Source organism: Adiantum capillus-veneris, chromosome 27, assembly GCF_014529385.1.
Source record: "Adiantum capillus-veneris isolate H3 chromosome 27, ASM1452938v2, whole genome shotgun sequence".
Taxonomy (NCBI): domain Eukaryota; kingdom Viridiplantae; phylum Streptophyta; class Polypodiopsida; order Polypodiales; family Pteridaceae; genus Adiantum; species Adiantum capillus-veneris.
In genome coordinates this window covers 48177512-48465869 of record NC_140957.1, presented here as the reverse complement: position 1 = coordinate 48465869, position 288358 = coordinate 48177512, and the positions used below count along the sequence as shown (strand labels likewise).

The window sequence follows — 288358 nt, the reverse complement described above, 5'->3', positions numbered from 1 at the left end:
TAGTGTGAGTCACCTAACTGTATTAAGATTTCAAGCCTTTAGTAAGGCCATAGGTGACTCTTGCGTGCTAGTGCAAGTGAGGAATTGGTGATAAACCTTACCCAAGTTTCGACACTAATTGAGCCATTTTCCAAGAAAAACATTGGCATGCTCTATTCAAGCGAGGAATCGGTAGTAATAAACCTTACCCAAGTTCTGGCATTAATTGGGTGCCAAGAAAAGCATTGGCATGCTCTATTCTCTCTACCCTCCAACGATAAAATTGTGCTCTTGCACACATCAACACTGAACCCTGGCAATCTATATCCTGCTCCTACATTGCAAGTCCGCACTACCATGCTAGTTGCAACGGAATTTTCTGTGCAAGCTACCATCCAAGCGTTCACTCTTAAGTAGTTTTCCTTGAAACATCCATCATCCAAGTCAAGAGCATAGTTGTTGTTGTTGTTGTTGTTGTTGTTGTTGTTGTTGTTGTTGTTGTTGTTGTTGTTGTTGTTGTTGTTGTTGTTGTTGTGTGTGCGCGCGTGCGCGTGCAACGCAATAACTCAATTCCACCATATTCCTAGAGCATAACACTAATCATGTAATAAAAAAGCCATACACGTTCTTTATTGCAAAGTGCTGCCAAGATGAGGACTATGTAACCTTTGGAGGGAGAAAACAACTTAAGAGACCTATCGATAGTCTTGTAAACAATTTGTATCCGTATAGAAGTCAAGAAAGTGATAAATTTTTTTTCAAAATACAACGCTTTAGGATTGCAATAGTCATGGTCTCACCAAAGCAAAAATTATAGATCATTACAGAAGTTCAATGGTCCAATCATGAATGATTTTGCTTACTAAGTATTGTTCACGACTCTTAGGTAAATCTTGGTATGCTTCTCACTACTACTTCTTAGTGGCATCTAGGTAGCTACAGGGATAGTGGGCTTTTGTACTCAATCTTTATGAGAAATGCTCTTCACTCTTGGCACTCTTTTGCTCCTAAAGCTTTTCCTTTGGGCTTCAAATTGATCATACAATGTGTTCTCGCAAGCCTTATGTGTTGTAGACTGCTCAAGACTTTCCATGAGCTCACACTTATTCAAACACATTACCCTTAACCTTAATATACAAATCGTGGCACATATGCTTGTCAATCTTCAACAGCTTGAGGGAAACCATTGTCCTACATTCTTACAAAACCCTTATGAGATGAGGTCTCTCTCTCTCTCTCTCTCTCTCTCTCTCTCTCTCTCTCTCTCTCTCTCTCTCTATATATATATATATATATATATATATATATATATATATATATATATATATATATATATATATATATATATATATATATATATATATATGCTTGCTCCATTAAAATTCACCCTTTGTGTTGGTGCCTGTTTATCTTCGTGATCAACCAAGTTGGCCTACTTCTTGGATTCGATGCTCAAAAATTGTCTGAAAGAGTCTAGAGAACTTAGGAGAGTGAAGAAAGAGGAGGGGCTCCTCATCACAAATCGGCACCCATCCCACATATAGTGAGAAACTGAGATCCTAAATTCCCAATCCGATAGAAAGGTCATGAAGGAGGATTTTATTGAGTCTTGTTTTGCACTAGAGGCTCTTCAGCTCCACATCTTGTGAGTCATCGCATGTTCACCTCCTACTCATGGGTTGGTATGCCGCTCGAGCTCAATCCTCGCATCTTGTGCCATGACTTGGCCTTGCTACCTGCCAGAACATTGTGCACCCAGTGGCTCTCACGAACGTCAATGATTTACCACACACACACACACACACGTAATGGTCAACCAATAGCCATTGTAGTGAGAGAAAGCAAAGTGGGACTAAAGGACTTTGCAAGAAACTGAGTGCCGACCACTGCAAAGAAGGAAAATCTTTTAAAATGCTAATCGTTTATGTCTCTGATAGTCTAGCTCTATCACGTGCAGTGCACACACACAACAACTTCTAGCTCCAAATACTCTTGTAACTATTGCTCGTACTTGTCTTTGGTCAGTCGTCCCTCGCCTATATCTCACACGGACATAGGAGGAGATGGAACTACGGTGGGATGATTGAACATCATAGATCTTGGGCTTCCGTGGACAATGTAAAGTCGGGGGAAATGTAAACTCGGGTACGTCACATGTGAAGTGTAGACGTTTCCATGGAATTTTGACATGCAAAAGTATCGGGATAACAGAAACTTGAGTACTTTTGTAATACCCAAGTTTACTTTTGCGACAAGATCTATGGTGTGTTCCTAATGTCCGGGCCCAAAATTGATGGGAGACGTTGATCCCATCTCCCATGCCCATGTTAGATATAGCTGAGGGTCAACCCTCCCAAATTAATAAGGATATGATAGTGTGTGGTTGCAATATAGTATGTAACCTACACATTACCGCAGCCAAAGAGACATCGCTTCTATTCTTGTAGGGCTATTTTCTCTTCCAAATGAAACACTATCAATACTTTCTTCCTAATTGTATATTTTATTGCATTCCTAAAAGTGATGCATTACACAACCTCTTGAAGATTCTAACAAACATAAATATATGTAAGATGTTGCAAAGCATTCTTTGATACCAAGCTTGGGAGCTTCTCATAGACATTGTTTTTCATGAGGTGCTCGCCCTTGTTCAACAAACTTAGGAGTGCTCTACTTCTATTGTGGTAGAGAGAGAGAGAGAGAGAGAGAGAGAGAGAGAGAGAGAGAGAGAGAGAGAGAGAGAGAGAGAGAGAGAGAGAGAGTCCTCCTTTTGGTGTATCTTGGTCTAGCAATGCTATCAACGTTGATTATACAGATTAGGTAAGTTAGCATGGTGAGAAAGAGATGAAATCCGACTAAAATCAATGTAATAATAAAGCTTTTTTTGAAAATGGAGTGGGTTCTAGAATTGGTTTCAACGATAGGAACACAATTGGATTCAATGTCTCTACTCCACTCTCTTATTTACTTCTATCCTTGCATCTTTCTTATGAGCAAGACATGGCAGAAGTGTACATCATAACCTCCTATATAGCAAGAAGAAAATATTTCCCTTGGTCTACCTAGGGTTGACAAAGATGCTAACAAGTCGAGAAGTACAAACTAGGTAAGCGAGCAAGTTTTTGAAGATGAAGGCCCATCATTGCTACACTGTGTAATTATAAAACTTTTCATGTCTAAGAGGAGAGTTATGAAAAGATAAGGGCTCATAGTTTCCAATGTACCAGGAAATCTTCAAGTTTCAAAGAGATGGGCTAACTTTCTTTTGATATTAAGAATGTGATTGACCCTTACATCTATACTGCTCTCTAGATGCTTCGCTTGCATCTCTATCTATGTTCACAAGCATGGTAATGGTTTACATCATCACCTGATCACAACAATACATGAGTAGCTTAGAATGATAAGGTGCACACTACTTGTTCATGTACACTTTCACATCATTTGCATCTTAAGGTGTGATAGAAATGAAAGCAAAATAAGGTTGCAGCTGTTTATTTTTATAAGAGTTTTGGCCATTATGCTAAACTGAAGGACATGGTGTAAAATTGAGGTTGTGACCTAAAATCATCCATGTCATTGATCTCTATCTCCCTCTATCCTCTACTTATAAAAGCATGTTCCTCTTTTTGAGAGAGTAGATTGTATTCAACCATTTACATGTTTGAATCTATTTCCTTGCGCACAATCTATACCATACCAACCATTTGGCTTAGTTGTTGTTAAATGTGAGATTGGACATTGAGGCAGTGTAGGACAACTTCTTTTTGTCTACACATTAGGCTCCTTGAAAATTTGAGAGTGAGTATCCTACCCTACTTGAGTACACACACACACACTGTGGTACTTAAGAGCTCCTAGCTTATTTATTAACTCCTAAAGCTTCACTTCAATAAGGTCCACACCATGGGACTTGGCCCATCTATAATACTGGCAAATACGGAATTTTTTTCTTAAGTGGTTTACTACCCTATAGCCAAAACCTGTCGTGAAGGCACTAGGGTTTTCTCTCTGCAAATGTGGGCAACCTCACTGTCTCAGAAGGAAGTTATTCCACTCATGCCGATTTTGCTCATTGCTAGAATTTGGTGAGGTGAGGGTGCTTCTCTGCCCCTCACTTAGCTTTGTTTTTTGTTTTGCTTAGAAAGATTTACCTTTTGTTTTACACTGAACCATGGAGCTCACTACAACTATCACTTAAGTCGGCCACTGTGCCCATGCATATTTCTTTGCAGGTTTTTTTTTTTAAAAGGGCATTTTTTACTTTGATAATACTGCTGTAGATTGTGTTTGATATTGTGCATGAGGTTTTCGCTTTGAATCTGGTTATGATCCTCCATGGACCGTGAGTATATATGATAAATGGGGTTATGACATGGTTTTTCCTCCCATTGGGTCTCAGATGACTGTTGTACTTCGTGGTTACTATAAGAGATAAAGGTGTTTTGAGTATCAATAATTGCCATTCTTATTCATTGTTTTCTAATAGCATGAGGTTTACACTGGCTTTTGAAAGCGGGATTTTTGTTACCGCTCTACTGAGCCTGACTTTACTTTGTGGAGAGTAACCAAGCCTAGCTTGGTGGCTTAATGGGCATCACAATGCTGCCTGGGTTAATTAATATTGTCGCTTTTTTCACTTAGCTACTGGTCTTAAGCATTTTACGATGTTTCGGGTATGGTTTACCAACTGCTAACCGTTTGTTAATTTTCAGTAAACACTTGTTTAATTGGGTGACTACTCTACATTAACAATGGTTTGTTTGGGGGTTTACTGCTGCGTTACTTTGCTTGGCAAATTTTTTCGACAATTTTTGGCACATTATGGAGGCTTATGGACACTTTTTAGTACATAGACTTTGTAGCCTTGTTGGCTATATGTACATACTTGAGGGGGTGGTGTTTTCTATCCTACTATGCACACTGGTTCTTAGAGGGGATTGAGCCCGATTGCACCATCCTGCTGTACTTACTACTTTATTGATTGGGATAGGCTATACATTGCACTGTCTATTATCACATAGGCGGTTGGCTGGTGGTGATGTTCTCTGTCCATCCGTGCAATAATTTTGAATGATTTGAGGTGTTGGACCCTATTTCATACTATTGTAGTACTTGGTATGTACTCTATTCAGTTAGGATGTATTCACTTGGACGGATGGTACTCCTTCCATAAGCTTTCAGTGTTGAGGTGAAACTAACACGGTAAAGCATGACATATATTTTTTCAAAAACTTCATGGTTCGGCTCATAAACCTGGTTTTTTATCTGGGTTCCTTGTTACTTGGTTGTCTAAAAAGAGAAATATGATTAAGTCATAGTGGACGATTCAGAGTCCATTCTACCATAATGGACGTCTGACCTGGAATTTTTTCCTAAGCTTGTTATTCTATGAGAACTTTAAATGGAATTTTTGCTTCTCATATAAAATTCATTTGATTGGGTTTTTAGGAATTGATAAAACTGATGAATTTCTTTAAAAAAGGGGGGTGGATTCAGCCACTTGGATTAGAAGGGGTGATGGCCTTCTAATCAAAATGGTATTCTTTTTACTTTAAACTCTAGGATTTTTTAAGAAAAAAGAAAAGTGATAACATCTTTTCTTAAAATCTATGGACTAAGCTTGAAAAGGTTTTAAAAAAAGTTTGTAAGATGGACATGAATAAAAACTGGTATAGTCCATTGATACATGTAAAACACATCCAAGGTTAACTGAATTGTTGTCTTGTTTGGATGGATGCAGGTAAGGACTCTATCTTATCTTGGAAGTTTTTTTTTGGCTTTGGAAAGTTGTCCTACACTTGATTACACACTCACTTACTATTTGGGAAGTTCATCTGTTATTTGTATACTGGAATGAGACCTCATTCTTACAAACATTATACAAAAATAATTCTAAGACTAAGTTGTTTTGTACTTATCTTATCGTTTTTTCTAAAGCCAGTTGTCTTTTGAATGTAAAAAGTTCAATTATGTCTTATTATTTATGGTAAAATAGCTACACACACATCCTATACATAAGGTTTTTCTTTTTGGAAAAATCGGGATGCTGGCTTTGGAAACTATTTTTGAAATTTAGCTCTAGGATGGACCCACAGTCTGTAATCCCTTAACTGGTTGACTGGTGTTAGGTGGTCCTTCATAGACTTTATTTTTTTGGTCTCCTGCTCACGGCTATTTTAGTCTTTAACTTTACCGGTTTAAGGTTTGTAGGCCCAAGCTATGTTTAAACTTTTCCTTTTCAGGACCACAAACCCTTTAGAATGACAGCCCGTATGAGTATTAAGCACAGCCTTGAGAATCATACAAAGATTCTCAACACATTAAGTTATATCTTAAAGATCGTAAACCAAAGGATGATTTGGAAGCTAGAACCAGACCCTTCCTTGCTAGAAAGGCCAAATATTGGATTACTTACTACAGTAAGTAAATGTAACCTCACTATACTTTTTTGGAAATATTGCTGACTCTTGCGCTCTCACAAAGATTGGAATTGACCTCTGAGCCCCTCTTGGTGGCTACATTTCTTGTCCTCAGATGTATTAACATCCTGGATTCCTCTCAACTAATATATGACTCGGCACTTACCTCAGACAAGAAAATGTCTATCTTGCGTATGCTGTCTTTTAATGATTGGGTTAAAGTTTTGGATACCTTGGACAAGGACTCCAAGGAAGGGGTAAACTTGATTGCCCAATACATAGCCCAACTTCCCATACTTTCTTCACAATATCAACAAGAGCTTGCCCTATTCTCTTCCTCTGGTGTTGATCTGTCTAACTTTTTAAGGAAGTTGTGCGGCCTCAGTCCATCTTTTGTTTGTACACCGGCTACCCGGACTATCCCTCAAACTAGTGGTATCTTTTGTAGGGATAGTGCGGCTCTTGAAGCCGTCAAAGAATTTCAAAGTAATCTTTGCTCCCTCAATGACTCTAACCTCTTGGAAATACTGCCAAAAATCTCTAAAGTTTTTTATGTCTTACATGTTAAACAGTTTGAAATTGAATCTTTTGGGGTTGGCCATCAGCTCTGGGTCCTGCCCAACAAGGCGTTCTTTGCACCCGTTCTGAGTGAAACCTAGGTATACCTTGCCAACCTCCCTGCCTCTACTGTGGAAGACTGCAGACTCAAGATCTTAAAAGGTGGAAAATTTCTTGACAAAGGGGAGCTCATCAAAGCACTGTTCAACCTCAATCTCATTGACCATTCTAAATGCCCTTCCAATACTGGCCTCTACATCCGTACTAAAGGAAATATGGAATTTGCTAAAAGTAACCCAGACTTCTACACAGAATCCATATGGAATGTTTTTTGGCCTTATGTGAAATGTGCCTGCAGATTTCTTGACCCTAAAGCCTCCTACGAATCCAGCATCATGTGGTTTGATCATGCCATTTGGTTCATTCTCAACCATCTTGACCTACTCTTCCCAGAAAAACCAGTGAATTTTCAGCTCCCTCTTATTTTCTCTTGTTTGGGTGGCCAAGCTAAATAGATAGTAATTGCTCAGATTGCCTTTAACATCTTTCGTGGATTAATGTTGGATATCTTAAAAGATTTAAAATCTGATGAGCTAGGGATCTACCTAACTACTTATGCTAACTACAAAGGCGTTAAGATCATCACTAGCTTATCCTCAAACAATGTATTAATGAGGATGATTCCCCTGCTTTGAAATGTCCCAACTCTCTTACTACCCCCAACTCCTTTACTTGTTTTTTAACTCCTAGCTCTTCCTCTAGCCGGGGAGAGGCTTGTAGCTACACCAAGGAAAGAGACAGAAACTCCCCCATCAAGAATTTCCTTGAATTGTAATCCTTGGTGATATTAGAGGTTACTGCAATCCCTTGCGGTCGAAGAACTCTCAACAAAGTTGCTCCAAAGCAAGGTTATATCTACATACACTATCTCTTCCACAATGTACTTCTCGATTGGATACAACCTAAAACCCTTTTTTGTGAGTGCTTTGGCCTTATTTTTGGCAATCACAAATTACTTGATAATTTACTCATTGGATGGAAGTATCAACAACCCGTAAAAAACTTGGTTTATAGTAATGATTTTCTTTGGCATGAATCTATTCCCGAATGTACATGCTATCAATTTACCACATTTTGCAAGAACTTTGATACATATGGTAGGCACGTTTGTACTTGTGATCTCAGCATTATTGAAAATATTAAAGTACGTAGAATCTTGGTCAATGGGCTCAATCACATACCTAACTCTACCAACAACCCTTACCTTGCTCTATCAGTTGTACTAAGCTGCCTCAATGGCCTTGTCAGTGCGCTCTGACTGGAGATGACAGTCCTATCAGACTTAACTAAAGTAGTGAAAGAATGTTTCTTTCAGAAAATATCACAAATTCCTAGAAAATGGTTATCCACTGATGACTCTTGGTTTACATCACAGCTTGCTCTTGATTTTTAAACTATTTCTAATAAATGGTTCATAGTTGAGGTTGACAAAAGCTCTAAGTGTCCCGCTCTTATCTGCAAAAACCTAGTTTGGAAAGTTGCCCATGATCGGGTGTCTGGAAAAGAATTCTGTAGAATCAACTCTTCATTACAAACAGTTACCAATAACATCTCAAAACACTTAGGGAGTTTAGGCTATTTTGTATTGAACACTAAACTACCAGTATTGTTTCCCACCTATAAAGTACATAATCATAGGTTCAGATGGATATCTGACGCTTCCAATGGTATCTTTATTGATATCACCAAGGATATCACTCTTTTCCTTGACCTAATACTAGCTGAGTTAGAAGTTATTTGTGTCACTAAACAGAAAATCTACCACGACTTCCTACAATTACAGTACAACCCCTTCTGGCTAACAAAAAACTCTACGGAAGTCTCACTTAACCTCCCTCAGCAAATCTTCCACATTTTTATAGCAGATATCACAAAATGTTATGAAAACATCCCCCTTGATGGGGATCTTGGCCTTAAGAATGTTCTAGCCAAGGTGATTAAGATGGCTTTCTGCAATGCAAGAAAGAAGTATCTTTTCTACATTTCTCTTTCCAAAAAACCTAGGTGGATAAAAAAGACTTACTCCGTACACCCCTTACACTTCAATGAAGAGAAGCTTTGTCTCTACATCTCATGGTTGCTTAATAACTGTACTATAGTTTCTGGTGGACTCTATTTCAACCAATGCCTAGCATCCCCATGGGATTCTCATGTTCTCCGCTTATGTGTGCTTTTTACCTGGCCTTCTTCGAATACAAATGGTTTCTCCAAGCCATGGAATATAGGAAGTAAAAACTCTCATTGTTCAGACATACTTACAGATATATGGATGACATACTAAGCATCAACAATAAAGCGTTCCTCAAGGAAATCAGCCTGATTTATCCTCACTGTCTTAAGATTGAACCTACTTCTTTACACAATTTCATGACACCCAATGGGGCTTTTTGCACTTCAGTACAGTTCCTTAACCTATCTACTCCCTTCATATTCCTTCTGTTGGAAGAAACAACCTTAGGTATGTGTGGAAAAGAGATCTCCTTAAACTGCCACCTTTGGAATTCATTAAGAGGAAAATTAATAGGCCTCACAAAGCAGCGATCAGCACTTGTATCAACCTACTATACTTAATCATCTACTCCTCTTCCACTTATTTCCTTGCCTGGGCAGATATAAAATTACTAAAAGCAAAATATTGCCATAACAGCTTTAATAGAAAACAAATAGTCAACTTAGTTTTACAAACTCTTACTCAGCATGACTTGCCTGGGTTACACTTTAAACAAGAGAATCTCATTTCTCTAATAAGGTAGTAGGCCCATTCACAATGGGCCTGGTAGCGACTCATTGTGTTTGGTGCCTAGGATAGGGCGGCTACACACACACACACACACACACACACACACAAACACACACTGTGGTACTTAAGAGCTCCTAGCTTATTTATTAACTCCTAAAGCTTCACTTCAATGAGGTCCACACCATGGGACTTGGCCCATATATAATACTGGCAAATACGGATTTTTTTTCTTAAGTGGTTTACTATCCTATAGCCAAAACCTGTCGTGAAGCTCTACTGTTTTCTCTCTGCAAACGTAGACAGCCTCGCTGCTCAGAAGGGAGTCGTTCCACTCATGCCGATTTTGCTCATTGCTAGGATTTGGCGGCCCACCTCCCTCCTCTATATAAAGAGGTGAGGGCACTTCTATGCCCCTCACTTAGCTTTTTTTGTTGTTCTGCTTAGAAAGATTTGCGTTTTGTTTTACAATGAAGCAAGGAGCTCGCTACAACTGTCACTCAGGTCGGCCACTCTGCCCATGCATATTTCTTTGCATGTTTTTTTTAAAAAAGGGGCATTTTTTACTTTGATAATATTGCTGTGGATTGTGTTTGATATTGTGCATGAGATTTTCGCTCTGAATCTGGTTATGATCCTCCATGGACGGTGAGTATATATGATAAATGGGGCTATGACATGGTTTTTTCCTCCCACTGGGTCTCCGGTGACTATTGTACTTTGTGGTTACGATAAGAGATAAAGGTGTTTTGAGTGCCAATAGCTGCCATTCTTATTCACTGTTTTCTAATAGCATGAGGTTTACACTGGCTTTTGAAAGCGGGCTTTTTTGTTGCCACTCTACTAAGCCTGACTTTACTTGTGGAGAGTAACCAAGCCTACCTTGGTGGCTTAATGGGCATCAGAATGCTGCGTGGGTTAATTAATACTGTTGCTTTTTTCACTTAGCTACTGGTCTCAAGCATTTTACGATGTTCCGGGTATGGTTTACCAACTAGTAATCGTTTGTTAATTTTTTTGTAAACACTTGTTTGATTGGGTGACTACTCTACATTAACAATGGTTTTTTTTTGGGTTTACTGCTGCGTTACTTTGCTTGGCAAATCTTTTTCGACGGTTTTCTGACACATTATGGGGGCTTACGAACGCTTTTTAGTACATAGACTTTGTAGCCATGTCGGGTATACGTGCATACTTGAGGGGGTGGTGTTTTTTGTCCTACTATGCAGTGGTTCTTTGAGGGGATTGAGTCCGGTTGCACCATCTTGTTGTACTTACTACTTTAATGATTGGGATAGGCTATACATTGCACTGCTTATTATCACATAGGCAGTTGGTTGGTGGTGATGTTCTCTGTCCAGCCGTGCAATAATTTTGAATGATTTGAGGTGTTGGACCCTATTGGATACCATTGCAATACTTGGTATGTACTCTATTCAGTTAGGATGTATTCACTTCAACGGATGGTACTCCTTTCATAAGCTTTCAGTGTTGAGGTGAAACTAACACGGTAAAGCATGACATATATTTTTTCAAAAACTTCATGGTTCGGCTCATAAACCTGGTTTTTTATCTGGGTTCCTTGTTACTTGGTTGGCTAAAAAGAGAAATATGATTAAGTCATAGTGGACGATTCAAAGTCCATTCTACCATAATGGACGTTTGACCTAGAAATTTTTCCTGAGCTTGTATTCTATGAGAACTTTAAATGGAATTTTTGAGAAAAACTTCTCATATAAACTTCATTCGATTGGGTTTTTAGGAATGATAAAACTGATGAATTTCTTTAAAAAAGGGGGGTGGATTCAAACACTTGGATTAAAAGGGGTGATGGCCTTCTAATCAAAATGATATTCTTTTTACTTTAAACTCTAGGATTTTTTAAGAAAAAAGAAAAGTGATAACATCTTTTCTTAAAATCTATGGACTAATATTGAAAAGGTTTTTAACTGGTATATTCCATTGATACCTGTAAAACACATCCAAAGCTAACTAAATTGTTGTCTTGTTTGGATTGATGCAAGTAAGGACTCAATCTTATCTTGGAAGGTTTTTCTGGCTTTGGTAAGCTGTGTAATGGAATTTGCCTATTCAATTTGAGAATAGCGGAATTTAATGAGAGTACTTTCAAGAAATGATTTTGTGAGCATAGCGGGTAGACATAATTGAAGATAGGCTTCAAGATTTGGAAAGGACCATAGTATCTTTTTGCTAGTTTAGCATAATACTTTTGATGGCCCGTAGGATTTTTGCCCGTCGTTTGCCTTAATCGAGCCTTAGGAAACTTGAGTAAGACCCAATCATTTTCTTTGAACATTAAGGCTCTTCTGTGCTTATCAGCAGCAGCTTTTTGCCTTTGTTGAGAGATGGCTATAGCCTCCCTAATCTTTTGAAAAGATTCTTGTAGGTCACGGCTATACTCATCGGCGGCGAAGATCTTCCCATGTACTTTCAGTAGCAAGGGACTTTTAGGTCTTCCTTCTATGATCGCGAAAGGTGCTTTGCCCGTAGAAGTATGTACAGTATTATTGTAGGCATACTCTACTAGCGGTAAATACTTTTCCCATTGTGAGCGTTGATCTACTTCGGTAACATAAGTCTTGAGTAGATCGAGTATCGTAAGATTGGCTATCTCACTTTGGCCATCCGTTTGTGGGTGATAGGCCGAAGAGAAATTCAATCTTGTTCCTAGATTTTCAAAGAGACCTTTCCAGAAATTACTGGTCATTCTAGGATCTCTATCTGACACGATGGATGTGGGTAATCCATGGTGTTTGAAAATCTGAGATATGAAGAGAGTTGCCATTTGATGTGCCTTAATAGTCTTTTTGACAGGAATAAAATGTGCTTGCTTGCTAAACCTGTCGACTATTGTCCATATTCCTGTATTCCCATGGATAGACTTGGGTAATCCAAAGATGAAATCCATGGATATACTCTCCCATGGTGAATTTGGAATAGGCAATGGCTGGAGTAATCCAGGTTGCTTCCCTCTATCATACTTGGTCTTTTGGCATACTACACATTTTGAAACATACTCTTGTATGTCCACTTTCATGGTAGGCCAATAGAAATACGTCTCTACTCCTCGGAGAGTAGGTTGAATACCTCTATGCCCTGCATATGGGGGAGCATGGGATTCATACATAACCTTTTCACGAAGGGAATGGGTAACACATAGCCTATTGCCGTGGAGAAGATAACCATCCTGCAAGGTGAATGGTTCCTCTTTCTTCCCCAAAGCAAGGGCTGACATTATGTCTCTAAAGTCAGGGTCAGTAGCATACTCATCTATCATAGAGGATAGATCATTGTGAGTAGCTATAGACACCGCATTAACTTTTGGTCGTCGTGAAAGTGCATCGGCAACTTGATTGTGCTTACCAGCTATGTGAGCAATATGGAAATTAAATTGCGAAAGAAAATTTGCCCACCTCATTTGTTTGTCGGAAAGCTGGGTTTGCGTCATGAAATACTTGAGACTTTGGTGGTCGGTTCGTAGGATAAATGGAGTCCCCAATAGGTAGTGCTTCCATGTGTCTAGGGCATGTAGAACAGCTAAAAGCTCTTTCTCATAAATGCCCAAGACTCGTTCATCACCATTGAGCCTTCGGCTCTTATATGCTATGGCATGCCCTTCTTGAAGCAAAACCGCTCCAAGGCAATCACCACAAGCATCACATTGGACCTCAAATGGCTTTGAGAGATCCGGAAGCACGAGGACTGGTTGGGAAGTAAGCTTCTCTTTGAGTTTTTCAAAAGCATTTTGCTCCTTAGCAGTCCATACAAACTTAACGTTCTTCTTGGTTAAGTCGTGTAGTGGTCCTGCTACTTGAGAGAATTTCGCTATGAAGCGTCTATAGTATGCACACATACCAATAAGCTTCTTAGCTCATGTAGATTCCTTGGGTTAGGCCATGATTTTATTACCCCTAACTTTGATGGATCCATACGAATACCATCGTGAGAGATAATATGGCCTAGGTATTGAATCTCTTGAAGGAAGAATTCACTTTTCTTTTGGTTGAGAAAAAGTTGGTTCTCCCTCAAGGCTTGAAAAATCACTTGGATATGTTGCTTATGTTCCTCCAAAGACTTGGAGTAGATGATGATATCATCGAAGAAAACTCCAGTGAATTTTCGATATGGTCTAAAAATTTTCTCCATCAAACGATTGAACGTAGCTGGTGCATTAGTCAAGCCAAAAGGCATGACTAGATATTCATAAAGACCAAATGTTGTGCGAAACGTGGTCTTTAAGATATCCTCATCCACTATCCTTATTTGATGATAGCCACTCTTGAGGTCAATCCTACTGAAGTAGGTAGAGCCTTGTAGCTTATCAAACAGATCTTCTACCCGAGGTACGGGAAATCTGTTTTTGATAGTGATATGGTTTAGTGCTCGATAGTCCACACACATACGGTATGTACCATCTTTCTTTTGCACTAAAAGGACTGGAGAACAAAAGGGAGAGGAACTAGGCCTCACCATCCCTTTGTCTACCAGCTCTTGTACTTGCCTCATGATCTCCTCTTGTTGAGCTTGTGAGACTCGATAAGGAGGTTTGTTAGGTGGTGAGCTTCCTGGAAGGAGCTCAATACGATGGTCATCATCCCCTCGTTTTAGAGGTAGGTCCATAGGGATATCATCGATGAACACATCTTGGAATCCTTTTAGAAAAGTAGACAAGTCTAACTCTTCTTGATTCCTATCATTTTCATTTGATGAAACATTATTAGCTTTTAGAGACTCTTTGACATAAATCATGTACGCAGAAACTGAGCTCTTCATTGATTTATCAAAAGAAAGAGGATTTACAAGTGGAATAGTGCGACCACGCTCACTAGCATCTATATACATGTTCTTTCCCCTGGAGGTGAAGTAAATTCTCCTTTCAGGGAACTTCATGTTGGCAGCCATGCGATCAAACCATGGTGCCCCTAGGATAACATCCTGATGTTGGAGGGGAGAGATGAAGAAGTCTTCTTTGTCGACATAGCTTTGGACATGAAGCCTCAACTTCCCAATCAAGGGAGTAACGGAGGCTTGTTGTCCCTTGAAAGCTGCATCAGCTGTTACTATATCTCCCATCTCAAAAGCTTGAATGCCCAACTTGGTGGCCAACTCTATTGATATGAAGTTGAGAGTAGAGCCAGGGTCAAACAAGATGAAGGCATCATGCTCTCATACCTTTCCCCAAGCATAGGAGAGTGATGATCCTTTGCAATGAGCATCCTCTTTTGGAGCTTCGATGGTGGAAGCCCTAGGAGTCTCATTGCGAGTATTCTTCTTGGGGCAAGAACGATAGCCATGTCCTTGCTCCCCACACTTGAAACACTTATGGTCCTTGCGAAAAGCTTCAAGCTCTTCAGGAGAGAGTTTGTTTTTACCTTTGTAAACTCCCTTCTCCTTGGACCGATTGTTGTTGTTGTTGTTGGAAGTGCCTTGGGAATTATTTTGAGCATTGGATTTCCCCTTTGCATCATTTTTATCTTTGTTTTCCATGGGCTTGACATTACGTCTAGCCCCTTGATGGAAATTGATGCGTGAAGCAACCATGGTGTGGTGGATTACTTCGGTAATAGTACCGGGCCGTTGAGAGTTGATATATTCGGCCATCTCTTCAGGTAATCCCGCACAGAATTGTTGTCTTTGCTCGGCAAAGTCTATCTTTTGAAAGACAGTAGCTTTGAGATGTAAATCCCAAAACTTATCTACATACTTGTTGATAGACTCATGAGAGAGGAGCTTCAAGCCGCGCCATTCGGTAAGAACTTTATCTTTAGTATCGCTTGGAAGAAATTGCTTCATGATGGAAACTCGTAGAGTTTTCCATGTCTTTGGGGCTTCTCCATTGCCACGAAGGCTAGCCCACCATTGACGAGCTGATTTTTGGAAGTGCATAGCTACATGGCGTAGCTTGGAGGACTCTGTGAAGCCCTCGTCCCCAAAGGCCGCATCAAATTGCTGGATGAAGGCCAACACTTTGTCGGTAGCACCAAAGGTGCCATCGTAGGTGAGAAAAGAGATACTCTTTCCTCCCTCCTTGAACTTCTTTAGCTTTTGTGACCTTCGCCATGCAGGAAATGATTTGCGATGTCCTCCCCTCTTGTATTCTCTAGGAGAATAGCCATAACTTTCATCGGAAGAGAAGGAAGGTGAAGAAGAAGGAGAAGAGGGTGACCTCTTCCTAGCCCTTTTCTTCCTTTGTTTCCTCTCTTGCCTTTGAGAGTGATGAGGAGAAGGATTATGGGTTGCTCTTTTCCTCTTGGGAGGAGTAGGCGATCGTCTAGACCGCCTTCTTCGTGGAGCCACATCTTCAGAAGAACTTAGACTTTCATTGCTTTCTTTCTCTTTGGATTCCTCCTCTCGAATGGGAGAGAGTCTTCTTTTGGGGGTCTCTTCAAGAGGCCTCCTAAGCTCTCTCTCCTCTTGGAGAGGAAGGGAAATTCCATAGGCACGAAGTTGTTGAGTAACTTCGGCTTGCAAGGTAGGGTTGCCCATAGCTTGTTGCAACCTAGTCACAAGATAATTCACAAACATGGGAGCATCATCATTAGCACCTTCATGTGCAAAGTCAAAGCTATCAATGTTCATTCTACTCTCTTGATTATTGTCAGCCATGTTAACAAAATTTTATGTATGTACTTAGTGTATGCTTTGGCAATTCAAAACCTTAGTTGCCACTCCTCTTAGCCTTTGAAAATCGGCTCTTAAGTATCTACACCCACGGCTCAAAGTGGTTAATTATAGAGAGTAGAGGAGTAGGTCTAACATAGCAGAGTTGCCAAGGGCTAGCTCCTTTCGGACTTCTTATGGCTCAATAATGGTAAAGCCGTAGGCAAGTCTAAAAAGACTCCATTATTAAGTCCAAAGCTCCCGAGGTGTGCACCATCCCCCACATAGTGGGCTTAACAAAACCGGTATTAGATCCCAGTTCCACTTACTCTATTATAATTAACAACATCAACCATTTATAGGCTACTTAAGGACCTCTCTTCTTAAGCAAGAAAAGAGAAACCAAATGCTCTGATACCAATGTAATGGAATTTGCCTATTCAATTTGAGAATAGCGGAATTTAATGAGAGTACTTTCAAGAAATGATTTTGTGAGCATAGCGGGTAGACATAATTGAAGATAGCAACATAATCATAGCAATTAGTTAACTTGGCATAGACAATACTTTTGCAAGAGAGAGAGTTTAGAGAACATGACAACAATTGAGGACCGGATTTATGTGGAGCCGGTCCCCCCTCCAATAGGCATTTGTATTATGATTTCTCCCATAAAGAGAGACTTGTTACAATACAGTCTTTGTGTTCCTTGTGACCTAGGTGATGCCATGAAGATGGAAGGCTTCATGCACCACAAACATAACATAAACTTGAAGAAAGCTTTAACTATCCCAAGCCTCAGTCCCAAGACCTCAAACACCTTCGAAGGTGGAGAGAGCTAGCAGGGAATGAGGGTAGGGAAGAGGAAGAAGAAACATTTCGTAGGAGAAAGAATTAGTTCCTCACTTATCATACTCTTGTTGTTAGCATACATAATAGCATAGTAATGAAGAAGAAGGAGATGGCAAGCTTAAGCATTGAAGCATGGCTCTTGGTTGGATTTGCACTCCATAGCCAAGAGTGTTGGTGTAGGCTCTCAACCTCTACTTGCTTGGAGAGTGAGCTCTTGCACTTTGCATAGCACACAATGAGAGTGATTGTGAGTGTGTGTAGGTGAGTATACCCCTCCAGCAAGGCCCTAGCTAGCTTGGGTCGACCCCCCCTTGTAGCTCATGCTTGAAGCTCATTGGACCCTTCCAGGCCTAGCCAATCACAAGCAAGAGCCATTACAAGCAACATGGGTAGCCTTGGGACAAGTGTCCCCCTTTCCCCTTTGAGAGAGAGGACTTGATAAATGAAAAATCAATTAGATAATTCAAGTAATTTATCATTGGATCCCTTTGAAGCTTAGCCAATAGGCTTCAAGCAACACATGAAGGTAACATGGGTAGGGGCCTGACATGTGTCCTTGCTGCCTCTTCAAGTTGGGGCTTCCCTTGTGTGTGTGAGTGGGTGTTCTCTCTCTAGCTCCTAGGAAAAGGGCTCGCCCCCCCTCTTGTAGGAATGATTTTGACTTTAGGTGATCAAGCACCTTACTCATCAAGCATGACAAAGCACTTGAACTAGGGGGTGTTCCCACAAGCATCTCAGGCAAGCTTCTCAAGGCACCTCAAGTACCTTAATCATGCAGCAAGTCAAGCACCTCAAGCATGGAGCCAGTCAAGCACCTCAAGCATCTTAATCAAGAACCTCAAGCATGACAAATACCTCAAGCACGACAAGCACCTCAAGCAGGACAAGCACCTCGAGCTTGGGCCGGGTTCCCACCTCAAGCTCAGCCCTAGCTTACTTAAGGTCAAAGGACTTTTACACACATTTATTGGAGGTCTTCAATGAAGCTAACCCTAAGGTCTTATGCTCCATTGGTTAGCCTTGCTCTTTGATAGACCATCTCCCTTTTGGGCCCCTTTACTATTGGCCCCGTGTTGAGATAGATCTATAAGCACATACCTATATCTTAACACTTGTTCCCGTTTATTCTCCCACATTAAGTGATCAATTTAATATGAGAAAATCATTTGGGTTAGTTAGATATTAGATTTTATGACAAGCTGTCATGCACTAGATTACACACTCACTTACTATTTGGGAAGTTCATTTGTTATTTGTATACTGGAATGAGACCTCATTCTTACAAACATTGTACAAAAATAATTCTAAGACTAAGTTGTTTTTATACTTATCTTCTTGCTTTTTCTAAAGCCAGCTGTTTTTTGAATGTAAAAAGTTCAATCATGTCTTATTATTTATGGTGAAACAACTACACACGTGTGTGTGTGTGTGTGTGTGTGTGTGTGTGTGTGTGTAATCTTATATCAAAGATTTATCACATAGGTCTTGAAGCCTCTTATTGTTGTTCCAATACACTAACTATGACATTCAAAATTTTTATGCTCCTCTTGTGCCCCCCCCCCTCCCCAAAAAAAAAAAAAACCTCTCTCTCTCTCTCAAACACACACACACACACACATGTGTGTGTGTGTGTGTGTGTGTGTGTGTGTGTGTTTATAATCTTATATCAAAGATTTATCACATAGGTCTTGAAGCCTCTTGTTGTTGTTCCAGTACATTAACTATGACATTCAAACTTTTTATGCTCCCCTTGTGCCTCCCCGCCCCCCCCCCCCCAAAAAAAAAAACTCTCTCTCTCTCTCTCTCTCTCTCTCTCTCTCTCTCTCTCTCTCTCTCACACACACACACACACACACACACACACACACACACACACACACACACACACACACGCACACATGTTAGGTGGATAGCAGTTTGCATGGAGATCATGTGTGCATACACATACGGCTTGTCATCATGGTATAGTAGTTGACAAATTGGCGCTACGGTTGAAGTAATGACCCCAAGTCAACACATGAAAAGGACGAGCAAGCTCTTTTTTCTTAATCTCTTTAAAGAAAAGTATAAATGGCTATGATTGGTCTCTCTCTCTCTCTCTCTCTCTCTCTCTCTCTCTCTCTCTCACTCTCAGGTCTTGAAGTTGAGACCATCGGATAGATCTTTGGATATCTCATTGGATCGCTTCTACAACATTTTAAATTCTTGTTTTCTCAAGACACGTAAGCCCGTGTGTGTGTGTGTGTGTGTGTGTGTGTGTGTGTGTGTGTGCGTGTGTGTGTGTGTGTGTGTGTGAGAGAGAGAGAGAGAGAGAGAGAGAGAGAGAGAGTTACTCTTAAAAATAAAAAGGACAAAAATCCAAGAACTAGTAAAAGGTATCTCAAGTGGGTAATCTCTCTCCCTATTTGGGGTACCAATGTGAGGGTTGATTTTTGTTGGGTATCTTATTTATTCTCTATGGGTCAAAAATGTTAGCTACCTTTTCTATTTACATTATAATTCCAAGAAAACCATAATTTCTTGGAAATTTGAAGGGCTTAAAGGGTGCCCTTGGTGAAACGGAGCCTTATGAGCTCGATAAAATCTCTCTCTCTCTCTCTCTCTCTCTCTCTCTCTCTCTCTCTCTCTCTCTCATGGTCAATAACATGGATAGCGACTCCTTCGTTTGCATGCATTTCCTCAAAGCAAAACAACCCCAAGTTGACAACACACGAGCTCTTTTCTTTTTTTCAATATCTTAAAGAAATACAAGTTTTTATTTTTTTAAATAAAATATCAATATAGGTCTCGAAAAAAAAGTTTTGAAAAGATAAAACCAAATATATCTTCAAAACTTAAACTCTCATTAAACAATGAAATCTCCACTAAATTTATCTCTTTATTGGTATGTGCATTTAAACCAATACATTTAATCTAAGTAGAGTAGAAAGTCTTTCTATTACTGGGTCCATTCGTAGTCCCATTAATTAATTAGATGACTAGATTCCCTTCGAATCCGTCAATTCAAAAGTAAAACCTTGCTTTCTTCTTTTGCACCCCAGATCCGAACATGTAGCATGCACTATCTCTATGAGATGAGTACTTGAGTTTTCCGCAAGAATTTTTTGGCTGCTACACTCCACAATAGCTTGCGGCCTTTGGTCTTTCACAGAAGACCACACCTTGGGGGAGCCAAGGAGGGATTCTATACGTCCAAAGCGTCTCACCAACAACACCTCCTTCTACCCTTCCTTTTTACCGACCCACCTAACTTGCACCGCGGGGACCCTTCCCCCTTGCATTGCAGGGACCCACACCATCCATTCGACTCTTGCTTCGCCCGAGTCTCGTTGCCAATCCACAGGTGATCGACGAACTTCTAGCAGCACACGACGATGTTGTCTCAGGGTATTGAGCGTCGTGAGAGGTGGAGCAGTTAGGGCTCTGGTGGTGAAGGGAAGACGGAGTCATCTATTTTGGAGTGTGCCGCCTCTCTAACCAGAGAGGATAAGGATACTAACAGCCTGGTGTCAAACATGTAGGGACGCTACTACAAGGTCAAGTATAGTGGCGAAATCGACTTTAGTTCTGCACATGACAAAGCACTTTGACGTCATCTACGGATTCTTATACATGACGTATAAGAATTGTTTTATAAAATTCAAAGACGAGTGTCCGATCATGCACGTTACGTAAAGAAAGTGTTGCATGCTCAATTTTTGGACACCCCTAATGAGTGTTTCTCGACACAATGATTGGAGAGGTATATCAAAATATTTCTAAAGAACAAGCAATCGAGCGTACGACACGCAATGGCCAACCAAGTCGCAAATTCAGCTATGGTGATGACAACATGACAGATGTAGAGTGAGTGGGAAATGCAAGAAAAGGGTAAGCAAGCTACAACGAGCTCATCCCACAGTCAACATCACAAAGCTCGAGCAAAACAAACTCCCACGCACTATGATTCGAGAGGCACAACAGCTTGGAAAGATAAATATGTAAGTTATTTTTAATTGTGTAAGTTGAATTTAGAAGATGTTTTGGCTTTTGATACTTTTTTTATTATTGTTACTTTTTTTAGTTATCGTTAGAGAGATGATCAAGTATCGAAAGGAACACACAAGGCTCAATACTTGGCGATGGTTATTGAAAAATCATCATATCTCTTACGAGCAATTCGACTCAACAATCAAATCTCTACAATCACTAAGTGTAGACAATTAGCATTGTATTACTCGTTTATTTGGATTATTGATTTATCTAATTTATTTTTTGTTGGTGTAAAATCATAGTGATCAAATGTATGTACATGTGGACAAAAACAAGGAGCAAGACAAGGATGTATAGTTATTTTTCTACAGTCCTCTTTTACATGTGTAAATAAGACACAAAAAACCCTAATGATTTGCATATAAAATTCATTTGGCTCAATTTATCGTCTTTTTTAAGTATTGTTCTTTTGTGCTTCAATTTATAAAGGTAAGGTGTGCTTGTAATTTTAAATTTTAGTAATTTTTTGGTATACTTTTCAAAATGCAATTGATATTCGATATGTTTTATGCAAGGCAAAAATAAAGATGCTCATTTGGACTACTCAAAATTGGATGACCCAAATGAGTATCTTTATTTTTTTGAAGCCATATAACAATATACGTGATAATGAGCGCGTTAATAGTCGCAAATATATATCCGACGATTCTCCTCATCAATTCCACTCATGATATCTTCAATCTGCTTAAAACTTAATGTGTTCTTACTGGCTCATCAAACCTACGCATCTATTAAGCAAGGATAGGACTCTTACCTACATCCATATAAACAAGACATTAGATTTTGTTAGCTTTGGATACAATTTACAATGTCAAAGAGCCTATCCGTTGGTATCCATGCCAAAACTTAAGCATTACTTGTTTAAATTACAATCCTAATTAATATAACTATATATGTGTGTGTTGTGAGAGTCCTTTCGAGAGGTAGGGTGTGTATTTACAAGTAGGCAAATAAGAGTTTGATCTCGTTGACATGGGCTTTGCAAAAAAGGTGATGGCCATATAGACTAACCAATTAAGCTTCATTGTTTCAATTGGCATGAGACAACCAAAAATACATGCATTGGGAGAACCAACATTTTCTCCTATAGCAATCGTGAAATCGGATAAGATATGAGACATTTAAGGAAGGGATAGGAAAAACCTAAAGACATTTTACTCACAAATTTAAGATCCACTTAATTCTAGTCCCACATCCATCCACCAAGATAGAAAATTACGTCAATTGCATAGATTTTTTCCTAGAAGACTTTAAAAACATAATCTATGATAAAACCCTTGCTCAAACTCTAAAGTTCCATAACCAAACCTACATGGGCATAAACTTTGGACCCTCTGTTGAAATAAGCACGCTAAAAGAAATCAATTGTATGCTATATACCTGATCAGATACCCCAATCAAGGTAAAAATCTAAGACTAATGTTCATCAAATAGAGTGGTTTTTCTATATGGTTTTTGGAGAAACACATTATCCCAGTTATTACTCTTTTGAAGGTTTTTAGAGAATGCTCAACTAATTTTAGGCACTTTTCCATGATGTTCACCCAATTTTCTAGAATACCAAATTTAGTTTTGATATATATTCACCAATCTATCTACACTCACAAATTTTTGGAGGTCTCTTTTCTTTTACCTTGACCCCATCCTTGCTAGACAAACAAGACAGCAGAAAATAAAAGACTAATCTAGCATTTAAGTCAGATTTCAAGAGGCTGGCTCCAACCATGGGAATTTTTTTTCATTAAACATAAAAAAACTTGAGAGCATACGCCATGTAGTGCTGTTTGCCACAGTTGGCTGAAATGCATCCATGGCATCTCATCACATGGATGGTTACGCTCCCCAAGTGGAACAATCAACCAGGAAAATTGACTGGTTCCTCCGTCTTTCTAGCTTTGATTTGCATCTTACTCAAAGTTTACGTGTTACCAAAAATTCCTTCACAGTAAAGGTCTTGACTGCTGCATGGTTGGGCATGTAGATTAATTCAGCATCCAAGCTCATTCACAATTGGCATCAAGCATTTTACAGAATGTAAATATAGTTTTGGTAAAAAAGAAGTATTGAACTTACAAAAAAATAATAACTATAAGATGAACTTACGCAGCTCATAAAAAGTCAAAACAAGAATATATCCACATTGAAAATGAAAGAATAAGATGCTTCTAAAGTTGGAGCACCAAACTAGTTAAAGCACCAAAGGTTGTCTTTGTTCATGCCTCCAATGTACTCCCTGTCCGCGCCTGTACCGACGCGCCACCAATGGTCGCCTTCTCTTGCTGTATGTTACCAACAAATAAGAAGAGTCAGATCGTTGAAAAGCTTTCAAGGCTCCGCTTAAAAATCTCTCTGTTTCATAAGTTAAGGATTTGATACTAAAAAACATGCCCTAAAGGAGAGGAGATAAAGGCATACAAATTCTGCACTATTGATGGGGTATTGACGTTGCATTCAACTTATACAAAACATGACCTTAGACCCAGGAGCAGCTAGTTCATAAGGAGTGTCATTCCATGCCACCCAAGAAACATGGATCACACCTAGTGTTGGTTGTCCTATCTGCAAAGCTGTAAATATAGTATAGTTGTACTTGTTCTTTGAAAAGAAGACATTTTAGACTAGACCAAGGTTTCAGGTTGGGCAAGAGGTAAACCTGCTGGTGAGTGCAGTGTCAAGTAGTGGAGGGTAAATTGAGGGAATATTGTAGGCCATTAAAAGATGTCTTGTCCGAGAAAGTATTGCATCGGTCGCTGACGAGCTTCGTCACTGTCTGCCTCTGTAAGTAGTCGTATTGGGCGTCTCCCATCTCGTGCTAGAATAGTCCTGATTCTCTGATGGAGCCTCTGTCGATGTCGTGGTCGCCGGCGTCTAGCTCTCCTGAGCTCAATGGCTCTGTCCACTAATATACCTCTGGTAGAAGTGGGCTCCGAAGTCTGCTCTGAAGCATGCTCATCTGGCTGTTGAGTCCCTACCGGGGCCTATTCTAAAGAAGTCAGTGATCTCCCTTTGTGAATGTCTCAGATTGCCTGGTCTCCTCAAGAGACCCTCCCTGTGTCTGCACAGCTCTAGCAAAAACAACCCGAGGCATTTCTGATCCTGATATCTCATGACTCTAGCCAACGATCCAAAGCCCTCTCTGAATAGACAGTGAAAGTGGCCTCGTATCTCATAGTATACCGGACAATGACAAATGTGATGTAACTCTGTCTCTAGCTCTATATGACACAACTGGCATATCCTGGCTTCTACTGGTACTCTTCTAAATCTGCTAGTCTCAATCTCTAGCTGATGCGATGATGTGCGCATCTGACCAATAGCACATCGTATCCCATAGGATAAGTGAGTGTCCATATAGGCCGGTCTGATCACATATCCATCCTCTGTTAGTTGGAGGAGATATTCTCTATAGAAAGCCATCTTCGTGCCCAACTCTTGTGTCGGCTGTATCCATGTGCTCCTGGTATCTAGCTGCTGAATCAAATCCTAACGTATGAGTCTGGTGGTCTCTGTCCGTGTGAGAGATAGGGAGGATGCATCCAAGGAGTACTGGAACGGTGGCAGTCTATCCATGCTGAAGCCATGTGACTGAAACCATGATGTCATCTGCCCGTACCAGCATGCTATGTCCCCTTGTAGCGCTAGCTGTCGGGATGACTCAAGGGCTAGTTGAGCATATTTGTCTTTGGGGAGGTCCCATAAATTATGCATGAATGATCAACAAATTCATCATCCAAGGAAGACTGATTAGATGAATGATGTTCCTGATGGAGCTTGAATTCAAGATATTTTACAAGCTGGGAAAAACTCACTGTGGTGCAGAATTTTTGTCATGAAGCATTGAAGGGTACTCTAAGATTTCATAAAGAGATGAGCCAGTAGACGCTAGCTTATTCCCAAATTCAGCAGTAGAAGGACCATATCTGGAATGGCACGACGTCTATGATTTTCTCTAGTATGGAGTATTTCCAAAGGACTGGTGCCATGCAAACAAGAAGGCACTAATTCTGAAAAGTTTAAAGCTCACCATCATTGGGGGAGCATTATACAGACTTAGTATTGATGGGGTTCTTTGCATGTGTGTGTCCATGCAGGGTAGGATGCAAGCCATTAAAGAAGCTCACAGTGGGAGCTCAAGAGGACACTTCTCCACTGATATCACTTATAAGAAGATCCTACAAGCAAGGTTATGGTGGCAAACAGAGATGACTGATGTCAAAGATTTTTGCAAGACTTGTTGGGAGTATTCATGAAGTGGGGGTTGGACTTTATGGGTCCATCTCAGAAAATCACCTCCAGAAAGAATATTGTAATGGCTACCTGATATGTCAGCAAGTGGGAAGAGGTGAAGGCATTACCAAATAACTCGGCAAAGTCTACAGCGTGGTTTTTATATGATAACCATAGCCTTGAAATTCTTAAAGTGTATAAACACCTCACTTTTCTACTTCATGAAATAGACCTATACCTTTCTTGTACGGTCATCAATGAAGCTCACATAGTACCTATATCCATCAATAGGCACATACTTTGCTAGACACCATACATCTAAATCCAATGCATTTCTGCTTACATGCTTGTCATGAGAAAATGATGTTTTTGTCTGATGAGCCCCACAATTTTTTTACATTTTAGCAACTTTAAAGGTTGGAGAACCTGTAACCATCTCTTTAATTTACACCATCTTAAACATTTGCAAATTTACATGACCAATATGTTTGTGCCAAATCTCAATATCTACAACTCTTGCGCCTTGTGCAAACATGGCAACCACACTCTTTCCTTGTGCAACCAACTTTCCATTCTTCTTATCCTCTTCAACAAAGAAACCATCAGAGTTAAACCCGACCTGCAAACCATGCTCAAACTTCTCATGTGGCACTAAGGCCTTAGCCCAAATCATCCGAGAGATCATAGAGACTAGAGGCCTCTCTATACATCTCCAACTGTCAATGCTACCAGATCAGCCCTGGTGGTCCACTGAGGGTCCCCAAATCTGAATCCCATTGAGCATAGCTGAAGCCACTAGAGTGTCAAAAAGCCACAGCTTTGTTCGAGGTTCCTGAAACTGAACCTGCGAACACAACTTCTTCAATCCTTCCAAGGCGGCATAAGCTCTCGTCAATCTAGTCTCTGCTGCTCTCCTTAATGAAAACACGGGTCCGCTGAAGGCTACCTCAAGATTGGTGTTAAACACCATAACCTTGGTTTTCCCCAGGTTAACAGACAATCCACCATCGTGGGCAAATGTGGACAAAGCATCTAAATGACACTGCATCTCCTCCGGGGAGTCGGAAATCAACACAATATCATCAGCATATAACAATAGTGGGATCCATGTCCCTGCCAACTGTGCTCCTCTATCACCATCCCTCTCAATGTAGTAAGCAACCTCATCCACATACATGCCAAATAGTGTAGGAGATAGAGGCAGCCCTGTTTCATCCCAATAGTGGAGTGAACCAAATCAAAAATCCCCTATGGAGTGCGTACATGCCCCACTACTGACTTGTATAGAGCCATGATCCCCCAAATCAACTCGCATCAATCTAGCTCTGGGCACTATATTGAAGTGCTTTGCGGAAATCCACAAAGCAACAATAGAGCCGTCTCCCACGTGATCAACCCTCCTCAATAATGGCTCTATGTGTCAGAATATGATCAAGAGTAGAGAAACCTCTCCCGAAACCCGCTTGTCCTTCTTCACGTACACCCTCTCTCTGTGCCCATCTACTCAACTGTTGCTCAAGGATGGATGTGTACAACCGTGCCAATGTGTGTCCAATCATGATGGTACAGTAGTTCCCAGGCTCCATAGGGTCCCCTGACTTGAAGATAGGTACAATCGTGGACAAACTCCAAGTATCAGGTAGGCCCTCGCACATGGCACAATCGAACATCATTGCTAGAAGCAGATCTTTGGCATGTATAAAATGCTTTGCTACCAAGCCATCGTGATCATATGCTCTCCTAGTCTTCCTTGTCAATGGCTTTCTTTACCATCTCGGCAATAAAGAAAGCACATGTATGTGGGCATGGCTCTGGCGGATCTGGAAGAGGTGGCTGCCCTGAGACCGTGTAGAGAGATGATGCATACTGACCCCATACCTCTGTAGAAGTGATGAGTGGTGGGGGAGAGTGCTCATGGAAGAGTCGCTATGTCTGGCTTGAATTCTGGCTCAAAAACAACTGATGTAAGTCCTGCTCTAGTTGAGCTAGAAACGCTCTCTTCTTCCGTAAACGCCGAGAAGCAATCCATGATTGCCTGTGAGTAATGATTCCTAGAAATATCTCCCTCTGAAGTCAGGCTCTAGTCTCTCTGCAGTCCTTGTCATGCCAGCTATTCTGGGGTATACTCCCAGAACATCGTCGCTGCCCAGGCTCAGTGTGTGGATATGCATCTGCTGTTGCATCCTGTAGTGTCTCTGTCAATATATATGTGAGCTCCCCTAGAGGTCTCCCTGGATCCTTTGTACATAAACGTTTGTAGATGCCATGTATGTAGCTCGACTGTAAAGTCTTGAATAGAGGCTATGAAACTCGGCTGAGCCAAAACATAATCCACTGTGCTGGCCCCATGTCTATGAGGAAAAAAAGTGAACCCACTCGACGTTGGAAATCTATGGAGGCCGTTCAAGATGGCCAGTCCATGTGCACTCCCCAAATCTATCAAATATATTCCTCCATAACCCGTGTGCTCTTCATCCTACGAACACCTGGCCAATCGCATATCACTGACATCCAATTCTCTCAACATATCCTCGGAGGTATTGTAGAAAGTTAAACTTGAGACTGGCCCGTCCTGGCATCAAAGTCTCCCAGAATGATGACATCTCCATCCCTAGAGAACTCCCATATGTCCTCATCCAATATCATGTAGGGTGACTATCCCTTGGGCGATGCATAATGAGATGTACTAGAGGCAAAATAGCATATTGTGATATAGAGTGGCCTCCCCGTCTCCGCTCTCGCTCTGACCCACATATATCTAGCCTGCTCATCTCTTTGAACAATACGAATTAGGGGTTGAAGCTCCTCCTTGAATAGGACTGCCACACCTCCTGACCCCTGTTCTTTATGCGTTGATCTCATCTGCTGCCTTCAAGTAGTCTCCCAATGGTATCCTGTCACTCTAGGTAATGTGCCACCATGAGTCTGATGTGTTTCCGAGTAAACAATTATATCCGTTCCCTTATAGCTATCCTCAAATGCACCTATATCTAGCTTCATTGATCTATTACAGTTCCATGCTGCCATTTTAAGGCTGGTCCCATAGGTCTCGCACCGTCATGCAATGCGTTTTTCCAACACCACTACTCTCCCTCCCCTTCAATTTTCCCTTGTTCCCTCGCCGCCTTGATCTCTGGCATCAGCTCTTGCATGTGTGCTACCTGTGTTAAAAATATCCCAGTTTGCTTGAGTGTCGGTCTCTTCTTCAAGAATTCCTTCCTAGCTTCCAGCGTAGGGAAACGTATAATGAGGGCTCTTTCCTTGGGTCTTCCTTTCTCATCACTTCCCTTCTAAGTTCTTGCCAACTCTCCAAGCCTGTGTGTAGGTTTAGAAATACCCATGCGCTTCAAGAGCTCTTGCACCTCTTCTTCTACTTTTCGAGTGTCTTTGAGACCTGTAACACGCACATGAAGGGCTCTAGTCTCTCTCTTTTGCTCCTCCTCAATTGTCATATTGATGATACTGGATGTCGGTGTGGCTTCAGGCATCTTATCTTTTCCTTTCTTTGCGTCCTTGATCCACTTTTCAGCTTTATCCACCACCTCTTGTGTTTTAAGAGGTGCTCCGTCCATGAAGAGGTTGTTCGTGCCTTTTGCTCTTCCTCTTCCCGTAAAGTTTTCACTTGCTCCTTAATGCTTTCGATCTCCTTTATCACTGAGGGTTGGTTTTCTCCCTCCTTTGCGGGGGTACTTTTGCAAGTTACGAGGTCTCCCTTAAGTGCTTCAATCAATTTTCATTCATGCGTTCTTCCATTTTTTATTTCCAGGATTCAAACGCAACAAGTCAATCCTCTAATCTTTTTTGCATCATACACACACACACACACACACACACATATATATATATATATATATGATGTATGTATGTATATACAAGGTCAGAATAGTCTGAACTTACTAGCTATGAGACCAAAACGAATGCAATGTGGACAGCTTGTTGCCTGAACCACAACAATGCCCCGGTGTACGTATAGACAAAAGATACACAACATTAAAAAACGGTACATACAGGCTTTACTGAATCAAGTGTACTTGTAGAGGGGGGACGTTTTCAGGCTTCCGTTCCCCGTTTCCATTTCAACTTTCAGTTCTTTATCCCCATTCCGTGGTTTAGACACGAGTATTCGTTACAGGGAATGGCCCATTTCCGTTCCCTGTTCCAGGTTCCAATGTTCCGCTCCTGGTAACTATGATTTGCATGGCATCAGGTACATTCGCTTTCTGCTTGTCCCCCTTGCGAAAGCACAAATCTATGCCAAAACAATACCTCCCCCTTCCCCTGTATGCCAATATTGCCTGAGACTATACCACATTCAAAGTAGAATCAGTTGTTGAGAACTCTCTCTCAACCCAAAAAAGTCTTTGCAACCATTATGAAAAATGCACAATCTGCACCATCTTGATTAAGTGTCCAGTGAACCGCATCCTCGGGTATGGATGATGATGATGATGATGATGATTTCAGTCTGACGATTTTAGTCTTTTAGTTTAGGCTTTCACTCTACTTCATTTTATTTTTGTACCCAGACATTGGATTAGATCCACAAGGATTGTATCAGTTTGGTCTCATAAGTCATTTTGGCCTTTTGAAGACGTTTAATATAACTTTTCATTTTTTTTCATTTCTTGCACTTCTGTACATAGGGTCCACCTTTGGGTCTGCAAGCCTGCAAGCACTGTGTAAAGATGTTATGTGCATTAAGGCAGTCCTTGTAGGTATTGTTTCTGCATCTTAATTTTCAATGCCTTCTACATAGACATCTTGCTAACACCAATCTGCAAGGCCGAGTACCCCTACTAGCTGGTTGTCTCCTAGAAGTGCTAGTGTGGGTAACCAAACCTTGCATTATATTGCTTGTGATGTTATATTGCGACGTTTGGTTGTTCGACTTCAAAAAAGACAAAATTGGCAAAAAAAAAAGGTCCATTTTGAAGGCGGATGATGAACAGGCTGGACTGCAACCCTCAGATATCAAAAGATGAGTTTTCACGCATCTTCAGCAGCTTAAGCTCATTCACACACACTCGAGGCATCTTCAAGGAGAGAGACGAACACAATCCATCCATCACATTTGTGGTTTGTCAGGCGTTTCCCTTGGGCCTCATTGGTACTACCTCCAAAATCGAAGTCGAAGAATTTCTACGGGCACTCTTTTCCCCCCAAACCTTGCAGCCCTGGGGCTTACCCTTGACTCGATATCGGTATCATATTGAAAAACATGTAGCTTATGCTGCAAGTTTAACTATCCCAGCAGCTAGCTGCTTGATGCCACTGCCAGCAGATTGTCATGTGGACCACCAACATATAAAAATCCCAAATCAAAGCATATATTAAACAACGAGGGGGGTTGAGAATTCTGAAGTTCTAGAAATTGGTTAACAGCATGAAATAAGGATTGCTGGAGCTGAGGACTCCAATACTTTATTGAGATGAACTAGGATGCTGATAAGGTTAATTTAAAGATAAAAAACACTCAAAGAATTTAAGAGATTTTAGGATACCTCATGATGATCTTCACAACAAGAGAAGAGCTTGTCTTACCCCAAGAATGAAGACAACAGTAGAACTCCATATAGAGGTAAAATCAGCAGTGCGGAAGCCTGCAAAGCAACACATGTAGGAGACAAAAATTGGGTCACAAAATAAAAACTGCATACACGAAACCTGCAAAAAGATTTCAACTTTTCCAAAAAGAAAAAAGACCATACCAAGAACCAAACAACTTCCCTGCTCTCTTTCGATGCCAGAAAATCATTCCTCTGCAGTAATTTCCTTATTTTGCGTTGCAACTGTTTCCCAAAATAACCTCCATAAAGTGGACCATTTATTGCCATCACAGATACTGTTTGCAATCATGATTCTGAAACAAAGGGGTCTGGAGTGATAAAGATACCTGAAGGTGACGATTGATCCCGTACTTGAGACCCTTACTGAAGTACAGGCTCAATTGTGAGAGGTAAGGTTGCAAAATGGAATTGGGCTGATTTAAGTGTAATCCAAGAGTTTTAACAGGTCTGCTCAGAAAACTCTCACAAAGTTCCCATGCAGCATGTACCTCCTCTTCCACAACTTTTTGAGCCCTTTGCTTGTAGGTCCAGATTTGTAACACCAAGGCATCCAAATGCTTCAAGAACTTGCTCTTGTGATAATTTTTGCTGCCACAAACAGCTAAAGAAACTGCCCTCTTCCACGCTTCTTCTAAAGTAGAGATCCAGGTGCCCTGACATTTTGGACGTTTAGTTGACACACAGTACAAGCATCAATGAGCAGAATTTGACAGAAATATAACAATTCCATCTCACTTGCCAGTGTGCAAAATTCGTTTCCATCCAGTAGGGCAGCCATTGTGTATAACCCTGGTGAGAAGACAGATTTGTGAAAATAATTAAAAAGTCAGGTCTGAGACAAAACCCTAAATCTTGAAGATATTTGCAATGAGGAACATCACCCTGGCCAAAAACAAGTTCCTCTTTTCCTAGAGTATTATGACCAAGATGGGGAGCAAATAAGGAATGCTAGTAAGCAGATAGGCTAATATGAGATACTAGGAATGGGAACTTTTCTAACTGAACACTGACTAGACTTGGGTCTAATAAAGAATTTCTCTCGCAGTTCCCTTGTTGTATTTCAAAACCATAAAAAAGTATTCATGGTCATGTGACAGATGTAATGGCAATCGAGGGGCCTTCTGGGTGCTTTGGTACCTCATTAGAGCCTCCAATAATTGTGAGCTTCATGGTCATTGTGGAGAGTGCACTTCATATTCTGAGGAGAGCGACCCCAAAACCAGGCTTCACAACATGGGATTCCTTCTACTCATGCATGGAACAAAATCCCCCATACTGTAATGAAATGCACAACTTTCTGGCCTAGTCTTGTAATCATTGAACGCTTGCATTTACAAACATGTGCATATCTCCTGTAATAGTGAAGGAAACTGTTTTAGCTTGTCTTTGGTCTTGCACCCTAAGGGTAATCTATTCTGACTCGATTGACAATAACACACGCAAATTCCTGAAAGCACATCTAGGCTACCACCCTAAAAAGTGATCCATATAGCCACAACCTCCAGGTCCTGATATTGCTAACAAAGTCAGATAAAGATGCATTCAGATTGGCAACTGAATCAGAGGGGTATTCACATAAAAGAAACATTCAAAAAACTGCTGTACAAGGTACCTTGCTGATGATTCGATTCTTCTCGTCAACTTGAGCTTGTGCTTGTTTTATTGACTCCTACAAGAAGAGAGATACTCAGAAGCCATTTTTTGCTGACCACTGTCATCAAGAAATGCACGATTGTAGCCTGAGCTAAACCCTTAAAAATGATAGTGGATGCATTTTGGCCAATGTATGCATTGCCACAACATGTTACTGAGCTATACCTCAACAATATGAAGAGCCCGTTCAGCCTCATCGAGTTGTTTCATTTGACTTGCTGAAATAATTTCTAGCTATCAGAAAAGAACTGAATTAGAAGACCTCCACTAGCTTTGAAAGGAACTACGTTATACCAATCATTCACATTCACTGAGTGAACCTTTTAGAAGTGGAATCAGCCACATTATCTCTACACAATATCACCTTTAAATCCTTGTCAACCATAGTTGTCCTCAAAGTCACTACCTTCTTCAAGAAAATGCTCTAAACCTTGAAATTACTTCTTGAAAAAAGTGCTCCAGTAATTCAATTTAGTGAAAAGCCTGCAATTTGGATCATAAGAAGCAGACCCTACTGACCTGGTAGACTCATCTACATGCACACACACATACATTGCCTGCCTAAAATAAGTGGAGACAAGACAACAAAGTCAGCATGTAATAGACTTGGACACCAGATCTACACCTACATGTGAGAAAACTGCAAACAACTAAACTGAAGTTGAACAAGGACACGCACACACACCACACACAGAAAGAGAGAGAGAGAGAGAGAGAGGGGGGGGGGTACACACGAAGCGGTAGAGTTTTGCTTCCAAATGCAATAGCCCCAAAGATTGGTGCCCTTTTCAGTATTTCTTTATTATTGCTTCACAAAGGTACAACGTCTGAGTGTCCTCTCTTTGCAGTGTTCCCAAAGTTAATCTCCCTGAGAGAAATAATGAAATGAAATGTTATATTAACGTCTTCAAAAGGCCAAAATGACCTATGAGACCAATCAGTTACAAAATAGTGAATCTAATACCATGTCTGGGTACAAAAGAACTAGAAAAGAACTAGAAGTGGAACAAAATACTACTACTACTACTACAATCTAAAACTACGTGGGTGTAGCAGCTGATACAATAGGTACCCGGTAAACTGGATGTAACAGTGTGTGAAACAAAGATGGAAGAAATGGTGAGGATCCATCCTCATCTGCACTCTGGATGTCGAGAGAGTATGGCTCGAATCTTCTGTTGTAGTCTCCGTCGATGCTGTGTAGCTCCTCTCCTCAGTCGCGGTCGTCTGTATCTCTGTAGCTCCAATGCTCGGTCGATGAGAGTGCCAGTAGTAGTCGAATGAGTGTGGGACGAGCTCTGCAGTGGTGGCTGCTCCTCTGGCTGTCCCATATCTAGTGAAAAGAAATCTGTAATGTGTCTCTGGGACTGCCTCTCTCTAGCTCTCCCCAGTAAAGTGTCTCTATACCTGTGTAACTCAAGTAGATATAGTCCAAGACATCTCTGATCCTCATAACTCATGACCCTAGATAGAGGACCAAAACCCTCTCTGAATAAGCAGTGGAAACGCCCCCGTATCTCATAGAACACTGTGCAATGACATATGTAGTGCAACTCTGTCTCTGGCTCTCTCTGGCATAATCGGCATATCCTGCTGTCTGCTGGTATCCCTCTGAATCTACCAGTCTCAATCTCGAGCTGATGTGAGGATGTGCGTATCTGACCAATGGCACAACGCAAACCATGAGACATATGTGTGTCCATGTAGCTGGGTCGAATCACAAACCCATCTCCTGTGAGGTGGAGAAGATGCTCTCTATAGAAAGCCATCTTCGTGCTCAACTCCTGAGGCGGCTCTATCCATGTCCTCCTGGTGTCGAGCTGGATCAGGTCCTGACGAATGAGTCTAGTGATCTCCACCCGTGTAAGAGACAGCGAGGGTGCCTGAAGAGAATACTGGAAAGGGGGCAACCTGTCCATGGTGAAGCCATGCGTCTGAAACCATGAAGTCATCTGTGCATACCAGCATGAAGTGTCCCCCTGTAGAGCTAACTGTCTGGAAGACTCAAGGGCCAATCTAGCATATCTGTCTCTAGTAGTATCCCATAGGCTGTGCACAAAGGACACTGATCTGGTAAGCGCCTCAATCTCCATGGGGGGGGCAGCTAGCTCTGCTCGAATGATCGCGTGAGGTACGGAGGCCTTGGCTCTAATCAATCGGGAGATCATAGATACCAAGGGCCTCTCCATACGTCTCCAACCATCCTGGCCTACAGAAGGTCCCCATACCTGTACCCCATACATCATAGCTGAGGCTACTAAAGTATCAAAGAGCCATAACTTTGTCCAGGTTCCTGGAACTGAACCTGCGAACACATCCTCTCCAAGCCTCCCAAGGCCGCATAAGCTCTGGTCAGTCTAGTCTTTGCTGCTCTCCCCAAAGAAAACCTCGGCCCAGTGAAGACTATCCCAAGGTAAGTGTATGCATCTGTATACTCCACAATCTCTTGACCATACGTGAAGGTCGGTGCCGATCTCCTGATCCACTGCGGTGTGGTGTTAAACACCATGACCTTGGTTTTACCAAGGTTTACAGACAATCCACTATCCTCTGCAAAACTGTGTAATGCATCCAACTCTCGCTGCATACCCTCTGGTGAGTCAGAGATCAAGACAATATCATCAGCATATAACAACAATGGGATCCACGTCCCTGCCAGCTGGGCACCTCTATCACCCTCTCTGTCAATGTAATCAGACACCTCATCAACATACATACCAAATAGAGTAGGAGACAATGGGCAACCCTGTTTCACCCCGATAGTGGAGTGAACTAAGTCAGATATCCCCTCTGGGGTGCGTACATGTCCCATCACTGATCTGTATAAAGCCATAATCCCCCAAATCAACACTGTGGACACCCCCATCTCCTGCAGTCTGCGCATCAGTCGAGCTCTCGGTACCATGTCAAATGCTTTGCGGAAATCCACAAAGCTACAATAAATCCGTCTCCCATGTGACCTGCCCTCCTCAATGATAGCTCTGAGTGTCAGAATATGGTCAAGAGTGGAGAAACCCCTCCTGAAACCTGCCTGTCCCTTTGCCCGTACACCCTCACCCTCTGCCCAGTTACTCAACTGCTGCTCAATAATGGATGCATACAATCGTGCCAGTGTGTGTCCAACCATAATAGTGCGGTAATTTCCAGGCTCTGTAGGATCACCTGCCTTGAATATAGGCACAATAGTAGACAACCTCCAAGTCTCAGGTAATCCCTCACACATGGCACGATTGAACAACACTGCAAGAACCTCCATCAGCATATCCCTAGCATGTATAAAGTGCTCCGCTACTAGACCGTCATGATCGTAAGCCCTCCTGGTCCTCATCCTGTCAATGGCTCTCTTTACCATCTCAGTGGTAAAGAAGGTGCTCGTAGGTGGACATGGCTCTGCAGGATCTGGAAGGGGATCCTGCCCAGGAACCGTATATAACGATGTCGCATACTGGCCCCACACATCAGGAGAAGTAATCACTCGGGGAGGGGAGTGCTCATGGAAGAGTCGCCATGCCTCGCCTGAGTCTCTACTCAAGAACAACTGATACAAGTCTCGCTCCATCTGGGCCAGGTAAGCTCGTTTCTTCTTTCGCACAAGGCGCCGGAAAGCAATCCGCGACTGTCTGTAGGTGATGACTCCTAAATGAAGATCCCTCTGAAGCTGGGCTCTCATCTCTCTGCACTCCTCATCATACCAACTATTCTGGGGCATGCTCCCAGAATGTCGCCTCCGATCCGGTTGAGTGTGTGGGTATGCCTCTGATGCTGCATCATGTAGTGTCTCAGTCAATAAAGTAGTGCACTCCTCTACTGAGAGGCCTGGAGCAACTGTGCATAGACGATCCCAGATCGCCTCTGTATAAACCGAGTCAGTCTCTGGTGTAAATGTATAACGGGTGTGTGACCTGCCTCCTGATTTCTGGGCTGTACTAAACTGAAAAGATACGGACAGTGTCAAGAGAGCATGATCCACTGCTACGCCCACTGGCTTCGTATTTCAATGTACAAGGGGTCCCAAAAGCAGAGCACTCCCAAAAGCTGTGATCTCCAAACCCTCTTCACCCAAAAGCTAGCGCCCTTAGGAGTTGTTTGTAAAGCACGGACGTCCGTATATGTCACGCCAACATCCTCCAAAATCCAGGGGCTGTCCGTACAGAAGTGCCATTTCAGCAATCTCTACACAATTTGGGTTCTGGCTTTTTCTTTAGTGGGTTTAGGCCCCACGGCCAAGCTCTGCAAGTTGGTTAGGGTTAGGCTTTTAACCCTAACCCCTTTTGGGCCTCTCAGCTAGAAGCTGCAAGTTAGGCCATGCCACGTCACAAATTTGTGACATGCCCCTCTCTTGAAAGAATTGAAATCGCCCTTGATTACGCCTGCATAACAGACAAAGGACAAAAACTAGCTCAATAGAAACCGACCCATGCACCAGACTACACACATCCAACGCTTGCGCAAAGACGACAATCATTGAACAGTCGCATCACATTCACATCATTATCCCAATCGAGATCTCATATGAGAATCATGATCGTTGTAACTTATTTAGCAATCACATCCAGTTGCGCAGAGCCTTTCACAGATGTCTTGATCTACTAAATCTCGTTTACTATCACATTCACCTAACCCATCAAATGAAACTAAGAAACTTCCGCAGTCGTTTCATCTTCTTGACACATACTCAAACAATACGAACATTAAAGCGCACATGTAACAAATTCATTTTAGGAATTCCCATTTCAAATCTATATCAGTTTATAAAGTCATTCAATAAAATAGTGTCAGCCTGTCAGTGTCACCAGCGTGTGACTACTATCTATCCTTTTTGTTGATTTCTTTCTTATCATCTATTTACTTTCACTTTTTGGAAACACCCCTCGGGAAATCTAACTGCCCTGCATTGCATAGCTAGTGTGGAACTGTCCAGAGGGAGTCCAGGCCTGAGGGCAAGAGAGCACTAAGGTTGGACAAGGACTATGGTTAGCCAAGTGGGGTCATTGACTAGCCAAAGTGGAATCCTTTGCTACAGAGGCTACATTTCAGTTCTGGATGTGGCCACAGTGTACAAAGAGGGTCGGATGACCTAGGCTGATACAATGGAAGCATCTCCTAAAATTTAGGGAACTGCTATTTTGGGACCTGAAAATGTCTTCGCGTCATTACGTGCAGTTTGACATGGGGATCATTTTGTTACTCTGTGGCCAAGTCAACAGAGGCTGCAGGTGAGATATTTTTAGACCCGAGGGTCTAAAGCGGGAAAATGCACAAATGAGTGACACTTGGCACTCTGAGGCCAGTTTACTACTTATAGAGAAGGCAAAAACGTGATTTATAGCTGGGAGGCTCATTTTGCAAGTCTCTGTCACAGGTTAAGAGCTATGGAGTGCTTGCTTTCCCTCTTATGCACAGTGCGGTGCCAGGAGTGATGCCCTGCACGCTACGCACTGCCCTCTCTCTCCCCTTTGGCAGTATGTTATGCCCCTCTAGTGGGCTCTTCATTTGACCAATGTACAGTTGTGTGGGTTCATGCGCGATTGCCGAGGCAAGAGCCTCTTGCACAGGTACTGGATTAGCTAGCGGCTAATCCCCCCGCAGGTACAGGTGAATTCGGAGAGGTTTCACGCCAGAAATCTCGTCCGATTCAAAGGGCAAGTAGCCCTACAGGTGCGGGAGCTCGAGGACTTGCTAGGGATGCGACCGGCACGCGAAACGGAGCCCGAAACAGTGAATTACAGCCTGCTGTGTATTTTTGCAGGTTTAGGGTTTTGGCCCTAAACGGACCCTAATACCCCCAGGAGGTTCGGGGACGCAAGGGGACCGCTGTACAGGCGATCTGGCGTATTTTCAGGGCTGAAAACAGAGAATTCAGCGTGCTGCAGATTCTCGCCAGGTTGTGCAAAGTGCCCGTATGCGTCGGGAAAGTCGGTCAATGCGTGGGAATACTGACCGTGAAGGGTTCTAGTACAGTTATGCTGCCGAAATCGGGCTGGAACAGTGGAAATTCAGCCGAGTTTGTGCGGGGCAGCTTGTAGGAACCACAGCGTTTATTCCCTCTTTTGAACAATAAAGAAATACCGAAAGGGGCGCCTAAGTTAGGGGCCAATCTGGTGTCCGTCTACTCATACAGGTGCAATCTAGCAGCCTGTATCCCTCTCCCCTTTGTTGTGTCTTGAAAGTACAGGTAAAATAGACGACTAATAATGGGTGAAAGCTAAATCAAGGTTTAAAGTAAAGTCTACCGCCCTTTTTGGATTGAACAGGCCGGTTTCATGGTTCCATCGACGGGATTAAATCACTTTTTCCCATAGAAGTGAGCCTTGGTCAGTTTTGGACTTGAAGACACAGGGAATCATAGACCAGACACAGGGAATTGCAATTATGGCTGACAGACCAGATGATGTGACTGAAGAGGTTTCCTCTTCACAGGGTCAACAAACACATGAAGTGGGTGAGTCCTCAAGACCACCACAGACTGATGATGATATATTCAGGACCCAGTTGGCTACTGCTGTGACTATGTTCACACAAGTAATGCAGAACCCAAGGTTTTTAGCCTTTCTGCAACCTCCGGTTCCGTCTCAGCAAGTTGGGTCACTGGATCATATTCAAAAGCCTGTTAAGGCTCGAACACAGGTGATTCATACCGCACAGTCAATGGAAACACCTGTACACTTGACGGAGAACATGCAGTCTCCACAACGTATGCCTAAGGTGCAAGAACAGGTGGCTGAGATGCCAGTTTTTCAAGCTGTACCAATTCAGCCCGCCACCTTTCAACCGCCTATAGCTGGTTCTAATGGGCAGGGAAGCAACTTACAGGCTATGCAACAAGTCTTCCCACCACCTTCAGTACACCCTGGCTATTTTGGAGGTGGATTGGTATTCCAGAGCATGGCTGGTCATGCACCTGGAAATCAGTTTTATACGCCAGGAACAGTGTTCGGGGGTGCTCAAACGATGATGCCTAACCCCATGTACAGTGTCATGGGTATGCAACCAGGGTTTCAAAGCACTCAGGGACAATTTGGGATGCCACAAGCAAATTTTGGTATGGCTGGAATTATAAATCAGCAGCCAAATATGGCATTTCCAGGTCAAGTTAATAGCGGCCAAGGAACACAGATGAACCCTAATAGTGTTCCCATGTTTCAGTCACTTCCATATGACAATTTAACGCCGCTGGAGAGGCCAACTCCGTACAAAGAAGGTGGCAAAGGAGTGTCATTCACGACCTTTACAGGGTTTGATGACAGGAAGAAGGCTCTCTCATTCCTCCAGCAGTTTGACAAGGCCTATGCAGGGGGAAACTTTACAGAGGCTTCAAAGGTCCGCAAGGCAGCCACTTTCTTGACAGGGAATGCGGGACAATGGTGGACAACTTTATTGCTTCAAGGGCAAGCTCCGTCCACATGGATTTACTTCAAGCAGATTTTTGCAGCAGCATGGTTATCTGATGATTTTGAAGCAGATGTCATGACAGAATGGCACCAGCTTAATGCTGCCACTTGCAGAAATCTGGATGATTACAATCGGAAGTTTTGGAAAGCTCTACTTCCAGTAACTTCCTATAGGTTTGTGCCATTGACAGAACAGATAGAAAAATACTGTTGTGGCCTACCCAAAGGATTGAGAAAATACTGCACGAAGACAAAAGTCACTACTTTGACGCAGCTCATCCAGGTAGCAAACACTGGCAATGGTTTGCTCAAGGGAGAAGATTGTGAATTTAACACTGGCGTCAAGGCAGGATCAGGCAAGAAAAATTCAGCCAAGAAGCACGTTCCCAATGAGGCTCCTAAAGGGACTCAGGAGTCGGCCAACGCAGGGAAAGACAAAGCTACGGCTGAATCAGAAAAAGGACCCGCAAAGAAATGGAAAAGACGTTTTCCTCGCAAGTCAGAAGAGCAAAAGAAGGTCCTGAGGACAGAGAACAAATGCTTTATATGTGAGCAGCCTGGCCACATTGCTTACAACTGTCCTACAAAGAAAAGGCCAGCTGATTCTGAAGACAAGGAGGACAAGAAGGGAAAGAAGCCCATGGCTGGTCTAGTGCCAGATATGGTGGGCGACAAGCTAAATTCAGATGCAAGTGAGCTTTGCAGAGCATGGGGAAAGGTTAGGGATCAAACAGTGCTTATCTTCTTTGATCCAGGTGCCAAAGCCAACTTCATTTCCCCAGAATTGGCTTCAAAGTTGGGAATCAGACCTGAAGAGATGGGGTATACAGCAGAGGCAGGTTTGGCATGTCCTGGCCATACAGAGGCTGTGACACCCATCATTGGAAAGTTGCGTCTACATATCCAGTCCTATGTAGATGCTGAAGAATTTTACATCATGCCACTGGACGGATGTGATGTGTTGTTAGGTATTCCTTGGTTGTTTCGTGTACAGGGAATCATGGATGCCTACAACAAAAAGATCACTGTACAGAGCAGGGGAAAGACTCACATTCTGGATGTAAAGCTTAAAGGGGAGTCTATTCCTACTGTATCAGCTTCTGCTATTACTTCTGTAATGAAAAAGCATCTTTCTGCGTACTTGGTTTTTGCACGTGAAGTGTCAGATTGTGATGAATCAAATTTATCTGTGCTAGATAAAGAAAGGTCAATGTTTTTACAACAGTATAGTGACTGTTTTTCCGATTCATTACCGTCTCAATTACCGCCAGAGAGACCCGAGGACCATGCGATAGATTTGGTGCCAGGCTGTAGCCCACCAAATAAGCCTCCGTACAGGGTTAGTGCGGCTCAGCAGAAAGAGATAATGGGCCAAGTACAGGAGCTGTTAGAAAAGGGGCTGATTCAGCCCAGTTCATCTCCATTCTGTTCTCCAGTGTTGTTGGTGCAGAAAAAGGATGGCTCATGGCGTATGTGCATCGACTACCGTGCACTGAACAAGAATACCATCAAGAGTAGGTTCCCTATACCTAGAATTGATGATATTATGGACAAATTAGAAGGAGCAGCTATGTTTAGCAGGATAGATCTAAAGAGTGGGTATCATCAGATCCGCATTAGATCAGAGGATGTGCACAAGACTGCTTTTAGAACGACGTTTGGCCTTTACGAATTTTTAGTGATGCCCTTTGGTCTCACAAATGCTCCTGCTACGTTCAATAGGATGATGGACAGAATTTTCCGTCCACACCAGCAGTTTGTTGGTACGTTCTTTGATGACATGATAGTCTATTCAAAGAATGAAGAGGAGCATAGGCATCACTTGGCCATTGTGTTCAAAGAGCTACGCAGTCATAGGTTGCTCATCAATGCAAAGAAAAGTGAGTTTTTTCTGGAAGAGATTCACTTTCTGGGACACATTGTCTCAAAGGATGGTGTCAGAATGGATCCTGCAAAAGTTGAAGTGATCAAGTCATGGCCAAATTTGAAGACGGTGCATGATGTCCGAAGCTTTTTGGGACTATGCTCCTATTACAGAAGGTTTATCCGAAATTTCGCTGAGATTGCTTCACCTTTACATGCTCTTCAAAAGAAGGCAGTCACCTTTAGATGGACACAAAAAGAGATTTCAGCTTTTAATCTCTTAAAGGAAAAGATGACTTCAGATCCAGTCATTGTGTTGCCAGATCTTAGGAAGTCATTTGTGGTCCAGTGTGATGCCTGCGGTAGTAGCATTGGTGCAGTGCTAATGCAAGATGGCAAGGTAGTAGCCTATGAGAGCAGAATTTTGCAAGGGCCAGAGATGACCATGCAGGTCTATGAGAAAGAGTTACTGGCTGTGATTCATGCGCTCTTAAGTTGGAAACACTACCTGCTAGGTGCAGATTTCGTTGTCCAAACGGATCATCAGACCTTGCGATACTTCTTGACACAAACAAAGTTATCTGAGAAGCATATGCGATGGGCAAATATCTTGTCCATGTTCCATTTTCAGATTGTGCATGTGGAAGGCAAGAAGAACGTTGTGGCTGATGCCTTGTCAAGAAAGCCACAAATTTCAGCTGTGTCGATTCCTTATCATCATGAACTTGATGATATGAGAGAACAGTATGCAAATGATGAAGATTTTGCAAGGGTCTTCGAGCAACTAATGGATGGACAACGTCATGAACACTATCTTCTTAAAGACGGGTTCATGATGATGCATGGCAGATTGTGTGTCACAAAGCCATTGCGACGCAAAGTTATGGAAGAGAGTCATGTCCCACCGTATGCAGGGCATCGTGGTATCGATGCTACAGTTAAAGCGGTTGAGACATTCTTCTATTGGCCTACATTGAGAAGAGATGTGGATGCCTTTGTGCGAGAATGCCTAATATGCCAAAAGGTCAAGTTTGACAGGCAAAAGGCACCAGGGTTATTGCAACCACTACCTATTCCAGATAAACCATGGGAAAGTATTGCTATGGATTTTATCTTTGATCTTCCGAGAACGCAGACAGGAAATGATGGTATTTGGACCATTATTTGCAGATTCAGCAAACAGGCTCATTTTATTCCTGTCAGGAAGAAGATAAAGCCAGATCAGATGGCACGCTTGTTTATGAGCGATATTTTCAAGTATCATGGCATGCCACAGTCGATTATTAGTGACCGTGATCCACGCATGACAAGTTTGTTCTGGAGAGGCTTGTTTGAGAATATGGGCACCACGCTCAAATTCTCTTCGTCATTTCATCCTCAAACAGATGGGCAGTCAGAAGAGGCAAATTCTACTGTCCTAGATCTGCTGAAGTGCTATGTGTCAGAGCATAAAGGAAAGTGGGAGCAGTATTTGCCATTGGTGGAGTATGCATACAATAATACAGTGCATTCATCAACTGGCAAGGCACCTTTTGAGATAGTTGAAGGTGGCAAGAAAGTTCCTCCCATACTGCATACAAAGGACAAGATATTTGAAGCAGATAAGTATGTTCAGGACATGGATGAAATGTACAAGAAGGTCAAAGTGGCCTTAGAAAGGACTCAGGCAAAGCAAAAGAAAGCAGCTGATCGTCACCGTCGTGAAGTGGTATATTCACTTGGTGATTGGGTGCTTTTACGCTTTGAAAAGGCAAGGTTAAAGAAGATGAAGGGCAAGGAAAGACTGTTTCCAAAGCTCAGCATGCGTTACTATGGGCCTTTTCAAGTATGCGACATAATCAGTGATGTTGCATATAGGCTGAAATTGCCTGACAGTTGGAAGATTCACAATGCGTTTCATGTGAGTCTTCTCAGACCCTATGTGGGTGATGTGCCAGAAGATATGCCAGCTGAAGATCAGCCGGAAGTCGAGGAACTTGACGAGATCTTGCTCCCTGAACAGATTTTGGCACACAAAGAAAGGAAAGTGAAAGGCAAGGTTGCTAGGCGTTACTTGGTAAAGTTCAGAAACTATCCACCAATGGATGCTAAGTGGATGGAAGAAGGTGAACTTGCACACTCACCAACTGTGTTATCACTTTACCTGGAAGCCTTCGATTTGCAACCTACCTTGACCCCTTGAGTTTCAAAGCTACATGGATTGTCAGTGTGACAATGGCTTTTGAAACAAATGATGTACATGGTATTTAAAGTGAGCTCAAATCAAATACCTGTTACATGAATGTTAGAGCTGTACAGATTGTCAGTTTGGCAATTGCTCTTATGGAATGTCCAAAAGTTTGGTTAGTGCTATAGAAGTGAGTATTTCTTGTCAGTCTGTCAAGGATACAGTGATTGCTTCTATTAAAGAGTACATGTGTAACTGCATTCTTAAACTGTCGGTTTGGGTATGCTCGAAAGTGTTACGGGATCCAACGTGTACTATAAGACAGTGGCAAAATGTGCAGCTACCATTTTGTCATTGGAAAGTTAGTGACTCAAAGCAATGGCAGAGTGCGAAGCTACCACTATGTCATTGGGACAGGGTTCACACGCAAGCAATACATGAGTCGACGAGGTGTTGAATACACCAGGGTTGACAATGAGCATGTATGTGTCGTATATGTGTTGACAGGTGTTGAATACATCAGTGTTGACAGTAAGCATGTACGAGATAGATGCAAACGAGGACGTTTGAGATTTCAAGAGGGGGGTATGTCACCAGCGTGTGACTACTATCTATCCTTTTTGTTGATTTCTTTCTTATCATCTATTTACTTTCACTTTTTGGAAACACCCCTCGGGAAATCTAACTGCCCTGCATTGCATAGCTAGTGTGGAACTGTCCAGAGGGAGTCCAGGCCTGAGGGCAAGAGAGCACTAAGGTTGGACAAGGACTATGGTTAGCCAAGTGGGGTCATTGACTAGCCAAAGTGGAATCCTTTGCTACAGAGGCTACATTTCAGTTCTGGATGTGGCCACAGTGTACAAAGAGGGTCGGATGACCTAGGCTGATACAATGGAAGCATCTCCTAAAATTTAGGGAACTGCTATTTTGGGACCTGAAAATGTCTTCGCGTCATTACGTGCAGTTTGACATGGGGATCATTTTGTTACTCTGTGGCCAAGTCAACAGAGGCTGCAGGTGAGATATTTTTAGACCCGAGGGTCTAAAGCGGGAAAATGCACAAATGAGTGACACTTGGCACTCTGAGGCCAGTTTACTACTTATAGAGAAGGCAAAAACGTGATTTATAGCTGGGAGGCTCATTTTGCAAGTCTCTGTCACAGGTTAAGAGCTATGGAGTGCTTGCTTTCCCTCTTATGCACAGTGCGGTGCCAGGAGTGATGCCCTGCACGCTACGCACTGCCCTCTCTCTCCCCTTTGGCAGTATGTTATGCCCCTCTAGTGGGCTCTTCATTTGACCAATGTACAGTTGTGTGGGTTCATGCGCGATTGCCGAGGCAAGAGCCTCTTGCACAGGTACTGGATTAGCTAGCGGCTAATCCCCCCGCAGGTACAGGTGAATTCGGAGAGGTTTCACGCCAGAAATCTCGTCCGATTCAAAGGGCAAGTAGCCCTACAGGTGCGGGAGCTCGAGGACTTGCTAGGGATGCGACCGGCACGCGAAACGGAGCCCGAAACAGTGAATTACAGCCTGCTGTGTATTTTTGCAGGTTTAGGGTTTTGGCCCTAAACGGACCCTAATACCCCCAGGAGGTTCGGGGACGCAAGGGGACCGCTGTACAGGCGATCTGGCGTATTTTCAGGGCTGAAAACAGAGAATTCAGCGTGCTGCAGATTCTCGCCAGGTTGTGCAAAGTGCCCGTATGCGTCGGGAAAGTCGGTCAATGCGTGGGAATACTGACCGTGAAGGGTTCTAGTACAGTTATGCTGCCGAAATCGGGCTGGAACAGTGGAAATTCAGCCGAGTTTGTGCGGGGCAGCTTGTAGGAACCACAGCGTTTATTCCCTCTTTTGAACAATAAAGAAATACCGAAAGGGGCGCCTAAGTTAGGGGCCAATCTGGTGTCCGTCTACTCATACAGGTGCAATCTAGCAGCCTGTATCCCTCTCCCCTTTGTTGTGTCTTGAAAGTACAGGTAAAATAGACGACTAATAATGGGTGAAAGCTAAATCAAGGTTTAAAGTAAAGTCTACCGCCCTTTTTGGATTGAACAGGCCGGTTTCAGTCAGTATCTCTAAAATCTCAAAGAGAAATCACTAACTTTATTTCCATCGAGGTAGCCTATTGCAAAGGAGTGGAGTGGCTCCCATCTTGTGCAGTCTGCACCGCACAAAAGATTCAACCTGCTGACTCATCGGTAACTTTCGGAATAGTCGGAGCTAAACCAAAAGCCTAAAGGTAAAGCTCTAATATCTGAGAAACTATAATATCTGAGGAGAATCTGCTAAGTCCTCTTCCATGCGCTTGGCATGGAAGAACTTACCTTTCACTTTCCTTTCCTTGTGTCCTAGTACCTGTTCTAGAATAAGAATCTCTTCCGTCTCTTCCAGTTCTAGTTGCTCGTCTAACTCCCTGTCCATGGGTACTTCACCTTTGAAAGGTCTCAAGAGACTCATATGGAATGCATTGTGAATCTTCCCAATATCTTGATACATCATTTATTCTTGTGCTTGGAAGGGCCCATAGTATCGCATACTAAACTTTGGAAAAAGCCTCTCTTACCCTTCCGACTTCGTAGTCATGCTTTCTCAAACCACAGTAGCACCCAATCATTTTCCTTCAACTGCAAGTCACATCAATGCTTGTATGATGCCTTCTTATGCCGTGCTTGAGACTTTTGCAAAGTCTCCCTTACCTTGGTAAAAACAGTGTCTAGATCCTATGTATACTGATCTCTTTCAAAAATCTTAGTCCTTGTTGCTCAAGATGGGTGGAACCTTTCTAACACCTTGAACGATCTCAAATGGCACTTTTCTCGTAGACGTGTGAATTGTGCTATTGTAAGAAAAATCCACCAGCGGCAAGTACTTTTTTTTTTCCAAAAAGAGATCCTTCCATTAGTTAATAAAACTGCCCATAGGGCTACAACCACCTCTGCTAGTAAGGGCTACATCAGCAACAAGGGGAGACTCTCTGTAAGGTGCAGCGGAAGTGAGTTGATATTGCTCAAGATGAGTGCTCCGAACTGTGCTCAAGGGTTCCTTTTACTTACGGAAGGGAGAGCATTCCGTTCTTCTTAGAGAGAGAGTGCAAGTGCAATGGTCACAAACAAAGTGAATGCTACTATGAATGGGAGTGTTGAGAATGAGAGAGAGGGAGAAGAAGAATACGACACCAGACAGTTCTCAAACCCTCCTCCAAGGGCCCCCCCTCTTATGGCGAGAGAGGTCTATGCTATAGATTGCACAAATCTGGTAAAATGGTCTTAGATGCAATGGATTGCCAACGATGTCGACGACAATGATGACGACAACGAGGACGGGCTAAAAACTGAAAACGCTAGGGCTGAAATGCTGAAATCTGGAAAACGCTGATCTGCTGCTGAATACTTACACTGTGTCGGCGAGGATGGCGATGGCGACGAGTCGACGACGATGAGCTGAAAATGCAAATGATGAAATCTGAATTCAGCAAGCTGAAGCTGAAAACGCTGGCTAATCCGTCGGTACGGTGAGGATCTGCTGCGGGTAGGTGAAATCTACGAAGCTAAGGGTTGAATCTGCAATGGCTAAGGGCTGAATACTGAAAATGCTAGACTGTGTGGCTGGATCGGGCTACCGAGACTGGAAATGCTAGGTGAATCTGCAACTCCAAAAACGCTAGCTGATCTGGAACTCCAAAACGCTAGCTGATCTTGATGGCTGAAAACGCTGAGGCTCTCTGCCGGTCTTGCTGAGAAGGTGCATTGCAAGTTGCCTAAACTTCTTATGCTGCCTCTTTTGCTTGTAGTGAGCGTCCCCCCCCTCTACTTATATACTTGGACAAGGCTGGGTCGAGCAGTCTCCCTAGCAGTCCCACGATCTCTTAAATTAAATGATAAAATTACCAGATAATGTATTGCCTCAAATTTGGGTACCCTGATCAGAAAGTGAACATGCTGGTTGGTATTGGGTTGTGCAATCAGAGGATATGCATCTACTTTAAGTGTTTGGACATGCACGGTCTGCGCACACACTCACAAAGTACCAGAGCACTTCCTAGGCTAACCTGAACCCTAGACCTGAGATAGCTTGTCCACATGCACATAGGGTTAGATCAGAGCCTCAACGTTTTCAGCGATCAAGATTAGCTAGTGCTTAGGTGCAACGGAAGTGAAAGTTGATATTGCTCAAGATGAGTGCTCCAAACTGTGCTCAAGGGTTCCTTTTACTTACGGAAGGGAGAGGCTTCCGTTCTTCTTAGAGAGAGAGTGCAAGTGCAATGGTCACAAACAAAGTGAATGCTACTATGAATGAGAGTGCTGAGAATGAGAGAGAGAGAGAGAGAGAGAGAGAGAGAGAGAGAGAGAGAAATGAAATGAAATGATATATTAACGTCTACAAAAGGCCAAAACGACCTATGAGACCAACTGATTACAATGATGAGTCTAGTACCAAGTCTGGGTACAAACAAAGAAAACTACAAACTAAACACTGAGAAAGGAGTGCTACCGACTCCTATGGGTGGCTGGTAGGCTGAGCAATGGTATCATGCCACATAGAGACAAAGTGGGGATAAGTGTCACCATGATACAATATAGCAGTAGCAGAAGCCTATCCTGATCGACACTCAGGGTACCATGCTAGAATCCTGTGAATCCTCTGCCGCAATCTCCGCCGGTGCTGCGTGGCTCCCCTCCTCAATCGCGGTCGTCTCAATCTCCCCAACTCTATAGCTCGGTCCATGAGAGTACAGTTGGTGTGTGTATGGGTGGGAACCGAGCTCTGTGATGGTGGTGTCCCCTCTGCCTCTGTGGTACTCTGATTGAAGAAATCTGAGATGCGTCTCTAGGGATGTCTCTGTCTATGCCCTCTCAATAGAGAGTCTCTATGTCTCTGTATCTCAAGTAGAAATAATCCGAGACATCTCTGATCCTGATATCTCATGACTCTATCTAACGAGTCAAAACCATCTCTGAATAAACAATGAAAGCATCCCCGTATCTCATAGTAGACTGTGCACTGACATATGTAGTGAAACTCTGTTTCTGGCTTTGCATGGCATAACTGACATATCCTACTGTCTGCTGGTATGCCTCTGAATCTACCTGTCTCATTCCCAAGCTGGTGTGAAGATGTGCGAATCTGGCCTATGACACATCGTAACCCATGAGATAGATGTGTGTCCATGTAGCTGGGCCGTGTGACAAATCCGTTGGTGGTGAGTTGTAGAAGATGCTCTCTATAGAAAGACCTCTTCGTACCCAACTCTCACGATGGTTCTATCCATGTCCTCCTGCTATCAAGTTGGATAAGATCCTGCCGAATGAGTCTAGTAATCTCCATCCGTGTAAGAGCCAAGGATGGTGCATCAAGAGAATACTGGAACGGGGGCAGCTTGTCCATGTTGAAGCCATGCCTCTGAAACCATGAGCTCATCATACCAACATGATGAATCTCCCTGTAATGCAAGTTGTCTCGATGACTCAAGAGCAAGCCTAGCATACCTGTCCCTAGTGGTGTCCCATAAGCTGTGTACAAATGATACTGATCTGGTGAGTGCCTCAACCTCCATAGGTCGGGCAGCCAGCTCCGCTTGAATGATCTAATCAACCTAGAAATCATAGATATCAAGGGCCTCTCCATATTACTCCATCCAGCACTGTCAACAGAGGGTCCCCAAACCTGAACCCCGTAGTGCATAACTGAAGCGACCAAAGTGTCGAAAAGCCAGAGCTTTGTTCGAGGTTCCTGGAACTGAACCTGCAAACAAATCCTCTCTAAACCGCCTAGGGCTGCATAGGCACGAGTCAATCTAGTGTCTGCTGCCACTCTCAATGTGAACCTCGGTCCACTAAAGACCACCCCAAGATATGTGTATGCATCAGTGTACTCCATACTGTCTTGACCATATGTGAATGTAAGTGCTGATCTCCTAACCCATTGTGGCGTGGTATTAAATACCATGACCTTGGTTTTACCAAGGTTGACAGACAATCCGCTATCCCCTGCAAAACTATGCAATGCATCCAAATGTCTTTGCATACCCTCTGGTGAGTCTGATATCAACACGATATCGTCAACATACAATAAAAGAGGAATCCATGTCCCTGCAAGCTGAGCACCTCTATCTCCTCCTCTGTCAATATAATCAGAGACCTCATCAACATACATACCAAATAAAGTAGAGGACAATGGGCATCCCTGTTTCACTCTGATAGTGGATTGAACTATGTTTGATATCCCCTCTGGTGTGTGTACATGACCCATCACTGAACTGTACAATGCCATAATCCCCCATATCATCTCTGTGGGTACCCCCAATTCCATAAGCCGGCGCATCAATCTGGCCCTCGGTACTGTGTCAAAAGCTTTGAGGAAGTCCACAAAGCTGCAATATATCCGTCTACCATGTGCTCGACCCTCCTCGATGATAGCTCTGAGTGTAAAGACATGATCCCGTGGGGAGAAACCCCTCCTGAAACCAGCCTGCCCAGGTGCCCGTATGCCCATAACCTCTGCCCAACTGCTCAGCCTATGCTCAAGGATGGATGCATACAACCGTGCCAATGTGTGTCCTACCATAATAGTACGGCAATTCCCCGGCACTGTGGGGTCTCTTGTCTTGAAGATAGGTACAATAGTAGATAATCTCCAAGACTCAGGAATCCCTCACACATGATACGGTTGAATAACCGTGCAAGCATCTCTGCCAACAAGTCCCCAGCATGTATAATGTGCTTTGCTACCAAACCCTCATGATCATGTGCCCGTCTGGTCTTCATCCTCTCAATGGCCTCCTTTACCATCTCAGTGGTAAAGAAGGTGCTCGTATCCGGACATGGCTGTGGTGGATCTGGTAGTGGTGGCTATCCAGGTACACTGTATAAAGATGCTGCATGCTGCCCCCATATCTCTATAGAAGTAATCACCGGTGGGGGAGATTGCTCATGAAATAGACGCCAAGCCTCTCCTGAATCTCTACTAAGGAAGAGCTGATATAAATCTTGCTCCATCTGGATCAAGAAAGCTCGCTTCTTCCGTCGCACTAGTCGTCGTGTAGCAATACGAGACTGTCTATAGGTGATCACTCCCAATGCAAACTCCCGCTGTATCTGAGCTCTCCTCTGTCGACACTCCTCATCATACCAGCTGTTTTGAGGCATGTGCCCAGAACGACGTCTCTTACCAAGCTGAGTGTGTAGGTATGCCTCTGTCGCTGCCCCATGTTATGTCACTGTCAGCATAGATGTGATCCCCTCCACTGTGTATACTGGCTCTGATGTGCATAAAAGCCTACGTATCTCCTCTGCATAGACTAAGTCAGTCTCTGGTGTAAAAGTATAGCGTGGATGTCTACCACCCCGTGAGGCCTGAGATGTATTGTACTCAAAGGAGACTGAAAATGTCAAAAGTGCATGATCTACTGCTATCCCAACAGGCCTGGGCCCCACTGTGAAATCCTGAATGTGAGAGATAAAGCTCGGATGTGTCAGAACATAGTCTATAGTATTGGACCCATATCTGTGTGGAAAACAAGTAAAACCTGTAGACGATGGGAAAGCCGGTAAGCCATTCAATATGGCTAAACTGTGAGTAGTTGTCATCTCCCTTAGGTATCTCCCATACTCTGTATGCTCTCTATCGTGTGAGCATCTCTCAAGCCCCATCTCCTCTGGCTCTAGCTCTCTGAGCATCTCCTCTGAGGTGTCATAGAAAACCGTCTGTGAACTGCCTGTACAAGCATTGAAATCCCCCAAAAGTATGATGTCTCCATCCCTGGAGAACTCCCAGATATCGTCATCAAGTACAGAGTAAGGAGACTGTCCTCTGGGTGAAGCATATACTGAAGTGCTGGGAGGAAAATAGCATATGGCGATGTACAAGAAACGTCCAATCTCTGCCCTAAGCCTCACCCACAAGTATCTGGCCTTGTCATCTCTCCGAACTATGTGCAGTAGTGGCTCGAGCTCCTCTCTGAAAAGAACTGCTACACCTCCTGATCCTCTAGTCCCATGCTCAGATCTGGTGCATGTCCGGCAAGCTGCCTCCCATCTGTATCAGGAATATATGCGGCATCAACTGTCCTGGACATAGTAACAAGGAATGGCCATTTTCAGGTCCCCGTTCCCCGTTCCCATCCCAATTTCCCGTTCCGTGTTTCAAACGTGAGAATCCGAAACAAGGAATGGCATTTCATGCATGTTGCCGTTCCCCGGTCCCCGTTCCGATTTCCCGTTCTGGGTAACTATGGTCCTGGAGCCTGATGAGTCTCTGAGTAGAAAACAATGTCTCTGTCTCTGAAGCTATCCTCAAAAGCCCCCACATCAAGTCTATACGAACCATTACAGTTCCAAACCGCCATCCTGAGAGTGGTCCCATAGGTCTTGCACCGTCATGTAGAGCGCTCTACATGACGGTGCGAGACCTATGGGACCACTCTCAGGATGGCGGTTTGGAACTGTAATGGTTCGTATAGACTTGATGTGGGGGCTTTTGAGAACAGCTTCAGAGACAGAGACATAGTTTTCTACTCCCGTTCCGGATCCTCGTTCCGTGTTTCCAACGTGAGTATCCGAAACAAGGAATGGCATTTCATGCATGTTGCTGTTCCCCGTTCCCCGTTCCGATTTCCCGTTCCTGGTAACTATGGTCCTAGAGCCTGATGAGTCTCTGAGTAGAAAACAATGTCTCTGTCTCTGAAGCTGTCCTCAAAAGCCCCCACATCAAGTCTATACGAACCATTACAGTTCCAACCGCCATCCTGAGAGTGGCCCCATAGGTCTCGCGCCGTCATGTAGAGCGGTGCTTTGAGAGAGAGAGAGAGAGAGAGAGAGAGAGAGAGAGAGAGAGAGAATACGACACCAGACGGTTCTCAAACCCTCCTCCAAGGGCCCCCCCTCTCTATAGCGAGAGAGGTCTATGCTATAATTGCACAAATCTGGTACAATGGTCTAGATGCAATGGACTTGCCGATGATGTCGACCACAATGATGACGACGACGAGGACGAACTGAGAACTAAAAACGCTAGGGCTGAAATGCTAAAATCTGGAAAACATTGATCTGCTACTGAATATTGTCACTGTGTCGACGAGGATGGCGATGGCGACGACGATGCGCTGAAATCTGAATTTGCTGGCTGATCCGATGGTACGGTGAGGATCTGCTGCGGGTAGGTGAGATCTGCAAAGCTAAGGGTTGAATTTGCAATGCCTAAGGGCTGAATACTAAAAATGCTAGACTGTGTGGCTGGATCGGGCTGCCGATGACTGGAAACGCTAGGTGAATCTGCAACTCCAAAAACGCTAGCTGATCTGGAACTCCAAAACGCTAGCTGATCTTGATGGCTGAAAACGCTGAGGCCCTCCTTTCGCTGCACCTCACATTCTTGGTTGCATCAATTTAATGCTTACTTTGCGACAACTAAGAAAACAGGGAATAGCAAAGTTTTGACGGCAGCCATGTATCTTGCCGGTGATGCCATTAATTGATATCATGCGTGGCACAGTTTTCCGTGCACCTAGAGGAAGCCGAGGAAGGCGTGCCCCTTTCTTTCAATTGGGTCAACTTCCAAGACAAGCTCAAGGCGCGGTTTATGCCGCCACAGTACCTAGCCCAGTTAAAAGAAGATTGGCGTACCCTCAAGCAAAATGGTACCCCAGTCATGTCTTTTTCTATTGGGTTAAAGGCCTAAATAACCCCTTTTTGTACATTTTTTTACTTTGTCCAGGTTCAATATGAACCTGGACACATTTTTTAAAGGTCGCTTATAATAAAAGTGGGAAAACCCAAAACTCACTTATTGAGTTTTCCCCAAAAACGTGAGCTCTCTCTCTCTCCCTCTTCGTTCTGCTAGCGCTTCCCTTCTGCAGCACAGTGCCTGCGCTTCAAGCCTCAAGGCCTGCACATCTTCGCGTGCTCTATCACTTGCACACACCACCGCGCGCTCATCAACTGGTATCAGAGCCAGATTAGGGTTTCAGAAGCTTTGTGCAGGAGGCTAGACAGCAGGCGAAAGGCTTCTCTCGCGTCAAATTTCCGCTTTCATCGCGAAGCCCCTTGCTTCCGGTGTCACGTAGGGTGATTAGGGTTCCCAAAACAGCCTAAAACAGGCTGAAATTAGGTCAAAACCGATAAAAACCAGAAAATTACAGGTCAAAACAGCAAAACGCAGGTGTTCTAAATCGATTCCTGTGAATGCCCCTTGCTTTTCCCACTCAAAACAGGTCCATTTGATGCAAATTGATGCACCAAAACAGTAAATTTGCAGAAAATTCAAAATTGGACTGTTTTTATGTACACAAATTGAGGTTTATGTACGCCTTTTGTGGGTTTATGCAAGTACGCATTGGGGATACTTGTAATTGCTGAAATTTTCAGCACATTGTATGCAACGTGCGGTACATTGTGATCATTGGAAATTTTCAGATTTTGTGTAGACACTTTCTGTTGTATTTTTACCCGTGCAAATCGCCTCTACTTCCTCGTCGTCTAATGCCAAGAGCTTGATGGAAATCCAACGATTTGACGGTACAGGTTTCGACCTATGGCAGGACAGGATGCAGGGGATTTTGTTCCTCAAGGATTGTGAGGACGCCCTTTTGGCTGTAAAGCCTGTGGATATGCCGGATGAGGATCGGGCCAAGCTCAACAAGAGGGCAAAGGCCTATATCAAAATGGTTGTGACCGATGACATAAAGTGCTAGGACAGTGCACATGCAATTTGGCATAATTTGAAGGCCACTTATGAGAATGCCACCCATGTGAATCAGGTGCATTTGATGCGCAAACTGGTGAACATGATGCTTGACGAAGCCAAGTCGCCTTCTGAGCACTTAAGTGCTTTCACCAGTGTTATGAGTCAGCTACAGGATACTGGGCTTCAACCTTTTGATGACAAGTTGAAAGCCATATTTTTGTTGATGACTTTGCCAGACTCTTGGGAAACGCTTGTGGTTTCTTTGAGTAATAGCCCCAACCTCACATATGATAAGAGTGCGAGGCTCCATCTTAAATGAGGAAATTAGACGCAAGTCTAGTGGTGGGGAAGGTGGCAGTTCTGCTTACAATGCAAGAGGCAGAAGTCAGAAGCAAAATACAGGTACCAAGACTCAAAACAGGAGCAAAAGCAAGTCTAGGGATAAGGATGTGACTTGTTACCAGTGTGGCAGAAAAGGCCATAAGAAGCCAGATTGCAGGTATTTCAAGAAAGAGCAGGAAAGAAAGAAGGAATCACAGGAGAAGAAGAAGACAAAGGATAAGAAAGGGGAGAAATCAGCAGGTACCTCCTCCAAGGATTCAGAGACTGTCAATGTATCCTCTAGTGTGGTTATCACAGAGTTATCCGACAGTGAGGAGATCTTGGTTGCAGCTTCATGCCCCTCAGATTTTGTTGTAGTAAATGCAGAAGACATGCTTATCTCACGTAGAGATTTCATTGATGCATTGCTAAGTGCAAATGATGGCCTTACACAGTCTTGGATAGTAGACTCGGGTGCCTCATTCCATGTGACTCCATCTGTGAAGTGTTTTGCTTCTTATCATGCAGGCAAGTATGGCAAGGTTTACCTTGGGGATAACCATGCTTGTGACATTGCAGGAATGGACACTGTGCGCTTGGCATTAAACAATGGCCAAGAGTTTATGCTTAAAGATGTAAGGTATGTACCAGGCATCAAGAAGAGTCTATTGTCTGTTGGCCAGATGGATGCACAGGGTTATACAACCATTTTTGTTGGGGGTTCATGGAAGTTTCTTAAGGGATCAATGCTCATTGTCAAGGGATGCAAGAGTGGTACATTGTACTATTTACATGGCAAAGCTTTGCCTGGCAAGTTTCTTGCAGTGGCCGAAGTTGCTTCTCATTTGGAGTTGTGGCACAAAAGACTTGGCCATATGAGCCAAAAGGGACTTGATGTGCTCTCCTCTTTGAAGAGGGTTGATGTAAAGGGCACCAAGTTAGATTTTTGTAATGACTGTTTGTATGGTAAACAAAAGAATTCTTCTTATTATTCTGGTGTCTCGCGCAAAGCTAATGCTCTAGATTTAATTCACTCCGATGTATGTTTAATGCCTGTTAAGTCTTTTGGTGGTGCATTATACTTTGTTACATTCATTGATGATTGCACTAGGAAAGGCTGGGCATATTTGTTAAAGAATAAGAGTGAGACATTTAATGCATTTAAGAGGTTTCATGCTTTTGTGAGCACGCAAAAGGGTAGTAAGCTTAAATGTCTGAGATCTGACAATGGGGGGGAGTACATGTCTGCTGAATTTCAACGTTATTGCGAAGAATATGGGATTAAAAGGGAGTTGACAGCCCCTTATAATCCATCTTCTAATGGTGTGGCTGAGAGGTATAACCGTACTTTATGTGAGAGAGTGCGTTGCATGTTGTCCACGGCTAATCTCCCTCATGGGTTTTGGGGAGAGGCTTTGAAAACTGTAGTTCATGTATGCAATCACTCTCCTAACAGTACGCTGAAAAATGACATTCCAGAGGAGGTTTGGTCTGGCAAACCTACCTCTTGTGATCATTTGAGAGTATTTGGCTGCGAGGCTTTTGTCCATGTTCGTAATGACTTGAGGACAAAGCTAGATGCCAAGTCCATCCAAGGACTCTTCCTAGGTTATGGGGAAGAGGGTGAAATGGGCTACAGGATATGGTTGCCTCAGTTTAAGAGGGTTGTACGCAGCCGAGATATAGTGTTCAATGAGGCTAAATTGCTGAAAAATGCTACATCTTATGAAATTGACAAGAAATCGATCAAATTTCAGCCTCTCTTGCCACCTATTGATGTTGAAAAAGAGCCTCAAGATGCATTACCGCAAGCTGAAATTGATAATCAGCCGGTTAACCTTGAGCCAGAAGAGGTAGGACATGATTTAGATGCTCCAAATGAGAATGGATAGCCACTTGTCATGGCTGAAAATGAGTTGCCTCCTGATGTAGAACTTGTGTCCGAGAATGTAGATCATTGGGTACGCAGGTCTATTCGTGTCAGAAGGTTGATACAGCGCTTTGACCCCTCTTTGCATCATGTTATGTTGACAGATGAGGGTGAGCCTCTTACATATAAAGAGGCAAAATCATGTGAGTTAAGCAATAAGTGGGAGCTTGCGATGCAAGAGGAAATCAAATCTTTGCATGCAAACAATACTTGGGATCTTGTGCCATTGCCTAAAGGAAGAAAGGCTCTTCCTAACAAATGGGTTTACAAGGTCAAATGTGTTGATGGAAAGCCCAAGTATAAAGCAAGGTTAGTTGCCAAAGGGTATGCACAGAAAGAGGGGATTGACTTTCAAGAGATCTTTTCTCCTGTTGTAAAGCTTATGACATTGCGTGTCCTTTTTGCTCTCGCTGCAGTGCTTGACTTAGAATTGAATCAAATGGATGTAAAAACAGCTTTTCTTCATGGTGACATTGATGGAGATATCTACATGAAGCAACATGAGGGTTTTGTAGTTCCTGATAAAAAGGAACTTGTATGCAAACTAAGAAGGGCACTATATGGTTTGAGGCAATCATCACGTCAGTGGTACAAAAAGTTTGATACTTTTATGCTGTCTCAAGGCTTTAAACGTAGCCATTCAGACCATTGTTTGTATACAAAGAAGGATAATGATGGAAGTCCTATAATCCTTGTGCTATATGTAGATGATATGTTGATTGCTGGGAAGCATAAGTCTACCATTGATGCTCTTAAACGTCAGCTGAATTCAGCTTTTGCAATGAAGGATTTAGGTGATGCTGAGCACATCTTGGGCATGAGAATCAAGAGAGATAGAAAGCTGAAATTGCTCTTCTTATCTCAAGAAAAGTACATTGCTAAAGTACTTGACAGGTTTAACATGGCTGAAGCTAAGTCACTTGGAGTACCTTTACCTCCACACACAAAACTTAGCAAAGCCGATTGCCCAAAGGATGACGTGGCAATGAATGCTATGAAGAGTCCCTTATGCATCAGCTTGTGGTTCTCTTATGTATGCTATGGTTGCCACTCGTCCTGACATTGCCCATGCGGTGGGAGTTGTTAGTAGATACATGTCCAATCCCGACAACGCACATTGGGAAGCTGTGAAATGCATTCTGAGATACTTGTCAGGTACACAATCTAGGTGCATATGCTATGGCAAAAGTGATCTAAAGTTGCAGGGCTATTGTGATGCAGATATGGCAGGTGTCTTGGATACCAGGAAGTCCACTAGTGGCTATGTGTTTGCTATTGCTGGTAGTGCTGTCTCTTGGTGTTCACGACTGCAGAAAATTGTGGCATTGAGTACTACTGAGGCTGAATATATTTCAGCCACTGAGGCTGCTAAAGAGGCCATATGGTTGGGTAGACTTGTCAAAGAGCTTGGTATGCCTGCTAGTACTCTTGTCTTGGGATGTGATAGCCAGAGTGCTGTCTATCTGGCCAAGAATTCCATGTTTCATGCACGGACAAAGCACATTGATGTGCGATACCACTTCATACGACAGATATTGGAGGATGGTCTAGTCACCTTGATTAAGATTCACTCACAGGATAACCCTGCAGATGTTCTCACCGAGAGTCTTGCTAAGGCTCAACATGAGCATTGCATACAGCTGGTGGGAGTTGGTTAACTTAAAGGCGTCATTTATGCCTTTAAGTGGGAGGTTGTTGGGTTAAAGGCCTAAATAACCCCTTTTTGTACATTTTTATACTTTGTCCAGGTTCAATATGAACCTGGACACATTTTTTAAAGGTCACTTATAATAAAAGTGGGAAAACCCAAAATTCACTTATTGAGTTTTCCCCAAAAACGTGAGCTCTCTCTCTCTCCCTCTTCGTTCTGCTAGCGCTTCCCTTCTGCAGCACAGTGCCTCCGCTTCAAGCCTCAAGGCCTGCACATCTTCGCGTGCTCTATCACTTGCACACACCGCCGCGCGCTCATCATTTTCTAGCAGTGTTTTGTAGCTCAACACCCAACTGTGCAAATCGGATGTGAAACGTAAAGAGGCTTTTCTTTTCGGAATTGGCGGGGATATCAGGTTCGATGTCGAAGTCCTCGACAAGCGATTGCTCTCGCGCAGGAGATGAAGCACAACAAAGGAAATCCTAAGGAGAACAAGTATTCTCACAGTACCTCTCAGACTCCTCAGAACCCACAGAACAGTAAGAACGGTAACTCTTCTAGCCCATCTTCCTCTAATCCTTCGGAAAAGAACTCTCAAAATGAATCTAAGGGTAAAGCTAAAACACCTACTAAACCTAAGCTAACCCCAGATGAAAACGCTGCACAAGGAATTATAGGAGGATACATAACGCGAGAAGAACAAATCATTTATGCAAAGGAAGGTCAATGTTATCAATGTCACATCAAGGGTCGTTTAAAGAAGGCATGTCCAAAGACAGCACCACCTAAAGAACCCAAAGCACCCATAACTACCACAAGCACTTTAGTGAACCAACTGTCATGGAGGCTTGAGAGTCGGTCTTCTTGAGTTTCCTATAGGAAATCACCAAGGAGATTCTGGAAAGTCTTGGAAGATCTTGGAAGAAAGTTCTAGAAGACTCTAGAGGACGGCATCACCGCTTACGACATCGCCTACATCATCGCATGTGTCATCGCCTATACCATCATCTACATCATCGCATATGTCATCGCCTACATCATCACTAGAAGGCTCTAGAAGAATCTTGAAGGATCTAAAAGTTTCTAGAAGGTTCTAAAAGTATCAAGGAGATTCTAGAAGTTTCTAGAAGCTTGGAGAAGATTTCGGAAGAATCTAGAAGTTTCTCGAAAGCTCTAGAAAGTTGAATAAGGATCTAGAAGGTTGTAGAAGAACTAGAAGGATCAAGAAGGTTCTAACCTCCTCAAGAAGAACCTAGAAAGTTCTAACCTCCTCAAGTAGAACCTAGAAAGTTCTAACCTCCTCAAGCACTAGTATAGATAGGGGGTCTTGGGCCACAAGCCCCTCAGTCTTGCCAACACCAAGTTGTGAAGCTCCTATGAGGGAATCCTCTTCTAGTTCTTATGTTCAAGTCTTGTCCTTGCAATCAAGCCTTGTCTTGTACTCAAGTCATGTAATCCAAGTCTTGTATCTAGCTCTCTTAATAAAGTATTAAGTCTTGTAATCAATATCATCAAGTCCAAGTTCTTGTACATTGTGAGCGCCTCCTCTTGCTCCCATCTAGCTCTATACGCGCTCATAACAGTTTGGCAAGACTGCCATCATGGCTTACCTAGCCATGCAACAATGTATTTTGAAAAGCATTGCATCCACCTTGCAAAAGGTGCAACAACAAATTCAGGAGCTACATGCACAACAGAAAGAAGAGAAATCATACTTACCAAGTCTAGTGGTGCAAGAGCTTCAATCCCCATCCCATTCCCAAGAGTTTCAACCCCCAGTGCAAGAACTCCATAAAGCCACTATGTGCCAAAATTCACCCATGATTTTGGCTAGTCCAAGGGGTCAAGTAGAGAAACCACACTTTCCAAGTCTAGTAGTGCAAGAGTCTCAATCACCAATCCAAGAAGTCAATACGTTCAAAAATCTTCCTATGGTTTCAGCTAGTTCACCACAACAAAGGAACGAGCTCGAGGACAACTTACCTGAAGAGTATGATGGGATAGGATCGAATTTTAGAGGGTTCTTCCAACAAGCGGAGCTGTTTATATGCATGCAACCAAAGCTTTATTCGGATGGTGCTTCTCAAATTAATCTCATTGGTGCACTTCTCTCAACACGCTTTGGAGAAGTGGTTGTTGAAACCAAGCTTAGCAAGCTACATCAAGGCTATCACTCTTCTTCATTCATTGGGAAAGGAATGAGGAAGATTTTCTTTGAGGATATTTATTGCTATCATGGACTTCCAGGTGACATTGTTTCAAATCAAGGACCAAAGTTGCTATCAAGTTTTTGGAAAGACTTGTTCAAGATTCAAGTTGTAAAGATTAACCTCTCTTTATCCAATCATCCACAAAGTGATGGACAAACAAAGGGAGTGAATTAAGCAATAGACCAGTATCATTGATGCACAATCAACTATCATTAGCACCTAATGATGGATGTCCACATGAATCATCGAGTGAAGAATCGGACTGCCACTGATTTAGCCACACATCAACAAAGCATTCACAAAGAATTGACAGTAAATATCAGAAGAGCTCAACAGAGGTATAAAGCTAGCGTGGACAAATATCAAATGCAACATCCACTGTACGAGATTAAGGATCAAGTGTGGCTTCTCCACGGTGATCTACGTTTATCTCACCCTTTGCAAAAGCTAGATTATCAAAGACTTTGACCATTCAAGATAGTTGGACAAGTGAATCCAGTCACATGTCATCTCCAGTTTCCACAGTCTATGCGGATTTATGCAATCTTCCATGTTTTAGTAGTACTGGAGTCTTGTCATTGGTCCAAACTTCATGAGTACCATCAACATCCATTCATCAAGCTTTGCTCCCATGCCAAGAAGCAAAACCGCTCCTCGTGGAACTCGTCGCTAGAGGAGGGGATAATGTCATGGAGGCTTGAGAGTCACTCTTCTTGAGTTTCCTATAGGAAATCACTAAGCAAAATCTTGAAAGTCTTGGAAGATCTTGAAAGAAAGTTCTGGAAAACTCTAGAAGACGGCGTCATCGCTTACGACATCACCTACATCATCGCATGTGTCATCGCTTGCACCATCACATACGTCATCGCCTACATCATCACTAGAAGGCTCTAGAAGAATCTAGAAGGATCTAGAAGGTTTTAAAAGTATCAAGGAGATTCTAGAAGTTTCTAGAAGCTTGGAGAAGATTCCGGGAGAATCTAGAAGTTTTCGGAAAGCTCCAAAAAGTTGAAGAAGGATCTAGAAGGTTCTAGAAGAACTAGAAGGGTCAAGTGTAACAAACTGCTGACGTGTCAAAGCCTAAAGAATGGAGCCAACTTGCAGATGTGGGCCGAGGGGCCTAAACCCTAAGAAGAACAAGTAACAAAAGAAGACGTCCTACCAACTTATGGGGACCCCATTCGATGGGGCCCCAAGTGACAAAGGATTAAAATAAAGCAGGACCTGCACACACACACACACACACAAACTGATGACGTGGCAGATTTTCGAAAATTGCACTGACATGATGACGTGGCAGACTGTACACATTTCCGTGTTTTGCGTTGGCTGATGACGTGGCAGGTTGTACGGATTTTCGTGATTTACGCTAGTAGCCTTTTGGGGCCTATAGCCTTTAAGTTTGAAGGCTTTTTACTGTAAACTGCTTTTGGGGCCTATAGCCTTTAAATATGAGGTTAGGACTCATTCTCTGGCATGCTTCTTGGAGAAGGTGCACAGTCTGGAGTACCGGCTTGTACTATGTTGATGCAATATAAAGAAATATCGAAAGGGGTGCCAAGGTTTGGGGCCAATACTCTCTGGGGTGGAATTCCGCCACTCCATGTCGTGTGTCATCTCTCTCTCTCTCTTAGTTCAATTGTTAATGAAGTACTAAAAGTATGTTCAGTCTGTTCTTTTCTATTGGCACGTGGTGCCCGTCTTGTGACATCAAGAAGGTTCTAGAAGCTTCTAATCTCCTCAAGAAGAACCTAGAAAGTTCTAACCTTCTCAAGTAGAACCTAGAAAGTTCTAACCTCCTCAAGCACTAGTATAAATAGGGGTCTTGGGCCACAAGCCCCTTAGTCTTGCCAACACCAAGTTGTGAGGCTCCTATGAGGAAATCCCTCTTCTAGTTCTTATGTTCAAGTCTTGTCCTTGCAATCAAGCCTTGTATTGTACTCAAGTCATGTAATCCAAGTCTTGTATCTAGCTCTCTTAATAAAGTATTAAGTCTTGTAATCAATATTAAGCTTATCGTCAAGTCCAAGTTCTTGTACATTGTGAGCGCCTCCTCTTGCTCTCTTCTAGCTCTATACACGCTCATAACACCAACCTGATTCTCCCCATGTCTCTCACACTCACATTGATGAGTCTTATCTTTAAATATTATGGTCATTTGAGAGTCGGCGTTTTGCCCTATTGTTTGATTCAGGCAGTATGCATGATGTGATTGGTGACTCTCTTGTAGAAAGAGCCCGCTTGGAGGTTAGCCAGAAAACTCCACTCGAGCTGTCGGGCTTCACTCCCGGTATGGACTCTCTCATTACACAAAAGTGCTTTGTTGTGTTATTCATTGTTGAGCAAGCTTCCTTTCGTAGAAAATTTGTTGTGTCTCCTCTCTCAGGATGTGATATGATTTTGGGCATTCGATGGTTAACCCTCTCATTGATTGGGCAGACAACACGCTCACTCGAAATGCCAAAAGTGACTCTCTCATGATCATTCGTGGTGAGGAGGGTCTTCATTCTTTACCTCTCATTCACATGTACAGGCGAAGCGTGAATTAGAAGAAGAGCACAATCGGCATTCATTTATGCCTCTCTAGTCACTCAAAACCTCTAGGTCCCAGAAAAATATTCAGGTTTGTTGACCAAGTATGGGCACCTCTTTTTGCAAGATGATCTTCCACCTCGTCTTCTTCCCGAGCGGCCAGAGGACCATCGCATCGAACTCAAGGAGAGGGCACAACCAGTCAGTAAGGCTCCCTACCGTTTGAACAAGACCCAAGAAGAAGAATTAGAGCGACAACTCACAGAGTTGGTGGCCAGAGGATTCATACGTCTAGTGTAAGTCCTTTTGTTGCTCTTATTTTATTTGTCCGCAAGAAGGATGGTTCGTCTCATTTGTGTGTTGATTACAGGGCTTTGAACAAGATGACAGTCAAGAACAAGTTTCTGATGCCTCGCATTGAGTATATCCTCGATAGGCTCAATGGGGCAAAGGTTTTCAACAAGGTTGATCTCAAAAGTGGATACCATCAAGGGTATTCAAAAGCGATATCTACAAGACCGCCTTTCGCACAGAGCGTTGGCAATGCGAGTATGTCGTTATGCCTTTTGGATTCAGAGGTACCGTGGGTACATTCAACCGTCTCATGATAGGCCGTTTTGGCGATATGATTGGCGTGTGTTTATCTATCTTGATGATATTCTCATTTTCTCACCATCGTGGAAACAACGTGAAAAGGATGTTGAAAAGGTTTTAGTCCGTTTAGATGAGTGTCAGTTGTACATTGCAGCTAAGAAGTCTGAGTTTTTTCTCACAGAAGTTACTTATCTGGGTTATATCATTTCTGAAGAAGGTGTCAAGCTTGATCCCGCAAAGGTAGAACAGGTTTGTAATTGGGATTTGCCAAAACTTGCATATGATATGCGTTCTTTTCTTGGTTTATGTCAAGCATATAGTTCGGTTTGCACGCATTGCCGCACCCATGACAAATATTTTGAAAGGGGTAAAAACTCGTCGACAGAGCGTTGTTTTGCCCGAGGCAGCTGTTGAGGCTTTTTTGGCTCTCAAGGTTGCAGTGACAGAAGCGTCGTATCTCATCCTTGCCTCTTGGGACGACCCCTTTGAGGTATGGACGGATACGAGCAATGTCGCCATAGATACTGTGCTTCAGCAGCATGGCCGTCCAGCTGCATTTCTCAGTCAGAAATTGAATATTGCCGAAAAGAATTATTTAGTTTATAACAAAGAACTTCTGTCTGTTATTCACTCTCTCAAGCATTGGAAGCATTTTTTGTATGGTAGAGAGTTCACAGTTCGCACAGATCATCAAGCCCTCAAGTGGCTACAGTCTATGTCTCATGCACATTGGAGTGATCGTCGAGCATGGTGGTCACAATTTTTTGAGAAATTTGGTGGTTTGATTGAGTATGTGCCTGGTAAAGCTAACCCTGTTTTTGATGCGTTAAGTCGCAAAGGACAAATCCTGACAAATCCACTCTTTCGACAGCATGAAGAACCAGTATGTCGATTCAGAGTTTGGTAAGCAATGGTTGCAAGCCCTTGCTCCCCAAGGGCCCAACAACTCTCTCATTTGTGAAGGTTTGTTGTATTTTCGTCACTGTCTTTGGGATTGCCCTCTCTTAGGACAGCCATATTGCACCATGCTCATGACTCTCTCACGGGTGAGCCATAGTTGCCACGGAGTTTCGAAACGGTTTTGTCCGAGAAAGAAACGCCAAAACAGAAGTTTCGTGCAAACTAAAGAAATGTACGTAAGTTTAAGTAGTATAAGCTGAGATCTATGTTTTAAGCATTACCTTACAATTAGACATGAAAAAGAGGGAGAACAGGAGTAACTTTCATCATTAGAAGCAAGACAGAAGCCACATTCATGACATTCAGAATTTCATGACTGAAACGTGCAAAAACTTACGAGCCTTGACTTTACCTTTGAAACGTCCAAACTCATACAAAAACGTTTCTGAAAAGTTTCGTACGTTTCATGAGTGAAGAAACGTGTTTCTTCGCAACACTGGGATGAGCATAGGGGAATGAACACCACTTTGGAAAAAATAGAAAGATTCTTTTATTGGCCTAAAATGCGAAAAGATGTGTTTCGTCGTCACACAGTGCACCATTTGTCAAAAAGTAAAAGCTCCTCGGGGTAAGCAGCAAGGCCTCTTGCTACCGCTAGACATTCCTATGGATTTTGTGAGTAACCTTCCACCTAGTTTGCATTCAAGGAACACTCAACGTTTGACACTTGTTGACCGTTTCAGCAAATTTTTCATGTTGATTCCTTGTAAGGCCACAGTCACTGCACAAGATGTAGCACCGTTGTTCATTAATCATCGGTACTCCCTTTGTGGTTTGCCAAAGTCAATCGTTTCAAATAGGGATATTAAGTTCACGTCAAATTTTTGGCAAGCTCTCTTTGAAAATTTTGACACAAAGTTAAATTTTTCATTCGCTTTTTATCCACAATCATATGGTCAAACAGAAATTTACATTCAGTTGGCTTTTGATGTTTTAAAGTCATATGTGCATGATCAACAGTCTCATAGGGAGTTCGATCTCCCATTGGTCCAAGCAATTTTGAATGACTCTTATTCCTTTGCCATTGATAGAACTCCATATGAGGCAGCATTTGGCCGCCCGTTCCAATCACTTTTGACTCGCTCGGTCAGTCAATTGTCTGATGTCAATGCTGATTGTCAATCGTTGGATGAGATTTCTGAGAGTGTAAAACTTCGGCTAAGCAAGGCTCAAGAGTCTTACTTGCGAGAGGCTAACAAGCATCGTCAGGATGTTACTATCAAGGAAGGGGATTGGATCTATTTGAGAATCATGAAGCAACAAAGAAGTGTCCTAAGTTGTCTTTCAAAATGTATGGTCCGTTTCCTCTCATTAAAAAGATCAATGAGGTTTCTATGAAATTGCAATTGCCTAATTCATAGTCAATGCACAACGTTTTCCATGTTTCTTGATTGAAAGTATTTCAGGGTACAGCTCCAAAGGACATTTCCGAAGAAGAAGAACCAAAATCATAGATGAAGCCGAAGTCACGAAACAGGAGCAAGTCTTGTTGCATCGGTTTCGCCATGGTTCAAAGAAGAAAGTGCAACAGTACTTTTTGAAGTTCAAGGATCAAGGAACCCACGAGGCAATGTAGGTCGATGAGGAATTTTTCAGAGATTATCCAAAGTTGTTGACAGATTACAAGCGGCAATACGTGCAAAATTCTCTATGTGCGAACTATATGCTTGACATAAACCAAGAAAAGAACTCACATCATATGCAGTTTTGGACAAATCCCAATTACGAACCTGTTCTACCTTTGCAGGATCGAGCTTGACACCTTCTGCAGAAATGATATAACTCAGATAAGTAACTTCAGTGAGAAAAACTCAGACTTCTTAGCTACAATGTACAACTGACACTCATCCAAACGAACTAAAACCTTTTCAACATCATTTTCACGTCGTTTCCACGATGGCGAGAAAATGAGAATATCATCAAGATAGATAAACACACACGGCAATCATATCGCCAAAACGGCCTATCATGAGACGGTTGAATGTACCCACGGCACCTCTCAATCCAAAAGGCATAACGACATTACTCCCATTGCCCACGCTCTGTGCGAAAGGCGGTCTTGTCGCCTTTGAATATCCTTACTTGATGGTATCCACCTTTGAGATCAACCTTGTTGAAACCCTTTGCCCCATTGAGCCTATCGAGGATATACTCAATGCGAGGCATCGGAAACTTGTTCTTGACAGTCATCTTGTTCAAAGCCCTGTAATCAACACACAAACAAGACGAACCATCCTCCTTGCGAACAAATAAAATAGAAGCAGCAAAAGGACTTACACTAGGACGTATGAATCCTCTGGCCACCAACTCTGTGAGTTGCCGCTCTAATTCTTCTTCTTGAATCTTGTTTAAACGGTAGGGAGCCTTACTAACTGGTTGTGCCCTCTTCGTGAGTTCAATGCGATGGTCCTCTAGCTGCTCGGGAGGGAAACGGGGTGGAAGATCATCCTGCAAAAAGAGGTGCTTATACTTGGTAAACAAACCTGAATACCTTTTTGGAGCCTTGAAGTTCTGAGTGACTTGAGAGGCATAAATGAATGTTGCTTGTGCTCCTCTTCGTAATGCACGCTTTGCCTACACATGTGAAATGAGAGGTAAAGAATGAAGACTGTCCTCACCACGAATGATAATGCGAGTCACTTTTTGGCATTTAGAGTGAGCGTATTGTCTACCCAATCAATGAGAGGGTTATGTTCACGAAACCATCGAATGCCCAAAATCATATCAATCCAGAGAGAGAGGACACAACAAATTTTCTACAAAAGCTTGCTTACCGAACAGTGAATAACACATCAAGGCACTCTTGTGTAATGAGAGAGTCCATACTGGGAGCGAAGCCCGACACCTCGAGAGGAGTTGTCTGACTAACCACCAAGCGGACTCTTTCTACAAGAGTCACCAATCACATCATGTATACTGTCTAAATCAAACAAATGACAAAACGTTGACCCTTCACATGACCATAACATACAAAGAGAGACTCATCAATGTGTGTGTCAGAGACATGTGGAGAATCAGATTGGTTCACTAAAGTGCTTTGTGGTAGCTGTGGGTGCTTTGGGTTCTTTAGGTGGTGTTGTCTTAGAACATGCCTTCTTTAAATGACCCTTGTTGTGACATTGATAACATTGACCTTCCTTTGCATAAATGATTTTTTCGCCTCGCGTTATGTATCCTCCTATAATTCCTTGTGCAGCTTTTTCATCTGGGGTTAGCTTAGGTTTAGCAGGTGTTTTAGCTTTACCCTTAGATTCATTTTGAGAGTTCTTTTCCGAAGGATTAGAGGAAGATGGGCTAGAAGAGTTACCGTTCTGTGGGTTCTGAGGAGTCTGAGACGTACTATGAGAAGACTTGTTCTCCTTAGGCTTTCCTTTGTTGTGCTTCATCTCCTGCGCGAGAGCATCGCCACCGCCTTGTTGAGATCTATGGGGTCGAGGACTTCGACATCGAACATGATATACTCGTCCAACCCGAAAAGAAAAACCTCTTTACGTTTTGCATCCGATTTGCGTAATTGGGTGCCGAGCTGCAAAACGAAGGCAAACTCATGACGCCTCTCCTCAATGCTAGCCTGCTCCTGTCGAGCCTGCTGTTACTGCTCCTCCAACCAAGGACTATCTGGATGGTGCTCCTACATCCTCTGTAGGGAAACGACGCCCCGACAGAGACGCTTCTCCTTCTCCTTGGCCGCAACTAAGCAAGCTGCAAACTCGTGGAGGAAGAAGCGACAAATCTCAGCAAGTCCAGAAGCCACTCTACCAGCACGGGTGTCCTGGGTGTCCAAGCCCTCTGTCCAAACCACCATCACTCGCTCTCTAAGCTCTGAGTCCAACAAGATCCTCTCAGGGATGCGCAGCATCGTGCTCTCCCTCCTCTGTCTGTCTATCATAGTGAGGATCACTGGTGCATTGTCACGTGACACATCCAACCCTATGTGTCCGTGGACAAGCTACAGCACGACGACGGTTCATTCAGTCCAATCAGTCTAGATTTAGAAGTAATCTGACACTTTTGTGGGTCTATTCGTAGACCGTGCATGCCCAGTCACTTAGTGTAGATGCATATCCTCTGGTTGCACACAGCATGATCATAAGCATTCCCATCAGAATCCTTCAGGGGAATTTTCCAGTGCATTTAGCCTATTTTACTTAATTTTGACATTTTTCACTTATTATTTTTAAGTGACTTTAGTTGGAAAGTAGGTAGGGCAATTTTGCTAAGTTTGTATATAAGCAAACCTAGACTAGCACTATTTGGCAGAAGAGGCAACAGGAGCCAAGCTCAGCAGGCAACTTCTCAACAAGACCCCTTGGCGGTTTCCCCCTCCAAGCAAGAAGAACCATCAGCATCGCCTAGCGTTTCTGGAGTGCATCAGCCTGGCGTTTTTGCATCCAAATACCATCGCCAGAAGCAAGCCCCAGCATAGCGTTTTGCATCAGCATCATCGCCACAAATTCCCATCAGCTAGCGTTTTTGCAAAGCTCAGCAACCTAGAGGTTTTAACATCAATTCTGACCTAGTGTTTTCAGCAGGTATGAGCAGCGTTTTTCAGCCATGAAGAGCCTGCACTTTCAGCCCTAAAAAAGTAGCAGATTCTGCCCGGAAAGACCATCAGTTTCAGCCCTTAAGAACCTCAGTTTTCAGCCCTAAACCTGCAGATTTTCAGCGACAAAGACCATCAAAAAACAGCCCCAAACTCAGCGTTTTACGACTAGCCGTAGATTTCAGCCCATACCGTTTTTGGACAGCAGATAAAAGATTGCAGATTTCAGCCTTGGTGTCGACCTTGTCATCCCCGTCGTCGTCGTCAACATAGCCTAGACTTGCATCAGTCCCATGCATTCAGTTTGTACCAGTTTGTGCAATCATAAGTAGACCACTCTCGCCGACAAGAGTGGGGCCTTCGGAGGAGGGTTTGACAACAACTCTGGTGTCGTATTCTCTTCTCTCTCTATCTCTCAATCTCATACACTTACACGCACCGTGTCCATTCACTTTGTTTGTGATCATAGCACTCTCTCATTAAGAACGGAAGGCTCTACCTTCCATAAGAACAAAAGGAACCTTGAGCACAGTTCGGAGCACTCATCTTGAGAAAAGCGCAAACATTCATTCCGCTACACCTAACATGCATGGTCGGAGAAAGAAGTCCCTACCAGAACGCAGACAAATCCACCCATGTCACAGATGTGGTCACTGGCATAGCAGCGATTCTATTCGTGATAGATTCACTCCTCCTACTCTGCGGTAGAAGGACAAGCTTTCTGGGGGCCTCACAAAGCCTGAATGCTGCCAAATATCAGAGATCATCAGTCATTCATAGACGCTCCCAAGCATGGGACCTCGTCTAATGGGGCCCAAGTGACCTAAAGACAGTAAATAAAGCAGGACCAACACACACGTAAGTCTCTTGCGTAAAATGTTGATAACGGGATGCTGTACAGATGCCCCGTAATTTGCGTTGACATGCTGACGTGGCAAAAAATACGGATTTTCGCGTTTTACGTTGATGACATGGTAGTTGTACGAATCTCCACAAAACGCACTAGCTGCTTTTGAGGCCAAATCCTTTTAGAACTTGAAGCTTTTCATGTAACTGCCTTTCATAGGCCAAGGGCCTTTAAATATGTGCCATGGGCTCATTCTCTTGCACGCTTCCGGGTGAAGGTGCAGAGCATGGAGTACCAGCTTGTATTGAGCTCAAGCAATATACAGAAATACCGAAAGGGGCGCCAAGGTTTGGGGCCAGTGCTCTCTTGGGGTGGAACTCCACCACTCCCCTTGTTATGTGTCGTGCATCTCTTTCAGTTCGGTTGTTATTTGAAGTGCTTAAAGTTGTTCAGTCTGTTCTTTTCCGTTGGCATGTGGTGCCCGTGTTCCTGTGACACAATACAGTTTCCATGTCACCATGTCAACGCAAAACGTAGGCATCCATATAGTATGCCACGTCATCAGTTCTTACACAGTTTGTGTGTGTGTGATCTTGTGCTTTATTTTAGGCCCCATTTGACGGGGTGCAGTAAGTTGGGTTGGGTTAAGATCTAACCCCTTGTATTTTTAGGCCACTCCGCAAGAACGTGTAAATTGGTGAGGACTTCTTCTGGTCCCTTCTTCTATTAGGATTTAGGCCCCTCGGCCAAGACCTGCAGGTTTTGGCTAGGGTTAGGATCAGGGAGTCCTAACCCTCTGGGTCTTCAGTGGCTTGACACATCATCAACAGTTTGTGACAAGAGCTGCCTGAGGAGTACGAGATGGCAGCCAAGGTATTACGCTTGCAAATCACGGAGGAAAAGTTGGATCTCAACGATCTCGGCTATTTTCTCATTGAGGAAAAATTGTCTTAGGCTCCCAAGGCAAGGTTTGAGTCTCGCAAAAAGACGAGGCAAACGCAAGCTTGACAAGCACGGTAGCGACAATAATTCCACCCAAGAGAGCGACATGGCGCACGTGGCGCCCTCAGTTCCAGCTTTCTAGCCTAGTGGAGGTTTCCGTAACATGCTTCAACCAGAGAGGTGAGCGAACGGCAGAGAGAGGCAATTGGAGCTCCCAATTCTTGATTTGGATGCGTGTGTCGGAGTTCAAGTCATTGTTGTTGGCGGGATTATGTGCAGGGTATGTTCCAAAGTTCATAATCTTATAAATCTTGGACGTGATGTGTTCACTATTCACGGAAGGGGATTCTTGGACGTAGTGTGGTCTACAGTTCAACTTTCTGAAAGGCAACCGTAAAAAATCCAACTAGAAACTATCTATATAAACATAGAATCCACTCATCATGTCAAGCAAATTGCACACAAAATACAGTAAAGAAAATTGTGCACAAAATATAGCAAAGAATATTGTCATTACATGTACTCAAAGCAATGCCTTTAATACTTAAGTTTCAAGAGTCATCTTAAAGGTAGCTCAAGATGACATTGCTGTTTGGTAAGCAGGCCCTCGATTAATCTTTAGCCTTGAAGATCGGGTTGAGAACCTTTCTAGCACAGCTATACAAAATAATGAGTAATAATTATAGTATACAATACTGAAAATGCATCAAGATTTCTATTGTAAACAATACTGAGAATGCATCAAGATTTCTATTTCAAGGCATTTTATCAGAAGAATACTAGATAACCATAGGAGGGGCAAAACCAAACACAATCTACCTTCAAAACATGGCGAACTTACATGTTGAGATTCTGAGCCCAACCTATCTATGTCTAACAGCAGACTTTGAGTCTTGCATTGCAAGTTGAACAGGTCTTCTTGGTTTCTCTTCAACATAGAGTCCAACCCTGCAACCTACAAAGGAAAGGGAAAAGCTTGTCACCACATTGAAAGAAACAAAAATTAGACATCAAGTAGATACAAAAATGCACCACTTCTACTTTTTAAGCTTCTAGACAAGCCATTTTGAACTTTGAAAATACTTCCAGAAATTTCTGTTTACAAAGGCAAAGACAATATACCATTTATATTGCATATAAACATATATGCACGCATACATAAATATTGATGTTTCTGTACCCTCCTTAGCCAGGGCCTGGTTAGCCAATGGCATCTTACGTCAATAGCAACCCTTTAATAGAGACTATAACCCACTGACAGAAGCTATCTTTGACAGAATGCATGCCACTAAAACCAAGAAAAAGAGAGCAGAGAAATGCCCCAAGCAGACGATAAGGAGCAGATTTGTAAGCAAATGCAATAGGGAGTTACCATCCTCCTGAGGGAAGATGACTGCACTCCTCTACTATTCATGGAGTTAGAGATAAAGAGTTTTACCCTTATAATGCTCCTTGCCTAATGAGTTACACTAGTGTCCTTTCCTACAAGGCCTACATCCAACTTTCACCCACATCCCTTGAATAGTCTTTGGCGACGATATCAAGCTTTGCCAAGGCTGCCACTCAAATATATGATAAGACCACTATCAAGCTCCACCACCAAGTGTCAAAGAAGAGTGCTCATTCATGTAGCCCAACCTAGTGAATGTGCTCTACCTGCCTTTCTTAGTAGAGCCTCGATGCAAAATGGCAGATATTAAGTGAATGAGAAGCAAACAAAGCCATAAACATCATATTACATGTAAGATGTAATTCTGGTTTCCTGAATCCTAAAACATATACTGTTTACAATGGATAAAAATGAAGCGAGCATGTTGTAGATAAAAATCAAATAGCCAACAGAGGGCTACCTTCACTCCTTGCAGCTGCCTTTGCAAATCTGAAATTACATCATCTAGCTCAAGAATACACAGATCCTTTTCTTGTGCACGTTCCTCTGCTCCAAAAACAAAAGCAGTTATTAAAAAGAGCATTGTCGCAATTTAAATCAATGACTCATAATGCTTCAACAGTACATTATACATTTGTGGAAAGCCAATATGCACCAGTGGAAGCGTAGTGACAAGCAGTGTAGGACCTATATGTGCATTTCTGGGTAGCTTTTGGTAGTCTTTTCTATACAATGTGGGCCTCTCTCCGAGCTACGATGCATGCGTAACAAGCAAGTTAGAGCAGGTCATGACCAATAAAAAATTTAAGTTTCTATCACCTTAGAAAGCTATTTTGACAGTCATTCAAATGATTTACCCAATCAGAGCTTATTAATCGATTCGGGGATTGATTTTCAGTTTGGGTTTACACAGTTGAGGTGTATAGAGACCGTTGCATATATGGTTGATCTGTATTGTTGGATATCGGGAATCATTAATTGGAATTGAATATCAATTGCTGGTTCAAATCTTTTCTATTTCTCTGTGATCTATCTTAATTCTCTATTATCTTTTGCAATCGGCACTAAAATAGTTAATTCTATAGGCTATTCTCTCCATTCTATCCTAGGGTGAACTCTACTCACAGCCAAAGGCCCATTGCCTAACGGGTGTCCTCTGGAGAACAATGCACTCCGACAACGGCATAGCATTATTGATTGCAGGGCCTTTGCAAATGGGCAGAAAAGCAAGCTCTATCCTGAAGAGAATGTGCAACCACGCACTTCAGATCTGCCTTTTCACAATGGCCCCCGGACTTTGATTTATAGGCACTTGGGATTAAAAAAGCAATACAAATTTCTTCAAGAGGATTAAAATAATCTGCTATCAAATGACTGGACTCGACAAGCTTCCCAGTGTAATAAAAACAGCCACATGGCACCCTGTCCATATAGCCAGTGTTTTCCATGTAATTTGTGGCACATTTTACGGGTCCCTTCCTCAGGCCCTTGATTTGCGGCCCCATTTGTTGTCCCAACTGCTGCTCCTGAGTCCCCGAGGGAACACTTGTGTGGTGCCACACATCAATGTGCCACATCATTGGCTCCTCACACTTATAGGGGTCATTAGACCCTGTCGGCTTGTACACGAACAAAACAGTCAATATCCGCCCCCCAAACGCAAGAAAAAGTGTGAGTGAGAATCTATGGTGTTCTTTCCCCTCCCCAAGAACTCTCCCTCTTCCTCTTCTCAAGAGCACTCCAAAAATTGTCCAAAACATACACAAAGTAACCCTCTTCCCTTCCTTTTAAACGTTCGGTCTAAAAATAGCATAAGAAAAGGGTGGTTGATTCTACTTTCACCAAGTCAGCCTCCCTACACAACCACATGCAACCCGGTCTCAGCCACTCAACCAGTCAGTACCCCTTCAGCCCGCGTGAGTCCCCTTTAGCAAAAGGAGCGGACTTGGGGGCTGCCCAGTGTGAACACATGTCAAACAGCTACGCCAACCTGTCACAAAGTGATGACGTGGCATACCCAACTAGAAGGAAAATGGCCGAGATGACAAGGAGAAAATGGAACCAGAAGAACTGAAGAAGTTTTCAACCCCAAAGATGTGGCCGAGAGGCCTAAAAGGGAGAGGACCACCGATTTCACATGGGAGGAGCTCGTCCTCATGTTATTGGATCAAGAGGACAATCACGAAGGTCCGGAATCAGAGGGGCCTCTGAGGCCTTGACTGGATAGTCATCTAGGAAAGCAAAGCAGACACTGAAGGATAATTTTTGTGGATCTGGTGAGAGATCCAAGAAGGAGGTGATATGTCAGAAGTGTGGAAAAGAGGGACATATTCAGAAGAATTGCCTGAAGAAGTCTGACTCGGATTCTGAGTACGGTGAGGTAGCTACTGTTGCGCCCGTTCCAGCTTTTATGCATTGTGTTCAATTGCCTTCATCTTCACCGGGCACTCTCAAAGGGTTGTGGAAGGAACTAAAAACCTAACCCCTACTGACCTGAACAACTTATGGAGCACCCACCGAGGGGCCTAACCTAAAAATACCAAAAACGTGAACTCTAGGCTGGATTTCCATAAATTGCCTTGACATGATGACGCAGCAGATTGTGCGGATTTCCTTGTTTTGCACTAGCAAGTTCTAGTAGTTTTGCGTGGGATTTTTGGGAGCAATTGCTTTTGGTACCTTGTGCTTTTGAACTGAAGCTTTTTGGGGCTCTGCTTTTGGGCATCCCTTGTAAGTTTATAAGTGCCCAGAGACCGTCGAGAGTTGCACCTTGGTGAAGTAATAATAAAGAAATACCGAAAAGGGCACCAATCTTTGGGGTCAGTGCATCTTGGCTCAGAACTATGCCGTGTCGTGTTGACTCTCCTCTTCTTTGTCTCTCTCTTCAAGTTAAGTGATTCTCTGTTCGTGTGTTGCTATTGATTTCTCGCTTGGAGTATCCAAGCTTGTAACAGTGGTATAAGAGCCCAGAACGGTTCTTCTTCTACGGAGGATCCGATCCTTTCTGCAGCACACAAGGGTTCTCGCAGAGAAGAAATAATAAAGACGTACCAAAAAGGGCGCCAATCTTTGGGGCCAATGCATCTTGGCTCAGAACTATGAGTGCGCACGTGTGCGGAAGAGAGAGAGAGAGAGAGAGAGAGAGAGAGAGAGAGAGAGAGAGATACCTTCATAAGTTCAGAAAAGTCTGAACTCACGAATTATAAGAGGGAATAAAGCACTCATAGAGAGAGAGAGAGAGAGAGAGAGAGAGAGAGAGAGAGAGAGAGAGAAAAGACCACAAACGCTATGTGTAGGAAAGAGGGGGCGATCAACCCCCCATGACTACCAAAGTAGAAGACCCGTACAATGTCAAATGATCTCTGTGATGAGATGTGGAAGCAGGTACCCCCCTTGCCCCATATATAGGTGCCCAAGGGGAGGTAGGGCAAGGCATGTCAATGCATGAACCTATAACCCAGTGTGGCCAGGTGGCTAAGCTGTGTAAAACTCTAGGAAGGCCAAATGTAGCAATTTGCACCGTAAACGTCCTCAGCACAAAGTAGCATATACATAAGTTTAGTGAGCATGGCTGACAATAATAAAGAGAGTAGAATGAATATTGACGACTTTGATTTTGCACATGAAGGTGCTACTAATGATGCCCCAATGTTTGTGAACTGTCTTGTTACTAGGTTGTAACAAGCTATGCGCAACCCAACCTTGCAAGCCAAAGTTACCCCAACAACTTCATGCTTATAGGATTTCCCTACCTCTCCAAGAAGAGAGAGATAGGGAGAGCTTAGGAAGCCTCTTGTTGAGACTTCCAAAAGAAGACTCTCTAATAAGAGAAGAGGAGGAATCCAATGAACGAGAAAGAAGTGAATCTCCGATTTCCTTAAAAATGTGGCTCCCCAAAGACGGCAGTTTCGACGATCCCCAACTCCTCCCAAGAGGAAAAGATCATCATATAGTCCTCCTCGTCACTCCAAAAGGGAAGAGAGGAAACACTCCAAAAGATCCCGCGGATTAGCAGGGTTGAATCTAGTGCGAACGGGACAGCACAAGAGGGGAGTCACTCTACTCCTTTGTCACAGATTACCTGGATGGAATAGAGTCACTGATTTTCCTTTGGATTTCAAGGATACTGCTGTGCTGACAGTATTCTGCTGTATTACTTTATGAATGATGAAAATGGGAATTCCCGAAATTGAACTTGATGATGTGTACTCTCTCATGTGATTTGTTTGAGTGCACGAACTGAAAGACGAAATTATTGCAGCAATTCAATCTTGAGAATCTCTGTAGGCATGATCGCAATAAGGATTAGTCAATCCGATATCAGTGAGGTCCGGGATGGATCTAGATGCGATTACTAAATATGTTGCTGGCAGCCAGTGTCTACTAAACTGGTCTATGGCCTCTGTCTGTTTTACAGGCGTAATCGAGGTCGATTACCATTGTTTCAAGAGGGGGGTATGTCACAAACTGATGACGTGGCAACCAACTAATAAGATTTCCAACTTATAGACACCTGCTGAGGGGCCAAAGGGGACAAATAGGCAATTTAAAAAAATTGCGTAAAAAACTGCCGATGTGGCTCGCTCTATGGACGTCCGCGATATGCGCTGCTAAAGTGCAAGTGTACAAAATTCCGCGAATTGCGCTGACTGCTTTAGGCGGCAGCTTTTGGCACCAGATGCTTCTGAAACCCAAGCTTTTCATGTAAACTGCTTTTCCAAATTCCAAGGCCAAGGGCCTTCAAATAAGACCCTAGGCTCTCCCTAGCTCATTCAGAGCTGACAAGCCAGTGAGCAGAGGAGAGCCAAGGCAATTGTACTTGCTCAAGAAATACCGAAAGAGGGCTCCAATCTTTGGGGCCAATCTCACTAGGCACGGAACTACGCCGGCCGTGTCGACTCGATTGAACTGTGATTGAATTTTGTGAAGTATTTCAAGTAAATCTCTCTCGTGTCGCGACAGATTCTAGACTTGGGGTGTCCAAGTTTGTTACACTTTAAATATGTATATCAAGCTAATTTTTGCAATTCCCTAAAAAATTTGCATCAACTCGGTCATTTCATGTAGGGTTCACCAAAAAGATGTCAGATGTGTTATTCTCTAGAGGAGACCAGATAGGTGCCAGCCCTCTTGCTGTTAGTAGAGTTTAACTTAGGATAAAGAATAGGGTACAAAATTAACTATCTTAGTGCTAGTTGCACAAAGATAAAAGATAATTAAGATAGATCAGTGAGAAATAGGAAAGAATTTGAGCAAGCAATTGATAATCAATTCCACTTAATGATTCCCAAAGTCCAAAGGACACAAATCAACAATATACACAGCAACCTATTTTTTAATACACCAGCTCATTATAGTTCCACTTTTTATGGATCGTAGAGTATTGTAATGGTCGGGCATATTTTGTAGCCCCCTTTATAGGGGAGGCGGGCCACCCCCACTATGGCAAACTATGGAACATTGTATCTCTCTTATACAGCAAAGTTTGCCCCCGTAGGATTTGTGCCACCACATGTAATCGTTTGGTCTCATAGGTCAGTTTGGCCTTTTGAAGACATTAATGTTACATTTCATTTCTCTCTCTCTCTCTCTCTCTCTCTCTCTCTCTCTCTCTCTCTCTCTCTCTCTCGTGCACCTCTAACCCTATGTGCACATGGACAAGCTACTTCAAGTCCAGGGTTCAGGTCAGCTTAGGAAGTGTTCTAGCACCTTTGTGAGCCTATGTGCACAGGCCGTGCATGTCCAGGCACTTAAGAGTAGTTGCATATCCTCTCGTTGCACACAGCATGATCATCAGCTTAACAGTCAGTAGCCGTCATGAGCATTTTACAGTGCATAGAACACATTTTCCCTATTTTAGCCATTTTTCGCTTATTATTAATAAGTGACTTTGTTGGGAAAGTGAGTAGGGCAAATTTGCTAGTCTCTTTAAAAGAAACCTAGCGCTAGCACTTTCTGGCAGAAGAGGCAGAAGAAGTACCCACACCTACAGTGCACCTTCTCAGCAAGACCGGCAGGACTACCTAGCGTTTTCCAGCCATCAAGATCAGCCAGTGTTTATCTACAGCAGATCAGCCCTGGAGTTTTCAACAGTACCACATCAGCCTGGTGTTTTTTCAAGTTGCAGATTGCCCTAGCGTTTTGCAGTTTCTCAGCGTCAGAACATTCATTGCATCAGCGTTTCCAATTTTCAGCAGTTAGACTCCGCAAGTACAGCCCTAAACCTTGCAGATCACCTTCCCGCAGCAGATCCTCGCCGCCCAGTCAAATCAGCAAGCGTTTTCAGTTTCAGCCCACTGTTCGCAGATTTCAGCATCTGCGTTTTCAACGCATCATCGTCACGTCGTCGCCATCGCCGTCTTTGCCGACATAGAGTCAAAATTCAACAGTTAGCAGATTTTCAGATTTCAGCCTGTCTCGTCGCCGTCATCATTGTTGTCGACATCGTCGGCAAGTCCATTGCATCTAGACCATTGTACCAGATTTGTGCAATCAATAGCATAGACCTCTCTCGCCATAGAGAGTGGGGCCCTTGGAGGAGGGTTTGACAGCATTTTGGTGTCGTATTCTTCTCTCTCTCTCTCTCTCTCTCTCTCTCTCTCTCTCTCTCTCTCTCTCAAAGTACCTTCATTCACAGTGTCATTCACTTTGTTTGTGATCATTTGCACTCTCTCATTAAAAGAACAGAAGGCTCTCCCTTTCGTAAGTAAAAGGAACCCTTGAGCACAGTTCGGAGCACTCATCTTGAGCAAAGTTCAACATTCACATCCGCTGCACCTTACATTGGTATCAGAGCTTTGGCAGTGTTTTGTATCACTCAAGGAAAGAAACACAAGAAATTTTTTGCTTGTTGCGGTCGCACGTAACCCAAGCCCACTGGGGCGTGTCGATTCCTAATCGTGTTTTTGAAGAGTGACAGGTAACCCAAGAAATAAGGGCTTGTCCGGCCTCCCCTCGTTCCTCTTTTCACTCATTGAGAGTGGACCGTGCACTTAGCGGCCGGCCAATTGACGTGAGGTGGGAAAAAGCGACCTTGGTGTGAGTGCAAGGCCGCCAAGGGGTGCGTCCGCGGGGAAGAGTCGAGCTCACGTAAGAGAAAAGCCTTCTCTAACACAGATGGCAAGCTAAAGAAGAACCTCAAGAATTGAAGGACTCAAGAACCCAAGAACCTCAAGAACCCAAGTTCCTCGTGGACTTCTTAAGTACCAAGAACTCATTGTATGGTCATCACCCAAAGGCATGGATACTTTACGTGAAGGTGATGAGCATGGAGGTGGCGAAGAAGAATTTTCCCCGCCAGAAGGTTTTTCCGACCCTCCCCCCTCCCTATCTACGCGCCAAGGGTTGCACCTAATCCTATGGAGGCATTGGTCAAGACGATGATGGACATGATGTTACACAAGAAGCGCAACGCGCCACCTTGGAGCGCGAGCGCGAAGAAAGAAAGGCAGCCTTAGAGCGTGAGCGTAAGCAAGCGCGCTTGGCGGCCGAAGAAAAAAGGGTAGCCTTGGAGCGTGAGCGTGAGCGTGAGCGTGAGCGTGAGCAAGCGCGCTTGGCGGCCGAAGAAAAAAGGGTAGCCTTGGAGCGTGAGCGTGAGCGTGAGCAAGCGCGCTTGACGGCCAAAGAAAAAAGATTAGCCTTGGAGCGTGAGCGTGAACAAGTGCGTTTGGCGACCCAGGAAACAAAGGCAAAATTGGATCGTGAACGCGAAGACAGACGAGCGGCCTTGGAGTCAGAGCGTGACGCGCAGAGAGACCAACGCATGCAAGAGTTGGTCTTACATGTACTTACCTCGAAGCCCGAGCCAGTCAAAGATGTTGGTTGTTCATCCATGGTTTACCCGGAACGGGAAATCGAAACGAGAACGGGGAACGGCATAATGCATGAAATGCCATTCCATGTTTTGTGTCACAAAGTGATGACGTGGCTACCGACAACAGAAACCCTAATTTCTGATAGAAACCCTAAAATTCCTGCAAACCCTAATTTCTACCAAAAACCATAATTTTTGGAAATCGCGGAGGTGGAAAAAAAAACTTTCTTTTAGCGACGCAAATCACATGCCTTTTCTCTACGCTTGGCGAGAGAGAGAGAGAGAGAGAGAGAGAGAGAGAGAGAGAGAGAGAGAGAGAGAGAGAGAGAGAAGGATTATTTTTTGTTTGCTCTCTTGAGAGAGAGAGAGAGAGAGAGAGAGAGAGAGAGAGTGCTTTTGAACTGAAAGCTTTTGGGCTCTGCTTTTGGGCAACCCTTGTAAATCTTTATATACGCGGTAAGGGACTCACTTCTCAGAGCATCTGGACGCAGAGTCTGAGAGTGAAACCCTAACCGCTCTTTGTACTCTGACATTGATTTTAATACATAAAGAAATACCAAAAGGGACGCCAGTCTTTGGGGCCAATATCTCTAGGCACGGAACTCCGTCAGGCCACTGCAAATCTATTGTGATCTGTGAATTGTTTGAAGTGGTTATTTGGTGCTGTCGCGATTGATTCTTGACTTGGAGTGTCCAAGTTTGTTACAGTGGTATCAGAGCACGGCCGATTTCTCTTCTACGGGAAATCCGATCCCCAATTTTTTTTCCGCGGCACCTATGGCTTCACGCAAGGATCAGTCGACTCCCTCTGCATCTGGAGATGCGGGCAGGGATCACAACGAAGATTCCGACAGAGAGTATTGCCCACCTCGGCCTACTCAGGCTGAGCAAAGAGAGATGAAGCGTCGTCAATTGATCGGCGATGCAACAAAGATGATGCTCAATTTTGCGAAGGATCCGAAATTGGCAAAATATAAGAGCGAGACTTCTTTTCAGGAAGTGCATGCACAGTGGCAAAAAACCACTACACCACCCCTGAAACCCGCTCTCAAGAAACTTTCTGATAATAAACAATACTCAGAGAAGGAATTACAAGAGGTGGTTGATGCACGGATTGCTCAGCTTTTTGACGCGCAAACGAAAGCCAAAAAGCACGGCAAAAAGCAGAAGAAAGGCACTGACTTCCCGGAATATTTGGGTCGTCGGTCGACATTTGACAAGGTGTTATATCCCACTCACAGGAGAGGGGATCTAGCCCAGATGCCGTCGGGATGGGCGTCCAGTGTCCGGGCGGACGTAGTGTGAACACGGCCAGTGTGGCCGGCCATTATTATAAAAGGGAGGCGAGGGCCTCATTTGCAGTTATCGACCCATATTGGCAGAGTGCCAGTGGTTAGCCAGTGAGGCTAGGAGTGCGCGAGGTCACCTCGAGGAAGTGAGGCCGGGTGGTATGGGACGCTCGGTCTTACAGGTGCACGTCTACGTCCTCGGACGCTGGCCCCAGCACGGGGGAGCTGCCAAATGGTGGCTATGGTCGGGTGGTTCGTCCGACGCGTATCTGTAGGCGGTCTGTGTGGCCAGGATGTCACGTGACACATCCAACCCTATGTGACCATGGACAAGCTACACCATAACAGGGTTCAGTCAGTCTAGATTAGAAGTGATTTGGCACTTTTGTGAGTCTATTCGTAGACCGTGCATGCCCAGTCACTTAGTGTAGATGCATATCCTTTGGTTGCACACAGCATGATCATAAGCATTCCCATCAGATTCCATCACAGTCAGTTTGGGGATTTTTCCAGTGACTTTAGCCTATTCTTGACATTTTTCACTTATTTATTAAGTGACTTTTGTTGGAAACTGAGTAGGGCAAATTGGGTAAGTTAATATATAAGCAAACCCAAGTTAGCACTCAATGGCAGAAGAGGCAGCAGGAACTCCACGCTCAACAGGCAACTTCTCAGCAGACCAAACCCCCCCCCCCCCCCCCCCAAGGAGACCTAGCGTTTTGCAGATCCAGCATCACCTAGCATTTTTTCCCATCAAGACCAACTTTGCGTTTTGCTCAGCAGATCAACCTTGGCTACCGTAGACAACAAGAGCCCCAGCGTTTTTGCAATAGAAGAGCAGATCATCCTAGCGTTTTTGCATTTGCAGAATCCCGGCGACAGAAGGACCAAAATTCAGCCCCAGCGTTTTTGGATTTCAACAGCAGATCAAGACCGGCAATATTCACCTAAAGTGTAGCAGATTCAACACGTAAAGACCATCAGTTTTCAGGCCTAAGAAACCTCAGTTTTCAGCCATGAAGAACCTCAGTTTTCAGCCCTAAACCTTCAAATTTTCAGCGACGAAGACCCACCGTAAACAGCCCCCAAATCAGCGTTTTTGGATCAATCGCAGATTTCAGCCATAGCGTTTTTGGACAGCAGTAGAAAGATTGCAGATTTCAACCCTTAAGTCGACTTCGTCATCCCCGTCGTCATCGTCGACATAGCCTAGACTTGCATCAGTCGCATGCATATCATTTGTACCAAATTATGCAATCATAAGTAGACCACTCTCGCCGACGAGAGTGGGGCCTTCGGAGGAGGGTTTTTACAACGTCTCTGGTGTCGTATCTCTCTTCTCTCTCTATCTCTCAGTCTCATTCACTTGCACGCACAGTGTCCATTCACTTTGTTTGTGATCATAGCACTTTCTCATTAAGAACGGAAGGCTCTACCTTCCCTAAGAACAAAAAGGAACCTTGAGCACAGTTTAAAGCACTCATCTTGAGCAAAGCGCAAACAATCATTCCGCTGCACTTAACATTGATATCAGAGCTTTGGCAGTGTTCTGTATCACTCAAGGAAAGAACCACAAGAATCACAAGAATTTCTTTTGCTTGTTGAGGTCGCACGAACCCAAGTTCGCTTGGGCGTGTCGATTCCTAATCGTGTTTTTGAAGAGTGACAGGAATCCCAGGAAAGAAGGGCTTGTCCAGCCTCCCCTTGTGTCTCTTTTCACTCATTGAGAGCGGACTGTGCACTTAGCGACCGGCCAATCGACGTGAGGTGGGAAAAAGCAACCTTGGTGTGAGCGCAAGGCCGCCAAGGGGTGCACCCGCGGAAAAGAGTAGAACTTGGGTGAAGAGAAGATCCTTCTCAAACACGGTTTGCAAGCGAAAGAGAACCTCAAGAACCTCAAGACCACAAGAACCCAAGTTCCTCGTGAACTTAAGAACCCAAGACCACAAGAACCCACAACTTCAGTGTGTGGTCATCACTCGAAGCAGAATGGATACTTCGCTTGGAAGTGATGAGCATGAGAGAGGCGAAGAAGAATTTTCCCCACCGGGAGGTTTTTCCGACCCTCCCCCTTTTCCATCTACGACAAGGATTGCACTAACTCCTATGGAGCTTTTCAACAAGATGGTTATGGACATGAAGTTAGAACGTGAAGCAAGAGAAGCAGAAAGAAAAGAAATGAACGGCCGACACATGAAAGAGATGTTGCGACTCTTTTCTCAAGTGCAAGCACAGATGCAAGAGATTCGGGAAAAGGAGACTCTTCCAATCTCTTCTTCTCCAAAGCAAGACACACAGGATTTGCATGATAATGAGAAGAATGATGATTTGAATGACAATGATTTGCATGATGATTTGGATGATGATGATAAGCATGATGATTTGATTGACAATGATTTGCATGATCAAGATGTGATTTCTTACAAGCATGATGAGTTGCACAAAGATGACGTGATTGTTCACAAGGATGATGAGTTAGTTGATGCTTTTTCTAGCGAAGCTAACATCGTTGCAGATTCGATCAATCACGAAGTATCGATCTTGGCTCTCGAGCATAGGTCAAAAGAACCCCTTCACAAAGAACCCACTCAGGAAGAACCCATTCACGAAGCACTGATCTTGGCTCTCGAGCCTAGGTCTCAAGAACCCTCACAAGAAGTATTATGTGTTCGCATGATTGATACGCACGCAATGTACAAGTGTTTCATTCATGATCATTTCCTGTATTTTAGTCGGCGTCTTTATGTCCTTTTCCTAGGCATGACAAATTGTACGTTGAGTACGTTTCCATCATGAATGAGCACGAATGTATGCGGATTGTTCATGAAAAGATGAAAAGTATCCATTCAAGGGAGTCACATTCCATGTCTCTTCCTAGGCATGACACATTCGTAGAAAGAGCACAAGAAAGATTGAGCATCAAGCATAGGCATTTCCATTGTGTTTTGCCACATTTGATTGATTTAGACCAAGAAAGAAAGATTCGATCTCATTGTTTGCATGTTTAGGATGAACAGTTTGGCACTTCGTCTCTTTGTTCATCTACATTGCATGCACAGTCTTTAGAGAAGTCATGATTTTTTCCCATCACTTTACATGGAATAGGTATGTTCATGGTTTTGTGTTGGAAATGGTTTCAGGAATTTTCAGCCATGGAGATTCTTGAAGATGAAAGAAGCGGGACTCTAGACGAAGTTGAAGCATCGAAGGAGCCACAGAAGACTTTGTGTCGCATTGCAGACCTTTATGAAGTTCAAGTACCGCACGACCCACACATCAGAGTGAGCCGGCGAAGAGTCCCTTCCAGGATTCCGGATGCTATTGGTGATCTCCCTCGACGCCATAGAGTTCGGTACCAGTACCTCACTTTGAAAAGGAGGGGATGTCACGTGACAGATCCAACCCTATGTGTCCGTGGACAAGCTATAGCATAACAGGGTTAAGTCAGTCTAGATTAGAAGTGATCTGGCACTTTTGTGAGTCTATTCGTAGACCGTGCATGCCCAGTCACTTAGTGTAGATGCATATCCTCGGGTTGCACACGGCATGATCATAAGCATTCCCATCAAATTCCATCACAGTCAGTTTGGGGATTTTTCCAGTGACTTTAGCCTATTTTTGACATTTTTCACTTATTTATTAAGTGACTTTTGTTGGAAACTGAGTAGGGCAAATTGGGTAAGTTAATATATAAGCAAACCCAAGTTAGCACTCAATGGCAGAAGAGGCAGCAGGAGCTCCACAAGTAGGGCAAATTGGGTAAGTTAATATATAAGCAAACCCAAGTTAGCACTCAATGGCAGAAGAGGCAACAGGAGCTCCACGCTCAACAGGCAACTTCTTAGTAGACGACCCCCCCCCCGGAGACCTAGCGTTTTGCAGATCCAGCATCACCTAGCGTTTTTCCCCATCAAGACCAGCTTGGCGTTTTGCTCAGCAGATCAACCTCGGCTACGGTAGACAGCAAGAGCCCCAGCGTTTTTGCAATAGAACAACAGATCAACCTAGCATTTTTGCATTTGCAGAATCCCGGCGACAGAAGGACCAAAATTCAGCCCTGGCGTTTTTGGATTTCAACAGCAGATTAAGACCGGCAATATTCACCTAAAGTGTAGCAGATTCAGCCCGTAAAGACCGTCAGTTTTCAGCCCTAAGAAACCTCAGTTTTCAGCCATGAAGAACCTCAGTTTTCAACCCTAAACCTTCAAATTTTCAGCGATGAAGACCCACCGAAAACAGCCCCCAAATCAGCGTTTTTGGATCAATCGCAGATTTCAGCCATAGCGTTTTTGGACAGCAGTAGAAAGATTGCAGATTTCAGCCCTTAGGTTGACTTCATCATCCCCGTCGTCATCGTCGACATAGCCTAGACTTGCATCAATCGCATGCATATCATTTGTACCAAATTGTGCAATCATAAGTAGACCACTCTCGCCGACGAGAGTGGGGCCTTCGAAGGAGGGTTTTTACAATGTCTCTGGTGTCGTATCTCTCTTCTCTCTCTATCTCTCAGTCTCATTCACTTGCACGCACAGTGTCCATTCACTTTGTTTGTGATCATAGCACTTTCTCATTAAGAACGGAAGGCTCTACCTTCCCTAAGAACAAAAAGGAACCTTGAGCGCAGTTCGGAGCACTCATCTTGAGCAAAGCGCAAACAATCATTCCGCTGCACCTAACACGGGAGATCCTTTCTCCGCTTTCGTTTCATGGTATCAAAGCCGGCTTGGCTGCACGAAGGATCGTGTGCACACATACAAACTGGTTTAAGTCGGATAGCCTTTATTTTATGTAATTTTTTTATGAATTACCTGTCTAATTGATTGTTTTCTTCTCGTGAGCATGTTTACATGTGATTAATGAGCTGCCCGCTGATTTTTGATAAAATTCAGCAATTTAACAGGGGGAAGTGCTGAAAATCAGAGGATTTTTACTGAATTTACTGGTTTTACTTGTTTTCGATGAAAATCAGTGTATTTATCATTGATTTGCTGGTTTTAGATTAAAATTCAGCACTCTGTAACTTTTTAAATCTCTCTGTAATCTCCTTCTCTGTGCAAAGTGCACAGAGAGAGAGAGAGAGAGAGAGAGAGAGAGAGAGAGACTCTCTCAGCAGCGGAAAAAGGAGAGAGCGCCCTCTTGGAGAGGGAAAGAGCTGAGCTCTTGCACTGCAGAGGAGGAGAGAGAGTTGGCACAAATGGACAAAGAGAGAGAGAACGCAAGCAGCATTCCAGCATGGATTTTTTATTTTTTTTCCCACTCTATTGAGGAGGAGAAGCGAGCTGCTGCGTGCTGGCCACGGGTGGGCACACGCCTCCCACTTTTCTTCTCTCTCCACGCATCAATCATGAGCTCTCTCAACGTTCGAATTATCTTGCGCTACCCTCTTTGATTTTTTTTTCCCCCTCATATGCTTAAGTGACCCCCTTTATTTTAATAAAGGCCAGGACACTTTGGATTTTTTTTTAAACATGGTCTGAAACCTACAAATTAATAAAAACACTTACAGAGAGTGACTTTTCACAGAAGGACTCAATTTTCAGCCCTCTGCTTCTCTCCCACCGCTCCTCTCTCTCACCTGCTCGCACTCCCACACTCCCGCCATCACCTGCTCGCCTTCAGACACTCACGCCGACGCGTGGAGCTCCTCAAATATCAACTTTTCGTGACCGAAAAGTGCAGAAAAGGCCTGGTTTCGCGTGAAAATTCTAGTTTTTCACGCACTTCGCCATGGATTCCTCCAACTCATATGCGCAACATGACAACGCACCAGGTAATATCCAAATTCCATTTACGCATGCTCTCTACACATGGATCACAACTTTCCAGAGTTTCGACCAGCATGTTACCGCTCTAGAAAACGCGAACGTCCAGACAAACATTCACTTGGCCTCTCTCGAAGGAGTCGTGCAGGGGCTCAATTCCCGACTCTCTACTCTCGAAAATATGGCTCAGTCGACGACTGCGCGTATTTCCGAGGGCGAAACCCATCTCCACCAATTGCAGACGCAGATTGCTGCTTTTGGGCGTTCACAGGGTGGTCCGACTACCACAATTCCGTACAAAACTACAAATTTCTCAGGGGAAGAGAAGGAGTGTACCGAATTGGCCGTAAATAACTGGCTGAACCAGTGGACCACATACTTTGATCCCCATGGGGAGCATGATGAACGGAGGATCCAACGATTCCTCTCTATCTGCACAGTAAGGCGCTTACCTGGTGGCGCGATATGACAGAGAAGCCTACGACGTGGGCTGATTTTTGTGTGAAATTCAAGAGGGATTTCGCTAAGATGGACCCTTTGAAAGCCTATGCCAAACTACAGATTCTTTCGATGAAAACTTTGTCTTTTGATAAATATACGACAGCTTTCAAAGAGGCGCTCACCTTCTGCAAGGTGGATTCTACGCACGCTATGCACATGTATCTGTTGGGATTGCATGAGGATTACTGTTGGGCCTTAATTAAGGATAAAGCCCCGACTGACGTCGAGGATGCAATGGCAAAGGCCAGGACGTTCCAAATGGAGCGAGTTATGAGAAGAAAAGAACTGCAAACCATCAATCCGGTGAGGGTGCTTTGAGGAAGCGACCCCGATTCCAGCATAAGTCCAAATCACCACCGAGATCTTCTTAGGAGAAGAAGAAAGCCAAAAATGCTTCAGTTGTTGATGCAGTGAAGAAGGGGGCTTGCTCCGGATGTGGCTAGACGGGTCACCAAATCAAGGATTGCCCCAAGAAGAAGAAGACACAGAAACCGCAAGGCCGTCCTTCGGTTCAGATTCACGAGATCTCAGGTAGCTCTGATGTTGTTCAAGTTGAAATTAGCACCAAAGTGTTTGATAAGCACGATCTTCTCCGTTTCCCCGGGAAGATCAATGGTCACAACGTGACCGTACTCCTTGATATGGAAGCTCACACAATTTTGTGGATGCAAAATTGGTGCAGAAACTGAGCCTGCAGACGCGGGACAGTGACCATGAGTATCGCGTGAAGATGGCTCGTAGCGTGGATACGGATGTATGGAATCGGATGGTTCCAGACTTGTCGCTCAAGTTGGCTGATTACAAAGAGAACCTGGATTTCCACATCATGCGCTTAGACAGAGCAGATGTTATTTTAGGAATTCCATGGTTTTATGATAAACAAGACTCATTGTATATAGACTATGTACATCACTCTCTTGTTTTTGTTAAGCAAAACATGCCTCATGTATCTGTGTCGCTTTGTAATCAGAAGTCTGTAAATAATGGTTTTGCAATACCAGTTGTTATTGCTTTGGAAATGTATAAAGAAATAAAGTCTTCTGATGTTGACTTTTATCAATGTGTACCATCTGCTTGGTTTGATTCATTAGTGCTCGGTACTTTTGTCACTGAATTTCGTAAAAATGTTTCATGTTCTTCTGTTGAACTTGGGGATTCCGACAAATCCAACCTTATCCGAGAAATCATGACTGATTTCGAGGATGTTTTTCTTGATGATCTACCTCTTGGCTTGCCGCCTTCGAGAGGAGTAGATCATGGCATTGAGTTGGTGGCTGGTAGCCAACCCTTCTCAAAGCAACCTTATCGGTTTAGTAAAACCGAGGAGGATGAGATTCAGCGACAGCTGAAGGATTATCTCGACAGGGATTTTGTTCGACCTAGCAAATCCCTGTGGGGAGCGCCAATGTTATTTTCTCGAAAGAAGGATAACACTATGCACTTCTGCGTGGATTACAAGGGGTTGAATAAGCTCACTGTCAAGAACAAGTAACCGCTCCCGCGCATGGACGATCTGATAGATCGGCTCCATGGAGCGTTGTATTTTACGAAGATAGACCTGCGATCAGGCTATCATAAGATATGGATCAAACTGGAAGATATTCCTAAGACAGACTTCCATACGCGTTATGGTCACTATGAGTTCTTGGTCTTGCCTTTTGGTTTGACCAATGCTCCAACTACGTTTCAGCAGATGATGAATGATCTGCTTAAACCATTTTTAGGAAGCTTAGTTGTTGTATTTCTCGATGATATCTTGATCTACAGCTGCAGTTTGCTTGAGCACCTAGCGCATATACGCGCTGTTCTCGAAGTACTGAGAACTGAGAAGCTTTATGCTAAGGCTTCTAAGTGTGAATTCTTTAAGAAAGAGCTTCTATACTTGGGTCACATCATTACTCGCGATGGAATTCGCGTTGACCCTGAAAAGTTGAATAAAGTGCGAAATTGGCCCATTCTGAAGAATATATGCCAAGTAAAGTCTTTTTTAGGCTTTACTGGATTCTTTCGCAAGTTTATCAAGGATTACTCTAAAGTTGCTGCTCCGCTTACGCAACTTTTAAAAGGAGGGGTGAAAGGGCCGAGGACTTCGGGTCCTCATCGTAAGGGTAATCCCCCTGTTGTCTGGAATGAGCGTCTCAACGAGAGCTTTCGGACACTAAAGCACTTGGTGACTACTGCGCCAATATTGCACATCGTGGATCCTGGCAAACCATTTGTGGTTGAAACGGATGCTAGTAATTATGCTATTGGTGCGGCATTATACCAGGGTGGACGTCCTGTTGCGTTTCAGAGTAAGAAGCTTTCTAACGCAGAGATGCGTTATCCAACGTATGAGAAGGAGCTTTACGCCGTAGTCCACGCCCTAAGGAAATGGCGGCACTACTTGTATGGCTCTACATTTGTTGCATAGATAGATCATCATTCCTTGCGCTATATCTGTGATTAGGGTGATCTCAGAGGCCGGAAGGCTAGATGGGTTGAGCTTATGCAAGAGTTTGACTTTGAGATCCGTTATAGAAAAGGATCCAGCAATCGAGTTGCCGATGCGCTCAACAGGATTCTTGAGGTCAATGCCTTGTCTATGGCTGAAATCTCGACAGATTCCTATCTCTCTCCGAGGGCTATGTCGTTCTGATGGCCATTTTGGCAAGATATGGAACAAGGTCGAAGCGGGGCATGACTCGCATACAGGCTTGGGTGGTCCGGAGACGTGCTCGAGAGACGAGACAGCGACAATATTCCATTAGAGGTGGACTATTGTTCAGAAATGGTAAAGTCTGCGTGCCGGAAATCGATGAGATTCGACAAAGGATTTTGTGTGAATGCCACGATGTTCCTAGCGCTGGGCACCCAGGCATCCAAAGAACTTTTTCTTTGGTCAAGCGATATTTTTATTGGCCAAGAATGCGCTCTTACATAGAGAGCTATGTGAAGAGATGTGCTCAGTGTCAGGTCAATAAGGCAGAGCGCCTTAGGAAAGCTGGCCTGCTACACCCATTGGAAATCCCAGATGCCAAGTGGCAAAGTATTTCCATGGACTTCATCGTTGGTTTGCCAAATACTAGTCGGGGCAATGACGCTATTTGGGTTGTGGTCGATAGACTCACAAAAATGGTGAAGTTTATACCAACGAAATCGACAGTAAAAAGCCATGAGTTGGCGGTTTTATTTGTCGATCACCTTTATAAGCTGTATGGTCTCCCAGAAGATATCGTCAATGATTGAGATACTAAGTTCATTGGCCAATTTTGGCGAGATGTCTTTGCTCACCTTCAGACGAAGTTGAGTATGTCTTCTTCTAACCATCCAGAGTCCGACGGACAAACTGAGAGGATGAATCAAACATTAGAGGACATGTTGAGAGCTTATGTCTCTCACAGGTAGTCTGATTGGGAAAGGTATCTTCCACAGTTAGAGTTTGCCTATAATAGTAGCAAGCATTCTGCTACTGGATTTAGCCCATTCATGCTGATGTATGGATTTGAGCCTAAATCCCCGATTGCTATTGTCTTAGAGAAAGTCAAGGAATGCCAAGCTCGTGATTTCCTATATGACATGCAGGAAATGCTCGAATTGGCTAAGGATAGTATAAGAACAGCTCGTGATCGAGTCACTACTTATGCTAATCAAAAGAGATCTCCAAGGACTCTAGATGTGGGACAATGGGGTCTATCTAAAGATACCCAAGGATTCCAAGACTATACGAACAAGAAAGCATTATAAGCTTTCAGCTAGATATTGTGGTCCGTTCTTGATCACAAAGAAAATTGGCCAAGTTGCCTACAAACTGGCTCTTACTTCGGATGTTAGTGTACATCCAGTGTTTCATATCAGCCGTCTTAAAGTGAAATTGGGCGAAGCCGATGTTGTTGTGCCTATCGATGAAAATGTATGGCAAGATATGCAAACGGAGTATATTCCTCGAGAACCAGAAGCAGTTTTAGATCATCGTACCCGTCATTCACGTCAAAAGGCTTATGACGAGTACTTAATTAAATGGAAGGGTCAATCTGAAAGGTTTGCTACTTGGGAACCTGTTAGAGCTTTGAAGGCTTAATATCCCCACTTCATTGATGAGGACATCAATGGTTCTTAAGGGGGGAAGTATGTTATGTCCCGCTCACAAGAGAGGGGATCTAGCCCAGATGCCGTCAGGATGGGCGTCCAGTGTCCGGGCGGACGTAGTGTGAACACGGCCAGTGTGGCCGGCCATTATTATAAAAGGGAGGCGAGGGCCTCATTTGCAGTTATCGACCCCCACTGGCAGAGTGCCAGTGGTTAGCCCGTGAGGCTAGGAGTGCGCGAGGTCACCTCGAGGAGGTGAGGCCGGGTGGTATGGGACGCTCGGTCTTACAGGTGCACGCCTACGTCTTCGGACGCTGGCCCCAACACGGGGGAGCTGACGGATGGTGGCTATGGTCGGGTGGTTCGTCCGACGCGTATCTGTAGGCAGTCTGTGTAGCCGGGAGATCCTCTCTTCGCTTTCGTTTCACAAGGCAAAGAAACAAAAGAAGCGTGTTCGATTTGAAGAAGTACCGATTTCTTCTTCTTCTTCTTCTGACAGTTCTTCTAGCTCTTCAAATTCGAGCGAAGAAGACAGAAAAGGTAAAAAGCAAAGCAAGAAACAAAGGGCAAGCAAAAGGCAAAGAAGCCTAAATCTCGCCCAGAAACTAACAGTTCTACTGAGGACTCATCTACAGACAGCTCAAATTCCAATGACGGAAACTTTTATGCGAACAAGAACAACTTTTACAAAGCCAACCAGTATGACTTCTCGAAGATAAAAGCAAGAAAGTCCGAGAGTTTAAGAAAGGTGGCCACTCGATCAAGTTTGATACTTTTTCAGGATACTCAGATGCTTCGAAGGCTTTGTCTTTTATACAACAGTTTGACATTGCTTTCGCGGGAGGACGCTATTCAGAGCACTCCAAGATTCGGGGAGCTGCCTCTTACTTTAAGGGAAATGCTCGTACTTGATGGTCCACGCTTCTTTTAAACAAGACTACGCCAGTTAAATGGCTGAGATTTGAGAAGCTTTTTATTTCTTCTTGGTTGACACAAGAATATGAACGAGATATACGAGCTGCTTGGAACCATCTTCGGATGACCAAGAAAGATACAATCAATGCTTACTGTGAAAGATTCTGGAGCTCTTTTCTACCCGCCTCTTCATTCAAGAAGATCTCGTTCAGAGAACAGATTGAGCGGTTTACCTTGGGTCTATTGTAACAGACTTGGACACTCCAAGTCAAGAATCAATCGCGACAGCACCAAATAACCACTTCAAAACAATTCACAGATCACAATAGATTTGCACTGGCTCGGCGGAGTTCCGTGCTAGAGATATTAGCCCCAAAGACTGGCACCCCTTTCGGTATTTCTTTTTGTATTAATCAATTCAAAGTACAAGAGAGTGGGTCGAGATTCACTCTCAGACTCTGCGTCCAGATGCTCTGAGAAGTGAGGCCCTCACCACTAATTTAAAGGTTACAAGGGATGCCCAAAAGCAGAGCCCCAAAAGCTTCAAATCAAAAGCAACTGCTCTCTCTTTCTCGTTGCGTAGAGAAAAAGAAAGATTCGCGTTGCTCATCATTATAATAATAATTTTAAAATAAATAAAAAATTAAGCCTCCGCGATTTCCGGAAATTAGGGTTTCTGTTGTCCGCCACGTCATCACTTTGTGACATACCCCCCTCTTGAAAGCATTGTAATCGACCGCGATTACGCCTGCAAAACCGACAAAAGCCATAAATCGTCTTAGCAGACACTGACTGTTAGTACCTACGTACTAGGAACACACATCTAGCACATGTACAAAATCGATAGTCACATCACACGACATCACCGGACATCACAGGACATCACATGACATTCAACATTCATTTGGATCTTAGACCATGATTTATCGGCAATGTAGCTAGCAACCACATCTAGGTCCAATCGGGACCTCATCGATGTCCGATTGACTAACCCCTATTGCAACCATGTCTATTCGAGATCAATCAAACCAAAATGCTGCAGTCATTTCGTCTATCAATTCCTGCACTCACAATAAGTCAAGAACAAATCAGTATCATAATCAAGAATTCCATTTCATAAAGTCATCCAACAGAATACTATCAGCTCTCAGTATCCCTGAAGCTCAAAGAGACATCAGTGACTTTAGTATCAAAATCAAGGCATCTGTTGACAAAGGAGCGGAGCAACTCCCCTCTTGTGCATCCCACTACACCAGATCTCCGGCCAAGCTGAATTCTGGGTTCCGTTTGGAGTAGACTATGCTAAACCAAAACATCGAGGTAAAGTTTCACAATCCGAGGAGTATCTGCTAGGTCCTCCTCCTCCATCCACTTCGCATCAAATGCAGGAAAGTTCAAGAACCGCCTTCGGACTTTACCTTTAGTCTTTGTCTATGAAAATCTGTTCAGGAACAAGGATCTCCTCGTTTTCTTCCACTTCGGGTTGCTCATCAAGCTCCCCATCATCAGGCACATCACCCTTAACAGGTTTCAAGAGACTCACATGCAATGCATTGTGAATCCTCCAAGTATCTGGCAGTTTCAATCGGAAGGAGACATCATTTATCTTATCGGTGATCTGGAAAGGTCCGTAGTATCGCATACTAAGCTTTGGAAAAAGCCTCTCCTTTCGCTTTTTTTTTCGTAGGCGTGCCGTGCCTTTCCAAAACGTAAGAGCACCCAATCGTCCTCCATCAATTTCAAGTCGCGACAATGGCGATCCGCTGCCTTTTTCTGTCGTTCTTGAGACTCCTGCAAAGTCTCGCGAACCTTGGCAAAAGCCGTATCCAATTCTTGCGAATATTCATTCGCTTCAAATATCTAATCTTTCGTGCTCAGGAAGGATGGAACCTTCGCAGCACTTTCAACAATCTCACATGGCGTCTTCCCCGTCGAAGAGTGAAACGTGTTATTGTAGGCAAATTCCACCAAAGGTAAGTTCTTTTCTCATTGAGTCTTCTGATCCAAGATACAAGACTTCAATAAATCTAAAATCACTGAATTGGCAATCTCAAATTGCCCGTAAGTCTGCAAGTGGAACGATGACGAGAACTGCAACTGCGTGCCAATGTTCTCACAAATTGCCTTCCAAAACAAACTCATAAATCTAGGGTCTCTGTCGGAGACAATCGTCTCAGATGTGCCATGTAATCGGAAAATCATCGTGATCATTCTGTGATCTCGGGAGATCAAAAATGAAATCCATTTCAATACTTTTCCCGGGGCGGGTGGGTATGGGTAAAGGCTTTAACAATCCCTGTGCCTTATGCCTGTCAAAATTGACCTTCTAGCATACTAAGCAACTGCGCACAAACTCTTCCACATCCTTCTTGAGTCTCGGCCAAAAGAAGTATCTCTCTACCCCTTTCATGGTGGTAGCAATGCCGCGGTGACTCGTACAAGGTGGACAGTGGCATTCAGCCATAACCTTTTCCCCCAACGGTTGTGTAACGCACAACATAGTCTTTTTCATCAAGTACCCTACCCGAAGGGAGTATCCAGCTACTGTCTCCCCATCCTGTATCCGTGTGAAAATATCTGCAAAATCTATATCTGTGGCATACTGATCACCATATCCTCGAAGCTCCTATGATGTATCGCGGAAATAACCAGATCCAACGGCTTCCGAGACAAAGCATCTGCCACCACATTCTTCTGTCCCTGCTCAAGGACAATCTCGAAGTGAAACTGTGACAAGATGTTCGCCCACCGCATCTGCTTTTCCGAAAGCTGCTTCTGTGACAAGAAGTAGTGCAAACTCTGATGGTCTGTAAAGACAGTAAAATCCGCTCTGAGTAGGTAGTGCCGCCACTGAGTAAGAGCATGGATCACTGCCAAAAGCTCTTTCTCATATATCTGTGTTGTCATCTCCGGCCTAGAGAACAATCGGCTCTCGTAAGCAATGACATGGCCTTCTTGCATCAAGACCGCACCCAGACTACGACCACAAGCATCACAATATACTTCAAATGACTTCTGCAAGTCTGGCAAAGTCAAAACAGGTCCTGTAGTCAATTTCTCTTTCAAGGTCTGAAAGGCAGTCACCTCTGTGGATCCCCACGAGAAAGGTACTCCTTTCTATGTCAAGATATGCAAAGGGGAAGCAACCTCTGCAAACTTTCGTATGAACCGCCTGTAGTACGAACACAGTCCCAAGAAGCTTCTAACTTCATGGACATTCCTCAAATCGGGCCAATCACGGATAGTCTCTATCTTGGCCAGGTCCATTTGCACTCCTGTTGCTGACACAATGTGTCCCAAAAAGTGTATCTCGGTAGGAAAAATTCACTTTTCTTTGCATTAATCACTAACGTGTGATCTCGTAATGCCTGAAAGACTTGAAGCAGATGATCTCTGTGTTCTGCCTCATTCTTGGAGAAAACAATGATGTCGTCAAAGAAAGTGCCAACAAATAGCCTGTACTCTCGAAAAATCATGTCCATCATCCGGTTAAATGTCGAAGGAGCATTGGTTAAGCCAAAAGGCATCACCAAAAACTCAAATAACCCAAAAGTCGTCCGAAAAGCTGTCTTGTAGACATCTCCTGGCGCTATCCTAATATGATGATATCCACTCTTCAAGTCAATCCTGCTAAAGCACGAGGATCCTTGTAACCTGTCGAGTATATCATCGATCCTAGGAATCAGAAATCTGTTCTTGATGGTGATTTCGTTGAGAGTGCTATAATCGATGCACATTCTCCAAGATCCGTCTTTCTTCAAAACCAATGACACTGGAGAGCAATACGGTGAAGTACTAGGCTGGACAAGACCCTTTTCCAATAGGTCTTTGACGGGGTTCATAATCTTTTCATTCTGTACTCGGCTCACACGATAAGGTGGCCGATTCGGTGGCGTGCTTCCAGGTATCAGATCAATGGTCTGATCTTCAGGCCCTCTGAAAAGCAATCAGCATGAGTGTGGAGAAAAATCTTGGCATTCTTTTGATCAGGTCAAAACATATTCAACCTTTATTCATCGTTCAGTTCTCTCCCAAAAGAATGAGTAAGACATTGAAGTTCATCAAGTACAATCTCTAAGCCCTTCATTTATCAAAGTCGCTTTCTCGGCCCGGTAGTCAACCACAGCGTAGTTCTGGTGGTACCAAGGGATTCCGAGTAGAACGTCACTCGCGTGCCCTGAACACCCCTGTCATTGCAAACGAAGTTTGCCAATGCTCAGTGTAATGGCAACATCCCATCCGGGTGCCAGTCGAACTACCTCCGCCTGTGGCGTCAGTCTGTCGGACGTAATTCCAAATCGAGCCACCAATTCCAAGTGAAAAGAGGTTGGCCTTGGCTCCTTCAAAAGAGCTTCCTGATCCTTCACTTTGCCCCAAAAAGCGGCAAAGTTTGTACTTTCATTCATTTGATTCGGTGCAAGTCCCACGCCATGTGGTACCAGTTCTCCTTTTCTATCTGCCTTTTCTGCCACGTTCCTCAGCTACTCTCGAACTCTCAGGCCTGTCGTCGTTCTTATCATTCTGTTCTTTCTGTGCCTTTTTAGGGCACTTCGCGGAGATATGTCCATGTTCCCCGCATCCAAAGCACTTCCCTCTCTAATGAAGCGAGCTCTCTCGTCACGAGTAAGCTTGGGTCGTGCATCCTTTTTCTCTGGGTTGCTCTTTTTCTTTCTACTTTCATTCCCAGAAGTCTGTTCGGTTCGTTGTGTCATGGCCTCATCTGTGTGGTAGGTCAAATTGCCAGAGTGAATGGCAAAGCCCCGCTTCGCATGACTCATCAACTCCTGAATAGAAGCTGACTTCTGTTCCAAGAAGTGATCTCGGATCTCTGTAGGTAGACCCAAGGTAAACCACTCAATCTGTTCTCTGAACGAGATCTTCTTGAATGAAGAGGCGGGTAGAAAAGAGCTCCAGAATCTTTCACAATAAGCATTGATTATATCTTTCTTGGTCATCCGAAGATGGTTCCAAGCAGCTCGTATATCTCGTTCATATTCTTGCGTCAATCAAGAAGAAATAAAAAGCTTCTTAAATTTCAGCCATTTAACAGGCGCAGTCTTGTTTAAAAGAAGCGTGGACCACCAAGTACGAGCATTCCTCTTAAAGTAGGAGGCAGCTCTCCGAATTTTGGAGTGCTCTGAATAGCGTCCTCCCGCGAAAGCGATGTCAAACTGCTGTATAAAAGACAAAGCCTTCGAAGCATTTGAGTATCCTGAAAAAGTATCAAACTTGATCGAGTGGCCACCTTCCTTAAACTCTCGGACTTTCTTGCTTTTATCTTCGAGAAAGTCATATTGGTTAGCTTTGTAAAAAAATTCTTCTTGTTCGCATAAAGTTTCCGTCATCGGAATCTGAGCTGTCTGTGGACGAGTCCTCGGTAGAACTTTCAGTCTCTGGGCGAGATGTAGCCTTCTTTGCCTTTTTCTTGCGCTTTCCGAAGCTTTGTTTCTTGCTTCGCTTTTTGCTTTTTCTGTCTTCTTTGCTCGAGTCTGAAGAGCTAGAAGAACTGTCAGAAGAAGAAGAAGAACTAGGTAAGCCTTCAAACTTGACACGCTTCTTCTGTTTCTTTGCCTTGTCGAATGTCGACCGACGACCCAAATATCCCGGGAAGTCAGAGCCTTTCTTCTGCTTTTTGCCGTGCTTTTTGTCTTTCTTTTGCACGTCGAAAAGCTGAGCAATCCGTACATCAACCACGTTCTCTAGTTCCTTCTCCGTATATTTCTTGGAGGCAGAAGGTTTCTTGAGAGCGGGTTTCAGGAGTGGTGTTGCGTTCTCTGCCACTCCGTCTGTACCTCTTCCAAAGAGGTCTGGTTCGTATATTTTGCGATCTTCGGGTCCTTGGCAAAATTGAGCATCATCTTTGTTGCATCACCAATCAATTGACGACGCTCCATCTCTTGTTGCTCCGCCTGAGTAGGCCTAGGCGGGCCATACTCCATGCCGGAATCTTCGTTGTAACTTGTGATCCTTGCCCGCATCTCCATATGTAGAGGGAGTCGACTGATCATTGCTTGAAGCCATAGGTGCCGCGGAAAAAAAATTAGGGATCGGATTTCCCGTAGAAGAGAAATCGGCCGTGCTCTGATACCACTGTAACAGACTTGGACACTCCAAGTCAAGAATCAATCGCGACAGCACCAACAAAACAATTCACAGATCACAATAGATTTGCACTGGCCCGGCGGAGTTCCGTGCCTAGAGATATTGGCCTCAAAGACTGGCGCCCCTTTCGGTATTTCTTTTTGTATTAATCAATTCAAAGTACAAGAGAGTGGGTCGGGATTCACTCTCAGACTCTGCGTCCAGATGCTTTGAGAAGTGAGGCCCTCACCACTAATTTAAAGGTTACAAGGGATGCCCACAAGCAGAGCCCCAAAAGCTTCAAATCAAAAGCAACTGCTCTCTCTTTCTCATTGCGTAGAGAAAAAGCAAGATTCACGTCTCTCATCATTTTTATTTTTATTTTAAAACAATTAGCCTCCGTGATTTCCGAAAATTAGGGTTTTTGGCAGAAATTAGGGTTTGCAGGAATTTTTGGGCTTATGTTGTCCGCCACGTCATCACTTTGTGACATCTACCTACAGAGGTCCGAGATCACTGCTTCGAACAGAAGTCAGCTTCTATTCAGGAGTTGATGAGTCATGCGAAGCGGGGCTTTGCCATTCACTCTGGCAGTCTGACCTACCCCACAGATGAGACCATGACACTACGAGCCGAACAGACTTCTGGGAATGAAAGTAGAAAGAAAAAGAGCAACCCAAAGAAAAAGGATGCATGACCCAAGCTTACTCCTGAGGAGCGAGCTCGCTTCATTAGAGAGGGGAAGTGTTTGGATGCGGGGAACATGGACATGTCTCCGCGAAGTGCCCTATAAAGGCACAGAAAGAACAGAATGATAAAGACGACGACAGGCCTGAGAGTTCGAGAGCAGCTCAGGACGTGGCAGAAAAGGCAGATCGAAAAGGAGAACTGGTACCACATGGCGTGGGACCTGCACCGAATCAAATGAATGAAAGTACAAACTTTGCCGCTTTTGGGGCAAAGTGAAGGATCAGGAAGCTCTTTTGAAGGAGACAAGGCCAACTTCTTTTAACTGGGAATTGGCGACTCGATTTAAAATTACGTCCGACAGACTGACGCCACAGGCGGAGGTAGTTCGACTGGCACCCAGATGGGATGTTGCCATTACACCGAGCATTGGCAAACTTCATTCGCAATGACAGGGGTGTTCAGGGCACGCGAGTGACGTTCTACTCAGAATCCCTTGGTACCACAAGAACTACGCCGTGGCTGACTACCTGGCCGAGAAAGCGACTTTGATAAATGAAGGGCTCAACGAATTGTACTTGATGAACTTCAGTTTCTTTACTCGTTCTTTTGGGAGAGAACTGAACGATGGATAAAGGTTGAATATGTTTTGACATGATCAAAAGAACGCCAAGATTTTTCTCCACACTCATGCCGATTGCTTTTTAGAGGGCCTGAAGATCAGACCATTGAACTGATACCTGGAAGCACGTCACCGAACCGGCCACCTTACCGTGTGAGCCGAGTACAGACTGAAAAGATTATGAACCAAGTGAAAGACCTCTTGGAAAAGGGTCTTGTCCAGCCTAGTACTTCACCGTATTGCTCTCCATTGTTGTTGGATTTGAAGAAAGACGGATCTTGGAGAATGTGCATCGGTTATAGAGCTCTCAACAAAATCACCATCAAGAACAGATTTCCGATTCCTAGGATCAATGATATACTCGACAGGTTACAGGGATCCTCGTGCTTTAGCTGACTTGAAGAGTGGATATCATCAGATCCAAATCGCGCCGGAGTCGTCTACAGGACAGCCTTTCGGATGACTTTTGGGTTATTTGAGTTTTTGGTGATGCCTTTTGGCTTAACCAATGCTCCTGCGACATTTAATCGGATGATGGACAAGATTTTTCGAGAGTACAGGCTATTTGTTGGCAGTTTCTTTGATGATATCATTGTTTCTCCAAGAATGAGGCAGAACACAAAGATCATCTGCTTCAGAGACTTTTTGGGACACTGTCTCAGCAGTAGGAGTGCAAGTGGATTCGGCCAAGATAGAGACTATACGTGATTGGCCTGATTTGAAGAATGTGTTTGTCCTACAGACGGTTCACACGAAAGTTTGCAGAGGTTGCTTCCCCTTTGCATATCTTGATACAGAAAGGAGTCCCTTTCTCGTGGGGATCCACAGAGATGACTGCCTTTCAGACATTGAACAAGAAATTGACTACAGGACCAGATTTGACTTTGTCGGACTTGCAGAAGTCATTTAAAGTATATTGTGATGCTTGTGGTTGTAGTCTAGGTGCGGTCTTGATGCAAGAAGGCCATGTCATTGCTTACGAGAGCCGATTGTTCTCTGGGCCGGAGATGACAGCACAGATTTATAAGAAATCTTTTGGCGGTTATCCATGCTCTTACTCAGTGGCGGCATTACCTACTCGGAGCGAATTTTACTGTCTTTACAGACCATTAGAGTTTGCGCTACTTCTTGTCACAGAAGCAGCTTTCGGAAAAGCAAATGCGGTGGGCGAACATCTTGTCACAGTTTCACTTCCAGATTGTCCATGTTCAGGGACAGAAGAATGTGGTGGCAGATGCTTTGTCTCGGAAGCTGTTGGTTCTGGTTTTTTCCGCAATACATCATAGGAGCTTCGAGGATATGGTCAACTAGTATGCCACAGATACAGATTTTGCTGATATTTTCACACGTAGCAGGATACTCCCTTCGAGAAGGCTACTTGATGAGAAAACCATGTTGTGCGTTACACAGCCGTTGAGGGAAAAGGTTATGACTAAATGCCACTGTCCACCTTTTTACGGGTCACTGCGGCATTGCTACCACCATGAAAGGGGTAGAGAGATACTTCTTTTGGCCGAGACTCAAAAAGGATGTGGAAGAGTTTGTACGCAGTATGCCAGAAGGTCAAGTTTGACACGCATAAGGCACGGGGATTGTTACAGCCTTTACCCATACCCACCCACCCCTGGGAAAGTATTGCAATGGATTTCATTTTTGATCTCCCGAGAACACAGAATGATCACGATGATTTTCCGATTACATGGCACGTCTGAGACGATTGTCTCAGACCGAGACCCCAGATTTATGAGTTTGTTTTCAAAGGCAATTTGGGAGAACATTGGCATGCGGTTGCAGTTCTCGTCATCGTTCCACTTGCAGACTGACGGGCAATCTGAGATTGCCAATTCAATGGTTTTAGATTTATTGAAGTCTTGTATCTTGAATCAGAAGACTCAATGGGAAAAGAACTTACCTTTGGTGGAATTTGCCTACAATAACAAGATACACTCTTCGACGGGGAAGACGCCATTTGAGATTGTTGAAAGTGCTGCGAAGGTTCCATCCTTCCAGAGCACAAAGATTAGATATTTGAAGCGGATGAATATTCGCAAGATTTGGATACGGCTTTTGCCAAGGTTCGCGAGACTTTGCAGAAGTCTCAAGAACGACAGAAAAAAGGGCGCGGATCGCTATCGTCGCGACTTGAAATTGAAGGAGGATGATTGGGTGCTCTTACGTATTGAGAAGGCACGCCTAAGAAAGAAAAAGGGAAAGGAGAGGCTTTTTCCAAAGCTTAGTATGCGATACTACGGACCTTTCCAAATCACTGAAAAGATAAATGATTTCTCCTTCCGATTGAAATTGTCAGATACTTGGAGGATTCACAATGCATTCCATGTGAGTCTCTTGAAACCTTTTAAGGGTGATGTGCCTGATGATGGGGAGCCTAATGAGCAACCCGAAGTGGAAGAAAACGAGGAGATCCTTGTTCCTGAACAGATTTTCATAGATAAGGATACAAAGACTAAAGGTAAAGTCCGAAGGCGGTTCTTGGTTAAGTTCAAGAACTATCCTGCATTGGATGCGAAGTGGAGGGAGGAGGAGGACCTAGTGGATACTCCTCAGATTGTGAAACTTTACCTCGATGCTTTTGGATTAGCATAGTCTATTCCAAGCGGAACCCATAATTCAGCTTGGCCGTAGATCTGGTGCAATGGGATGCACAAGAGGGGAGTTACTCCGCTCCTTTGTCAACAGATGCCTTGATTTTGATATTAAAGTCACTGATGTCTCTTTGAGCTTCAGAGATACTGAGAGCTGACAGTATTCTGTTGGATGACTTTATGAAATGGAATCCTGATAATGATACAGATTTGTTCTTGACTTCTGTTGAGTGCAAGAACTGATAGACAAAATGACTGCAGCATTTTGGTCTGATTGATCTCGAATAGACATGGTTGCAATAGGGGTTAATCAATCGTACATCGATGAGGTCCCGATTGGACCTAGATGTGATTGCTAGCTACATTGCCGATAAATCATGGTCTAAGATCCGAATGAATGTTGAATGTCGTGTGATGTCCAGTGATGTCTAGTGATGTCCCGTGATGTCGTGTGATGTGACTGTCGATTTGGTACATGTGCTAGATGTGTATTCCTAGTACATAGATACTAACAATCAGTGTCTGCTAAGACGGTTTATGGCTTTTGTCGGTTTTGCAGGCGTAATCGCGATCGATTACAATGCTTTCAAGAGGAGGGCATGTCACAAAGTGATGACATGGCTACCAACAGCAGAAACCCTAATTTTTGCTAGAAACCCTAAAATTCCTGCAAACCCTAATTTCTGCCAAAAACCCTAATTTCCGAAAATCGCGGAGGTGGAAAAAGCGACACAAATCACATGCTTTTTCTCTACGCTTGGCGAGAGAGAGAGAGAGAGAGAGAGAGAGAGAGAGAGAGAGAGAGAGAGAGAGAGAGAGAGAGAAGGATTATTTGCTTTATTTTTGTTTGCTCTCTTGAGAGAGAGAGAGAGAGAGAGTGCTTTTGAACTGAAAGCTTTTGGGCAACCCTTGTAAATCTTTATATACGCGATAAGGGACTCACTTCTCAGAGCATCTGGACGCAGAATCTGAGAGTGAAACCCTAACCGCTCTTTGTACTCTGACATTGATTTTAATACATAAAGAAATACCGAAAGGGGCGCCAGTCTTTGGGGCCAATATCTCTAGGCACGGAACTCCGCCGGGCCAATGCAAATCTGTTGTGATCTGTGAATTGTTTGAAGTGGTTATTTGGTGCTGTCGCGATTGATTCTTAACTTGGAGTGTCCAAGTTTGTTACATTTTGAATACTCGCCTCTGAAACACAGAACGGGAATCCAAAACGGGAAATTGGGATGGAAACGGGGAACGGAGACTTGAAAATGGCCATTCCCTATTACTATGAGTTCATCAAGTAGCATAGTTCATCAAGTAGCACAAGTAGAGATTCCGACTCCAACAACGCCATCACAGAGAAGTTGACATTCGGTAAGTATGACGGTCAGATGGATGCTAGTGTTATTCATTCTTGGTTGCATCAATTTAATGCTTATTTTGTGACAACTAAGAAGACAGGGAATAGCAAGGTTTTGACGATTGTTAGGTGCAGCGGAATGATTGTTTGCACTTTGCTCAAGATGAGTGATCCGTAGTGTGCTCAAGGTTCCTTTTAGTCCTTATGGAAGGGAGAGCCTTCCGTTCTTAATGGATAGTGCTATGATCACAAACAAAGTGAGTGGACACTGTGCGTGCAAGTGTATGAGACCGAGAGAAAAGAGAAGAGAGATACGACACCAGAGACGTTGTAAAACCCTCCTCTGAAGGCCCCACTCTCGTCGGCGAGAGTGGTGTACTTATGATTGCACAATCTGGTACAAATGGTATGCATGAGACTGATGCAAGTCTAAGCTATGTCGACGTTGACGACGGTGATGACGACGACGACTTGATGGCTGAAATCTGTGTTCTTCTAACTGCTGAATTCCGGGACTGTTCGGTGGCTGAAAATGATTGTTTTACTGCTGTCCTTATGGCTGAAAATGACAGGTTCGTCGAGGTTCATGCTGATGACAAAAACGCTGAGGTTCTGTGTCTGTCAGGCTGCGTTTTTGGGACTGTTGTCGTAGGCTGAAACGCTGAATATTTGCAGGGATCAAAACTGCGTTTAGGGCTGATTTGACCTGCTAATAAAACCTGTTCATGCTGCGTTTTTTCATGCTGAAAATGCTGATAAAAACGCTGAGTCTTGCTCTAGGACTGGTGATCAAAAACGCTAGTGGTTGTGGGTTGTTGGTCGCGGGAAAAACGCCAAGGGAGGTCACTTTGCTAGCGAGGCTTGCTGTGGGAGAAAACGCCAAAGGGAGGGAGTGGATGGCGATGCTAAATGCTGGGGATGGCTCACCAAGGGAGGACTTGGGGAGGTCTTGTTGAGAGAGGGAGGGAGCACCTGCTGCTTGGGGAAGCCTGTTGTGCTCTTTGCTCATCTGCCAAAGAGTGCTAGCTTTGGGTTGCTTATATATTAACTTACCCAAATTTTCCCTACTCAGTTTCCAACAAAAGTCACTTAAAAATAATAAGTGAAAAATGTCAAAAATAGGGAAAATAGGCTAAAATCATTGGAAAATTCCCCTAACTGATTCTGATGGATTCTGATGGGAATGCTTATAATCATGCTGTGTGCAACCAGAGGATATGCATCTACACTAAGTGACTGGGCATGCACGGTCTACGAATAGACTCACAAAAGTGCCATATCACTTCTAATCTAGACTGACTGGACTTGACTGAACCCTTGCTATGCTATAGCTTGTCCACGGACACATAGGGTTGGATGTGTCACGTGACAACGGTAGCCATGTACCTTGCCGGTGATGCCATTAATTGGTATCCTACATGACAAGAGGCACAGTTGACCGTGCACCTAGAGGAGGCCAACGAAGGCGGGCCCCTTTCCTTCAATTGGGCCGACTTCAAAGACAAGCTCAAGGGCGCGGTTCATGCCTCCTCAGTACCTACCGCGGTTGAAAGAAGATTGACGTAATCTCAAGCAAAATGGTATGCTAGTCATGTCTTTTTCTAACCGTGTTTTGCAGCTCAGCACCCAATTACGCAAATAGGATGATGAGCGCAAAGAGGCATTCCTTTTTGGGTTGGACGGATATATCAAGTTTGATGTAGAAGTCTTCGACCCGGTGGATCTCAACAAGGCGGTAGCAATTGCTCTCTCCCAAGAGATGAAGCACAACAAGGGAAAGCCTAAGGAGAACAAGTCGTCTCAAATGCCTCTCAGACTCCTCAGAACCCTCAAAACGGTAAGAACGGTAAGAATGGTAAGAACGGTAACTCTTCTAGCCAATCTTTCTCTAGTCCTTCGGAAAGGAACTCACAAAATGAATCTAAAGGTAAAGCTAAAACACCTGCTAAACCTAAGCTAACCCCGGATGAAAAAGCCGCAAAAGGAATAATAGGAGGATACATAACGGAAGAAGAACAAGTCATTTATGCTAAGGAAGGTCGTTGTTATCAATGTCACATCAAGGGTCACATTAAAGAAACTTGTCCTAAGACAGCCCCACCTCAAGAACCTAAGGCACCCGCAGCTACCACAAGCACTTTAATGAACTAATCTGAATCTTCACATGTTTCTGACACACATATTGATGAGTCTCTCTTTAAGTGTTATGGTCATGTGAAGGGTCAACGTTTTGTCATATTGTTTGATTTAGGCAGTATGCATGATGTAATTAGTGCCTCTCTTGTAGAGAGAGTCCGCCTAGAGGTTAGTCAGACATCTCCTCTCAAGGTGTCGGGCTTCGCTCCCGGTATGGACTCTCTCATCACGCAAGAGTTCCTTGATGTGTTGTTTACAGTTCAACCAGCTGCCTTCCATAGGAAATTTATCGTGTCACCTCTCTCAGGATGTGATGCTTTTGGGCATTAGATGGTTTCGTGAGCATAACCCTCTCATTGATTGGACGGACAATACTCTCACTTTAAATGCCAAAAGTGACTCTCCCATGATCATTCGTGGTGAGGAGGGACTGCATTCTTTGCCTCTCATTTCTCATGTGCAAGCGAAGCGTGAATTACGACGAGGAGCACAAGCGGCATTCATCTATGCCTCTCCAGTTACCTAGAGCATTCAAGCTCCAGACAGGTATTCAGCTTTGTTTACCAAGTTTAAGCATCTCTTTTTGCACGATGATCTTCCACCCCGTCTCCCACCCGAGCGGCCGGAGGTCCATCGCATCGAGCTTACGGAGGGGACACGGCCTGTCAACAAGGCTCCCTACCATTTGAACAAGACTCGAGAAGAAGAGTTAGAGCAGCAACTCACAGAGTTGGTGGCCAGAGGATTCATACGTCCTAGTGTAAGTCCTTTTCCTACTCCTATTTTGTTTGTCCGCAAAAAGGATGGTTCATCTCGTTTGTGTGTTGATCAGGGCATTGAACAAGATGACCGTCAAAACAAGTTTCCGATGCCTCGCATTGAGTATATCCTTGATAGGCTCAATGGGACAAAGGTTTTCATTAAGGTCGATCTCAAAAGTGGATACCATCAGGTAAGGATATTCAAAGGCGACATCTACAAGACCGCTTTTCGCACAGAGCGAAGGCAATGGGAGTATGTGGTTATGCCTTTTGGATTGACAGGTACTGTGGGTACATTTAACTTTCTCATGGTAAGCCGTTTTGGCGATATGGTTGGTGTATGTGTATTCATCTTTCTTGATGATATTCTCATTTTTTCTACATCGTGGAACAACATGAAAAGGATGTAGAAAGGGTATTAACTCGTTTGGATAAGCGTCGGTTGTACATTGCAACTCAGAAATCTGAGTTTTTTCTCACTAAAGTTACTTATCTGAGTTATATCACTTCTGCAAAAGGCGTCAAGCTAGATCCCGCGAAGGTGAAACAAGTACGTAATTGGGATTTGCCTAAAACTGCATATGACGTGCGTTCTTGTCTTGGTTTATGTCAAGCATATAGTTCGCACATAGAGAATTTTTCACACATTGCCGTACCCATGACAGATGTTTTGAAAGGGATAAAGACTCACAGACAACGCGTGGATTTGCCCGAAGTAGCCATTGAGGCTTTCGCAGCTCTCAAGGTGGCGGTGACAGAAGCATCGTGTCTTATTCTTGCCTCTTGGGATGACCCCTTTGAGGTATGGACGGATGCGAGCAATGTCACCATAGGCGCTATGCTTCAGCAGCATGGTCGTCCAGTTGCTTTCCTTAGTCGGAAGCTCAATAGTGCAGAAAAGAACTATTCAATTTATAATAAAGAACTATTGTCTATCATTCACTCTCTTAAGCATTGGAAGCATTTTCTGTATGGTAGACAGTTCACAGTTCACACAGATCACCAAGCCCTCAAGTGGCTCCAGTCTATGCCTAGTGCACATTGGCGTGATCGCCAAGCACGGTGATCAGAATTTTTTGAGTAATTTGGAGGTTTGATTGAGTATGTGCTTGGAAAAGCTAACCCTATTGCAGATGCGTTAAGTCGCAGAGGACAAATCTTGGCTCTCGAGTCAAGATCCACAGGTACTCTTCAGGGTGTGTCTTTCGACAGCATGAAGAACTAGTACGCAGATTCTGAGTTTTGTATGCAATGGGTTGCAAGCTCTTGCTTCCCAAGGGCCTAGCAACTATCTCATTCGTGATTGTTTGTTATATTTTCGTCACCGTCTATGTGTGTTGCCCTCTCTTAGGACAACCGTATTACGCGGTACACATGACTCTCACAGGTGGGCACAGGGGAATGAACACCACTCTGGAAAAAATTGAAAGATTCTTTTATTGGCCTAAAATGCGAAAGGATGTGTTCCGTTATGTCACACATTGCACTATTTGTCAAAAGGTAAAAGCTCCTCGGGGTAAGCAGCAAGGCCTCTTGCTTCCATTGCCTGTTCCCGATGGACCTTTTCAAGATATTTCCAAGGGTTTCGTGACTAACCTTCCACCTAGTTTGCATTCAAGGAACATTGAGGAACACTCAATGTTTGACAACCGTTGATCGTTTAGCAAGTTTTGCATATTGATTCCTTGTAAAGCCACAGTCACCGCACAAGATGTAGCACGGTTGTTCATAAAGCATTGGTACCCTCTCTGTGGTTTGCCAAAATCGATTGTTTCAGATAGGGATATTAAGTTCACGTCCAAATTTTTGACGCGCACTCTTTAAAAATTATGGCACTAAGTTGAATTTTTCATGGACTTTTCATCCACAGTCAGATAGTCAGACAAAGATTTACAATCAGTTGGCTTTTGATGTTTTGAAGTTTTATGTGCATGATCAGCAGTCTCATTGGGAGCTCTATCTCCCATTGGTTCAGGCTATTTTGAATGACTCTTTTTCCTCTGCCAATGGTCAAACTCCGTATGAGACAGCTTTTGGCCGTCCGTTCCGGTCACTATTGACTCGCTCGGTCAGTCAAATGTCTGATGCCAATGCTGAAAGTTAGTCGTTGGATGAGATTTCTGAGAGTGTGAAGCTTCGGCTAAGCAAGGCTCAGGAGTCTTACTCACGACAGGCTAACAAGCATCGTCAGGATGTTTCAATCAAGGAAGGGGATTGGGTTTATTTAAGAATCATGAAGCAACGTCTTAAGCAAGTTGGAAAGAAGTGTTCAAAGTTGTCTTTCAGAATGTATGATCCATTTCTTGTCATTAAAAAGATAAATGAGGTTTCAATGAAATTGGAATTGCCTAACTCATGGTCAATGCACACATTTTCCATGTTTCTTGATTGAAAGTGTTTCAGGAACACCTTCGAAGGACATTTCCAAAGAAGAAGAGTCGGAGAAGCTGAAGTCATGGAGCCGAAGCAAGTGTTGTTGCAAGGGTTTCACCATGGTTTAAAGAAGCAAGTCATACAGTACTTTTTGAAGTTCAAGGATCGAGGAACCAACGAGGTAGTGTGGGTCGATAAAGAGTTTTTTAAAGATTATCCCAAATTGTAGGCAGCCTATAAAGAAGCCATGCAGATCGGTACCAGTACCTCACTTTAAAAAGGAGGGGATGTCACGTACACATCTAACCCTATGTGCATGTGGACAAGCTACTTCAAGTTCAAGATCCAAGTCAGCTTAGAAAGTGTTCTAACACCTTTGTGAGCCTGTGTGCAGGCCGTGCATGTCCAGGCACTTATCTGGTTGCACACAGCATGATCATCAACATTACAATCAACAGTCATCATGAGCATTTTACAATGCATAGAACCCATTTTCCCTATTTTAGCCATTTTTCGCTTATTATTAATAAGTGACTTTGTTGGGAAAGCGAGTAGGGCAAATTTGCTAGTCTCTTTAAAAGAAACCTAGCGCTAGCACTTTTTGGCAGAAGAGGCAGAAGAAGTACCTACACTTGCAGTGCACCTTCTCAACAAGACCGACAGGACTACCTAGGGTTTTCCAACCATCAAGATCAGCCAGCATTTATCTACAGCACATCAACCCTGGCGTTTTCAGCAGTACCACATCAACCTGGTGTTTTTTCAAGTTGCAGATTGCCTTAGTGTTTTGAAGTTTCTCAACGTCAGAACATCCATTGCATCAACGTTTCCAGTTTTCAACAAATAGACTCCGCAAGTACAGCCCTAAACCTCGCCGCATGGTCAGATCAGCAAGCGTTTTCAGTTAAGCCTACTGTTCGCAGATTTCAGCATCTGCATTTTCAACGCATCCTCATCGCGTCATCGCTGTCTTCACCGACATAGAGTCAGAATTCAGCAGTTAGCAGATTTTCAGATTTCAACCCCTAACGTTTTCAGATTTCAGTCCGTCTCGTCGCCATCATCATTATCGTCGACATCATCGGCAAGTCCATTGCATCTAGACCATTGTACCAGATTTGTGCAATCAATAGCATAGACCTCTCTCGCCATAGAGAGTGGGGTCCTTGGAGGAGGATTTGACAACATTCTGGTGTCGTATTCTTCTCTCTCTCACTCTCAGTCTCAGCACCTTCATTCACAGTGTCATTCACTTTGTTTGTGATCATTTGCACTCTCATTAAAAGAACGGAAGGCTCTCCCTTCCGTAAGTAGAAGGAACCCTTGAGCACAGTTCGGAGCACTCATCTTGAGCAAAGTTCAACATTCACATCTGCTATTTGGTCATATCGGTGAGTTAGTACTTGCAATGATTAGAGGAGAGAATTTCACACATTACATTGATTGTCTTTCAACTTGAGGGTCGAGACTTGAGAGCTCTTAAGTGCCGCGGACGGTGTGGTGAAATACACACACACACACACACAGAGAAGAAGAAGAAGAAGAAGAAGAGAGTTTTAACGTCCTAGGAAACTATCCCAAGAGACCTTAAAGATCTAGGCGACGAGGAGAGTTGAACTCAAGACCTCTTATTCAAGAGGGAAATGGCATAACCCTCTTAAATAAAAAAAGTCAGGAAATGTAGATTACACTCATTCATAGCCTCGAGAGCAACTCTATCAAAAATTAACTTTCATCTCCTATTGTGTTCTGGGTATAGCCTGCCAAGCAAGGACCTTCATGTAAGAGGAACAAGCATGCTATAGCTCAGTAGATTTCCTTTCAACTTGTTTTTTCATGAGCAGAACCCATCAAAATATGAAATTTCATCAGGCATCATAGAAGTGCCCACATCCCTTTCTGTGATGAAATGACAACCGATTAGACCACATTCATTGAGCTTCATAGAAGTCTCAGCATCCCTTGTTGTGATGAAGTGATACCCAACTACGCTTCTAGAACAACAATGAAAACATAAGCAAAGAAACAATGGTATATTAAACCCTCTGTCCAGAGGATGGGGTGCCTATATCCAAAGGTTTTGTCATCAAGCTGGGTGCAGATGCATTAGAAAAGCACATGCAAACTTCAGTCTGTGTAGAACACCTACAATGCGACAAAATCACCACCAACGATAATGCATGTCATGACACACCGCTTGCTCTTGCCTGGGCACATTAGCTAGAACAAGCTCAAGTGATGAATCTGAGCCCAAATGTAATCACTGATACGTAGTGTAGCATAGGAGCTTTGAATCACTGAATGACGAGACGAAATAAACAGAGCCAGGAAGAATTTACGAAGAGAGAGGAGCTGGGATGAGAGCTGATCAATCTGATCTCGGAGTGCAGTGTCGTCCGCCCGAGATATAGTGACAGATACGAGAAACAGCAACATCAAGCCCACCATTGTTTTTTGTGTGCTGGCGGGGAAGGAACAAATCCCAAGAGACCTCAAAGATTTATTCGCAGACCTGTTACTCAAGAGGTGTACCAAGCTGGAGTTAGAGTCATGTCTTCCGTGTATAGCCTTTGTCAAATGCACCATCGTGCTTGTTTGTATCTAACATGAAGTGGTTTGTTGCTACACAAGGTCTCTAATTTAAACTAGCGCCTAAGTGTTTAGCTCAAGTGTAGGCACATTAGTGTGCACTTTGTAATGCAATCATTACCAAATCAGACGTTGTGGCTTCATACAATGAGCTATACCATTGCACACCTAGAATGGATATCATGCTTGAATCTACCTTCATTATGTTCATCGTTCATCATGTTTTTTAGCCCTTCCTATATGCAAACCTTATTGCCAATAAGATTGGTCTAACATTGCCTACCATGAAGCCCTTGAACTCTAACTTATTATATAGATTGTGTGTAAATTTCTTAGTTAAGATTATCCAAGCTCAAAATTTTTGTCATGCACCTTGACGGCACATATAGCAATTAAACACCTAGATTGTATGCAAGGACTTCAATCATGACCAACCGATACATTGGTTGATTTTCTCCTCTTTGATTGATGGTGAAGATCTTCTTAGCATCTAGCAAGGCTTCTTGTGTCTCCATGCATTCCTATAGTTATGACTAGTGCAGTCAGCCGCCTTCGGTGGCCTCTCTCTCTCCCCCTCTCCCTCTTTATCGCGTGCGAATGGGCTTTTTTTAGTTTTGGACTTTAGCCTTCAGGTTGCAGATTGCGACACGTGTAAAGGGCTCCCCCTTCCGCCATAGTATGTTAATAGATTGATTTCAACTTGCACACAACGAGAGTGAAACATTCACTTGGGCATGGTGCATATGCACCATTAAGCGTGTAAGATAGATACTAGAGCTATTATAGGGAGCTTTTAATGTTCAAACAATGACATATGGTTAGTAAACATTGTACAAACGACTCAGAGAGGGAGTGTGAATTATTGGTCATCATGATTCATGCCCCCCCCCCCCCCCCCCACGACACAATTGGGGAGTGTCAGGCCAACATCAAGTTTTTTGCATCGATTGTTATGGATATGTGAGTCTCCTGCATCTACAAAGTTAGCACGTCAACATGCATTAGTTATTATCCTTGTGTTAAATACCATTAGCTATACATTTCCCCTTTGTTTGACAAGCATTGGAAGAGCAAATTATGTTGTACTTTGGCCACCTATTGTGCAAGCAAGAACAACCTACATAAAAACCCCAATCTCTTCCTCATTAATAGAGTCGCCCTCCCTTCTCCATCCAGGAATAGCTTATGTCTTCGTCTAGGGAACCCCCTTCTTCTTCTCCTAGTATGAAGCCTTGGCCTTGGGTGTTGTATATAATTGTGCCACTCTTAGCACTCAACCATGGCTACTTCTTTATTAATGGGGTGGGTTTAATAAGCCTCCATTCGTGACTTGTTGCACTAGGGTTTCCACCTTTTGCCATCACCCACCTTAAGCATTCGCCACCTCCGCCTACTCTAGATGTAATAAAGGATTGCTTGTCAAATTTCTATTTATATTTTGTTTTGTTGGTAATTTGAAGCTAGTTTTACAATTGCTTGTCAAGTTTCATATTAGGAGAAAGTTGTTGAGGTGGTTGAGCTTTAATAGTTTGTATGACAATCTTCTTTGGTTGTATTGGTATTAAAATTTGCCTAAACCCTTTGATATATTTTGGGTTTGGATGCCTGCTTGAGAAGTTATCTTCTCAAATTTGCGTAGTTCAACCTTGTTCACATGAAAAGTTCTTCCCAAGAAAAACATCCACACCTTCAAAAGGATTTTCATGTATGTCTTTGATAGCTTGCAAATGTGTGTGAGCTATAGCTAGTAATATTTGACCTATTTGGGATATTTCATCAACTACTACTACAAAGTTTATAAGTCAAGTGTATAGTTGATAAGAGGTTATTGCCATTTGTGTTAGCTATTCTTGTGCATTGTGTAGCTACATATTTTGATACTTTTTCTTTTAATGCATGTTATTTTCAACCTTCGTAGAAATTTAGAAACTATGTTAAAAAACCTATGAAGATCTTACGCATACGTATAGCATTGAGCATGTGCTTGTCATGTGCACAAGCTTTGAGTGCATTAGTGACAAGGTTGATTTCTTGAGCAATATACAAATAGTGTTCAACAGATGCTGATCATGCACACAAGCTTTGAGTGCTTAGGTTATAAGGTTGATTGCTCTACATAAAGAGCGAGGTGCCTTGTGGTTATTCATGATTTTCATTAGCCACAGTTTGATGTAAGGGGTACCTTGCAATTTGATGTTTTTAGTACAAGGGTCAGGGCACAAGGGATACATGGGTAGGGATCTTAGGGCAAGTCCCTATCAAGTGTCTGGTACATAAGCTAGGGGGCATCTATAAATATGCATGGTTGAGAGGATAGCATTTTCTTCCAAGGGGGGAAAGTGGTCGATGCTTTGGGGTGTTGGTGGTATCTAGCCATAAGATGGCCATGCAATAAGGCTTTCAATCAAGGGTGGCCACACAAATTGAGGGCGGTGCATGCAAGGAAGAAGCTACTTGTAGGCACTAAAGTGGCATGCAAGAAGGGGGAGCAGGGACAAGGAGGAGGGCGACTAGAAGGAGGGAGGAGAGAGAGAGTCTCTCTCTTTCTCTCTCCCTCTCTCCACCTTTATCTGTGTCAGGACAAGGGTAGTACTATGAGGGCACAACCCTGGCAAAGTGTCGACTATGCATACATTATCAAGGAGTTTCCCAAAAAGGGCCCAAGTGGTCTATATAGGAATTTGGTTGGATGGAGATGAGCATGCAATAGTACCTGGGGTCTTTCACTCGTATCAAAGCGAGGTGGAGAATCCTATGGAGAAGAGAGGTGTCGTGGACCTGGGTTGTATGAAGTTTGGGCATGCTCTCTCTCTCTCTACCGAGGTCTTCCATGGCAAGCTCGAGGCCATAAGCAGCACGTTGTCGAGAAATTTGCGGTCTTGCCAAGAAAGCACTGGGCTTATGGCTGTGAGAGTTTGTGAGAGAACTCAACAAAAACTATATGAAGGAGTTAAACCATAGATGCCATGAAGAATAGGGTTTGGAAAGAAGTGCAATCAAAGAAGACTCACTCTTTCTCTCTTGCACTCACACACACAAAGAAAGAACGCAAAAGAGAATGTCAAAACAATACGAAGATGAAAACATCAAGGCTATGGTCATATCGTATCATGGGTAATATGAAAGGGTTAATGGATGAGTTAATGGCATTCAATCTTGGCTGACCAAATAGGCTACGAATTGTTCTTTGGAATTGTAGTTTTGTGCTTACCATAATATATATATTTTGTCTAGTGATTGGGATTAATTGTGTGTACAAATCCTCTTGGTTCATAGCAAGATAACTACGCTTACATCAAAAGAAAAATTATAGTCTATGAGAGGTAGTATGATGGGATCCGGTGATAGAAGTATTTCATTGAGCCTTTCAAGGCCAAAGAGAAACACTATACGTTGTTGAAAGTGTATTTTACGGCTAATCCATACGTTAATTCTAATAGATCGTACAGAGTGAAAGCGATAGAAATGATCATCATGTGGGTTATTCATCTAGGACAGTATGTGAGAAATGTAGATATGAGAGAAGTGAAGAGATGAGAAGTTTCCCTCCCAAGGCCTATTCTTGCCCGTAGGCAATAAGGATACTGCGGGGAGAGATGTACCTGTAGCAAGAGAACCTAAAATTTGTAGAGAGGATGAATTACTAAGAGTGAGAGAGATAGATTTGGTTAAGGAGATGAGATTAGATACATATATATATATATATATATATGTCGGATTAGAGATGAAAAAGAAAACAATAAGAAATCAAGAAAACATCAATGTAGAACACATCTTACTTGACAAACCCTTCGGCACCATTATTGATGGAGAGAGAAGAAGAGGGGAGCACTCCACTTTGATTGATACGCCAAGTACAACACCTTCTTTGATTAGAGTTGATCTTCCAAGGATAGCGTACAAGAATGGTTAGTCTTCCTCTAGGAGAAAGTGTAGGCTTGGGCTTATGTTAATGGGGCTAAGTACAATTAGGCATTACTACTCACTCCCTCAAGAATTCCTCTCATCAATGGCTTGAATGCTTGAGTTCCCTCCAAGGAAGAAGAGGTCCCCTTTTATAGGTGAAGGGAACCCCCAAGGGTTTACACAAGAAGAGAGGATCCAGTGTGAACAAGAATTGGAAAAGTTGCATGATGTGGGCAGACTGGGGTCCAGTATTTTGATCATATCTCCTCAACCGTGGCTCCAAATAAAAAAGTAAAAATATGGGCAAAAACTCTAGCTTATTAGCTACGATTTTCATTTTAAAATCGTTTTCCAATTCGGATTGGAACCTTGTGTAAAAAATTCATCAAAATAGGGTCCATTTATGGCAGCAAAAGTCTTCATGTGGTCTCCTTAGCCTAGACTTTCATTTAATTCCAAAGGACACCTCGTGCCATATGAAAGCATGACATTGCTCCTTGACAAAGTTTTGTAATCATGCTTGCAATAATGCATTAAAATAAGTGTATCTTTGAAATCATGCCACCTTGTGTCCCACTAGGATTTGATTCCCTCCTAGTAGCTATTTAAAAAGAAATATAAGAAAAGTATAAAAAATACATAGAATATATATATATTGGAGTTTACCCTAGATATAGGATCTAGCTAGGGTGTGAGATGATAATGAGATAGTAGAAATAAAGAATCAATGCTTTTTGCCCCAAGTTAAAGAGGCGGAGTTATTGAGCTTTTTCCATAGTATTTTCTGATGGTAAAGTAAGGATAGGTTACCCTTGAGAAAAATAATAGGATGAGATAGAAGGCTTATTATTATACTTAAATATGCATATGTACATTATAGGAAAGATAATTATGTATCTAAAAAGTTACAAGATAGATCTTGTAGCATGCGTTCCCACTATGTACGTGTCACAGCACGACAACGTGGGAGTGTACCCTTGCACACACAAGCGGGACGTAGTCGCGTTGAACTACGCCAAAATGTGGGTGCTTTCGCTCATCTAGATCACTTTGAAAGCTGGGAATATTTCATGCTTCCTTACAAGCTCCATCCAAGGCTTGTATTATGCAACATGAGCTCCTCTTTGTCTTCAAGCGATCTGCCACCACTCTGCAGGCAAGTCAGTGAATGATTTCACATGTCTTTGGTTGTGTGGGCACTCAAAGGGTACCCTAATGTCCCACACAAGCAACATTGATTTACCACAAGGGTGGTTAGTGGTTGGCAAGGCACCATGTGAGAGGTGGTTTTGAATAGCAGAGGGCGACACAAGTTGATTTTTGTTCAACATTCACAATCTATAGAGGCCACCATGGCCATCTAAACATGTATTCATGCTTTATTTTTATGTTCTTCTTTTCATGAGGGCCTCTCTGGATTATCTTCCTAGATCGTATGCATGATGTAAATGTGGTCATGAGATCAATAATTCTCCACATCATGCACTACATAGGTATGCAAACATGATGTGTTGCCCTTCAAGGTCCGTACATGCACCGACTTTGAACTCGATTAACAATTTGCACAGCAAGTTGGAGGCAATATTCTGAGGGAGTCCAAAAAGATAATTGCCATCAACAAAAGCATGCTTGACAAAAACTTTGACGATAATTAAGGCAAGGCCTTGTATTTACAGAGATTCGGCAAGAATTTGGTTTTTAGCATCAAATCCATTCAAGGTTTTGGCTTCAACCACCTATAATTACAAGATGATTTTGCTTTGGTAAGACACTGCGTTATTCAGAGAGGAATTTCTTGAGTCAGACGTCCAAAAGAGTTTAAGAGCGGGCACTGATTCATGCATGATAAAAGTTATCAAAACACATCCAACTAAGGCAGTAGCAGACGACCCCAATGATTAGCCACGTTGGAAGTTAAGTTTAAGTTTGTTCAATTTTAACTCGATCTTGAGTTTGTTTTGTACTTGTGTTTGCCACACTCATCATGGCTCTTTGTATGAAATGTTTATTGACTTTTACAAAGATTGGCCACTCAACATGAGATGTATGGTTACACAAGTTTTTGTAATCTTTATGCTTTTTTTACCTTTAATTTGGCAAGAATCATACATTGCACATTGAGATGCTTTGCTTGCCATAAGCAGAAGCAAGGCTTCTATCCCATGCCCATGCTTTGTTCATGGACTTAGGATCTATGATAGGGCCCCAAGGGTTAAGGAGGAAACCAACATTCTGGGAATACAAGTTTTACAACGAGCAACGTCAAATCGTACTTGAATGTCTCACATTAGTTCTTGCTAGTACTGCAAGGCACTTAAGTGTATTAGCTCAAGGCAGATACTTTATTGGGCCAAGTGCTTATCAAGGTATTTAAGTAGCATGCAAGGCATGTCTCTATAGTGGACTTAGTTCCACATAAGCAATCCTTTTGCTTTCGCTATGATGCATGAGACTCTACCAAGGACATCATTGCCACCTAATGCTTGCTTTCTTTCTTGATAATCAACAAGGTGGATTTCAATTCAAGAGGTATTAGCATGCACTGGAGACGTAGGATTACTTCAAAATATGTAAGATCTTGTTTGTTTCAAGTGATTTTTTATTCATGGTTCTCTTATTGCAAATGTTGCAAGAATTACCCATAGCTTACACTTTCTACTCAAAAGCAATTGAGGCTCGTATATTGCCTTACTCTCGGTGCATGTTATTGAATCATTGGGCACTTTATATATCATCGATTCTCTGTACAAGGTACATGTATTACCAAGCTGATTTTTCTTCTTTTGAAGATAGGCATGGCCTAGCTATCAAGCAACTAGTTTCTCTGATAACAGTAATAAATCTTCTAAGAGTGACTCAAAGTGCACAAATCTCTTGTTTTCCAAAACCAAAGCATACCTAGCATGGCTACTTTCTTTGGGATTTTGAGCACTTTTTTTTTTTTGTAAAGGGAGATATGATGATTTTAATGATCTAGTTGTGAAAAATATTCCACCTTAACAGGATCTCCTACTTAATATATAGACCATATTGTGTCTATAGCAGGACCATTTTTTGGGTATGACCCAAATCATGAATGGAAACTTAATCAATGAGTGTGGATGGTCATTTATTGGCCTGTTGACATTTGTGCTTTCAAAGAAAGAAGGTCTCACGGGTAGTAGCTAAGTGCACTATACCATTCTGCTTGCAATCACTCTTAGTAGCAAGGTAGCCTATGATGGTATCCTCTACTTCATGGTTTAAGAAGTATACTTTTAGAATCTGACCAAGGGTTTCAGGTTACCAAGGCAGGACTCGTGGTTCTTGTCCAAAATACAACCAACGGTGTTCTCAGGTTGCACAATAATGTTTCGCAAACTTGTTTTGGTTGTAAATGACATGATCATGTATAGCTACTAGGTAGCAGTTACGGGAAGAATTTGAGGGTATCTCCTCTGCTAATTTTTCTTTATCTTGTTTAATTATCCTATGAAAGAATTGAGGATCCACCTTTTATTGGTCACATTTTCTATGATAGTTATAGGCCTACAAGGTAGGGATCAATTTGGCACGTGTTCTCAGTCATGGTACAACATGGTCTAGGAACTCACAAAGTTTGGTTTAGCCAATGTGGCACAATGTTTATGTGGGTCCTTCTCACTACTATTGCTAAGTATTTTCAATCACTTCCGCACACAATTACTTCTCATAGACAACAAACATCATATTTCCTGACATGATCATATGATACATATTGCACGTGGAGAATATGAGTCTTTGGGACTAATATTGGTATCTTTTCTTTAATTATGTGTCGTGATAGAGCCTCTATGTGTTGGTCTGTTTGATAGACCGTTTCAGGCATAGCGTATCCTCGTGGGATTCATCGTTCAGTACCCCCCTATATAATGTGCGTTCGCGGGGTATTTAGAAAACCCCTCTTTTAACATGTATGAATGAATAAAATGGCCCCTAATTTCAAGATTTTTTTCCCAAAATTGAATATAAAAACCCCTTATTTTAATGTATCTCTGTTAAATTGTCTAAAATTTTTGCAGTTTAAAACCCCTCCTTTTGAACTCATGTTATACATTAACACAATTACATAATGCACTTCTTGAGAGCGTATGAAGAACAATTTCAATGGCTAGAAATTTTTGGATACTTAGTCAGACTTGTTAGTGTAATAAGTATTTAACAACAACAACGGATGGTTGTTTCAAATTTTTAGGCTATAATTTTGCATACCTATTCTACATAAAGCAAGGCTATTTCATGTCAATGAAAATGATCCATTATTTATAATTAGTTGTGATTTATGTTTGCATTCTTTAATGGTTTAAATGTTTTAGCATGGCCATCTAGTACTTGTTCCATGTAGCCTATTGTGAATAGCTATGGTTCAAGGTGGGAAGTATTTAGTTCTTTGTACAAAATATATTTACACATCTATTCCCTAAGTTTTCATGTATGATATGAGCATTGTCAAGCCTATACCATTCCAATCATGAAAATGAAGGATGAAATAAGTTTTTGCTAATTTATGCACACTAGGTGTTATGGGTCCTCATGTTTAGCAATGACGTATGTGTAGCGATATGCAAATCCATGCATTTGATAGCTTATGAAGAATTTTACTCATAATAAGTGTGGTATCTCTATGGAGTTATTGTGGGTCTACCAAACATTGTACGAGGTCATGACTCGGTACGGGTGATTGTAGATAGGCTGACTAAACTCTCTTACTTTATTCCAACCAAGTCCACCATCACAAACTTCAGAGTTAGCCACATCATTTTTTGACAATTTGTATAGGTTACATGGATTGTCTAGAAATTTGAACAATCCCTTCAAGAGGGCTGTGTTTTAATATGAGTTACACAACTCAATATCAATTAGGTGGATCATTTTGAGACACATGGGCACACTTAACGTGTTAATCCATTGCTAGAGGATATACTAAGAGCATAAGTTGGCAAAAAGTAATCCAATGGGAATGGGAAAGATCATCTCCCTATTTTGGGTAGGGTTGGCTATTGAGAAAATTCAGCAAGTCAAGGACTTTATCCAAGACCATATGGACACGCTGAAAGTTGTTTGAAGAAGCAAGAAGTATGCTGATGAGAAACATCAACAAGTCTAAAAACTGGTCATCACTCTCAATACTGTTCTTGTTGATTTCTTTGAACCTCCCACTCATCCGCATGAAACTATCCATATTTTTCACTATCAAGGTAGATCTCAAGTAGAAAAACATTCGTGTTCTTGTGATGAGCTATGCCACTTTTTTTTCCAAGGACAAAAATGCTTCTGCAAGGGGGAGTAATGTCAAGATAAGGGTAGTACTAGGAGGGCACCCCTGGTAAAGTGCCGACAGTGCATGCATTATCAAGGGGTTTCCTAAAAAGGGGCCAAGTGGCCTATATAGGAATTTGGTTGGGTGGAGATGAGCATGCAGTAGTACCTAAGGTCTTTCAATTTGGCTCAACTCTCATCCTCTATGATGCAAGAAGATTAGGGCAACTAAGAGGAGTCTCATCGCCAATGCACTTTATGCCCCCATAAATTGGGCGAGTTTGAACATTGTTTCTTTTGGGCATTCTTTGTTGTCTCTGAAGTTGTCTGTTTGATATTTTGTTGAGTTTGATCATGGAGTGAGTGTATATTCTCTATTTTACAGTATGCCTGAGAGAGACATTCATGTGTTGTTGGAACCCCAACACATGTGGCGATCCTGCTAGTCTATTTGATGGTGACTTGGGAGGAATCAACCATCCCCAACACATTTGAAAATCCTATTGTGCCTGATGAGTTTGTTGTGCAAGTGTTTTTTTGGTTGTTTCTGATAACTTGAAGGAAAAATTGTTAGACCAAAGAGAGGAAATTCAGGATCAGTAGAGATGATTTGTTTCAACCATCATGTTTGATTAAAAGCATTGCTGCAGATTCAAAATTCAAATTTTGTTGCTATGAGTGCTGTAGATTTAGGTTGCACAGATTCAGCCAGGTACTGCAAACTTAGGCCGTGCAGAATGCAAAAATTTGGCAGATTTTGTAGACCCCACTAGAGTATACCCACAAAGTGGAAGAGGAAGATCCATTGCTTAAACTTATGTTGTTTGCATATGGAAAATGTTGTTATCCTATTTGTGAGGAGAAGCATGTCATACATAACCATGATGTTTTTCATGTTATTCAAAGCCCACTTAAAGAGGTGGATAGTCAGATGAATGCATAGGAGGAATTGCTGAAAATCAGATTTTTTGAGGAGGAATTTATGGAAAACATATTGGTTCAAGAGGAGTCTCCACCAAAAAGATATGCACAAGAGGAATTGCAGCCAAAAGGTATTGGAAGAACATCAAAGGAGCTTACATATGCTGATTCTGATGATCTGCAAATTCAGACAAAAAATTAGACCATTATGCCATACCTTGCGGATGATAAGGAGAATCAAAATTTTGGTTTTGAATGTTTTGAAGGACATATTTTGATGTCACATGTCGACATTGAGCAAGGATATGCTTTACTTGTAGAGAATTCAAACAAGCAGATTGATTATTGTTCTAATCTAAACAGGGATGAATTAGAAAAAGGTCTCACACATCAGATTGAGCATGAGGAATGTCAAGAGCAAGTCTTTGAGGAGTATGAAACATGTTTGACAAGTTTTGTGGAGCATGCACTGATGTTTGAAATGCACAATTATGAACTTCAATGGATGTACATTCTTAAATTGATGCGGAACAAGTTGTTCTCAATCCAAACATACTTTTCTTGGAAGATATGTGTTTTAAAGCTGATGAGATAGCAGAAGTGGATTCTTACAGGATGGACTGTCAAATGTGGATGGTGGATTATCAAAATTCAGATTTTCATGTGTTGCAAAGTTTGGAGTTGCAAATTGGGCAAAGAACAATGCATTACATGAATGTTTAGGTGGACTTAACAATTGGATTAGGTGGAATGTGCCTTTTATAGGAGGATAATCTAATTTTGAAAATTTGGAGTTGGTAAAATTTGATGCAGTGGTGGCAGAAAGTCCACAGAGTGAAAAGGTAGTAGTACACCAGATCCATCAACAATGGAAAGTGAATCATTTGCAGCTACGAGTATGTCAGAAATCTATAGAGAAGCATTTTGTAAATGGAAAGTCAGTGATGGATACTCATAATTTCAAAGAGGATTTTTAGTTGAAGTTTGTGTGGAATTTTTTCACCAAGTTGGAATTGTTTCCTATACTTTATCTTTGGAGGAGAGGATTTCTCATTGAATTTTGGTTCCATAAGTCTATTTTGTATGATTTTGATTTGGATGCATTTGTATTTGAGAGGTTTCCTACCTTGGCATGTTGTCAAAAAGTGGAGCACGATGATATGGGATTTCACATGTAAGGTGGAAAAACATTTAAAGTTTGAAGAGACATCAGACCAAGGACATGTTGTTGCAATCTAAATTTTTGCTATAGAAACAAACTCAGTTAATGGATAGTCTGAAATTAAAGATGGAGTCTATGGAAGAGAAGCATAAATAGGAGCTTCAGGAAATTTTGACACAACATTAGAGTGAAGTGGAAAAAGTTAAAATTCCACTTAGCATGTTTAAGGAGTGGATGCAAACTTTGGAGGTCAAAGTACAACTTGAGCTGGAGCAGCTAGATAGTAAGAACAAAGAATTGCAAGTCCATAATCAAAAGCTTGATCAAAGGCTTCAATCATTGTTGGACCTGGAGAAATAGGGATTAGGTCACGAAGATGCAGATGTAAATGGTATGTTGATGTTTGAGGAAGATCTTTCAATTTAAAAGCAAAAAATGGTAGAGAGCATGCAAGAAGTTTGGAAGGCCATTAAGGTCCATGAGTATAGAGCCAAAGAATTGGGGAAGCGGGTTTTTGATTAGAATCAACAAGAATCTAAGAAAATCAAGAAGGTTCTAGAGTAAGGAGAAGGATCACCAACACCCGTGGTTAAACAAACAGAGCCAAAAACAGCAAAGGATCATAGTGGAGAATCATTTGTGGAGGTACCTATGAAGTTCGTTTTTGCTGAGTCTGAAATATTAATGATCGATCTAGATAGTGTTGCAAAGACGAATATAGAACCTAGGAATGTTTTTTGATAAAGGGATGTGTGGATCCGAATCGGATTTCGTAGAATCATATTTCTACGAAATCCACCCTCGGGATGTGCCATGTGTTGACTGGATATTATATACTAAGGCGGATTTGTGTTGAGTTGGATTTTTGTTGAGTCGGAATTTTGCCGAGTCAGATTTTTGTTGAGTCAGATTTACTATTGAGCCACATACTATTGAGTCAGATGCTGAGTATGATATTTACTGAGTTGGAATATGTTGGGTCGGATTTTGTTGAGTTTTATCTTTTATGCCAAGAACATCTTGTTGAGCAGTTATAATTATCATCTTGCATTTGTATTTTTCACGAGCTCTATGGTGTTCTCCACTTTGTCTGATGTTTCTTTTGTGAATTCTTTGCTGTCTCTCAAGTTGTCTGTCTGATATTTTGCTGAGTCTGATCATGGAGTGAGTGTCTACTCTCTATTTTAGAGTATGTGTGTGAGAGAGATTCACGTGTTGTTTGAACCCCAACACACCTCTTACAATCCATGTGTAAAGCATATCCACTTGTGTTTGTGCATAAGCAGCCACATATATCTTTCACGTGTCAAAAAGAATGCTTCTTTGTATATGCCTATATAGAGGCACATTATGCTCAAATAAAAAAGTCTACCATTTTGCAACTATACTCTATTGTGCAGTGTGCCCAATATCAAGCCCTAAGCTAACTTTATTCTAATCATGCTTATTCCATGAATGGCACACTTACCCATCCACCTTAACCTAACAATAACTCAAATAAAAAATTTGTTCCCGCAAAAAAGCCTGTGATCGGCTTTACCGGTCAACTCCACCTACACGTTGGAGAGGGGGAATGGGGAACACACCCGGAACACAAACAAATGCCTCTCTATAGCTCAAGGCACTCATAGCATCACTATCCTCTCAGAAAAACCTTCAAAAGACTCAACACACTCTGACAGGCCACTACTTGCACACCTCTCAACTCACACACGTTGGCAAGATCGCCATTCAAATCACACACACCGTCAGTGCTCATCTCTACACACCCGACACACACCACAACTTGTCTTTACACACCCGACACACACCATAGCTCAATTTTCTCTCCCTTTGCACCACAAAGCGATCCGTGGGAACACACCTTCACCGACACCGACACACACGCAAAGAGCAAGAGAAGAAGGGGGAAACAACGCCAGAGAACAGGGGGAAAGACTTTCAATTGCTTAGCCAAAGCATACATGCGCATCTATTATGCCACAAATGGAGAGCTTACAAAAAACGCCCCCAAGGGCTCAGTCTCAGCTGTTCTTGTACCTCAGTGCCCAAAAATAGGGGGAAAAAACCCATTAAAATGAGTAAAAATGGGGTTTTAGGAGAGCCCCGCCCTTTTTTGGAAACTTCAATTTCATTGGCCTATTTGATGCTTTATTTGACAACTTTGGCAAGGTTTGAAGCTCTCGGTTTGACTTCTCTCTCCCTCTCTCTCACACATTGCCATCACACTTGAGCTCGATGGGGGGGGGGGGGGGGGGGGTGCACTAGCGCTAGAGCTAGTGCTCCTTTGACTTTGCCGGGTGTGCACTAGCGCTAGAGCTAGTGCTCCTCTGACTCTGCCTTCAAAAAACTTTGGGCCCGGAGGATCGTGTGAACCCGGCACTTTATAGGGTGCTAATGCCATGTCATCACTACAGTTAGCCACCGCCCGATCGTCGTCTTGAGAGCCTGCCCTGCCGTTGTGCGCCTAAACACCCGAACGCTGTCGTGCAGTGACACGTACATAGTGGGAACGCATGCTACAAGATCTATCTTGTAATTTTTTAGATACATAATTATATTTCCTATAATGTACATATGCATATTTAAGTATAATAATAAGCCTTCTATCTCATCCTATTATTTTTCTCAAGGGTAACCTATTCTTACTTTACCATCAGAAAATACTATGGGAAAAGCATCAATAGCTCCTCCTCTTTAACTTGGGGCAAAAAACATTGATTCTTTATTTCTACTATCTCATTATCATCTCACACCCTAGCTAGATCCTATATCTAGGGTAAACTCCAATATATATATATATATATTCTATGTATTTTTCATATTTTTTTTATCTTTCTTTTTAAATAGCTACTAGGAGGGAATCAAATCCTAATGGGACACTACGTGGCATGATTTCAAAGATACACTTATTTTAATGCATTATTGCAAGCATGATTACAAAGCTTTGTCAAGGAGCAATGTCATGCTTTCATATGGCATGAGGTGTCCTTTGGAATCAAATGAAAGTCTAGGTTAAGGGGACCACAGGAAGACTTTTGCTGCCAGAAATGGACCCTATTTTGATGATTTTTTTACACAAGGTTCCAATCTGAATTGGAAAACGATTTTAAAATGAAAATCGTAGCTAATGAGCTGAAGTTTCTGCCCATAATTTTACTTTTTTATTTGGAGCCACAGTTGAGAAGATATGATCAAAATACTGGACCCCAGTCTGCCCACATCATGCAGGGACAGTTCATTTCCAACTTTTCCAGTTTCTATTCACACTGGCTCCTCTCTTCTTGTGTAAACCCTTGGGGGTTCCCTTCACCTATAAAAGGGGACCTCTTCTTCCTTGAAAAGGAACTTAAGCATTCAAGCCATTGATGAGAGGAATTCTTGAGGGAGTGAGTAGTAATGCCTAATTGTACATAGCCATTAACATAAGCCCAAGCCTACACTTTCTCCTAGAGGAAGACTAGCCATTCTTGTACGCTATCCTTGGAAGATCAACTCTAATCAACGAAGGTCTTGGACTTGGCGTATCAATCAATGTTGAATTCTTCCCTCTTCTTCTCTTTCCATCAATAATGGTGTCGAAGGGTTTGTCAAGTAAGATGTGTTCTACATTGATGTTTTCTTGATTTCTTGTTGTTTTCTTTTTCATCTCTAATCCAACATATATATATATATCTAATCTCATCTCCTTAACCAAATCTATCTCTCTCACTCTTAGTAATTCATCCTCTCTACAAATTTTAGGTTCTCCTTGCTACAGGTACATCTCTCCCCGCAGTATCCTTATTTCCTACGGGCAAGAATAGGGCTTGGGAGGGAAACTCTTTTCTCTTCTCTTCCCTTCTCTTCTCTCATATCTACATTTTACACATACTAGAGTTATCGTAGATGAATAATCCACATGATGATAATTTCTATCGCTTTCACTCTGTACGATCTATTAAAATTAACGTATGGATTAGCCGTAAAATACACTTTCAACAACGTATAGTGTTTCTCTTTGGCCCAGAAAGGCTCAATGAAATACTTCTATCACCGGATCCCATTATACTACCTCTCATAGACTATAACTTTTCTTTTGACGTAAGCGTAGTTATCTTGCTATGAACCAAGAGGATTTGTATACACAATTAATCCCAATCACTAGACAAAAAATATATATTATGGTAAGCACAAAACTACAATTCCAAAGAACAATTTGTAGCCTATTTGGTCAGCCAAGATTGAATGCCATTAACTCATCTATTAACCCTTTCATACTACCCATGATACGATATGACCATAGCCTTGATGTTTTCATCTTTGTGTTATTTTGACATTCTCTTTTGTGTTCTTTCTTTGTGTGTGTGAGTGCAAGAGAGAAAGAGTGGGTCTTCTTTGATTGCACTTCTTTCAAACCCTAGTCTTCATGGCATCTACGGTTTAACCCCTTCATATAGTTTTTTGGAGTTCTCTCACAAACTCATACAACCATAAGCCCGGTGCTTTCTTGGCAAGACCGCAAATTTCTCGACATATTTTTGATGAACCCGACGTGAAACTGCCAGGGTGAGAGTTTATGTGTAACCATGGGTGATCATGTTGAGCAACAGGGTATGCATTTTGACCTAACAACAATGCAAATGTTTCAAGCATTTGCAATGTTCATGCAACAACAATATGCCACTGAAAGAAGGGAGATTTCAGCAACGAAGGCCATACAAGCGGTCGTCAACAGAATGGATCAATTCAATGGCAAAGATGTAACCAAGTACTTACGCGAGTATGTGAAGGAGATGGAGCTGGATCGCGTGTCAGAAGGTGAGATGATTCAAAGCTTTGAGCTAGTTGTTGCTCCAGAAATTAGGGAGCATGTTAGGGCAATTAAAGATGGGCATGGGAGAAATTGGGAAGAACTCAAAGTAGCTTTAAAGGAGGAATATTTCATGGAGGACTCTGAGAGAGTAACCAAAAGGACATTCTTAGAATGGGTAGTCAAGACAAAGCAAGGACTATCAATAACAGAGTCTTACCATAGCCCGAGCGAGATTTCTCGAGCGAACTAAAATTCGAGCGAATATCAAAGCTTACTTACACTTCATTCCATGTCTTGAACATGTATTTGAGTCAATCTTTGTCTCTAGCCCCTTGCACAAACATGAAGGAACATAGAAAACTCCTTGCTTCCAAATTATTTTTAAAAAGATTTACACGTTGATCAAGTGATTTATGCAATGTATGATTCATAGTTGGTTGTGGGTCCTATTTTTGGTTGCTAATTGAGAAATATTTCCTTTTCTCTCCACCTCTTAAGCGTGAAGTGGGAGGTAAACCACAAAAATGATAAACATGGTGTAGTCTACATGCTCTGTTTTTGGTTAAAAATAGTAGTTTTTAAAAATCTAAAAAATCATATGTTCATGTTCTCGTTGTTTCTCACACCAAATAAACTAAAATTGTGTTGTTGCCATTTGCAAATCAATAACCTTGTGAACTGTCTCTTAGCTTCCATACATGAGGGCCACAAATGGGCAATGCAATGAAGTGTTTGAAGAAAACCCTGGTCTAGTGTATCTTTATTGGCTAAAATTGCAATAATTTTGACTACATTCCGAGCTTGTCTTCAAGAAAACTAGTAAAATATTAATTTTTTTAGTATAAATACTAGCAAGTGATTTAAATTTGATCTATGAGCCAAAAGAATTATTAAGTGTGCCCACCATGCGTCTTTATTTTCTTTCATTGGAAAAATGTTCTTGGAAATCCATGGTGTGATGTATTACCCATAACAAAGATACAATCTCCCAGTAGACCCCTGTATTGGCGCAGGGGCCTTGTGGGAAGTGCGACGTTTAGGGAGCAGATGCCGACACCTTGTGTACAGAGATAATTTATCCTCATGAGAACCCCTAAACACTAGGTGCAATACTCTGGCAAGATGCAAGCGTACGTGATTGAAAATCCCTTGTTTCATGCTTGACAAAAACAAGCTCCTCCAAGGTGGCCTTCACCATGCATGATAGCACCGATCACAATAGTGTTGCCTCCCCTCCATCACCATTTTATTGAATTGCTTTGAGAAGTTTTCTTTTCTTTTCTTTTGAGAAGCTAAGAGCCAAGAAGCGGCTTGGTTGTCTGCTTATGAGAATTACCATTACAATCTCGTGCATGAGTTCAAATCCCTAAAATCAACAAATGACTGCCAATGAATTCATGGACAAAGCTAAATACACATCAATAAAACCAACATGGGGCAACACAGAACCAACTCAACTCAAATCGAAAAATCAATCACTAGTGGAAGGGTACTTGCAAAGTGGAATTATTTTAAGAAATTGACATTGTCATGGTAGCATAATACATCCATCTCTCTCTCTCTCTCTCTCTCTCTCTCTCTCTCTCTCTCTCTCTCTCTCTCTCTCTCTGTGGACACTGAATACTCAGCAGATCTCAATCATCTATAGGGAAGAAGCCATTTACAAACATAGCACCACGGATTGTGATAAATTGACCATTCATAAATCCTGCAGTGGGGGGCACAAGAATGCCATTGCAACCTAGGCAACTTCGAATGGTTCGTCAGCTAGCCTTAGAGGTGTCCAACATATAGTTTTCCTTGTTAAGCCCTTGTCTTTAAGCACCAGGGAGCCACAATGGTTACTCGAATTCCATCCTTGGCCCACTCACAGGCAAGATTCTTTGTAATTGGATTCATAGCATCTTTACATGCAATGTACAGAGAACCTGAACAAATCGCAACAACACCTGCAGGCTGTTATTGATGAAACAAAAACAACATTTCCCTTTCTCAATGATTTTAGAAGAGGATGGGGCAGCTGAGCATTTTGATAGGACGACTAGAAATTCTTGGAAATGATCAGAGAGAAATCTTCTGCCGTGTACTCCATAGTAGGCTTTCTTATATTCATGCCCACATTATTCACCAGAATAATGAGCTTTCCATTGAAGGCTGAGGAAACATCACCAAAATAAGGCCGGGAGAGAGAGGGGGGGAGAGAGTGAGAGAGAGGCGACAATTGCGCCGCCTACAGGAAGCGCGCATGAGAAAATCCCATACTCACTGGCCTCAAGAGTCGCAGTAAAGGTTTTTTTGCCATCTGCGTTTTTTCTTCTAGCTCAGGGTGGCACAGGCGGTTGCCTGTCCTCAGCTTAAGTCGGTGCAAGACGCTTAGGGTCGCATCCACGGCACCCTCGTACCCTGCTCAGCTGCCTGCTCCTGAGATGAAGCATCTTCCTCGAGCTTCCCACTCTTCCTCTGATTGTGCACTATCTATTCTCTCTAATGATTGGAATTTCACTTCAATGTTAAGAATGAGGAGCTATGATTTATCCTGCAATCATGAAGGTCGTACAAGGTGCAATATAGAATTTTACAATTCAGCCTTTGATCGAATTGGCACCTGGCTCCACAATGGAAATTATAAAGCAAGCATTGAGCAAGCAAACGAAAGAGTCCCATGATTGATAGGCCACGCTCTTTAATAAGGTGAATGGTGACGTTAACCCTTTATGCTTATTCCTGAGCAGTAGCACTCTTTATGGCAATCTGGCGAGCAGCAGCACTCTTTAAGGGATACTGTGCAACGTACTTAAATAGTGTTGGCCGGGTTCAGGAGAGCTCATCGCAGTAAATCTACCTACCTATATTCTCTAGCTAGCTATGCATATCCAATATCCACACTCATATATTTTACTCACATAATTATCAATATGAGCTCGTAGCTAGCACTTGGATCATCAGCCTCCATGAATCCTGCAACTTCCTTGATCTCTTTATGGCAAGAAGCCTCATGCACATGAGGACTACGTCTCCCAAGCCCTGGAGCAGCTGACGGGTCCTAAGCTGATGGATGTGCCGCTGTAGCACCTTGCGCTGCCGAATGAGAAAGCATTAAATAATCTTCATGAGCCTTGTCAATATGCAGAAGCAAAATTAGCAGCTGTCGCCGCTGGCCGCCAGCTTGGATCAGACACGGTAGCTAAGTGGTGAAGGAGTACTCCATGCCTCGCGCACGCGAGACCCACGAGATGGCAGTGGTAGGCGAAAATCTGCTGGTGGTGACGCAGCAATCCAATAGCATGCTAGTCAAAGTCCACCTGGACCCTTCCACTGGCTGCTCATCCGCATCAACCCAGGCTAGGAACTGCTCACACACCCCAGTAAGATCGCAGCAGCAAGATCTGGCGCCTTCAGCACACAATATCTTCCGACTCTTCCTCTGACTAGCGCTCTTCAACTATTGTCCGTCCCTTTTATCTCGCTAGCCTCTCAGTCGACTCCTCTTGCGAAACCTGCTGGAACCATTCCGCGCGGAATGGTTCCAGCAGGTTTTTTTTTTTTTTTACATCATCTATGTTGCGTTGCTGCGGCAAGGCAGGTCTTGGACTCCATTTCATTGGCCAGTCAAGTACCGCACCACTCTTGTGAAACCTGCTGAAACCAGTCTGCGCCGGCGCGGAATGGTTCCAGCAGGTTTTATTTTTATTTTTATAAATCATCTACGTTGCGCAGCTGCGGCAAGGCAGGTCTTGGGCTCCATTTCATTGGTCGGCAAGGCAGGTCTCGGGCTCCATTTCAATGGCCAGTCAAATACGACATGCTGGCTGGAGTTTTGGGGTTCATTGGGCTTTGATCAGGTTGCGTTTGACTTTCGAGGCCACGTGCCCGAACTCTCAAGCATAGGGAGCCAACCTCGAGGTCCATGCAAGTGTAAGGGACTGGACGAGGACGGATTGGGAGAGGATAGGCATGGGTTTTTTATTTATACTACACGCACAAAGAAGCCAGGGTTGTACTAAGTGGAGGCATAATTTTCTTGAACACTGGCGCTGCCGCCACCTTGAAGACCAAAGTAATACTTTTTGTTTAAAAAAACCACCCTACCCTCATGACCATTCCCCTCCCTGGTCTGTTGCAGCAACCACTCTGCACCGGTGCGGACTGGTTGCAGCACCAGACAAGGGAGAGGAAGGGTCATGAGAGTAGGGAGAAGACTAGGGAGGGGTAGGGTCATGCGGGTCATTTCTTTAAAACAAAACAGTTGCAAGAAGACTAGGGAGGGGTAGGGCCATATGGGTAGAGTCATTTCTTTTAGAAAAATGTCAAGCAAACTAGGGATGTGTTGTAGCATGCAGTGCCACTAGCAAAGAAAGCAGAGAAAGCAGCACCACAGATAGGAAAATAGATCAATTGTTTGCCTCTTGGGAAAACGATGGCGAGAGGGCATGATGTTGAGGTGTTGACAATGGATGGCAATACAACAACACCTACAATGTGATGGCGAGCAATGCAAGGGCATTCTTTTTCATGGTTAAAGGGACTAGGGAATAGGACCAAATGATCAAATCAAGCAGCCTTCTGGAGGTCCCTTCAAGGCACCTATTCAAGCTTTATTTTAACCTTAAATTTTCAATGAGAGGTCTCAGAGAATTAAGAGGTAGCTTAGAAACTGATGTTGCACAAGTTGCCAAGGAACTTAAGCAAGATAACAACTTTTGGTAGCTAGTAAACTGGAGCTTGCCACAACCTTTTTACTGCCACTTATCAAAATACCTTGCCGCTTTGCTTTTAACTTGGAATCCTCCCTAAAATATTGTCTAAGACCTCATGCATGTCAGCAGCTATGTTCATAAATCTAGATGACAACAATCAGATCCATAATAGCTAGACATGTTAACCTCTCAATCAATTTAACTTGCTTATACAAGCACTTGTTAAATTTTATGAAATGAATTCTGTTTTACTCAGATTTTTCACTATAACTATGATTGTATCGATTTCTCTCTGAAGCATAGATATCCAGTTTCCTTCACAAGTATTAACTTCGAAAGAAACACTCTCAATGTGATGCAACCATTTTAAAAAGAGCTGACAACCTACTATGCTTCCTTGGTTGATTCCTCCCATTTCATGGTCTTGTCTATACAGACAAGCCCCAATTTTCACTTGCAAGCTTCCCTTAAAGAACGTCGTTGTCTGTAAATCTGTTTGAGTAAAGGAACTTTAGAAATCCAATTTTTTCACAACTAAGCAAAACAACAACTAATCATCTACCTATTTCACATGAGCCTCATAGAATGGACCCTTCTCTTGTGTTCCTAGCAAATCTCAAAATGGATTAATTGTTAATCAAATCTGGTAATGGTCATGAGGCAGTTGGATATGCTTGAGCTCATCATGTATTCAGTGGGCACATCACTTCATCATTGCCACTACATATGCCATCGATGTAGTTGCAGCGGGTGTATCCACACCTTGCTGCTCACATTTCCTCCACCATTTTAGTGTTGAGCTGGCAAGAGGAAAGGGAGGTCCACTCAAGGGTGTTGCACTATGAAGCTGAGAGAGAGAGAGAGAGAGAGAGAGAGAGAGAGAGAGAGAGAGAGAGAGAGAGAGAGAGAGAGAGAGCTTGTTCTTGCTTGCTTTAGGAACTTGTTCTTTCTTGCTTACAAAAGTGGAGTTGTTTATGCTTTAGGAGGTTCTCCGATAGTGTTGTAAGCTTACGAGGTTACTTTTTTTCAAAATCTAGGTGCCAAGTTTTTGGTGGGCTACTTTTGAGAGGAGGTATGCTGCATGGAATTGAATTATATATGTTTTGAGTATGAAGAGATCTTGCTTGTGTCTCGAGTATTCAATTTTCATAATGGTTCTAAAATCTCATTTTTTGTCAATTAAGTGTCAGATTTGTGGTAGTGAAAGTAATGTGCATGGCATAATTTTTGTCTTTCACCATTGTTGATCTTGTATCAATTTGCTCGGATTTATCTTCACTCGGTTTTTTTTGCTCGATGATTAGAAATACCCTCAATAACAGAGCTACTTAGGGAATTTGAGTGGTGCTATGCACAACTCACAAGGATAGAAAGGGCCACACTAGATGTAGAGAAGACAGATCTTTTCTTACAAGGTGCAGGTAAAGAGTTTCAAGAAAATTTGGAGCTTCTTCTTGAAGATAAAGATGCTAAGCAAGGACTAAAGACCGACTGGAATGAAGTTGAAGGTGATGTCTCGTTGCTTGCCAAATGACAAAGAAGAAGGGACAAGATGGTAGTAAACACTACAAGTCCTTCAACCTCAACTTCTGACAAAATGGTAAAGCCTACTTTTATCGCTCCTAAGTTTGATGAGTCCATGCTAGATGAGCTTGTGAAGGGAATGCGTGACTTGAAGGTGAAGCTTGCAAAGCTTGAAGAAAAAGGCCAACCATCAGGGCCACTTCCTAGGAAAAGACAACAGCCCAAAGAAGGGTTTGTTAATAGATGTATTTGGTGTGATAGTACAGACCATGTAAGAAGGGATTGTGATGATTTTAGTGATGATTTGTCAAAAGATGTTGTCTTTTTTAAGGATGGTAAAATCCACTTAAGAGAGACAGGTCTACTCTTGAGAACTAACTTTGGGAAGGGGGGAATGCAAACCTTAGGTGAAGATATGGCAACTAACCGTGCCAGCTCTTCAGTTGAGGCAGCTACTTATGGAGTAAAAATTGAGCATTTTTGTGATGAAGAGGTGATTGACCATCATGGTCAAATTTGGCCAAATGTCATGCAATTAGCTAAAAAGGGAAAGCTTACAAAAGAGATTCTACATGAAGCAGGTGATTGCATACGTCTATAAACAGGATGGAATGATCTAGTGGACTCATTGTCAGTGCATGCCTACATTACAAAATGCCAACAAAATGAGGCAATTGTAGAAGAGAAGCGCAGACGTGAGAATGTTCATGAAGGACCATCAAAAAGAGCTTCTAGAAGTGGGGAAAGAAGCGACTCAAAGCCTTCTCAAACACCCTCGACATAAGGAGCATCTCCACCTGAAGTACTCATGGAGGAGTCTACAACAGGAAAGAAGAAAGAGCCAACAAAAGGTAAGACAAAAGCCCCAACTTATAAACTACAATCTGATATTGAGGTTGCTACAGATTTAAAGAAAGTCTTGGAGGAAAGGATCTTGAATAGCAAGATTGAGTTTACTCTGGGAGAAGTTCTTGGCATTGTAAAGCGTGAATTCCATGAGGAGATCATTGACATCATCAAGAGGAAGAGGCAAACCCTTGCTGAAGTTTCTCGTCCACAGGTTGAAGGGGAAACCTCGAAGACACAAGGGATGCAGCTGCTAAATAAGGAGGATGATGGAGCTATGGTAGGATGCTACCAATCTAGTGGGAGAGTGAAGCAAGTGCATTTCTCAAATGATGATGAAGAAGTTGAAGATATTCCTAAGAGCTACTATTCACGAAGTCACTGGGCAAGGGCTACTACAGAAACTTTGGTCAAGGTAGGTGATCTTGAAGAGCCATTTGTTGCCTTGATTGACCATGGTTCAGAAATAAAAATAATGTCAAAGAGTCTCTACAACAAGTGCAAATGGCCGATGGACACAGATCATGGCTGGATGGTAAAAGTGGCAAACAATTCATCCCGGTGGATTGTATGAAGCATGTCCAGGTGTGAAGGTGACAATAGGTGATGTAAAGATTGACAAAAACTTCTTTGTACAGGATACATCTTCATATCATCTCATCCTTGGACAACCCTACATTGTGGGAGTTCGAATGGAAACAAAGGTAATGGACGATGGTTCAGCATATGCTAGGATACGCAGCAAAGATGGTAAACGAGCTGTCCAATTTCTCACAGTTTGTGTAAACCATGAAAGAAATCGTGACAACCTCAGAGAACATCCTCTACCAAAGGTAAGCAAAGAGTTTCATGATCATAGAGAAATGATGGGCTTTGGCCAAGTACCATTGTAAAGCGGGATTGCAGTGGTACAGAAAAAAAAAGGGTTTCGCCTGATCCAAAAATAGGTGAAACTTTCTCAATGAGCTCCTTGGTAACAAGGAATGGATCAGTATGTTTTACAAAACTTGAAGATTTGAAGAGCTGTGAGAGGCAATATGTGCATAATGTACAAATAGGCATGAAAAAGAGTGGGTTGCTAAAGCCTAATGAAAATGTTTTGGGTTTGTGTGAACAAGTTTCTTTTGTAGATACTATGGGTGAGCTTGATGCTATAATGAGGTCTAGTTTGCATCTTGAAAATGAAGTTGTGGAAGTTTGCTCTATGGAAATGTATCAAGTAATAGAAGCCTTTAAAGAAAGCCAAACAGTTGGCCCAGAAGTCCATGTTGAAACTAAATACAAGAGTGTAGCAAAGAAGGTGAAACCAGTAGCTTCACCCTTACCACCCAACAACAAGGAAAAGATTGAGCAGGCTTCTTTACAACCAAGTTTGAGGAATCCTAAAAAGATCGGGCATACCTTCACAAAGGAGTCTTTTCAAGAGTTGCAGATTGGTTGCGAGGAGTTTCTAACACAGGAGGAGACAAAGTGCTTCAAAGAAATGCTTTCAAAGCATGGTAAGGCTTTTGCATTTGAGCCACATGAGATAGGATGTGTTGATCCTTCTATTGTAGCTCCTATGGTAATTTTCACAATACCTCATGTGCCTTGGAATCTGCGGCCTATTCCGGTTCCAAAGGCTCATTTGCCAAAGTTAGTAGAGCTACTGAATGAGAAAAATCAAAATGGGAATCTTGGAGCCTTCTTGTGCTCCATACTCAAATAGGTGGTTCACAGTTCCAAAGAAGAATGGTTCTCTACGCTTCATCCAAGATATGCAACCAGTAAACAAGGTGACAATTAGAAATGTAGGTACAGGTCCAATTGTGGATGAGTTTGCAGAGGCGTTTGCAGGGAGGGCAATCTACTCAATGGGGGATCTCTACTTAGGGTATGATCAATTTCAGCTTGCAATCAAAAGTAGAGACTTGACAACCATGAGGACACCTTTGGGTTTGGTAAGGATGTGTACCTTGCCACAGGGAGCAACCAACTCGGTTGCACATATGATGAATGGGATGAATAAGGTCTTACGTGACTTTATTCTTCAAATCACAATGCCTTTCATTGATGATTTGCCTATCAAAGGATGTGAAGAAAGTGACAAAGATGAAGCTTTGGATCTCAAGGGATGTCGTAGGTTTGTGGTAGATCACATAAATGATTGTGATAAAATTTTGTCTAGGTTGGAAGAAGTGAATCTTAAATTGTCAGGGAAAAAGTCTATGTTTGGTGTCAATGAAGTGTTCATTGTGGGGCACATGTGCGGGGCATATGGTAGGAAACCTTGTCCAACAAAGGTAGATGCCATCCAAAGAATGAAAGAAACGTGCACTAGCATCACTGAGGTTGGAAGGTTTCTGGGAGAATGTGTCTTCTATGTTATTTGGATTCCACATTATGCACATGTAGCTGATCCTCTTTATCAGCTGCTTAGAAAGAATCAGAATTTTAAATGGACAGAAGCACATGTAAAATCCATGAAAAAGCTAAAGGAGTTGCTCCAGTCAGCAACAACTTTGAGAAAGGTAGACTACGAGTGTCAAAGGCTAGTAATTGTGACAGTAGACACCAGTCCTACAGGGATTGGATGGGCAATAGGGCAAGATGACAAAGAAGGACACAGGTATGTGGTAAGATTTGGAGCAAAGGTACTAAGTGCTCGCCAAAGAAACTATCCACAAATAAAGAGAGAGTTATGGGATATGGTTACAGCCTTGAAAAGTGGGAAAGAGTACCTAATTGGTGCATGTGTGGTTGTAGAAACATATTGTCTACCACTTCTTGGGATGATTACAAGCTGCTCAACGCCAGACATTGCTATGTTGCAGTGGATTGCCTACATTAAGCCCTTAAATCCCGAGTTTAAGCACATTGCAGGTAAAGACAATACAGTGGCAGATATGCTATCAAGGGCAAGGTATGAAGATGAGTCACAAATGATTGATGAGGGAGATGATGTAGGTACAAAGTTCTATTCTATCTCTCATGTCAAAGGTAACAATGTCTGCATGACTAATCTACTTGAATCATTCTTGAAAGAGCTTTATGAAGGTGATTGGCTTCTTATTGGAAGCTACTTGAGTACTCTAACAAAACAGGATGATTGGTCTGAACAAGAATTCAAGAGGATATGCAGGAAAACATATGGATACTTTTTGAGGGATGGTTACTTGTGGAAGCATCCTAAACAAAAGGGTGCTACACCACAACGGGTTATATGCAAAAAAGAGACTCAAGTAAAGCTCATGCAAGAGTTTCATGAGAGTCTATGGGCTGGACACAGGGGTGTGTGGGCAACCTTCTCTAAGTTGAAAGAAAAATATTAGAAAAATATTGGTGGAAGCGTATGTATAAAGATGTATCTCAATTTGTAGAGTCATGTGTAACTTGTCAAATGTATTCAAATGTTCAACATCGTGATGGATTGCACCCTACATATCCACTAGCCATGCACTATAAATGGGTTGTGGATCTAGTCACAATGCCTTTAGGACTCTGGCAAATGAGATACTTGGTTCTTGCACGAGAAGACCTAACTAATCAGGTTGAAGGAAGAGCATTAAGAGCTAAAACCACAGAAGCTATGTGAAAATTCCTTCTTGAAGAGGTGATTTGCCGTTATGGTTGTGTGGGAAAAATCACTGCAGATAGAGGTGAACTGGATGCCGAAGAAGCAAGGGAGTTCTTTTCTAGATTAGGAATCAAGCTTTCTCTTACTACAGCTTACAACCCTGAAGGCAATGGAAAGAGTGAAAGAGGGCATCCTCCTATCATCAAGCTTTGGCCAAGGCTTGTGAAGGAAGAGTTGGTGAGTGGCCAAAACTGTTACCATATGCTTTATGAGCTCATCGGACAACACATAGCTCAGTAACTGGCTACATGCCTGCGGAGCTAATGTATGGTCAAAAGCTAGTGATGCCGATTGAAGATACAATTCCCACATGGAATGTACTACCTTGGCAAGAGGGGCTTAGCAGGGAATATCTCCTTGCACTTCGTATAAGGCAACTAGAGAGAAGACCTGGAGACATTGAAGTTGCAAAAGAACGAATAAAAAATGCAAGGTTGAAAAAAAAGGACTACTTTGATAAGCGACATCGACTCAGGAGCAAAGCAATTGACAAAGGTGACTGGGTTTTAGTGTATGATAGTAGCCTTGATAACCAGCACACAGTCATGCGTAAGTTCTCAAAAAGATGGTTTGGATCGTATGTTGTAAAGCATGCGCACGAAAGTGATACTTACAGCTTGTTTGAACTAAATGGTATAGAAGTAAAGATTCCCATTGAAGGAAAAAGGATCAAAATGTTAAGAGAAGAGGAGACAATGATCCAGAAGATGTTGATGAGGAAGAAGAGCAAACCACAGGTAAAGATCAAAGTGAAGATGAAGCTTTGGAATCATCCAGTGAAGAAGAAAGCAAGGAAGATGTACAAGAGGGCTGATCTTACAAAGAAATAATGTGGCACATACCGGAGGATGTGCAGGTTTAAAGGGGGTGGATGTCGTGCAGTGACACGTACATAGTGGGAACGCATGCTACAAGATCTATCTTGTAATTTTTTAGATACATAATAATTTTGCTATAATGTACATATGCATATTTAAGTATAATAATAAGCCTTCTATCTCATCCTATTATTTTTCTCAAGGGTAACCTATTCTTACTTTACCATCAGAAAATACTATGGGAAAAGCATCAATAGCTCCTCCTCTTTAACTTGGGGCAAAAAACATTGATTCTTTATTTCTACTATCTCATTATCATCTCACACCCTAGCTAGATCCTATATCTAGGTTAAACTCCAATATATATATATATATTCTATGTATTTTTCATATTTTTCTTATATTTCTTTTTAAATAGCTATTAGGAGGGAATCAAATCCTAATGGGACACTACATGGCATGATTTCAAAGATACACTTATTTTAATGCATTATTGCAAGCATGATTACAAAGCTTTGTCAAGGAGCAATGTCATGCTTTCATATGGCATGAGGTGTCCTTTGGAATCAAATGAAAGTCTAGGCTAAGGGGACCACAGGAAGACTTTTGCTGCCAGAAATGGACCCTATTTTGATGATTTTTTTACACAAGGTTCCAATCCGAATTGTAGCTAATGAGCTGAAGTTTCTGTCCATAATTTTACTTTTTTATTTGGAGCCACGGTTGAGGAGATATGATCAAAATACTGGACCCCAGTCTGCCCACATCATGCAGGGACAGTTCATTTCCAAGTTTTCCAGTTTCTATTCACACTGGCTCCTCTCTTCTTGTGTAAACCCTTGGGGGTTCCCTTCACCTATAAAAGGGGACTTCTTCTTCCTTGAAAAGGAACTTAAGCATTCAAGCCATTGATGAGAGGAATTCTTGAGGGAGTGAGTAGTAATGCCTAATTGTACTTAGCCATTAACATAAGCCCAAGCCTACACTTTCTCCTAGAGGAAGACTAGCCATTCTTGTACACTATCCTTGGAAGATCAACTCTAATCAACGAAGGTCTTGGACTTGGCGTATCAATCAATGTTGAATTATTCCCTCTTCTCCTCTCTCCATTAATAATGGTGTCGAAGGGTTTGTCAAGTAAGATGTGTTCTACATTGATGTTTTCTTGATTTCTTGTTGTTTTCTTTTTCATCTCTAATCCAACATATATATATATCTAATCTCATCTCCTTAACCAAATCTATCTCTCTCACTCTTAGTAATTCATCCTCTCTACAAATTTTAGGTTCTCCTTGCCACAGGTACATCTCTCCCCGCAGTATCCTTATTGCCTACGAGCAAGAATAGGGCTTGGGAGGGAAACTCTTTTCTCTTCTCTTCCCTTCTCTTCTCTCATATCTACATTTTACACATACTAGAGTTATCCTAGATGAATAATCCACATGATGATAATTTCTATCGCTTTCACTCTGTACGATCTATTAGAATTAACACATGGATTAGCCATAAAATACCCATGGAGAGTGTGCGCTCTGAGGTATATACTATGCCTCACTGTGACTCCGTTCGGGATGTGGGGAAATGCTCCCGCCATGTGGGAGCTATTGGGCACCCCACCCTCCAAGCTCTATAAAATCCACCCAAAAATCTTTGAAGAAAATCCTCTTTTTGCTCCACATTTGAACTACCACCATTTCTTGTTTAGCCACTTGATTACCAAGCCATGAAAACTTGGAGGAAGCTCACCTTCTCGACTTCGATCCGCCTAGCCCTTGCCGCATTCCAAGATTCTCAGGGCTGCGAACCGAGGCTAGAGAAAATGTGCAAATTCATATGCAACCATCCCTTGGGGCCGTGTCTCACCTCCTGGGAGCCCAATTGATGAGCTATCGGATCCTACAAATTCATGTGGTCCACTACCTTCTCATACCCTGGCAAAGCTCAAAAAACACCAGATGGCATGTTCTCCAATGCGACCAAGTGAGAATATACCTGGCCCCTGACAAATATTCATTTGACCATAACTTGCTTTCTAGAGCTCCGATCAATGATTCGAAAAAACTGGCATGCTCACAACTCGAGCTCTATAAGTCTACTTGCTTACTCTAGCTCTAGCCACGTGTCCACACTTGCCCTGTTTGTCGAGGATCTGCAAGACTTTCGAACTTCAAGCTAGCATATCTTTCACACCTTGGCTCCGTTTGAGGAGTCGTCTAGACGGGCTTCTAGAGCATCGCAAAGGGCATAATCCCATCACTTCAGACAATTGGAACTGCCATCCCAATTGTCCCTGTTTGGAGTCCTCTTGGTCTAAAAACCGCATTAGACATACATTTCCGCTAGCCTTTGCTTGCCTAGGTCTTCACCCCTGCCCTAACACTTTGCCCTGCTCCTATATGCAACCTTAGCCCTACTTGTCACCACTCTTAGCTTCGGCCACTTTGCGGTGTACCAATGTACCCATGTTGGCCGATATTTAACACTTTTCTCTCTACTGCTAGGCTATGAGCCATTCAAGAGAGAGGCCTGAAGGGACGTTTTTCTCAATACTCTTAGGCTTGGCATGAGCGTCCCTAGAGACTAAGTAACACAATGCATTTAATGGGGGGTCAAGGGGATCAACGGCTCAAAATTGCACAATGGGATCCCCATTTAGACTAAACCCATCTTGGGGCAGACTAAACCCGCCCCGCTCAAAAATTCAGGCGCACAAAACTTGCACAACACAAAAATTGAGGTAGCACAAGGGCTTGGCCAACCGGTTTTGAACCCACAACCTCACGTCTTAGGATTTGAGACACATGGGCTAACCACCTCACCCGACGTGCACATGATGCATCCCTCCCTATTTTTATGATCATTTATTGTGATCCAACATGCTCTGCATGTGTTTTGGGGGGTTAATTTATGCTCAAGATTTAGTTTTGATGTGACAGATGCAGTTGTGATTGCACTAATTTTTGTGTGTAGACTTGTGAGCCGTGGATCCCCTCACCATGTTACTTAGTCCTGATGGCATGTGTCTATTTGGGGCGTTGTTCGGCCAAAAAGTGATTGGCTGGCCCATCATTTTTTTTGTCTCCATGTTGAACGGTTAGTGGCTGTCCCCCACTAAGATGAAACACCCCTCCCCCCCCCCCCCCCCCCCCCCCCCTTAATCCGGTTCATACAAGAGAGAGCTGGTGCGTTCGAGTGAGCGGGAGAGCTTTTAATAATCTTTGAATTTTGAACGACCATCTACCATGACAACTTTTTCTTCTCTCAAAGATTTTTTTGTAGCTTTTGGCGCTAACACTGAGTTGGCATAGATGTCGTCTTTGCATGTGTGAAACTCCCCAGTAGTCGGGTGAGAAACGTTCAAGCCATCGACTATCTAAACGCTTGTTGTGCATGTGCCCACCACTTCTCTCTCACTGAGGTTGCAAATTTCTAGTCTCTGAGTTGAAGACTTGAAGGGCCATGGACTTGCAAGCAATTTACTAGGGTACTTAGCTACTCCGCAAAACAAGATGTATAGTTTCAACTGCTAATCTCTATATGGTTGTACATGCAATTTATGACCCATTTATCAGGCAAAGAAGAGGCTAAGGGAACTTGTTTGAGTTTTACAAGTTACCCAAGTGACTTATGTCGATGGAGTATGACAAGCCCGTGCATGGGATCTTTTCCAGTCATGTTGACCAAGGGGTTAACGATGTGGCAAGGCCATTCATTATTCATATAAGGCATCCATTCCACAATGCATGTCCTCAACAATATAAGATAAATTTTATGGCAAGGCTCATATCTTTGACTTTCCAATGTGTGACAGAGATAGGATCTATATGTAATTCAACCTGCATGTAGACAGACCTTTTGCACATGAAAGGCAGGTTGGATCCATTTGCAAAATCAATGATATCTAGGGTAGCCATGCTGGTTTGTTTCTAAGAGACAACCATTACAGTGTGGAAGGCACCCTAGATACCACTACGGGTAAAATCTCTCTAAGGGGCGAGCTAGGGAATAGCTTCCCAAACCTCTGATTGCTTAATAAGGAATTAAGAGTTTCTTGTATCATAGTCAAGGGAATAATGACAAATGTCCTTTTCATGTGAGAAGGCACTCTCCCATTTAGATTACTCATGTTTTTCATCTTAGGTTTGGTGCATCAAATACATAGTGCTTTGCACTCTAGGATTGCTATACCTTCATATCTTTTTTGATGTATGCCATTCCAAGCGTATACAATATTTAGTCTATATTTATGGGGCCAAGGAGTCCAAAAGGTTTGAAATGGATCCCTGGTTATGTATACGATGCATAAGATCCAGGTGTTTTGTTCATCATCTTACTAGAGTCTTACCAAGCACCGAGAAAACCTTACCGAGCCAACACAAAAATTGAGCAAGATCCCAATGAAACACACACACACACACACACACACACACACACACACACACACACACACACACACACACACACACACACACACACACACAGCATAAGAGAAGGAATTATATGTGTCATTTCCAAATCAAGAGCAACACTTTAGTGAACACTAACATCATTTCTTAATAACAAAGTAACTCTCATGTTTGGTTTCATCAAGTACAAAACATGATGCTTTAGCATGAAGCAAAAATTAACACATCAAAGTAAATCAACCGACCTCAAATAGTGTAAATAAAGTTAATTCAAAATCATTTAAACCACATCAATCACTGACTAACTTCTTCAAATATTGCAATCAACATACATAGCTTGCAAAAGTAAAATAAAGGTAAGGGAAGACACTCAAAAAATAACATGTCCATGACCAAAAGAAATGGAATGCTCACAAATGATCAAATAGGAGATCTATTCTCCTCATCCACCACATCTATAGAAGTCAAGGCGTCCTTCTTATCTTGCCCTCTAGATTGGGGATGAAGAAGATGCATTACAAATGTTGAATTAAAGCCTCACCACTATCCAAGAATGCACAAAGCACGTCCCAAAGAGAGACATGCTCTGAGAACATGAGCATTCCCATGTAACCAAATCCAAAAAAAGGCCCTTCGACTGACACAAAAGCTCCACAAGACTAGTGATGAAAGAAGAATTGCATTGCATGCATCCACGCCATGCAAGCCTAGAATCCATGATTGCATAAGAAGACTCTGGCAAGTAGTGTTGCATAATGGTGTTTGTTGTAGGAGTCATGCCCATAACACAAACAAATGGTATACTCTCAACAGGGTAAAGTGGAGGTGATTCATCATTCCTATGAATAAATAACACGCGTAGGATTTCTTGTAAGCATAAGTCTTGGATTGTAAAGCAGAGGTTGTTTAGCTGGTATAGCAGGCTCTAAGACAAAGTTGATCTATAAACTCATGACATTGGCCATGTAAGTCTAAAGGAGGCCATTGGGAGTAGGATATGTGGACACTTGGCTGTATCTATGAACCTTTAGCATATGTGACGATGTAGAAAACATCTCGTATGTCCTCATAGGCTATCCTATTAAATGTGTTCAGATAGAAATTAGCAAAAAAAAATGTGCTTTTACACTCTACTCCAATTTCTTGTTTGTGACACTTGGACGAGCAACAAGACTTAGCATGTCTATAGAAGAAAGGCAGACTCTTGAAAGGTGTAGTACAAAGGCTTAAAATTTAAGAGCCATATCCATGTGGGAAACTTCAAAAGAGGGAGGGGGTGGGTCTACATCAATTTCGATTCCCATCCCTCCCCTCACACGCTCAAAGTCTTTCTCTCTCTCTCTCTCTCTCTCTCTCTCTCTCTCTCTCTCTTGCATTCCCGCCTTTCTTTATCTCTTGTCAAATAATAACTGCTAGAAATTAGAAGCATGAGCTTTTCAGTACTTGTATTTTGCAAGGTACACAAAAAGTTTAAAAGAAAGAAGAGAGCCGAGCCTCGTAGCGGGTTTAGACGAGCTCGTTGGTAAAAGAGGTACAAAAGCTTTTTCCCCACCTTATTGCTCACATAAGGCGACGAAAACACATGTATGCAGATCTCACATACAAGCTTTTAACTAATCAACGATAATGTAATGGTGAAGTGGATGGGATGATCAGGGTTTCCTACACTCAAGCTGCATGATGGCTTGCCACAATGTTAGATTACGTCAGCATATTGCCCTTGCTCTTGACCTGCCATTATTTGTTATATAGAGAACAATCCATTTTATGTGTGCTTTATATCCCATGTGGGAAGCCTACTGAGTAGGTGGCTAGTGTCATTTGTTTTGAGATTATGATTTGTATCACTTTACAAGGGAAATGTTCGTTTTTTGACAAATTACATTGAATCGATTGGTTTTTTTAATCTAGTGTTCATTTTATTTGTTACTTTTCATGGTGGTTTGTTTTCTCAAATGAAAGCGCACTACAATTTATACTTCTGTTCATTTACAGTTCAACTTGTATTTTCGCAAAGCATGTGCTTCTAAAATTGTCATGTTTCTAGTATACACAAAATAGTGGGCCATTACATTCCGTACGAAATCTGTATGGGGGGATGGCTCATTACGAGCGTCCATATCTTGTCCGTATGTAGGGGAGTAGGTTAGCATGTTAGATACCGTACATAGAGAGGTTTCTCTAATTTGGATGCACACAGGTGACATCCTCCCATTACTAATAGTGAATCCCCCGGGGTCATTATGCTACACACTCTTTGACTAGTTTTACTTAGTTAGATCATGTGAGGCATCAATTTTATATGCAAGATAGGGGTATAATAGTTTTCTTCATTGATTGTTGTATAAGCGTAGAAAGGGGGGTCATATTCTTGAGTATGAGTCATATATAAGGGTTTTATCAAAGTTATCCGCTCACAGGTGGCGTCCCGTTTTGTATATAGAGTGAATCCCCCAGGTTTGCTTCACACCATCAAAGTGTGTGTGTGTGAGAATCAAAATAAGGATGCCCAAATCAGCCCCCCCTCTCCTGCTTGGTTGATCCCTCCCCCCCTCTCTCTCTTTTGTATTATTGAATTATATCATTTGGACAAGTGTCCTCTTTTTCCTCTTTGAGAGAAAGAGCTTAATTATTTATTTAAATGCATCTAAATTCTCATTGGACCCCTTTAAATCCTATCCAATAGAATTCAAGCACATCATGAGGGCCAAATGGGGAGGATCTTGACATATATCTTTTCTGCTTTTTAAAAGATCATGTTTGAATTAAACACTTCAAACACCTTAGTCATTTAAGCATGACAATCTGTTATGCCTCTTGAAAGATCATGTTTGAATTGAACACTTCAAGCACCTTAGTCATTTAAGCATGACAAAAACCTCAAGCTTGCACAAGGTTCCCACAAACACCTTAAGCACCTCAGTCACAGCAAGCATTGAAGGAGTACGAGCGGAAGTGCGACGCGAGAGAGAGTGCGAGAAGAAGAGCACGACGATATGGTGAACTCGCTCTACTGTAATGTGTAGAGCATAGTGAGTTATTATTAGGTTTTACAAAAGAATATGTGTACATACCTGGCGGCCCGCCCACTTACCTGGGCGACCACATTGGGCTTTATACCCCAACAACCTCCCACTTAAAGTCCAATGTGGTACTTTAAGTGTGAGAGAAGCTACTATACAAGCTAATATACAAGAGATGTAGAGAAGTGATGTACTACCCTACACCTAACTACTTGCGAAAATGCGCAAAGCTCTCTGAGGGAAGTCCTTTTGTAAGTAGATCAATAGGATTTTCTGTGGTGTGAACTTTGACAAGCTGAAGTTGCTTATCCTCGAGCATTTCCCTGATGAAATGATATTTCACATCCACATGCTTTGTCTTTGAGTGATAAACTGGATTGCGAGCCAATTGTATAGCACTTTGACTATCACAATATAACACAGGCATCTCTTCTTTGATTCCCAAATCTGTTACTAGTCGATTAAGCCAAATTGATTCTTTGCATGCATCTGATGCTGCAACATATTCAGCCTCTGTAGTAGACTGAGTAACACAATCTTGTAATCTAGAACGCCATGATACTGCTCCACTAGCCAATGTAAAGACATACCCTGACTTGGACCTTCGGTTGTCTAAGTCACCTGCATAATCTGAGTCTGTAAAACCCTTTACACTTAGCTCCTGACTCCCATAGCATATACGCATACTCTTTGTAGCTTTCAGGTATCTCAATATTCCTTTCACTGCCTCCCAATGTTTCTTGCCTGGGTTTGACATGTATCGACTTACTACTCCCACTGCAAATGCAATGTCTGGGCGAGTAGCAATCATTGCATACATCAAACTACCCACTGCAGACGCATATGGAATCTTATCCATTTCAGCCTGTTCTTCCTCAGACACAGGACAATCTTGTTTGCTAAGTTTCACATATGGTGGCAATGGAACACTCAGTGCCTTTCCCTTCTCCATATTGAAACGTTGCAAAACCTTGTCAATATACTCTGTTTGAGATAACCAAATCAACTTCTTTGATCTGTCTCTCTCAATGCACATACCAAGTATATGACTTGCCTCACCCATGTCTTTCATGTCAAACGATTTTGCCATCTTTGACTTCAAAGCTGAAATTTCTTCCAAGTGCTTGCCAGCAATCAACATGTCATCCACATACAAAATAAGGATCAGCCAACTGCCATCCTTAGCCTTCTTTGTATATAGATAGTGATCGAACTCACTACATTTGTAGCCTTGAGAAAGCATAAACTTGTGGAATTTATGGTACCATGCCCTCGGTGATTGTTTTAAGCCATAAAGACTCTTTAACAATTGGCATACCCAATCTTCCTTGCCTTTCTCAACAAACCCTTCTGGATGCTGCATGTAAATTTCCACATCTAAATCACCATGCAAGAACGCTGTCTTGACATCCATTTGGTGCAACACCAAATCTAATATGGCAACCAATGCAAGAAAGCATCTCAATGTAGTCATCTTGACCACCGGAGAGAAGACTTCATCAAAGTCAATGCCTTGTTCTTGCTTAAAGCCCTTGGCAACAAGCCTTGCTTTGTACTTTGGCTGACTATCATGAGCGGTGATCTTATACCTGTAAACCCATTTACAAGGTAGAGCCTTTTTGCCCCGTGGTGATTTAACTAGCTTCCATGTCTGGTTTTTATGCAGAGCTATCATCTCTGACTGCATGGCCAATTGCCAATTCCCGGAGTCCTTCATTTGCACTGCTTCCTTGTAACATGAAGGCTCATTGCAATCAGTCAACATGACATAGTTCATAGATGGAACAAACCTATCAGGAGGTCGCGTGACACGTCCAGATCTACGCACAATAGGTGGCTCAGGCTCAGCCACAACCTGTGGTTCCAATCTATCCTGTCCTTGCTCCTCTTGAGCCCTGACATTTTGTCTTGCACGTGCAGGTCCATCTTCTTGGAAGACAACTCTTCTAATCTCCTCAACCCTCTCTGGTTTAGAATGATATTTGGATTCATTAAAGTGAACATCATTGCTACGGACAACCTTTTTGGATTCGGGATCCCAAAGTCTGTAACCCATCTCACCAGAATTACCATAGCCTAGAAAGATGCACTTTCTACTCTTTGGCTCAAGTTTGTTCCGAAATTCCTTCGGAACGTGAGTATATGCCTCACAACCAAAGACTCTGAGATGCTTGTATGAGGGCATTTTGCCTGACCATACCATCTCTGGCACTGAATCCTTCTGCAAAACCTTGCTAGGAGATCTATTTACAAGATGAACAGCTGTTGATACAGCTTCAGCCCAAAACCCATTTGGCAGCTGTGCATTAGACAACATACTTCTGACCTTCTGTTGTATGGTCCTATTCATCCTCTCAGCAACACCATTTTGAGGAGGATTGTAAGGAGCAGTAAGTTCACGTTTTATACCTTTTGACTCACAAAAGTCTTGAAAGGCCTTTGAAACATACTCTCCACCATTGTCAGTGCGTAAGCATTTAAGCTTCTTGCCACTCTGATTCTCCACAAGTGTCAGAAACGTTTTGAAAACACTAAACGCTTCATCCTTGTGCTTGAGAAAGTAAACCCATACTTTCCTCGAGTAATCATCTATAAATGTCATAAAGTAAGAATCTCCCCCTAGAGATAGGTTAGGCATAGGTCCACACAAATCACTATGAACAAGTGCCAACTGTGTATCTCTTCTACTGCTTCTATGCTTATGTGGCTGCTGTGTTTGCTTACCATACAGACAATGTTCACAGAATTCAAAATCATTTAATGAAAAGCCAGGCAAATAACCAGAACGAGACAAGATTTCCATTCCCTTCTTGGACATATGTCCTAACCGGCTATGCCACAAAGAAACGTTCGGCTGCTCGGTTACATTGATTACATTTTTAGAGACATTTGATACATAAATCATGTAAAGTCCTCCAGACTTTACTCCATGTGCTACTGTCATAGAACCCTTGGATATCTTCCACATGTTCTGTCCATATCTTCGTCCATATCTTCCATTCCCTTCTTCATCCATATCTTCTGGTTTTATCCCCTTGAGCTTTATAGGTTTTATCTGCTTCTTTTGTACCAACACGTGCCAAATCTGCTTCTTCCACAATGGGAAATTGGTTCCATCCAGCTTCTTGATATTGTAAAGAGCAGTGTCCTGTGATCCAGCCATAGCTACGCTTCACAGTGGTTTACTTTCTTGGGAAAAATTCGGTAGAGTTTCCCCTGTAAACTGACCTCTGAACCAATATCAACCTGTCAAATGAACCAAGAAAGCTTCAGATTTTGCATAAATTTTGGCAGAGTCTCCTTTGTAAAATGGCTCTGGTGTACTAAAAAAACAGACCAAAAAATAGCTCAAAAACACTGTCTCTCTTACACTGTAAGCTGCGGGTAAACCTGTCCTGTACCTGTACTGTCTCTCACTGTCCTGTCACTGTCCTATAAGCATAGACTGCGACAATGCCTCAACGGCAGTAAAGCAAAGATGCAATCCCAACTGTCTAACTCACAGTCAATACATCCTAGCTGCCTATCTAAGGGTGCTCGAGGGATCGCTCCAAGACCTGTATCACCAAAAGGATCTCAACATTCGAGAATCCCCCAGCTCAATAAAACCTCACTCGACCCTCAACAAAGGCGGCAGTAAATCTGATAGTACATAGACTTTCCACAAAGTCATACATCCACAAATTTCCCACTGTATGCTGTAACCGCTGCGGCGGTTGTTTGTTGCGTGACTCACAGCCAGCAAACCCTCAACAGACATACATCGTCTTTGACAATATATCCCATGTGGAAGTACCTGCAATGTCAGGATGAAATCTGGAATATCAAGCAGCAAACACAAGCTACCTGATGAACTAGTGGATGTTGCCTACAGTCTGTGTGTAGATGCGCTCGTGTTGTATGTGACACGCCTCCAAGAACTGTGAGCCGTCCTTCGATGTGTAGACAGCCAGAAATCAACACTCTGGGAGTGTCGATATCCTCAGCCCCTGCAGTCGTAAGCCAAAAACCCCAAATTTGCAGAGTCGGATTTGCACCCGCCGAGACCACGTAGTCAAAAATGGCCTGCGCAGACCTTTGTCGAAGCTGAACGGTGGCCGAGATGACCTCAGAATGAAATTCTGAGAAGACCAAGCCCTTCGGGCGTAACCACAGGATTTGGGGCCGTGTCTTCGCCTGTCGAATTTCACTCCAATCTGAGCTGGTGACTCTAGCCTCCTGCAGTGCTACCCCGAGCCTCGATCTGAGCTCTGATACCAGTTGAAGGAGTACGAGCGGAAGTGCGACGTGAGAGAGAGTGCGAGTAGAAGAGCACGACGATATGGTGAACTCGCTCTACTGTAATGTGTAGAGCATAGTGAGTTCTTATTAGGTTTTACAAAAGAATATGTGTATATACTTGGCGGCCCACCCATTTACCTGGGCGACCACATTGGGCTTTATACCCCAACAAGCATGACAAGGACCTCAAGCTAGGGTAGGGGTCCCACCTCAAGGTCAGCCCCAACTTGCTTAAGGTCCTAGGTTTAAGGACTTTTAACACTAACCTTTGTAGGGCTTTAATAAGGCTAACCCTAAGGTCTTCTAAGATCCATTAAATGCATATGTCTATATTCTACCTGTTGTTCCCATTGATCTTCTCCATATTAAATGATCTGTTCTATATGAGAAAGTCTTTTTGGAATAGGTAGATATTAGATTTTATGACATTACCTCTCTCTTGAAACCATAGTCTTCCTCGACTATGAGGTAGAAGAGATAAAGTCTTAGTCATTAGTCTACGCTTCTTAACGGGTAGAGGATCCCTTTTTACCTTGTGACATCATTCCAGAATGGATGACTAGTCTATTTGGTGCTTGGGAGACTTAGCTACCGCAAGCATGTCTGCTCTTTAGTCCATATCATACTCCCAAAGTAGAGTGACGAATTCTTGGTGTTTGAGTGATGTTGTCATCACAACCATGATTCTAAGCATGCATACTATTTAAATTTGTGCACAAAAGAGGATTAGTCTTATAAGACAAAAACATTGTCCATTTATAAAGAATTTACATTTACTTACTCTAGTGTAGCATTGTAAGCATTGACAAGGTTCTTACTATCCTTAAGTTGTGTTCCTTGCATCCATCTAGCATCTTCAAAAGGATAGTTTTCAAATTTAATAAGATACCGGTGGATAATCTTACCATGTCTTAGTACCTTGTCTTTATGTCAAAGAATCGACTCGGCTTGCCGTACCTTTTCTTGATCTTCGATCTCTGTTGGGTCCTCCATTATTGGTTCTTTTGGTGGCTCGCCTTTGTAAGGCTTGAGTAGGCTCACATGAATAGCATTGTGAATGAGACAATGGTTGGCCAACTTGAGTTGATAGGCCATCTTGTTGATTGGTTTTAAGATTTGGAAAGGACGATGGTATCTTTTTGCTAACTTAACATAATACTTTTGGTGGCCCGTAGGATTTTTGCCCTTAGTTTGCCTCAATCGAACCTTGGGAAACTTGAGTAGGACCCAATCATTTTCCTTGAAGGCTAAGGCCCTTCTGTGCTTGCCAACAACAAACTTTTGCCTTTGTTGGGAGATGGATATAGCCTCCTTAATCTTTTGAAAAGATTCTTGTAGGTCTCGGCTAGACTCATCAGCGGCGGTGAAGATATTCCCATGTACCTTAAGTAGCAAGGGACTTTTAGGTCTTTTCTCAATGATTTCAAAAGGAGCCTTCCCTGTAGTGGTATGGACAATGTTATTGTACGCATACTCTACAAGCGGTAAGTACTTCTCCCATTGGGCACATTGATCTACTTCTGTAACATAAGTCTTCAGTAGATCAAGAATTGTAAGGTTGGCTATTTCACTTTGGCCATCCGTTTGTGGGTGATAGGCCGAAGAGACCATGTACCTAGATTCTCAAAGAGACCCTTCCAAAAATTATTGGTCATTCAAGTATCTCTATCTGACACTATTGATGTTGGCAAGCCATGGTGTTTAAAGATTTGGGATATGAAGAGGGTTTCCATTTGGTGTGCCTTGATAGTTTTTTTGACAGGTATGAAATGTGCTTGTTTGCTAAAGTTGTCAACTATCATCCATATATCCGTATTCCCATGGATAGACTTGGGTAATCCAAAGATAAAACCCATGGATATGCTCTCCCATGATGAATTAGGAATTATCAATGGTTGGAGTCATCCAAGTTGCTTCCCCCTATCATACATGGAATACTACCTTTTGGGGACTCCATTCATCCTACAAACGGATCACCAAAGTCTTAAGAACTTCATGACGCAAACCAAGCTCTCCGACAAACAAATGAGGTGGAAAAGTTTTCTTTTGCAATTCAATTTTCATATTGCTCACGTTGCTGGCAAGCACAATCAAGTAGCTGATGCACTATCACGATGGCCAAGGGCGAATGCAGTGTCCATATCAACTCACAATGATCTATCTTCTGTGATAGATGAGTATGCTACTCACCCCAATTTTAAAGATGTAATTTCAGCCCTTGCCTTAGTGAAGAAAGAAGAACCATTCACTTTGCAGAATGGTTATCTTCTCCATGGCAATCGGCTATGTGTTGTTCACTCTCTTCGTGAGAAAGTAAAGTATGAATCCCATTCTCCTCCCTATGCGGGGCATATAGGGAATCGACCTACTCTTCGAGGAGTAGAGACGTATCTCTATTGGCCTACCATGAAGTGGACATACAAGAGTATGTTTCCAAGTGTGTGGTATGCCAAAAGAACAAGTATCGTAGGACAATTAGTAGCTCCTTTTTGTAGATGCCCAAGACATGCTCATCGAAATTGAGTCTTTGAGTCTCATATGCTATGGCATGCCCTTCTTGAAGCAAGTCTGCTCCAAGGCAATCTCCACAAGCATCACATTGGACCTCAAATGGTTTTGAGAGGTCCAGAAGTGTAAGCACAGGTTGAGAGGTAAGATTTTACTTACTCTTATCAAAAGCATTTTGCTCCTTGGCAGACCATACGTACTTAACATTCTTCTTTGTCAAGTCATGTAATGGTCCCACTATTTGGGAGAACTTAGCTATGAAGCATCTATAGTATGCACACACACCAATAAATCTTTGTAGCTCATGTAGATTCCTTGGGTTAGGCCATCCGTTTATTACCTCTAACATTGTTGGATCCATACAGATACCATCTTGAGAGATAATGTGATCTGACTATTGAATCTCTTGAAGGAAAAATTCACTCTTCTTTGGATTAATGAAAAGTTTATTCTCCCTCAAAGCTTGAAAAATTACCTAGAGGTGTTGTTTATGCTCCTCAATGGATTTGGAGTAGATGATGACATCATCAAAGAAAACTCTAATAAACATACGATAGGATCGAAATATTTTCTCCATCAGGTGGTTGAACGTGGCTGGGGCATTTGTCAAGCCAAAAGGAATGACAAGATATTCATAAAGACCAAACGTTGTGCAAACGCGATCTTTATGATATCTTCATTCATTATCCTTATTTGATGATAACCACTTTTTAAGGTCAATCCGGTTGAAGTAGGTTGAACTTTTTAGCTTATCAAACAGATCTTCTACCCGTGGTACATGAATTTGTTTTTGATAGTGATACGGTTTAGTGCTCGATAGTCCGCACACATGCGGTATGTGCCATCTTTCTTTTGCACTAGAAGGATTGGTGAACAAAAGGGAGAGGAATAGGCCTCACCATCCCTTTGTCTACCAGTTCATGCACTTGCCTCATAATCTCCTCTTGTTGAGCTTGAGAAACTCTATAAGGACGCTTATTAGGCGGTGAGCTCCCATATAGAAGCTCTATGTTACGGTCATCATCCCCTCGTTTTGAAGGTAGCTCTCTAGGGATTTCTTTGATAAAAACATCTTAGAATCGATTTAAAAAATTAGACAACTCTAATTCCTCTCGATACTCTAATTCCTCTTGATTCCTATCATCTTTACCTAAAACATTAGGGTCATTAGTGGATTCTTTGACAAATGTACGCGGAAACCAAGATTTTCATTGACTTATCAAAAGCAAGCGAATTTACAAGTAGTATAGTATGAACAGACTCATTAGCATCTATATACATGCTCTTTTCCCTGTAGGTGAAGTAGATTCTTCTTTCAAGGAACTTTATGTTGGGAGCCATGAGGTTGAACCGTGGTGCCCCTAGGATAGCATTTTCATGTTGGAAAGGGGAGATGAAGAAATCTTCTTTGTCGACATAGCTTTGGACATGAAGCCTCAACTTCCCAATTAAGGGTGTGACAAAGGCTTGTTGCTTGAAAGCTCCATCACCAGTGACCGTATTTACCATCTCAAAAGCTTGTACGCCCAGCTTGGTGGCCAACTCCTTTGATATAAAGTTGTGAGTAGAGACAGAGTCAAAGAGAATAAGGGCATCATGCTTCCTCACCTTTCCCCAAGCATAGAAAAGGGATGAGCCTTTGCAATGAGTATCCTCTTTTGGAGCTTCAACCATGGAAGCTCTAGGAGTGTCATTGCATACATTTCTTTTGGGACAAGAACGATAACCATGTCCTTGCTCCCCACACTTAAAGCATTTATGGTCTTTACGAAAGGACTCTAATTCTTCGAGAGAGAGATTATTTTTACCATTGTAAGCTCCTTTTTCCTTGGCCTTGTTGTTGTTGGTGTTGTCTTGGGAAGAGTTTTGAGCATTGCTCTTCCCTTTAGCTTCATTTCGATCCTTATTTTTCATGGGCTTGAAATTTCTTCTTAAACCTTGTTGGAAATGGATCCTTGAAGTAACCATAGTGTGGTGGATGAATTTGGTGATAGTGGTATTCCGTTGTGAGTTGACATACTCGTCCATTTTTTCAGGTGATCGTGCACAAAATTGTTGCTTTTTTTTTTCAGCGAAGTCTATCCTTTGAAAGAATGTAGCTTTGAGATGTAAGTCCCAAAACTTGTCTACATATTTGTGGATAGACTCGTTGAAGAGTAGATTCAAACTTCGCCATTCAGTGAGCACTTTGTCCTTGGCATCACTTGCAAGGAATTGCTTCATGATGGAAAATCGTAGAGTTTTTCATGTTCTTGGGGCTTCGCCATTCCCACGGAGACTAGCCCACCGTTGAACGGACATACTTTTGGAAGTGCATAGCTACATGGCATAGCTTGGAGGACTCTATGAAGCCCTCATCTCCAAAGGCCACATTGAATTGTTGGACGAAGGCCAAAACTTTGTCTGTAGCACCAAAGATACCATCATAGGTGAGAAAAGAGATGCTCTTTCCTCCCTCCTTGAACTTCTTTAGCTTGTAAGACCTTTTCAAAGCAGCATGGGACTTGTGATGTCCTCTCCTCTTGTATTATTTAAGAGAATAGCCACTGCTTTCATCGGAAGAGGAGGAAGATGATGAAGATGGAGAAGAGGGTGACCTCTTTCTCGTCTTTTTCTTCCTTTGGTTCCTCTCTTCCTTGTTATAATGACAAGGAGAAGGACTATGCGGCGATCGTTTCCTCTTAGGAGGAGTTGGGGTAATCATTGAGACTGCCGTCTTTGTGGAGCCACATCCTTCAAATCACTTCTTTCTCTTTCAGTGGTTTTCTCTTCTTCTTCTTGCACCAGAGAGATCATCTTTTGGAAGTCTCATTAAGAGGCTTCCTAAGCTCTCTCTCATCGTGGGGAGTTTGAAGGAGGCCATAAGTGCAAAGTTGTTGGGTAACTTCGGCTTGTAAGACAGGGTTGCCCATAGCTTGTTGTAGCCTAGTGACAAGCTAGTTCACAAGCATGGCATGTGCAAAATCAAAGTTATCAACATTTATTCTACTCTCTTTATTATTGTCAGCCATGCTAATTAAACTTATGTAAGTAGTACTTTGTTCTTTGGTACCCTCAAAACTGTAGTTGCTACCATTCTTCACTCTTTAAAATCGGCTCTCAAGCAACCACACGCGTGGTTTAGAGATTGTTGATTGCAAAGAGTAGTGGAGTGGGTCTAACAGTGCTGACTTTGCTATTATCTCAATAACGGTTAAGCCAAAGGCAAGTCCCAAAAGATTCCATTATTAAGTGTATAGTTCTCAATGGTATACCTCAAACTAAGCTCTTCCCATCGAGAAAAAGATCCCTGTCCCACTTACCGTCTTGCAATTAACAAGTCCAACCTTTTGTGGATAACTTAAGGACCTCTTTTCTTAAGCAAGAAAAGAGAAACAAATAGCTCTGATACCAATGTAACGGAATTGGACTTGTAACATGGAAAGTAGCGGAATTAAAATAACTATAGTGATCATTTTTAAGAGAATTCTTCAAGAGCATACAGAGAAGAATTTATGATAGATAGCAACATATTCATTATACCTAATTAGCTTGGCATGAACAATACTTTTCAAGAGAGAGAATTAGAGAGGTTGACAACGATTGAGGACCGGATTTACTTGGAGTCGGTTCCCCCTCCAAAAGGCTTTTGTAATATAGATTCTCCCATAATGAGAGACTTGGTACAATACAAGCTTTGTGCAATGAAGATGGAAAGCTTCATGCATCAAAGTTATGCCCTTGAACAACTTAATGAAAGCATTAACTTGTCCTCGGCCTCAGTCCCAAGACCTCAAACACCTTCAAATGTGGAGAGAGCTAGCAGGGAATGAGGGTAGGGAAGAGGAAGAAGAAGTAACATACGAGAAAGAAGTACCTTTCTCACCAAAGATTACTCTTGTAGCTTAGCTTAGCATAGTAATATAGATGGTAGAGAAGCCTAGAGAAGATGAGCATTCCATTGAAGCTTGGCTCTTGGTTGGATTTGTAGTCCATAGCCAAGAGTTGTTGGTGTAGGCTCTCAACTTCTCAAGCTTGGAGAAGGAGAAGGAGTTCTTTGCTTCACACCATCAAAGTGTGTGTGTGTGTGTGTGTGAATGAGAATAAGGATGTCCACATCAGCTCCCCCTCTCTTGCTTGGTCGACCCCTCCCACTCTCTCTCTTTTGTATTATCTAATTATATCATTTGGACAAGTGTCCTCTTTTCTCTCTTTGAGAGAAATAGCTTAATTCTTTATTTAAATGCATCTAAATTGTCATTGGACCCCTTTAAATCCTATTTAATAGGATTTAAGCACATCACGAGAGCCAAATGGGGAGAATCTTGACATGTGTATTTTATGCTTCTTTTAAGAGATCAGTTTGAATTGAACACTTCAAGCACCTTAGTCATTTAAGCATGACAAGCACCTCAAGCTTGGGCAAGGTTTCCACAAACACATTAAGCACCTCAGCCAGCAAGCACAATAAGCACATCAAGCTTGGGTAGGGTTCCCACCTCAAGGTCATCCCTAGCTTGCTTAAGGTCCTAGGTCTAAGGACTTTAACACTAACCTTTGGAGGTCTTTAATGAAGATAACTCTAAGGTCTTCTAAGCTGCATTATATGCACATGTCTATATTCTACCTCTTGTTCCTATTCATTTTCCCATATTAAATGATCACTTCAATATGAGAAAGTCATTTTGGAATAGGTAGATATTGGTTTATCTGACATTATCTCTCTCTTGAAACCATATTCTTCCTCGACTATGAGTTAGAAGAGATAAAGTCTTAGTCATTAATCTACGTTTCTTAGCAGGTAGAGGATCCCTTTTTACCCTACGACATCATTCCAGAATGGATGACTAGTCCATTTGGTGCCTGGAAGACTTAGCTGCCATAAGCATGTCTGCTCTTTAGTCCATATCATACTAAAAAAAACTCAATTACATCTATCCAATTGAAGTAATTCTACATGAAATGCCACAAATGGAAAGACCCACTACAATGCAAGCATAAGACGCACAAAACTTTTCCTCTTGGATTATTGTGCTCTAAACTAAGTACCATGAATTTCCCCATGTTTGGTAACAATCTCAATTCAATGCCTCAAATGGAAAGACCCACTACAATGCAAGCATAAGACGCACAAAACATTTCCTCTCGGATTATTGTGCTCTAAACTAAGTACCGTGAATTGCCCTTTGTTTCATAACAATCTCAAATCAATGTAATTTATTTTGATGGATACATAGAGTTTTGATTAATATCGAGGTGCCTACATGGCACATAATACAATGCAAGCATAACACACACAAAAAATTTCCTCTTGGATTATTGTGCTCTAAACTAAGTATCATGAATTCCTCTCTATCTGGTAACAATCTCAAATCAATGTAATTTAGTTTGATGGATACATAGAGTTTTGATTAATATCGAGGTGCCTACATGGCACATAATACACATCCCATAAATGTTCATCATGGTTAATGATGACCAAGTGATTAACCATAATTATGAATGAGAAAATGACCAAGAGGTGCTCAAACCCACTGCCTAAAGCTTGAAAAGGGGCCAACCCTGCCATGGGGACTACTATATGTTTGTGCACATGCAAAAACACTGGCACATGAGAACTTATTCTCTCATGAAGCAAGTCTACCCCATTGAAAATACCTAGGATTATGCTAAATACTTATGAAGATTAATCTTAAACAAAAACATTCATTTTCAATTCTACCCTTTTGGGACATTGCCCTTAACTGTCCCGTTCCGACCCGGGATAGTTTAGGGAAATGTCCCAAAAGGGTAGCATTAGGAGGTTGAACAAAAGCTTGTTTGCCATTACAGGGACCTCTTGTAAATTCTCAACATGCTGTGTTCCTCCTCATGAAAAAATCCTTGACATTATCTCCATACTCACATTCTTGACACGCACTTCGTGCTCAAACATTCTCTTCATCACCCTCATGCTACAATCTTGGGTCACTACCTTGAACTATCTTGCGCCAATGCGAGACACTTTAGGGTAGCGCCCTGTGATTATAGCATGCAGAGGATGAAGGGGCCATTAGTTTGAACAGGGGATAGTTTGGTTCTTTGGTGATTGTGTTCCCATTGTTGTATAGAAATAAGGTTTAAGCATCTGTGATTTAAACGAGCCAAGTTCATCCTCTATTGTTTTAACAAGAGGAGTGCTTTCTTTGAAGCTGCCAATGTCAAACTAGCAAGCATATACCGAATATCAATCTTTGCTTATCACATGGGTGATTGCATTGCTAGATTAATTCTAGCAGGACTTTCTGTGGGAGGAGGCAAAGGACATCTCAAAGCAGATAAAGAAATTGATATGATTGAAGAGCTGGGCGAAGAATCATATGACACACATTGCGATTCTTGAGAGGCCACAACATGATCATAGATCTAGATGATTCCTCTTCTCTTAAAATATTCTTCTTGCATGCACCCAGATTGCAAGGTTCAAGGATCCTGCTTTTGGTAGGGGCCAAAAATTTGAATAGGGGATATTCGGTCGTATTCTTGGGCTACGTTGTACAGCCATATTGAGGCTTCCCTTTCACCCTCCATATGCAACCCATCCGAGGCTCTACCCAAAGTGTCTCGTGCTAGCGTGGGATAGTTTCGGGTAGAGCCCCCCAAATGGGTTGCATATGGAGGGTGAAAGGGGATGGCCATGAATGGAAGAAGCGTGAAAGGGAAATGCTAGATGAAGGAGATCCATGTCGCTTCGGAGCCATTATTGGAGAGCATCAACCTGTCTTGCTCTGCAACTCATGCCAAAGTGATGTCTGTATGAAGCTCCCACCAAGAGTCCAAGACAATCAATTGCAAGAGGCAGATGAAGTCGATTAGGGTTGAGAAGGAAAATAAAACATCTAGAGAGATGAACAAGCGTTTTTTTGGACTCAAGACTTTTAAGAATTTATTTTTTTCCCTAAGTTATTTCCTTTTCCCACTTAAGTAACCTTTGAGAATTGATAGTTTTTACCCTTAATTTTTATGTTTTAACACTTAGTAGGGGCACCAGCAAGGTAACATTCATTTAATAGGGGATAATCCAAAAAAATGATGCGGGACTGTGAGGCACCGGTTAAGGTGAGGGACATGAGACAAAGAGGGGCCACAATGCTTGCATTTGAGCTGGCTATTGGGGGCTTAGATTGCATTTAGGGATGCAGATCATGTTTTATGATTTTTTTTCTAATATATGGATTAGTGTTCAAAGCAGCTTGACATGGGTAGGGGTTGGCTAAGAGAGTCATCACAGGTTTAGCTTTGTCAAGCTGTACAGTTTGAATATCACATCTTGTAATGGAATTGGACTTGTAACATGGAAAGTAGCGGGATTAAATAACTATAGTGATCATTTGTAAGAGAATTCTTCAAGAGCATAAAGAGAAGACTTGATGACAGATAGTAACATATTCATTATCCCTAACTAGCTTGGCACGAGCAATACTTTGCAAGAGAGAGAACTAGAGAAGTTGATAACAGTTGAGGACTAGATTTACTTGGAGCTGGTCCCCCCTCCAAAAGGCTTTTGTATTATAGATTCTCCCATAATGAGAGACTTGGTACAATACAAGCTTTGTGTTCCTTAAGACCTAATCGATGCAATGAAGATGGAAAGCTTCATGCATCAAAATTATGCCCTTAATCAACTTAATGAAAGCATTAACTTGTCCCCGCCTTCAGTTCCAAGACCTCAAACACCTTCAAAGGTGGAGAGAGCTAGCAAGGAATGAGGGTAGGGAAGAGGAAGAATAAGTAACATACAAGAAAGAAATACCTTTCTCACCATAGATTACTCTTGTAGCTTAGATTAGCATAGTAATATAGATGGTAGAGAAGATGAGCATGCCATTGAAGCTTGGCTGTATTCCATAGCCAAGAGTTGTTGGTGTAGGCTCTCAACTTCTCAAGCTTGGAGAAGGAGAAGGAGTTCTTTGCTTCACACCATCAAAGTGTGTGTGTGTGTGTGTGTGAATGAGAATAAGGATGTCCAAATCAGCCCCCCCTCTCCTGCTTGGTCGACCCCTCCTACTCTCTCTCTTTTGTATTATCTAATTATATCATTTGGACAAGTGTCCTCTTTTCTCTCTTTGAGAGCTTAATTATTTATTTAAATGCACTAAATTCTCATTGGACCCCTTTAAGGCCTATCCAAAAGTATTCAAGCACATCATGAGGGCCAAATGGGGAGGATCTTGACATATGTCTTTTATGCTTCTTAAAAGATCATGTTTGAATTGAACACTTTAAACACCTTAGTCATTTAAGCATGACAATGTTTTATGCCTCTTGGGAGATCATGTTTGAATTGAACACTTTAAGCACCTTAGTCATTTAAGCATGACAAGCACCTCAAGCTTGGGTAGGGTTCCCACCTCAAGGTTAGCCCAACTTGCTTAAAGGTATTAGGTTTGACTTTTAACACTAACCTTTGGAGGTCTTTAATGAAGCTAACCCTAAGGTCTTCTAAGCTCCATTATATGCACATGTTTATATTCTACCTCTTGTTCCCATTCATCTCCCCCATATTAAATGGTCAGTTCAATATGAGAAAGTCTTTCTGGAATAGGTAGATATTAGATATTATGAAACAACAAGAACCTGTATTGGGTTAGTTTGTCCCAAAACAAACTTCAAAAATGTCGATCAGCCTAAATCCTTTAAAGATGCCTTCTTTGATCCGTTTAGCAAAGGCAAGCAGAAGGAGGTGGTGAGATGACAATCAGGGAGAGGAAGGTGGCACATGGCGGGGCAGGCGGTAGGCTAAGGCAAAATGTGATGTGCGAGAGCCAATGGGCCATGGTGGTGCATGACACCTAGGAGGAATCGGCACTGCTGCATGGAGTTGGAGAAATTTTTTTTTCAATAAAAGAAGTTGAATTATGCTTTGCAAGCACAAGAATCTCATGTGCAAGTTGGTTAGACTAGTGTGCTTAAGTCCTTCACCCATGCTACAGGAGCTTAAAATCTATGGGACGTTTGGAGTTTTACTCCTCCTACAAGTCAAGGAAGTGGAAGAATCTATGGAGAATTTGGGCAACAAAAGTTGAAAGCTACCAATAGTAGGGTGGCATGGCGTTAAAAGGTACCATCAGTTTTTTTTAACAATGTTCCACATAGCAAGCAAAATGCTTCCACCTCTCCAAGTCTCTAGCTGGACAAGAAGGTGGCCCAAACAGTTTGGGAAATTAGGCGCACAGAGCCTGGCAGGAAAATGACGTGTTTTGGTGTTCTTCCTAGAGATAAAGGACGTTGTGGTAGATTCATTAAAAAAAGTTTAGGTAATGTGTAAAATGGTGTTCCTACACCTTGATGAGATGATTATTGGACCTCCTGGGCTCGCTTTAGGGATGTGGATTGTGAAAGAGGGAACCTGTCTGATTTTATAGGAGGTTGAGATGCTACTAAAAAAAGGATTTGCGCTCCAAGGCAACAATGCGATAACAACCAAACAATTGCCCTGGTGGTTAATGTGGAACACAACTTAGTTCTCTTGCTGCTAAATTTAGAGATGGAAATCATGTTAGATGCAGGTCAAAATTAACCAAAGAAACCAAAGACTTCAATCAGAGGATAACACTGGGCTGAAACATGCAAGCGCAAATAGTGAGAGAGAGGCTATATTGGTGCCAAATGTGTTGCATTTTTTTCATGTTAGAAATGTTTGCTTGATTCAAAAGGGGGTGGCTTATGCTGTGACTATTGCAAACTTTTCTCAATGTTCTTGTGAGGATTTTAAAAAACAGTGATAACCAATGCCTCATTTACATGCCTCACAAACACATGTACTTTGTGTATTTGTGTGTCCTTGGGTTGGACTCTGCAGCTCATGAGTTTGTGCATCAGACTGCACTAACAAAAGTAGAGTTGTTTCAAGGATTGGGTGAGGCCAAAGCTTCAACATAGCAGCGGCTTTATGAGGTATTTATGATCCTCTATGGATTGGCCATTTTTTGAATTTCCTATAGTTGTCATTGCAAGAGGGGTGCCTATCATACTTGATTTGTTTTGATATCTTATGTTACTTAATCAAGTATGAATTTATATTGTTGCAGCGACTACCGTTATGCGCTAGAGTTTTCAATCCTTGATAGATTGACTATTTTATGGACTGCTTGCCCTTGAAATTCTGACATGGATGCCTTTGATACTCTCTTCATTGTGTTAGCTCACAAGTGACTTAATAAAAGAAGCCTTTTGTGCTACAAATCTCTTTACTTTCGCTCGAAAAAATTACAGGCTCGATTTTTTTGTTCGGTGTATGAATTTCCTCTCTTACTGTAGGATAAAGGTCTTGTGGTATAAATGTATTTCTAGCTTTGGATAAAGGTTCTCAACTATCTACTTTATTATATCATAGATTGTCACAATAAATGGGTATTGTGAAGTAGCCAAACCTTGAGTGAGTAAGTCAATGCCAAGGGCTTATGAAACACGATACTAATATGTGTACATGAATAGCGTGTATGATTATTGACAAGTATCAAATGTAATGGAAATGGCCTATGAACTTAGAGAATAGTGGAATTAAGAGAATTAGAGTGAGCAACTTTGAGAGCATAGAGGGTGAACTTAATTGGTAGTAGCAACTCAATCATAACACTTAATTAACTACGCATGAGCAATACTTTTGCGAGAGAGAGAGAGAGAGAGAGAGAGAGAGAGAGAGAGAGAGAGAGAGAGAGTTTAGAGAATATGACAACAGTTGAGGACCAGATTTATGTGGAGCCGGTCCCCCCTCCAAAAGACATTTGTATTATAGATTCTCTCATTAAGAGAGACTTGGTACAATACAATCTTTGTGTTCCTTGAGACCTCTTTGAAAGTATGGAGATGGAAGCTTCATACACCAAGCTTTTGCATAATATCAACAATCAATCTTAGCTTGAAAACAATCAAGAACTTGTGAACATTATTAGTCTTTGTGTTTCCTAAATCATTTGAGTGCATGAGGATGTATACTTTTATGCATCAACTTGTGCCTAAAGCAACAATTAATCTACTTGCATTAAGTAACTAATCTACTTGCAATAAACCATTAGCCTTCTTGCAATAAGCATAACATGCACTTTGTGGAAATCCCAAGCCTCAGTCCCAAGACCTCAAACACCTTCGAAGGTGGAGAGAGCTAGCAGGGAATAAGGGTAGGGAAGAGGAAGAAGAAGTATTCCATAGGAGAAAGACATAATTCCTCACTTATCATCACTCTTCTTGCTTAGCATACATAATAGCATAGTAATGAAGATGGTGAAGATGGAAAGCTTAAGCATTGAAGCATAGCTCTTGGTTGGATTTGCATTCCATAGCCAAGAGTGTTGGTGTAGGCTCTCAACTTCTCAAGGAGCTTGGAGAAGGAGATGGAGCTCTTGCACCTTCCCTAACACACAATGAGAGTGTTTTTGAGTGTGTGTGGGTGAGTATACCCCCTAAGCAACCCCCTAGCTTGCTTGGGTCGACCCCCCCTTGTAGCTCATGCTTGAAGCTCATTGGACCCCTCCAGGCCTAGCCAATCATAAGCAGGAGCATTACAAGCAGCAAGGGTAGCCTTGAGACAAGTGTCCCCCTTTCCCCTTTGAGAGAGAGGACTTAATAAATGAAAAATAAATTAATTAAATCCCCTAAATTATCATTGGACCCCTTGGGTGGCCAACCAATAGGCTTTAGGCACACCATGCGGGCAACATGAGGAGGAACTTGACAAGTGTCCCTTTTGCTTTCTTTGTACCATGCATGCCTTGTGTGAGTGTGTGGGTGTTCTCTCTCATCCCCCCTCATGTAGGGCTCGCCCCTCCCTTGTAGGGATTGAATCTTTGACTTTTTGACACCTCAACCCCTCATGCATAGGCCCAGTTCCCACCACAAGCTTGGCCCTTAAGCACTTTAAGCTTGGGCTGGGTTCTCACCTCAAGTGCAACCCTAACATCTCAAGCATGTCAAGCACCTCAAGCATCTCAATCATTAAGCACCTCAAGCATCTCAAGCACCTCAATCATCAAGCACCTCAAGCACCTTAGTCATCAAGCATGACAAGCAGGACAAGCACCTCGAGCTGGGTCGGGTTCCCGCGCCTCAAGCTCAACCCTAGCTTACCTAAGGTCAAAGGACTTTTACACACATTATTGGAGGTCTTCAATGAAGCTAACCCTAAGGTCTTATGCTCCATTGGTTAGCCTTGCTCTTTGATAGACCATCTCTCATTTGGGCCCCTTTACCATTGGCCCCGTGTTGAGATAGATCTATAAGCACATGTCTATATCTTAACCCTTGTTTCCGTTTATTCTCCAACATTAAGTAATCAGTTTAATATGAGAAAAGAATTTGGGTTGGTTAGATATTAGTTTTTATGACATTACCTCTCTCTTGAAATCATAGTCGTCCTCGACTATGAGGTAGAGATGGTAAAGTCTCACCCGTTAGTCCATTGGTCTTAGCGGGTAGAGGATCTATTTTTACCCTACGACATCATTCCAGAGTGGATGACTAATCCACTTGGTGCTTGAGAGACATTGTCTGTCGCAAGCATGTCTGCTCTTTTTAGTCCATATCATACTTCCAAAGTAGAGTGACAAGTTCTACTTGGTGTTTGGGAAACGTAGTCACCACAAACATGATCCTAAGTATGCATAATTCTTAAAATTTGTGCACGAAACATAAAAAGAGAGTCTTATAAGACAAAAACATGGATCATTTAAAATGCATTTCTTTTATATTTTCTTACTCTTTTGTGTCATTGTAAGCATCATTAACAAGGTTCATATTATCCTTAAGCTATGTTATTTGCATGCATTTAGCATCTTTGAAAGGATAATTCTTAACTTAAATAAGATATTGTCAGTAATCTTACCATTTCTTAATACCTTGTGTTCCTGTCGAAGGATGAACTTGGATTGGAGCTCGTTTGCTTCATCTTCGATCTCTAATGGGTCTACATTTATAGCCTCTATTGGTGGCTCTCCTTAATAAGGCTCGAATAGGCTCTCATGAAAAATGATATATATGAGCCAATAGTTGGGCAACTTTAATTGTTTAGTAAGACCCAAAGAAAGATTTCTTTTTCTTGAAAGGATAAGGCTCTTTTATGCCTAATGGCAGGAGCCTCTTTTGCCTAGCTAAAAGATGGATATAGCTTGTTTAATCTTCTAAAAAGATTCGTTTTGATCTCGGCTATACTCCTTTTCAATGAAGATCTTTCCAGGTACCTTAAGCTACAAGGGGCGTTTAGATCTTCTGTCTTTAGCTTCCAAAGGTACTTTCCCCTTAGAAGTATGTTCATGTTATTAGAGACATACTGTTGTTAGGGTAAGTACTTCTCCCATTTTGAGCATTGATCTACCTCGAATCACAAGATTTTAGTAGATCAAGGATCATTAGTTTTGTAATTTTCCTTTTGGCCATCCGTTGGAATAGTAGGCCAACATAAGAGGGTTACTCTAGTTCTGATAGAGACTCTATCAGAAATTAGTGGTCATGGTAGGATTTCTATCCGGCCGACACTATTAGATGTTGGCATGCCATGGTCCTTCTATCATAATTCATCTTTTGGTATACCATACATTTTGAAACATACTCTTGTATGTTCTTGTTTCTTGGTAAGCCAATACAACTATGCTTTTATTCTCAAAAGAATAAATTCGAATTCCTCTTTGCCCCGCATATGGGAGGAGCATGGGAAGTGAGGAAGATATGGAAGATAAACATCTTCTAACGTGAGTGGTTCTTTTTCTTCCATTTCTAAAGGCTATTATTATATCCCTAAAGCCTGGGTTAGAAGCATATTTAACTATCATAAAATATAGTTCATTGTAAGTTGCTATTGATATCCTATCTACCCTTGGCCATCGGGAAAGTGCATCAGCTACATGTTTGTGCTTGCCAGCAATGTGAGCAATGTAAAATTTAAATTGCAAAAAGAAATTTTCCCACCTCATTTGATTGTCGAAGAGCTTGGTTTGTATCATGGATGGAGTCCGCAAGAAGTACTTCCATGTGTTAACGGCATGTAAAACAGCTCGTAGTTCCTTTTGTATATGTCCAGCATTCGCTCATTGGATTTGAGTCTTTGAATCTTGTATTCTATGGTATTCCCTTCTTGAAGCAAAGTTTTGCTTGAAGGCATGCATCCAGGCATTACATTGGACCTCAAATAGCTTTGAAAGATCCCGTAGTGTAAGCATAAGTTGAGAGAAAAGTTTCTCTTTGAACTTTTCAAAAGAATTTTTCTCTCTTCGTAGTCCATGTACACTTAACGTTCTTTTTTGTTAAGTCATGTATTGGACCTGCTATAAGCATGAATTTTTCCTATGAAGCATCACTAGTATGCACTCATACCTTTAGAGCTTCGCAACTCATGTAGACTCCTTGGATTAGGCCATCTTTTTATTACCTCTACCTTTTGTGGTTCCATACAAATACCACCCTTAGAGATAACGTGACCTAATTATTGAATCTCTTTTATAAAAAAAAAATCCACTTTTCTTTTGGTTAGAGGAAAGCCTAATCTCTCTCAAAAATTACCAGTTCATGCTATTGCCTTTTGAACTCCTCTTGTGGAGCTTATAAAGCTCAATAAGGAGGCTTATTAGGCAGTGAGCTTCATGGTAAAAGCTCCATTGCATGGTCATTGTCCCCTCGTTGTGGAGATAGCTCACGGGGGTATCATCAATAAAAACATTTTGGATTCCATTTAGGAATGTAGAAAATTCTAATTCCTCTGGTTTCCCATCTTTTTTTTATATTGTTATTGGTTGAAACATTGAATTCATTTACAGACTTTTCAACAAAAATCATGTATATGGATATATAGATTTTCATTAACTTACGAAAATCTTGCATATTTACATGGTATAGGATGCTACTCGACTCATAAACATGTATGTACATATCTCCTAGCTTAGGAAAAACAAAAGCCTTTTGTTATGAGCATCCTCTTTTGGAGTTTCTAGCATAGAAACTCAAGGCGGCTTGTTGCATGCATTTCTTTGGGGACAAGCACGATAGACATGCCCTTGTTGTCCACACTTGTAGCATTTGTTATCCTTACGATAACACTCTAGCTCTGTTGGAGAGAGTCTATTCTTACCTTTGTAAACTCCTTTCTCCTTAGCGTTGTTATCGGTGTTGCTAGAGTTGCCTTTGGAGGAAGTTCGAGCATTATTCCTTCCTCTAGGCTCATTTTGATCCTGCACTTCCATGGGCTTAGAGTTTCTCTTAACCCCTTGTTGGAAATTTATTTGAGAGGTGACCAATGGTGTATGACCGCCGATATGGCATTAGGCCTTTGTGAGTTAATATACTCAGCCATCTCGTCAAAAGGACCCGCACAAAATTGTTGCTTTTGCTCCTCAAAGCCTATCTTTTTGTAGACACTAGCTTTGAGAAGTAAATCCCAAAACTTATCTACATACTTTTGGATAGACTCGTAGGGAGAGAGTTTCAAGCTTTGCCATTCTGTGAGGACATTGTCTTTAGTGTTGCTTGCCATAAATTGTTTCATGATGGAGGCTCTTAAAGCCTTCCATGTCCTTGGAGTTTTCCTTTGGGCTCGTAGGCTAGCCCACCATTGACGAGCGGAGCTCTGAAAATGCATAGATACCTGACGCAGTTTAGAGGACTCCATGAAGTCCTCATCACCAAAGGCCACATCAAACTGTTGGATGAAGGCCAAGATCTTGTCCGTAGCACCAAAGGTGCCATCATATGTAAGAAAATTGGTGTCCTTTCCTCCCTCCTTGAACTTCTTCAGATTCTTGAACCTTCTCCATACCGGATAGGACTTGCGATGGCCTTTCCTTTTGGGATCTTTGAGAGAAGAGCCGCTACCTTCATTGGAATATGAGGAAGGTGATGAAGATGGAGAAGAGGGTGACCTCTTTCTCTCCTTTTCCTTCTTTTGGTACCTCTCTTCCTTTTTGTGATAACAAGGAGGATGACTTTCCGGAAATCTTTCCCTCTTGGGGGAAGTTGGAGATCGTTGAGGCTACCGTCTTCTTAGAGCCACATCTTCAGAAGTATTGGGAGACTCACTTCTTTCTCCTTCTCTTGGGGAAGGCTCTATTGTAGAGACTACACCTTTCTTCTTGGATGGAGGTAAGCTCGCTAGTAATCGTTTAAGCGCTTCATATGGGTTCTCCTCTTCTCTCACCATAGAGAGCCCTCTCTTGGAAATCTCTTGAAGAGACTTCTCAGGTGCTCTCCATTTTGGGGGAGTTTGGAGAATCCCATAACTATGAAGTTGTTGGAAAACTTCACCTTGTAGGGCTGGGTTTCCCATAGCTTGTTTTGCAGCTTAGAAACAAGACACTTGATAAACATGGGAGCATCATCATTAGCACCTTCATGTGCAAAATCAAAGTTATCAATGTTCGTTCTACTCTCTTGATTATCGTTAGCCATGTTAACAAAATTTATGTATGTAGTTAATGTATGCTTTGGCAATTCAAAACCTTAGTTGCCACTCCTCTTAGCCTTTGAAAATTGGCTCTTAAGTATCTACACCCATGGCTCAAAGTGGTTAATTATAGAGAGTAGAGGAGTAGGTCTAACATAGCAGAATTACCGAGGGATAGCTCCTTTCGGACTTCTTATGGCTCAATAATGGTAAAGCCGTAGGCAAGTCTAAAAAGACTCCATTATTAAGTCCAAATCTCCCGAGGTGTGCACCATATCCCACATAGTGGGCTCAAAAAAACCGATAATAAATCCCAATTCCACTTACCCTAATATAATTAACAACATCAACCATTTATAGTCTACTTAAGGACCTCTCTTCTTAAGCAAGAAAAGAGAAACCAAATGCTCTAATACCAATGTAATGGAAATGGCCTATGAACTTAGAGAATAGCGGAATTAAGAGAATTAGAGTGAGCAACTTTGAGAGCATAGAGGGTGAACTTAATTGGTAGTAGCAACTCAATCATAATACTTAATTAACTAGGCATGAGCACTACTTTTGTGTGAGAGAGAGAGAGAGAGAGAGAGAGAGAGAGAGAGAGAAAGAGAGAGAGAGTTTAGAGAATATGACAACAGTTGAGGACCGGATTTATGTGGATCCGGTCCCCCCTCCAAAAGGCATTTGTATTATAGATTCTCTCATTAAGAGAGACTTGGTACAATACAATCTTTGTGTTCCTTGAGACCTCTTTGACATTATGGAGATGGAAGCTTCATACACCAAGCTTTTGCATAATATCAACAATCAATCTTAGCTTGAAAACAATCAAGAACTTGTGAACATCATTAGTCTTTGTGTTCCCTAAATCATTTGAGTGCATGAGGATGTATACTTTTATGCATCAACTTGTGCCTAAAGCAACAATTAATCTACTTGCATTAAGTAACTAATCTACTTGCAATAAACCATTAGCCTTCTTGCAATAAGCATAACATGCACTTTGTGGAAACTATCCCAAGCCTCAGTCCCAAGACCTCAAATACCTTCGAAGGTGGAGAGAGCTAGCAGGGAATGAGGGTAGGGAAGAGGAAGAAGAAGTATTCCATAGGAGAAAGACATAATTCCTCACTTATCATCACTCTTCTTGCTTAGCATACATAATAGCATAGTAATGAAGATGGAGAAGATGGAAAGATTAAGCATTGAAGCATAGCTCTTGGTTGGATTTGCATTCCATAGCCAAGAGTGTTGGTATAGGCTCTCAACTTCTCAAGGAGCTTGGAGAAGGAGATGGAGCTCTTGCACCTTCCCTAACACACAATGAGAGTGTTTTTGAGTGTGTGTGGGTGAGTATACCCCCTAGCTTGCTTGGGTCAACCCCCCCTTGTAGCTCATGCTTGAAGCTCATTGGACCCCTCCAGGCCTAGCCAATCATAAGCAGGAGGCATTACAAGCAGCAAGGGTAGCCTTGAGACAAGTGTCCCCCTTTCCCCTTTGAGAGAGAGGACTTGATAAATGAAAAATCAATTAATTAAATCCCCTAAATTATCATTGGACCCCTTGGGTGGCCAACCAATAGGCTTTAGGCACACCATGAAGGCAACATGAGGAGGAACTTGACAAGTGTCCCTTTTGCTTTCTTTGTACCATGCATGCCTTGTGTGAGTGTGTGGGTGTTCTCTCTCATCCCCCCTCATGTAGGGCTCGCCCCTCCCTTGTAGGGATTGAATCTTTAACTTTTTGACACCTCAACCCCTCATGCATAGGCCCAGTTCCCACCACAAGCTTGGCCCTTAAGCACTTTAAGCTTGGGCTTTGTTCTCACCTTAAGTGCAACCCTAACATCTCAAGCATGTCAAGCACCTCAAGCATCTCAATCATTAAGCACCTCAAGCATCTCAAGCACCTCAATCATCAAGCACCTCAAGCACCTTAGTCATCAAGCATGACAAGAAGGACAAGCACCTCGAGCTGGGTCCGGTTCCCGCGCCTCAAGCTCAGCCCTAGCTTACCTAAGGTCAAAGGACTTTTAGACACATTATTGGAGGTCTTCAATGAAGCTAACCCTAAGGTCTTATGCTCCATTGGTTAGCCTTGCTCTTTGATAGATCATCTCTCATTTGGGCTCCTTTACCATTGGCCCCATGTTGAGATAGATCTATAAGCACATGTCTATATCTTAACCTTTGTTTCCTTTTATTCTTCCACATTAAGTGATCAATTTAATATGAGAAAATCATTTGGGTTGGTTAGATATTAGTTTTTATGACATCAAACAACGTGTTTGTACTTGAAGTGAATTTCTAGTGTTTAATCTACAATGTTTGAACTCAAGTCCATTACATTACTAGTAGTCTTCTTTTCTCTACATGAAAGACAATTTTTGGATTGATTCACTGAGTATGTGTTAGTTACATTTCCAAGTTGTTTCAAATGATGAAACAAGAGACAACAGTTTCTCTCAACATCTTATAGCCAAAATGATCGTGATATTAATATGAGGGCTGTCTGTAGCACTCCAAATTCTGTTAGATCAAGTACAGGAGTAGGAAAAGAGAGTGAGAGAGAGATCACAACACAGGGATGTGGGGCGGAGCTCCCAAATCTCACTGTATGAGGAAGAGTGAGAATGAGTGAGAGCTCCTTATTCTTTGTATGTATAAAGAATAAGGAGATAAATGTGGGCGGTCGGACACTGGCCGATGGACACGAGAAAAGCACGATGACGCACACCGCCTTTACCTAACATTCTTTCACTAACGACTGTGTGCTGATAAGTGGCAAGAAGACTAGCCTACAACTAGTATGTAATGGAATTGGCCTATTTAATTTGAGAGTAGCGGAAATTAATGAGAGTACTTTTGAGAAATGACTTTGTGAGCATAGCGGGTGAACATAATTGAAGATAGCAACATAATCATAGCAATTAGTTAACTTGGCAGGAACAATACTTTTGCAAGAGAGAGAATTTAGAGAACATGACAACAGTTGAGGACCGGATTTATGTGGAGCCGGTCCCCCCTCCAAAAGGCATTTGTATTATGATTTCTCCCATTAAGAGAGACTTGTTACAATACAATCTTTGTGTTCCTTGTGACCTAGGTGATGCAATGAAAATGGAAAGCTCCTGCATCACAAACATAACATAAACTTGAAGAAATCTTTAACTATCCCAAGCCTCAGTCCCAAGACCTCAAACACCTTCGAAGGTGGAGAGAGCTAGTAGGGAATGCGGGTTTGTAGGAGAAAGAATTAGTTCCTCACTTATCATAACTCTTGTTGCTAGCATACATAATAGCATAGTAATGAAGAAGAAGGAGATGGCAAGCTTAAGCATTGAAGCATCGATCTTGGTTGGATTTGCACTCCATATCCAAGAGTGTTGGTGTAGGCTCTCAACCTCTACTTGCTTGGAGAAGGAGAGGGAGCTCTTGCACTTTGCATAGCACACAATGAGAATGTTTGTGAGTGTGTGTGGGTGAGTATACCCCCTAAGCAACCCCCTAGCTTGCTTTGGTCGACCCCCCCCTTGTAGCTCATGCTTGAAGCTCATTGGACCCCTCGAAGCCTAGCCAACCACAAGCAGGAGGCATTACAAGCAGCAAGGGTAGCCTTGAGACAAGTGTCCCCCTTTCCCCTTTGAGAGAGAGGGCTAGATAAATGCTAAATCAATTAATTAAATCTCCTAAATTATTATTTCACCCCTTGGGTGGGCAACCAATAGGCTTCAGGCACACCATGAGGGCAACATGAGGAGGAACTTGACAAGTGTCCCTTTTGCTTTCTTTGTACCATGCATGCCTTGTGTGAGTGTGTGGGTGTTCTCTCTCATCCTCTCTCATGTAGGGCTCGCCCCCTCCTAGTAGGGATTGAATATTTGACTTTTTGACACCTCAAGCCCCTCATACATAGGCCCAGCTCCCACCACAAGCTTGGCCGTCAAGCACTTTAAGCTTGGGCTAGGTTCTCACCTTCGGTTCTCACCTTAAGTGCACCCCTAGCATCTAAGGCATGTCAAGAACCTCAAGCATCTCAAGCACCTCAATCATCAAGCACCTCAAGCACCTTAGTCATCAAGTATGACAAGCAGGACAAGCACCTCGAGCTAGGTCGGGTTCCCGCGCCTCAAGGTCAGCCCTAGCTTACCTAAGGTTAAAGGAATTTTACACACATTATTGGAGGTCTTCAATGAAGCTAACCCTAAGGTCTTATGCTCCATTGGTTAGCATTTCTCTTTGATAGACCATCTCTCATTTGGGCCCCTTTACCATTTGCCCCGTGTTGAGATAGATCCATAAGCACATGTCTATATCTTAACCCTTGTTCCCGTTTATTTTCCCACATTAAGTGATCAATTTAATATGAGAAAATCATTTGGGTTGGTTAGATATTAGATATTAGATTTTATGACATTACCTCTCTCTTGAAATCATAGTCGTCCTCGAAAATGAGGTAGAAGAGATAAAGCCTTAGTCATTAGTCAATTTTACTTAGCGGGTAGAGGATCCCTACGACATCTTTCCAAGATGGATGAATAATCCATTTGGTGCTTGGGAGACATAGCTGCCGCAAGCATGTCTGCTCTTTAGTCCATTTCATTCTCCCAAAGTAAAGTGACAAATTCTACTTGGTGTTTGTTCATCACAACATGATTCTAAGCATGGATACTAGTTAAACTTGTGCACAATAAAAAAGAGGACTAGTCTTATAAGACAAAAACATGAGTCATTTAAAAGAAATTTGTACATTTGCTTACTCTAATGTAGCATTGTAAGCATTGACAAGGTTCATACTATCCTTAAGCTGTATTCCTTGCATCCATCTAGCATCTTCAAAAGGATAATTTTTGAACTTAATAAGATACCGTCGGATAATCTTACCATGTCGTAGTACCTTGTCTTCATGCCGAAGGACAGCTTCGGGTTGTAGCACCTCTTCTTGGTCTTCAAATTCGGGAGGGTCTTCAATAATTGGTTCAGTTGGTGGCTCTCCTTTGTAGGGCTTAAGTAGGCTTACATGAAAAGCATTGTGTATGAGCTAATGGTTGGGTAGCTTGAGTTGATATTCCGTCTCATTGATGGGCTTCAAGATTTGGAAAGCACCATACTATCTTTTTGCTAGTTTAGCATAATACTTTTGATGGCCCATAGGATTTTTGCCCGTCGTTTGCCTGAATCGAGCCTTAGGAAACTTGAGTAAGACCCAGTCATTTTCTTTGAACATTAAGGCTCTTCTGTGCTTATCAGCAGCAACAGCCTTTTGCCTTTGTTGAGAGATGGATATAGCCTCCTTAATCTTTTGAGAAGATTCTTGTAGGTCACGGCTATACTCATCGGTGGCGAAGATCTTCCCATGTACTTTGAGTAGCAAGGGACTTTTAGGTCTTCCCTCAATGATCTCAAAAGGTGCTTTTCCCGTAGAAGTATGTACAGTATTATTGTAGGCATACTCTACAAGAGGTAAGTACTTTTCCCATTGTGAGCGTTGATCTACTTTAGTAACATAAGTCTTGAGTAGATCGAGTATCGTAAGATTGGCTATCTCACTTTGGCCATCCATTTGTGGGTGATAGGCGAAAGAGAAATTCAATCTTGTTCCTAGATTTTCAAAGAGACCTTTCTAGAAATTACTGGTCATTCTAGGATCTCTATCTGACATGATGGATGTGGGTAATCCATGGTGCTTGAAAATCTGAGATATGAAGAGAGTTGCCATTTGATGTGACTTAATAGTCTTTTTGACAGGAATAAAATGTGCTTGCTTGCTAAACCTGTTGACTATTGTCCATATTCCTGTATTTCCATGGGTAGACTTGGGTAATCCAAATATGAAATCCATGGATATACTCTCACACGGTGAATTTGGGACAGGCATTGGCTAGAGTAATCCAGGCTGCTTCCCTCTATCATACTTGGTCTTTTGGCATACTATACATTTTGAAATATACTCTTGTATGTCCACTTTCATGGTAGGCCAATGGAAGTACGTCTCTACTCCTCGGAGAGTAGGTTGAATACCTCTATGCCCCGCATATGGAGGAGCATGGGATTCATACATAAATTTCTCACGAAGGGAATGGGTAACACATAGCCTATTGCCGTGGAGAGGATAACCATCTTGGAAGGTGAATGGTTCCTCTTTCTTCCTCAAAGCAAGGGCTGACATTATGTCTCTAAAGTCAGGGTCAGTAGCATACTCATCTATCATAGAGGATAGATCATTGTAGTAGCTACAGACACCACATTAACTTTGGGTCGTCGTGAAAGTGCATCGGCCACTTGATTGTGCTTACCAGCTATGTGAGCAATATGGAAATTAAATTGTGAAAGAAAATTTGCCCACCTCATTTGTTTGTCGGAAAGCTTGGTTTGCGTGATGAAATACTTGAGACTTTGGTGGTCGGTTCGTAGGATACTCCATGTCCTCAATAGGTAGTGCTTCCATGTGTCTAGGGCATGTAGAACAGCTAAAAGCTCTTTCTCATAAATGCCCAAGACTCGTTCATCAATATTGAGCCTTCGGCTCTCATATGCTATGGCATGCCCTTATTGAAGCAAAACCGCTCCAAGGCAATCACCACAAGCATTACATTGGACCTCAAATGGCTTTGAGAGATCCGGAAGCACGAGGACTGGTGTGGAGGTAAGCTTCTCTTTGAGCTTTTCAAAAGAGTTTTGCTCCTTAGCAGTCCATACAAACTTAACGTTCTTCTTAGTTAAGTCGTGTAGTGGTCCTTCTACTTGAGAGAATTTTGCTATGAAGCGTCTATAGTATGCGCACATACCAATAAATCTTCTTAGCTCATGTAGATTTCTTGGGTTAGGCCATGCTTTTATTACCCCTAACTTTGATGGATCCATTTGGATACCATCTTTAGAGATAATATGACCTAGGTATTGAATCTCTTGAAGGAAGAATTCGCTTTTCTTTTGGTTGAGAAAAAGCTTGTTCTCCCTCAATGCTTGAAAAATCACTTGGAGATGTTGCTTATGTTCCTCCAAATACTTGGAGTAGATGATGATATCATCAAAGAACACTCCAGTGAATTTGCGGTATGGTCTAAAAATTTTCTCCATCAGACGATTGAACGTACCTGGTGCATTAGTCACGCCAAAAGGCATGACTAGATATTCATAAAGACCAAACGTTGTGCGAAACGCGGTCTTTAGGATATCTTCATCCACTATCCTTATTTGATGATAGCCACTCTTAAGGTCAATCCTACTGAAGTACGTAGAGCCTTGTAGCTTATCAAACAGATCTTCTACCCGAGGTACAGGAAATGTATTTTTGATAGTGATATGGTTTAGTGCTCGATAGTCCACACACATACGGTATGTACCATCTTTCTTTTGCACTAAAAGGACTGGAGAACAAAAGGGAGAGGAACTAGGCCTCACCATCCCTTTGTCTACCAGCTCTTGTACTTGCCTCATGATATCCTCTTATTGAGCTTGTGAGATTCGATAAGGAGGCTTGTTAGGTGGTGAGCTTCTAGGAAGGAGCTCAATGCGATGGTCATCATCCCCTCATTTTGGAGGTAAGTCCATAGGGATATCATGAATGAAAACATCTTGGAATCCTTTTAGAAAATTAGACAAGTCTAACTCTTCTCGATTCCTACCATTTACATTTGATGAAACATTAGTATCTTTTAGAGACTCTTTGACAAAAATCACGTACGCAGAAACTGAGCTCTTTATTAACTTATCAAAAGCAAGAGGATTTACAAGTGGAATACATCTATATACATGTTCTTTCCCCTGTAGGTGAAGTAGATTCTCCTTTCAGGGAACTTCATGTTGGCAGCCATGCGATCAAACCATGGTGCCCCTAGGATAGCATCCTCATGTTGGAGAGGAGAGATGAAGAAGTCTTCTTTGTCGACGTAGCTTTGGACATGAAGCCTCAACTTCCCAATCAAGGGAGTAACGGAGGCTTGCGGCCCCTTGAAAGCTGCGTCAGCCATTACCATATCTCCCATCTCAAAAGCTTGAATGCCCAACTTGGTGGCCAACTCCATTGATATGAAGTTTAGAGTAGAGCCAGGGTCAAACAAGATGAAGGCATCATGCTCTCTTATCTTTCCCCAAGCGTAGGAAAGTGATGATCCTTTGCAATGAGCATCCTCTTTTGGAGCTTCAATGGTGGAAGCCCTAGGAGTCTCATTGCGAGTATTCTTCTTGGGGCAAGAACGATAGCCGTGTCCTTGCTCCCCACACTTGAAACACTTATGGTCCTTGCGAAAAGCTTCAAGCTCTTCAAGAGAGAGTTTGTTTTTACCTTTGTAAACTCCCTTCTCCTTGGACCGATTGTTGTTGTTGTTGGAAGTGACTTGGGAAGTATTTTGAACATTGGTTTTCCCCTTTGCATCATTTTTGTCTTTGTTTTCCATGGGCTTGACATTACGTCTAGCCCCTTGATGGAAATTGATGCGTGAAGCAACCATGGTATGATGGATTACTTCACTAATAGTATCAGGCCATTGAGAGTTGATGTATTCGGCCATCTCTTTAGGTAATCCCGCACATAATTGCTGCCTTTGCTCGGCAAAGTCTATCTTTTGAAAGACAATAGCCTTGAGATGTAAATCCCAAAACTTGTCTACATATTTGTGGATAGACTCATGGGAGAGAAGCTTCAAGCTGTGCCATTCAGTAAGCACTTTGTCTTTTGCATCGCTTGCAAGGAATTGCTTCATGATGGAAACTCGTAGAGTTTTCCATGTCTTTGGGGATTCACCATTGCCATAAAGGCTAGCCCACCATTGACGAGCTGATTTTTGGAAGTGCATAGCTACATGGCGTAGCTTGGAGGACTCTGTAAAGCCCTCGTCTCCAAAGGCCGCATCAAATTGCTGGATGAAGGCCAACACTTTGTCGGTAGCACCAAAGGTGCCATCATAGGTGAGAAAAGAGATACTCTTTCCTCCCTCCTTGAACTTCTTTAGCTTTTGTGACCTTCGCCATGCAGGAAATGATTTGTGATGTCCTCCCCTCTTGTATTCTCTAGGAGAATAGCCATAACTTTCGTCGGAAGAGGAGGAAGGTGAAGAAGAAGGAGAAGAGGGTGACCTCTTCCTAGCCCTTTTCTTCCTTTGTTTCCTCTCGTGCCTTTTAGAGTGATGAGGAGAAGGACTATGTGTTGATCTTTTCCTCTTGGGAGGAGTGGGCGATCGTCTAGACCGACGTCTTTGTGGAGCCACATCTTCAGAGGAACTTAAAATTTCATTGCTTTCTTGCTCTTTGGATTCCTCCTCTTGAATGGGAGAGAGTCTTCTTTTGGGGGTCTCTTCAAGAGACCTCCTAATCTCTCTCTCCTCTTGGAGAGGAAGAAAAATTCCATAAGCACGAAGTTGTTGAGTAACTTCGGCTTGCAAAGTAGGGTTGCCCATAGCTTGCTGCAACCTAGTGACGAGATAATTCACAAACATGGGAGCATCATCATTAGCACCTTCATGTGCAAAAGCAAAGCTATCAATGTTCATTCTACTCTCTTGATTATTGTCAGCCATGTTAACAAAATTTATGTATCTACTTAGTGTATGCTTTGGCAATTCAAAACCTTAGTTGCCACTCCTCTTAGCCTTTGAAAATCCGCTCTTAAGTATCTACACCCACGGCTCGAAGTGGTTAATTATAGAGAGTAGAGGAGTAGGTCTAACATAGCAGAGTTGTCGAGGGCTAGCTCCTTTCGGACTTCTTATGGCTCAATAATGGCAAAGCCATAGGCAAGTCTAAAAAGACTCCATTATTAAGTCCAAAGCTCCCGAGGTGTGTAACATCCCCCACATAGTGGGCTCAACAAAACCGATAATAGATCCTAGTTTCACTTAGCCTAATATAATTAACAACATCAACCATTTATAGGCTACTTAAGGACATCTCTTCTCAAGCAAGAAAAGAGAAACCAAATGCTCTGATACCAATGTAATGGAATTGGCCTATTTAATTTGAGAGTAGCGGAAATTAATGAGAGTACTTTTGAGAAATGACTTTGTGAGCATAGCGGGTGAACATAATTGAAGATATCAACATAATCATAGCAATTAGTTAACTTGGCATGAACAATACTTTTGCAAGAGAGAGAATTTAGAGAACATGAAAACAGTTGAGGACCGGATTTATGTGGAGCCGGTCCCCCCTCCAATAAGATTTGTATTATGATTTCTCCCATTAATAGAGACTTGTTACAATACAATCTTTGTGTTCCTTGTGACCTAGGTGATGCAATGAAGATGGAAAGCTCATGCATCACAAACATAACATAAACTTGAAGAAAGATTTAACTATCCCAAGCCTCAGTCCCAAGACCTCAAACACCTTCGAAGGTGGAGAGAGCTAGTAGGGAATGAAGATAGGGAAACATTTCATAGGAGAAAGAATTAGTTCCTCACTTATCATAGCCCTTGTTGCTAGCATACATAATATCATAGTAATTAAGAAGAAGGAGATGGAAAGCTTAAGCATTAAAGCATGGATCTTGGTTGGATTTGCACTCCATATCCAAGAGTGTTGGTGTAGGCTCTCAACCTCTACTTGCGGAGAAGGAGAGGGAGCTCTTGCACTTTGCATAGCACACAATGAGAGTGTTTGTGAGTGTGTGTGGGTGATTATACCCCCTAAGCAACCCCCTAGCTTGCTTGGGTTGACCCCCCTTGTAGCTCATGCTTGAAGCTCATTGGAGCCCTCCAGGCCTAGCCAATCACAAGCAGGAGGCATTACAAGCAGCAAGGGTAGCCTTGAGACAAGTGTCTCCCTTTCCCCTTTGAGAGAGAGGGCTAGATAAATGCTAAATCAATTAATTAAATCTTTTAAAGTAGGCTTCAGACACACCATGAGGGCAACATGAGGAGGAACTTGACAATTGTCCGTTTTGCTTTCTTTGTACCATGCATGCCTTGTGTGAGTGTGTGGGTGTTCTCTCTCATCCCCCCTCATGTAGGGCTCGCCCCCTCCTTGTAGGGATTGAATATTTGACTTTTTGACACCTCAAGCCCCTCATACATAGGCTCAGTTCCCACCACAAGCTTGGCCGTTAAGCACTTGAATCTTAGGCTAGGTTCTCACCTTAAGTGCAACCCTAGCATCTCAATCATGTCAAGCACCTCAAGCATTTCAATCATCAAGCACCTCAAGCACCTTAGTCATCAAGCATGTCAAGCACCTTGAGCTAGGTCGGGTTCGCGCGCCTCAAGGTCAGCCCTAGCTTACCTAAGGTCAAAGGAATTTTACACACATTATTGGAGGTCTTCAATGAAGCTAACCCTAAGGTCTTATGCTTCATTGGTTAGCCTTGCTCTTTGATAGACCATCTCTCATTTGGGCCCCTTTACCATTTGCCCCGTGTTGAGATAGATCCATAAGCACATGTCTATATCTTAACCCTTGTTCCCGTTTATTCTCCCACATTAAGTGATCAATTTAATATGAGAAAATCATTTGGGTTTATTAGATATTAGATATTAGATTTCATGACATTGCCTCTCTCTTGAAATCATAGTCGTCCTCGAAAATGAGGTAGAAGAGATAAAGCCTTAGTCATTAGTCAATTTTACTTAGCGGGTAGAGGATCCCTACAACATCTTTCCAAGATGGATGACTAATCCATTTGGTGCTTGGGAGACATAGCTGCCGCAAGCATGTCTGCTCTTTAGTCCATTTCATTCTCCCAAAGTAGAGTGACAAATTCTACTTGGTGTTTGTTCATCACAACATGATTCTAAGCATGCATACTAGTTAAATTTGTGCACAATAAAAAAGAGGACTAGTCTTATAATACAAAAACATGAGTCATTTAATAGAAATTTGTACATTTGCTTACTCTAATGTAGCATTGTAAGCATTGACAAGGTTCATACTATCCTTAAGCTGTATTCCTTGCATCCATCTAGCATCTTCAAAAGGATAATTTTTGAACTTAATAAGATACCGTCGGATAATCTTACCATGTCATAGTACCTTGTCTTCATGCCGAAGGACAGCTTCGGGTTGTAACACCTCTTCTTGGTCTTCAAATTCGGGAGGGTCTTCAATAATTGGTTCAGTTGGTGGCTCTCCTTTGTAGGGCTTAAGTAGGCTTACATAAAAGGCATTGTGTATGAGCCAATGGTTGGGCAGCTTGAGTTGATAATCCGTCTCATTGATGGGCTTCAAGATTTGGAAAGGACCATACTATCTTTTTGCTAGTTTAGCATAATACTTTTGATGGCCCATAGGATTTTTGCCCGTCGTTTGCCTGAATCGAGCCTTAGGAAACTTGAGTAAGACCCACACATTTTCTTTGAACATTAAGGCTCTTCTGTGCTTATTAGCAGCAACAGCTTTTTGCCTTTGTTGAGAGATGGATATAGCCTCCTTAATCTTTTGAGAAGATTCTTGTAGGTCACGGCTATACTCATCGGCGGCGAAGATCTTCCCATGTACTTTGAGTAGCAAGGGACTTTTAGGTCTTCCCTCAATGATCTCAAAAGGTGCTTTTCCCATAGAAGTATGTACAATATTATTGTAGGCATACTCTACAAGAGGTAAGTACGTTTCCCATTGTGAGCGTTGATCTACTTTAGTAACATAAGTCTTGAGTAGATCGAGTATCGTAAGATTGGCTATCTCACTTTGGCCATCCGTTTGTGGGTGATAGGCGGAAGAGAAATTCAATCTTGTTCCTAGATTTTCAAAGAGACCTTTCTAGAAATTACTGGTCATTCTAGGATCTCTATCTGACATGATGGATGTGGGTAATCCATGGTGCTTGAAAATCTGAGATATGAAGAGAGTTGCCACTTGATGTGCCTTAATAGTCTTTTTGACAGGAATAAAATGTGCTTGCTTGCTAAACCTGTTGACTATTGTCCATATTCCTGTATTTCCATGGGTAGACTTGGGTAATCCAAAGATGAAATCCATGGATATACTCTCCCACGGTGAATTTGGGACAGGCAATGGCTGGAGTAATGCAGGCTGCTTCCCTCTATCATACTTGGTCTTTTGGCATACTATACATTTTGAAACATACTCTTGTATGTCCACTTTCATGGTAGGCCAATAGAAGTACGTCTCTACTCCTCGGAGAGTAGGTTGAATACCTCTATGCCCCGCATATGGAGGAGCATGGGATTCATACATAACTTTCTCACAAAGGGAATGGGTAACACATAGCCTATTGCCATGGAGAAGATAACCATCCTGCAGGGTGAATGGTTCCTCTTTCTTCCCCAAAGCAAGGGCTGACATTATGTCTCTAAAGTCAGGGTCAGTAGCATACTCATCTATCATAGAGGATAGATCATTGTGAGTAGCTATAGACACCGCATTAACTTTTGGTCGTCGTGAAAGTGCATCGGCCAGTTGATTGTGCTTACCAGCTATGTGAGCAATATGGAAATTAAATTGCGAGAGAAAATTTGCCCACCTCATTTGTTTGTCGAAAAGCCTGGTTTGTGTCATGAAATACTTAAGACTTTGGTGGTCGGTTCGTAGGATAAATGGAGTCCCCAATAGGTAGTGCTTCCATGTGTTGTTCACTATTAGTAGATTGTTGTGATCCACATCTACAATATAGGTATTTGACACTAACATAACGTAATGTCAACACTCACGGGAGCGACTTGGATGGAGCAAGAAGACGCAATGGCCTATTAATCACAATAGAGTTACTGTTTCAATAAGATGCAATCACGAACAATCACAAATAATCTCTATCATTTTGTCTAAAAGCATAAGCTAAATGTTCGTTCTTTCTAATTACTTGATGGTTACTCAGCTAAACGAGCTTGAAACACTAGGATATATTGGGAGACTTTAGGCAGGGGCATTTAGAATCTATTTGGACCCTAATTTCTCATTTTTGAGAGGTAATGGATCATGATCCATTGGTTTCTGCTTGAGCTCTCTTCTTATCCTCTCCTTTTGTGCTCGAGCAAGATCAATTTCTTCCTGTACTTATTTTCATCGTTCCTCTTGGTTTTTTTTGTACTTAGTAGCTAAGCTCACAAATTCTTGCTCATCCTCTTCTTCAATTTTTCATGTATTGGACTTATTTTGTGCAACTTTCCTTTTCTCTACTCTATGTAGACTTGCTTTAATGCATTGCCACAATTTCATTTGTGTTATGTGTTGTTCTTTTGCCTATGGATCTTCACTTTTCTTCTTTGTTGCACCATATGCACTTTCTAAAAGCTTGGAATGGATCTCTTCACGTTCTTTGTCCACACCATATTCTTTGGTCGTGGTTGACTCTTTGTCATCTTGGATGTGTGTAGCCTTTTTTGTTGTAGTTTCCAAGTCCTTGATAGTTTTAGTATGATGCTTAGTTCTTTGAATCTACTCTTGCTGTGTCAAGGCTAGTGGGAGTTGATCAAATGCTTGATCATTATTATCGGCATTGTCTTGGACAAGAGGTTATGGCTGTCGAGTGGTAGGGCTTCCATCACGGTATCCATTGTAATCTTTACCTTGATGAGAGAACCATCTCTTGTCAATTAGCATTACTTTGACATTACATTGTATGGAGCTCATCAATTTTTGTGCCCTCTAAAAGTCTATTACGCATGCCTAAAAGTTTCAAAAAAAAATCGGTGATTAGAAACCTGGCAAAATTTGTCATAGAGTTGGCATCAATGATCGTAACTCAACTATAACACAAAAATGGAATAAACTAATAGGCCAATTTGGGATGAAGATACGAAGATTGCTACTTTTCATTTTTGAGCAAAATGACTTTTGAAGATAAAGTTTGGTTTAGCAGCATCAATAGGTCTGATAATTACCAATTTTGCATCACTGGTTGGGATTTTAGGCTCAATTTTGCAATTTTTTGAGCCTTGAATACAAAATTTGGTTCTTGATAGGTTTTGATGGAAAAAATGTGAGATTTTCTGAAAATTTCTCTCCATGTTAAACATGTGTGGTCAAAACTAGCTTTAGTGATGGAACATGGATCAAGATCCATCATTTTGGAATTCGGAGCCAAGATTCATGTACTTGCATCCAAACCTGCTCGTGAATTTCAATGCAAATTTGGACTCAAAAAGCATTGCTAGTCACTATTTAGTGTTTTTTGCACTATCCCTATTTTTTTAAACTTCATTCTACTAGTAATTTGATCACTTTTGACATCCTTTTTCTACATTTTATAGCACCTATGTGTAGTTGGCCTCGAGTTTGTAGGTGATACAACTTTCCACGATAGCAATTGGACTTTTGGGTTTCCTATATAACACATCAAAATTTGATCCATTCTCAGGCATTGTTAGCATTAGTTAACATTGATGAGTTCTCTTTTGTGCTTTGGTACGCCCGCATGCCTAGTTTACTCCTATGTGGCGTTGGATCCAAATTTTCCCATAACCCCCTCAAAATGGTGTTTTTTGCTAGGTTGGTGTTGTTGCAGATAACCTCTTGCACTGCACTACTGTGAAGATCCTTTACTTTTGTTGTTGGTTCCCTTTCCATACATACTCAATGTGAGGTACATGTATCATGATCCATGTTCCTTTACTTTTACAAAATATAAATTAATAGGCTTGTAGGCACTAATGAGGGCTTTCACTACTACAATTTGACACCCCTAACCCCTCCATGCAACACTTGGTATTAGGGTCTTTGTGCGACCCATTCTGTGATTGATGTGCCTGCTACTAATCATGCATGTGAAGAATAATTGATAGTTTTGTATCATCATTTTGACCATTCGTTTCAAATTTGGATAAGCCCAAAATTGACATCTTCTAAATTTTTCCATATTAGATATACAAGTACTTGCTTGAGGATTTGGCATTTGCTTCCAGATTTTGATTTCAACTTTCTTGGTAATGTTTATTATTCTTTGGCCATGATTTATTATTATTAGTTAAAATTTTAAAAAACTTAAGTTAAAGTTATTATTATTGGCCCAAAAATTAGCCCAAATTACCCACTTCCTTATCACAAAAACTCTAATGGAAATTTTGATGATAGAGATTTAGCCTTTTTGGCTTATTATTATGCAAAAAATAAGAGAAAATATGGTAAAAATGCATTAAAAATACGCTTTTTATAGCATATACACATCAAACTCAAAGTTTATTCCTCATCCGCTTTGCTTTGCTTGTGTACCGCCCCTGTAAGAAGGGGAGTCCTCCTGGATGACACAATTCCAAGGGTGGAATGCATGCATGGGCCAAAAAGAAGTGCCTATGCAAGATTGCGGAAGGTGGACCTAATATGCTAACAAGGTCAATGCATCGAGGAACAATATGATGTGCAAGAAGCAAACCTTGAGCAATGTGATCGGGGCTATTCATTAGCAAACCTACCTATGGTTTTACCTTTTAAAAAATCACATTATGCATGTTGATAGCTTGCTCCTTGATGGAAAACTGATTGGATGGTTCTATGTGATAGTGAGGTTTTGTGCACCATATCAATTGTAAATGTGTTGAAGTAGAGGCTATAGAGATGGTGTTGCATTTTTTGTTTGAGCGTCCAGACAATATGGTTGGTGGTTGAGGGTGGGGCGGTCTGTTTTGGTAGCCAAATCCACCTTGTTTTTGATGGATGAGGGTATCACTTTAGAGGAATTAGTTGATAACTGGGTGGTTTGGATGAGGGTTGACCTAATTGGAGTCAAGAATGGGTGTATTTAGTTGCTATTCAAGATCTGCTGGTGGATATACATAGGAGTTTATGTTTGGGAACTCAAGTAAAGGTAGGGGCCTTGTGAAGGGCTGATTTGGGTAGCCAAACTTCTATGGTCCCCTGCATACTTGAAGTGCTTGGAGTTTTGAGTTGGTTCTTGGTTGTTGGAGTTTCATTGACTTGAAGTACCAATCATTCATAATCTATCGTTTCCAATGGAAGTGCCTCATTATGGCCATCGCTTACAAACAAAAGAGTATTTGTTGACCATTATTCCGAAGAGCTTGGTAAGTACACATCCATGGTACTCCTAGAACTATTGCTTTTTTTGATGTCGTGGTCAACCATCATGTGAAATTGGTGTGGCCACTAATGACATTCAATAATGATGTTGACATAGGCACATCTTAGACTAATCATGAAGCCTTTACTTGTAACCTTGAGCTTAAGTTGTTGCCAAGAAATCAATTCATTTGTTAGTTTGCAATAATATGCACAGTTCATGATATTTGCTATGGCTCATGTATCCACTAATGCTCTTTTTAAAGTACTATCCAGGAGTTGAACAATAATTTGGACATCTATGCCTCGAAGCCAATCTTGTGATGATTGAATACCATTCATGTGTGTTGTTGGAAAGACAATTTGTTATGGTACCTCCTCACATGGTTGTGCTCTACCTTTGCACTTGAGAACTCAAAGTTTCCCTTCTTCTTGTGCTACCCTACCTCTCAATTATTGTTCGTGCTTTTGTTCTCGTGCAGTGTAAGCTTGTTCAAGCATCTATGACATGAGAGGAAGGTTGTATTTTTAAAGCCTAAAACCACTAATCCAATTAGGCATTTCTTCTCTCGCTAAGGTAGAAAGTTGGATGGCTCTTCTTGATGATATTTCATTAATCACAAAGGGTCCATTATCTCTTATTATAATAGGAACACCATTTTTATCACTTCAAATTAAACCCTTGTAAAATTGCTTCAATTATTGAATGGAAATTTCATCGTCCAATATTTTTGCTCTTACTGCACAAAATATATCCACAACTCTAGTTTTGAGCATATAGCATACTTAGAGAAAGCTATCGAGTGCTTTTGGTGTTCAAATTGACCTGCTAAAAAAATAGGCTCTTAATATTAGGTATAGTATTTTCAAAGTGTTTAACAGGGATTTGATGTCATGGGGACATTTAATATGGCATGGTCTAATTGTGTGGTCAGTTTTGAGTGCATTTGGAGTCATGCAGCTATCACAAATCATCACTTGATGCTTGCAAGAAAGTAGACTAGCTTTTGGTGTTCAATACACACTTGAGATCTGCAATTTGAATAAGCAAGGTAGAATTTTTTATTTGAGAGGATAGATAGCCTGCATACACTAGTCAGAACAACTACATCCCACGGATCAACATATTATTGTATGTGGTTCTCATGATTCTACCATCAATATAATAAAGCTTGACAATTGGCTGACATTTGGAGCCCCTATTGGGGATGAGGCAACCTAAACTAGAGAAAAATCCAAAACAATCAGGAGTAAATTCCATTACTTCCTCCAAATTACTCTAGAGTAGTTGTCTTTTTTATTTTTCATGGTTGGGAGGAAACTTACCGACTGTGTAGGGTACTTGGGAGTGGGAAAACTTGCTAGGGGCCTTGGTAGCTGTGTGCTAGTTAGGATAAGGATGGTGGATGATCCTTGATACTTATGCTAAGTTGACAAGAAAAATACCAAGCTAGGAAGGTAGGATTCAAAGAAATTGTGGTTTCATTTTCATCTTGTGTTGATTTTTAGTTTCAATAGGAGTAGGGTAAGCAAAATACCATCAAGATTGCATCTATACTAAATTATTTGAGGTGGAATCAAATCTTGTAAAACCCATATCAAGCGTGTCTAATATTGGGAAACTTCACCCGAGATAGCTTGGGCCACCCGGATATTAGGTATGCTTAATATCTAAAGTTCACATCTAGTGTTTATTTTTTATTTTTGACCATATGGCCTAATTGTACGCATAGATAGGGTCTACCAATTTTGGTGTGATTTGAATTGTTGAATCTCTTGGAAGAAACCCATTGAGGTAAGTGGAAAAGGATATAACTAGGGATTTTGGCAACTACAATTCAAATCAGTGTAATTGTGAGTCATAAAAGTTGTGTTACAACCTTTGGCCAACCTTAAACTAGCAAAACACTGATTTTTTATGACATCTATATTAGGAATGTCTAATAACTTGCATCAACCCATAGAAACATTTTTTCTCATTTTGGATCCTTAGGGTTTACTATTGACATTTAAAAGATGTTGGGCAATTTGGGAACTATAGGTAAAGGGAAACTACTAAAATAGTCATGAAACTTTTGAAATCTATAAAACTGAACATGGATGACCAAAATCATTAAAAATCAACAAAGGGGTATATTTTCACTAGGGAAACCCAAAGGAATCCACTTAAAATCCAAAAGTTGGAAAAAATTGCACCAAATTGTCCACTCTATTACTAGGTATGTCTAATAGTGACAGGGGCAAGCATAGTATTTTTTGGACACTTCCAAATTCCTAAGTGAAAATAATTGGCCTAATGGAATAAAGTTGGCCATTTGGACAATTATAGAGTCATGTACAACTTGCAATGCTAATTTGTAGGAATGGAAGCAATTGGTAGTAGACAACTAGCCGATGATTAATCCAAAGGAGGAGGTTTCAACCAAAGGAAACAATCACAGGTGTGCACTTATTTGATTAATCATTGTGAATCTTTGTGAATCTTTGATCTGGCAATCTTGGTACCTTCGATAAAAACTTCAATAGAACAAATGAAAGTGTGGACCAAGGAGACAAATTTTCTACCATCTTTGAAGAAGTACCCGACAAATACTCGGATACCAGCTAAAAAATGTCGTTGATGTCAATGGAAATAGCTTCAAGGATTGGTGGTTTGAACACACCCATTACATCTTTGATTTTTTTAACAAAATGACCATGGTGCGTATATTTACTTGGATATAGAAGATAAATCCTGTGTGGGAATAGATGATCATGAGATAGAATGTGAACACAAATCCTAAACCGATAAACAGGGAGGATCCTACATGGTTTTTAAGGGAACTATGTATGTTGTAGTAGAAAACCTAGACATTGTGAACAAATGGGGAAACAAGATAGAAAAAGCGAGGATCTTATGGATGGACCATCTTCCATATGATTGTTTGATTATAAGTTAGGCAACTATGATAGAAAATGGGGAAATAAGGAAGAAAAAGCGAGGATATTATGGATGGACCATCTTCCATAGGATTGTTTGATTATAAGTTAGTCAACTATGGGATCATGAGATGCTTGAAAAAAGACAATGAGAGATTGTGAATCTATTATTGGAAAAATATGGATTCAAATAAAATGCTATAGGTGAAAAAAGATGTTGAGGGATATGTGTTCGAAACGTGAGCCAGGTAGGCGGCGGGCCTCTGGCTGTGGGAGGTGTCAAGAGAACAAGAACGAGTGCAAAAGGCTCTGTCAATCACCGTAACCTTCAATTAATCGATTTAAGCTCGCACATTCTGCAAGCAATAGCCAAGTCGGGCTGTTAACAGCACCGACACTTAGGTTCAATGAAATCAAGGAGTTTAGGCTCCCGTTACAATTACCCGGGCTGTTAACGGCTCCGCGATACATAAAAAAGAAATAACTAATTTAAGTTGCCAGTGTACGAAAAAAATCCTTCTGTGCCGGTTTTCTTAGATCGTTTATTCTACTGCTTGATATGTCTTCAATTACTGTCTTCGAATCCCTTCTTGTCTCTTCTTTAGCTCAAGAACGAGAGAGAGATTCCCTTGTCCAAGCTCGGAAGAGAGAGAGAGAGAGAGAGAGAGAGAGAGAGAGAGAGAGAGAGAGAGAGAGAGAGAGAGAGAGAGAGAGAGAGAGAGAGAGAGATAGATAGATAGATAGATAGATAGATCTTATTATCGACCTCGGAGGTCAAATATGACCTATGGGACCAAAGTTACATGTGATGTAGTATGTGTATGGCTGATGAGTGACTCTCGATGCTCCAAAATTGTAGTGATGAGAGTCGCAATGGAGAGCCCACACTTTGGCTGGGAGAGGAAAGTGTGTAGGTCTAAGTTATGGTTGAAAATGTGAGAGAAGCAAGTTCGGATGTGACCAAAAGCTGAGCACTCTAGTAGTGTGTGGTACTCAGACTCTTGAACTTGTAGTGAGCATAATGTGCACAATCGATTTGACTCTTCTCCATTGCCCCAACGCCCTATCTCGCATCGAAGGAAATGGGAGCTAAGCCGAATCGCTGCAATAGTGCGTATAGCGGACAAGGGAATAGGCTCAAGCATGTAAGTGTGAGTACGGTTTCCTCTCTCAGCGAAGAACATGGTTTTGTAGTTGGGGGCAATATAGGTGGTGTAATGTATGAAACGTGACCCACCGGATTTCTCCCAAGCCGTAATACATTGGCGTTGTAGAAAAGCTTCATTCACTTGAGAGTCAATTGAAGCATCATGTAGCAAGTGTAATGCATCCCATCTCCCAAACCACTTCTTTATGTCTTGCATCCATCCCGTGCTCAAGATCTTGCTTTTATGCGTCTTTTGAACTTTTTTGCTTGCTTCCCATGCAATTGTAGGAAGTCGGTGTGAGGGGTTTTGACGCATCTTTATCATGTACTCCACAACCCTTTCCATGCCCATAACCTCAATTGGAAGAGATCCCGACTCAAGAAGTAGGAGCATATATGGTGTTTGTGTCTTAACTTGGAGAAAGTTTGTAAGAAAACGCTTTTGGACATTCTCAAACTCTTTCCAAGTAGACTTTGAGATGCTCCCGCCCCACACTTCAACTCCATAAAGAAGAACCGGTGTCACCAATGCATCAAAAAGATACTTCTTGAGAACCCAACACTTGATGTTTCCCGCATTACACATGTTCTCAAATGCATAATATGCTCTCTTTCCCGCTTCCAAACGACGCATAGCACATTCATGCCACTTGTGATTGGATGGAACCTCAAGGCCAAGGCACTTAAAGCTCTCAACAACTTCAAGTGTCTCATTGTTGTACACAATGCATGGCTTCTCCTTATGGTTGGTTTTCACAAGCATAACCTTTGTTTTGGATTCATTTACAATCAGCCCACTATGCAAGCAAAAGTTCTCAAGAACAACCATAAGCTTTTGTGCATCTTCTAAAGTGTGTGCTAGAAGCACTACATCATCCGCATACAACAAAAGCATGATTACCTCATTGCAAATAGTGACCTCTTCAATGCCTTCTTCTTGCATAAAGTCAAGTACCATTTGTTCCAATTGATCGATGCATAGACCAAAGAGAGTTGGTGACAATGGACATCTTTGTTTAACCCCAATAGTGCTTACAAAAATTTCTGAAATTTCTCTTCCCATGCGCAATTGACAAATCACCTTCTCATAGATTCGAGAAACCGCAAGCATAAACTCACTTGGCACTTGGAGTTCTTCCATCCTTGTCCACAAATTGTTACGTGGAATCATATCAAAGGCTTTCTTAAAGTCCACAAAACAACAATACAATCGCTTGCCTTTCAACCGACTTTCCTCCATGAGAACACGAAGAGTGACAAGATGATCAATGGTGCTATGGCATCGACGAAAACTCGCTTGTCCCTTTGCACGCTTGTCATTCTCTTCAGCCCAATCACTCAATTTCATCTCCATTATGCACCCAAACAACTTTGCCATAAGAGACCCAATCATTATAGTCCGGTAGTTGCTTACATTCTTTACATCCCCTCCTTTATGCAAAGGCTTAACCCAATTAGTACTCCAATCATAAGGCATACCATGTTGAAGTGCAAGGTTGAACATATCACACATCCACTCATGGGTAAAATCTCCCGTCCATTTGATCATCTCCGGCTTGATATCTTGAAGATCTCTCGCTTTCCGAGTGGCCAACTTTTCAAGCCCACCGCATATATCCTCAATAGTAAAAAAAGAAGGCATACATGGGAGTGAACCATAAAATGGCATTTTTTCAGCATTTGCTTGCTCATATAATTGCCTACAATGTGTGTACATATCCACTAAACTCAAGTTACCAAAATTATCAACCCGCTTGCCCCTCAAGTTTCTCCAAAATCTTCCACATGCATGTGCCTTTTCTTGGACTTGAAATTCTTGTTGCTTTACTTCCCATCTTCTTCTCTTCTTTTGAATCAATGCCTTGTATGTATGCAAATGACTTTGATAGTTGTCTTTGTCCATAGTTGCATCAAGCTTTATCAAGGACTTTCGAGCATCTTGACATTCTTTATCAAACCACCTTTTGCGTGATCTATCTTTGTTGATACCATGGAGATGCTTTATGGCAAAGCATTCTTCCGCACAAGAACAAATAGCTTTCTTGAAAGCTTCCCATTTAGTTTCCAATGGTGCATCACATTGAAGCTTTGTCATCCATAGTTTTTTCTCAACCATTTCAATGTACATTGGTGCCCGTTTGAAATCCATACATAGTGATAACTTCTCTTTCCTTTGGCTGAGATTATCATGCTTAGTTGCTTCTCCACATGAAAGGTCAATACATAAGGTGCGATGGTCGGATTCCGGGGTCCATTGACCAAACATAAAACTCTTTATGCGATACATGATGGCTTCAGAGAGTAGTATATAGTCAATCACACTATCCCCATTATGTCTCCTACACGTAAATCCATTGGTTCCACTCCACAAAGATACACCATTGGCAATGAGCATACCCGTGCTATTACACATGTGTAAAAGTAACTTTCCATAGTGATCCGGCTCTTTCTAATCCATTGAAGTACAATCATACAAGTGAACTTCCTTCAACTCCCTTGAAATGTATGGCATATCAAATTGTTGAGTATCATATTGCAATGTTTTTGTGCGAGCATTCATATCCCCAAATACAATAACATCACCTTCACCTTTGAAATAAGCAATGTCATCTTCCAAATCAGAAAATGGTTGATCTCTATCCATGCAAGCATAAAAGGGAGAATCATGATGAGGAATGTAGCAACCGGCTACAAAAATAGGTGCTCTTTTTGGTGTCATAATTTTCAGCCATACATAACGTTTGTACTTGTCATCTTTCACAATTGATACAAAATCTTCCAATCCTTTCTTAACCATACATGCTACCCCTCCTTGTCCTCTTTATTGCTTGAGATTCTTTGACCACATCAATGAATGTACATTGTAATCCTCCAAGCCGTTAATCCTTTGTGTATCATGCTCCCAAGTTTCAATAAGAAGTACAACATCGGCTTTGCTTGTTAGTTCATCAATGCCAACCCCCGCATTCCATGGGTATCCATTACAATTCCAAAAGAATATTTTCAATTGTAACTCGGTCTCATAGGTCACGCATCCCTATTTGCTTGAGAGACTTGCCTCCTCCTTGGGCACATTTTCTTCATGAGAGATCTCCTTGTTTTTATTATTCTTTTCCTCATATGCCTTGCGACGCATATTTTGTTGCTTAATAGTGCGATCTTCACATACAAAACATTTTGTATCCCTCAAATAGATCCAACTATTATCAAGGATAATCTTTCGCTTGGTCTCATCTGGCATGGTGCATACAATTGGCCGTTCTCTTGAGCGAGGAGCTCCTTGCTTCCCCACTCTATGTGCTCCATAGACCATAACTTCGGACATGCCAAAGTGGGTTTTGAAGAAATCTTCAATAAAAATGGCAAGAGAAGGAGGTGTCTCTAACTTCTCTTCGGGAATTCCACGAATAACAATGTTCTTGGAACGTCGCTCCCGTTCCTTCAACTCCTCCACATCCACATTCTCAACATTCTTTGTTTGAACCATAGCTTGCATGAGTGAGGAATTAGAAACCACATTGCTACCACATACATCAGCCCAAGACTTGTTTGTGCATACATTTTTCATGTCACATACATCCCGGCTCATAGTGTCAAATTTCTCCTCTTTCAATACATGATAATGCACTACTTTGCTCATCCGCTCCTTCAAAGCATTTAAGTCCACAAGAGAGAGTTTACATTCCTTGACTTCCTCTTCAAGTTGCATCAAACGTGTTGTTTGCATCTCAAGTGTCCTCTTGAGATTCTCATTCTCAACCACAAGTACCCTTAGTCTGCTATTCTCCATTGCAAGTGCTCGTAAGTCTTCGCCTTGTTTGTTTACGGTCTCTTGCAATGATACCAAGTACGCCATGATCATGGTTTTCGATGTCGTTGGTTGGGTGGTTGTGTTGCTATCTCCATACTTAGGAGATTTTGGATCATTTTCCACAATGGTTGTGGACCTTGTTGAAGAAAAAGAACCCTTGCGAGTGCCGGAAGACATTGTATGTAAAATAGGAGATGAGAATCAATTTTGTTGAACCTGTTCACTTCGGAAATGCTGCTACAGAAATGCCTTCCATAACTCTGAAAATTTCTATCTTTACATCAATGCGTAGAGGACTTCGTGCTCTTCGATTGAGGCTATAGATCACCCAAATCGGAGTTCGGATGAAGAAGTTATGATCAAAAGAGTGGACTGCTGTATAGAGAGAGAGAGAGAGAGAGAGAGAGAGAGAGAGAGAGAGAGAGAGAGAGAGAGAGAGAGAGAGAGAGAGAGAGAGAGAGAGAGAGAGAACACCCCGTTATCAATCTTCGGATGCTTCGAGCCCTCCCTTCCCCATGCTCTTTCCCTTGCTTAATGCTCTTGGTTGGTTCGGATCCTTGGTTCCCAAGCTCTCCCGGGCCTCTTGCTCTCTCAAGCTTCAACCATGGATCGGCTTTTTCCCAAGCTTCTTCCTTCTTCTCTTGTTAAGCTCTCCTTCTCGTTTTGCTTTGAGTGCCCTTCTTCCATGCAGAAAGCCCTCTATTTATAACTCCCTACCTCCCTTAGCAACGATGGCGCCATCGTTGCTAAGGAGGCGGAAAAAATGCCTCTATGACATGGCAGGGCAATTTTCGGACCTGCATGGAATTTAGCAAGAGCGGTGCCAAATAGCGCCGCCATGGCATGCTCATCAAATATCTCTTCTTGCTCGGCGTCAACCGCTCCCTCCCGAAGCGTGTGGGAGCTGCTTTCTTCCCACTACGCTCTGCTCGTCGCTGCCTCAGGCTTCGCCCTTCTTTTCTTGCTTGGCTTCACACTTAAGCCCCTATTGAATTTGGGCGGCCATTTTATTTGAAGTCATGGGCTTAATTGCCTTTGGGCGGCCCTTGGCCAATATTTGATGGGTTTTGGGCACCACACTTGGCATACATTTAGTTTAAAGCATTGCAAGAGCCGACATTGCAGACACAAAGATCTGTAATTTACGGCACCACATTTGGCATACATATCTAGCAAAGCACTACCAAACACGACATTCTTCGAGAGCAGTCCTTGACTAACATTATCATCTTAAACTTCGATTGCCCGTATCAACATTTTGTCATCCCGCGATCATTGCATTCCAAGAGACGACATTCCGAACGTGATACTCCTCAAACCAATTACGGCTCCATGCATTCCAAAACCCGGACGAAAGATAGAAACTCCCAGCTGAGACACCAATCGAGCCCATCGGACCGGTACAGAATCGGTCCCCGGTGAATCTTTTACAACGAATATCTTGGCAACCGGAACTCCGATCACTGATCTGAAAAGACCAACATGCTCCACAAAGTGAGCACTTCAAGCCCATGCATTCAATTCAATTCTATCAACCTACCTGCAGTTTCCCAATCTGGTACGGATCTGCAATCGACTTAAACTTCAAACTGCCATAACTTCTTCATCGTAGCTCGTATCGGACGAGCCATAAAGATAGGCCGGTAGAGCACTTCAAGCACTACAGTTCTAGATCATAAACTCCCATCTGTGCTCACTTCAAGCATAATCATTTTTGGCATCATTGAGGCATCTATTGGCCCTTTTAAGCCGCATCTGACATACATTAATCATTAAGCTTGGCCTGTTATCAAGCCCTGATCACTGCTCACTTAATGTCTGGGCTTCAAAGAAGATTAGCTTGCATTCCTCTGCTCTTTTTCTCTTCATGGTAGCGAAGCTGCACGAATTCAATTTGCATCTGCTTTAGGTACCTTAATCTCTTTTCCATCGTCAGACTCACATAACTGATAAACATATGAAAAATGAAATAAGGCTTATACCCTATCATCAATGTTCTAGCTTAATCATTAGGTAGCTGTCCATCAAAAATCTCTCAACTGTATCAACCGTATTTTCAAAGCATTCAATCATGGATAACTTGTTTAGTGAACCCCTCCAGACTCACGTGCTCCAGTTAATGTTGCACACGTCTTGACCATTAAGGTCGCTTTAGGGAACCCTGCCAAGCTCAAGTATGCCTTACTCTGGCTGCACAGAGAATGGCTGTCAAGTCCTTTACCTCAAGTTCTGGTAGCAGAATCAACTCAAAAGATGTGAAGATACTTTATCAATTGTCCAAAGAAGTCAGTTGGAAGCCAACCATGTAATCTTATTGAACGCATAAACAAACACTCTTTTGACTTAGCATAATCTAGAAAACAAAACCTTGCATCATGCAGGCTGCTACATCAGGCATTTGGTATCCTCTGCATCTGTAACTTGCACTTTAGTAACCCCCATAATCAAATTTGATAATAAGGAATTTTCCACACACTAGAGCATCATAATATCCACATGAGCATACATTTCCTGTATCAATCAACATCAAGCATTTCTGGTGCAGATATGCTACCCCTGGTTCAAATAGCATGCAATTACTATGCATACTGATCAGTATTACAATATCACACAACAAAAGGATAAGATTCCCTTACATCTTGTTAAAGTGACTGAACCATTTGAAAAATGGGGTTAGACTTTGTAGGCCTAATTAGTCCGGCAGCTTGTAACACTCAATCTCGATATATTATCATTGCCACTGACTATGTGACGAAGTGGACGGAAGCCAAGGCGACACACAAGGCTGATGCAAGGTCAACAACCACGTTTCTCTTTGACTCTTTGAGAACATTATTACAAGATTTTGTTGTCCCTTTGAAATTGTGAGTGACAATGGTACTCATTTTATAAATGGAGTGATAAAGGAACTCACGACAAACTTCATGATAGCTCACCATAAGTCTACGCCTAATTATCCACAAGCAAATGGCCAAGCTAAGAGCACTAACAAGACTTTAATTTCTATCTTGACCAAAATAGTGGAAGCTCATTGCACAGATTGGGATTTGAAGCTGACATTAGCTCTATGGGCTTACCATACTTCTTACAAAGTGGCTATTAATTGTACACCATTCAAAATGGTATATGGCCAAGAAGCAGTTATGCCATGGGAGTTTGTAATTCCTAGTCTGTGCATAGCTTCACAAGAAGGTTGGGACGGTAACTCTTTAGTTGAACATTTATATATCCTTGAAAGGTTAGACGAAGAAAGGAACTTGGCTATGAAAAATGCACTTGTGGAGAAAGATAGGAGGAAGAAATGGTTTGACCGTCATCTAAAGAACAAAGATATCAATGTTGGTGATAAATTCCTTATGTATGGAGTATATAACAAAAAGAAAAAGTTGAAATATGCAGGAAAAGGACCATATAGAGTATGTGAAATCACCCCACAAGGTACCATTCATGTGGAGACTCTTGATGGAGTTGAAACCATTGGATTCATCAATGGGAGAAAATTTAAAAGATATTATGATCCTTTAAGCCAAGAGGAGCTACATGCCATCCATCAAAAAAAGGAAGCTAAGGCACAAGAAGAATTGAAGAAGATACAAGCTCAAGCTGAGGCTAAGGAGCGACAACAACACATAAGACGCCAACGAGAGGCCAACCTTGGAGTTACACACGCATTCCACGTTGAAATAGAGGGTGATTGGTTGGAATTTGGCACACCTCTACGATACCCTATTGAACTAAATAGCACTTATGGGAAAGTGGTATATAACGCATTGTTAGACATAGGTGCTAAATATAATATGTTGTCATATGGAGTGTGGTGTCAGTTGGGAAAGCCGTCTCTATCTAAGAGCACTATCCAAGTCAAGGGTGTCAACAAGAAAAAAACTGCGGTTTTTGGAATCTGGCACACTTTTGTCAGTTATGACAACGGGGTCGTGGCTCAAGACTTTTTGGTCATGCCTATTGGAACTATGGAAGGAAATATAAACCTAGGACGCACGTGGATGATAACGACCAAATGCACTATTGATTGGAGGACTGGGAGTGTCACAACACGGAAACCAACTCTTAGCCCTACCACTCAAGCCATAGTCCCTGAGCTATTACCTCCCAAGAATATAAAACCCAAAATAGTGTATGTCCAGGAGATTGAATCATATGTCCCTATAGCCCAACTCCCTAGAGCTTCAACTTCTGTAGTTGAAACAAAACTTGAGACACAAGACCCATGCTAATATAGCAACGGAAGCATACTTGCTCAATGTCCTTGTCATTTGACTACCATGCCTGAGCTTCTTGCACTTCCATAGGCTGACCATCTTTAACTGTACCAATAGGTAGAAGGATCCCTTGAATCCTCTATTTTGATGCATCCTATGACGCTCATTAGGAAATTTCGGAGGTCATTTGGAGGGTCTTCTAAGAAAATGTATTTTTTGCACTCTCTCTCTAGAAAAAGTGGCAAATAATAGAGCTGGGTCTTTTATGGTAAAAGTTCAAAAAGTGTACTTTAAGTAGATTCCTTACTCTTCTAAACATTTTTTTGTAATGATTGAGGGATAATCTTCTTTTCAGTTGCATTGAATGAACCTCGTCAATATGGAGGGAATGAGGTTAACATGGAGGGACGAAGGCGCAGCCGCTATTCACTTTCCATTAAACCAGCACATTTGGCTAATGGCGCACTCCTCAAATGGCACAAATGTTACGCAGAAACAAGCAAAATATCACCTTCACATTGATTTGGACAATGAGTGCCAACCATTGATTAAGCGTAGTAAAACAAACACACATATACCTCCCGCTTGCATAGACACGCTCAGAGCTCAGGGAGCTAAACACATAGATATCTGGACGAGAGGCTCTCTCTACCCTAAGAATCCAATGACTAATGCGTCTCCACCGTTTGTTAATCCTACAAGCTTATTAACCTTTGCTGGTGATGGAGAAAAGGGCCTTCTGGGTTATTGTAAATCTCTTACAAGAGAAGCTGAAACTTATAAGGGCATTCTCCAAGCTCAACAATGTGAGATTGTTCGTCTTTCACATTTACATTCTACAGATCAGGTTACCATTTTGCAACACAAAACAGAGGTACAGGAACTGAAAGGAAAGGTACGAAGTTGTCAAATGAAGGACACCATCTTGGGTGGTCGTATCCGAAAGAAGAAATTGTGCAATCTTGAAACATTGCAGGTTGCATCCGGAGGTCTCAAGAAAAGAATCCGAGCATTAAGGTGATGCTTCTTGGTTGGCTACATTGTCTTAGTTAAGTAATATTTTTGTTTTTTCTTGTTATGCATTGTTTTCATGTGCCTAAATAGTGTTAGTGAAGTAAATTTTCTGTTATTTACTTATGCATTGTCTTCATGTAGAGATTCAATCTATCCTGACAAGGAAAACATTGACCCCAAAGCCAATATAGGAAAGAGATTGAAGCCACTTATAAGTAGAAGCCTGGCAGCCGATACAGTACATGACAAGAAGTTTAAGGTCCTACAACGAAATGTAGTGGACCGCTTTATTTCAAAGAACTCAGTGCCTGCAAAAGAGATACAAGGCATACTTGATTGACTTGGTGTAAGCAAAAGAGGATATTCGGCTATACAAAAATCTGTCTCATCCATCTTTGTTAAGAAGGGTATAAAATCCAAACTTTTACCATCAACCTCAAGTGTTTGGAAAGAGAGGCTTCAGCTTAACGAGGCACAGGGAGACTATCTTGGACATGCCTTTCATATTAAAGAAACTTACAGTGGCCATGGAGAAAACATGGCATATGATGAGTTCAATAATATTTTTATGGACCTGCAGATGTTACAGAAGAGAATGGTGGAGTTTTACAACATCACATTTGAAGATCACGAGGGGTATTACATTTTGTGTTAAAACTGGATGAGTGTGAGCTTCTTAAAGAGAAAGAGCTAGAGCGTGTTACTATTACTTTAATGAATAGAGCCCTCTCAAAGTGTCCCAGTGATGATCCTTTGTATTTTAGTGTTCAATCAGAATCTAACATATGGTGGCTTGGTGCGTTTGAGGTAAGCGAGATTCTCAGGTAAGCTCAAATGTTCACATCTACTTAAGTCTCATTTATTTTGTGTTGCAAGTAAAGAAAGAAGATCATGAGATTCTATATTGGGTGTTCCATCGAACTAATATTCCGGAGGTGATTGATCGACAGACTAACCAGGGAGAGGTACTACGTCTAGATGGAAGGGGAGACTTTCCAGTTCAGTGGCATCTTGCAGGTGACCTCACAACATTAAAGTGCATGTATAATTGTGGAATGGGTGCAATGGCAAAGTCGCCGTGTTTGTTCTGCATGGAGCCTGCAAAGGTCATGGACCCAAAGTGGTGGAGAAAAGCTCCAACATGTCACATTGAGGACCCTGCTTTTCAACTGGTTTTGCAAATACCACTTGTGAATGTCCACATTTATACAATGCATTCCCTTTGTAGAATTGTGGAGAAATTGGTCTACTTATATATCGGGTTTGCTTGGAAAATTAAGAACTCAGCAGAGCGACAAGTAGCCCTGCAGTGCTTAGAATTGGTACTGTCGGATATGGGGCTTCATGGTGGCAATGTGAAAATCCAGTGGGATGAAAAGAGATCAACTGCTGAGAAGGATTGTTGGAATTAGGGTTGCAGAGAAACACACACAGCTTGGAGAAGACGAAGGAAGCTCAAGGCACACAATAGAGAGTGTGTTACTTAGTGTGCAATGGAAAGATAGATAGCCCTAGAGTGATGGGCGTATATACAATGCACGGGGGAAAAAACCTCCTAAAGAGGGAAAAAATGCCCTGGCAGTCCTAGTGTGTTCACACACATCACTACCACACGTATATGGTAACAAATCCCCCCTGGAGTGATGCGGTGAACGAGAGCTGGCACATGAGTAAAGGGAAGTGCCATGCCCTGAGGACAGGATCAGTCCACAAAGGGGAGTAAGCCCAAAGCTTTGTGGAAAGCTTCAAGCCTCTCACGAGACAATGCCTTTGTGAAAAGATCTGCAAGGTTGTCCTGTGTTGGCACATAAGCCAAGCTGATCTCTCCTGCTGAGAGCCTCTCCCTGACATAGTGGTAATGCACCTCAATGTGCTTTGTGCGAGCATGAAAAACTGGGTTCCTCGCAAGTGCCAATGCGCTCTGATTGTCAGTGTAGATAGTGTTGGCAGTGTTCTGTCCAACACCCAAATCAGCCATAAGGTGTCTGAGCCATACACACTCAACGGTAGCTATGAAGACTGCCCTGTACTCAGCCTCACAACTCGAAGTGGCCACAGTAGGTTGCTTCTTGCTCAACCATCTGAGCCATACACACTCAACCGTAGCTGTGAAGACTGCCCTGTACTCAGCCTCACAACTCGAAGTGGCCACAGTAGGTTGCTTCTTGCTCAACCATGATATACATGAACTGCCAAGCATGAAACAAAAACCACTTGTGGACACTCGCGTGTCAAAACAACCAACCCAATCTGAGTCCGAAAAAGCATGTAAGTCTGGCGGCAATGATCCCCCCTTGGGATAAAACAAGCCAAGATGTAAAGTGCCACTAAGGTAGCGGAAAATCCTCTTGACAGCGTGCCAATGCTTAGAGCCTGGGCTATGCATAAATCTGCTGACCTGTGAGACTGCAAACTGAATATCTGGCCTCGTGTTCCATACATAAATGAGGTAGCCAACAGCATTTTGGTAAAGAGTGACATCAGCAGGATCGCCAGCATCATGTAGACTTAATTTCAAACCTGTTTCCATGGGAGTGGCAATAGGTTTGCAATCCTCAAGTCCAAACTTACATAGCAATGTCTCTATGTAACTTTTCTGACACAAGGCAATACCACCATCACACTGCTTAAACGGTATACCCAAGTAATGATGCAACAGCCCCAAATCTTTCATCTTGAAAGTAGCATTCAAATCAGCCTTAAATTCAGCAATATGTCTCTCATTTGGTCCAGTGATCAGCAAATCATCAACATAAAGAACCACAATGAGAAGTACATCACCCTCACGCTTTACATACAATGTGCTTTCTGTTGGACTGTTACGAAAGCCTTGTTTGACCAAATGAGTGTCAGCTTTCTCATACCAAGCACGAGGAGATTGCTTCAATCCATACAAAGCCTTCTTACATCTGCACACTTTGTCCTCTTGTCCTTTTATAACAAAACCGCGAGGCTGCGTTACATAAACTTCCTCAAATATGTCACCATTCAAGAAAGCAGTAACAATGTCTGATTGATGTACATCCCAACCAAAAAGAGATGCCAATGCACATAGAAAACGCACAGTAGTCATACGACAAGTGGGAGCAAAAGTCTCTTCATAATCTATGCCTTTTTGCTGTGCATAACCCTTTGCAACAAGTCGAGCCTTATGGCGATCGATCTCACCATTCGGCTTGCGTTTCAACTTGTAAACCCACTTCGTACCAATGTCCTTTTTGCCAGGAGGAAAATCACATAAAGTCCATGTGTCATTTTCTATAAGTGCATCATATTCTGATTGCATGGCAGCCATCCAATTTTCTGAATTCTGTGCTTCATCAAAAGACAGAGGCTCCTCAACATCATGTAAACTAGACACGGCCAAAGCATAACAATTTGATGCATAAGATGCATGGCAAGAGCCTGAACGAGTACGACTAGACAAAGGTGCATCCAATTTACTGTCACGCAAAGTGTGCACCAGCCATTTTGGCATACCTCTAGCCTGCTTATTTTCAGCCCTTTCCTCATCAAGTACATCATGTACATCTGCATCACTAATAGGCTGATCTAAAACATTTTCAGAAACCCCCATAGGCTGTACATTTGCCTCATTGGAACTTACATTCGTATTTCCACCATTGAAAAGAGGCGACAAAGTGTCATAAATGTCCTGTGAGCTTACATTATTGTCTCTAGTACATGACAGCAAGGGCTGAACAGAATCTTCCACAAACACTACATCGCGAGAAACCAGAATACATTTTGTTTGCGGATGATACAACCTGTAACCTTTGCTTTCAGCACTATAACCAACAAAAATACATTTGACAGCCTTATCATCCAATTTTCTGCGATGCACTTGTGGCACCAAATCATATGCCAAACAACCAAAAACACGCATGTGCTCAATAGAAGGCTTTCTATCATGCCATGCTTCATATGGAGTAATAGACTGCAAAGCTTTCTTAGGACACCTGTTAAGTACATAAGTGGCACACATGATGGCCTCAAGCCAAAATGAATGCGGTAAAGCTTGACTTTTGACCATACATCGTGCCATTTCCGTCAGTGACCTATTTTTCCTCTCAGCAACACCATTTCGCTGAGGTGTATAAGGCACTGTACATTGGTGTTTTATCCCACGACTAGCCATAAATGCATTAAATTCATGAGACATATACTCCCCCCCTCGATCGGAACGGAGGGTGCCCATAGTACATTTCGAGACATTTTCAGCCATAGCCAGAAATTGTTTGAAGCACATAAAAACTTCGGACTTCGCTTTAAGCGGAAATACCCATGCATGCCTGGAGTAATCATCAATGAAAGTCACGAAGTATAGGTAATTGCCCAAGGACGGAGTTTGCATGGGCCCACAAACATCACTGTGCACAAGCTGCAACCTACATGTGGCCTGAACTGAACTGAATACACCCTTCACAAACATGTTTGACAGGTGCTTCAAGAGGCGGCAAAGAAACAACCATATCAGATTTCTGCAAACGCAGCAAACTGGAAAAATTCAGATGACCAAAATGTGCATGCCAAAGTTTTGCATCTGAAATAGCCCTTGCATCTGCAACAGCATTTGCAAAGTTTTGTCCACACTTGTCATACAAAGTGAGCTTATACAGCCCACGGCACAAAAGCCCAGATGCAACAGTGTCATCACCAAAACTGAGATCATGAACTGTACATCTGTCATCCACAAATTTGACTACAAGTCCAAGTCTAGCAAGTGCGGATATAGACAAGAGATTCTTCTTGATCCCAGGTACATAAAGTGCATCAACAAGTGTGAAGGAACTGCCATTAGCAGCAGTGAGCACAATCTTTCCAACTCCCTGAACTGGATAAGAGGCGTTGTTGGCACAAGTGACTAAATTCCCGTGAGGGACAGACTCGAGAGAGGTAAACAATTCACGATGTGAGGTAATGTGCTTTGTAGCACCACTGTCGAAATACCACACATGTGAATCTGCAGCAACTGACAAGCATGCATCATGGACAACAGGATTGTAAGTGCACTCTGCGCTAAAAGTCCATTCTGCATCAACATTAGCATCACAGTCTCCTTTCACAGAAGACTCAACAATGGCTGCATTTGTAGTGGAACCAGCATTTGCAGTGGAACCACCCTCTTTCTTCTTAGCCTCTTTGGCCTTCAACTTAGGACACGACTTGATCAAGTGATCATTGGCTTTACAATAATGGCAACACATCTTCTTTTTTCCCTTATCACCAGAATTTCCAGACGAAGTACTGCCAACAGAAGCATTAGGAACAGAATTTTTGCCACTCCCAGCAGAACCATAAGAAGTGGCTGCATTACTGTTACCACCCTTCTTTGAGAAGCAATAAAAGCCTGTTTAACTGCACGCTGCCTAGTCTTGTTTTTCCTAGAAAGTGACTCTTGCAATAGCAATGTGCATAATGCATCAAACTTGACAACTTCAGGATTTCCTTGGGTCATCAGTCTCCAAGTACTAGCAAAAGTCTGGTAGGAATCTGGTAAGGCATCAAGAACAGTCTGCACAAGGGAACTGTCTGAAATGACTTCACCTGCAGAAATAAGCTGCTCATTGATATCCTTGACACTAGCAAGGAAAGTGTCCATATCATCTTCCTCACGCATAATCTTTGACTCCAGCTCTTTACGCAGCAAAGCAATTTTAGCCTCATTGCGGCTTGCATAAAGACCTGCTAGAATATCCCAAGCCTGTTTTGCAGATTTTGCTGAACGGATGTGAGGAACAATGGTGCGCTTCACAGACAACGCAATCAATGCATGAGCCTGCGCATCCTTAACATCCCAACGAGCTTGTTCTGCCGTAGGCAAAACAACTCTAACAGTTGCAATCCTTGCAGCAAGACCTACAACATCCTCAACATCGCCTACATCCTCAGAACCAGGACGTACATCAATGCCCTGCACAATGTTCCAGACACCCTTTGACACAAGAACATGTTGCATCATATAAGCCCACATAGGGTAGTTATCCCCATCCAACCTGTCCTCAGCAGCAAACATCTTGAACACATCTGTGTTGTTGTTGTCAGCCATGGTAAATGTTGCACCTGATGTGAAAACTGCCCGAAAATAGCAGAAATGGAGCGGGAACAACCTGTGCTATATAGCACAAACCGTAGAAGACTATAAGGCACATGTAATGCAAAAAACGGCACTGACATAAATTCTGCACAAAATGACAAAATAGCCTGTGCAGTACTGCCTGTAGTGGAAACGGAGGCCGAAATGAGCCCAAATCAAAATTCTGAGCAGACCAAGCTCTTCGAGCTTACCCAAAATATTTGTCGACCTGCGAACGCTCGCCAAAGCTCACTGAAATCGGAGAAATTGATCAGGCGTGTGCTACTAAGCCCGGGAGGACGTGACTTGCTCTGATACCAATTGTTGGAATTAGGGTTGCAGAGAAACACACACAGCTTGGAGAAGACGAAGGAAGCTCAAGGCACACAATAGAGAGTGTGTTACTTAGTGTGCAATGGAAAGATAGATAGCCCTAGAGTGATGGGTGTATATACAATCCACGGGGGAAAAAACCTCCTAAAGAGGGAAAAAATGCCCCGGCGGTCCTAGTGTGTTCACACACATCACTACCACACGTATATGGTAACAAGGATGTCCCATGCAAACCATCCATCGGTGGGGTGAAGGCACGGAGGTTTTTATCTAAACCCCAAGGTATACGAGATCCGAAGCTAACAAAACATGGAAAAATATATAACACATCTTATGTTAGCAAGGTAGAGTATCAGAGCTGGAAAAAGCTACATACTGCAGTCAAAGACCAAGAACCAACTACTCGTAATGCGAAGGCTGAGGTTTGGCGATCAATAGACATCCTATTTTTGATGTGCAACAAAGATGATTGGTCACAAGGTGATATGAACAAGTTCAAGGAGAATCTCAACCTTCTCAAAAAATCATTCAAGACAGCATGGACAGACACCCAGATTACTCACTACATGGTATTATCGTGTATTTGATTCTCTTTTATGTGTAACTATGTGAGTGTAAAACATTCTAACTAATTTGTTTTCATATCCAGCACATCATCTTCAATCATTTACCATATTTTATACAAAAGTATGGGAACCCGGCAATATGGAATACCCAAGGGATGGAAAAGTCTCATTACATGGCGAGAAATTCTTATTTCAGGCACACACGACATGGTGGCTCTCAAATCAAGGCTAACAGTTTGAGAGAACTATTTGAATGGTTCTATCGTAGAATCATTCATCGAATGCAGGCAAAAGAATTCTTGGTCTCTTCAGCAACAGCACAATCCATCAGACATTTACAACAACAAAAAGTTAAAAGATCAATGGCATACAACAACTCTGGTGCTCGTGAAAGTCAACGAAGGTGGAGAGAGACAATGGTGTATGTGAACCACAAGTGGAGAAAGATACTCTGAGTGGATGACATTGTACAAAATTTCTGTAATACATGATCTTATACAATTGCTACTTGAAGTGTATCAAGATTTTGAAGGTTCAATTTTGTTTTTTGGCCCACATCACCCTTGTAACGAATCATGAGATGTTTGCCATACTCTAAAAGTTCATCTGGGTTTTGTCTACCAAGAGCTAGTGCCATTGCTGTGTAAGTGTAGTAATACGCTGCCCAACCACCTGTATAGCCCAGGTAGAAACCAAAACAATCTCTAGCAAACACTTTGTCCACAAGAATGTCTTTATCTGCACTTTTGGGCAGCACGGGTCCACCCAAGAAGCGTGATAGTGTCTTTAATGTGTAAGTTGCTATTGAACCCTCTTGTGACATGGAATTGTGAAAAACTACTATCGGTGACTCGCAAAGCTTTGAAAGGTATTGCGCTAGGGCCGCATCCCTTCCACGATACTCTCGAGTCCGCCGCTGAAGGAATTCATCCTTGTCAGCAATCCAAGACTGCACATATCATGTCTGAGTAAGTGACACACAAAGAGAGAGAGAGAGAGAGAGAGAGAGAGAGAGAGAGAGAGAGAGAGAGAGAGAGAGAGAGAGAGAGAGAGAGTTACCATGAAGCTCTCATCCTGTAGAAAGAGGTTTTCCTGCCACAGGTCTACAGATGTAGTTGACCCCTTGACCTGAATGGTTAAACCAATCCTCCACTTCTTTGTTACTTGTTGATGGTCTTAGGCTTTGTCTTATTGCTTGGAAGGTGGCTTCATCAGGTAGTGTCTCCTTGTACTTTCCAGCTTTCTCAAATCATATTCGGAGGCATTCCATTGGATTGCTGGATGTTTCCATTGCCTCATCATCACTACTATCCTCTGAAACAAATCCACTCCTCTCCTCTTGGACTCTGGAAATGATAGCCAGGGAGAAATCCTCCCTTGAATAAAAGATGCTTTGCACATCATGTAAAAAGATATAGGTCCTGTCTCCAATCTTGAAGTCAGGCACAACAGGCAATATCATCTGAGCATGCTTCTCAGTGAAGTTACTGACATCCAAAGGTAGTTTGATTTCTGTGGTTTTCACAGAGAGCATCTTACTTCTTTGTACTTCAATTGCCTCAACCTCAAGGTCGACTGTATCTTCAACCTCCTCGACTTCTTGTATATGTGTTGTCTCCTCGCATTCTTCATGTGGTGCTGCATCCTGCTCCTCTAACAGCTCATCAAGATTCTGCATGAGGAATCCAAACAGACTGTTCAGGTAAATCATAAAGCCAAAGGATTCCTGAATAAGTTTGCACTCTTTTTGGTGCAAAGGGCAGGCTGAATGTCGGCAAGCAGGTGGTAATTCCCTATACTTCTTCAGTCCCTGTCCCTTTCCACCACAGTCATTTAAATGTACAACAGTCATATTGGGAAGAAAAACCCTCCCTACCTGCACCATCACTTCAAATTTATCTCTGTAGGACTACAAGAATTCACTGTGCTGAGCTAACAGGTCTTCAATGTCAAATTTTGGGTTAAACATAGAATGAACTAGATCATATTTGTCCCCAGCACCACAAGATGCTGCAAAATCAAATAGCCTCTCATCAGTTGCAGCTGGGTCTTCCAGAGAAGACACATCCTCTTTGGCTTTACCTTTACTTGCACAAGGACTGCTTTCCGGGACATCTGCATCATCTAAGAAGTCTATATTCCTCTTTCTTGTATTTTTCTTGACAAGTACTGTAGAGGGTGAAGGACCCTTGTAGGGTGAGGGATCCTCTGGCTTGGTGACCTCTCTGACAGATCTTCACCAATTGACTCTTCTTCAGATATGTCCTGACAAAAGTCAACAGTTCTTTTGGCAGAAACATTAAGCAACTGAGCCTGCAAAGGCTGAAATCCTGGCACAAGCTCTGGGTCTGGTTTCAGCCTCTTCTGCCTACTGGACCTTAATCCTATTCATCAGGAAACATGACAAGTCTCTCTCTCTCTCTCTCTCTCTCTCTCTCTCTCTCTCTCTCTCTCTCTCTCTCTCTCTCTCTCTCTCTCTCTCTCTCCAAAGCACAAACAAAGACACACATAGACACTCTCTCTCTCTCTCTCTCTCTCTCTCTCTCTCTCTCTCTCTCTCTCTCTCTCTCTCTCTCTCTCTCTCTCTCTCTCTCTCCAAAGAACATTAAAAAAACACACAAGGACTCTGTGTGTGTGTCTCTTTGTACTAAAGGCGCGCATACTTAAAAACATACTCTTTGCAACACTCTACGCGCGCCTTGAGTACAATTGAGAGAGAGAGAGAGAGAGAGAGAGAGAGAGAGAGAGAGATCGCAGGTGTCATGAATGTAATATAGGCGCGTGGAGAGAGCTGCAGCCATTGTTTGGTTGGCTTTGCGCGCCGTTAGTACACGGGGATAGAGAGAGAGAGAGAGAGAGAGAGAGAGAGAGAGAGAGAGAGAGAGAGAGTTTGTGTGTGTGTGTGTGTGTTTGTGTGTGTGTGTGTCTGTCTATGTAAGTATGTGTTGAGGTGTGTGTGTGTGTGTGTGTGTGTGTGTGTTGACCAACAGTATGGGTTTTTCTTTGTTTCCACACACACACACACAATTTGCTACCAACTGTTGGAAATACAGAGAGACAGAGTGAGAGATCACCTTTTGTTGGTGGAGTTTGCAGAAACTCCATGGGAGGTGTCTCCTCCATTGCTTTTTCTCTGTCAATCTCTCTCTCTCTCTCTCTCTCTCTCTCTCTCTCTCTCCTTCTCTCTTTCTATGGTTCTCTCTCTCTCTCTCTATCACTCTCTGGCAGTAATGAGGCTCTCTCTCTCTCTCTCTCTCTCTCTCTCTCTCTCTCTCTCTCTCTCTCTCTCTCTCTCTCTCTTTCTATGGTTCTCTCTCTTTCTCTCTCTCAAAACCACACTTATAACGGATACACACGGCGACGCCCCACGTGTTACTAAACAATAGAATATAATTGCATGATACTGCACGTGCGGTCATTATTGAGCCCGTATACTTTCGTACGTCACATATAAAGGTGATGAGAGAGAAAAATCAGACCGCATCAAAGAGAGTGAGAGAAAGAGAGAGAGAGCCGTCGTCTGCGTCTCCGACAGAAAGCACCTGCAAGTTGGACTTGACCCATCTTCGATATAACGCAGGTCTGCGTCCTTAGAAATTTTGGCCCTCTCTCTCTCTCTCTATCTCTCTCTCCCTCTGCTTCTGAAATGTCCCTCTATATGTTCCTCTACCTCTCCCTCTCTCTCTCTCTCTCTCTCTCTCTCTATTTCTCTGTCTGCTTTTCTCTCTCTGTTTCTGTCAGAGTATATTCCATATCTAGCTCTGTCTTAACAAACAACACACACACACACACAAACACACACACACACACAGACACACACACACACACGTACATACACATACACACACACACACACACACGTACATACAAACACACACACAGACACACAAATATAACACACACACAAACACACAGAGACAAAAATATAGCATACACACACACATACACGCACACACAGACACACACACACACATACATACACACACACACACACAGATACACAAATATAACATACACACACACACAAACACACAGATACAACACACACACGACACACACAAACACACACACACACACACAAACACAAACACACACACAAATACAACACACACACAAACACACACACACACACACACAGAGCCTCTCTCTCTCTCTCTCTCTCTCTCTCTCTCTCTCTCTCTCTCTCTCTCTCTCTACTAAAGGCGCACGTAGACAGGCACATCCGGTTTGTATGTCTCTTTGCGCGCCTTTAGTAATGTGTATCCACGAGTGAGAGAGATGGAGTGTATCCACGAGTGTGTATGTTTGTCTGTGTATGTGTGTGTGTTATAGAGAGAGGAAGAAAAAGTGTAGAGACTGGGGAAGGCGGGAGAGAGAGAGAGAGAGAGAGAGAGAGAGAGAGAGAGAGAGAGAGAGAGAGTCTTTCTGTACCCTTATACTAACGACGCTCGGAGGTGTATTTTGGGGTCAAAACATGTTTCACGCGCGTCGTTAGTAATGGGAGTCTGTCACTCTCTATCTTTAAATATACTAGGCTATAGAAAGGGGAGAGAGAGAGAGAGAGAGAGAGAGAGAGAGAGAGAGAGAGAGAGAGAGAGAGAGAGAGAGAGAGAGTCCTCTATTTTTATACAGTGAAATGGCTAGAACAAAGGCCACTGCAAGGAAGGCAGGCAAGGGACCAAGATTAGCAGCTAAGGCAAGTTGAAAGGTCCAAGGGTGAAGAAGTTACAGAGCTGCATGGGACTTTTCAGAGAAATCAGAAAGGCACAGAAATGTGTAGATTTGTGCATACCAAAGCTGCCCTTTCAGAGGATGGTGAGGTCCATATGTGAAGAAGCTACCTAGGGCACTAAAAGGTGGAAGGTGGTGGCATTGATGGCTCTACAAGAAGCAGCAGAGGACTTCCTACTCGAGTACTTCAGTGACATCACCATTGTAGCAGCCCATGCCCATAGGGTTACTGTAATGGACAAAGATAGTGAGACACTAAAAAGAATAAGGTGGAGGTATGACAAACTACTGGTCCCCAATGTCTGTAGGGATAAGAAAATGAGGGAAATTTTGTTATACCCCCCTGAGCTATTGCCACAACTCACAGTTGTAGATGTCACACATGATGTGAATACAAGGGCAAGGGCGGAGACGGTTGCTCGCCAAACAGAGGACATGAGGGAAGCAGAGCTTAAGGAGAAAGCAAAAGTAGCAGTGGAGTCCCAGAGGCAAACAGAATGCAATGTGACCCTGTCCATAGAGGCAAGCAACAAAGAAACTCTACTTTCAATGAAGGATGGTTTGCTTGCAGAGATACCATTTGTAGATGGAGCCAGAAAGCTAGCTCTGGAAAAAGTGGACATTAATTTATTGCTGAATCCAGATGCTCAGATCTCAGACACAATTATCTATGCTTGTCTTAAGTAAGTGTTACTATCTTGCTAACTTTGAAAAGTCAGATAATAGGTTTACTAACTCAGGTATACTCTCTGCAGCTTGATCAAAAGTCAACTCCCACCGCACACCCACACGGAGGTGTTTCTTCTTGATCCACAAATGTCAGTGATTATTAGACAGAAGAATAGTCCATCAGGGACCTTTGAGAGTTGGTTTCTCCACTGTGCTATGCTGGAAGTAACTGTCATCGTCTTTCCATATGAGAACAACCATCACTGGAGTCTCATATGCCTTGATGTTGACCAACCAGCAGTGTGGGTGTTCAATTCAATAAAAGGAACCCACCCTAAAATTAGGCTGTAAGTGTTATGTATCAGAAAGTGTTTCTTATAGATATCCATGTAAATTTGAAGCCTCAAGCTAACATCTTGATACTGCTTTGTGCAGTTGTATAAACAGGTTGTTTCTTGCTTGCTTATGGCAAGCTATGTGGAAAGTATGAACTATACAAGGCCCCAATCAAAGATGTACCTGTCCCAAATCAAACCGATGGAAATTCTTGCGGGCTGGAGATGTCTTCTCCATGCAGAATATGTCCTACAAAGCTACTTTGCATTAAAACCTTTCATGACTAAGGTAACCATTTGGCAATGCATTCAGTCAGTTTTGGTTTAGTTTATACAAGACTTCTCACCATGTGGTCTTTCAATTTTGCAGAGTGCTTTAAAAAACTACACATATGATTATTTGCAAAGATACCGGGTAAGTTTAATACAACACCTGCTTACTATGTCGAGCCCTAGAGAACCTGAAGATAGCGGCTTGGACGACCGCACAATTGATATGACAATACATGACGTGCCACCACGACAAACCCCTGCATCAGATACAGTGGAATCACAACGGGCCGGGGGTCATTTCAGCCGAAGATGAAAGAGCGGAGGATGAGGAAAGGTCAAATGACCATATGGAAGGTGCTAGTGTACAACCAGAGGGGCTTATGGAGGAGACAATGAAAGAGCCAAGTCAGCTAGTGGAGGAGCCAAAAGAGCCTATGGATGAAACCCTGGATGAGGAAAGCAGGCCTACGGATGAGAAAACTGATATGGATGAGGAAAGCAGGCCTAGGGATGAGCAAACTGATATGGATGACGCAAGGATGGATGATGCAAGCCGGCTAACCGAGGCAGAGGAAAAGACCTTGGAGGAAACCCTGAATGAGGCAGAAAGAGCCATGGGGGAGACCCTTGATGAAGATGTGAATGATGACTATGAAGATGTGAATGATGAAGCTAAAGCAGAGGAGAACAACAACACTACAGAGACCCAGTATGGACCCTTGCTACCTGTAGATACGGTTGTTCTGGTAATGTCTATTCAAGTATGGCAAAATATGTTCAGCTTCTAATTACTTATATGTACCTGTCAACTTTTACATAGGTTGATTATCTTGGACCTCAATGGATTGCTGCTGATGCGCGTGCCTCTCGGTGACACAGAACCCTTTGAGGATTTGCAAACATTTCGGATGGGAACTTGTCGAGTCGTGGTTCGTCCAGGAACCAAGGAATTTATTCAGTTTCTTCTTCCGCGCTTCAGAGTTGCCATATGGTCTTCAATGCAAAGCCACTACTTACAATAGTTTGCGGTGTATGCGGCGCTCACACGTCAGATTTTGCCTTTTTGTATGATCAAAGAAAATGTGTTACCATCGAGGGCCACTACCACCCTAAAAAACCACATTTACCTCTTTTTTACAATTCGTTTAGCCAAATCGGTGTACCCTTTGATGCAACTAATACACTACTGATTGATGATACTCCTGAAAAGGGAGAACTAAATCCACCGGGAATAACTATCTCACCACCTTCTTTCGAGGGGCATTCCTTTGATTTTTACCTTGAAGACATTCTGATTCCATACTTGCAGAAATTTTATTTGAGTCCATTGTTCACGGACGAGTTTGTACTTTCTAATGAATTAAGATAACTCTTCTATCATGTCTTTGTCTTGTCTAACATTGAGAGAGAGAGAGAGAGAGAGAGAGAGAGAGAGAGAGAGAGAGAGAGAGAGAGAGATTTGACATGCTAAAGAAATGTATTTCAAGCACACTTATATTCACAGGGCACAATTGACAAATGAGCTCAAAAAACTTCCTGTATTGAAAGTCATTCGTATACACTTGGGTTCACAAGAAACTCTGTTACATTGACACTATTTCAACCCGACCATCCAACTCTTTGCACAAAATATCTTTTTCCCTTCGCCGCATCAGCTTACGGCCAGCTAGGAAAAAGGAAAAATCTGATAGGTCCCTGTCCATTGACTCTTCAATTATGTCATGCCGCAACTACAGAAGACTGCATAGCTCCCTTATTGTAACCACCAACATTAGGCCATGCTCTTTATCAATCACTTCCACATCCACAGCAGGATTATCTTCCAAACCTGCAGAAACTTGGTCCATAGGAATGTACTTACCTTTGAGCAGTTGTGATCGCATATACCAAAAGGAGACTAACAGTGATTGACTTGCAATCATGTACTTGACAACTAGAGTATCAAGCGCGACCTCGCACCGTAAGCCAATCTCTTCCTTTACATACCATCCTCTGTCAAGAAGTTTGTCACGGGATGGCTACTGAAATGACTTGCACATGAACATAGTTTTCGTAACACGGATATTGTAGCTATGAAACAACTCTATGAAGAGTGCAGCAGGACAGAAGTTTGCAACTCTAACTAGTTTGGTGGGAATAGAGCTACGTAGAGACCTCTGTATATCCTTGTAGAGCTTACTTCGCATTTCCTGCACCATTGTTTCCTCGGGAACTGGCCAGTCCACAGTGTTCCAATCGGTTGGTAGAGGCAGTTTCACCAACATGCCATTCTTATTCCCTGAGCTGAGTTGGTAGAAGTGGTCATAGAAAAAAATTCCTTCATCAGCCAGGCTTTTGCTGCTCCTCCCTGAATACTGTAGAGAACCAATGTGGGCATGAACAACAAGGAAGAGGCCTATTATGCACTCCACAGGCTCCCATTGCTCATAAGAAGAGGGATAAACATCTGCAATATATATAACAAGAGTTAAACTAAGAGTATCAATAAGTAAAAATGACAAATCTAATGTAGTTGAGCTGTGAAGAATGGAGACATTGCTCATAAGAAGAGGGATAAACGTTGCAAAATATATAAGAAAAGTTATAATGAGAGTATCAATAAGTGAAATGACAAATCAAATGAAGTTCAGATATCAAGAGTACTTACAATTGCAATGTGGTTGATGTATATCTGATACATTTCCACTGTTTTCTATCACGTCTGGATGGGTAAACACATGCTGAACAAGAACTTCCTTTACAGATCTTTTGCCAATTTCAACCTTGAAATCCAACACTCTGGCCTTCCATGCTGAGAGGTAAACATTGATACCACTAGACCTCTTGGGTCTTCTTGGTTGCATGAGGACCCATGAACCTTTGTTTATCCTTTGTCCAACCCATTGGTTCTCTGCACTTATTGAAGTTGATATTGTAATTGAGGATATCCTACTACTTGGCCTTCTAGGCAACGTGCAGCTGTTGGTTGTTGGTGTGAGAGACAGTAAACACCTAGAGCTTCTTGGGCAAGAAGACGTGGAAGCCATAGCTCTCAGAGAAAAGCTTTAGTGGAGGGAGATTCACTTTGAAAGTATTCTAATGGAGGGAAAGTGTTTTAGAATTCCAATATCTTGTGCGGGCTTAATGGTCACCCTCCAGTACGTTAATGACCATAAGAGAATATCAGCAGTGGGACCACTGGCAAGCACCTAACAGCTCGGTAAAAGCAAGGAAGTTACGATGCCACAATCCTAGATTCGTGAAAGTTTTTAGGCTATTTTCTATTTTTTGAGTCTTTCCACGTGTTTTCCTACCTAACGTATCCCTCCTGCTCATTGGACGCGCTCTATTTTTCTCTCTCTTCATAAGGCCCTCCAAATGACCTCCGAGATTTCCTAATGCATGCCTCCAAGCACTAGCCAGGTTGCCGATCTATAGATTCATAATTTTGTGTGGGTTGTGATTAGGCCATTGCTACAACTCCACCCTACAAGGTTGTGGAATACGCTTCTTGCTTTTGGCTTATAGTGTTTCATGCAGGATGTGTATAGAAGGTTGTAGGATATCCAATCTATTTGCTTTTGACTTATAGTGTTTTACTAAGTAACCTTGATACGGTATTATAGATATATATCCTTCCCATACTCTCCTATGTCATGGGCATAAATCCATTTTTGCATTCATCTTAAAACCTACAGGTAGGTATAGCTCCTTCATCCTTCCTAAAGACGTACACTATCTCGCTATCCATGAGGATTGCTTGATGTACACTATCTCGCTATCCATGATGTACACTATCTCGCTATCCATGAGGACTGCTTGTCTTGCGTTGTCGTGCAGCTCCGCTGCCATGAAAAGAAAAAGAGAATAGGAATGCAAGCTAAGCTTCTTTGAAGCCTAGACATTAAGTGAGCAGTGATCAGGGCTTGATAACATGCCAAGCTTAATGATTAATGTATGCCAAATGCGGCTCAAAAGGGTCAACAGATGCCTCAATGATGCCAAAAATGATTATGCTTGAAGTGAGCACAGATGGGAGTTTATGATCTAGAATTGTAGTGCTTGAAGTGCTCTATCGGCCTGTCTTCATGGCTTGTCGATAGGAGCTACGATGAAAAAGTTATGGCAGTTTGAAGTTTAAGTCGATTACAGATCCGTACCGGATTGGGCAATTGCAGTAGCTGGGTTGATAAAACTGAATTGAATGCATGGGCTTGAAGTGCTCACTTTGTGGAGCACGTTGGTCTTTTCAGATCAGTGATCAGAGTTCCAGTTGCCAAGATATTGGTTGTAAAAGATTCACAGGGGGCTGATTCCGTACCGGTCCGGTCGGCTCGGTTGGTGTCTCAACTAGGAGTTTCTGTCTTTCGTCCAGGTTTTGGAATGCATGGAGCAGTAATTGGTTTGAGGAGTATCACGTTCGGAATGTCGTCTCTTGGAATGCAATGATCGCGGGATGACAAAATGTTGATATGGGCAATCGAAGTTTAAGATGATAATGTTAGTCAAGGACTGCTCTCGAAGAATGCCATGTTTGGCAGTGCTTTGCTAGATATGTATGCCAAATGTGGTGCCGTAAATTTTGCAGAGCTGTGTCTGCAATGTCGGCTCTTGCAATGCTTTAAACTAAATGTATGCCAAGTGTGGTGCCCAAAGCCCATCAAATATTGGCCAAGGGCCACAAACTAAGGGCCGCCCAAAGGCAATTAAGCCCATGACTTTAAATAAAATGGCTGCCCAAATTCAATAGGGGCTTAAGTGTGAAACCAAGCAAGAAAAAGAAGGGCGAAGCCTGAGGCGGCGACGAGCAGAGCGCAGTGGGAAGAAAGCAGTTCACGCACGCTTCGGGAGGGAGCGGTTGACTCCGAGCAAGAAGAGAGATTTGATGAGCATGCCATGGTGGCGCTATTCGGCACCGCTCTCGCTAAATTCCATGCAGGTCCAAAAATTGCCCTGCCACATCATAGAGGCATTTTTTATGCCTCCTTAGCAACAACGGCGCCGTCATTGCTAAGGGAGGTAGGGAGTTATAAATAGAGGGCTTTTTGCATGGAAGAAGGGCACTCTAAGCAAAATGGGAAGGAGAGCTTAAGGAGAGCTTAACAAGAGAAGAAGGAAGAAGCTTGGGCAAAAGCTGAGCCATGGTCGAAGCTTGAGAGAGCAAGAGGCCCGGGAGAGCTTGGGAACCAAGGATCCGAAGCAACCAAGAGCATTAAGCAAGGGAAAGAGCATGGGGAAGGGAGGGCTCAAAGCATCCGAAGATTGATAATGGGGTTCTCTCTCTCTCTCTCTCTCTCTCTCTCTCTCTCTCTCTCTCTCTCTCTCTCTCTCTCTCTCTCTCTCTCTCTCTCTCTCTCTCTCTCTCTCTCTCTCTCTCTCTCTCTCGTTCTCGAGGTAAAGAAGAGGCCCGAAGGAGCTTGAGCAAGAAGCTTGAGCAAGCCGAGGCAAGAAGACATCCCAAGCAAGGTCGTGATTAATAAACAAGCAACCAAGGTTGAAGCAAGCAAAGAGAAGCTTGTCGAGGTTAAAGCAAGAAGTAAGGTGAGAAGCTCGAGTCGAGGTCAAGGAGGGAAAATCTCTCTCTCTCTCTCTCTCTCTCTCTCTCTCTCTCTCTCTCTCTCTCTCTCTCTCTCTCTCTCTCTCTCTCTCTCTCTCTCTCTCTCTCTCTCTCTCTCTCTCTCTCTCTCTCTCTCTCTCTCTCTCTTCCGAGCTTGGACAAGGGAATCTCTCTCTCGTTCTTGATCTAAGGAAGGGACAAGAAGGGATTCAAAGACAGTAATTGAAGACATATCAAGCAGTAGAACAACTGATCTAAGAAAACCGGCACAGAAGGATTTTTTTCGTCACCGGCAACTTAAATTAGTTATTTCTTTTTGATGTACCGCGGAGCTGTTAACGGCCCGGGTAATTGTAACAAGAGCCTAAACTCCTTGATTTCAGTGAACCTAAGTGTCTGTGCTGTTAACAGCCCGACTTCGGTATTGCCAGCAGAATGTACTTAGAGCTTAAATTGATTAATTGAAGGTTGAGAGACTCCCAAGGTTTTTCGTGATGGCTATGAAGCTAGAGGGGGTGATGATGCTAAATCATCCTTGCTACTGCATAAAATGCACATGGTTTTTCATTTGCTTGGACAATGTGCCAGATGTGGCTGGATTTGGATTCTATTCCTATTGATGCTCATGTCAATGATGTCTTGGCTGCCAGTAAAAGGGATTCAGATTTCTTTAATGCTTTCTGGTAACGAGCTTAAGTTACCAACAGTTTACGGGATGTGGGTGCTGCACTATGCTTCAGGTGAAGCTCTAGTATATTGCGGAGCCCATCAATGCTATGTGATCTCGATGGTGTTTGATCCAGGAGATTCTAAGGATATTCATAAGCAGATTCAATATGGTTAGTTCCCCTGAGAAATGTCCTCCGCCTATACCCATGTGGGCTTCTTGCATTATGTATAAATACTCATCCTCACGAGCACAGCATCTAAGAATATCATCCTTCCCTAGCTTGTAGAGAGGTCCTGCAATTAGAAAATGAGGTTCACATTCTTTTAACAGTTTTTGAGCTATATCCTTATGAAGCTCCTTGGGTCGAAAATCATTAACTAGAAAGGTTCACAATCTTCTCACTCCATTCAGACATGGTCTCGACTAGGAATAGGAAAGTATCGGGCAATTCATCATAGACTCTAGTAGGGGCTTCACCATTGGGTATACAAAAAAAATGGTCCACCATGACATGTCTTTTACCAGGTCTCACCACAATGGTAAAATCAAACTCAAGAAGAATTAACAACCATCGTGTAATTCTTCCCGTGGAACAAAGTTTATTTACTAGATACAACAATGCTTGATGATCAACATAGAAAACAAACTTGTTGGCAAGAAGATAGTAGTGAAATTTTTCACTACATAAATCATAGCTAAACCTTCCCTCTCTATAGTCATGTAGTTTCTCTTAGCATCATTTAATTGACGACTTTCAAAGATAATGGGGTAGTCCAGTTTATGTTCTCCTGGTTGAGCTAGAACACAGCCACCAATAGCAAAGTTCGATGCATCAATATCCACATGGAATATTACATTCCAATCAAGCACTTGTAGAATGGGAGTGCTTATCAAGGTCTTTTTCAATGACTCATAAGCATGGTCACACTCCGTGGTCCAGTGGAACACAATAAGAAGTTTGTACAATGGACGAGCTATCTTGACAAAGTTTAAAATAAACCGTCAGTAATAACCAACATGGCCCCATGAACTCCTTATAGTTTTCAGGTGGTGGCAATTCAACAATGGCTTTAATTTTGCTATCATCTGTGGAAATCCCATTTTTGGACACTATATGCCCTAAAATGACTCCATGTTTAACCCAAAATTTGAATTTGAAAGGGTTTAATGAGATGTGATACAACCTGCACTTTTCAAACACTTTTTGTAAACATGATAGATATTCTTTCCAAGAGGAATAAACACAAAGTCCATCTAAGAAAGCTTTGCAAAACTCCCTCAAATATTCTCTAAAAGCAGTGCTCATTAATCTTTGGAAGGTATCAAGAGCATTGGTCAAACCAAAAGCCATAACACGAAATGTGAACACTCCGAATTCAGTTATAAAAGCCGTTTAAGCTTGGTCGTCTAGTGCAATTGTGATTTGATTGTATCCAGAGTACTCGTCTAAAAGGCTATACGCTTCCTTCCCCACAACTCTTTCAACCACATGTTCTGAATATGGCAAGGGGTAATGGTCCCTCCTAGTGGCAACATTGACCTTTTTGAGATCATACTCACACTCTGAGTTTCCCATTCTTTTTCGGCACAATAACTATTGGAGATACCCATTCTGAGTGCTCAATAGGGTATATGAATCCACATTTGACAAGCTTTTTAATCTCTTCTTGAACAATGTTTGCATACTTAGGATTCATTGGGTAGGGGCGTTTCTACACTAGTTTAGCCATGCTATTCATGGGAATCGTGTGTTGCACCATGGAAGGTGGAACACCTTTCATATCATGATATGTCCAAGTAAATATATCATTGAATTCCTTGAGAAGTTCTCTTTAAGTACATACTCCTCAGTCTCTGTCAGATCTTGGGCAATGAAAACAAGTTTGGACTCTTCTCCTGGGTGTGCTAACTCTATCTCCTTAACTATCACTGGTCCATCATAGACTCCATTGCTTCCATCGATAGGTTTTCTTTGAGCCTTTGTATACACAAACTTACGCTCCTCCGTGGTGTAGGATTTGAGATGATCAGGTGCAAGGTGTAAAATTTGTGGGGTCTTGTTGTTCTGTGGACCGTGATTTCACTTCCGCTTTCGTTTGTTGTTGAGCTAACTCTCTATTTTGTTGTCTCCTTACGGTACAACTCAAATTTGGCTTCTCTGTAGCCTCTAGCTATGCAATGTCAATGGGTTGTGGACTACACCACATAACACTTTGAAGGTATCCACCCCAGTTATCTACCAACTTATAACGAGCATCACATGCCCCTATATAATTAAGCCATTTTGTGGTAGATTTCTTTTCATTTATTCTAGCACGTACATTTGCTTGATAATGTCACCTCTTATATCTCTTAATCTTCTTGTCTAATTTTTTATTACGGTCGATCTCTAGTGAAGAGTCACTAGATGAATCGCTACTTGTGTCTTTTGCTCTCCTGGATAGATTTTCATCTCAAGTACCACTGGGTTTGCATGAAGATTTAACTGAGATTCTTCGTCTTCAGAGTCCAATTCAATTGATGATTTTGACTCCAAATCGTGTGGGCTATAGTCTTGTGAGACACTAATGGTTCCAATGTTGGTCAAGCCTTCATCTTGTAGGTCATCAGAAGCTAGACGCATTGCTCCTATCATATTTAACGGTATGAGTTGTGTCATTTCATCCCCCTCAAGTGTTACCCATGTCGTCCCCCTATTGCCCAAGTGTCTATGGTTGCTCCTAGGTGGAACCAATCCACATTGTCAGACTCAGTCATCCCAGGTAGAACATCCATATAAGGAGAATCTTCCCCAGCATCAATGTCCACTTTACATGTGTAACAACACTGCAATGGGGCCGAGTGAACTGTGGTGTCAGATCTATGATCAATTATAAATCTATTTTCTAGAGGATGTGGTCGACCAATTACAAGATCCGCTCAAATAACAGAGTCTTGGAATTGCAAGTAGACATGGTTTTTAGACCAGTCATGCACCAGTTTTGCTTCCCTCATGAAAGGACGACCTAAGATCATCTCAGAGGGCATAGTGTGCGGAGAAAGCCATAACAATGAAGGTATTCCTTATTTTGTGTCCAAAGACCTTGATCTTGAGATCTTCTAGCATCCCAATAGGCTTAACAATAGTCCCATTGGCCATCTTTACCACTATGTTTGTGGTCCGAAGGTGAGGTCTTCCCCATATTTTCCCAATAATTTTTAGTCACAGTGCTAACCCCAACGTCACCATCAAGGATTCCCTTCACAGTTAATCCCTTGGTAGTGATTGGTATGGTCGCATTGGATTCATTGCCTTCAAAGTATTATCCCAACTTATTAACATGTATTTTTACAACAAAGTTCTCATCTAGGTTGGGTTGTGGATCTAAGTTTTCCTCCTCTATTGACACCTTCCTAGCTCCATCCATCTGTGCAAATTGTGGTAGCCCAACTTTCAGTTCTCCATTGAGGAAAGCTCGAAGAGCTAAGAATAGTTTGGGGTCTTCATATAGTTTGGACATGATGGTGGTTCTAACTTCTGAAGCCATAAAGTCCATCAATTTGGTAATATTTAATGACACCTTTTGGGCTTCAGTCCCTTGATGTGGGGAAGGTGGGATCTCCATTTCTTTGATCGGGTCAGGTAGTCCCTCTGTAAACATTCTCTCCAACAAGAAGTGAGTACGCCCACTTTCCCATGACTTTAACTCACTTTCTTCTTGGATGACACTAAGTATGGCTAGGGTTCTATCGACTTTGTGAGGTTGATGTTGCGTAGGGAACACTGTGTCTGTAATCTAGATCTGCTTAGGTGATGGCTCTAGATCCCTTTGGGTCTCTTCTACCAAACTCCTTAATTGTGCCTCTAGATCTCCTCATACGGTTTGGGTAAGTTCCTATCTTCTTCTTGGGTCCTGGCCATTGTGGCTCATGAAAATCTTCCTTGTTGGTTTCTTTCCTAGTGGTCGTTTTAGTCTCAATGGTTTCACCTGAATCAGAATCCTCTTCAATGTCGTCCCTATATATGGGGTCATCACTAGTCCCTATGTTGGTCTTTGTGCACTGGGGTCTGACTTTGCTACTTTTTGCAATCTCTTCCTTCGTGTTTTCTTCTTCTTCTTAGATTGGGCAATTAGTGCCGTGTCTCTTTCTTCAAAAATATAATTTTGTTTTTGGAGCATTGATAAAGTTGGTTGCTTAGCCTTCCTGTTTCCAAGAATCTCATGAGACCAGTTGAAGGCATGTGGATCCCTTTATTCTGTCTCTCTAGCTCAATAACCCTACGAACACCATCACAAACTCTTTGTTGTTGCTCCTCTATGCTAGTAGCACTTGATGTTGATTGTAGGACATCTAACCAACCCACGTGATCGGTGTGACCTGTGTATAGGTCGGTTAGAGTTTTCATTTGTAATTCGTACTCTTAGTTCTAATTTAGGAACGCTCCATCTATGATTGAGGTGCTAGGGGTGTCCTTTGAAGTCGATGCAATGTGGCTCTCTATGGGTTGACCCTTATTGTTCACTAATTCAAGAGCACTTGAATGCTCTCCTAGCATGGATGTTGACATAGGAGCTTTCGGTTTTAACTCTCTCCATTGCTCTGACCTACATAAGCTCTTGATTTCCTTTTCCCTAGCTGCAATAATATACCACTCAACCTCTTTCACTTTGGTAAGGCTTTTACCATCAGGTAATATTACCTCGGAGGGGAATAGCTCTGAAGAGTCAGGGGGTGTAGTGAATGGAGTATTCACGTGCACACTCTCCATGCTGCTAGGTAGACCCAATCCACATTGTCCAACTCAGTCATCCCAGGTAGTACATCCATATAAGGAGAATCTTACCCAACATCAGTGTCCGCTTTACACGTGTAACAATACTGCAATGGGCCGAGTGAACAGTGGTTTCAGATCTATGATCAATTATAAACCTTTTTCGTAGGGGATGTGCTCGACCAGTTACAAGAAGTCCACTTGAATGACAGAATCTAGGAACTGCAGGTAGACATGGTTTTTAGACCAGACATGCACCATTTTTGCTTTCCTCATGAAAGGATGTCCTAAGATCATCTCCGATGCCATAGTGTGCTTGGAGAAATCCATAACAATGAAGGTAATTATTATTTTATGTCCAAAGACCTTGATCTTGAGATCTTCTAGCATCCCAATAGGTTTAACAATAGACCCATTGGCCATCTTCACTACTATGGTTGTGGTCACAAGGTGAGGTCTTCCCATAGTTTCCCATCAATTTTTAGTCACAATGCTAACCCCAGCGCCACCATCAAGGATTCCCTTCACAATTAATCCCTTAGTAGTGATTGGTATGGTTGCATTGGATTCATCACCCTCAAAGTGTTGTCCCAACTTGTTAACAGGTATTTCTACCACAAGGTTCTCATCGAGGTTGGGTTGTGGATCTAAGTGTTCCTCCTCTATTCGCATCTTTCCAGCGCCACTCATCTGTGCAAATTGTGGTAGCCCAAACTTTAGTTCTCCATTGAGGAAGGCTCGAAGAGCTGAGACTAGCTCAGGGTCTTTATATAGTTTGGACATGATGGTGGTTCTAGCTTATGAAGACATGAAATCCATCAATTTGGCAAATGTTTAACGACACCTTTTGAGCTTCAATCCCTTGACGTGAGAAAGATGGGATCTCCATTTCTTCGATAGGATCAGGTAGTCCCTCTGTAAACATTCTTTCCATCAAGAAGTGAGTACGTAACTTTCCTATGACTTTCAGTCACTTTCTTCTTGGATGACACTAGGTATGGCTAAGGGTCTATGGACTTGATGAGGTTGTCGTTGCATAGGGACACGGTGTCTGTAATCTGGATCTGCCTAGGTGTTGGTTCTAGATCCCTTTGGGTATCTTCTATCAAACTCCTTAATTGCTTGACTCGCTTGATCTCCTCTGTAGGGTTTGGATAAGTTCCTATCTTCTTCTTGAATCCTGGCCATTGTGGCTCATGAAGATCTTCCTTGTTGGTTTCTATCTTAGTGGTCGTTTTGGTCTCCATGGTTTCACCTGAATCAAAATCCTCTTCAACGTCGCTCATATATATGAGGTCATCACCAGTCCCTATGTTGTTCTTTGAACTGGGGTCTGACTTCACTACTTTTTGCGATCTCTTCCTTCGTGTTTTCTTCTTTTTCTGAGATTGGGCAAATGATGTCGTGTCTCTTTCTTCAAGAATATAATTTTGTTTTTGGAGCATCGATCGTGTGAGTACGTTTACTAGTACCACATGTTTACTTTGTGATGGCTCCTAGGTAATCTCAATCAAGTTTAATGACGTGATCTTTGGCGCATTTGGATTATTTGAACATTGGGCAATCAAATGATCTATGCCACATCGATTACACGTGAGTATCGGCATTGAAGACATGCTCACTTGATTGGTTTGCATTAGTGTGGCTTTCTTTTGTAGCCTAATAGGACACTTGGCCACACGATGTGGACCTCCACAATCATAGCATTGAAGAGGTGGTCTCTTAGCAGTGTAATTGATATTTTGGCCTCTTGCAGCAAGAGCAGCTACTTGATAGACAGGTTTGACTTGTCCCCAATAGTCCTCCACGTAGTATTATGGACTTTCTTCAAGCACATCCATCCCATAGGCAATATTAGGGTCTATATCTTCCTCACAGCCTTCCAAACAAGCAAAGGATGACTCACAACCCACTTGATTCAGAGAAGTGATTCTTGGATGTGGTGGTTGCGGTCCTAGCACTGGAGGTGGTGAGGGTGTTGTTTGAACAACATTTTGGGCCCTAGGGACCATGTGTTGTGACGTTTGTTCAAGAGGTGGGGCAATGCAGGCACTCGAGGTGTGTCTATCCATGCTAAGGTTGGTCTATTGGCCATTGCACGCTTAAATACTATGCAATCCTTAGCTTGATGACCATACCTCCTCCCACAGGCATTGCAGTTTCCATTGAATTTTACTCTAAAAGTAGGGCATTCACTGGTACTATGCGGTCCATAACATATTGAGCACCATTGTTGCTCCCTTCTTGGATACATATGATTGTTTTGCAGAGCACTATTATCTCTAAGACTCTCTTGAATGGCCTTGGTGAGATCTACTAAAGTCATCTCTGATATCTTTGGCTCCTTAGCAATAGGCTTTAGGGTCATTGGCTGATGCCCCGATGCTTGCGAGCTAATAGATTTAGGCTCAACAGACACTCTTTCTCCTTGAATCATTAAATTATCCTCCAATTGGATTGCATTGGTGGTGACTGCTTCCCAAGTGATGATACCTCTAATGACTAGGCCATTGTAGATATACTCATGTCGCAATCCCCTAGTGAATCTATCAAGCAATTGATTATTATTGAAGCGCTCATTTGGATTACAACGAGAATTCAAATGCTTCAAGCGACTAATAAAGTCTCTCATCGACTCTCCTTCCTCTCGTTGGGCCTTCTGGAGCTGAGAGGCTACACCCCAAAGCACTCCCTCTCGTATGTATTCTTTTGAGAACAGTCTCCTAAGAGTAGGGTAATTTGTTTTTTTTCCACTTCCCTTAGGGTTCTATACCAATCCCCAGCCTTTCCACTTAAGGTTAGGCTTAAAGCATTACTCTTATGCAGGTCATTGTGTTCTCCTAGAGAATCACATATTTGTTCAAACACTTCGATATGCTTTCTCACATCCCCGTCTCCACTAAATTCTTGTGTGAGATTGGCTATTTGTATTGCCTTACTTCTAGGTTCTCTATCACGCGTGTTACGCATATTCTCAGCAATAGATCGATCGATATCTTGAGCAAATGTTGCCAAGTCACCTAAGTGAGCAGGAATCGTGGGTGGAGGTGCTCTAGAGACTACATGTGGAGTAGGTATTGGCATTGGGCTTGGCGCATAGGAAGCCCTTGGATTCCACATTTGGTACGGTGTTGTGCCATGTGGCGGCCCAAAGTTCATATGTGTGACCCTAGGCATAGCAGACATCGGATGTGACATGCTAATGCTAGCCGGTATAGTCCCATGGAAATAAGAGCTTGGGTGTTGTGGTTGTGGAGCATAGGTTGTTGAAACAATGGGAGGGGTAGGGACTACATGAGTACGAGGACACATAGGTGTATACGATTGGTACACACTTGTAGGTACTATTGCAGGCATTGAGCTACTATGTAGCGGTGCTTTACTAGCAAATGAGGTCCATGGTGTGCCCATCATTGGGGTAGGCATGGCAGCCGTGGTGTCATCAAGGGAGAGATGAGCTAGACTTGGAAAAGTAAAGCTATCACTTGTGGGCTCAGATTGCACTGAGACCCCTGGCAAAACAACATATGGGGGATCTATCGGACTTACCGAGGGAGTCTCCATTTGCGATAAAGTTGGTTGTTTAGTCTTCCCTGTATCCAAGAATCTCATGAGACCCGTCGAAGGCATATGGATCCCCTTGTTCTGTCTCTCTAACTCAATAACCGTATGGATGACCTCACAAACTCTTTGTTGTTGATCCTCCACGCTAGTAGCACCCGTTGTGGATTGTAGGACATCTAACCAATCCACGTGATAGGTGTGACCTGTGTATAGGTCGGTTAGAGTTTTCGTTAGTAGTTCGTACTCCCAGTTCTCATTTTAGAACGCTCCATCTAGGTTTGAGGTGCTAGGGGTATCTTTTGAACTAGATGCAATGTGGCTCTATATGGGTTGACCCTTAGTCGCTAATTCAGGAGCACTTGATTGCTCTCCTAGCAAAGATATTGACATAGGGGCTTTCGCTTTTAACTCGCTTTGTTGCTCCGCCTTGAATAAGCTCTCGATTTCCTTTTCCCTAGCGGCAATGATATATCGCTCAAACTCTTGCACTTCGGCAAGGCTTCTACCGTCAGGTAATATGACCTCGGAGGGGAATAGCTCTGAAGAGTCAGGGGGTGCAGTGAATGGAGCATTCACATGCACACTCTCCAAGAGCATGGGATCTATGTTGGTCATGAATGGCAAATTTACTTCCCCATCCCCCTCATTTACATCATTAGCTCCATGTTCGGAGCGAGTGGCTCTACTAAAGGTTTCCTTCAAGCGGCTAAGCACGCTCGGCCCGGACTGTGGACCCATAGCATGCATGTCTTGGCTTGAGCTATTGGGATTAGGCATTGGGTAACTCTCCATGATGTCGTAGTCAGAGGAAGAGTCACTAAACGCTATATGCGGGTCTTGAGTGGTACTACCTTGGGTTTCCGTCGAGGGCCCGAAACCTAAAGTAGGTGGGTATTGAGAACTCGCATAAGTCGAAATGCTCCCTAGTTGCTCGGCCTCTAGCACATGACCAGAGCATAGATGCATGTGTCTTTGGCACCCTACAAGCGTCAACGAATAACCTCGAAGTTTAACCGCTTACTTTTTTAGGCGTCTGTTTTCACTCGTTTTTTTATGTTTTTTAATAATCGATTTTTGGATTAGAGTGTGTGATAGCTCGAAACGAGCGTATCGCTCAAGGGGTCGTGGTGTGCTTTACATCATAGCGTTCGGTTACTCGAAGCTCCGTTGGTCCTCAAAAAGGTCAATTTTTGCCTACGCGTGAAGCTAAAATACAGGGGGACTGAGGCCTGAGCCTAAGCCTGAGCGTGGGCTTGGGCTTGGGTCTGGGGGATATTTTCAATCCCGGTCCTACCTTTAAATTTTTTTATTTTATTTTTTTGGATAAGGTCGTCGCGGCCGCGCTGTGCACGCAAGCACACACACACCTCTAACCTACCTACTTACAATTAATAGAGCTACTGTTACACACTACTGCAGTAACTCATTAGCTAACAGAACTACTTATTGTACTTTACATAGAACTAACATTATGGATCTACTACCTTAATCCTAACACCTTATCACAAAGAAAACACCTTATGAACAAAAAAAAACACAGTACTTTTCAATACCTTATTAACAAAACAATACACAGCAGCAAAACAAACTCCTTCTCAACAGACACACCTTCCTTCTCTACTTTTCCTCCATTTCAAAATGCACCACAAAGTAGCATAGAGTGCTACTCGAGCTTAATGCAGGGCATTTCCCCGGCAGCGGTGCCAAAATGTGTGCGTCTGTCGCACGTGTCAATGCAAGGGACTTGCCGATACACTGTGTGCGAGCCACAAATGGCTAATCTAGCAAGCTCAAGAGAGCAAGGGTGTGTCACTCACCACCCTATGCTCGCCTTCGTGGAGGATTCCTCACCGCGAAGAAGAAGGAGCCGTCGCAGCGCCGCGCTCAACCGCCTCAACGTCGCCGTGCCGTCGTCGCAATGCTCGATCGCACAGCCTCTCTCTCTCTCTCTCTCTCTCTCTCTCTCTCTCTCTCTCTCTCTCTCTCACGCATACACACACACACACACACAAGGAGATGAAGAAGAAGAAGATGGAGATGGAGCAAGAGCACTCTTCCATTGCACAAATGAGAGAATGAATGATTTTTAGGTTTAGGTAACTTTTATACGAGCTCACCCCATTCACACTTGGGCGCCCATACTTAGCCAACTAACCCTTGAATGTTCCTGTTAGAGTGCACCTCTCATCGCGGTGATCACTCTTACCCTTTTCCTATTGGACCGACAAGCACGGCCCATGACTACTAGAAGTGGACTCCAGTGGTTAACGAATATAGACATATTTTAATTTACAAAAAACTTACTTGAGTGTGTTTATTGATTGTTGCTTTGTATGTAGGCTTTTATTTACCTGATGGATGCGGTGAAGTCTTTCGACTCTAGTGAGAAGATGCTAGAGCTTGTGTTGTCAGCTAAGAGAGTGATTTACAGGTTTTCATCTTTCACTTGCACTCTATGCAGAAAAAGAGAATTTATACTTTTTGCCATGCTTTTGTGATAGTGGTCATTTTGAGTATGATAACATATAAATTTTGTGTTTACAAAAAATCCTTAAATTCCCTGTGGAAGCCCAATATGGGGTGGATGGTTTTTTTGACAATAAGGTCGTGTATATTGTCTATGAGGAAAACCCTTAAATCCCTTGTGGGAGCCCAAAATAGGGTTTATGGTTTATTTTGAAAAAGCGTTCTCCTTACAAAGGAGACTCTGGTGATTTTTTTGGGATATGTCATTTACCATTACGTGTATGTTCTTTTAAAAGTGGACAATGCTCTAAATTTTTTGTAGATGGGTTATGCAATGTGTTGAGTCGAAGGAATTGAATGAAACCTTATTATTCACTAGAGAGTGGATTAATGTGCGTGATGAGAATACAATGTTCTCTCCCTCTTTGCTTGAAACAAATGTGACAACGTGGGAGGCCAATGTTTGTCCTTGGTGGTTGGATTATCCACTAGGAGTTATTCTAAAGCAAGAGATATAATTACAGAAGAGTAAGTACCTTAACACTTGTGGCTCTTTTCTTTTGAGAATGTATATATTACTTTAATGCTAATGTATGTGATATTGTTCTATATGGTTGTTGAGTGAAGGGTTTCAAAATGAGAGTGATGAGTACTTAGAGGAGACACAAAAAATGTCTCTCCCTCCCGTTTCTCATGGAGTTACTCAAAACACCGTTGGGAGTGGCTCTCAAGGTACTCCACTAGCAAGAAATGCACTCAAGAAGGGTAAAGGGAAAATGGAGCCTCTAAGTACATCAAGGATACCCACTCCCTCTTCTATGCCTCCCATTGTGCCATCTACGGAGCCCGGCATATCCTCTTTGGAAACCACTATACCCCATATGGCACCCTCTTCTAATGTGCCCACTATATCCTCATTGGTGCACAGTACTTTGTTTGTTGCGGAGTCTTCTCTTGGACGAGAGGCTTGTGAGAGAGGGCCGATCACACAATCGTTGGTAAATTTAAGAAAATTGTTAGCAATTATGTTTTCCATGTTTTCTACTTCAAAGCTAATTTTCATAATGCTTGCAGGGTTCCATTATCAAACCGGTGTAGATGTCTTTCTTGTGGATATATCACAAATTAATAAGTTTTCCTTTGATAGGTAGATTTGGATAATGGTTACTTATTTGCATTTTCTTCTTGCATTTCTCTATGGTTTTTAACATGATTTATGTTTTGTTTTCTTGTAGCATCAATAAATTTTTTGCGACATAGAATACAAATCTATATAGCAATGATGAGGTGCCATGTTGTGAGGTTGCTAGAATTATCTTTGCAGATTTTCCTATAAGTTTGCTTGTGGATGGTCTAGGACCAATCCCATTGGGTAAGTAGCTTTTCTTTGGACTAGATCCTACAGCTAACTATGGTGCTTACATGTTATCATTCACTTTTGTATAGGGCATAAGTGTTCCCAGGTGGACACATTTTCAAGGGGTCTAGTGACAAGGTGCATGGATGTTGCTCGTGATTTTTTGGCCGATGAGGGATTTTTAGTCACCATGTGCATGGCCGAGCATATTGGAGATTTTATTGCAAATGCAACTAGGGTAGGACTTGTGCTCTTACATACATGGACCCTCATGTGTAATAATAAGGCATATTAGCCACTCACTAGAGAGGCAGTGAGATAATAAACTTAGTTTCATAATTTAATTTCCTGAGTAAAAACATTATAGCTAGGACATTCATTCTTTGAGTTATTTATTTATGCAGGTACTTGATCTTACCATGTGTCTTTGGCATCCTGTTCCACTCTATGATAGAGAGGTAGGGGAGAAAATTGCCGAGATTGTTTCCAACAGATTGTAGCTACATGATAGTTGACGTAGTCCTCCCCATTGAGATTGATGGTGTTATTCTTAGAGGTGTTGCAGAGCGGTCTTCTTTGTTCTTTTGATAAGACTAGTCCAAAGTATGATAGTAGTGAATTTTATAGTATATATGTGTTTGCATTAGGTTTCTAATTTACTTTTTATATGGTCATGTGGTTGTTGACAACATTTACTGAGCCTCATGACTATGTTTTGGACTTGTTTGCGGGGTGTGGTGGTTTGGGCCGAGCTTCTGCGAAAGATATGAGGCATTGTATGTGTCTAGAGCTAGATGGTGTGCTCTATGAAAGATGTTTGTCTGACATTGCATGTGGACCTGTGAAATGTTGATTGCAGATGCACACTTGGTTGAGGAGACTCTATTCTAATAGTACACATCTTGATGTTTTGATTTATGTTTTTATGTACATGGCAGCCATATGACATTGACATGGCATTTTGGTATGCTCCATATATTTTATTTGGATGTTTCTTGTGTTTGTTTTGTACATGTTGGCCACATGATATTCTAATGACTTTGATTGGAGCTTTTCTATGTAGCTAGATTATGTTGACACTATTCCGAATTTGTTGAATTTTGTGAGATAATAAAATCGTCAAAGTGATGGAAATAAGAGTTTATGTGAAGGAAATCCCATGTGGGAGCCCAAGAAAGGGTGTACGGCTTTTTGTATGAAGAGGTCTAAAGGTAGTTTGATGTCAGATGTTTTAATTGTAAGTATTTTGCTTCATTGCACCTCTTTAGCCTCTACCTCAAGATTAATATCCTCCTCAATCTCAGGAACCTCATTGGACTCCATGTCCTCATCATCTTATTCATCGGGTGGTAGATCCTTCTCATCCATTACCTCTGAAGGATTTTTCAATTAGCTTGCAACCTTGTTTGTGCATAGGAGATCGTGAGGGTCTATAGATGATAGGCAGTTGATGGTACTTCTTGTATGACCATCTTGTGTAATCACAATCTATTAAGTGCACCACCACCATGTCAGCAAGAACCACCCTACCCCTGTGGACCTCAAGCTCAACCTTGTCTCTTTCAGACTTGAGGAAATCGTTGTGTTGAGCTATAAGGTCATCCAAAATGAATGGGGCATTGAGGATAGACGAGACCTTGTTGAACATTTCAGCAGCTTTTGCAGATACTGCAAAATCAAAAAGTCTTTCATACACACATGCAGGATGTTCAACCCCATCCACCCCTTCCTTACATTTTGTAGTTAGCTCACTGGCAGAAGAAAGATCAATGTATCTATTTTGGTGCTAGTCACTTGAAGCTTCTGGCTTACAGGCACTTCTTCCTGTTCTAAAGCTTCTGAGTCATTGGGGGGTTCCTCTATCCCCACAACATCATCTCCAAGAAATGTATCTTTGGCCTAATCAAAGTTCACATCTCTCTTTAAAGAGCCTCTCAGCAACTTAGGTCGTCTCTCTTCTGCTTCTTGTTCACCTTAGACAATTTCTGGATCAACCCTCTGTCTCTTCATTCTATGCGATCTTAATCCTAAGAAAAACATAATGCAGGCAAAAATAGGTAAGTATTGGGACACACCAGCATTTCACTTTTTTATTAGATATTATAACACATTTCTCCTAAATTGCAAATTGTTGCTCTCTCTCTCTCTCTCTCTCTCGCTCTCTCTCTCTCTCTCTCTCTCTCTCTCTCTCTCTCTCTCTCTCTCTCTCTCTCTCTCTCTCTCTCTTTGCACCGTATAATTTTGATTGAGAGGTCACTTTCACACTTATGGGTTGTACAATATTCTTTGGCATGCTTATTGTACAACCTGAGAGAGAGTATAATTTTGATTGAGAGGTCACTTTCACACTTATGGGTTGTACAATATTCTTTGGCATGCTTATTGTACAACCTTAGAGAGAGAGAGAGAGAGAGAGAGAGAGAGAGAGAGAGAGACAAATAGGGACAACAACTTAGAGAGCATCGAACAAGGTGACAATGCAGAGGGTCTTGATGTCCATCTGATAAACCCAAAATCTACATATACCTGTAGGTATGAGAGAGAGACATAGAGAGGGAAGTAGATTAAGAGTAGGGAAAGGGGAGACATAGAGTAGTGTTGTGTGTGTTTGTGTGAATGTTAAATTAGAAATGGTATGTTATTGGAATTTGGGACTGCTACACAAGCCAAAATGACCACCGGCCATAAATTTGACGAGTTTCCATAATGGCGTGCGAAGACGATTCTACGTTCAACTAAACATCATACGCGCGCCATAATGACACTTTGTTGCAGATAGAGAGTCAGATATGGGAATCAAACCACGGAGGAGAAGTATAGCCAAGGTAAATAGAGGAAAAGAGAGATAGATAAAGAGTGTGTGTGTGTGTGTGTGTGTCTCTATCTGTGATAGATAACAAATTTAATGTTGTGATAAAAAACTTGAGCCCTTGTGTGCATAATGGCACGCGGATATCATTCTATCAGTCACTAAATTGTTCTCAGCGCACCATAATGCCACTCAAAGAGAGAGAGAGAGAGAGAGAGAGAGAGAGAGAGAGAGAGAGAGAGAGAGAGAGAGAGAGAGAGAGAGAGAGAGAGAGAGGGAAATCTTAGAGAGAGAGAGGGGAGAGAGAGAGATAGAGGGAGAAATCTTAGAGAGAGAGAGAGAGAGAAAAGACTTTTAACGTTGTGGTAAAAAACTTGAGCCCTTGTGTGCACAATGGCGTGCGGATATCATTCTCTCAACCGCTACATCGTTCCCACGCGCCATAATGCCACTCTGAGAGAGAGAGAGAGAGAGAGAGAGAGAGAGAGAGAGAGAGAGAGAGAGAGAGAGAGAGAGAGAGAGAGAGAGAGAGAGAGAGAGAGAGAGTGGCTTACAGGTAAATGGCAAGAACAAAGGCAACTGCGAGAAAGGCAGGCAAAGGACCAGGTTTGGCTACTAAAGCAGGAGGAAGGTCTGCTAGTAAAAAGAAGAGATCAGGAAAGCCCATGAAAATCTTGAAAGCTGCAAGGATGAATAGGCTAAAATACACATCAAACTGTTCAAGGAAATCAGGAAGGCTCAGAAATGTATCGAGCTTCTAGTACCAAAGCTTCCATTCCAAAGACTAGTCAGGTCAATATGTGAGGAAGCATGTTTTGGGACCATAAGGTGGAAACCTGTTGCACTGTTCGCACCACAAGAGGCAGCAGAAGATTTTTTTATGGAATATTTCAATGACATAACAATTGTTGCAGCACATGCACACAGGGTAACAATTATGGACAAAAATAGTGAAACTCTGAAAAGAGTAAGGTGGAGATATGATAAGCTTCTCCAACCCAATGAATTTATAGATAATAAAATGAATGAAATTTTGTTTATTCCTCCATCAAAGCCAGAGGTGGTGAAGATTGTAGAAGTCGCCCGCGATGTGAATACCATGGCCATGGCTAAGCAGGAAAATCGGCGTGCAGAGGAGATGAATGAACTGAAAGAGAAGGAAAAGGGAACAAATGCTATAGAAGAAGAGATTAACAGTTACCACATTGTTACACACGAAATCGATGTCAGCAACAACAAAATTTTGTCATCTATGGAGGAAGGATTAATAGCAGATATACAGCTAGCAGATGATATAAGAAGACTTGCATTAGATTCTATGAATACAAATATATTGCAAGATCCAGATGCTGAAATCACATATTCAATTGTATATATCTTCCTGAAGTAAGATGCTTTCACCAGCTCTAGCATATTTTAAGAGGCTAGAGACTAACAACTAGTAACTATCTTGTAGTTTGATAAAGAGCCAACTACCTCCACAAAGACATGCAAAAATATATATATTGGATTCCCAGATTTCTTCCTTTCTCAAAATGAAAAATACCCCTCTCAGCACATTCGAGAACTTGCTCATTGTCCAATTCTGCAAGTAACAACCATAATTTTTCCATATGAGAGCAACCGCCACTGAGTCTCGTTTGCATTGAACTTGACAAGCCAGCCATTTGGACACTAAACTCAATTCGAGGAACACATCCAGAATTAAAACTACGAGTATTGAGAATTATAAATTGGTTTTATTATTTATAAACAATGGAGATAGATATTGTGTTGGGTTCATACCAACTCCTTCTACTTGTAGATGCATAGAAAGACTGTTGCACGTATATGGAAGGCTGTCTAAAAATCTAGAGTTTTACAGGTCATAAATTAAGGAAGTCGCATTGCCTTTACAGGTTGATGGCAACTCTGTGGATGGAGATGCCTCCTCCATGCTGAGTATATACTGCAGAGCTTTTTTGCATTAAATCCATTCATGTTAAAGGTATGCATTTTGCACAGTATTACGATAACATTGTGATAGTTTGAACAAAAATGTGTCTCAGTTCCTTTTTTATTTTGTTTTGTCTTTTGTAGAGTGCATTGCAAAAGTACACCATAGAGTATTTGCACTGATACCGTGCCACCCTAATCCAACATCTACTTGCAATTTCACATACCGTGAGCATGGATGCAAAACAACCTATTGGATGACCACATTGTAGAGTTAACGATGACTACTGATGGACTACAGCAAATAGATTCCATAAGGGCAGCTGAGAAAGGACAGGAGCAAGAGGAGGGAGGGACTTCTGAGAAGAGAAATGTTGCAGAGGGAGAGTTTAACAAGGAGAAAATTTCAAATGAGGGGAAGCCCACATAGGAGCAAGATCACACAGATTGAGGGGCTGACAAAGAAATAAATGTTGAAACTCCCTCTGCGCTTGTAGAGTTTCAGAAGGATGAAGTTTATGCAGAGGGAGGGGCTGAGAAAGAACGCTCTAACCCTCAAGCAGAGCATACCTCTACCACACCTCCACGTGTTGAGCTTGAAAATCAAGAGTCATTCATGCCTGACACACAAACAAATCATAGCACATTAGAGGCAAATTCAGCTACAATGGAGCCCTCAACACTGGAGACACAAGAGTCTCAAAGAGCAGAAGAACAAGAGAAGACGCTCGAGGATTTCAACATTGGGACAAGACAACCTCGACATTAGATAAACCAAGTATGGACCTTTGCTAGAAATCCCTATGATTGTTCCAGTAATAACCTATCTTAAAGAATATGAAGTCAATCTATTGTCTAACTACTTATTTGGCCACTCTTAATCAACAGGAATAAAGTTAGAGTAGCCTGCAAAAAATTGAGAGCGCTGGTACCAGAAGGAGATGAGAAGGCACTTTGTGTCGATCATGTACTTGGCCACCAAAGTGTCCAGCCCACCTCTTTAACATACTACCCTCTATCAAGCAGCTTGTAACAGAAGTAAGCATCTAGACATTTACATACTAGCATTGTCTTTGCAACATGTATATGGGAGGTGTGAAATAGTTCCACAAATAGACTTATAGGACAAAATTACCAATTTCGTGGGCACTGGATTTTGTAGGGACCTCTGCACATCCCTAAACAGCTTGCTTCTGAGAGCTTCACACACTGCGGTGTCCGGGATTGGCTAGTCAATACAGCTCCAATTGTTGGTAGGGAGAGGAAGTTTAACCAAAGTACCTTTTTGATTTATTTGGTTGAGCTAGTAGAAATGCTCATAGAAGAAAACTCCTTCATCTGCAAGACTCTTGCTAGTTCTTCCATCATATTGTAAAACACCAATGTCAGTGTGGATTATAGAGATGAGACCTATAATACACTCCACTGGCTCCCATTCCTCGTATGATGAAGGATAGACATCTGCAATTGCAACAAAAAATTGTAATAGACCACCTAGTCTAACTACTCAAACGAATGAAGAACTTATGAGAAGTTGATTTACCTCTGTTAATATTATTCTACCTCTTCAAAACACACTTACAGTTGCATAGAGGATGATAAGCCAATGAGACATCTTCGCCATTAGCAATCACATCGGAGTGACTATAGACATGTTGTACCAAAACCTCCTTGACAATTTTCCTGCCCACCTCCACTTTGAAATGTAGCACTCGTGCTTTCCATGCTGAACAAAATAGATTTTTTTTTGAGGATCTTTTCCTCCTTCTTGGTTTCATAAGAACCCAAGAACCTTTTTATATTGTCTATTGTTGCCATTGACTATCTATATTGATAGAGTTTGAGATAGTGATAGAGCTTATGGTGCTACTTGGCCTCCTTGGGAGACTAATGGCGAGGTTGGCTGGGAAGAGAGCATAACAACACCCTAGAGCTATTAGGGTCGGAAGAAGAAGAAGAAGAAACCATGGCTCTTTTTGAGTGGCAAAGAAAGCGTTAACTTGCTTCCAATGGAGGAAAATTTAGTTTTGAATGCTTGGTTAATTGAACAAGAGCTTTTGGTGGCGGAAAAATGATACATTATCGTAGTTGTCTTTCAGTACCATAACTACATTCAGACCCTAGGGCCACGTAAAGATACCTTAAATGTCGTAAAAACAAGGTTTTACCTCATGTTCTTCTCTTTCTTTTGCATTTTTTGATTTGTTTCTTCCTATTTCTACGTTACATAGGATTGTTGTCCATTGGATGCGACTTCTTTTCTCTCTCCTCAATAAGGCCCTCCAAATGACCTTCCAAATAACCTAATGTGCAAACTAAATATGTGGCCTCGTGTTGCATACATAAATGAGGCAACCAACAACAGTTTTGTAAAGAGCGATATCTGCAGGATCACCAGCATCATGTAGACTCAACTTCAAACCTGTTTCCATGGGAGTGGCAATAGGTTTTCAATCCTCAAGTCCAAACTTACATAGCAATGTCTCTATGTAACTTTTGTGACACAAGGCAATACCACCATCACACTGTTTAAACTGTATGCCCAAGTAATAATGCAACAGTCCCAAATCTTTCATCTTGAAAGTAGCATCCTCATTGAGACCAGTGATCGGAAAATCATCCACATAAAGAACAACAATGAGAAGTACATCGCCCTCACACTTCACACACACTGTGCTTTCTGTTGGACTGTTGCGAAAGCCTCGTTTGACAAAATGAGTGTCAACTTTTTGATACCAAGTACGAGGAGATTGCTTCAACCCATACAAAGCCTTCTTACATCTGCACACTATGTCCTCTTGTTCTTTCTTGACAAAACCGTGAGGCTACGTTACATAGACTTCCTAAAAAAGGTCACCATTTAAGAAAGCAGTAACAATATCGGATTGATGTACATCCCAACCAAAATGAGCTGCTAATGCACATAGAAAACAAACAGACGTCATACGACAAGTGGGAGAAAAAGTTTCTTCATAATCTATGCCTTGCTATTGCACATAGCCTTTTGGAACAAGTCGAGCCTTATGGAGATCAACCTCACCATCCGGCTTGCGTTTCAACTTGTGGACCCACTTTGTACCAATGGCCTTTTTTCTAGGAAGCAGATCACATAAAGTCCATGTGTCATTTTCTATAAGTGTATCATATTCTGATTGCATGGCAGCCATCCAATTTTTTGAATTATGTGCTTCATCAAAAGATAGAGGTTCCTCTCTATCACATAAGCTAGACACAGCCAAAGCATAACAATATGATGCATAACAGGCATGGCGAGAACCTGAACGAGTACGACTAGACAAAGGTGCATCCAGTTTACTCACACAATGTGTGCACCATCCATTTTGGCATACCTCTAGCCTGCTCATTTTCAGCCCTTTCCTCATCAAGTACATCATGTACATCTGCATCACTAATAGGCTGATCTGTAACATTTTCAGAAACCCCCATAGGATGTACATTTGCCTCATTTGAATTTAGACTCGAACTTCCACCACTGAAAAGAGACAATAAACTGTCATAAATGTCATGTGAGCTTACATTACTATCTCTAGTACATGACAACAAAGGTTGAACAGAATCTTCCACAAACACAACATCACATGAGACCAAAATACGCTTTGTTTGTGGATGGTACAGCCTGTAAACTTTTCTTTCAACACTATAACCAACAAAATACATTATACAACCTTATCATCCAATTTTCTGCGTTGTGTTTGTGGCACCAAAGCAAATGCCAAACAACCAAAAACACGCATGTGCTCAATAGATAGCTTTCTATCATGCCATGTTTCATATGAAGTCATAGACTGCAACGCTTTTGTAGGACACCTGTTGAGTACATAAGTGGCACACATGACAACCTCGAACCAAAACGAATGTGATAAAGCTTGACTCTTGACCAGACATCGTGCCATTTCCGTAAGAGACTTATTTTTCCTCTCAGCAACACCATTTTGTTGAGGCGTATACGGCACTGTACATTGGTGTTTTATCCCACGACTAGCCAGAAATGCATTAAATGCATGAGACATATACTCCCCCCCTCGATCAAAACAGAGGTGTCCATAGTAAATTTCGAGACATTTTCAACCATAACAAGAAATTGCTTGAAGCACATAAACACTTTGGACTTATTTTTTAATGGATATACCCATGCATGCCTAGAGTAGTCATCAATGAAAGTCACGAAGTACAAGTAATTTCCCAAGGACTAGCCAGAAATGCATTAAATACATGAGACATATACTCCCCCCCTCGATCAAAACGGAGGTGTCCATAGTAAATTTCGAGACATTTTCAACCATAACAAGAAATTGCTTGAAGCACATAAACACTTTGGACTTATTTTTTAACGGATATACCCATGCATGCCTAGAGTAGTCATCAATGAAAGTCACGAAGTACAAGTAATTTCCCAAGGACAGAGTTTGCATAGGCCCACAAACATCACTATGCACAAGTTCCAATTTGCATGTAGCACGAACTGACCCATTCTTTGGAAACTTAGCACGCTGCATTTTACCCAAAATGCAGCCTTCCCAAACATGTTTGACAGGTGCTTCAAGAGGTGGCAAAGCAGCAACCATATCAGTTTTTTGCAAACGCAACAAACAGGCAAAAAACAGATGCCCAAAACATGCATGCCACAGTTTTGCATCTGGAACAGCCCTTGAATTTGCAACTGTATTTGCAAAATTTTGTCCACACTTTTCATACGAAGTGATCTTATACAACCCATGGCACAAAAGGCCAGATGCAACAATTTCATCACCAAAACTGAGATCATGGATTGTACATCTGTCATCCACAAATTTAACTAAGAGACCAAGTCTAGCAAGTGCAGATACAGACAAAAGGTTCTTTTTTATCCCAGGTACATACAATGCATCAACAAGTGTGAAAGAACTCCCATTTGCAGCAGTAAGCACAATCTTTCCAACTCCTTGAACAAGATAAGAGGCATTGTTGGCACAAGTCACCGTATTCTCATGAGGGACAGACTCAATAGAGGTAAACAAATCACAATGTGAGCTAATTTGCTTTGTAGCACCACTATCAAAATACCACATGTGAATCTGCAGCAACTGACATACATGCATCATGGACAATAGGATCATAAGTGCACTCTGCACTAAATGCCCATTCTGCATTAACATCAGTATCACAATCTCCTTTGACAGAAGACTCTACAATCGTTGCACTTGTAAGGACCCTGTAGTGGATCCAGCATCTTTCTTCTTAGCCTCTTTTGCCTTCAATTTTGGACATTGCTTGATCAAGTGATCATTAGATTTACAATAATGGCATGCATCTTCTTTTTGCCCTTATCACCAAAATTGCCAGACAAAGTGCTGCCATCAGAAGCATTAGGAGCAAAAGTTTTGCTACTCGCAGCAGAACCATAAGAAGTGATTACATTGTTGTTCCCACCTTTTCTTTGAGCTGCAATAAAAGCCTGTTCAACTACACACTCCCTAGTCCTATTTTTTCTGGAAAGTGACTCTTGCAATAGCAATGTGCATAATGCATCAAACTTGAAAACTTTAGGATTTCCTTGAGTCATAAGTGTCCAAGTACTAGCAAAAGTCTGTTAAGAATCTGGCAAAGCATCAAGAACAGTCTGCACAAGTGAACTGTCAGAAATGACTTCTCCTGCAGAAATTAGTTGCTCATTAATATCCTTGACATCAGTAAGGAAAGTGTCCATTTCATCTTCCTCATGCATAATCTTTGATTCCAGCTCTTTACGCAGCAAAGTAATTTTATCCTCATTGCCGCTTGCATAAAGACCTGCTAGAATATCCCAAGCCTGTTTTGCAGATTTTGTTGAACGGATGTGAGGAGTGATAGTGCTCTTCACAGACAATGCAATCGATGCATGAGCTTGCACACCTCTTACATCCCAATGAGCCTGCTCAGCCATAGGCAAAACAGCTTTGACAGTAGCAACCCGACAGCAAAACCTGGAGCATCCTCAACATTCTCTACATCCACAGTATGAGGACGTACATCAATGCCTTACACAATGTTCCAAACTCCCTTTGACACACGTAGATCTGGCATCATGTAAGCCCACATAGGGTAATTGTCCCCATCCAATCTGTCCTCAACAGCAAACATCTTGAACACATCTTTGTTGTTGTCAGCCATGGAAAATGCATGCACCTGATGCATTAGGAAGAGGATGGGGTCTAGGAGGGCCTCTTTATTTGCCATGAGATTATGGAGGTGTTTAATATTTTGACAAATAGATGGATGCCATGTGTGCAAGAATGGTGGGTGTGGAAGAGAGGTGTAAGAGTGGTGAAAGGATGCACTTTCCGTCCCAAAAAAGGGGGTGGACATCTTTATGATATTCGGCCTTCCATCACATGATCTCCGATTTGAGTGAAGATTATAGATCTGTAATCTAAACGCCGAGCTCTTTCCGTAGATATGTTACATGATATTTTTTTTCTTGCTAGATTTTAAATTTCATTTTGGGGGGGAAAATTTGAATTCAAATAAACTAGCCGTTTTGCCTGTTTGAATTCAAAAGTTGTCCTTTGATTGCTTTCTTAATACTAGATTTGACTCCCTTAAACTGATGGTGACAACTGTCCGAAATGAGGAGAAACTGAGTCAGACCAGCACGTGCCATATAGCACAACCCACAGTAGACTGTATGGGACTTGTTATGCAGTAATTGGCACTGACAAAAGTTTTGCACAAAATGGTGAAATTGCCTGTGCATACCTGGCTATAGTGGAAACGGAGGTTGAAATGAGCTCGAAATGAAATTCTGAGCAGACCAGGCTCTACAAGCTTTCCTAAATTTATTGTGGACCTGCTGACGCTCGCCAAAGCTCGTTGAAATCTGAGAAAACGAGCAGGGGTATTCTTGCAACGTTGGCGACTAAGCCAGGGAGGACGTGACCTACTCTGATGCCAATTGTTGGAATTAGGGTTGCAGGGAAACGCACACAACTTGGAGAAGACGAAGGAAGCTCAAGGCACACAACAGAGAGTGTATTACTTAGTGTGAAATGGAAAGATAGATAGCCCTATAGCGATGGACATATATACAATGCACGAGGGAAAAAGCCTCCTAAAAAGGGAAAAAAATGCCTCGACGGTTCTAGTGTGTTCACACACATCACTACCACATGTATATGGTAACAGGCTTCAGCAACTCCATCTTTCTTTGCTTTCCTTCTCTTAATCTTTTCCAAGTAGACTATTTGGGCATTGTTTTTTGCACCCCCAAAATAGACCTTCTCTTTGATTCTTGAATATAGGCAGGCTAGAAACCACCGTTGTTTAAAAAGGTCTCCAGTCCATAGGCATGTAGCAGTAGCTATTTTCTCTCAAATTGACTCAAAGTTCTTCGAAAACAAATTAAAATCTTCACTTACACCTGTAGTGATTGTCGATCTGCAGACTTCAATCCTTCAAATCATGCTCCGGTTTTTCGTTGCAAAAATAACATTAGCGCCTTTAACTTTGCTTTATATTCATAGATTTTCATCTACAACAATGAGAGCTCCAAATCAAAAACCAATATGTAGCCGTTTCATCTCCAGTAAGCACCATCTCAATATCAAGCATCATCTTCATGCTTTAGAATGTTGCCATGGAGCAATCAATGTGTTCCTCACTGGGGGCACCAAAAGATGGAGAGTAGAAATGGGGAACGCACCCAGAACACATAAAAACGCCCCTATAGAGCTCAGGGTATCCACAACACCACTATCCTCTCATAAACACCTTCAAAAAAGCGCGTTTTTTACTAGCGAACCCTCGTCTACACATGACCAAATACACACATATGTTGATACAGACTGCTCCAGCACTTCCACTACACACAACACCTCTCTCTCTCTCTCTCTCTCTCTCTCTCTCTCTCTCTCTCTCTCTCTCTCTCTCTCTCTCTCTCTCTCTCTCTCTCTCTCTCTCTCTCTCTCTGCAAAACACAAATGGCCCGAGGGGCACATGCACACACACTATACCGGCATTGCAAAGCAAAAGAGCAACAGAAAAGAAGAGGGGAAAGGGGAAACGACGCTTCAAAATCAGTTGGGCTCACTTAATCTTGATTTAACCAAACATGTACAATCTCTTCTGTGCAAAAAGAAACCGGCTTCCCCCTTCACATGCGAGAAAAGAATCCCCTTAAAAAGCTTCTCAGAGCTATATATAAAAGGAAAAAAAATTAATCTCCTTAGTAACTGCTCCTCCACTAGCCATTTGTCTGAATTCTTTTCGGTATGTTTGCATGTGCATGGCCACTTAATTGGAGTCGTCCATGAACCTCTTGAGCACTAGCATGGCCGCTAATGGGGGTGGGAGTGCACCCTTACTAACAAAAGGGGAGGTCCATCGGCCCCCATGTGAACTAGACCCAACAAGGCCACCAACGGCCGTTGGAAGACCAAGAGCACCACCGTGCCTCCAACGAGCGCCACCACGCTTGCCACACACACCCATGCTCGTGAGGCTACCACATCAGTGCCACTCACAAGAGGGAGGGAGCACTATCTTCACAAGCTCCCTCTCTCTACTATGATACCAAATGGGGGGTGCCCCTTGTAGCTTTATATCCCACACAACTTAATTTCAGCCATGCATGTGGGGTAATGCCCTCTGCCACGTGGTAGCCATAGGGTGCCACCCCCTCCAAAGGTACAAAAAACCATGAAATCCTCAAGAAAATGCTCTTTGTTGTGCTACTTGAATAGTGCAATAGATTTGAACTCCTCTACCTGATGACCATTCTGTAAAATCAAAGAAAAAACTATTGCTTACTGACTTCAAATCCCCACGTCACCTTCACAATGTGATGTTTCCACGGCCTCGAACCGAGGGCCCAAAAAATTGAACAAAACATATATCGCCTTCCTTTCTTCCCATGGTGCCAACTTTGACCAGTCATACCTTGGTGGTCGGAGCTGTGATTGAGGTGTTGTAACTTCTTGCTTGCTCCATATGCTGCACACTGACTTTGAGGCCCCTGGAAAGATTGAGAAAAACCTCGGAGGCATGATTTTCAAAGCGGTCAAACCAGTGCAAAACTTGCCCCGGACAACACTTCATTTGCACATAACTTGTCCATTTGGACTTTGATTGCAGATCTAAAAAGATCGCATGCTCCAGAAATCAAGAAATTCAATTCTATTAGCTCACATACAATTTAAGACATGGCCGCACTTGTTCATCCCGATTATGAGGATATGAAAAACACTTTTCCTTTCAAATTGTAATACCTTGATCCTTATAGCTCCGATTGATGAGACGTCTGGACAAGTCTGGAGAACTTTGAAGACCATCTTTTGCAACACAATATGTGCACTTTGGATGCCTCGAGAAGCCATCCATATTAGCCCCAAAATAGAGCTTCTTGGAAAAAAAAATCGCAAAAAACATACATATATGGATTCATTTGTCTGCCCTTGATCTTCATACCTACTTTTGCACTTGAGTATGCACATGTAGACAACTGTAGCTTGACTTGTGTCCACTTATAGCTCTGGCATACTTTGGTTGTACCAACAGCTTCTTCTGTCGCTACCACTTGCTATTCCAAGATTCGCAAACACAATCGGGCTTCAATACCATGTTAAGAGATAGAGAAGGAGAGAGATTGAGCTCTTGTGAGCACGCACAAATACAGAGATGGAGGCAAAACCCTTGTTATTCTTCTTCACTACCTTAAGATAAGAAGTCTACAATGCATAAAAGAGAAAGTAACACGTAAGGGGAAACTAGTACCATGGTCTAGTGTGAGCCGCTAGTGACTGAGCTAGATGGATAAGTGTGCCATCACTCTAGTAGGTAGACCAAGTTGATGCAATCCAGCTATAGTATCACTGGTCTAATGAAGATATGTGTATCCACCAAGGCGTGCTCGTGATGATGACTGTCAATGATAGTCATCCAAGAGTAGTACATGTTGAGCTTTACATCTCAACAATACCTTATTTTTGTGTTAGCACACTTAGTAATGTGTGGTCTTGAGATTTTCTTGCATCTTCTCCATCTTTGTGTGCATTTTGCAACCGATTGGTTGATGTACTAACCACTCCCTAATCTTTTCAAGACTCTCTCTTGTTCCTAGCATTTTCATGTGTGGTTTGTTTTGAGCTTAGTGTGCATGCATTTGCATGGACTAATTAGTGTGTAATACTACATTTCATGCTTGATTAACAGACACTTGAATCACTAATTCTGTGTGCTTGAAGTCTAGAGTATTTAGAGTAGGGATTAGATAGCAATTTGCACGTTGTCATTGTGTGTATATGATTGAGTTAATAGAGGCAAAAATACGTGGCTTGGAAAGTGCCTATGTGTGGCCTTGCTCTTCCTATGGCATTGGCTACCTCAGATAACGAGCCTTCTCTATTTCCATCCATTAGTTCATCATGGTCATGAGTTTTTTTATGCCTAGTTGGGTTATCAACCCACAAATTTGATGGTTATATTGGATTGTTACGTGTGTAGTTGGCACATATGCCACAAGGCTCTAAGATTGGTATCATTTTGTAAGGGATAGTGTCCTAAGCTAGTGTGATCATGGCACACTAGGAGGCTTTCACTAATTTTCCTTATAATTAGATAATTAAGATTTGATATGTCTCGATGATCATTTGTGGATTTTCATTATGTGTGAAAATTGTGCAATGAGTTTACGGATATAGGATTTCGTACTTTCGTGGTGGAAACCGCCTTCTTGGGATACTTCCACATGGGAGTCCCCCGTTCTTAAGAGGAGCCATCGTGTGAACCCAGCCTTAGTGCTGGGCTGGACACCTCTACTCTTGAGTGGACTAAGGGTGGGTTCAGACCGGCAGGGTGGAAGAAATAGGGTTGCGGGGCACTTCCAGGCGGAAAAGAGCACAGCGCCGAGCTTCCACCGCCCTGCTATTCACACAAGGCGGTAGTTGCTTGGAAGTGCTTTGCTTGCATGGCTGTTTCTCCTTGGTTGCAAGGGAAGCGCTCGCAGGGCTGGGGGGGGGGGGGGGGGGTGTCGGGAGAGAAATAGGGCCGCGTGGAAGAGAAAAAGTGGAACTCTGCCTTGACGTGGCAGCCCCGTCAGCGTCTTCCGTCGCCCTATGTGAACGGGGCATCAAAAAGGTTGCTTGCTGATTGGCTAGCAGGGATATTCAGCGTCTTCCGCCGCCCACAGTGAACCCGGCCTAACTAAAACTCTACTCTAAGCAGACAAGAACGTCACAGAGAGAGAGAGAGAGAGAGAGAGATGGCTTGTGCAGGAGAGGGTGATGTGAAGGTACTCACCAATTGGCGCAGCATGTTTGGGATGAGGGTTCTTATCGCCCTCAACGAGAAAGGAGTGCCCTACACCTGCCAAGAGGAGGACCTCCCCGATCACAAAAGCCAGCTGCTTCTGCACTCCAACCCAATTCACAAGAAAGTGCCCGTTCTGCTGCACTGCGGCAAGCCCATCTGCGAGTCCCTCATCATCGTCGAATACATCGATGAGACATGGCCCTCTCATGACAAACCCTTCCTCCCCGTCGACCCTTACGAGCGTGCCCTGTCACGCTTCTGGGCTGATTATGTTGACAAGAAGGTAGGAGTGCAAATGGTGGCATTGGGGTCACTAAGCAAGTCTTTTCATCTTCGGATTTAGGCAATTCATGCATCTCAGCTTATCTAATTCACACACGATTCAGGACATGTCTTGTGCCAAGTCTTCTGGATCCACCGCGGTTTGTGACATCATATGTAGAATCCTATCATTTGCAATGTCTGCTAACATGCTGAAATTTTACTCGATTGATGGCTAACATGCTGAAATTTTACTCGATTGATGCAGGTTTTCGATGCAGGAGCTCTCATCTTTATGAATGTAGAGGGAGATGCTATGGAGCAAGGAAAGAAGAACTTGCTGGATTGTATGGTGACATTGGATGTTGCACTGTGCGATGTGTTCGGGGGTGGGCCCTACTTTGGAGGGAAGCACATAAATATGGTGGATATTTCCTTGGCACCTTTCATTTGCTGGTTTGAAACATATGAGACTTTAGGAAAATTCAAGCTGTTGGAAGAGAACAATTGTCCTCACCTTTTCAGATGGGCTCAGACAGTTGCCCAACACCCTAGTGTGAAAGAGGGGATTTCTAATGCACCCCCTGATAAGGTCTTGGGGTCGGCTTGTATGTTGAGAAAGAGGTTTCTTGGAGTATAGCCTTGGATGTACTTCTCGAGCAATTGCCCCGGAAAGCTTTAAGACCCGTAACTTCTTTTGTATTGTTATACAAGACTTTGTTGGCATTACCTTTCAAGAGAAAGGGAGGGTCTATGCAGTGGTTTATCCCGCCCCCCCTCCCCCTCTCTTGAGTGAAAGGCAATGCTAGCTCACACACCTTGTTTTGTAGTCTTGGGTACCTTTAAGGCTTAGAACTTTAGACATCACTGTTTCTGGTTCATCATGAATACTGTCGCCATTAATGTGCTTTTTGTTCAATTGTGGTAGGCAAATATATTGTACTGCAACAAGTTACATAGTTGTTTGAGACTAGGTATGAACAATGTGAGGATGGTGTTTCCTTGATGGTCTCAAGTAGAGAACAAGGAACTCTAATCTCTTCTTGCTTAAAGATATACTTAGATCAACATACGAAACTAATGATCAGAGAGAAATGTCTTTTTAACCATATCAAATCCCTCTTCGCATCATCAAAAGCCAAATTTTAGGAATTATACCTATTTTTTAACATATCTAGAATATTTTTCCCATGTTTCAGTTATGTCACCTACAATCTTGGAGAGAAGTTTGTCTCAGCTTACAATCGCGTTGCTTGAAAATGCTATAAATGCTATAAAGATGCTTGGCTTCGTTTGACCTCACATACACATGTCTACATTTTCCTCTAAATCTTCAACTAAGAGGTGAAAGCACCTAGAACAAGGAATTTAGCATAAAATCCTTCATTAAATTGATGTTACCACCACATGAAGGGTTTCGATTCTTTGGTTTTCTTACTTCAATAAGAGAGCTTAACTTCGAGAAATAACAATAAGAAATCTACCTGTTTATCATGACCTCTCTCTCTCTCTCTCTCTCACACACACACACACAGCAAAACCATGGCTTCATTGTGCTTTCTCAGCACAAAGGAGTCTCTTTTAGCTACAATGCCACTTTAAGAAGAACGCAACAAAGCAAGGAGATTGTGAAGAACGTGACAAAAGGAACGCATAAATCAACATAATGACAGGGCAGAACCTAAAGCAACGCCATGATATTGCGACCTAAAACAGCACCATGATATGCATGAGGATGTCCTTCAGACCCAAGCATCTGATGAACTTGAAGATTATCACCTTTCAATGAAGAACATTATCTAAACTACGGATGTACAATGTATGTTGTATCCTACATTGGCTTCATTTGGGGAAAAAAAAAAAGCAATGCTTTAATTAATTGCCTCGCAACGATGGCGAACCTCACCTTCACTTCCTGTTTTTACACCAACAAGGCTAAGCTTTTGCATTGCCAGAACCCATGCATTGAAAAAACTAGCTTGGGACTGGGCGAGTTTTCCGACGGTTGAGCGAGTGCGAGTGTCGGTCCACAGAACTTGGTCGGAGGCAAGCAAACCAAGCCCATGTTGAAGGTTGCTGAAGTAGACATTGTCAAACCTTTTGGGTGTAGTCGCATCATTGAAAGCCACAACAGTTGGATCCAAGTGCACATTGGGACAAGAAAACCTTAATTGCTGAGCAAAGGTGCTATTGATCGTCGGGTCTTGCCTCGCTCCATAGATCCTATCAAGGAATACTCCACAATGTGCAAACCCCACGGTGTGAGCCCCTATCCATCATTCCAAGAAACACAAGAATTTTTATAAAAACATAATCTTTATGCTGCATATATTTAGCTCAATTAATGTACAGGTGTCTATGTATGAGAGTTTGGGCCGAATCCCCAAGAAATGAAAGCAAAAAAGCTTCGATAAAAGCTAAAAAGCGCTATTTGATCAGTCTGCGTAGTATCCAGTAGTTGGTTGGGTATGTCAAGTGACATGGTTATACACTCAAATCAAAATAGTGTTGACAAAAACTCTTCCTTCAGAAAATCGAAAAAAGGACTCAAACATCACTTGGCTTTGTCCAAATGTCTGTATGTTTCTACACTAAAGTCTAAATGTAGCAAAATTTGCCAGTTTCCTTGAAGGCAAGCTTGAAATTTACCAAGGTTTTCCAAATTTTTCCTTGACTTAAGTTCTGCATTTTGAAATTGAGCAAATAAATCTCTCTCTCTCTCTCTCTCTCTCTCTCTCTCTCTCTCTCTCAAGTGTGGTAGATTGGTTATCCCATTTCCCTATTGAAGATCTGTCTTGAGTTCAAGACTCGTCTGATAGATCTCTCTCTCTCTCTCTCTCTCTCTCTCTCTCTCTCTCTCTCTCTGTGTGTGTGTGTGTGTGTGTGTGTCTCTCGTACACACACACACACACACACACACAACAATGCTGATTGTTGAAGAAAAGGAGGGAACCTGAGAGGATAACCATCTCGTCGCGTGAGAAGCCCTTTTGCAGAAAGAGGCGGGTGAGCTGATCCACGTTCATGTTGGGCTGTGGCAAATTGCCTGCCACCATCGACGCCTTCGACACACGCGCATCCTTACGTCCCTTAAGCACTGGCCAAAACGGCCCTCCCACCTACCCCCAGATGCAACAAGAAATTAACAACAATGCTAACAAGGTGAACAAAATTGCAAACCCCCCCCCCCCCCCCCCCCCCCCCACACACACACACACATAAACCAATGGAATTATCGAAAAGGAAGTACACTACTACAACTCATGGACAAATAGACATGATCTCCATAGTGTTAAACAAAGTCCCAAGCATCTTGATATCCAAAAATGGCAAGAACTTGAGCACTTAGCTCAAGATTACCAAGGCTCTCTCATGGCTTGTGATAGAAGTTACTAGTGATAGGGATTGAGGTGCATAATCTAGGGGACCGTTCATGGTTTTAGCATAATTAATAGAGATTAGGTTACAGATTAGTTGAGAGACTCAATACACGATAGAATGATGCACAAGATTGCTTGGTTATCTAAACTAACATAATATGGCGGAAGGGGAGATCGATCCCCGGCTCGTTGCTGCTCCTGCGCGCTCCCCTCCCCCCCCGCCTGCTCCTGCTCCCCCTCGCCATAGCCCCCCTTCGCCTTCGCCCTCGCGCTGCCCCCTTGCCTGCCCCCTGCCTGCGCGCTGTCTGTCCGCGAGCGCTGCTGAGCTTGCACCCAGCCTGCGCGCAGCCCAGCCAGAGTGCAGCCCCGCCCGCTGCCCCCCTCTTGCTCGCTGCCCGCTGCCCTCGCCTCTCCAGCCCCTTATCCTCACACCCCCCCCCCCCCCCCCCCGAAGGCCCTGCTTGAATTGCCTGGCAGTGGATTCTCAGTTGGATTCTTCTTGCCGAGCTCTCAAGCGTTAGCCTTCTCGTCCGCCCTTCTCCTTCAGAGCAGCAGACACTAATGGAGGCTCATGCTCCACCTCAGAGGGACTCCTCCGAAGCCCCCTCGCCCGACTCCGCTGAGCCCTCCATTCGACTTGCTCTTTCACCGACAGAGCATTTCACCGACAGAGCAAGCGAGCCTAGCCGCAAAGGTAGAGCGTTTGCAGGCGACCTCGGTCATTTGCAAGATTCTCGACACCCGACCCAACAGAGGAGAGCTGCGTGACCTTCTCCAGGCCCACCTTCTCGCAAAGGTGGGCAAGATCTTGGATGTCCAAATTCTCGGACGGGGGTACTACCAGATCGAGTTCGAGACCTCCGAGATGGCTTCCAAGGTCATAGCTATGAGTCCACTGGCCATCCGAGCATCACGCGCCCACTTTCGACAGTGGCAACATGGTTTTGACCCGACTTCGGATGTGCTAGTAGAGGAGGCAGACATCCCCATCTCAGTCTGCTTTCCGGGTTTACGGAGGGAGTACCTACCACTTCTCTCCAGGATTGGCTCCGCCATCGGGACAGTCCTGGAGACACCTCGTACAGCAACAGCAGTAGCTGCCAAGGCGGCTGGCATCCCCTCAGTTCGAGTTTTGGTCAGAGATACCCACACGCTCCCGAAGGTCATCCTTCTGCCTCGGGTGAGTGGGGGTTGGTTTAGATAGAGTGTGGAGTACTTGGGTCTCCCGAACCAGTGCTTCATTTGCAGACAGATGGGCCAACTAGCGAAGGCCTGTCCATGGAGGAGGCCACGACCTGCACCTCAACCTCAGCCTCAACCTGCCAAGGTTGGGCCGCCACGGCCAGCGACAGAGAGCACAGATTCAGAGTCACCCTCCGAGCCTGGGACTCCAGCGAAGGAGGGGTGGCAGCAGGCCCGTGGCCGTCGACGCCAGGGGCCACAGCGACAGCCTGGCACTCAGAGTGGCACTCAGGTGCCTACTCAGCAGCAGTGGGTTCCCACGGGGAACCGCTTTGGTCCTCTTGAGAAGGAGGAGCCCCCTACGCCAGCCTCCACCTCCGCTTCACCCTCGCCAGCCGCCCCCCCCCCTTCAGAGTTCCCCTCCTCCTCCTCATCCTCCCCCCCGCCCTCTGTTCCCGTCCACTCCCCCCCACCTCGCCCCTCTACCTCTTTCACCCCACCCCGCTTCTCCTCCCCTCTGCCCCCTCCCCCCCCCCCCCCCCCCCCCCCCTCCCCAGCTCCTTCTCTCCCCCCCCTCCTGCTCCAGTTCCACAGTCGACTCAGGAGACTGGTCCCTCGCCGGCGGCTAGGAGATCTCTTGGCAGCGCCTTTGCCACGAGTCGCCTAGCGAGAGAGGGTCAGCCCTTCTTGCGGCCCCCTCTGCAGATTCAGACTTCTTCCCTTGCAGCTATCCCTCGTGGTCTGACAAGCATTGACCTCCGACGCCGCTGGGATTTCTTCGACTACTGGTTTACTCGCTTTCTCGGCGATTCCGTAGCACACCATGAGGCAGCTGCTTCAGGGTCCATGCTTTGTTCCTCGCCACTAGGGGGACAGAGGCCTTGGACTCAGCAGTTGGTTTCTCCTTCCCCCTCTGTGGTAGGACTGAGACAGAGTGGTCCCTCGACTCAGTGGTGGGATGGTTGCATACACAGGTTCTCGAGTTCTCTCACCACTTGGGAGAACTTGGAGTTACAGATTTGCTGCAGACTTTGTGGCCACTGGCCAAGTTTGCGGTGACACCCCCAGACTCAGCAGGATGTAGGCACATTGTGGTGTACTTTTTTGTGATACGCAGTGTTTGCGTTGCTATGTATACATTCATGAGGACTCCTGGACAGAGGAGGTTGCTTTACGCACGGCTCGCTCTGCTTGGGCCTGGGCTAGGCACTCACTACAGTCTCGCCTATCTAGAGGACGCTCCGATGCGGATTACTCCCCATCCAAGCCACCTCGAAGATAGCCCGTCTTGCTGCTGCGGCAGCATCTGTTCTCTCTCGCTCCCCATGAGGATCGTCTCGTGGAACGTGCAGGGACTACGTGGGCCCCAGTTTCAACGACAGCGGGGCCGATTGCGTCAGGAGCTTCAGCGTTGCCTTGTGGGAGGAGAGATTGATCTCCTTATGCTACAGGAGCACCATCTGTCTGAGAGCCGCATTCGGCGATGTGGTCAGACTTTGCGTGGACGATATGATACCTTTTGGTCAGCTGCTTTTGGACCTGGAGGCATCTAGGGTGGGGTATGTATGACTATTGCGGACTCATTGCAGCAGGCCATTGTGGGCAGAGGGATTATTGTTCCAGGCAGGGCTCAGTGGATTACTATGCAGGTTCAGGGTGGCCTTGTGGGCTTCCTGAACATCTATGCGCCCAATGTGGCGAGTGCTCGTGCAGAGTTTTGGTCACAGATTGTTGAGTCTTTGCCACAGGCTGACCATTGGTGTGTAGGAGGAGACTTCAACATGTTGGAGGACCCTTCTGACAGGATTAGAGGTAGCCATGCTACTCTGCATGGAGTCGAGTTAGTAGCCTTGGAGAGGTTGTGTATGACTTTGAGGGTCTCGGATACATGGCAGCACTCTGGCTTTGTGAGGCCTCCAGAGAGTCTTGCCTTCTCTAGGTCGGACCGCAGAGTGGGAGGAGTGAATCTATCGCGGATAGATCGCTTCTACACTAGTGACCACTTCAGTGACTTGGGGGGATCAGTGGGCATCCTAACAAGGACATCCTTCTCGGACCATGCACCAGTGATCCTCACAGTGGCAGACAGGCAGAGGAGTGGGAACATGATGCTTCGCATCCCAGAGCAGGTCTTGTTGGACGCAGCACTCAGAGAGAGGGTAGAGGCTCTTTGGACAGAAGGCATGGACAGCCAAGCTCTACCTGCAGACAGAGTGGCCTTAGGCCTAGCTCAGCTTAGCCACTTTTTTCTCCAGGAGTCTCTGGCTCGACGGGCTGCAGTGAGAGAGGAGCAGCGCCTCAGACGAGGCATTGAGAGAGGAGGAGCAGCGCCTCAGACTTTGTGGCCACTGGCCAAGTTTGCGGTGACACCCCCAGACTCAGCAGGATGTAGGCACATTGTGGTGTACTTTTTTGTGATACGCAGTGTTTGCGTTGCTATGTATACATTCATGAGGACTCCTGGACAGAGGAGGTTGCTTTACGCACGGCTCGCTCTGCTTGGGCCTGGGCTAGGCACTCACTACAGTCTCGCCTATCTAGAGGACGCTCGGATGCGGATTACTCCCCATCCAAGCCAGCCTCGAAGATAGCCCGTCTTGCTGCTGCGGCAGCATCTGTTCTCTCTCGCTCCCCATGAGGATCGTCTCGTGGAACGTGCAGGGACTACGTGGGCCCCAGTTTCAACGACAGCGGGGCCGATTGCGTCAGGAGCTTCAGCGTTGCCTTGTGGGAGGAGAGATTGATCTCCTTATGCTACAGGAGCACCATCTGTCTGAGAGCCGCATTCGGCGATGTGGTCAGACTTTGCGTGGACGATATGATACCTTTTGGTCAGCTGCTTTTGGACCTGGAGGCATCTAGGGTGGGGTATGTATGACTATTGCGGACTCATTGCAGCAGGCCATTGTGGGCAGAGGGATTATTGTTCCAGGCAGGGCTCAGTGGATTACTATGCAGGTTCAGGGTGGCCTTGTGGGCTTCCTGAACATCTATGCGCCCAATGTGGCGAGTGCTCGTGCAGAGTTTTGGTCACAGATTGTTGAGTCTTTGCCACAGGCTGACCATTGGTGTGTAGGAGGAGACTTCAACATGTTGGAGGACCCTTCTGACAGGATTAGAGGTAGCCATGCTACTCTGCATGGAGTCGAGTTAGTAGCCTTGGAGAGGTTGTGTATGACTTTGAGGGTCTCGGATACATGGCAGCACTCTGGCTTTGTGAGGCCTCCAGAGAGTCTTGCCTTCTCTAGGTCGGACCGCAGAGTGGGAGGAGTGAATCTATCGCGGATAGATCGCTTCTACACTAGTGACCACTTCAGTGACTTGGGGGGATCAGTGGGCATCCTAACAAGGACATCCTTCTCGGACCATGCACCAGTGATCCTCACAGTGGCAGACAGGCAGAGGAGTGGGAACATGATGCTTCGCATCCCAGAGCAGGTCTTGTTGGACTCAGCACTCAGAGAGAGGGTAGAGGCTCTTTGGACAGAAGGCATGGACAGCCAAGCTCTACCTGCAGACAGAGTGGCCTTAGGCCTAGCTCAGCTTAGCCACTTTTTTCTCCAGGAGTCTCTGGCTCGACGGGCTGCAGTGAGAGAGGAGCAGCGCCTCAGACGAGGCATTGAGAGAGGAGGAGCAGCGCCTCAGACTTTGTGGCCACTAGCCAAGTTTGCGGTGACACCCCCAGACTCAGCAGGATGTAGGCACATTGTGGTGTACTTTTTTGTGATATGCAGTGTTTGCGTTGCTATGTATACATTCATGAGGACTCCTGGACAGAGGAGGTTGCTTTATGCACAGCTCGCTCTGCTTGGGCCTGGGCTAGGCACTCACTACAGTCTCGCCTATCTAGAGGACGCTCCGATGCGGATTACTCCCCATCCAAGCCAGCCTCGAAGATAGCCCGTCTTGCTGCTGCGGCAGCATCTGTTCTCTCTCGCTCCCCATGAGGATCGTCTCGTGGAACGTGCAGGGACTACGTGGGCCCCAGTTTCAGCGACAACGGGGCCAATTGCGTCAGGAGCTTCAGCGTTGCCTTGTGGGAGGAGAGATTGATCTCCTTATGCTACAGGAGCACCATCTGTCTGAGAGCCGCATTCGGCGATGTGGTCAGATTTTGCGTGGACGATATGATACCTTTTGGTCAGCTGCTTTTGGACCTGGAGGCATCTAGGGTGGGGTATGTATGACTATTGCGGACTCATTGCAGCAGGCCATTGTGGGCAGAGGGATTATTGTGCCAGGCAGGGCTCAGTGGATTACTATGCAGGTTCAGGGTGGCCTTGTGGGCTTCCTGAACATCTATGCGGCCAATGTGGCGAGTGCTCGTGCAGAGTTTTGGTCACAGATTGTTGAGTCTTTGCCACAGGCTGACCATTGGTGTGTAGGAGGAGACTTCAACATGTTGGAGGACCCTTCTGACAGGATTGGAGGTAGCCATGCTACTGTGCATGGAGTCGAGTTAGCAGCCTTGGAGAGGTTGTGTATGACTTTGAGGGTCTCGGATACATGGCAGCACTCTGGCTTTGTGAGGCCTCCAGAGAGTCTTGCCTTCTCTAGGTCGGACCGCAGAGTGGGAGGAGTGAATCTATCGCGGATAGATCGCTTCTACACTAGTGACCACTTCAGTGACTTGGGGGGATCAGTGGGCATCCTAACAGGGACATCCTTCTCGGACCATGCACCAATGATCCTCACAGTGGCAGACAGGCAGAGGAGTGGGAACACGATGCTTCGCATCCCAGAGCGGGTCTTGTTGGACTCAGCACTCAGAGAGAGGGTAGAGGCTCTTTGGACAGAAGGCATGGACAGCCAAGCTCTACCTGCAGACAGAGTGGCCTTAGGCCTAGCTCAGCTTAGCCACTTTTTTCTCCAGGAGTCTCTGGCTCGACGGGCTGCAGTGAGAGAGGAGGAGCAGCGCCTCAGACGAGGCATTGCTTCACTACAGAGGATGCAGGAGCAGCATCCAGACAGTCCATGGTTGGAGGAGCAGTTGCAGCAGGCTCGACAGGAGCTTGCTTGCACAGAGGAGAGGCGTCATGAGTTTGCCTTTCACCGACAGGCATCTCAGTGGACTCAGGTGGGAGACAGAGTGAGGTGTGCTTTTTTTGAGACAGTGGAACCTCGGCACTCGCATGCCAAGGTCAATCAATTGAGGAGACCCGATGGGTCAGTTGTTTGTGAGCCCGAGGATATGCGTGCAGTTGCTACTGACTTTTACCGTGAGTTACTGTCGGCTGAGCCCCAGTCAGAGCGGCAGGATGCATGCAGGGAGCAGGTTTGGGCACAGATGCCTTGTCTTGTGACTGAGGAGATGCGCCAGAGGCTAGAGATGTCTCTTCAGCTTGAGGAGCTGCACACGGCTCTTAGGGCCCTCCCTCGTGGTAGCTGTCCAGGTGAGGATGGGCTGACTCCCAGCTTCTTCTTGGAGTACTGGGACCTGCTTGGCCCAGATCTTTGTAGTACCTTTCAGTACATTCTGCACACAGGAGTGATGCCGGATAGCATGAGTGAGGGCTTGAGTTACCTCATTCCAAAGGAGGGTGGCTCCTTGGATGAGATTCAACAGTGGCACCCCATCACCATCCTCAACTCAGCCTACAAAATTCTTGCCAAGGCTCTGAGTTTGAGGATTCAGCCACTTTTGGAGAGCCTTATACATGGGACTCAGACAGGTTTTGTCAAGGAACGCAGTATCCTTGACAACATCTTCGCTTTCTGGGAGGCTTCTGCCCTAGCACGGCTCCGTGGGGAGGACCTTGTGATTCTTCTTCTTGATTTTGAGAAGGCATACGACAGAGTTGATTGGGACTTTCTAGAGGGCACTCTACGCAAGATGGGCTTCTCAGATGCTTGGATTAGAGGGGTGTCAGCTTTGTACAGACAGGCTCACAGTCAGGGGCAGGAGGTAGAGGTGAGCGCTTCGTGCTCACACGATCGGTCAGACAGGGTTGTCCTCTTGCCCCCTTTCTCTTTCTGTTCTATGCGTAGGCGATGAGCAGATTTTTGGTGTCACAGCAGGCTGGCCTGAGGGGCTTAGCACTCCCTATACGGGGAGATGAGCTTCTGGACGCTGAGTTTGCCGACGACTCAGCCTTGTACTTAGAGGGCCAGGAGGCCAATCTACACAGATGTGAGCAGGCTTTGGAGACCTTCTGCTGTGCATCGGGCGCACTGATCAACTGGAGAAACACAGTGGCTTTCTCGGTTGGCAGTGCTCCTGTGCCAGATTGGATGCCAGGAGAGGGTTTCAGGTGGATTCCTCCAGGGACTACAGTTCGGTACTTGGGTTGTCAGGTTGGTTTGGACTTGTCCCCCGAGCAGCAGATGGCTCCTCTTCTCCTGTCCATCAGGAGAAAGCTGTTACATTGGAGCTCAGCACGACTTTCGTTGGCTGGTAGAGTAGTAGTTGCCAACCAGGTTTTGTTGGCGACTATGTGGTACATCACCTCTTGCTGGATCTTCTCGAGTTCTTGTATCAGCCAAATAGAGAGGCTGATCAGGAACTTCCTTTGGTCAGGTCGTGACACTCAGATTGCCCGAGCCAAGGTGGCTTGGTCGGTCATCACACTTCCTTGTTCTCAGGGAGGGCTTGGGATCATTGATCTAGCACAGCAGAGCAGAGCCCTTCTTGGGAAGTTCGTCGTCAGAGGACTTCTTCCAGGCGAGGAGCCCTAAAAGGAGTTCTTGCTGCAGAGGCTTCGTGCCAGGGTGCCTCAGTCAGAGGCCCTTGCCAACCTTCGACCAGATGGATCTTTACAGAGTTGCGCCGAGTTGGTTTGAGCAGGAGACTGGAGGACCGATTCGCTGTGAGTTTGCTTCGATCTTGGGAGCTCTTACGGCATGGCCTAGAGCAGAGACAGCCGACTTGCACGGAGGAGCGCCTACGGCAGCCCCTCGTCTGAAACCCCATGGTTAGCACTCACAGAGGCCACTTGGTTGGGAGTCGGCCTCATGTTTCTTGGGGTCCCATGGCAGCAGGTCCAGTGCGCTCTCTAGGTGACTGGATAGAGTTAACAGGTTTGTCAGAGGAGGTGCAGGGTGTCCAACTACAGGGCATGCGAGGAGTGCAGAGCATGTGTCAGGACATCTCGGAGTCAGTTCCAGCTAAGTGGCTCACGCCTCTCGAGCCAGTAGCACCCTGGTGGATGGGAGCCTTCACACGACTGGAGGTTCTCATTTCAATCAGGGCCTGCTCAGAGACTGTCCCAGCCCTGTTCTTCGAGCTTCAGGGTGGGGGACGATTACAGCGAGTTGCAGTAGAGGCCCCGCAGGTAGCAGAGTGCTGTTTCCAGAGGATCCGAGTTGTGGGCATCTGTGGGAGGACTTGCGTCATAGACCCTAACCCAGCAGCTCTTGAGACTGGACATTGGAGGCTATGGGCTTGGGAGTGTTGTCCACTAGCACGAGTACAGTGGGATCCTAGTGAGTGGCTATGGAGGGACCCCTTCTCTTCTGCAGACCGCCCAGGAGTCCCCTTCTTTCAGTACACTGTTCGACTTGGACGTCATATACTTGCAGCACAGAGAGAGGCCCGCCCCGCTGCAGCACGTCATTGGCAGGAGGAGGGCCTCACAGTCGAGTTCTTGGCAGCCTTTTGGCAGAGGCTGTGGGACTCCAGACAGCCAAGGCGCGTCACTTTGTTCCAGTGGCTAGTTGCACACAGAGCCACAGCAATAGGGAGCTCGCTTGTGCATAGTGGTCTCTCGGCCGCATGTGCAGCCTGTGACCAGTTGGTGGAGAGTCAGCGTCACTGTCTTTGGGACTGTCCCTCGACCCAACAGGTGTGGCTACGAGTTCTTCGGCTGATGCCTGCCCTCTCCACAGCTCGACAGTACACTTGGGGGACAGCGGCTTGGTCCTCCCTCACGGGCCCGGCACTTCAGTTTGAGCTATCTTCCACTAGCAGGATGATAGTGATGCAGGGGGGGGCGACCTACACTCCAGCCTGCTACAGAGCTTACTCCACAGGAGTGGTGCAGTGAGAGAGAGGAGTGTTGGGAGCTCATCAGTGGCCTAGCTCTCTGGTTCATCTGGCGGGCCTGCTGTTTCCGCATCTTTGAGGCTCGCCCTGTGCCACCAACAGAGACTGTTCGTGACTTTTGGCTAGAGCTGATCCATACTCTCAGAGGACAGCTTGAGGGACTACAGGGCAGCTCCGACCGCATGCGGGGGCACCACGAGGCTTTCCTTCGACTCTGGCGCCCTGGGCCTTTCTACACCATAGTCCAGGGGGTGCTCAGATGGCACTACTGTCCACCTGTGTGGCTCTTCCCTCCTCCCATCTCTTGATTTAGCCTCATTGTATATATGCTGCTTTTTCATTGGGAGAGTCTCCCCATCATGCTTGTTGTAGCCCTCTCTTGCAGAGGTGGATGTAGCCCTATGGGCAGTTTTCATTAACTAATAGAAGGATCTTTTTCTCGGAAAAAAAAAAATGGCAGAAGGGGGAGAAGTGTCGAAATCTGCAACATGAAGGCTAAACTCCAAAAAGAGGGAGAGAGAAAAAGAGAGAGACGCCGCCGAAGGCGACCGACCATACTAGTTCTTTGAATGAATGTGTACATTGTGTGCACTTAAGTAGAAGCCAGGAGAGCACAATGAGGTGTCATAGGCTAGTCTCAGTCTCATAGCACATTTAGGTGTCACCTACTTAGCTTTCCCACCTCTTAGACTCACTAAGCTTCTTTCCACATCACATGGGTTGTCTACAAGGCTTACACACCATGTGTTTGCCAATCTTCTATAGACAAATTGTATATTCAAGGTACGAAATCGAATAGTATAGCTCAACTGATAGCAAATAAACTTATCTCGAGTATCATGACATACCTACAAATAGATTCATCAACTCAAGGATTAAAATTTTCCTAAACCAAATGCTATTTGGCAGACATGAAACCATTTGGGAAAAGAGGTCCCCTTAAATAGAGTTCCCAAGTTAACAAAGACAGAAATCTCAGTCTAAGAGATTGAGCACCTGCCAAATGGTGCCTCATGATTGGCCCGCCTCCTCCATGACCTTGATCGGGAAAGGACCCTTAGTGTCAACCAAATAGCTAAGGACCTACCAAATGGTGCCTCATGATTGGCCCCTTCTCCGTGACCTGACGGTCGGGAAAGGACCCTTCATGTCAACCAAATAGGTTGAGGAGGGCCATGTAACAGTTTGGTCAGCCCCCCTTACCCATTTTGTCAAGGTCCAGGGTCGGGGGGACCCGAGATCTCAGTCCTCCATCCCATGTGCTTTCTTAAACAAAACAACGTGCAACAGCTGACGGATGTACTACTCATTTGCATATGAAATACTACAATGCTATGGACGAATGGCTACGTGACCCATCAGTAGTAGTAATCCAAATCTACGGCGTAAAGCTTTCACCAACACACACATTAACATTTAGAACTTTAATACAGTTGGGTCATCTCAACATGCCAAAGAAACGACTGCAGGGTTGACTATGTCAGCGTGCACAGTATGCTCAATGTACGACCTGTTAGCATGCAAAATAAGTTATTGTCCACGTGGAGTGTTTTGGTAGATTGTACTTGCCCCTGTTCCCTCGACCCTTGATAGCTGGGAAAGGACTTGCATTGTCCTTTCCCCATGACTTCCGGCCTCCGCCAGTCGCCAACGGATCACTTGTATTATGGGGAAAGGACACAGCATGCCCTCTCCCTACTCCATCTTTAGGTTCTAGCCAAATGGTAGGAATTTGAATTTCTACCATACTAGAAAATCTGGTTAACTAGAACTATAAGTTGAAAAGGCCTTTCTTTTTTGTGGGGGGTGCAAGGGGCACCTCTCAACTAAAACATATCAGTCACCCCCAGGATGAGGATCCCTCCACAAAGGACTTGGGTATGGGACATGTTTCAAATTTTTTGTGGGCGGGGGTATGGAGCCGCCCCTCTAAGGTCATCTTTACACCGATTTCATTAAGAAATTCTATGGTTTTCCACCTTCTAGTTTGAAATTTACATGGACATAATAAAACTTGTAGCTTGAAGTAAAGCAAAAGAGGAGCAAAAAAAATCTCACCAATCCCACAAGATCCCTGGTAGTGATGGCAAGAATGTCAGCACAAGAAACTACACCCGGGCAAACCTTTTCCACAGCAACTTTCGCTCGTATTACCGCATCGAAGCCATCACCTGGGAGTGATAAGTTGTCATCTGAGTCTTTCTCTGCCTTATTGTTGGGTGTAGAAGCTATGAGCACAGATGCATCGCATCCCTACATACCATAACCGATTTAATTGGAAATTATTCACTTGGTAATTGAGGCAATAATAGAATACAACATATAATAATTTAATAGGTAATCCTTTGATCCACTTAGCGAATTAATGGGACATTCTTGACTATGCATTGTGTTGAATTAAAAAACATAAGAGTTCTTTTCAAGACCAACCCTGATATGCAAAGAGGGGTTGGTAGAGAACAAAATTTGAAAAGTATGCCACGCTGAAAAGGGTATAAAAAGTAGCTTCACTTTTGTAAATCATGGACATAAAGTTACCTACTTCCAATAATGTTCTACTTTTAGCACTTGTGGTCTAGCTTGGTTTTGTGTGTGTGTGTGTGTGTGTGTGTGTGTGTGAGAGAGAGAGAGAGCATCACTTCACCCCTCGCCCTCGACGTTTGACGGCCGGAAAGTGTCATTTCACTGTAATCAGAACTCCCCCACGGGTCCCGGCCTCGCTCGATCGCCACATGGCGTCGCCTTGATTTTAGGGAAAGGACATTGAGTGTCCCTCTTGTGTTGTCTCGTTTGAACACAAGCTATGTTGTAGCTTTGCCTTTTGTTTTGTGGCTACACATCCCCAACGCTTAGAGTCCTGCTGGACACAAGCAACGACAATGCTTGTGTGACATGAGTCGCTCTTGCGAAACTACATCCTTGCAAGGTGATTCCGCCAAACTCTCTTGCTGCCTAGGACAATCTTGCTTACGCCCTCCCTCCATGCAAAATGTAATCTTCCTGTTTCCTAGGAAAAATAAAGCTATTTGGGGCCAAATTCCAATAGTTCTCTACCACCATGTGGCTTGATCAAAGAAAGAAAGACATGTCAAATGGCTCAACGGCAATGTCCTTGTGTGACACAAGCACTCCCAGCTTGCAAGCACCGAGACCTGATAATGCCCACAGACAGAGAGAGAGAGAGAGAGAGAGAGAGAACCAGCAAAATTTAAAATAAAACAGAAAGTTGCTAATAAAACAATAAACATATGCGAGCAATTCAAAATGAGAAAGCTGTCTTACACTACACGTGGACCTAGACGATTGGTTCAAGCAACAAGCCAAGCTCTCAAGGTTGCGCACATGAGGCTTTGGCTACAGGAAATTCTACATAGCTTGAAATTCAGGAATCAAGGGGGTACCGCCTGGGGCCAAGGCCTCTTCAACGCACATGATTGTCTCGTCTGCATCAAAACCTCTCTCTCTCTCCTTTGCTTGGTAGCTAGACTAGCGAGCCGCAGCGGCAAACCTCATGTTAAAGATTCTTGCCAGCTCAGTTTTTTTGCCGCTGCGGTTGGTTTGCGATTACATGTAAAGAGGGGGAAAAAAAAAAAAAAAAAAGAAGAGGAATGAGAGAGAGAGAAAAGAGACTCACTGAAACGAAGCAGTCGTGAAAGAAGATGCGTAGAGTGCCGGCCGCAGTGACGAAGGCCTCCCTCTGCTTCTGCACCATCACCGCCTTTATTATTTGCTCCACTTGCGGGCACGTCTTGCTGTAGTAATCAAACGAGAGCCCGGCCCCTGCGGCATTTCCCCTGCTAATGCTATTGCTGAAGAGGAGGAGTGTATAACAGGCCCAGCACATGAGCACTGATGCTCTGTACATCCAGAGCTCCCCAGCTGCCATTGTGAGTGTAAAGCTAGAGAGAGAAAAGGCTAGGAGCAGGGCAGAGAGAGAGAGAGATGTATAAAATGAGTGCGGTGCACTCAGTGAGACTTCCTAATATTAATCTCCCCATACAAAGCACACTGCGCTCTGTGATTCCACTCAGGCTGATTCATCTCACTACCATACAAAGCGCATTGCTCGGTAACTAATTGTAATTAATTCAGCAACATTCCTGTGAACACCACCACCAAACGCAAACCCCCTTACCTGCCTGTGTCTCAATGCTGACTAGGCAGTCTGCAGCACACACTGGCAATGTGCGCGCAGTGCGCACCGCCACAGAGAGAGAGAGAGAGAGAGAGAGAGAGAGGACTCGAGGAGTTGCGACTCTCAGGCTGAGTCAGGCACGCCGGCCGCAAGCGTGCTCAGAACTTCAGAGACAACAGCTCTGATTTATTTGTACAGTCAGATAGTCCAAGATGTATGTATGGCCCACCAATCAGATCATTATTCACACGCACCCCCCCCCCGCCCCCCACCCCAACACACAGTACATTATTTTCAGATTCTCACTCTCGCCACGCTGCAGCATACATGAGCACGCACATCGCAGCAGGTAGAAATTATTTCCACTTTCCCTTTGATCAAGCCTTTCTCACTTTTGCCCTTTTCTTTGGTGGCCTAATACTTTGTTGCTGGTACAATTTTGCTCAGGGCAGGTGCGAACACAAGCCAAGCTTCTCAAAAGTAGTAAAGTCCCACGCTCTGCTATGTTGAGTAAAGGTAGTGGTCACCCAAGGCATAGGCTAGGCTGGGCTCAACAAAGGGCAACAACAATCTTGCTCCGAGCTCCAGGCTCTACCCTTCCAATTCACCTGAGGCTGAGGAACACTACTACATAGTTTAGCATCAACAAATCCGAGTGGATGGCACCTTCTTTTTGTATAATTGCTCGCGATCCATGTTGAGAAGAGAGTGGATAGTAGAGTTTTTTCCCCCGGGGAGTGGGGGGGCCATTACGTGGGTCCGGAGATGGAGGAAGGCTTTTGTATCCAATGTGTGTATGGTACGTTTTCAACACGGACTTTTATCCATCTCTTCCATTGCCTACTTCAATGCCCAACCTTAGTTCTCACTTACTTTGCTTATAACTACGGGTAAGCAAGGATCTACCCCCGTCCATTGACATAAGCGAACCTTGCCCCCAATTTCTAACTTTGCCAAAACTGATGGTAAATATGGTGGTCACCCAAGGGATAGGCTGCGCTTAGACAAAGGGCAACGGCAATCTTGCTTCGAGCTCCAAAATGTAGCCCTTCCAATTGACTTGAGGCGGAGGAACTCTAGGGTGAAATCCCCAATAAGTGGACCACCCCCGCTTTAAGAACAAAAGAAAGGACTACCGAGACCCAATTTGAGGACACAATGGAGTGAGAGGTGGGATCGTTTATATGAGATGTCAAATTCTCATTCATCGGATTGCAGGATCAATTCCCACTGCTCGCTATCCATTTACAACCCAGAAGGTGTTTTTGGGCCCCATGTTTTCTGCACTGCAAATCAGAGGACCACCCTCCTTTTCCTTTGTGCCAATTCAAACATAGCAATGCCTTTTCTGCCTTGAAGCCTATCACATGGGCTTTCGTTTGAACCTTCAAGCAGGTCATTTGATGCTTCATAGAATGAGCGCGCTCAATTTTCCTTCCGGTGTCCTTTCGTGTTTTGAGGCAATGGACCTACATCGTCAAGAATGTGCACACCATCATTAGGTGGCTAATTTTTTAAATTTCCTTGCTGCTGTAATCTGTTTTCGACATGTTCTTCGTGTTGTCCTACCCCATCATGTGCATCTATTGGTTGTCCATTATCTCATGGTTGTAGCGCAACGAGTTGCTGCTTATTTTCAACATCAATATGAACAAAATATTCAACTAATGGATGAATGGTTCGCTGTTCATGCCAAAATTTGACCTTTTTATAAAGATTACCTTGGGTAGCATTGTTCAACAACTTTTCCTCATTAAACACTATATCTTGGATGCGCACTATTTTTCTATTCTGACGTAACCAAATTCTATAACCCATCTCTCCCTCATCTCCATATCCCATGAAGATGCCCTTGATGGATTTCATATAGTTTGGTTCGTAGTTCTACAGGTACATGCACAAAGGCATCACAACCAAAGACATGTAAATGGTCATATGAACCAGGTTTGCCAGACCAAACCTCTTTTGGGATGCCATTCTTCAAAGCACGATTCAGAGAGCGCTTGCATACTTGAACTGCAGTTTTAAGAGCCTCTCTCCAAAACTCATGTGGGAGATTAGTTGTGGACAACATACATTTGATTCTCTCACAAAGTATGTTATTATATCGCTCAACCACGCCATTTGATACAGGGTTATAAGGATCAACTCCCTTTTAATGCCATGCATCTCACAAAACTTTTTGAACTCATTAGAGACATATTCTCCCCCATTATCCATTCTAATTGCTTTCAATATAAGCCCTTTCTGTGTGGTAACAAAAGCATGAAACCGTTTGAAGCATTCAACACTTCACTTTTGCTCTTTAACACATGCACCTATGACTTACTAAAATCATCGATGAAACTAACAAAAACCGTGCACCCCATATGAATTAAAAAGCATAGTGCATACATCAAAGTGTACTAAATCAAGAGCATTAGAATTCTTAGCGACACCGGAGTAATAAGGAGACTTCACATGTTTTCCTTGTATACAATCCTTACAAAAGTTAAGACCAGGGCCTTTTACATCAAATCACCTTAAAGAGTAGAGAACCTGAAGACCAAATTCACATGTACCTACAGGGGATTAGCAATTAGCTAATCCAGTACCTGGACAAGAGGCTCTTGCCTTGGCAATCGTACATGAACCTAGACAACTGTACATATAGATGAAAAACCCTCGAGCGGGGCATCACGTTTTGTATTCAAAGGGGGAGAGAGGTGCGTGAGACAAGGATCATCGTGCTACATAGTGCAAGGGATAAGGCAAGCTTTCCATTAAAGCTTCATCACCTGCACCAACTACTCACACACACACACACACACACACACACACACACTGTAAGTCACAATGTGAGATAAGGGAAGCCCTCAAGTGGATTTTGCGCCAATTTTCAACTGAGGTGGCTGAGTTTGACCCTCTGGAGACTCTGGTGCTTCCAAGTGTCCACTATGCCCCTTTGAGTTAATTTTCCTAGTACCCACAAACTTATGCCCAACGAGCTTGCTCAGCCATAGGCAAAACAGTTCTAATAGCAGCAAAACGTGCAGCATCCTCAACATCGCCTTTATCCACAGAACCAGGATGTACATCAATGCCCTGCACAATGTTCAAAATGTCCTTCGACACAAGGACATGTTGCATCATGTAAGCCCACATAGGGTAATTGTCCCCATCCAATCTGTTCTTAGCACCATCAAACATCTTAAACACATCTGTATTGTTGTCACCCATGGTGAATGCCTACACCTGATGTGAAAACTGTCCAAAAAGAGGAGAAATGAAGCGAGTACAACACGTGCTATATACCACAAACCGTAGAAGACTATAAGGGACCTGTTATGCAGAAAATGGTACTGACAGAAATCTTGCAGAAAATGACACCGTATAGCATGTGCAACACTGCCTTTAGTGGAAACGGAGGCCGAAATGAGCCCAAATGAAAATTTTGAGCAGATCAAGGACTACGAGCTGTCCGAATGTATTTGTCAACCTACTGACGCTTTCCAAAGCTCACAAAAATCCGAGAAAGTGAGCTCTTATGATGGAGCTGTTGGTGACTAAGCTCGGGAGGACGCATCCTGCTCTGATAACAATTGTTGGAATTAGGGTTGTAGGGGAACACACACAGCTTGGAGAAGACAAAGGAAGCTCAAGGCACACAACAAAGAGTGTATTACTTAGTGTGCAATGGAAAGATAAGGTTTTCCATGTCCTAAACTGAAGAGTATCCCATGCATATCTAGCTTTCTCTTTATATTGAGAAGAAAGAAATTACTCTTTATATTGAGAAGAAAATTATTCATAGTTCATGGTCATTTGTGTCGTTTGCAAGTTTTATTCCACCAAAGAGAAGCACATTCCATCATTTGGTTTGTTGTACACTTGATTTCGTCTCATTCGCTGAAGTTTTCTCCTTAAAAGTAGTCATCCAAGGATGATAACCAAGAGAGAAACATATGTGCATCCTTTCTTCCATCATACTTTACAAAGTGCAAATTCCTTTTTAGGGATCTTGTTTTGTTTTGTCTTGGCTTGAGCATCCAAAGTATGCTTAATCATTGTGATAAACCGTTTGTCTTCATTGTAATGAAAATTGATATTTTGTTATATGTTGCAGCTGACAAGTGAAAAAAGCTAAGGGTTATGCGAAAGGATAGTACATTTATGGAAATTTCATTATTCAAATGCTCTTTATGAGTTATGGCCATTTATGTCCAGCCGGCCAGTTTGCATTCACTTTGAGCATTCAAGACATCTTTAAATAAATATGTGCAAGAGGAAAATGATCACTCTTGCAAGGGGGAGATTGTACCCACTGCTTGTGTCTTTCTTCTCTCCTCTTCTCTCTTCTCTCTCGTCGTGCCGGTGTAGCAATCCGCTCTAGGAGGTGCACCTACATGTGCTTTTGTGCTCTCTCTTACTCTATGTCTCTCTTTGTTCATGTACGACTTCGATTATGTGATTTGGGATTAGTCAAGTATGCAAATTTGATGTTTTGTGTCGTGAAGTATGTTGTTTTTTTAGTATTTTGTAGGGCCTTCCCCGCTTTTGACTGCTAGAGTGGTATCAGAGCTTAGGAGACGACAAATACATTAGAGCTAAGTCTATCTATGTCACAGATTATATTGATCATGATGTTGTTGATCGAATTGAATGTAAATCTATTTTATTTTATTTTATCATCAAGACCATCTTAATCATAGGCTTAACCAGATCTCTAAAGACTAGTTTTAATCAAGATTTGATTACAGTTAATAAGAGTGTTATGTGTGATCAATAAAATTACTTAATTAGATCGAGTGGACATATTTTGATGTAGGTCAAAGAAGAAGTGGAGGAATTGTAGTACTAGAAGAAGCAGAAGACGGAGATCATGTGACATAAGAAGAAGAAATGGTACCTGAAAATTTGGCTTTAGTGTGGTGTAGAAAATGTAGACAAATTTTAGTGCTGCCGAAACAACTTTGAGGGAATTGGGCTAGAATTCTAAAGCTACTACTCAAGGGGAAAGCGAGATAACCAAACTACCACACGCAAGGAGAGTTAGAGGGATTTTTTATTTTTTTGGGAAAAGGTCGTAGGAAAGCCCCTCAAAAAAAACCTCCATTTATTTTTTTTGAATTTGTTTTTAAAAAAGGATGTAATGCTTTGCAGCATAATGCGTGCATTGCAATATACACAACTAGAAGCATAGGCAGCCAATTTTCTATACCTCACTTGCTTCGGCGGATGCTTGTGGATGCCTACAATCACAGCAAGTAGGCAAAAACTATCTTACGTAGGTCAAAAGCAACAAAGTAGGTAGCAAGTCAGACGAGACGATGGTCAACAAAATAAGAAGCAGACAAAAGAAGTCGGAGTTGACAATGGATGGCAGTGGATGATGCCGACAGCGTGGCATGCATGAGACGACTAAGAGGCTCTGCAACACCACCCACGATGTCAGTAATAGCTCATCAGCAGTGGCCAAACTGCCAGAACTTTCAGCAATGTCATCAATACATGACGTTGCCAACAACAGCAAGACGCTCCACCAGTAAGCAGCCGAATTACCAGCAATGTATCTTCTCTCATTTTCCCAACTTGTTCTACATGCCATGTAGATTCGCATGCTCTCTCTCTCTCTCTCTCTCTCTCTCTCTCTCTCTCTCTCTCTCTCTCTCTCTCTCTCTCTCTCTCTCTCTCTCTCTCTCTCTCTCTCTCTCTCTCTCTCTCTCTCTCCCCTTTTGTTATCAGCACGCACACACATCTCCAGATGTTCCAACTAACAATACACACACACACACACATACACACATGTCATGCCGCGGACTCCCAATCACACGCCCTCCCTTCTCACCCACCAACCTCACTTTTTTGAGCAGCCATAAACTTACCAACTCTCTCTCGTCAACTGGCGGCCGCACACATTGTTTGTGTCTCTCTCTCTAGTCTTCTTGACTTTCTTTCACCAGCCACCCAACCCGTATTGCTCTCAACTTCTAATCTCCACCAACATCCATGCAATTTTGTCTCCTCCCAACCACCATGCGTAGCCCTTTTTTTATCCTCACCTCCCACTCATGCACAGTCGTTGTCCTCTAGCTCTTTGTTTCCACCCACTTCCCTTGGGCTCAAGTTGCCTTTTGGCACTGTTTTCAATTGACGTCTTCAGAAACACACACTCTACTTGAGCCCTCTAGTGCATGTTTACCACATGCAGCGGCCCTCAATTTCTTTCTCACTACAGCCTTCAGCCACTTCACTATCTCCCACTTATCATCTCCAATGCAACGGAACCTACAAGCTCTTACAAGCTCATCCCCACCTGCAAACATAGACTCTACATTGGCACTTAACTGAGCAAGACCAGCAACATCCTACAACATTCCATATGCAGGTTCCATGTGTTGCTTGATAGTGTCCACAAGTGCATGAACTGACTTCTCACATTAACCTTCAGCATGTTTGATCTTGGAGAGGATGTTAGAGACCGTTGAATGAAGCAAAACAACATCATCTTGCAGTCTTAAAATTCTACCGAGAAGCGGGGGTACCGTGAGAAGGGAAGAAGAGCTATGTTCTTTGAGGGTTAAGATGCAATACTTTTAGAGATAAGCTGGAGCGTGGTCTCTAGGTCAGGGAGATGGTTTTCAATGGGATCCTCTGGATGGCGTGACATGCATGCCTTGCAAATACCTCGTTGCTTTCTTTCACTCTCGCTAATATATACCTCTCACCACATTTTCCCATCCTCTTAACTTTTTTCCTCCACCGGTTACCTCTTTCGCTCGTTCCCCCCCCCCCCCCCCCCCAAAAAAAGCAAGGTTGCAATGGCATAGCCAAAGCGAGCAGATTTTTTGAGCTTATGCTACGATCTTAGTGGTGCATCGTGTGAAGCTATGGCGACAACTCTTCTACTAACGAGGAGCGCGACCTTGAGCCTCTCGGACCCTCCACCCTAGCATCACCTCCCTCCTTCAAAGTTGATTAGAACAACTGCTCCTTGCATAACCTTCTGAGCCATGCTAGTTCAAGTTATGACATCAATATGGAAGCATGTTTGGAAGCAGTTTCAGTCTTACGGATGGAGGTGGAGTTTTTCTTTCTTCATTGGCTTTGATGATCTTTGCCTCAGCTGCCATAGTAGGCATTGTTTCTGTGGCAATGATCATTCCCCTTGCTATACTGTTATCCTCTTGTAATAGTTGCTCTACCATGACCTTAAAAAATCAACGTGATTTTGGTTTTTACATCAACTTCCGCTTGAATGTAGAGCTTAATAATGTTCAAGATTGGATGGTTTCTTTGCTATGTGAAAATTATATGCTTGATTACATTCATGGACGTCAATAATTAAAAGACATAGAATTCCTACTGCTTCACCTCAAAGATACTTGAAGACCTTGAGTGTGCAACATCACGAAGCAACCCTATCAAGCATCTTTTACTACACTGTTGGCGGATACGCCGCGACGGACGTTAGCACAGCGAGAACTCACCTAACAAGATTTGTCAGCTAAGGACGAAGCTCAACCCGCAGGCGCATGGAAGCAAGCATAGGGTGTCAACCTACACTCGACCGACTATTGACAACATCCTACAGAGGTCTCTACCCAATGTCTAAGTTACAGCCTTCAAGAGTACACAAGAGGAGATTTCCTACAATGCTTTCAAGAGCCAAATACCCATCAAACGTTCTTGAAACGCTACGGAACTTGAGGGAAATCCTATTAGCACCAATAGGTCGCTCTCCCTAAGGTCCGTGACCCAAAACCCCAACCCTAAACACCCGGTGCAGAATCGCGTAAGATGTCTAGTCAAAATTTACAGGTCGACGTTTTCTGAAACTAACATACCTAATGCGTAGCTTATCTCGATTTGGACGCGTGGATATGCCGCAATAAGAAAACAGACACCAGAAACTCACCGAAACCCTAGATAAGGCTCGTGGCTCTATCTCGCAGAAACAGGCCATACGCGCACAGGGAGCAGCTTGGCGCGTAGCTCTCTTCGATGGCAAGGAGCTGCACTTCTCGGTTCTTCAAACAGATCACCAGGACGCACGTAGCGAAGCTCTGAATTCTCACTCTCTCTCTTACACAGAGTACGCTCAACTCACACAGACAAACTTATGAAAATGACAAAAGGTTCTTTGCATTAAGATCAAAAGTGGTATAAATACCTTACAATCTCAAACCCTAATGTTCCAATTTAACCATTTACTAAGTCTAAATGTCAAAAATGGGATAGAATTTGGAAGCTTCTGCAAGCCCCACTATTTACAAAGGTGAAATGACGGTTTCTTCTCAATTAAGAAATGATCACAAAGGAAATTAGTATCCCGCCAGGCAATCATCCTCTGTTGAGTGTGTCCAGTCGCTAACATACACTCACAGACCCTCTGCACTCCTAACTTTTGGCAATTTTCGGCGCCTCATACTTGAGTCCATTGGCGCTTAAAAACAATGGACTCTCTAAATCTTCATCCTAATCCTTGTCACTAACCAATATTTACAGTACAGTAGTAGTACGGTGAAATTCTAGACACCTTGTCACTTAAGCTTGGGACTTTGGGAGCTTGATATGTTTTTTATCTCACTCACAATACTCTTGTAATAGATAAAACATTGAAGTGAATGATTATCTTGCTTATGTATTTTATTTTTTTGTTCATCTTATTGGGATCAGACATCAAGTCTCTTCAGTTTCTTGACTCTTACTAGGCATTACTAACATAAACGCTACTCTCTTTATATTTTATATTTGGCAAGCATTGTTCTTGAACCTACTAAGCAAGAGTGACATCGTGATTTAAACAGTTGGATATCTAAATTATATGTATCTCGGGCCAAAGTTCATTAGCAGCATAGAAGCCTTGAGTAAGACTTCAAATTAGACATTATTAATGTTTATTAAAAAAAAGTGATTGTTTTTAACAAGTATACAATGCGTGCGTGCGTGTGCGTGTGTATAATCTTTTTGCTCTTTTATGCAACCTTATCAATTCCAGATTGGTGAGGACCTACAGTACAGAGTTTAATGTTCCGTAATTTTGTTCAATCTAGTCCACTTGTCTATCTTGATTGGCATTAACCAAACAATGATTTTGATACTGACCTTTATTTTTAAGAACTTGTTTAACATTTGACTATTTGACTACTAGCTATTTCTTTGAACCACCCCCAGGTACGTAATTTCTCAATGTTTTCTAAAGCATTTTAATTCTCTTTAATGACTCACTTCCTAAATGTATTTATTGCTATCGTTTGTCTAAAGATCTCATCATTATGATTGATCTCTTATCTAATTACATTGTAATACATTGGCTTAATATATTACTATGATAATACTTATCCTCTCCACTTCCTTGTAAGTTGTTTTCTTGGTACATATATTTAAGGGCACAAAGTCAAGCAGTTTACAACAAGGATAATACCATTGGACAATTTGAAAGGAAAGAGATATTTTGTTTCTTTGCATTGGCATGTGAAATTAACCATCCTAACGTTGTGGCTTGTGCTTACACTGAATGTAATTTCTGTTGAGAAGATTTGTCATCAAGCTGCTACACAGTCACATACAAGAGCTAAGACACTTTTCGATAGTGAAGACAGTTTGTAAGTATTTTGGCACTAAAGCATACTCCAATTTGTGTCAAACAGGTAGTAAATGTTTTGTCTTTTATGCCTTGTCTAGTCCATTGGTCACGTGCACATAGATTCGCCAATTTAGGCAATGTGTAACTACTCATCCTGGTGTAGATTTGTCGATTTAAGCAGTACCAGTTGTACGTACAAATCCATCGATCTAGGTAGCATGATTGTAGACTCGCTGATGTAGGCAGCACATCAACAACTACAGATTCAACATTTTAAACAATACTAAATGCAAATCTGCCGATTTAGGCAGCATGTCTTATTGGTGTAGAATCATTGGTTAAGGCAACACCGATCAAAATCATGCTACAGTGGCTGGCCACCACTGTCCCTATAAAATGATAAATATTTGGATTTGGACTCATATTTGGATTTGAAATTGTATTTGTTATATGATGATTTCTTGTCACGACAATTCTTATGGAATTGGATTAGAGATTTATGAAAATTGATGATGAATGTGACCAGTAATATCCTAATACATCAAGGTATGACATAAACTACTTCTTCTAGTGGTGTGTGACACTAGAATATGTAATATGTGGATGACGATAGGCATAAGCAAATGTATTTGTTTAATTTTATGAATTTTTTTTGAATGTGTGATACTTCTGACACAAAATACTAACCATTGTTTTTGACAAGTATGCTTTGCATATTCTTATCTTCTCAATTGAGGACGGTTGCTTTCTAATGGAGATGTATGTAATGGAAATTGATATTTTATTATTTATTACAGCTGATAGGTGGTAAAAGCTAAGGGTTATACGAAAGGATAGTATATTTATGCATATTTCATTATTAAAATGCTCTTTATGAGCTATGGCCATTTATGGTCCGGCAACCAGTATGAATTCACTTTGGGCATTCAAGAAATCTATCAATAAATGCATGCAAGAGGAAAATGCTCACTCTTGCATCGGGGGAGATTGTACCCAGTACTTGTTTCTTTCTTCTCTCCTCTCCTCTCTTCTCTCTCGTTGTGTCGGTGTAGCACTCCGTTCTAGGAGGTGCACCTACATGTGCTTTTGTGCTCTCTCTCACTCTCTGTCTCTCTCTGTTTACGTACGACTTCGATTATGTGATGTGGGATTAGCCAGATCTGATGTTTTATGTCGTGCAGTATGTTGTTTTTTTGGTATTTTACAGGGCCTTCTCCACTTTCAGTTATTGCAATTGTCATCTTCATGATTGCGTTTGTGGAAACTTTGCTTTTGTAACTTCCTAAGCTTTTGTTGAAGGAGCTCTTCAAAAAGAACATCAATCTTTTGATCCATAACAAAAGAATCTTGGGTGCTCATAATTAGGTAACTCAAGCAAAAAAAAAAAAGTTTAGATATATGCAAGAGTTAATTTGCAAAAAGATGAAAGATCATAAGAAAATGAATAAGATGATATTTGTGTAAATTAAACAAGCCAGAAAAATTTCAAGACAACCTCATGTGAATAAGCAAAGCCTTTGAACAATCCAAAGCGACAGATAGAAACAATTGAGAGAGCGTCTTCTTGCTTTGTTGATGATTGTAGGTATTTTGATTGACTTTGAGGTTGGTTTTTCAACACTTTGTGATTATTCTTCAAGAGTGTAAGCGATCTTTGTTGCTTTTCTTCAATTGCTTGCATCGTTTTTCTTCGAAATAGGTTACTCATAGTTGTAATTGAAATTATTGAGACGAGAAATCTTGTTATTCTTACATCTTTAGCAAAGAGAGTTCCTTCCAAAAGCGATATTTTTGAGAATCTTCATGAAAAATTTTATTTGATTTGCCCACAAGAAGCACTCTTCTTTGTTTCTACACATTGTCTAGATTCAAAGCTTTGATATCACTTGTGGCTTTCCAAAATCTTTCCAACATCTACAACATAACTTCAATGATTAAAGAAAAATAAATTCAGCAAAACAATTGACTAAATAATCACAACACATAAAAAGAGCAACATAAACAAAGATCAAAACATAAGACACCATATCGGGTACCACCCATCTCCCTCAATCAAGATGATTGAGTATTTATCTTCTGTCTCTTTATTCATCTCATGGAGTATGAATTACAATAGTATAGATATATGAAAGATATGAGAGCAAGAGCTACGCAATCAAGAGAGTGTATACCATGATTTAGAGAGAAAATTAGTATAAAAGAGGACAAAAGTGTATCTTCAGCAGCTTTGTTCTAATGGAGATTCCCATAGCTTTGTTGGCTTTGAAAGGAGGGTATAACACTAGGTTGTCTTCCTCGTGAAGAGTCACGAAGCTAATTCTTGGAGAAAAAGTGTGTTGCGCACGAAGACGTGATTTCGGGATTCTCTTTCTCTCTTCATACATGCACCCAAAAATAGAAAGTGGTTGCTTTTTACTTTAAAAATAAAAGTTGAAGGAGAGTTCTATTTACATTACTTCTTTTGAATGGTTTTTGAGAATAAAACATAAGCAAAATTGATAAATGTCCAAAAGTAGTAATAGTGATAACAAAAGCACTCTATCCCTCAACAAATGGAGGTGTCGAGGAAATGGCACAATGTATGGTAAAACCTAAGCTTTCCATAAGTTTGGCTTGAGGTTGTTGTATGTGTTGTTTACATAATAAGTGTCCCACCAAATTTCACTATAGATTGAAGCTCAAAATAGGCAGAAGACTTCTAGCATGCACACATTACTTAGGTTACTTGGTGTATGCTATATTATTAGCAAAAAGATGATAAGATTATCAAAAACATTTGTTTGGTTGCCATTTAAAAACAACGGTTACAAATTATATCATCTACAATCAAAGTACATGCTTGGTATAAGAAAATGCACGCATACATATTTGATCATGTTGCTTAAACAACAATCAATTGGATGAATAAAGATGCGGAAGAAAAATACTCAATCAAATTGATTGAGGGGGTGGTTGGTACCCAAAATGGTGTTTTTCATAGGCTCTCTAATTGTTTTTCCGCCTATTTCTCTCATGTTTGTGATTACTCTTATCTTAATCATTCATATATATATATATATACTTTGCAAGACCAAATGTATAGTTTGCACTGTCAATATCAAGCAGATGTATACCTAGTATCAATTGTCATTGACATCTTGAGTGGCACTTGGCACCTTGGTTTATTTTAATCCAAGGACGGATAACTAATGGAAAATTTACATGTTTTTTTGGATTTGAGCTAGGTTTGTTTTTATGACACTCGCACGTTCTTGAGTTGTTCTTATTTCATGCTCGACCATTTATGCATATCTTGATTGGGCAAAAAGAAGCCTACTATGGTCACTCTCACTGTGAGGCTATGTACAAAACAAAATTCAGTGCTACCATTCTGTGTATGTCTCATTGGCCTTGTGAGACTAATTTTGGCATTGAAGAGCATTTTTAAATATTATTGACACAAGCAATTAGAGGGCATGATAAGAAACCAAGTACTTCTTGCTCACAGAAAGCACATTAAGGTGCATTATCATTATGTTAGTGAGAGGCTAATGTGTCAATGAAGTGTGACATTTTTCATCCATTCACAAGGGCTTTGCCTTAAGAGAAGTTTGAAGCTTTTTGCAAACCTTTGGGCTTGCTCTTCTTTGGGGGTGACCATTGTCCATAGGTTATAACACTTCCCTAAACTTCATGTTCCAGCTGTCATTCACCATATCACTCCCAATGGAAAATTGTTACCATTTTTTGGTAGCAATGTTCACACTTAAAACTACCAAGAAATTAATTTTCTTATTGGAAAGTTTTTTTGTGCATTGAATGTATGCCCATCATTCTAGGGCTAGTTTATCTTTGTACTTGTATCACTCCCAAGGGGGCTTTGTTACCATAATTTCGTAGTGACATTAACACACTTGGAACTACTAGGGAATTTATTTGTTCACTAGAAGGTTTTTTTCTTTTTGCATTGTGTGTATGCCCATCATTCTAGGGCTAGCTTATCTTTGTGTTATTTCCTTCTTGCAAGTGAGCCATGGTGCTATAGATAGCTTGATAATTGGTGTCCATGGACACCAACTATGTAGACACCATGGCATGCTTACATCCAAAGGCATTGATAGCATACACATCACTATTGAAGTAGAATGTATCTTTGATGAATGTTTTTGCTACTTTATTAGTTTCAAAAGAAGGCTAAATACCAAGTTGCCTTGTGAAAATGCCTCGAATTGCTTGCCTTCTTAGAAAGTCCAAAGCATGAAATTTGCCCAAACAAATTGTGCACACAATCATGTACTTTGGAAGGCTCCCAGTTTTTACGGAACTGTGTATATACATTAAAACTAGTCTTTCTTGGGGGGCCTTGCTATACAACATCTATAGAATATAACAGGAGGTATGCAAATTGACATTTAGCATCTAACACTAAAGGGAACAAGAGAATGACTAATTTGGCAAGGGTTGCATTGCATGAAAGGGATATACAATTGAAAAATGCTATAATGTTTATCGGAAGAGACAAAGTTAAGTGCGTCAATTATTAGAGTTTATAGGGATGGTTACCCAATTGAGATTATATCCAAGCGAGGTTATGCTACTATGTCTACTAATAATTATTTTTTCTAGTATACGTGCTGCATCTAAATTCTTGAAAACGAAAAGTATTTCAAAAAGAAATTTTTCATCGAATGGTTTGGTAGCGCAGAATGTCGGCTCGCATTTTTGAAGGTGGATGTCGAGTGTATTTTGTCTTTCTTTTGTTGTAGTTATTTGTGTTTTACCTTTCTTCTTTTGTAGTTATTCCCGATACAATGAATGAGAATAGTGAAACATGTAACTCATGTTTTGTGTTTTGTGTTACGGCATCGAAAATGCATGTTGCACTGTTTGCCGCACCGATTGTCAAGTCACTATTTAAGGCATGCCATTGCGATCGAATCCAACTCATCGAACTTAGGGTCTAGGACCCACTACTGAAGGACATTTATGTTACCCACGTTCGTCTTCATTTCAACTTTTGTAATGTCAGTTTGATTCATCTATAATATATGTACCCAAGGTACAATTGATTCCTCTACGGCTGGTTTTTTTTTCACAAATAATGGTCAAGAACTGAAGAAATTCAGGGTCCATTGCATGTCTTACAAAGCATGACATGTTGTATAAAGTTACACAAGTAGCTAGTGGACCGAGCTTGTGATATGGCATGTGTTAAAAAGCTCCCGTGCGTGACTACAAAATGAGGATAGTTGGGTAAGATTCCCGAGCAAGAGAACACATGTATTGTTGAAGGGATATGCCAATGTATTGCTTGTTACTGAGAGACGGAAGTGAAAAATAGACCCGGTGGCCTCTACACCAAGACTATGCACAATGGCCTCATCATGGGGAATACGCAATAGGGACACCACCTAGCAAGATATGCGGCTAGGACGCATACATATACACAATGAAACATGCCATGGAAAACAATTTCAAGATCCACACCCAAATGTGGAATGGGGTGGTCAGAGAATAAGGTGAGAGGAGTGGTGAGTGAGTGAGAATGGGCTCGCTACTCGTGCATGTAGTAAGGAAGATAACGAGGTCAGGGATACATGCAAGTATGCTCACTTCTCATACAAAAGGTGGCGAATCCGCATACCTCAAGATCAAAGTAGCAAGATGATAGGAATATGAGAGGGAGAGAGAGTGTGTGTGTATGGTGGCGAATCCGCACACCCTAACATAAGCAGAAAAAAAAATGGCAAGGAACAAGCATATACCATACTCACAATGAGATGTATCCAAAGCGACACAAAGTATGGCACCAAGATGGAGTGTGTTGATTGCTTGCAAAAGATGAATACAATAGGTAGCGTATGGCAGGAAAATGAGAAGGGAACAAGATCGTAGGAGGCATAATAGAGAGATGGGAGTTGATGGCGAGGAATATCATCAGTGTGTCCACCCTTCTTCTTCTTGAAATTGTGCCTTCAACCCTTAATTACAAGTGGTGTGGAGGTGTGGTGCTCATCTTTTGTGCATGGTGATGGTGATGATGATGGTGTTGTGATTATGTGATTAGGGTTCATGCTACAAGCATGTAGCACAAGAGTGTGTATGGATAGGTGTGTGTGTGTGTGTGTGTGTGTGTGTTCTCTCCCCAAGTGAGCTCTCATGGCCTCCTTATATAGGGAAGGAGGGGAGGATTTAGCAATATTTCTATTTGAGGTGAGTGTCCCACTTTGGTGACTAGAAAAATGGGGTGCATGTGACTGTGGCTACCATCTTGTCTCCTCATTATTTAAAATACCAGAGTCAATAGAGAGAGAAGAAGAGAGAATGTGGGTAGGATGTAGAGGATAGGAGATATTTACAATAGTCTAGCTTTGGCTAGACTTAAGCTTATTAGGGAGAGAAGAGAGAGGTAAGAAATTTACAAGAGAGATTGTCAAAGGTGGATAGTTGTTGATGAAGATGGATCCTCCAAAAATGGTGATAGAATCACTCTAGACTTGCCAAGATATCATTAAAAGAGCCTTGTCTCTTGTAATCATGCTTGAAGACTTGTAGAACCATAGCCATTCTAGAGGGAAGAAAATTGAGGATGGCCTGTGTCACCATTACACGAGAAAACTAGGGTCCACTACAAAAATCATATCTCCGTGTTCATAACTCCAAAAATTCTGAAAAAAAATTGAGCTAAAAGTTGAGATCACAAGCTACATCTTTCATGTTGAACGCTCCTTCAGATTCGGGGTTCTTCTCTACTTAAAAAATTCAGCCAAATAATGTATTATTTATGGCTGAAAAGGTCTTTTGGTGGTCCCCTTTGAGTGGACTTCTCTCTTGCCTTCAAGTGTAAGCTCCTTCATGTGTATGAAAACATGACCTAGAGTTTTGAAAAGATTGGCAATCATCTATATGGAATTGAGGTTTGAAAATGAAAACTAGTGAATAAAATATTTGGTAGGGTGGATTAATACATATATATATAAAAAATATATTAGAAAATACTAAAATATATAATATAATTTAGAATATATATATTTAATATTTAAGGTCAAAAGAGAGATCAACAAAGAAAGCTTACTTATTTATGTTACATCGTGATTGATTTAGCATAAGTCTTATTTATTTAATAAATGCTAAAACGTTTGTGAAAAAGGGAAGAAAAAATCAAAAGTAACTTATATAATAGAAAATATTTTTGGTAAATGAAAAAAAAATATGGGGGGTTCCCATACATGGAAAAGCATGCCTCATTACGTTCACATTTTGTCTTACGAAGAAAGGCCAAAGTTGTTGGGCCGGTTAACATAGATAGTGTTAAGTATGGAGCCTGATTTATCCTTGTAATTTTCTGTGGTAAAAGCGCACATTTGTAAGGCCCCCATTATGAGGAAAAGTCATCGTGCGTGAAGGTAAATCACTCACCGTAAACCAAAATTTTCACAGTAAAAAACCAAGGGCAACTTTAGGGGCCTCGGGGACGGAAGCCCCTGAGACTTTTTTTTCCCTCGCCGGAATATTATGGCCGGACGGCGGCCGGAAAGTGGTCGAAAAACAACCGGTCGGTTGGCCGGTGGCCGGTGGTCAGAAGTCAATGGTCGGTGGCCGGTGGCCGAATTCAAAAGCGGACTTGTCTTCTCAAGAGCGGCCACACATGGACGGATTGGAGGGTCCGATTTGGACTTATTCACACAAGGGCGGCTACACATGGCTGCCTCTCATAAGAGAGGGCAATCCTTTTGGCCTATAAAAGAAGACCATTTCTACACACATTTCATAGTGTGATGTTGATGCAACAAGGTGAGTGTGAGGTGGTGAGAGTGAAGCAAGGCGGGAGCTCCATTAAGGGTATAATCTCTTTGTAAACTACTTCTTGTTTTGAAATACTAAATCCATTGAGTGGCTGTTTTCCCGTGGACGTAGCTCACATTGGGTGAACCACGTATATCGTGTGTACTCTCTCTCTCTCTCTCTCTCTCTCTCTCTCTACTCTATAATCTCGTGTATGTAAATCTGTCTCTCTCCATTAAGTAATCTACTCAATTATCTATTTAGCTACGTCTTATTTCCTAACAACTGGTATCAAAGCAAGGTTTGCTCGTAGCTAAATTATCTCAAGGAAAGGATTCCTTGAATTGAGTGGGAGTTATGGCGGAGGAAGGGAAGCTCAAGATTGAGAAGTTCAACGGCAAAAACTACCAACATTGGAAGATGCAGATTGAAGACTATCTCTACCAGAAGGACCTCTATTTGCCACTAGGCGGTCTTGCAAAGAAGCCCGCATCGATGGCAGATGAAGCATGGATTGTCCTTGATCGAAAGGCCCTGGGAACAATCCGGTTAAGCTTGGCGTCAACAGTGGCCTTCAATGTTTCGGAGATGAAGACCACGGAGGACTTGATGAAGTCACTTGACGACTTCTACGAGAAACCATCGGCATCCATTAAGGTATTTCTTATGAAGCGCTTGTTCAATCTAAAGATGGCAGAGAATGGTTCAGTTGCAGAACACCTAAATGACTTTAACACAAACATAAGTCAAGTTCGATCAGTGAAAATCAATTTCGATGACAAAGTGCGAGCTCTCCTTATACTATCATCTCTACCGGATAGTTGGGACAGCCTTGTGATGGCTGTAAGTAATTCTATTTCTGGCACAAATACTCTTAAGTTTGATGATGTTGTGGGTGTTCTCCTAAGCGAGGAAATACGAAGGAGAAGCACAGGAGAATCATCAAGTGCTGCACTGTCAGTGGAAACAAGAGAAAGGCCTAAGGAGAGGTTCAAAAACCAAAAGGGTCGTGATCGCTCAAGGCGGAGCAAGTCACGCACAAAGTCAGTTCTTGAATGTTGGAACTGCGACAAGAAGGGCCACGTCAAGAAGGATTGCTGGTCCAAGAAGAAGAAGGAGACAGAGTCTCAAGACAACAAGCCAACATCGGAGGCCAATGTAGCAGGTAAAGTAGAGCAAGATGCTCTAATTCTCTCATTAGACAATGTGTCTAATTCCTGGATAGTAGATTCCGGGGCTTCATTCCATGCGACACCACACGAGCAACATTTCCAAGACTACACCAAAGGTAATTCTGGGTATGTATACTTGGGAGATGATGAAGCTTGTGAGATTGTCGGCAAAGGTACAGTTTCTGTCAAAACTGCTAACGGAAATGAATGGAAGCTTAAAGATGTTAGACATGTTTCTTCCCTTCGCAAAAATTTAATCTCTACAGGACAATTGGACGATGAAGGTCACAACATTACATTCGGAAACAAACGGTGGAAGATCTCAAAGGGATCTTTGGTGGTTTCCAAGGGAGAAAAGGTCGGTACACTTTACTTGTGTACTGTTAGCACACAACCTTCAGCTTGTGCAGCAACTACAGAAGTTGACAGTGCGGTGTGGTACTACCGACTTGGGCATATGAGTGCCAAAGGAATGCAAATCCTTCAAACAAAGAAGCTTCTACCAGGTTTGAAAGAAGTGGGCTTAGAGTTCTGTGAAGATTGTGTTTATGGTAAACAAAATAGGGTAAAATTTCAAAAATCAAGAAATGAAAGAAAAAATAAAAAAACTTGAGTTGGTTCATTCTGATGTTTGGGGTCGTGCAAGTACACCATCACTCGGTGGCTCATTGTACTATGTAACATTCATAGACGATGCGACTAGAAAAACATGGGTTTATGTCATGAAGAATAAATCCGATATATTTTTCATATTTCAAAGGTGGAAAGCCTTTGTGGAAAATGAAACAGGTACCAAGGTTAAATGCCTCAGATCCGACAATGGAGGTGAATATTGCAGCCAAGCTTTTGAAAGCTTTTGTGCTAGCAATGGCATTCGGAGGCAAAGAACAACCCCAAGGACACCTCAGCAAAATGGTATTTCGGAAAGGATGAACAGGACAATCATGGAGCGAGCACGAAGCATGAGGCTACATACAGGCCTACCGCTTGATTTTTGGACGGAAGCCGTAAGTGCATCTGTGTACTTAATCAATCGGTCACCCTCAACGGCATTGGATGGGGGAGTTCCAGAAGAGACACGGACAAGTAAACCGGTGAATTGTGCATTTCTCAAAGTGTTTGGATGTGAGGCTTTCATGCACATAGATAGAAGCCTAAGATCAAAGCTATATGCAAAGTCTAAAAAGTGTTTCTTTATTGGCTATGGAGAAGGTGACTTTGGGTATCACCTATGGAATCATGAAGATAGTAAAATCTTAAGGAGTAGGGATGTAATTTTTTACGAACAAAATATGTACAAAGATCACTTGAAAAGAAATCAAACAAAAGAAACAAGTGATGAGTACATGGAGCTTGAGGACGGTGAAGACCCAAGGACTGCAAACGGTGACAATGTGCAACAACGTCAACCAAATGAGGAGCCTCAACCTATTCCCCGAAGATCTACAAGAGCAAGTAGACCTCCAAAAAGGTTTGTTCCTTCCTTCAACCATCTCTTGATCTCAGATTCTGGAGAGCCGGAATCATACGAAGAAGCTATGCAACATGAATCCAAAGAAGAATGGACGAAGAGCATGCAAGTGGAGATGGACTCCCTACATCGTAACCAAACATGGAAATTGGTTGAGTTGCCTAAAGATAATCGAGCACTTCAAAACAAATGGGTGTACAAGGTGAAGGAAGAAGTAGGTGGAAAGAAAAGGTACAAGTCTAGGCTTGTGGTAAAAGGGTTTTCTCAAAGAAAGGTATTGACTTTAATGAAATATTTTCTCATGTTGTAAAAATGAACTCAATTAAGCTTGTCTTAAGCCTTGTGGCTGCTCATGATCTAAATCTCGAGCAAATGGATGTAAATACGCCATTCCCTCACGGTGACTTAGAGGAGGAAATCTACATGCTTCAACCAAAGGGATATGAAGTGAAAAGTAAGGAGAAAATGGTTTGTAGATTAAAAAAGAGCTTGTATGGTTTAAAACAAGCATCAAGACAATGGTACTTGAAGTTTGATCGATGGATGTTGGATCATGGATTCACAAGATGCAACTCGGATCACTGCGTTTACATGAAGAATTTTGGAGATGGGAAATTCATCATCCTAATGTTATATGTTGATGACATGTTGATTGCAAGTGCTAACATGCAGGACATCAAAGACCTAAAAGAGGATCTGTCTAAATCTTTTTCAATGAAAGATTTAGGTGCCGCTAAGAGGATACTTGGTATGAAAATATCAAGGGATAGAACGAAGAAGACAATAAAGCTATCTCAAGAAGATTACATCAAGAAGGTACTAAAAAGGTTTGCAATGCAAAATGCAAAACCAGTTTCTACACCTTTGGCTAGTCATTTTAAACTAACGAAGGATATGTGTCCAAAGATACAAGAGGAGATAGCCTATATGTCTAAAGTTCCATATGCTGCAGCGGTAGGTTCTCTAATGTATGCTATGGTCTGGACAATGCCAGACATTGCACATGCAGTGGGAGTTGTGAGTAGGTTCATGGGCAACCCAGGTCAAGAGCATTGGCAAGCTGTGAAGTGGATACTTAGGTATCTAAAAGGGACAACAACAAATGCTTTGTGTTTTGGAAAAACTGATATTTTTCTAGAAGGGTATGCCTATACAGATATGGCAGGTGACAAAGATACTCGAAGGAGCACTACTGGCTATGTGTTCATGGTTGGAGGCACAGCAGTAAGCTGGGCTTCAAAGCTACAGAAAGTGGTTTCACTTTCTACCACGGAAGTAGAGTATGTAGCAATGACGGAGGCAAGCAAAGAAATTATGTGGCTTCACAAATTCTTAGAAGAGCTTGGATTTAGACAAGACAATTGTGCCTTCTACAGTGATAGCCAAAGCGCTATCCATCTTGCAAAGAACTCAATCTTTCATTCAAGGACAAAGCACATTGAGGTGAGATATCACTTCATACGCACTCTTTTGGAAGAGAGACAGCTAAAGCTAAGAAAGGTGCATACAAATGAAAATCCTACAGACATGTTTACAAAGGTGGTCAACAAGGAGAAGTTGAGCTTTTGCTCATCTTCAATCGGCATTTAAGGATAAGAAGCCAAAATGGAAAGCAGTCACAGGTTTGGTTTGGAGATCAGTCTTCAAGTGGGGGATTGTTAAGTATGGAGCCTGATTTACCCTTGTAATTTTCTGTGGTAAAAGCGCACATTTGTAAGGCCCCCATTATGAGGAGAAGCATCGTGCATGAAGGTAAATCACTCACCGGAAACCAAAATTTTCACATTCAAAAACCAGGGGCAACTTTAGGGACCTCGGGGACGGAAGCCCCTAAGACTTTTTTTTCCCTCACCGAAATATTTCTTTTCGTCGAAATATTATGGCCGAAAAGTGGTCGAAAAACAACCGGTCGGCTGACCGGTGGCCGATAGTCAATGACCGGTGACCGATGGTCGGAAGTCAATGGCCGGTGGCCGATGGCCGAATTCAAAAGCGGACTTGTCTTCTCAAGGGCGGCCACACATGGACGGATTGGAAAAAATGCTACTAGCTTCATAGCTCTCTCTCTCTCTCACACACACACACAGTGGCCAGAGACAAACCTGCGAACTGCTTGTGGAGAAGATCGAATTGCTGTTGAGAGCAACGCAGAATGCTTTTTTTATTTTATTCTCACTTGGATAGAGCTTTTCATGGCAGCAATGTTTTTTTTTTTTAATTTAAATATAGTGCCACGTGGTGCCTTCTGCGTTCAAAAACCGGAAAAAGAGCCTTGAGCTCACCAAGTAAATAGAAAAGTACCTTTTCTTTTCTATCAAACACCCAAACTAGTAAATAAAGAAATCTTCTACATTGAAATCACAATACATCTAACTTCATAATTTCCACTCAAGGCAATAATCAAATGTGGAATTATAAATGAAAGTCAAATTACATGTCAATACATCCTTTGATATATTTAAACTGGTAACACCATTATTGGAGAGCAAAGAGTTCAACACTAGCCTATATGTAAGTTTATTTGTAAATCGCACAAAGACTGATGAGCATATGCCAAAGGAGAATGAGAACATTGCCCATGGATAGTTAACCATCCAAGAGGTTGCAAAAGCACATATCCTAGACCCTATTCACATGAGTGTTAGTTCGTTATTCTTGCAAGAAACCCAACATGCTATATTCTAGGTCTTATTACATCCTTGGCGATGTAGGTGACATATCTTGTCAGTTGGCCTAGCATCAAGGTGGAACGGTGAGAATATTGAGGTTTCGACTTGTGCACAAAAAGCACCTCTTATGAGAAGGTTGATTAGCTAGGCCAACTATGATGAAAAGAAATTGTATGTGCCAACCACAAGGCAAAATTACATGTCTCAATGATGGAAGAAAGGATACATACTGTTAAAGCCTTAAAAAAGAGGTGCATGATGCTAATGGACAAGTGGAAAACTAACGCGGCGGCATTGGCCTGCCCACCGCTAATGTTAATATATTAGTTGAAAGCTTGTTGCCATGTGACAGAACCATAATACGAAAGACCTACACTTGAATGAACATGCTAGACACTTTTGTACATATAAGAGTTTCACATCAGCCATCTTCTTGACGTAAGTTTGACCCAAAACCATGAAACCAGGAAGATTTAAATTTTTACACCGGCTTCTTTATCCTACTATGGCATGATGCCATGCAAACATAGAGAGAATCCCTTCACTATGCTCACTTCAAAAGTCAAGCTATGAAGAAGGCAACGTCTATGGTAATCAATTTACTTCGTGTACAGGGAATGCTAGGGATTTTTCCCAAAATCTTAATCACCCCCGTCACAGTCGGAGGTCGTGGGGCAGTGCATCCAAACTGTCCATCTAGGCTACATTCCTAGCCAGAATATAGATTGCAGCACTCCGATTGCTAACATCTCAGTACCTAGATTGTGCTCAGCCGGCATGCAATGAGGGTGCTCCACGTCACCGCACCGAATGGCATGAGGTGCTAGCATGTCAGCACACAGAATGGCAACCAATCCCATATGCTAGGCTGCACTATGCCCACTCAAAATACAGTGCAGGAGCATTGCAGGTCAACAAACACTGCATGCACTGGCCCCGCTCCTCCGGACTGTGACGGGACAC

The 288358-nt window shown here is 42.6% G+C and overlaps 2 protein-coding genes and 2 pseudogenes across 2 annotated transcripts; 2 read left to right on the top strand and 2 right to left on the bottom strand.

Moving 5' to 3' along the window:
• Nucleotides 1-129978: 129978 nt before the first annotated feature.
• Nucleotides 129979-235370, bottom strand: LOC147421916 (tropinone reductase homolog At5g06060-like; annotated as a pseudogene).
• Nucleotides 235371-247553: 12183 nt separating this feature from the next.
• LOC147421915 (putative glutathione S-transferase parC) lies at nucleotides 247554-248952 on the top strand. The gene is made up of 2 exons (XM_086503303.1): nucleotides 247554-248095; nucleotides 248342-248952. Exons 1-2 carry the CDS (start codon nucleotides 247763-247765, stop codon nucleotides 248711-248713), a joined length of 705 nt encoding a protein of 234 aa, XP_086359429.1. The 5' UTR covers nucleotides 247554-247762; the 3' UTR covers nucleotides 248714-248952.
• A 764-nt stretch (nucleotides 248953-249716) lies between these two features.
• Nucleotides 249717-264885, bottom strand: LOC147421914 (peroxidase 63-like). The gene is made up of 4 exons (XM_086503302.1): nucleotides 264251-264885; nucleotides 262675-262869; nucleotides 251027-251192; nucleotides 249717-250342 (listed from the first exon to the last, which is right to left on the bottom strand). The coding sequence occupies exons 1-4, from the start codon at nucleotides 264500-264502 to the stop codon at nucleotides 249945-249947; spliced, it is 1011 nt and encodes a 336-aa protein (XP_086359428.1). The 5' UTR covers nucleotides 264503-264885; the 3' UTR covers nucleotides 249717-249944.
• A 5253-nt stretch (nucleotides 264886-270138) lies between these two features.
• On the top strand, nucleotides 270139-275568 carry LOC147421913 (uncharacterized; annotated as a pseudogene).
• The last annotated feature ends 12790 nt before the right edge of the window (nucleotides 275569-288358 follow it).

Coding starts and splice junctions, on each gene's coding strand:
- LOC147421915 (XM_086503303.1), top strand. CDS start 247,763: ATGGCTTGTGCAGGAGAGGGTGATGTGAAGGTACTCACCAATTGGCGC. Junction 248,096..248,341: donor CTGATTATGTTGACAAGAAG/GTAGGAGTGCAA, acceptor CGATTGATGCAG/GTTTTCGATGCAGGAGCTCT.
- LOC147421914 (XM_086503302.1), bottom strand. CDS start 264,502: ATGGCAGCTGGGGAGCTCTGGATGTACAGAGCATCAGTGCTCATGTGC. Junction 251,193..262,674: donor CCAGGGATCTTGTGGGATTG/GTGAGATTTTTT, acceptor ATCTGGGGGTAG/GTGGGAGGGCCGTTTTGGCC. Junction 250,343..251,026: donor CGAGATGGTTATCCTCTCAG/GTTCCCTCCTTT, acceptor AATGATGGATAG/GGGCTCACACCGTGGGGTTT.